General features: G+C 40.1%; 1 protein-coding gene across 3 annotated transcripts; it reads left to right on the top strand.

Annotated features, from left to right (window-relative positions):
• The first annotated feature begins 46707 nt into the window (after positions 1–46707).
• On the top strand, positions 46708–285072 carry edar (ectodysplasin A receptor). 3 transcript variants are annotated; one of them, XM_039743544.1, is made up of 12 exons: positions 46708–46935; positions 113956–114018; positions 125126–125248; positions 163981–164162; positions 201816–201901; positions 221413–221499; positions 228648–228776; positions 229811–229885; positions 260194–260266; positions 268263–268425; positions 272013–272073; positions 282678–285072. In XM_039743544.1, the coding sequence occupies exons 2-12, from the start codon at positions 113956–113958 to the stop codon at positions 283010–283012; spliced, it is 1377 nt and encodes a 458-aa protein (XP_039599478.1). In that variant the 5' UTR covers positions 46708–46935; the 3' UTR covers positions 283013–285072. The 3 variants fall into 3 exon arrangements, with proteins under 3 accessions (XP_039599478.1, XP_039599479.1, XP_039599476.1); XM_039743545.1 differs by having other exon boundaries at positions 113953–114018; positions 228651–228776; XM_039743542.1 differs by having other exon boundaries at positions 113953–114018.
• Positions 285073–288358: the final 3286 nt, after the last annotated feature.

The following is a 288358-nucleotide window of genomic DNA, read 5'->3' as shown; positions in this document are numbered from 1 at the left end:
CCATCATTGAGATATCAATGTTTTCGTATCGGGGACCCTAAAACGTTGAGATCCATCGAAAACTGGAGGTCGAAATTTTTGATAAATCTAAAGCTTTCACTCCTCCTTTATAGATGATAGGTTATGTTTGGGGAGGGTGCAAATCAACAACATCAACATTTATTTCTATAGCACATTTTCATACAAACAATGTAGCTTTACATGATGAAGAAAGAGAAAAAAAGACAAAATAAGAATTAAAATAATAGAACACTAATTAACATAGAATAAAATTAAGATCCAATGGCCAGGCAGGAAAGAAAAAACAAAAAAAAAACTCCAGACAACTGGAGAAAAAAATAAAAATCTGCAGGGGTTCAAATGCCACAAGACCACCCAGCCCCCTCTAGGCATTCTAACTAACATAAATTACCTCAATCAGTCCTCATTGTATTCAGGGTTCACATGGAAGAACTTAATGATGACGGTCATGTGGACTTCTGGCCTTTAATCCATCAATGTTAGAGACATCACGGTGCTTTCATTAGGTGGTGGTGGTGCAGATTAGTACGAATTTTGGAGCCACAATGAATAATAATGATAATTAATTGAATATACAGAGCATCAAGATGAAGCTATGAGAAAGCTACATTACAGTAATGTGTTTTCAGCAGTGTTTTAAAGTGCTGCACTGTATTAGCCTGGCGAATACCTATTGGAAGCTATTCCAGATTTTAGGTGCATAACAGCAGAAGACAGCCTCACCACTTCTTTTAAGTTTAGCTCTTGGAATTCTAAGCAGACATTCAGAAGATCTAAGGTTACAATTTGGAGCACAAGGTGTAAGACATTCCGGAATATAAGATGGAGTGAGATTATTTAAGGCTTTGTAAATCATAAGCAGTATTTTAAAGCCAATTCTAAATGGCACAGGTAACCAATGTAGTGACATCAAAACTGGCGTGATGTGCTTGGATTTTCTTTTCCTAGTTAAGATTCTCAGGGTTGGGAGCAAGATCCTGCCCCAGCTGGAGGAGTTCAAGTATCTCGGGGTCTTGATCACGAGTGAGGGAAGAATGGAGTGTGAGATCGACAGGCGGATTGGTGCGGCATCCGCAGTGATGAGGGCTCCGCATCGGCCTGTCGTGGTGAAAAAGGAGCTGAGCGGTAAGGCAAAGCTCTCAATTTACTAGTCGATTTATGTTCCTACCCTCACCTATGGTCAGGAGCTATGGGTAGTGACCGAAAGAACGAAATCACGAATACAAGCGACTAAAATTAGTTTCTTCTGCAGGGTGTCTGGGCTTTCTCTTAAAGATAGGGTGAGAAGCTCAGTTATCCGGGAGGGGCTCAGAGTAGAGCTGCTGCTCCTCCGCATCGAGAGGAGTCAGATGAGGTTGCTCTGACATCTGATCAGGATGCCTCCTGGACGCCTCCCTGGTGAGGTGTTCCGGGCACATCCAACTGGGAGGAGGCCCCGGGGAAGACCCAGGACACGCTGGAAGGACTATGTCTCCCAGCTGGCCTGGGAAGGCCTCAGGATTCCTTCGGAAGAGTTAGAAGAAGTGGCCGGGGAGAAGGAAGTCTGGGTATTTCTGCTCAAGCTGCTGCCCCCATGACCCGACCTCGGATAAGTGGAAGAGGATTAATAGATGGATGGATGGATGGATAGTTAAGATTCTAGCAGCTGCATTCTGCAATGAGTTGCAATTGATTGATGTCTTTTTTGGGTTGTCCTGAGAGGAGTGCGTTACAGTAATCTAGCCGACTGAAAACAAAAGCGTGAACTAATTTCTCAGCATCTTTCAATGTTATAAGAGATCTAACTTTTGCTATATTTCTTACGTGAAAAAATGCTGTCCTAGTAATCTGATTAATATGTGATTTTAAATTTACATCTGAGTCAATAATTACCCCTACATTCTTTACTTCTGTCTTGACTTTTAATCCAAATGCATCAAGTTTATTTCTAATATCTTCATTATATCCATTATTGCCAATCACTAAAATTTCTGTTCTCTCTCTATTTAGTTTGAGAAAATTACTACTCATCCATTCGGAAACACAAGTAAGACATTGTGTCAGTGAATCAAGAGAGTCGGGGTCATCAGGCGCTTTTGATAAATACAGTTACTTGTCATCAGCATAGCTGTGGTAGCTCACATGATGCAAATCAAAAAATAACTTTGGAAGTAAACAAACAAATAAATAAATACATAGAGCACTTACTGGTTAGCCACAGTTATGGATGCTTATTCTCATCACTCAAAAAAAGTTTTATTGTGCTATTTTGCAACAGTATTGCATTATTTCACCATAGAATTGTATTATTTCACAAAATAATTGATTTTTCATTTATCATTCATTTGTCTTTTTTATCTGCCTCAGTTTACTGCAGCTTCATGAACTGCAACAGCATACGTAAGGTCATAAATCAGTTGGAGGTTTTTTTCCATTTAGGCTCAGGGAAAAAGAGGAAATAATCTATACTAACAAAAGGCAAAGCCCTCACTGACTGACTGACTGACTGACTCATCACTAATTCTCCAACTTCCCGTGTAGGTGGAAGGCTGAAATTTGGCAGGCTCGTTCCTTACAGCTTGCTTACAAAAGTTAAGCAGGTTTCATTTCAAAATTCTATGAGTAATGGTCATAACTGGAACCTACTTTCGTCCATATATACGGCCATAGCCATAGCCTGCAGCTCGGTCATCGTGTGAGGTGGAGTTGCGTCCCACATCATCATGCCTCCCACGTAATTGAGTGCCTGCCCATATAAGGTAAATATTTGCGGGTGAAGGACTGTGCTTAGCATATTCATAAGTGCAGCTACTGCGGAAACCCTCTGACGCTGAACAAGCCTTTGTACACATATCAATAGGAAAGCAAGGTTTGGGTAGTGATCACTTCGATAAATGAAACCTGTTCAAAAAACACATTACACAATTGAGAAGGCAGCAAAAGAATATGAAACGAGTGACGCATACAAGCATATTCATGAGTGCAGCTACTTCAGAAACAAAGCACGGTGTAAAACTAAAGTTTAAATTAAGTTCATAGACAGGCTGCCGCTGGTGTTTGTCATGCCCATGACAAATATGATATTCACGAGATACAAGTTGAATGAGAAGACGCAGGGTTTAAACGAGACTTTTGATCACTTTGTAACAGAGTTAAAATTGCTGTAATGGAATTTAAATTGCTGGGGCCTCATGTATAACGCCGTGCGTAGAACTCGCACTATAACATGGCGTCAGCACAAAAGCCAAAATGTACTTATGCACAGAAAAATCCAGATGCAGGAATCTGTGCGTACTCCAACTTCCACGTTCTTCCGCTACATAAATCCTGATCAGCGTGAAAACTAACGCTCGTGCACGCTCTTTATGTAACGCCCCAACTCCTCCCAGAATTACGCCTCTTTAAATATGCAAATGAATATAAATCGCCCTTAAACTCAGCCTTCTGTGAAAAGACAATGGGAAAAGCACGGGGGAAAATATAAGAATTTCAGCAAATACCAAGTGGAGGCAAAGGAAAAAAATACTATTTGTTTAATTAAACCGTGGTATAATCAACAAAAGGAAGTTGATCGAGTTACATAGCGTGTTGGAGAAACTTGAAAGCTCACATTCACAAAATCTCACAGTGCCAGAAATAAAAAAGAAGTCACATATCAAAGTCGCCGTGAAAAGGCGAGTTGTAGCCCACTGTCTGAGTGTCATATGAAAGCTTATTAGGGTACAGAGAAAAAAGGCACACGGTGGGGAAAAACCACGAAATGTCAACTTCAATCTCGACATTTCCACTTTAATCACGTAGTTTATTTTGTCATTAAAGTAGAACATCATAAACTTCATCTTAAAATCGTTTAATTAACCAGTTTCTCAAATCCCATCGTAATTAAAGTAGCACGTTAAATGCTTTGTTTTGTATTTGATCTTCTATGTGCTCTGTGTGTGTGAATTACTACTTGCTTCTTAAACCGGCTCTCTTCCTCCAACTGGACACAGAGTCCATTACATTCGTGATATTACAGCTCTCTGAATAACTAAAATACTGAGATGTATACGTGATATCATTTTCATGATGATAGGAGTTATAGCACGTTATTAAACATGTGTTTCACTTCGATGAAATAATTTATTGCAGCAGTACAATCAGGGGCGGCTCTAGGCTTGTGGTGGCACTGGGCAGAGGAAGAATCGGTGGCTCCTTCGCCAAAGTCAGTAAGGAATCTTATACCGGTGGATGGCCACGTCCGTTGCAAACACTGCATAGCCGCCTTGTGCTCATGACACAAGCATTTAAGTTTTGCCGAAATCTGTCGCTGTGTTTTTAGCTGTGTTGTTATTTTCTCTTTCTGTTTTATATTCAATATATATTGGCGTAGCCTCCACTGCAGTCCTTTATTTTCTTTCCCCAAGTAACCGATCGCCATACAATCAGCTCTGTAATAGAAGTTAAGCCATCTTTAAGCTTAGCGCCGATTCTTGAAAACGTTTAAGGAACATTGAAATATCTTCGTAGTACATGTTTAATTATTCTATCCTTCACGACACTCCCAGTGAAGAATATAGATTATTTAAATGAAGTTAAAGTTTTATCTGTATAATACACATATTTTGCTGCATTTCATCTTAAAATGATATCGTATGTAAATACGTGCTTTATAAAGTGGCTCAGGTTGTGCGATATTATAACTGTAGTGCAAGTTTACAGTGGGGTGATTGTACTTATAAGTACACACAGTTGTACAAGGAGCAATTGATTGAGTGCATTTAAAGTTCTTGGGATGAAACTGTTTCTGAACCGCAAGGTCCGTACAAGAAAGGCTTTGAAACGTTTTGCAGTGGCTGAGACAGCGTGTCCTTGAAGCTGTATACCGATAATTCCCTTTCCGATCAGCTGCTGCTGTGATTCACACTCAGATACAGTGATATAAATACTCCGAGTGGTGCAGTGAGAGTAATATGGAAAAAGATGATCCGCTGCAGTGGCAACTCCTAACAAGAGGATCTGAAAGAAGAAGAAGAAGAAGAAGAAGAAGAAGAAGAAGTGAGAGTAACAACGCTAAAGCAGTTATGGCATTTGGAATACTATGGCTGTTCCCTGGACCATTATATTGTTACAAGTTAATTACAATCAGATGCATTACACTAATAAACAATATGCGGTTAGTTTCGGTGTATTTATAAAGCCGCGTCAGGAAAATAATGAGTAACCACACAGGAACAGTAGCACTGCTTTGACGCTGGGTGCCGCCAGTCTGCAAAACCGAGCAGAGAACTTGCGTACGACAAGGTATGAGGTACCGTGGAAAAGTGTGTGGCTTTACGCCAAGTGTAGGTTTTATACATCGCGATTTGAACGTGGAAAAGTTCTTACGCAACATTTCTGTGCGTACGCACCATTTATACATGAGGCCCCAGGTATGCCAGGTCTGAGCTAACATTAAATAAAGCCGTGGACATCGCGAGATTGCATGAGCTAGCACAGGCACAGCTGAGGAGCTTCGATTCATGTACTCCAAGCAGATCACATGAACTGACTTTGCAGGACTGGGAAAGGTTAAATTAAGTTCATAGACACGCTAATATTCGCAGGCAAATCCACAACTTAATACCGGGAATGCCTGTTAAACATTTTAGATTCATGAGTACCGATTTGGTTAGTGAACACATCGATGAATGAAACCTCTTATCTTTACAACGGTTGACAATCACGGAATATAACTTGAACAAAACACATCCTCCAAATACGAACCTGATTGAAAGAAATAATGATAATCAAATCCTTGATGACAGCAACACTCATAACAGTGACAAAACTATCACATTGACAATCATGTTACGTTATTTTTAAAATATTTCCTTTTCTTTTTCATAACTTCTTTAACACACTACTTCTCAGCTGCGAAGCACAGGTATTTTGCTAGTTAACAATAAAGGGAAAAAGGGACATGACTGAATAGGTAAAAAGGGAGCAGCCGAAGACCAGACTGAAAGTGAAACGAGTACAGAGCTTGCCAGGTTTGTTAAAATGGCAAGGGGCCAGTGCAGCACAGAGCTTTGAAGGCTTGACATAATTGGCATACTGGGTGAATTATGAAGGAAAGAATCCACCCCAGATTTCTGACCAGCATGTTAAAAGCTGAAGAGGAACAAAACGAAGACCAAACCATGACACTTGTAGGTGCACCACTGAAAGAATTTCTCAAAAGTTTGATAATGGATGAATGGATAGACGCTATCTGTAGATCCGGTGATGGTCTGATGTCTCACACACGGTTGATTCCAACCAATGCACCCAAGATAGGGGCCTGCACTCAAAAATCCTACAGTGATAGTAAATGGGTAAATAGATGGTCTTGTTTGTTCATAGACCCCTTGGGACACCCAAGGTAAACCAGAGCCTTTAATAATGTTAAGGCTGCACGTAAATAATAAATGAAAAAGAAATACAATTAAATCGATAATGAAAATAATTTACCAGTTATGCCTGCATCTCCAAGTAAAAAATTACAAGGAAAAAGCAGGAATGTTGTTTACACTGCCGCCTCATGAGATCAGGAGTCTTTTCCTTAACTGACTCCAGTAGCTCTCACCGGAGCCATTGACAAGTCCAAAGTGCCTTGGGTTGTAGGAGCCTTTGTTCTCTAAGCGTTCTTCTTCGGAAAGTCACATTTGCTGCTAGTTAATCCAAAAAAGCTGTGAGGTCATTTTGCCTGGTTGAAGATCGCTGCTTAGGGCCATGTCAGGATTCCAGCGGGACTCTTTCATGATGAGAGTCTGAGGGAGTTCAGCCAGGCCAGAGCCCTCAGGCCGTTAGATGAAAACGAGCGACGCCTGATGAAAGCGAAAGCCGCAGAGGATGAAAGAGCCGGCATGTGATTCATCTTAATTTTGGTAGATCTTCCTGTTTGCAGCTCGTGAGCTTTAATAATTTAGTACACTTTCACTGTCAATGAACGTTTAGATGTGCTTCAGTAGCAAAAATGAAGTGAAGGCACAAACTAAGAAGATAGGAAAGTTTAGCGAGAAGCAAGCACATCTTTGGCCATATTGATCCTTTCCTATGTTCTCCAAATACAGCAAGTAGACTCGAGATCTTTAATGCTGCCAGTTCAAGATTTACAGTACAATGTCAAACTTTCCAGGATCAGTCTTTTACCCTGGCAACTGAATGGATGCTATCAAGAGGGACATAACTGTGTGGCAAGGATTTGGAGAAGGTGAACAAGCCAAAAGATGGACCCAGTTCTAGGGCAAGGAAAAGACAATTATGGCCTCTGATTGCAAAAGTGACCTGCATAATGGAGGCCGTGGTAGTGGCCAGCACTGCAGGCAAAAATATCTTATAAAAGTGGATGATGTGTTGTCAAGAGGGGAGTGACACCCCATAGTTTTGCATGCTTCTGTTTTACTGGAGTGGTTGCAACCAGAGGGACTATAGAGTTAGGCATGTTGGGAATGACTATTGATGGCTGCTAATTCTCTCTGTCCAGGAATTTACTCTGTGGTGTTGTAGCTAAATGGCGCCTGCCAGCAGTGAATCAGAAGCCTTTGTATTACAAAGAAACTTTAAAATTTTAATGAGTATAGGTGCCGATCATAAAATTAGAATATCATGACAAAGTTGATTTATTTCAGTAATTCCATTCAAAAAGTGAAACTTGTACATTAGATTCATTCATTACACACAGACTGATGTATTTTAAACGTTTATTTCTGTTAATTTTGATGATTTATAACTGACAACTAATGAAAGTCCCAAATTCAGTATCTCAGAAAATTAGAATATTGTGAAAAGGTACAATATTGAAGACACCTGGTGCCACACTCTAATCAGCTAATTAACTCAAAACACCTGCAAAAGCCTTTAAATGGTCTCTCAGTCTAGTTCTGTAGGCTACACAATCATGGGGAAGACTGCTGACTTGACAGTTGTCCAAAAGACGACCATTGACACCTTGCACAAGGAGGGAAAGACACAAAAGGTCATTGCTAAAGAGGCTGGCTGTTCACAGAGCTCTGTGTCCAAGCACATTAATAGAGAGGCGAAGGGAAGGACGAGATGTGGTAGAAAAAAGTGTACAAGCAACAGGGATAACCACATTCTGGAGAGGATTGTGAAACAAAACCCATTCAAAACTGTGGGGTAGATTCACAAAGAGTGGACTGCAGCTGGAGTCAGTGCTTCAGGAACCTCCACACACAGACGTATGCAAGACACGGGTTTCAGCTGTCGCATTCCTTGTGTCAAGCCACTCTTGAACAAGAGACAGCGTCAGAAGCGCTTGGGCTAAAGACAAAAAGGACTGGACTGCTGCTGAGTGGTCCAAAGTTATGTTCTCTGATGAAAGTAAATTTTGCATTTCTTTTGGAAATCAAGGTCCCAGAGTCTGGAGGAAGAGAGGAGAGGCACAGAATCCACGTTGCTTGAGGTCCAGTGTAAAGTTTCCACAGTCAGTGATGGTTTGGGGTGCCATGTCATCTGCTGGTGTTGGTCCATTGTGTTTTCTGAGGTCCAAGGTCAACGCAGCCGTCTACCAGGAAGTTTTAGAGCATTTCATGCTTCCTGCTGCTGACGAACTTTATGGAGATGCAGATTTCATTTTCCAACAGGACCTGGGACCTCCACACAGTTCCAAAGCTACCAGAACCTGGTTTAAGGACCATGTTATGTATCCCTGTTCTTGATTGGCCAGCAAACTCGCCTGACCTTAACCCCATAGATTTTCTATTGTGAAGAGGAAGATGCAATACGCCAGACCCAACAATTCAGAAGAGCTGAAGGCCACTATTAGAGCAACATGGGCTCTCATAACACCTGAGCAGTGCCACAGACTAATCGACTCCATGCCACGCAGCATTGCTGCAGTAATCCAGGCCAAAGGAGCCCCAACTAAGCACTGAGTGCTGTACATGCTCATACTTTTCATGTTCATACCTTTCAGTTGGCCAACATTTCTAAAAATCCTTTTTTTGCATTGGTCTTAATTGATATTCTAATTTTCCGAGATACTGAATTTGGGACTTTCATTAGCTGTCAGTTATAATCATCAAAATTAAAAGAAATAAACATTTGAAATACATCAGTCTGTGTGTAATGAATGAATCTAATATACAAATTGCACTTTTTGAATGGAATTACTGAAATAAATCAACTTTGTCATGATATTCTAATTTTATGACCGGCACCTGTATGTCATGGACGGCCAGGACACTTGCTAGGCCAGGACACCTCCACACCGGAAGGATCATTGGAGGAGATGAACATTACCTCCCCTGGTCACAAGATGGCAGAGCCACCCTGGATGATAGTGGTGCCTCAGGCTACCACAGGACACCATGGGAGCAGGAGTTTGATACAGCCCTGTTGGGGTCTGTGGGCGCCGCCAGGGGGGTGCTGTGGCAGACACTGAGCCCTGGAGCACAGCACTTACTCCACACCCGGAAGTGCTGCCAGAAGTTCATCACCGAGTACCTGGAGCACCTCTGGGTGACTTATATAAGGGGCCAGCAGACATTACTCGGTGAGCCAGAGTCGGGAGGAAGGAGACGAAGCTTGCTGAGGAAGAGTTTAGGAGAAAATAAAGAAAAGGAAAAAAGAAAAGAGTATTGTGCTTGTGTGTGCTTACTTGGACTGTGTTTAGCTGAAGAGAGAAAAAGAAAAGAAAATCACGTGTGCTTTTACAAGTGTGCCTCCTGCGTCTGTCTGTGTCCAGTTGGGAGGCTGGTACGCCCCCTGGTGGTTTCACAGTGTAATAAAATGAGGTTTCCCCCACTTTTTAGCTGCAAATGCATAATCCACGTCTGCTCCTGCATGTTCCTGGACCTTTATACATGAACACCACTACGGGGAGTGCTAGAAGAACATCTCCAGGGCGTTCTCCACCATAGAAATTATCTCCGGGATGTCCCCAGTAGTGTTTACAGTTCTTCTCATTATCTTCTCCTTATCTTTGGATTTGCATCCGGGACAAATGTTCAACTGGAATAGTGAGAACAGCATGGAGGGTGAGGTAGAGGAGGGTAACTTTTGAATTTTTTTCAACAGGAAAATACAATAGACACCCCCAAGGGCAGAACCAGTAGAGTGAGGCACAGCGCAGGGTTTTTGGTTTCTCTTTGTCTGATACTTTGCTACTTGTCCTTTGTGTTTCTTGTTTTTGTTAATTAAACACACATTTTTTGACATTGGGGGGTTATTCTGGTTTTGGAGTTTCACTCTAGTCTCCCTGTCATCCATAAATGTAATCTTTCTACGTTACAATTGCACAAAGCCAGCAAATAAAAAGGTAATTCCCTGGTAATGTGTGTGCTCATTTTCATGTTTGTTTTCAACACATCTTCAAGATTGCAGTCACTATGATCCACCTCCAAAAAGGACAAGTGTCTTTGTGTCCATATACAGTATCTGTGTGTCTGCCTGGTTTCTATGTGTCTGTCATTCCTACAGATGGCACATTACAAACGTTAGCACTGCTTTACAAATCCCATACTAAATGGCATATAACAGAGGCATATGCATGGCATTTGTCGTTGCAACAGATGGCACATCACAAACATTTGTAGTAAATGCATTTTGTTACTACAAATGTTTGTGATTCACCACCTGTTGGAATGGAAAATGCACAGCAGGTCCATATATCTGTGTTTCTACCTAGTTTTTATGTGTCTTTCATTCCTACAGATGCCACATCAAAAATGGTAACACTGCTTTATGAATCCCATTCTAAATGGCGTATAGCAGAGACATATGCATTACATTTGTTGTTCCAACAGTTGGCACATAACAAACATTTTTAGTAATGCACTTTGTTACTAAAAATGTTTTTGATGCACCATCTGTTGGAATGGCAAATGCAATACATGTCCATATATCTGTGTGTCTGCCTTGTTTCTATGTGTCTGGCATTCCTGCAGATGGTGCATCACAAAAGTTAACACTGCTTTTTACGAATCCCATACTAAATTGCATAAAACAAAGACATATGCATTTTGTTACTACAAATGTTTGTGATGCACCATCTGTTGGAATGGCAAATGCAATACATTTTATTACTACTGTGAACACTAGAGGTCGCTGTTGCTCCTCAAACGCAACAGACAGACACTGAGGAGACAAGTTAAAAGCACCAAGACTTCTTTAATTCTTTCTTTTAAATTCTTCACAGTTCTCTTCACCACCACAGGCACAAGTAATTAAGTAATACTGCCCTCAATTATTCTTTTTTTCTCTCTCTCTTTTCTCCTCCAAACCTCCCAGCAATCTTTGTCCACTTTCTACCCAACTCTGGCTCCCTGACTGTGCTTAAGGTTGTCCTTTATATATTGTCCAACCCGGAAAGGGCTTCTGCGCTTCCACCCACATGGCCTGCCAGCACTTCCAGTTCAGGCGGATAGCTCACGTCCCCGGGTTCATTCACAGCACCTCCTGGCAGCACACACGGCACCCAACAGGGCTGAGATACCGAACTACACGTCCCATGGTGCCCTGTGGGAATCTGGTGCACTGTTGTAAAGCAGGGGAGCTGCCATCTAGCGTCTTAGGGCAGGCAGCTCCAAAAAAGCTGCCGTCCCCCATCCGTCTGTTACACTACATATATTACAATGTACATTCCAATAGATGGTGTCCTGTGTTGATTACTTGGATTTCAACCTCTCTTCATAATTGGCAAAATATTAGCAAAAAACACAGACCTCACCACCTGACGCAGCTCAACAAAATGACAGAAAGTGACTTTTTGTTTTTATTCTTTTTTAATACAAACATCAGACTGGATTGCACATAAACATTTTATAGGAGAATCTCCACCACACTTAGTGAGTGAATAAAGTTGATATTCTGGGAAGTCAGACTGAGCACTAGCTGTAAAATCATTCCTGTGTCAGACAGGCCAGAGACCTCTGCATCCCTCCAGTCTGGATCTGTGTGCCGATGAAACAGACATGAGCTTATCATGGAGGGGCCGTAAACAGCTGCGAGAGGCCTTTGGCATTGCTCTTTTATTTGTTGGATTATTTTTTGTTTGTTTGTGGAAAAAAACAATGCACTCGAGCCATGACACTGTCCTGGAATGTTAGGTAAAGGCCATTTCATGTAAAGAATACTTAGATCCTGAGAGTTTAGATAGATAGATAGATAGATAGATAGATAGATAGATAGATAGATAGATAGATAGATAGATAGATAGATAGATAGATAGATAGATAAGGCACTATATACAGTAATAGATAGATAGATAGATAGATAGATAGATAGATAGATAGATAGATAGATATGAAAGGCACTATATAACTGATAGATAGATAGATAGATAGATAGATAGATAGATAGATAGATAGATAGATAGATAGATAGATAGATAGATAGATAGATATGAAAGGCACTATATAACTGATAGATAGATAGATGCACACACACACCCACACACCAAGTACACTCTAGGGACAATTTAGGATCACCAATGCACCTAACCTGCATGTCTTTGGACTGTGGGAGGAAACTCATGCAGACACTGGGAGAACGTGCAAACGCTACCCACTGCGCCACCGTGCCGCCCTTGTTTTGTTGTGTTTGTGAAAAAATATGTTTATAAGAACTAATTTTAACTAATTTAATCATATACAATTAACTTCCTTGGCATTAACCTTGACATGTCTTTCCCATGAAGAAAAGAACCTAAGAGGTGTGTTAGGTGCACCTTACAGGTGATCTGATAACACAATAAAACACTTGGAAACAGGTTCTTATTGCTTCTAACAGGGCACTCTGACATTTAACACTCAATCAAAACACATTCAAAGTCTATGCACCAACAAAGAGAAGAAAATGTTATAAAACTTCATTACTACTCAAGCTCATTAGCAGCAATCTCATCCCACGCCATCTCAAGGTTAGTTCTTTGGAATTTGAAGCTCATAAACTATCTGGGTATGCAAAATACTCTGAAATCCCATTTTGTGTTTCAGCTTTTCCAGAATACACTGCACTCCCATTCGGATTGGCCAAACTCAGGCTAAAAGCCTGGCATTTGTCAGCTGTAAACTTTAACGTATCCCCTATACACCACCTTTGGATTGTCTTTCAGATCGGCTCCTTTGCCATTATGTTTGTTTCTTTGGGAATTTGTCCCATCCTATGTAGTGTGGCAGAATTGCTTGGTTGGCTCCGACCCGACACAGACTGACACCGGAGGCACGTGAAAATGAAAATAAAAGATTTATTTGTTCTTCAGCCGTGGGGCACATCTTCCCCATGTCCCACAGGCCCTACACAGTCCCAAAACATACAACCAAAGAAAAACACCCACAAAAATCACTCTCTATTTTCTCCACTCCTCCCAGGCAGCTTCGTCGGTGTTGTTGTTGTCGTCGTCGTTGTTGTCATCATCGTCGTCCTCCCGACTCTGGCGCCTCGAGTAGTGGTTGCAGGCTTCTCTTATATTCTCTCTAATTCAGGCTGCACTTCTGGGTGTGGTTGCATTCCAGCCCACCCGGGCTCATTAAGCTGTGCAGCTCCTCCCGGTGGTGGGCACGGAGGCCTATAGGGCTGAGCCCTGAAGTCCCATGCCTGTGGCCCCGATGTAACCCAGGAGGGCTGCACCATGCGTTCCGGGGAATGTACTGTGCATCCCATGGCTGCATGACCCAGTGTCAAAGGGGCGTCCCAGCCGTCTGCAACAGTAGTTACATTTGTGGATGTGGTCAGCTGGGTTTACTGGGGTCACCATCTGGACATGGCTGACATTGGCAGTGAGGAATCTGCACCTTCTCCCCTTTGTCTGCTATGTGTAAATTGTGATGGTCTTGACTTTTAGTTCCAGCTTTAAAGCCAGATGCTGGGTTAGGCTTACTCTTCCCACCAACTAATCAGGCTTGGCAAATTGGTAAAAAAATTGGGCTGAGTATCCCAGAATAATTGGAGATTAAAAGAAGTGCACTGACACTCTTGGAGGAGGAAATCTTCACGCTCCAAAGGTTCAGTTCTAATGAATGGCATTTCTTGTTATTGTTTTGTAACATTTTACACGCCTTCATACTTTTTTCTCCTAAAAATCAAAAGCAAAACGTGTGTAATTGGAAGCTGAAGACATTTCTAGATGAGGAATTGTGAATCTCTTGTGAGAAGCAGTCGCCTGCAGCTCCGCGGTTCATTTCCTCTTCAAGCCCGTCTTGTCAAAAAGCCTTGAAGTTTGTGATTGATTTGGAAGGGCGGTGGGCGGTTTGGTGTTCCACTTGTGTCGACCTGCCCACGTTCAGCATGTCAGCTGAGACGGTGCCGGGGAGCTTAAATGAAAAAGACAAATCAGCCACCTAAGGCAAAGCGGAGCTCTTATTGAAAATCGTTTTTGAAGTTGATCCCGTTTAATTGGAGATCCTCAGTGATATTTGACCCTGGCTGCGTTCAAAGCTAAGTTGAGCCTTTTGCTTGTTTTAATTATTAGAATGAAGCTGAAAACTCAGTTTGGTTGAGTGAATCACCATATTCATTGCTACTTTGTGTAGCACCTTTCCTCCATCTGCCTGTTTTGCTTGAACGAGAGTGAAACCCCCTGGAGTCCCATCCAGAGTTGGTTCTTAATGTCCTCCACAATTAAATGCAGATAATGAAGGAATGAATTATTAGAGGGGAATTTAACTGGAAAGTTGTGGGCTTGTGAGCTAGGTGCCACCCACTGCAGGTCAGCTGGCCTGATTACACCAGCATGAGAAGAACACTTGCTCTACACACTTTAAGGAAACCATATTGGAGTGAAAGTAATGTTACCCACTCTGGAACCCTAAATGTTGTCAAATACAAATGATAATACTGTATTAATGTAAAGGGTGGCAGAGTGGGTGGCACTGCCTGGGTTCGAATCCCTTATCTGTGCATACTCTTTATGCAGTTTACACATTTCCCTGGTCTCCTTCTCCATCCACATCCTCAAAAATGAATTTGTTGTTATGTGAACTGGCCTCATGTGCTGCCCGTGTTGGCTCCCCACAACCCTAAAATGGACCATATGCTATGGTAGTATTAGATACTGTGGATCCCAATGACTTCAGACCAGTTGCTCTTACCTCATGCATCATGAAGACTTTTGTATTGTTGATTAATAAAACAGCTATGACCCCAGGTTTCAGAGCATCTGGATCCTCTGCAGTGTGCCTGTTATACACATACAGGTGTTTAGGATGCTCTCATCTCCATGTTGCACAGACTCTACTCCCATTTGGACAAAGCCAGAACCACAGTCAGGATTACATTCTTTAATTTTCCCAGTGCCTTTAACACCATTGACTGGGGAAAAAGCTCCAAGCTTTGAATCCTGACACCCCCACAGTCTCCTGGATGATGGACTACCTGACCACCAGGCAGCAGTTTGTGAGGCTGAGGGACCGTGTGTCAGAAATGGTGGTGTGTAATACTGGAGCACCTTACTGTGGACTGTCCTGAGTCTCTTCCTGTTCACCCCTCTATACAACAGACTTCTAGCGTAAGACCAGCTACAGAAATGTTCAGATGACTAGTGGATCATGGGTGGCATTAATAATGGAGATGAGTTAGAGTACCGGAAGGTTGTGGAGGACTTTGTCTTGTGGTTAAGGGACAAGAACTTGTAATTCAACATCAGCAAGACAAAAGAGCTGGTGGCGCACCTCAGGCACGCCAAGAAGCCTCTGAGACCAGTCAACATCCAGGCTGGGGTCATAGAAGTGGTACAGAGCTACAAGTACCTGGAGGTTCACATAAACAACAAACTGGACTGGTTTGATAACACAGTGACACTGTACAAGAAGGACCAGAGCAGACTGGACTTGTTAGAGAGACTTGGGTCTTTATTCAGTAAGCTGCTGGAAATATTCTACCAGTCCATAGTAGCCAGTGTGGTGTTATATGTGGCAGTCTTCTGGGAAACAACTTGAGCACAATATCTGAACAAAATGTTCAGGAAGGTCTGCTCCATCACAAGGTGAACCCTGAACACACTGGATGCTGTAGTGGAAAAGAGGACAGTGGCAAAATTGGATGCCATCATGAAAAACCTTCTCCATCCCCTCCAGGAGGCGATGTCTTGAAGCCACAGGCTCATTCCACCATGGTGTTCTAAGAAGCGACTCTGGGAATCTTTTCTGATGTCACACATATGCGAATAGGAGGGAGCTGTAATGACCAAGTGAAGGTAATTCCATGCCAGGCCAGGGGGTGGAGAGGTACAGCTGTGTGGCTGCAGAGTTTTAAATTGGGAGAAACTGGCTGAATGCTTGTTTACATGTGAGCTCAATCAGCACAGCCATCCCCTATTGACCCTCCGTGGGTCATTAAAGTGCCTACACTCACAGGGATAAAAGGGGTCTGATTAAGAGAGAAGGAGATCAAGATCGAGGACAGAAAAGAAGTACAGAGAGAGAAAAGAGAGCGATTCAGGTGATTGTTGAACATCAGTGGACTGTCGTATGGACACCGATGGAAACTGGTGGGATGATGGAGTCGGGTCCTGAGTGTCCCAGTGGGTACTGGCTGAGCTGGCTGGGATGATAGCTGATGAAGGTTGAACACGTTCTAAGGAGATCTAGAGGGTGAGCAGGGGAGACAAGAGAGAGAGACACAATGGGGATCAACAAGAAAGAAACCCAATTCTAAATGTGTTTAATTCTTGATTTTATACTATTTATTGGGATTTCTTTATTGATCAATTTTAACCTCCACATGTACTGTTTATATGAATTATGCATTGGATGATTTTTGTGGTATACTTTTTGGACACTGATTGGTGTGTTGTGAATAAACACCATGCACTTTTTGCACCTCACTTGTCTGTGTCCTTATTGTCCTTGTCCACCTCACTTATATGACTATCGATGTTCAGGGAATAAGGAATGAGCCCAAGGCCGAGGGCAACCAGGCTTTACACTCCAACGAGTGTCACGTCACAGGCTTCCAATTAAGACCAAGATCAAAGTTCCAGCCCCAGTAGATTCCGAGTAACCGCATGACAATATTTCAGCATTGGTGAACACAGCAATCTATTAAATAAAGTGAGAAAGTAATAACACTGACTAAGAAATTAGACGCCTCGCATTTCACTTTTAGCGGCTTACAGCCTCAGAGCTGAGGTTTCAAGTCCAAGTCAGGTTAATGCCTATGTGGTGTCTGCATGTTCTTCCCATGTCATCACCGCCAACCCTGAGTCAAAAGACATGCATCTGGTGTCTCTAAACAGACCCGCTGTGTTTGAGTGTTGATGTGGGCCCTGCAGTACGAGGACCAGTCCAAACAAGGTGGACAAATGTGACAAGCGTGTTTATTTTACCTAATAGCTAAGATGTCCCAATGTCTCATCCAGATACTTCTTAAAGGTGCCACGTTTTTTATATCAGTTACATGACTCAACAGTTTGTTCCAGATTTGCACAAGTCTATGTGTGAAGAAGCACTTCCTGACTTTACTCTATAAATAGACTTCGTCTACTGTGTTATGAACTACTTTGTGGATTGAATTCTACACGATCTGCTTTACTGACACCTTTGGGAACTTCGAAGTCCTGAATTAGGTCTCCCTCTGTTCGAGACGTAACTGGTTTTATTCCCTCTTTCTCAGCATTCATTTTTGATTCTCATCGTCTATCTAATTTGAGGTTTTCGAGACTGGAGATTTCAAATATCTGGATCATTTCTATGTCAAAAATATATTTAACAGAGCTGAAGTATTTTTTCGTTAATGCACAATGCCATGTAGTTTTTTTACAGGCAACACCATTTTGGTCTTGATAACCATAGTGGAACAAAGCAAAATCGGTCGAGACCCACTGTGCACACCACTTCTCATGAAGGTCAGCACGTTTACTTCAAGAACCATCCGAGTTTGCAAACAATTCGATTCTGCATCTAATTCTGATGTGTGTTACAGTCAGGCATGCAAATTTGGAATTTTATGATCATGACTTTGTTTTTTTGGGGGGGGAGGTTTAATGAAAAAGAGGATTGATTTTTAGCTTGCGAACTTTGTGTGTATGTTGACATATCTCGTTTCTTGGTCCATCATATTAAAATATAGATAGATAGATAGATAGATAGATAGATAGATAGATAGATAGATAGATAGATAGATAGATAGATAGATAGATACAGGGTGGTCCAGATCTAACTATGCAGATCCAAATCGTCTGGATGACTTTGATTTATGCGGGGACGATTCCAGTTCGGTGTGAAGACGATTCTTCATGTCATCAGTTTGCACACTTCTTGATGGTCCAGGATTTTTCGGGTGATTTTCTATGTAATAAACTTAATAAGTTATAGCGTGATGATGAATATTGCATAACTAGATCTGGACCACACGATAGATAGATAGATAGATAGATAGATAGATAGATAGATAGATAGATAGATAGATAGATAGATAGATAGATAGATAGATAGATAGATAGATAGATAAAGGAACTATGTAACAGGTCGATATTACTTGCAGGGAAAATTTGGGGGTTGGTGGCAGGATTACCTCCCACTCTTCCGGGTAGTGCTGAGGTGTCACGTGCTGCACTTGGGTCTCACACCAGGTAGTATGTAATGGTCGCGTGGTGGATGCAGCAACGCTCTGTAATCAGCGCATGCTCCCAACCTCTCCCTCTCTCTCTCTCTCTCCTAAGAGGGTAAGACTGGTGAGCTTTGTTAGGCTGAATGTGTTCTTGGGATCCTTCACTGCTTCCCCCAGATCGGTGCCTTGACACAATTCTGTCTCTAAACTCTCCTAGCAATTCTTTTGACTTTATGGCTTGGTCTTTGTTCTGATATATGTTGTCAACTGTAGACCTTCTACAGCCAGAGAGGTGTTTGGGGGTAGCAAATGGGACGACTGCCCCAGGCCCCATGCCTAAAGGAACCCCGTTTTTGAGGTCCACATGTCCCGTTCAAGAGGATTTATCAAGTTATATTCTCCAGTTATATTTTGACAAAGTTCACGTGTTATCTTGCAAAAATTTAGCTGAATACATTAATGAGAAAATCCGGTGTATGTGAACATTATAGGGTGGTCCAGATCTAATTATGCAATTTTCATTACGCTATAACTTAAGTTTATTACATAGAAAATCAGCCAAAAAATCCCGGACCATCGAGAAGTGTGGGAACTGACGACATGAAGAATCGTCTTTGCGGTGAACTGGAATTGTTCTTGCATAAACGATCTGGATCTGCATAATTAGATCTGGACCACCCTGTATTTTTATTAAATTTGCACACGAGTTTATACAGTCCACACATGTGGGTTACAGTATTTGACGTAACCGGCACCACGTGGGGTTGGTCAGCCATAGGTCCTACACACCCCTCTTCTACAGACCAGTGTGTGCCTTTATTAATCATGTCCACCCAACTGAATTCAGGTGGACTCCAAACATCTCAGTGATAACCAACAGAATTACTGTTGAACTCTGTTATGTACTTTTAATATTTCAATTGCACGTTTCTATTGTATTGAGGATTACGTGTGACCTGTTCTGTGTATTGTATTGAATGTACATACGCACTGCACACCCAGCCTACCTGGAAAGGGGTCTCTCTTTGAACCGGCTTTTCCCAGGGTTTCTTCCAATTTTTCCCTACAAGGGTTTTTTTTGGGAGTTTTTCCTTGTTTTCTTAGAGAGTCAAGGCTAGGGGGCTGTCAAAAGGCACAGCCTGTTAAAGTCTACTGCAACACTCCTTGTATGATTTTGGGCTATACAAAAAATAAATTGTATTGTATTGTATTGTACTGTAATAGGATGCGTCTGAACCAAATGTGTCTCACCAAAGGGTCCGAATACTTGCATCAATATGATATTTCAGGTTTTTATTTTAAATACATTTGGAAATATTTCTGCTTTCCTGTTTTCACTTTTTCATTCTGGGATATTGGGTGTTGCTTGATGTGGGGAAACTGAATTTAAATGGTCTTATCACATTAAATGTGAATGAAGTGATGGGGTCTGAATCATTTCTGAATCCATTGAGTGTCATGCACTGCTGATTCAGGGCTACCGGGACTTGGGTTCAAAGCCCGGGCTTTTTTTTTGCGTTTATGTGTTTGTGAAGTCTGCAAGTTCTCTCCTTATCCAGATACTCCATTTCCTTCAATTCCTGTAGTAGACTGGCTAAATCGTCAGTGTGCTGTACCCATGCTGTTTTAATAAAAAGTGATGGCACAGGTGCCAAGTGCTAACTTTCTCATAGTACCTGGACCTGAGTTCAGAACTATTGTGCCATCTTCTTGTTGACATGAGTGTGGATTTTCACCCAACTATCCCTCGCCTTATCCAGGTACTCCATTTCGTTTGATTCCTTTAATAGTCAGACTAAATTGTCAGTGTTCTGTACCCACACTGTTTAAATAAAAAGTGGCGGCACAGGTGCCAAGTGCTAGCTCCCCTCATGGTACCTGGACCTGAGTTCAGAACTATTGTGCCATCTTCTGCCTGCCATGTGTGTGGATTTTCACCTGACTATCCCTCTTCTTATCCAGATACTCCATTTCCTTTGATTTTTCTGGAGGTTTGGCAATACGAGTGAGTGGCATCCCCTCCAGGGTTGGTCACTGCCTCATTCCTCGATTAGACAAAAAAATTGACAGAATGTTAAGTGTATGTGGAGCTGTCTTGTTCACATTTCAGCCCCTTCCAAAGACAAGCAAGGCACTAGATGACTTAGTTTGAATCATTCATGTGGCATTGTGGGGAGTCTCTTGGTATTGGCTCTCAAGTCTCCTGCACATTTCAGGGTATGTTTGTCTTCATTGGAGCCACAGAGGAAGAGACCTTTACAAAGATTTTGTTCTTTATACTTCTCGTATTCAGAATTTGTAAGTTTTCGCATACCTTAGGGTCAGCCATTGTACAGCACCCCTGGAGCAATTGAAGGTTAAGGGTCTTGCTCAAGGGCCCAGCAGAGTGGGATCTCTTTTGGCAGTGACAGGGATTCGAACTGGCAACCTTCGGGATACCACCACAGATCCTTAGCCTCAGAGCCACCACTCCGCCCTGGATGGAGATGGAGGAACAGTCAGGTGGAAATCCACACACATGCCAGGAAGAAGATGGCACAATAGTTCTGAACTCAGGTCCAGGTACCATGAGGGAGTTAGCACATGGCACTTGTGCCACCACTTTTTATTAAAACAGTGTGGGTACAGCACATTGATGATTTAGTCTGTCTATTACATTACAGGATCACAGGGAGAAGAAACATAACCTGATTGCATTTGGTGCAAGGCAGGAACCAAACCTGGACCTGTTAAGAGTCACCAAATGTCCCATTAGGGTACCTGAGGAGAACCCCCAGGCACACAGGGAGAACATGCAAGCTGGCAGTGAACTGAACTCACATGCCTGACCTTGTTATCTGATTCTTAATGGGCGCTAAGAATTAAGAATGGTGGATGTCACTAGACTCACAGATATCAGTCACCAATTTGGAAATGGCAGAACGTGAGCCTGCTCACAATGAAAAATGTCTGAGCCGGCACACGCCAGCAGTAATTAGACACTCCCAGAGAAAAATAACCACTTGGAGTTACAAGAGCAGCAGAAATCAAAACAAGAATTAACAAAGAGGTAACAGCGCATGGCCTTATCTCTCTCCTCGGCACAGTAAATTAAACCTGTAAGACGACAGAGCGGGAGCAGATAACACAAGAAGCAGCAGATCTCATCCATTCAAGATTTACGCCGAGTGCATTTCAGCATAGAAAATGAGGCAGACAAGATGAGACAGGAAGTAATGGTTCCGGGGAATATCCCGAGGTGACATGAAGCGTGAAATTAGCAGGCAGTGTGGTCTTGCGGTGTAGGAGCTGATCTGCAAACCCAAATGCTGAAAATTGCTGTCTGGCTGTGTGGACCACCTACCCCTCAGGTCAGCTTGACAAAGCTGTGCGTCTTGTGGTTCAAGGTTCAAATTTTGTGAAAAGTGCTGATATGGGACATGGTGTGGCCTTTCTGGGTTACTGGGGCGAGTCTGCCAGGATATGAAGGAACCAAAATTGTAGCCCTAGATCACATTACTCACAATCACCACTGGAAAATTCTGGTGGGGCCATACCAGAAATGTTCTTTATATGTGCAGACTTCTCTAATATTAAGATTAACTTATCTAACAATGTGATAATGGCTAGTGAGACATGCAAGTTCACGCACCCTCCATGCCAGCTGAAGTCATTAAAAGAGTGGGTTGCTGATGCCTTCCCTGTCTTGAGTGGCATCTGTCACAAGAATGACAAAGAGTCACCGCAAAGGTTTGGGGCAGCCACCCGTATAATGTTTCCTGGCTGCAAAATTGATTAATTTGAACAGACATGTTCACAGGTATGAGTCCAAAACAGAACTGAATTGCTGCCTTAAAATGGCGGCTTTTAAAAACAAGCAGAGGAAGTGATGTCGTCAGGGCCGGAACTGGAAGTGGCGTCATCAGTGGCACTGGGACCGGGTAGGATTTCCCAAGAATGGTCTGTAAGTGATTGAGAGAGACAATTAGTGCACCTCACCACCTCCTGGTCAGGCATGGAATTACTGTTATTCAGGCCCTTTAGTTGTCTCCTAATCGTACGCGTGTGACACATCAGATCATATGGGTAGCTTTCCATTTTTCACTGTTTGGTGTTGGCATTAAATGGTTATACTGTATACTGGCATCACCTGCTCTGACCTTCAAGGGGAACCCGATTCCCTGCTTTCCAATCAATTGTATTGTAGATGACAAGGAGAATGGACTGACATCTTGAAAGGGATGGAGTCAGAATTATTACATGGCTGGGAGGCCATAATGGAGAGACAGCACAGAAGAAACCGCAACCCAGCTGGGATGGTTGGTGACCCTTATCCTAGTTGGGCTAAAATACTAATGGATGAAACTGACAAACATGAATGCCAGAGACAGTTCATTCCCACAACCGTAAGGTGGCAGTGTCCCTCCAGGTTGGTTCCCGTTGAGATTGCATGGGAATTGGAATTGAGAAGCCTTGTAGGCATCTTTGGGTGCCCCAAGAGGGCGCTGTCGAGGGTACACTGCCCTGCTTTCCCTTTGACTCGGAAGTGCTCCGGATGACCACTACTGCGACACTGGAGGTGTTCCCAGTCCAGTTTAAGAGGAGTCTGCTGCATCTCCTTGGGGAGTCAGAATCGAGAAGCAGAGGCTGACTCTCACTTGAGAGAAGGAAGGAAGGAAGGAGAGAGAAAACTATCCTGTGTTTTATAATTATGGATTTGGGCTGTGTTCACATATTTATGAAAAAATAAAATTCTTTATTTGACCCCGAGACCATGTTGGGTGATACTGTGTCTGAGATTTGGGGCTCAGTGGCGCCTCCATTTGGTTACAGTACGTATGTGTTTACACTTAAAACTCCAAGGCCCCCACTCTACTCTCCAATATAATATTTATCTATTACTGCACTTTTTGTTTTTTGTTTGTTTTTTCTGTCCTCCCTGACCATTGTACCTTACTTTTATTCTATTTTAATTAGTATTGCCCAATTTTATTTTTATATTTTGTCTTTTTTTTCTTTCTTTGTCCTGTAAAGCACTTTGAGCTACATCATTTGTATGAAAATGTGCTAGATAAATAAATATTGTTGTTGTTGAGCTCACACCCTCCGCTCTTCTTATGTGGTTCCTCTTCAGACACTGGGGACACTCACTGACATCGTCATCTTCTGACAATCTGCAGACACACACATTTAAATGTTAAGTCTGCTGCATGCCTTGCAGTCACACGCTGCTCAGCAAAATCTGTCGGCTACGGACTGCATAAATTAAAATGGCAACACCTCATCTTTAGAATCAAGCAGCTTAAAAAAGGACAGAACATGCAGGTGACACACAGCGCATGGCTCAAACAGGAGACTCTGGGCTTGTCTGACAGCAGCCTGTTGTTTGCTGAACAGTGTGAGGCCAGCAAACAACTGAGAAAATAGCTTTCTACTAATCTCTTCTTTCTATATCAGCACTCTCATTCATTCATCGTGGCAGGGGACTTTAATAAGGCAAACCTCGGACAAGTAATGTCGAACTTCCACCAACATGTTACGTGTCCAACTAGGGGAGCCAGAAGTCTGGATCACTGCTACACCCCATACAAGCAGGGCTACAAGGCTGTTTCACATCCAGCATTTGGGAAGCCTGACCATAATGTCATTTTCCTCATGCCGGAATATAAACAAAGTTTCATTCGTGAAGCTTCGGTCATGAAGGCGGTGAATCGCTGGTCTGCCCAATCAGAAGCCACGCTGCAGGACGCACTCAATGATGTAGACTGGGACATGCTCTGAACATGCGCAGATGACATCAACGAGTTTGTGGAAGCAGTAGTTAGCTTTGTTAGTATGCTTGCTAATGAAGTATCCTCCACGGCGAGAGTTAAATCTTTTCCCAACCAGAAACCGTGGGTTGACAGATCGATCCTCATGGCAGTAAATGCTCGAACCGCTGCTTATAATACTGGACTCACTACTGGCGATATGAGCACCTACAAAGTGGCTTCATACAGCGTTCGACGTGCAGTGAAAGTCTCCAAACACCGGTAATGAAGCGAGTAGAGCTGCACTTTCAACAGAGTGACATGTAGAGCATGTGGCATGGACTGCGTACCATCCATGACTATAAAGGAAAAACTCACGCGACAGTAAGCGCAAACTCAGCATTTGCATTTGCTAACAAACTCAACACGTTTTATGCCCGTTTTGAGGCTAATTACACAGCTAGCGCTAACTACTGACTGACTACGGAGAACGGTGACGTCATCAGCATTGCAGAGCGCGATGTGCATGCAGCACTGAAGCGAGTACAGTAATCCCTTGCTATATCGCGCTTCGACTTTCGCGGCTTCACTCTATCGCGGATTTTAAATGTAAGCATATCTAAATATATATCACAGATTTTTCGCTGGTTCCCGGATTTCTGCGGACAATGGGTCTTTTAATTTAAAGTACATGCTTCCTCAGTTTGTTTGCCCAGTTGATTTCATACAAGGGACGCTATTGGTGGATGGCTTAGAAGCTACCCAATCAGAGCATGCATTACATATTAACTAAAACTCCTCAATGCTATAAGATATGCTTCCCGTGCTGTGCTCGATTGTTTGCTTGTCTCTCTCTCTCTCTCACCCTCTCTGACATTCTCTGTGCCTGACGGAGGGGCTGTGAGCAGAGGTGCTGTTTGCACAGAAGCTGTTTGCCTAGAGGATACGGACGCACCTCTAAGAAATGCCGCTTTATCGCAGTGCTTCCAAAAGCACACTTATTGATTTTTTGATTGTTTGCTTTAATCTCGCTCTCTCTCTCTCTCTGACGTTCTCTGCGCCTGACGGAGGGGTGTGAGCAGAGGGGCTGTTTGCACAGAGGCTGTTTGCTTAGAAGATACTGACGCTCCTCTAAAAAATGCCGCGGCAAACTTAAAAGCACACGTATTGATGTTTTGACTGTTTGCTTTTCTTTGCGAGCGCTCTCTCTCTCTCCCTCTGAAGTTCTCTGCTCCTGAAGAGAAGAAGATCTATTTGCATTTTTTTAATTGTGAGAAAGAACTGTCATCTCTGTCTTGTCATGGAGCACAGTTTAAACTTTTGACTAAAGGGTGTTATTTCATGTCTAGAGGGCTCTAATAATGTTAACAGTGTGGGAGAGTTTATAAGGGCTTAAAATATATAAAAATTAACTACACAAACATATGGTTCCTACTTCGCGGATTTTCATCTATCGTGGGGGGTTCTGGAACGCAACCCCCGCGATTGAGGAGGGATTACTGTAAACATCAGGAAGGCAGCAGGGCCAGAGGGCATCTCTGGATGCCTGTTGCGTTGCTGCGCTGACCAACTAAGCTGGAGTACTCACCACCATCTTCAATGAGTCTCTAGCACAGTCTGTGGTTCCTATGCGCTTCAAAAGATCCATAATCGTTCCTGTTTGAAAAGAACAATAAGCTCACGTGCCTGAATGACTACCGACCTGTTGCACTGACATCAGTAGTCATGAAGGTGTTCAAGAGGCTACTGAAAGACATCATCTCATCCTCCATCCCAAGCACCGTTGACCCACTCCAGTTCGCCTACCGTCCTAACAGATCAACAGAGGATTCAATTTCCAACGTACTGCACACCACCCTTAGCCATGTGGTCAAGAAACAGGGGAATTATGTGAGATTGTTGTTCATTGACTATAGTTCAGCATTCAATACAATAATACCCTGTAGGCTGTTTGTGAAACTGAGGAACTCAACAACTGCTTGTGTACGTGGGTGCTGGACTTCCTCACTGGCAGAACACAGGCAGTGAGGGTTGGTAACTGTGTTTCCAACAGCATCACCATCAACACAGAAGCTCCACAAGGGTGTGTTCTTAGCCCCCTGCTGTACTCCCTCTACACCCATGGCTGCCTGGCCACGCATTCCTCCAACACTATCGTGAAGTTTGCAGATGACGCGGTGGTACTGGGCTTCATCGCGAACAACAATGAGACGGCCTACATGGATGAAGTTGCAAACCTGACATTGTGGTGTCAGGAAAACTGCCTCCAGCTCAACATCACCAAAACCAAGGAGCTGGTGGTGGACTTCAGCAGGAGACAGCAGCGGGACTTTAAGCCCCTCATCATTAACGGGACTCAAGTGGAAAGGGTGAACAATTTTAAATACCTGGGGGTTCACATCTCTGAGAACCTGACATCCAAGTTCAGACCAAAAGCGCAAAGCGGAGACTCTACCATCTCAGACAGCTTAGGAAGTTTGGGGTTTCTTCAGGGATTCAAAAGACTTTCTACTCTGGTGCTGTGGAAAGTATCCTGACACAGAACATTACATATTGGTTTGGAAACTGCTGTGTTCAGGACTGCAAAACCCTAAAGAGAGTGATCTGTGCAGCAGAACGCTGCTGCAGGTCAGCTCTACCATCTATGCAGGACATTTATACCAGAGATGCAGGACCAGAGCTCTGAGGATTATCAAAGACTCCTCTCATCCCAGCAATAGCCTGTTTCATCTGATAAAATCAGGCAAAAGGTTTTGTAGCACCCTGGCCAGGACAGAGAGACTCAGAAGGAGTTTCTATCCTCAAGCCATAAGACTGTTAAATCCAAACATGCCATCTCATCCATGACCCTCCACATACTTAGACTGGTCTGTAAGTTGTACTATGCCGTCTACCCTCACCTTGTTTTGGAAATGGTCTGTCATTTAACTATGCACCTGTCTAACTTTGGTTTTGCACAATAATCACTGCACTATTGCACCGTAAAACTTAATGCTACTTTATTCACATAATTTTACTTTATTATGTTCTACTATACTGTTATCTTTCAATCTAGGCCTTTTTGTTAATCTAACTGATATTCTTCTAACTTTGCACAGTTTTTGATAAGCGGATCAGGATGCATTTCACTGCATGTTGTCCTGTATAACTATGCAGGTGACAAATAAAGAATCTTGATCTTGATCTCTTGAACTCTGAGTCCTTTTTGAAACCAGATTATTATACTGCTGGCTTCTTCTCCACAAAGTAGAAGGTGTTGTGATTCTGGAACCACAAATTAGCTAAAAAAGGTGAGGCTTTCAGAAAAGCCTACAAAAATCAGGTCTGAAAACCTTACAGGCCAATCTATATAGAGGCCTCACCCAGGCAAGCCTGACTCTAAGCAACCGGGAGGCTGCAGGCCAGACGGGGTCCCAAAAAGGAGAACAGGCTTATAACACATTGACTGGACTATTTATTACCAGGATGCTGCAGTATACATCTGTGCATATATGAGAAATACTGAACTCTATCAAAACTCGTAAAAAAATGTAAAGAAATTTATTTGAAAGAAACAGTTTTATTATCAACAGTAACACCATAAAAATGTTTAAAAAAGGGTTCATTACTTAATTGTCATCGACAACATAACTTACAGTCTCCATTTGAGTGAGAGGACTACTGTAGAAGCAGGGCACCAATTCAGAGTGCAGGCTTAGGGCAGGTTTATACTTCACGCTCAGAACGCATACACGCACACATCATGGCTGCCATGCGTTCCCAGCATTCATTTGATGTGTCCTCTGAATACGTCCTCAGAAATTAACGCAACGCATGTGCAAGTTGCAGTACCAGCAAAAATTTGAGGGGCACATTGTGATCAAGTCGGGAAGTGACGTGAAAGTCTCTGTTTACTATCTACAGGATCGATGTGCGTGCTTCGATGTTTGATGAATGGTTCGATGTGATGAAGCATAATGCCGACATACAAATGCATGTGTGTTGCTTTTATATTCAAGCGTTGCATATTCCCCATCGTAATAATGTGATACATTTTGAAAGTCTCACATACCTTCAGCATCAGAATGTATGCCGGTGTATTTGAGCCACAGAGACAAACAAAATTAGAGACAGTGAAAAGATGCATTTTGTGACTAAAGTGGAAAGTTTGGCTTTAATCTCGAAATATCCATTTTAATCTTGTAGTTTAGTTTGTCATTATAGTAGATCATCGTAAACATTGTCTTAAAGCCGACCCAGTTGTTAATCTCTACGTGCTTCTGGGGTTTCCTCCTGCATTGACAGCAGCAGCAAGCAGCAATTGCCCCACAGAACACATTAAATGTATGATATTCCAGCTCTCTGCACATTTAGAATCCTTAGATTTATACTTGCTATCACTTTCATGATGAAATGCATTAAAGTATGTACATAACATTTTACAGATAAATTATTAATGTCATTTAAATAAAGAATACTGTTTATAATTACACATATAGGAGTGACATGGTGGCGGAGCGCTGGGAGTCACGTCCCTGGTGTTCCCTGAATGATGAGGTCAGATGGCCCCACCTCTTGGGGATCCACCCACAAAATACAAGGAACACGGCAGAGCAAACATATGCACACAGAAACTAAATAACCAGAAAATACAAGAGCATTGATATACAATGCATAACAAGACAATTAATAAAAATGCAGAACAATATTTACATAAAGTATTAAAAATGAACAAAAGAGACTTGAACTGAGATGAAACATAAGTCAGGACTTCCCTGGCTTAAACTTGACAGGCAGACAGATGGCGCAGACATAGACTTCCTTGGTGACTTATTCGGATTCAGCACTGTCAGGCAGTCCTCCTCAGCAGTGGGAGCCCCACAATGTCATTCCTGTGTTTGTAATTTTAAACTACAGTGTGCCTAGCAGGTAGTGTAATGGCAGCCCCGCTGCCTTGAAATGAGATCATAGGTTTGTGTCCCATGTCCTCCCTGTATGGAGTTTATAAAGTACTGTATAAATGTAAAGAATTATTATTATTACTTGATGATTTGTCAATTTGAAATTTTAAATGTTATGTTTGTTCACCAAATAAACAAAACACATAGCGCTAGGACCCTCAGACTCTATATATTCTCCCAGCACTTCAAACTTGATCTAAAAACAGTGTTTGCATACCGCCACCTTTTTGTTTACAACAATGGCGCTGTTGGCCACACATGTGGTGATTTACAATGACCCTGTGGTCCCCCAGTGTGCAGCAGACAGTGTATTCATATGTGTTAGTCACTGTTATCTCTTGTTCTGGGTTTAGGCACTGACAGCTTTGACCGCATTGATAGTTCTTTTTTATTCTCTTAAATACACTTTGTGATGTGCCTCAGTCATAAATTTTTTTTATTTCAAAAGTGGAAAAAAAGTATCACTACTGCCTCAGATTCTGTTCAGTTATAGCTTTTTTTTATTGTGTTTAATACGATCCTACTCTGCTAGTCCCTTGAGCATGGCCTTTAACCTTCAATTGCTCCAGGGGCGCTGTACAATGGCTGACCCTGTGCTCTGACCCCAAGGGGTATGCGAAAAACCAAGTAATTTCCTTCTGGATTAATAAAGTATAATAAAATAAAAAATAATGTGCCTGTGTCAGATGTGACCAAATTTAAAAGGGAAACAATGAATAAACGTTACTTGTTTTTCAATACATTCCTTTGTTTTGGTTTAAAATTTGTTATTACCTTCTGCTTACCGGTCACTGAAAAATGTCTGGCCAGGCTAAAGTTCTTAGTTTGAAAATCTGGCCCAACTGAATTTGTAATTGAATAGCCCTGCCTTAAGCTGTCGCCCATGCATGACAATGTTAGATTACTCAATAAAATGTGCCACTTATTTTGCACAATATCTGATGGGCCCCTTATGCAGAAAGGCCACTGCTTGCTAATTTATAAACACAATTATTTTCAATATTTCGGTTTTAATTATTTACTTTCTCATATACGAAGTATAGGGAAAGTATTGTAAACAGTACTTTTGGACTCAGGGAGGTCTAAAATGTTGAGATTTATCAAAAATTCAACAACGAGATTTTGATGAATCTCAATGTTTTAGATCTCAATGAGTCCAAAAATACCATTTTTGAAATGATGTCTGTGTGTGTAAACATGATAACTTTCACTTAGGTCAACCAAATTTTGCATACAAGTATTAGGTACAAAATGCAGATTTCTCTCAACTTTTGAGTTATTTCTGTTAACCTGAAGTGGTACTTTACCTTCTATTCATGCAGCTATAGCGTCCGATTTATTCAACTTTACTTTTATAATAACGGTTCGATTTATTATTCATTTGATTTGGTTAGTTGTTGATGGTTCTTTAATGTACACAATATAAAAATATAATCATTGTCTTACAGTTTACTCCACAAATTTCCATCCCCATATACAGTATGAGTATATGACAAAGTCTAGGGGAGACCACACCCAATATTTTTCGTTTCTTATTTTAGCTGATGTGTCCCTAGTTGGGACACACTACATTTACATTCAGGTTCAGGGTATTAAGAATGCATTAGACAGCTATGTGTTTGTTTCGTCTTCCTTATGAAAGTTAACTTTTCTTTTCTTTTTTTTTTTTTGTAATATGTTATCAATGGATGAGTGGTCACAAGACACAGCATGGCCTGATGTTGCCATGACTGGATTTATAAAGAAGGCGGCATGCGTAGCCTTGGACTCTAACGTGTTTAGTGATAATTCCTTATTAATTCCACTTAACAGGACATTTACTAATCTCTGCAGCATTCTGTGAAGTAAGATCATGTCTGACTTATTGCGACATCAGTCTGAATTGAACACAATAAACACACACATATACAACATTTCTGTGCATTATATTTAACACTAGAATCCCTGAAGACTATGAAAAAACTTGTAATGCCAGGCCACCTTAATTTCCCTCACACCTCCTCATCAGCGTCTTCTGTTTTGCAAATGTGTCGATCAGCACTGGCAACAGGCAGCCTGCTATCACATACCCTGGCAGAGCTGAAGTTAATCGCAAAATTCTCAGAGCTTAAGTGTGTTTGTTTAGGTGTCAGGTCCCTTGAATTACAATAATATATTGTTATTTGGAACACATATACAGTGGTGTGAAAAACTATTTGCCCCCTTCCTGATTTCTTATTCTTTTGCATGTTTGTCACACAAAATGTTTCTGATCATCAAACACATTTAACCATTAGTCAAATATAACACAAGTAAACACAAAGTGCAGTTTTTAAATGATGGTTTTTATTATTTAGGGAGAAAAAAAATCCAAACCTACATGGCCCTGCGTGAAAAAGTAATTGCCCCCTGAACCTAATAACTGGTTGGGCCACCCTTAGCAGCAATAACTGCAATCAAGCGTTTGCGATAACTTGCAATGAGTCTTTTACAGAGCTCTGGAGGAATTTTGACCCACTCATCTTTGCAGAATTGTTGTAATTCAGCTTTATTTGAGGGTTTTCTAGCATGAACCGCCTTTTTAAGGTCATGCCATAGCATCTCAATTGGATTCAGGTCAGGACTTTGACTAGGCCACTCCAAAGTCTTCATTTTGTTTTTCTTCAGCCATTCAGAGGTGGATTTGCTGGTGTGTTTTGGGTCATTGTCCTGTTGCAGCACCCAAGATCGCTTCAGCTTGATTTGACGAACAGATGGCGGACATTCTCCTTCAGGATTTTTTGGTAGACAGTAGAATTCATGGTTCCATCTATCACAGCAAGCCTTCCATGTCCTGAAGCAGCAAAACAACCCCAGACCATCACACTACCACCACCATATTTTACTGTTGGTATGATGTTCTTTTTCTGAAATGCTGTGTTCCTTTTACGCCAGATGTAACGGGACATTTGCCTTCCAAAAAGTTCAACTTTTGTCTCATCAGTCCACAAGGTATTTTCCCAAAAGTCTTGGCAATCATGATATGTTGCATGAGATGTTTCTTAGCAAAATTGAGACGAGCCCTAATGTTCTTTTTGCTTAACAGTGGTTTGCGTCTTGGAAATCTGCCATGCAGGCCGTTTTTGCCCAGTCTCTTTCTTATGGTGGAGTCATGAACACTGACCTTAATTGAGGCAAGTGAGGCCTGCAGTTCTTTAGACGTTGTCCTGGGGTCTTTTGTGACCTCTCGGATGAGTTGTCTCTCCTGGGAAGGTTCACCACTGTTCCATGTTTTTGCCATTTGTGGATAATGGCTCTCACTGTGGTTCGCTGGAGTCCCAAAGCTTTATAAATGGCTTTATAACCTTTACCAGACTGATAGATCTCAGTTACTTCTGTTCTCATTTGTTCCTGAATTTCTTTGGATCTTGGCATGATGTCTAGCTTTTGAGGTGCTTTTGGTCTACTTCTCTGTGTCAGGCAGCTCCTATTTAAGTGATTTCTTGATTTAAACAGGTGTGGCAGTAATCAGGCCTGGGGGTGGCTACGGAAATTGAACTCAGGTGTGATACACCACAGTTAGGTTATTTTTTAACAAGGGGCAATTACTTTTCACACAGTGCCATGTAGGTTTGAATTTTTTTTCTCCCTAAATAATAAAACCATCATTTAAAAACTGCACTTTGTGTTTACTTGTGTTATATTTGACTAATGGTTAAATGTGTTTGATGATCAGAAACATTTTGTGTGACAAACATGCAAAAGAATAAGAAATCAGGAAGGGGGCAAATAGTTTTTCACACCACTGTATTTCATGTATGTTCCGTGTCTGCAATGATCTTTGTACATGTAGGATGACCTGGAAATGCGAGGCAAGAAATGTTGAACATGTAACTAGAACAGAAACCTTTTTCATGTCCTATTAATAATTGGCAAAATGCTGATGTAAAGTGTATATTGTGTGAAGACTTAAGTCCAAATATCAAATAAACACTTTCACAAAAGACACAGATATAAAGTGTGATGGATGGCCGGCCATTTATCCCGGCCAATACCCCCAAGCCGCCAGGTGGAGCCCTCCTTGCAGCGTGGAGGTCCCCAGAAGACCAGCAGGGCATCATGGACATTGGAGTTTTTATGCAAAGCCCTGCTGGATGCCGTGGGGGCCACAGGAGGGAGCTGCAGGGAGGACCGAGGGCTTCTTCGTGCCCTGTGACCCGGAGGTTCATCACAGGAAGAGCGACGGACTTCCGGGTTGAAGAAAAGGACTATTTACCCTGACCCAGAAGGAATAATGACTTGTGGACTATTGGGCAGAAACACTTCCGTGTCAGGAGGTATAAAAGGACTATGGGAACTCACAGACAATGAGCTGAGCTGGGTGGAAGGGTGGCAACGTGTCTGGGAGCTGGAGGATTGGTTTATTGTATTATTGTGATTTATTATATGAGTATTGTGGTAGAGAGTGTGCTTTGTGCACTGTGGAAGAAAAATAAAGTCAACATTTGGACTTTTACCTGGTGTCTGGAGTCGTGGACAGGGCTTCAAGGGAGCGAGAGCGCCCCCTAGCGTTCACAGTGGCGTAGTCGGCAGGATACTCTAGCGTCGTTTGCAGAGGACCTGAATCAAATATTTCTGTGGATAACAAACCCTGAGAAGACTACGGAATCACCACAGCATCGCCAAAACCCGAAAAAACCGAGTCCAAAATGGGAAAGAAGAAGGGCAAGCAAAGCGACAACGCCAGCGGGAGTGCCGTAGGTGCAATGGCCGACGCTCGGGAGGAGTTAAGGAGAGGCCTTACAAGTCCGGAGAAACCTCCAGAAGGCAACAATCCCTCTAAGGTATGTGCCGGGAACGACATTAAAAATCCTTTTATTGTTTCTCACCTTGTCCCGTGCATGTACCTTGGAGATGACCACCTGGAGGCTCCGAGGGGAAAAGGAGACTGCCCCGAAGACGACGGCCTTCTCCTGTCGAAGTCAGAGCGCATAGAAATCGACTTCCGCATGATGGCAGCCGACGAGGGACACGGTAGCAAACCCGGTGCATTCTGGGAAGGAGGAGCTCCGCGTCCTGCTGTTTGCACCTTCGAGCCCGAAGGAATGGACTTGGTCTTTCCGAAGGGGAGGCGAGCGAGGCATCGCTCAACCCACAAGAAGGTAAGGAGGGTCGGGAAGTAGCTGATCGGGATGTCGAAAAAATATTAAAGACAGACCGCAGTTCGCCGAAGAAGGCAACTCGACCCTCTGAGAACTCCAAGTCCCAGAAGCCTCCGCGAGACCCGTCAGAACACGTGCCTGAAGCGGGCATGCTCATTGGCTCCCGGTCGGCAGGTAATGCGAACAAGGAAGTGAGTGTTCTGCCGGTCGAAATAAATAATTATATTAACTTGCGGAGCTCGAAAACTAATCGAGCCCGTAGCGAGGGTCTTGCAGGTCCTGACGACCATTGAAAAGATCGTTGGGGATTTGGGAGTGGCAGCCTGAGAGCCGTTGGAGAAGGTGAGGGCCTACGTGCGGCGATTTGGTGGGGAGCCTCCCGTAATGAATGATACGGCGATACAGGTAAGCGAGACCCGTATCATACATAATAGAGGGATGCGGTGTGATCCGGGCCCGCATTTAATAAGTAGCGGGTGCCAATACACGGCGTACCCTACAAGAGAGGTCGGTACGTTAACCGAGTGGTCGGCGGAAGGGCTAATCGATCCGGGGCAGCTAGACAGTGCTGACTCCCGGAGCGAGACAGCCCTGAAGACGCCGCCGTCGGTAATTTGTAAAAGTAAAGGGGTGCAACAGTAAAGGGTCTCTTTACTTAATAGAGAGACTCGGACTGTAGATAAGCCCCGGATTAAGCAGGAGATTCCGATAATAAAACGGGGGTCTCCTGACAAGAAAGAGAGAGTGAAAGCACCGTTAAAGGCGGCAGGGGTTTCTCTCCCAGCAAAAGGGGCGGACCTAGCATTTCCTTATTGTTTTCAGTCCCGTAGGGGAAGAATACCAGGAGGACAGAGGCAGTGTTACGGGTGCCGAAGGTTGGGCCATATTTGGCGGAACTGTCCTTGGAGAGAGGGGGACAAGATGTCAATTTGGAATAATATTCCCCCTAGGTTCTCCAGGGACCAAGATGTTCATTTTAATCAAGGCTCAACCAGGACGTCCTCTTGGAGGAAGACTTCCCTCTCGGGGCAGGCCGCTCCGAATAATAATTCGTCGCTGGGGAATACTGTGATGGATGGCGGCCATTTATCCCGCCAATACCCCAAGCCGCCAGGTGGAGCCCTCCTTGCAGCGTGGAGGTCCCAGAAGACCAGCAGGGCATCATGGACATTGGAGTTTTTATGCAAAGCCCTGCTGGATGCCGTGGGGGCCACAGGAGGGAGCTGCAGGGAGGACTGAGGGCTTCTTCGTGCCCTGTGACCCGGAGGTTCGTCACAGGAAGAGCGACGGACTTCCGGGTTGAAGAAAAGGACTATTTACCCTGACCCGGAAGGAATAAGGACTTGTGGACTATTGGGCAGAAACACTTCCGGGTCAGGAGGTATAAAAGGACTGTGGGAACTCACAGACAATGAGCTGAGCTGGGTGGAAGGGTGGCAACGCGTCTGGGAGCTGGAGGATTGGTTTATTGTATTATTGTGATTTATTATATGAGTATTGTGGCAGAGAGTGTGCTTTGTGCACTGTGGAAGAAAAATAAAGTCAACATTTGGACTTTTACCTGGTGACTGGAGTCGTGGACAGGGGTTCTAGGGAGCGAGAGCGCCCCCTAGCGTTCACAAAATAAACAAGTGTGCTTTTTTTCTAGAATTTAACCAAAGTTTAAGAAATTGGGATAGGGTTAGACAAATACACCCACATATACATCTACTTGGCTGGTGTAGAGGTAAGAACTGCTGTCTCCAAGTCCAGAATTTGAGGGTTTAATTCCATCTTCTTCCTGCATGAACTGTTTTGAGTAGTGAGTGGCTATTATTATTACTATTATAGAATTAAAACATACATTTTATTTATTTGACTCTGTAACAGCCAGTGTAAATTTATGGTACTTGTAAAAGTTAGCATTTTTTTTATTTTTTTATTCAGTTTTATTCTCTCAGTTGCATTCGTGCTCTTGCCCTGATCTGACACTGCTGTTTTCAAATAGACGTGCTATAACAGAGGTGAACTCAGATGAGGATGAGGAGGACTACATCGGAGAAAGAGAACAGAAGCCCACCCTGCAAGAAACTTGCACATAAGAACATCGCAGCTGCACCAGGTGTAAAAGTGAAAGACAGCACCATCCATAAGCTCTTTAAAGCAGATATACAATGGACTTATGAATTTAAGCATTTCAAAGGAAAGGTGAACATGAAATGCTTCTAAATTCAACTTGAAAGTGGAAATTGACGACCTAATGTTATGGAGAGCAGTTCTACTTGGGGTTTAATGCCTGGCAGTGTCACAGCTGAATTGAAACCCCCCCAAAAAAAAAAAGATCAGACCAATAGCAAACAGATTCCTAGTTTACTTGTGCAGTGGGGAGTGGCAGGTGCCAAATTAAAGAGCTACACTCTTGTCAGTGAAAAAGAGCTGCCTTGGTCCAAGAAACAGAAACACTGGACACTGGAGGAGTGGGAAACCATCAGCTCATCTGACAAATCCAGGATTTATACTGATATGTGCTGATGGTAAACAAGGATATGGCTGTCTGGTCTGTCAACCAGAGTAGTGTATTTCATTCTGGTTTTTGTATTGCTTCTCATCTGTTTTCTTTATTTTGCAACCTATCTGCCTTTCAATGTCAGTGTTTTTTATGTAATATTAATTAATATTTATTATATTTTTGAGCCCATTTTGCCTTTATGTACCGTTGTTGGTAATTTGTTAAGTGTATATGAATCTTTTTATTCATTTGCTCTTTAGAAGCCAGTCCATATTTGACAAGCACTCACATGATAGATAGATAGATAGATAGATAGATAGATAGATAGATAGATAGATAGATAGATAGATAGATAGATAGATACTTTATTAATCCCCCTGTCTGGAGATGATCCTGTTCAGTGGATGCAGTGGATTCTTCATGATTGACAGGAGTTTACTTAATGCCTGTTGCTCTGCTACAGATGTTAAACTGTCCAACTTTACTCCTACAATAGAGCCTGCCTTCTTAACAAGTTTGTCCAGGTGTGAGGCGTCCTTCATCTTTATGCTGCCTCCCCAGCACACCACCGCGTAGAAGAGGGCACTCGGCACAACCATCTGATAGAACATCTGAAGCATCTTATTGCAGATATTGAAGGACGCCTGCCTTCTAAGAAAGTATAATCGGCTCTGTCCTCTCTTGCACAGAGCATCAGTATTGGCCGTCCAGTCCAATTTATCATCCAGCTGCACTCCCAAGTATTTATAGGTCTGCACCCTCTGCACACAGTCACCTCTGATGATCACGGGGTTCATGAGGGGCCTGGGCCTCCTAAAATCTACCACCAGCTCCTTGGTCTTGCTGGTGTTCAGGTTGCTGTCTGTTCATGCAGGTTGGAATAGAACTTTACAATTTAGGAGAAATTTAGGTCCAAATTATTCTCAAACTGGTGAGATAGATGGCGCCCTAATGCATATTGCACTATTATAATTATTTTTCATTCTTTTTTAGACAGGGTTTAAAGACACTATGCAATATTGTGATGCTGTAATGAATGAACTCACATAATGCATACAAAGTTATATGAAGCTGAAGATTCTCTGAGGTTCCTTTGTCTGAACTTTACCTAAAAATATAAACTTTTGTGAGTATTAAATGAAGAGTCCAGGCTTCCAATTAATTTAAGCACTGTCTTGATTATGATTCTCATCGTGTCTATGTTATGAAAATGTACACAATCATTGGACCATTGTTAGTTTAAATTTCTGGTTAATATGTTGAGCCTCTGCCACTCTGATTAAATGGAAAATAATTTGCAATGGAACACTCTTTCTTATAAAATGTTCCCACTAGCCACACAATGTACTCATCCAATAACACAAAATTTCAGCAGCTAAAACTCTTTCCAGTACACGTGCCTAACGCCAGACTGGTATAGAAATGAGGTTCCTCTACTGGGTTGCTGGGTACTCTCGATGCCAAGTGTTAAGATTTGGTTTTATCAATGCCTGGATCTTTTTCACATGTGAATTACTTTTACATATTTTTTTCAAGCTTACTGATTCTGTTTGATGACATTTCACAATATCATAGCCACTGCCATATTGTTTACTATGTTTGGTGTTTGTCATGGGACACGCGTGTCATGTGATGTATTATGTAACTCCTACTAATGATGGTGGCAGAGATATCTTACCATCCTTGCTTTGGATCTCATTTTGAAATACAAAATTCATGGTAGTGGTAGATGGGGATGAGAAGCCCAAGACGGTATTAGGATTTTCTGGCTTTGAATCTTCTTTGGTTAAACTTTGCTTCTGGTTCATCACTCTTGTTGCTATAGTCTCCTTTTTTTGCTTTTTTTGTTTCTTGCCTGTTTCATGTTTATCATCCTGCCTGCCTTCTGTGAACCTTATGCATTTCTTAGGCATGTCTGCTAAACTAAACTACAGGACATTTCCTAATAATACCCTTCACAATTGAGGACCTTAGCATAGAAACCCTCATTGTGAGGAGCCAGTCTAGGCAGTCTGGGCTTCTAGATAGGATGCCCTTTATGTGTAACCCAAGGCATGGTCCACCAGGAGAAGAACCAGAATACTAGTAGTGGGATTACTTCTCTCTGCTTGCCTGGGATTGACTGGGAATTTCCTGCAATGGGCTGGATGGAATTGTTGGGGATAAGAAGGCCTGGTTGGCCCAGGTAACAAGATAAGTGGAATATAAGTCATGATAATGATACACTTCATGTGACAAGGATAGGAAAATTCTGGAATGGTTCCAGGAGCATGATAATAAATTCATCTCAACACAGTGTTTGCTCCAGTCAGCAGATCTTCACCCATTTTGTGTACATGGGATGGATTAAGTTATTGATTACAGTTGGCATGGGCCTACACCCCTCTACCCCACTTTTATAATACCATAGCAAAATCAGAGTAGATGAGGTACCATATAGTGACTAGAAAGACAGACTTCAACAAATATCTAAATATAAAGGATATACCTTTTGAAAATATTTCACTTGAGTCTTATATAAAAAAATGGGTTTCATGAATGCAGCCGAATACTGGGAGATCTTGGAGAAAAACCTGATGAGGACTGTAAGTAACCTACGCCTTAGGAGAAGATTTTTTTCTCCAGGTTTACAGCACCCCCATGCAGAAAGCCAATGTTACACAGGAATGGCTTAAAAACATAAAGGTTGATGTTCTGGAGTGGCCGAGTCAGAGTCCAATTCTCAATCCAATTGAAAATTTGTGGCTGGACTAAAAAAAAAGGTCAGTTTAATCACAATCACCCTGCAGCTTGACAGAGCTACAAATGAGAGAATGAGGGAAAATGGCAGCGTGGAGATGTGCAAGGGTGACAGAGAGAGAAAGAGAGAGACCTGAGCACACAGACTCAAGGCTGTCATGGCTGCTTCACTTCAAGGCAGTGAATACTTATGCAATCAATTATTTTCTTGTTGTATATTTACTCGCAGATAAGCTTTCCCGCGGATAAGTCGGGACTTGATTTTACAATGTCACTCGTATAAGTTGAATGTGGAAAACTCACACTGTAGGTCCAAGAGATTATGATATGCTAACACCAACCTGTGAGAGTAACCACGGAGCACACGGCCTTTTTTTTTAATGTGGGTGTGGCAATGCACTGTATCAGCGTGTGCTGCTAACCCCCTTCTCTCTATCTTTTGTGCCCACGTGACCACACAGTAATATCCAAACTATTCTGAAGTGACGTTTGCACTGTTTTGTGTTTTTTATGTATCTCACACCCTCATACACCTTTATCGTAAGAGCATCCCTTACCTACGATGGAGCGTTCGATCAGAAGAAAATATGAAGCTGGTTTTAAATTAAACATTGTTGAAGTAGCGAAAGAAATTGGTGACTGCACTGCTGCAACAAATTTTAATGCATCTGAGAAACTGGTGTGAGATTGGAGGAAGCAAGAAGATGTGTAAAAAAAAAATGTAAGTGTTGCATTTTTGAATGGCCATATTAGTCGGGGTGTGATTTTATGATCGATTTTTCAGGTTTCAACACCCGACTTATATATGAGAATATACGGTAGTTAAAACCATTAAAACGTCTTTTTTTCTGATGATCAGTGTTAAGAAAGGCCAGTTTAAATCCACTGTGATTGTTGCATAAAAATGAAATGTGAAAACTTGTGAGGGGGTGAATACTTTTGATAAGCACTGTATAATTCTTCTCCTGGGCTTTTCTACCCTTACCGTCACTTTTATCCAGCAGAGGTTATTCTATCTGAGTATCATCTCTGCTCAACTGATGTTATTATCACGCCGGAAATCTAATTCTCTCTCTGTAAACCTTTGGTAATCTTTAATCTAATCTTACTTGAACTTTCAGTGGCACAAATCAATGGATCATCAACCTCCACTTCTGAAAAGTTGCAAGCTACTGTGTGTTTGTTGGGGAGCTGGTTAGAACATTAGAAGAATCTAGACAATAACAGGCCATTCAGCCCAACAAAGCTTGCTAGTCCTATCCACTTAATTCTTCTAAAAAAACATGAAGTTGAGTTTTGAAAGTCCCAAACTCCTACTGTCTACCACACTACTTGGTCACTTATTCCAAGTGTCTATCGTTCTTTGTGTAATAAAAAACTTACTAATGTTTGTGCAAAATTTACACTTAAAAAGTTTCCAGCCATGTCCCCATGTTCTTGATGAACTCATTTTAACGTCACAGTCTCGATCCACTGTACTAATTCCCTTCATAATTTTAAACACCTCAGTCAGGTCTCCTCTTAATCTTCTTTTGCTTAAACTGTAAAGGCTCAGCTCTTTTAATCTTTCCTCATAATTCATCCCCTGTAGCCCTGGAATCAGCTCAGTCGCTCTTCTCTGGTCATCCTAGTCAATCTTCTCTGGTCAGCCGTCACTCTTCTCTGGTCAGCCTAGTCACTGTTTTCTGGTCAGCCTAGCTACTCTTCTCTGGTCTGCCTAGTCGCTCTTCTCTGGTCAGTCTAGTCACTCTTCTCAGCCTAGTCGCTCTTCTCTGGTCTGCCTAGTCGCTCTTCTCTGGTCAGCCTAGTCACTCTTTTCAGCCTAGTCGCTCTTCTCTGGTCAGCCTAGTCACTCTTCTCTGGTCAGCCTAGTCGCTCTTCTCTGGTCAGCCTAGTCACTCTTCTCAGCCTAGTCGCTCTTCTCTGGTCTGCCTAGTCGCTCTTCTCTGGTCAGCCTAGTCACTCTTCTCAGCCTAGTCGCTCTTCTCTGGTCAGCCTAGTTGCTCTTCTCTGGTTGGCTGGGGGGTCCACATTGTGCTACTAATCCTAATCCCTAGTTTCTCCCCTTTTCTGATTCCTGTCTCTCCTCTTGGGCCCTCTGCGTCTTTCAGGCATCTCTCACCTGTCTTCACATACATCATTAACTTTCAATCCTCTTTCAGGATGATTGTTGGGTGTTTGCCGCTGGGTGCGGGGAGTTGTTTTTTCCTACTGTCAGTCAGGTTTTATCTGTGATTGTTGACTGTTGTTTCAAGTTACTGAACTCCAAATAAAAATATGATCACCAAAAAAAAAAAAAGATAAACCTAGGCTGTGTGAGTCGAGTGCCATGACTACATGAAGTTACTGAAAGCTGTTTATGTTAAGCTCTCTACATCACACGCTGTGTCATCGGAAACAGCACCTTTTATCATTTACTTAAGGTAAGGTGTCTCGAATTGCTGGCCTGCTTTGTGAAGCAGCCAGTGTCTCTAATTGCAAGTTTGGAGATTTTCAAAGCCCTTACTTTAGGCCATTTCCTGGGGATGTGAAAGAGCTGTGATTATCCGGGGGAAAGGGAAGAGCGCTGTTAAGTCAAGTCAAGTGTCTAATATATGGGACAGGCAAAGGGGAAAGTATAAAGAAAACAGAAACCTTTGAAGGGACACATTTAGATAGCTGAAATGAATAAAAACCAGCATAGTCGCACTGCCTAAGTATGGTCCAGGATAAGTAAAACAGTAAATCATCAGTCAGGGTCTTTACCAAGCATGCTCAGTCTAACTGGGCACAAGGCAGGGAATGGCACTGGACAGTCACGCTGGGGCCAGGTTAGGGTGGCCATTTAACTGCATCACAACAACTGGAGTGGGTCTCTCAGTTCTCTTGTCAGGTACCCAGTTACATCTGAGGAGTGTAGGAATGGCTGTAGTTATCCTTTTGGTCGTTTGACTCCACTGTGAAACTTTGTGCTGTGAGGGACAGTCGGGACCGCATCAGCAGGGACAGACCAGGGGAGAGAGAATACACAAGACAGATGGCATTCCCCCGGGTTCTGGATGCACCACAGGGCATCATGGGAATTGGAGATTGTCAACTCTGCCCTGTTGGGTTTCATGGGTGCCATCAGGAGGTGCTGCGAGGACTGGGGAGTCATACTTTGAGGGGCTCCAGCCTTACCCAGAATTGCTCCCAGGTCAAGCCTTGGGAACAGTGGAAGTACTTCCTTTAGACAATATAAAAGTATCTGCCTTCCATAACTTATGGAGCCAGATTCAGAAGGAAGGAGGATAACGCTTACATGGACGAATGGAGGAAGTGACAAAGAAGAGAGAGCAACATGAAAAGACAAGCTGCATATTGGGTGCTTTAGTACTAGTGCTTGTGCTGGGAGGAATGATTCCCAGAAGAAAAATTAGGGTTAGGGTTAAGATTAGGGTTAGGGTGCTTTGTGTCCAAGCCTGTGTGTGCTGGGTGTTTTGGGGAGCTGGAGTGCCCCCCTGGTGGCCACACTCCTTTCTGTTTCCAACACCACTGCAGTTGTTTTCAGAGTATTAGGCAAGATGTCACCTGTAATGTTAAATATTGTAGAGAGCTGTGATCTGGACAGAGACTTGTTACTTTGGTCATTTAAGGTCTGCATTCCCTGCCTCTCCTCAGTTTCTTACTAAAGCCATATCTGAAGGTCTCTGTGCAAAATGCATTGACTGCTGTAGGGGATAAAGGTTCATTAGTTTCCCCGCCATGCTTCTCAGAATGGCTGTTGTCTTAATGTTTAGACCAAGGTGCTGGACTAGCATGAACAGGTGCAATATGCTTGTCACTGTTACATTCAGAACACTTGACATGGAGATCTCAGCTTGGTGAAAAAGGAATGAGCAGCAGAGCAAGCAGTTTTAGGTTTTTGGGTAATCACATTTCTGAGATTCTTTCATTGTCCCCCAGCATCTCTGCCCTGATAAAGAAGATACCTAGGCATCTTTACCTTTTGAGGAGGCTCAGGAAGATCCAACTGTCTCATCAGATTCTGGTAAACTTCGAACACTACACCATCAATTGTATTATGACCAATTGTGGTACACTATAGTGTGATAACTGCATGCTTTCATACCAGAGGTTTCTGCGTAGCGGGAGAATTAAACTGCCCAGCACGTCACTGGTGCCTCTTTAATTGCCATTGAAGGCAACTGCAGATGGTCAGTAGGGGGATACTTCACTCACCCCAGCTATGGTCTGTTTACTGTTTTACTTTCTGGGAGACGGTACAGATGCCTATGTGCCAGCATCAATAGGATCAGGAACAGCTCTACCAGGTAACCATCACCGTAACATTAAAATGAGAGTGCTAAAACATCTCCAGCCTTCTCACCACCTCACTTTAAAACCATACATGTACACCCCAGGACTCTGTAACCTCCTCAGGTCTATCAGGTTTGCACTCTGCTATTGGGCTATTACTACCTCAGGACCATCAGGGCTGTCTGTTTCTTGTTGTTTCAGTTGTTTAAACTGTTTTCATATTTTACTGTCCTTAATCTAGTCATACTGCACTTGCTGTACACACTCTCCATGCTGAATTTCAGCTCTCAATATCTATTCTGTTTATACCCTTGACTTATTGTCATACAGTCTACCACTGCTGAACATATTTTATGTATCTGATTACTTACAATTAACTTCTACTTGCACTTCTGGTTAGATGAAAAACTGCAATTCATTGTCATGGTGCTTGTACTGTGCTCAAGGACAATAAAGTTGAATCTAATCTAATCAAATGTAAGCTACAAAGAGGATGGAGCTTCTTGTGGACTGGACTTTGTTTACTGGGGTCTCCTGTTTCATTAGGCTTCTTTATAGCAACAGCAATACTCAATTATAATACCTTACTGTGAATGTGACTGTCTTTATTTTTAGCCAAGTTTGCGTTCTTTTCAGTCTTTCTGGTATGTATTTGGAAGAGGTTTGTTGTCTGCCATAGTATATGTAGTAATATTTATTTATTTATTAAGCTTCTCTAAAAAGGCAAATTTCTCCAAATGAAGTGCTATCTATCTATCTATCTATCTATCTATCTATCTATCTATCTATCTATCTATCTATCTATCTATCTATCTATCTATCTATCTATCTATCTATCTATCTATCTATCTATCTATTGTAGCTGGGTGGAGGATGAGACAGAGCAAAATCTGAATGCTCGGGGGTACCAACCAGGCAAAACCCTATTTATTTCCAACAAATAATAAAATGTTTAAAAAAACACTTGCTCAATGGTGCAGTACCATCTGGAAAATTCCCCTGTAATAGTGGTCTGTTCAGTGTGACACACTCTTTTTTTCTCTGTCTACAATAGTCAGGTCCAAAATGACACATCACCTTCTGGGAGCATCTTCCTTTTATACTGAGCAGATTGGAAGATGTGAGTCTTCCTTGGCTTTGTTACGAATCAGACAAGACTATTACTGATACCTCAGGTGAACCCAGAAGGTGATCCTCTGGTGCACATGAACGATACTATCTATCTATCTATCTATCTATCTATCTATCTATCTATCTATCTATCTATCTATCTATCTATCTATCTATCTAGTGTCTTTTTTATCTATATGTCTATTATATAGTGCCTATCTATCTATTATATAGTGCCTTTCTTATCTATCTATCTATCTATCTATCTATCTATCTATCTATCTATCTATTTAATAATAATACTAATATCACTAATACTATGACTATGAGTAGTACTACTACAACAGCTAATAATAATAATAATAATAATAATAATAATAATCCCATAGGAACAAATAAAGTTCTATCTATCTATCTATCCATCCATTAGCCAACCTGCTATATCCTAACTACAGTGTCACGGGGGGTCTGCTGGAGTCAATCCCCGCCAACACAGGGCGCAAGGCAGGAAACAAACACCCGGGCGGGGCGCCTGCCCACCGCAAGGCACACACACCAAGAGGAAACCCACACAGACACGGGGAGAACATGCAAACTCCACGCAGGGGGGACCCGGGAAGCGAACCCAGGTCTCCTAACTGCAAGGCAGCAGCGCTACCCACTGCGCCACCATGCCACCCATCTATCTATTTAATAATAATACTAATAACATTAATACTAGTACTATGATTAGTACTATTACAACAACTAATAATAATTCCATGGGGACAAATAAAGTTCTATCTATCTATCTATCTATCTATCTATCTATCTATCTATCTATCTATCTATCTATCTAATAATAACACTAATATCACTAATACTACTACAACAGCTAATAATAATAATAATAATAATAATAATCCCATGGGAACAAATAAAGTTATATCCATTTATCCATCTATATATCTATCTATCTAATAATAATACTAATATCACTAATACTACCACTATGAGTAGTACTACTACAACAGCTAATAATAATAATAATAATAATCCCATGAGAACAAATACAGTTCTATCTATCTATCTATCTATCTATCTATCTATCTATCTATCTATCTATCTATCTATCTATCTATCTATCTATCTAATAATAATACTAATAACACTAATACTACTATAACTTCTACTATTGCTACTACTACAACTTATAATATTATTATTAATAATAATAATAGGGACCCAGGGTTTCTACAACTCAGAAGTCACACTGGTGGGCTTACCAACTTCTCCAGTCACTGTTTGTGTGAAGTTTGAATACGTGGATTCTCTTAGGGCTCAGCGGCCTTCTCCCACATCTCAACCCCTTGGCTGTTAGGTTAAGTCAGGTAAGCTGCAGGCCCCCAGTCCACCGCTAGGCCCACTAACGCACACACCCACATTCATTAGTCGGGCCCATTTATAATGGTCGGTGTCAGTGTGACAGAGCGTGTGCTGATATTGACAGTTGTACACCCCACGGTTACTTCTTAAGTTACACCCGATGCTGCTGTTGGAACAGGCACGGATGCCAAGGAACCCTGTGATGTTCAGATCATTTCCGAAAGCGCCTGAAGCTGTGCGCTCCCTGTAATGTTTTGTAGTACCGATTTAGACCAGCAGGTGTCACTAAGGAGCTGCTTTACGATGTCTCCGTCACTCTGGTCTACCTGAATCAGGTTTAGTTGGCTTCAATGAAGGGATTGGGCGGGGAAGTGTAATGTACAGGAGGAGCTAGAAGGTCGTGTACAGAAGTAACTTTGAGATAGAAAGCTAGATCGGGGGGATCCCGAGAAGCAGTGTGTAAAATAAAACCTAGTATTCAGAACTTACTGGGGCGACTTGTGACGGTTCATACCTACCTGCAGAATTAGCTGCTGAATTCCTTTTATCTTCTATCATTCTTCATCAAAGGAAAATTAACCCGAGCAAACCAGGACAACGAGCAAGTTGGATTCCGTGGAATATCTCTGCGATTTGGTTGCTGCTGCTGCTGCCAGGTAAGGGGACCATTGGCTAACTTCAGGTGTAATGAGATAAATGCGTAGAGTCCTTGTGATCTTTAGACAGGATTAGGGGTCTGCGGATAGGAATTTACTTATCGTAGAGAGTTGTATTGCTAGCGAACAGCATGTGCGGTCATTAGAGGAATGTGCATAGCAAAGCATGCCGGTGAGGGTCGCGACGTGCTTTTTGGATAGAAAATGTGATCATCAGTGTACTTCTATTCTCACACAAATGTAAATTCTAAATTAATTTTGTTGCTGCACATAACCCTTAAACAGAAGCATAGCAACGTGAAGAATGGACGGAGAGTTCGGCGGACCTCTTCGCAAACAGAAAGAAAGAAAGTTTAACCAAATTGTTGCCAGTATATTTAGTATTTACCTGTATAAAGATCTTTAGTACTGACGACGTTTCCAGTTGTACTTTATTTATAGCGCCTTTTGCCGAACCTTTGCGAATTCTTTACCAAGTTACCAATAAGAACGATAGACAGAAAGTCTGAACGAGAATGCGAAGCACAACTCCATTCAGACAGGACGTGAAGTGCAGTCAGTGTGAAGCGGCATGTTTGGTGATTTTTGGTTGTTACTTTTTGGAGATCGCGCATCCACTTTTCCAAAATTACATTCTGCACGCTGTCTAACTTCGTGAGTAGTTGGAGCAGATGAAATCCTCTGGTCAGGTCGCTATTCTACAAAGTTTGTATTGTCATTATTTGCATTACAATATTGAAATTTATTAAGAACGTTGCAACAATTTAGGAGTCATTCGTCTGGCATTGTATTTACTTATAGAATGTGATTTAGAATAAATTAACTTTCTTTGTGTGTTTGTCCTCCCTGCACCGCTACTTATTGTAACTTTATTACTTTCTGGGAGCGTGTGTTTCCAGGTCTTTAAATCAAAATGCTATTACTTAACTCACAAAACACGTAATCCGAAAATGCGGAAATGATTTATTATACTGGTTCGCCAAAACTGTGTTGACTTAATTTAATTTAAAGCGTTCCATAATAGAAATCAATTCTTCCCTCAAATGAACTCCAAATGTTACACTTAGCGTTTTTTTAGGAAGAGCGTCTATGTTTCTTTATGCTATTATTATTATTATTATTATTATTATTATTATTATTATTATTATTGTTGTTGTTGATGATATTATTATTAATAATAATAATAATAATTATAATAACAATAATAATAATAATGATGATGATGAAATGCAATAGTAATACATGCATTTCACTGAGCTAAGATTAGTTCATCCATCCATAAAGTGTATGCAGGATTCGAACACCGCGAGCTCACTCACCAGCTGCAGCATCCAACAGAGAAAGGCAGCGAGTGAAGGCTGCAGAACACTCCGGCTCGAAGCATTAATAGGGACATGCAATGGAAATTAAATAAGAATGTGATTTATTATTGCTGCGTTTGAAATGCAAATTATGCTACGAGGAACATAGATAGATAGGTAAGGCACTATATAATAGATAGATAGATAGATAGATAGATAGATAGATAGATAGATAGATAGATAGATAGATAGATAGATAGATAGATAGGGGAAAAATCTCCCCTACACAGTAAAATTATAAATTAATGCGCTATAGGGGTCCACTCAATTCCGCATATACTGTACACTTAAAATAATTAATCTAACACTATTATACTGCACACTTACAATAATTACTCTAACACTATAATAGTTAATTTAACACTGGCGAGTTTTCTTTCTGCCCAGTTATTTCGTAATCTTTAAGTAGTAATAGGGTAGAAGGGGCCTGAGTTGCCTCGAAAGCTTACATATTGTAATCTTTTCAGTTACCCAATAAAAGGGGTCATTTTGCTTGACTGTAAGCTTTAAGGAAACATTCATTCATCCTTCCAGCTTCTAATCAAACTAACGGTGAAAGGAGACTCGCGTCTGTCCCAACAACATCGTGATCAAGACATGCGCCAGTGCACCACAACGTATACCTCTAACCATCCACACTCAGATGCAGGGAGTCAATTTAGAGTCTCCAAAGTGCACGACTGTTTGAAAACTACGACCCTGACAAAAATCAAGCAGGCATTGCTTGCCATAGGACGCGCCAGGCTGTTCGGAATTCGAACACGGATTTGTGGAGCCTTGAAGCAGCAGCACTAACCGATGCGCTAACTTGAAGAAGCCAGCAAAAGTAACTGATATGTAAAAAGTAAAGAGTGCGATATCCGCTCCTAAAAGATTTGGTGACATTTCTGTTTTACTTCTAAATCTCTCAGTCCCTTCATCCATCTATCCATTACCGAACACGGCTGATTCAGTTTAGGGAGTGCTAAATCCCTTTCTCCAAAATGTTTTTTTTTTTTTTTCATTTTAATCGATTTTTACACCAGTTGAAAGTCTTATTTTCTTAATAGATGATGATAATGATGATTAGTAGTAGTAGTAGTACCGTGTTTCCCCGAAAATAAGACCGGGTCTTATATTAATTTTTGCTCCAAAAGATGCACTAGGGCTTATTTTCCTGGGGTGTGGAAAGCAGCTGGATTAGCAAGGAATTCAGGCTGAAGTTCAGGGTTTGAATGTGGAGAGTTATGACGATATCTTCTTCTGGAATATCGCCATAACTCTCCACATTCAAACCCTGAATTTCAGCCTGAATTCCTTGCTGCTCCAGCCGCTTTTAGGATCCTCCAGGGTCGAAGTGCGCGCTTCGATGTTTGATGAATGGTTCGATGTGCAGGCGAAGCAAAATGCCGACATACAGATGCATTCGTGGTGTTTTTATATTCAAGCGTCGCATATTCCCCAAAGTAATGACAAGATACGTTTTAAAAGTCTCACACACCATCTTCTGTGCAGTCTTTTTTTTTTTTTTTTTTTGCACCTTTACAATACCATCAGAATATATGCCGGCGTATTTGAGCCACAGAGAAAAAAATAGGACATAATGAAAATGTTTATCTTTTGATTAAAGTAGAAATTTCGGCTTTAACCTCGAAATGATCACTTTAACCTTCTAGTTTACTTTATCATTAAAGCAGAGCGTCGTAAATGTCATTTTAAAACCGACCGAGTTGTTGACAGAAACGGCAAGCAGCATCGCCACACAGAACACATTCAATTTATAATATCCCTGCTCTATGCACATTTACAGTTCTTAGATTTATACTTGATATCACTTTCATGACGAAATGCATTAAAATATGTATGTTACTTTTTACAGATAAGTCGTTAACTTTGTTTAAATAAAGAATACTGCTAATAGTTACTCATATGGGGTGGCACGGTGGCAGAGCGGTAGCGCTGCTGTCTCGCAGCAGGGAGTCACGTCCCTTGTGATCCCTGCCTGGAGTTTGCATGTTTCTCCTGGTGGGCTTCCACAGTGGGCACAGTTTTCCATTCAAAGATATAAATGTTCGAGGATTTGGTGAAGCTACAATGACGCTAGTGTATGTGTGTGCACTTATGTTCACCTTGCGATGAGCTGATGCCCGGTCCAGAGATATTGTTTCTGTCTTGCGCGATGCTGCTGGAATGGGCGCATTCCCCAATTGATGGATGTAAACATTAAACATCCTTTTCAGAGATATTATGGCAAGGTGTCCTCGGAATTTAAAGGATGTTTCGAGCTCATCGCATCGCATCGCGTGAAGTATATACCTGGCCTTAGGCGCCTTACTTTTCAGCTGACGATCTTGACTAGGGCTTATTTTTGGGGTAGGGCTTATATTACAGAGCTGCCTGAAAATCATACTAGGGATTATTTTCGGAGTAGGTTCTATTTTCGGGGAAACACGGTAGTAGTAGTAGTATAAAATTACACAAAGATCCATACAATTTCAGGAATAAAACTGTGGGCAATTGAATTTTATTGGTAAAAATAATAATTCCTGTATTGCACCCAGCACCGTACCACAAAACAATTTTAAGAACGGTATGTAATAATAATACCAATTTGGTGCATTGGTGAAACTGAAGTGGCCCTAGTGTGCGTGTGTGTCCTGCGATGGACTGGCCAGGGATTGTCGTTCTACGCGCCCTATGCCCTCTGTTTTAGGCTCCAGCTTCCCCGCTTCTCTGCTCAGGATAGAGCGGGTTTTTGATGGATGGATATTAATAGAGATTCAGCGTGTTTCTGTAGCACAACATGAAATGGATTTGGTAAAAGAATCATTAGAAACGCCCCCGCTCCATTTAACGGTTATTTTCATATTATTATTTTGAGCCTTCTTGTAAAAAAAATAAAAATAAAAAAGGATCTTCTTGGCCCGCCTGATCCATCCGTTATCCATTCGTTTTGTTACTGCCTTGTCCATACCTGGGTTTGCAGGGCGCCCTCGAGTCCGCTAGTGCCATTAGAGTTGTCGCTGAACTTTCTGTTTGCGGAGAAGTACTGGGACAAAAACGCCGGATGGTTTAATAATTTGACAGCAGTCCTTACACCGTGTCCCACACTGTTCTTAATTCATCCCCGATTTTCCGATCATGAGCTCTTAATAATCGATCTGCGTCGCGTCTGCTAATTGGTTTTCTGAGTAGCAAAGAGGGGCAGCCGTGTTTCAATCAGACATCCTGGTTATCCTGTTTTCTAAGTGGTGGTGGTGGGGTCAAGAGTTGGATATTTTATTTCTTTTTTGGGTCTGTCAGGTTGTTTGGAGTGATCAATGATTCTCCGACATTTATTACGTTTCATCTTTCAAAACGAAAAAGTCGCTTTAGGTATTGTATTTCGTACTTGTTGCAGAGTACCTTGTCGTTTTATCAAGAGAAACGTTTCGTTCACATGTTTGATTATCCAGCCACCCTCCAAAGCTGCTTATCCAGAGTAAGGTCGGCAGCTGGAGCTGGACGTCAGCAAGCGCAATACCTGGACGGGGCGCCAGTCCACCGCAGCAATTTTTTATTGTCTTCAGCTTTGCTGGGCTGAATGGCCTGTTCTCGTCTAGATTGTTCTAATGTGAAAAAATATGCATACATTTTTGGTTTAACATATTTATATGTAATAACTTAAACGTTTAGTATTTCGACAATTTGTCATCATTAATTATTCTGCTTACTCCTATTAAATCCATCCAGCCATTAACTAGCGCAGAGCAGAGCAGTGCAGAGGCAAGGGGGCGGGGCTGATCTGCGCTCAGACATCCCGAAAGGCAGGAGCCAAAGCTGCTCATACAAGGAGAAGTAAAAGAGCGGAGGCAACAGCAGACGGTGTTTACTGGTCTCATTGTCCACATCTCCAAAACTGTGCACATTACATCGGCAGTTCCAACATATCCCCACATTCTTAAAAATATGGGCTCTTTAATGGCACTTTACTGGGCTGAGTGATTCCTTAGAGAACGGCTGCTTCTCAACGAGGCATTTCATTGGGGATGCTGTCTTGGCCAGTGCCGTCTTAATAGCGTTATAGGCCCCCGGCCCGAGCAGTTCACTGGGGCCCCTATGCTCGTGGGGCCCTCTGGCAACTGCCCAGCATGCCCATGCGTAAAAATGGCCCAGGTCTTGGCATATGAACTTGGCAGAAATATTTCATGTATATTCGGCGACCTAGCAGGCAGTGTGGCTAACAAAGCTAATAATGACAGGGAGTATGGCATAGTGGTTCATTTCCGGCGCCGCATCCGAGTGGCAGCCTTTCCAGCAGCTCCGTATACGACTTTATCTTTTTACCTTTTTATCTCTATTTTTCTCTATCTCACTGATCACTTCTACCACTTTCTTTTATGTGGAATTGCTCCCTGGACACTTTTTACACATTTTTACTATTTTACTATTGTGAATTTCCCCTTGGGATTAATAAAGTATCTATCTATCTATCTATCTATCTATCTATCTTGAGGCTTTGGATTACAAACCCTGTGGTTGTGGGTTCAAATCCTACTATTGACACTGTGTGACCCTGAGCAAGTCACTTCACCTGCCCGTATGTGAATTGGGAAAACAAAAGCGTAACCAGTTGTATCTGAGGTGCCGTTAGTAGGCTTACATAAAGGTGTCTGCCAAATAAGCAAATGTAACAAACAGCAGGACAAGTAGCCGTTTTGGAAATGAAATACATTGCAATATACCCCAAAAATTTCTGTCATTATGTAGCTTAAATATATATTTTGAGGATTATTTCTATATTATATATTATTGTGACAAACATTTCAGAGTATATTGTGCATAAGATACACAGTACACTGTAATAATAATAATAATACATTTTATTTATATAGCGCCTTTCCCATGTTCAGGTGTGTACAGGACCGTGGCAGATCATTCATGTCTGATCGCTCATGTGTTGTATTTCTTTCTTCTCAGAATGTTAAAATGAAGAATATTTGACAACACGTGTGTGCAGCATGAACAAATCTTGCATACAAACGGCCACCCACACAGCCACTTTACTAAATGTTCATACTTTTATTCATCTTTGCCATTGATGACAGATCCTTGAACTTGAGAGTTTCATCAATAAATGGCAGCTTTTTCATTTCTAAGAAGTTGCTTGTTTTTATGTCTCACTGACAGAACAAAGCAAAGCCCAATGTGGTTAAGTGACCTGGGTCAGAGTCATTCAGTGAGTCACTCACTTGGCCAGATCTTTAATGGGAAACTCCCCCCTGGCAGCTCCAGACGGGCCTGAAGAGGCCTGGTGTGAGAGATGGAGGCCAGGCCATGGGAAGGAGAGTCACTGGGGTGACTGCAATGAGACCCAAGTGTCATCTGTGCTCGTCACTGCACACTCATCACTTTATTCGAGCAATTCAGCATTTAAATAAATGGCTTTGCAAGCTCTAACACTATGAACATGCTTCTGTTGCAATGTAACTCTGTTTTTCATTTGCAAGAAGGTCTCTTCTTCTTGTTCTTCTTACTGCTCTTGTTTTGTTGCTGCCTAAATGCCTCACAGCTTCAGTCTCCAAGGTTTAAATCAGTCAACATCAGTTTGGAGTTTGCATGTTCTCCCTGTACATGTGTGGGGTTTCTCTTGGAATTACAGTTTGATACGTTTCTCCGAGAAGTGCTGACTGTGGGATGGACTATATGATGAACTAGTGAGGACCACATCTGGAGAATTGTGGTCTCCACGCTACAAGAAAGACATGGCAGCACTTGAAGGTGTGCAGAGGAGAGCAACCAGGTGCACCGTGGGACTTTAGGACATGTCCTACCACTCTGACAGACTCAGAGAGTTACACCTGTTTAGTCTCAAGCAGAGAAAGCTGCATGGGGACTTAATCTAGGCCTTCAAACTTCTCAAAAGAGTTCATCCAGTAGAATTGTTTTGAGTCACCAGTGGAGATTAAGGACCTGAGCCAGACAGCTCTTCTTAACACAATTTGAAACAAACTACTGAGACATGTTGTTGAAGCAGAAACCTTGACAACCTTTAAAACATTTCCGGATGAGATGATAGACCAGCTTGGCTAACTAGCTGAACAAACAGGCTTGATGGACTGACTCGTCTCTTGTTCAGCAGATTTCTTATGTTCCTAAGCTGAATTAATGACAAACTTGAGACTGAGGGTGGCACGGTGGTGCAGTGGTAGCGCTGCTGCTTCACAGTAAGGAGAGCTGGGTTCTCTTCCCGGGTCCTCCCTGCATGGAGTTTGCATGTTCTCCTCATGTCTGCATGGGTTTCCTCCCACAGTCCAAAGACATGCAGGTTAGGTGCATTGGCAATCCTAAATTGTCGCTAGTGCGTGCTTGGTGTGTGGGTGTGTGTGCCCTGCGGTGGGCTGGCTCCCTGCCCATGATCTGTTCCTGCCTTGCACCCTGTGCTGTCTGGGATTGCCTCCCGTGACCCTGTGTTAGGATATAGCAGGTTGGATAATGACTGACTGACTGACCTAAGTCTGCGGTGTGTGTGTGTGTGTGAAAGATCTTCAGTTGGGGTCCTAGGTAGGCTCTGATTCCTTCTGCTTTGAAGAACTTGTCAAGTGGGCTTTGTAATGGGTGGATGAGCACAGGGACATGCGGTCAGGGGAGGCAGGGACATCATAAAATGTAAAAAAACTAATAATAATAACATAAATTTGTCCAGTGGTCTGTGCTATAATTTTGTTTTCTGTATGATTCCAATAATTTTGATCATTTTTATAGTCAAAATCGCTGAATTTGCAAATTTCCTGATCAAATACAGGGGAGAAACGTGAGGTGTGGCAACGACAAGCCTCACCTCACCTTGGACTGCGCTCTCCCTCACACACAGGGTTGATGCCTGCAATTGGCCTGTTGCTGTCTCTCTGTATGTTGCCAATATAATGTTTGCAGACACGTTTACTATACACCCTGACTTTCCACAGTCTGTCTAATATCTTTAATGAATGTGTGTGACATATTTAGTTTTGCTGATTGGACATAAAACCGCAGTGAAAAGGCACAAGCAGACCAGAAGGGGGCACATGTGAGCCCAATAGGAGCTCGTTGCTGCTGTTCTTTTACAAAGAGGCTCTCGGCACCAGTAAGCTAGCGATATTAAAAAGTCAAGTGCACTGCAGCAGTCCATTTATATTTATTTTTTGTTTCGACTGACTGCCAAAATGGAAGACTAAGATTTTTAAAACTAAAGGAAAACAAGGAGGACTTTTACAAGAAAGTGATGGAGTTTTTGTGGAGAAGGATAGGCACAAGGATTTCATTTACACATAAAGGTAAGACCATAAATGGTTTTCAATAACATAAAAAATGGGATCAGACTAAGAAAAAAACAATTCAATATTTTAAAACTAAATTTTGACCTTAAATAAATTATTCTTTTGTTTTTATTGTTATCCTTTTATTGAACAGTCTGTATTGAGATTGATTGAAGCATCAGAAATTAAAAGCTTTTAAAAACAATTAAATGTTTCGATTAAGGTCAAAATTGAAATCCGTTTTTTTGTACACCACTCTTACTTTTATTTGTATTGTATGAGTATGAATTGAAGAATTGCAACGGCAAATTTAGAACACATGGAGGATGCTGAGCAAATGTGCACTCTCCGCTCTCTCTTGCCGCTATAAATGTAACATCCAAGTATGTACCTTAGCTATCTATGTGCGTGTAAAGGATGCTGATGAGATAAGAAACATAACCAGCCAACTGAATAGTGAATAAGCTACTCTTTTGGGTTCCTATATTTGTAAATCTGAGTCCGTGCCTCACCAGCCATGAACTTCACCGCACGTCACTGGACGAGCATAGAAAACGGACAGATGAGCTTTGGAAACTGAACTCAGCTGTCATTGCCAGGCTTGTTTGATGCTGATATTGCTGTTTGGTGCTGTAGGGGTGTGCAGCGGGAGTAATGCTGCCTCACTTGTGTTTTGTGTTTGAGTCCTCTGTGGGACGCCTTCTTTGTACAGTTAGCGTGTTCTCTTTGTTTTCACATGCTAATTACATCATCATCATTATTATTATTATTGGGTGGCACAATGGCAGAGGCTGCTTTTGTTAATGACATTGAAATGTATCCAGGAAAAGACTGATGTCATTGGAATACGTGATGGCAGCACCTATCTGTCATGAGCTTCGAAAACAGGGGTCTTCAAAGCCAGTCCTGGAGGGCCGGACAGGTTTATGCTCCAAAACATTTGCATAATTAGAAAGCCAAGTCTTGTCGATAACTGGTCTTATTTAATTTTAGGGCTTGCTTGTGTGTTCATTTTGACGTGTCAGCTCATTTTTATATTGATTTGTAGCCTGAAGAGGCTGGCGAATGCTCTGTCCTTCACTTTATTCTCTTCCACATATTTTATTAAACAAGATAATTCATGATGAATACACACATTTGGAAATGGACACAAGCTTTGTCATTTACATCTTATTGTTAATAAGGAGCCAGTAAAAACAATGAATTCTTGATTGGGGAATCCCAAATGAGTATCTTTAAAGTATAAAAATGTTGTCTTGAGCAATAAGTGCTTCAATATCAATAAGTCCTCCGCATCGAGAGGAGTCAGATGAGGTGGCTTGGGCATCTGATCAGGATGCCTCCTGGATGCCTCCCTGGTGAGGTGTCGTCCAACCGGGAGAAGGCCCCGGGGAAGACCCAGGACTTGCTGGAGGGACTATATCTCCCGGCTGGCCTGGGAATGCCTTGGGATTCTCCCGGAAGAGCTGGAAGAAGTGGCTGGGGAGAGGGAAGTCTGGGCCTCTCTGCTTATGCTGCTGCCCCCGCGACCCAACCTTGGATAAGCGGAAGAGGATGGATGTATGGATGGATGGATGGATGGATGGATATCAATAAGTGGCTCCTGATTAAAACATTCAGGAGGAACAAAACAGTGCAGGAGCAACTCTGTAGACCCCATTTTTAATTTTTGGACTGACACTGAGGGACAGGATACTAAAGCAGGGAACACCTGGAATGGCAGATCAGCAAATGGCACACTAGGAGCATCAACACCACACCTCAAGGCCACCTTCCATCCATCTATCCATTTCTGAACACTTTTAATTCAGTTCATGGGGGACAGAGACTATCATAGATGAGGCACCAATACTGGAAACCTGAACTTTTTAATAAAGGAAAACAATGAAGAGGGCATTCAGCTGACTTATTCTTACTCTGTGTATAACTGTCAGAAATTATAAGAAATTCTGGACTCCAGACAAATTGGTTCTATTTCCATTAAATGTTCCCTTCTTGTGAGTGGCGTTTGTTTCAAGGAGTGTTTTATAGGTTAAACATTTATAGGGTCACTAGTCCATCATAACGTGCACAGTTGACATGATTAGGGAATATAACAGCTTTTAACTGAAATGTCTGTCTTACATACACACACTTCTACATACTTTTCCTAATTACTAATTGCAGGCTTATTTTTTGCTTTTTGAAATTTTAAATTACGCAATTTTCAAAAGTATACAGAAAGAAAAGGCACTATATGATAGATAGATAGATAGATAAGGAACTATATAACTGATAGATAGACAGATATGAAAGGCACTATATAACTGATAGATAGGGGGCGCTCTCGCTCCCTTGAACCCCTGTCCACGACTCCAGTCACCAGGTAAAAGTCCAACAGTTGACTTTATTTAATTTCCACAGTGCTTAAAGCACACTCTCCACCACAATACTCATATAAATCACAACAATACTCAATAAATCAATCCTCCAGCTCCCAGACGCGTTGCCACCCTTCCACCCAGCTCAGCTCGCCATCTGGGAGCTCCCACAGTCCTTTTATATTCCCTGACCCGGAAGTGTTCTCAATCCCCAGTCCATGTGATCCTCAATCACTTCCGGGTCAGGTAAAAGTTCTTTTCTTCAGCCCGGAAGCCCGTCGCTCTTCCTATGACGAGCTTCCTGGTCATAGGGCCCAAATGAGTCCTCGGTCCTCCCTGCAGCACCCTCTTGCGGCCCCTGAGGTATCCAGCAGGGCTGAGGATAAAAACTACATCGTCCATGATTCCCTGCTGATCTTCGGGGCACCTCCATACTGCAGGGAGGGCTCCATCTGGCGGCATGGGGGTATTGGCCGGGATGATAAGCCGGCCAAATATCACAATAGATAGATAGATAGATAGATAGATAGATAGATAGATAGATAGATAGATAGATAGATAGATAGATAGATAGATAGATAGATAGATAAAGGCACCATATAACTGATAGATAGATAGATAGATAGATAGATAGATAGATAGATAGATAGATAGATAGATAGATAGATAGATAGATAGATAGATAGATAGATAGACAAGTACTGTGCTATACTGTAGATTGTCTGTGCTTTTAAATGCTTGATTACGGAGCATAACTTTTTTTGCATTAAATTAACATTTCTGTCTTCGGAAACTTTTTTCTTAAAGCTAAATGATTTTTTTAATTAAATGACAAAACCTTTATATCTACAAATGGAATGAAATCTGATAATATAATTTAAGAAACAATTACATGGAAAAAAGCCTTCTGTGCTGCTGTGGCCTGTCAGTTAACGTTAACGTTCTTAAAGTTTTCTTGTCAAGGTTATTGACTCTGGAATGTAGGATAGCAGATTACGAAGCTTACCTTGACTTGTGCGGTCTGGTTAATGCTGCGCTTTATTTTATCTACTTTGGCGGGTTGCCTAGCCAGCAAAGTTTCGCCAAGGGCAGAAAGGGGCAGTAAGGTGGCAAGAGGTAAGAGAAGACCCGGAGATGTGCCATTTCACTCATATTAGTGAACGGGTAATTAGAGGCCACTAAAGGGCAAGGACAAAGTCAAGGCCGAGGAGCACTTCATTAACAATTCCAGAGCCAATACTAATTAGTTAACGTTAGTGGTAAATTCACATAAGTAATTGCTTAATTTGAATAGAATGTAAGATTCAAACAGCTTCATAGATAATTGAAGATTCTGTTTTATCTTCTGTACACTAAAATGTTAATGGAATATTTTTAACACTCTGCTATATGTGACAACAAAATGATTTCCGATTGTTAGATGGACAGTTAGACAGAAGCATAAACAATTAGTCAAGTTCAATTAGGCTTTGCCAACTGCGAAAAAATACATTAAGTTCAAAGGAACACCTGATTTTATGTATAATATTCACAGATAATATAAATGTGTTCTGGACACATTCTGTTCTGGCTTGGGTGTATTGGAAAGCTTGTCAGACATCCCAAGAACATCTATGAGAGCATAATCATAAAATCATAGATGGTAAAAGAGTACCACAGATCACCAGGGGGTGATCTACTGTGGTAACTCAGGATATCCATCCATCCATCCATCCATTCCGCTAGATCCTAACTACAGGGTCACGGGAGTCTACTGGAGCCAATCCCAGCCAACACAGGGCGCAAGGCAGGAAACAAACCCCGGGCAGGCCGCCAGCCCACTGCAGGGCGAACTCAGGATACTTATGCCCTCATTCTATGTAGAAGAATTTACGAGGCCAGTCCTTGTCAGGGATCATTTAGTCTATGGTAAAGGTGAGTTGAGGAGAGGGACATGAGATGGACAGGCTTAGTATGTTAATGGAGGGAACCACAATCCCAGCACTCAGCTAGAAGGTGGGAAAAAAGTGCAAAGAGAAGGGAATAACTGACCAGAATTTGCAGCTCATGTACAATAAAGCCAGTGCCACCTGAAATATACTGTATAAGAGACACATTGTTTATATAGCATGCACCCTTATTTAACTGTCATATGACAATGGGCACATTGTTAGATTTGTCATGCTTCTAAGACATTCTTTGTTTGCTCTTTGTACATAAGCCTGTTGTGATCATTTGGGTTGAGTGGTGTCACTTAATTTGTACATTTCAGTGTCAGATTACGTTGTATGACTCACAAATAAGTAGGATGTGACGCATCAGATTCTGGACCCTGAGTGAATAGTTTATATACATGACAATTCATCCTATAGTATTTCAATAGGCTTTTTCTTCTGTTCAAAAAAAAATAGTTTATACCTTTAGGCATTTGACTTTGATCTTCTGCATATTTGATCTTTCAGTAAATCAATATGAAAAAGGCTGATTTTTTTCTTTCTTTTAACTCCACCTGACTGCAATTTAAAATACACTTATCCAGTAATCCTGTAATTCATGAATGTAGCATATCATCTTAGGACAGATTAAGGATATCTCAGGTTTGGAGAATACTCTCTTTTTTGAAAAATGATATACTGTACGCAAGTTCAGCAAAAAGCTTTCATGTATCCATTGGTGAAAAGAGCCCTTTAGGGACAGCTTTATACTTTTAGGGTACCTTGGGCAATCTCCATCAACACTCCTCATAGATATGTTTTGAAACACTTTAAAATGAATAACATATAATTAGAAATAACAGAGCACAACAGCAGAAAAGATTAACAAAGCTAAGATAAGATAAAGGAGGATGTGGCGGGATAACACAAGACAAGATAAGCCAAGATAAGGTGCGGTAAGACAAGTTAAATCAAAGCTATAGCAAGATAAGATAAAAGAAATGAAGAAAAGATAAGAGAACAGAAGAGACAATAAGAAACAATAAGCTAATATAAGCTAAGTCAAGATAATATAAGACAAGATATGATGAAATAAGACAAGGCAAGCCAAGATCAAGATAAGATTAGATAAGACAAGGCAAGATAAGACAAGATAAGATAAGACCAGGTACGATAAGATCAGATAAGAGTGGAAGAGGCACGATCAGACAAATATATGATAAGATAAGATAAAAGATAAGGTAGGATACGACAAGACAAGATAAGAAACATTAGGCTAAGATAAGTTACAGTATGATAAGCTAAATTAAGCTAAAATAAGCTAAGGCAGTGGTTCTCAACCTGTGGGGCGCAAAGATGTGAAAAAAAGAAAAGAATCAAAAATATGAAAAAAAACATCTGTTGAAACCAAAACAAATTAACTTAAACTACATTCTGATACTAGAACAATAAATATAGAGTTAGATAAATGTCGATAAAAGTTAAGTAGGTATAATAAAATATGCATCTACATTTCAAAAAAATGTTAAGGGGGCGCGATTAAAACTGTTATGAAAACTCTGGTCACAAATACTTAAAGGTGGAGAAACGCTGAGCTAAGGCATGATAAGATAAGCTAAGATAAGCTAAGCTAAGCCAATATAATATAAAATAAGATAAGAGAAGAGATAAGATAGGGTAAGATAAGACAAGATAAAAAACATTAGGCTAAGATAAGTAAAGGTGTGATAAGATAATATAAGCTAAGCTATGCTAAGCCACGCCAAGATAAAGAAAGATAAGACAAGATAAGATAACAAAACATTAGGCTAAGATAAGCTAAGGTAAGATAAAATAAGTTAAGGCATGATAAGCTGAGCTTAGATAAGCTAAGATAAGAAATGTTAAGGTAAAATAAGATAAGATAAGATGTGATAAGATAATATCAGAAAATAAAAGATATGATATGATATAATATGATGTGTGATGATATGATAAGATGAGATGAGATAAGATAAAATAAAATACAATAGGATAAGATACAATAAGATAAGATGTGTTCAAATAGAATAAGATGAGACAAGACATGACAGGATTCAAAATGATAAGATAATGCAAGAAAAGACAAGATAAGGCAACAAAAAATAGGACACAACAGGATCAGATAAAGAACAAACCAAGGAAAAGATAAGACAACCTACAAGCTAAGAAAAATAAGACAAGATAAGACTAGGGAGCACAAGGCAATGTAAGGAAAAGACCAGATTGAATAAGATGAGCGTGCAGATCATAAGGTGGGAGAACCCAGCCACTTGGGTTAGCCATTGAACAGTTGGTTGGCGCATTACTAAGCTTGGCCTAAGGAACAAAATAACCATAGCACAGGCACTGTATGACATACAACACGGCAGGAAAATATAAGAGAACACAATGTAAGGAAAGATAAAATAAGGAAAGGCAGAGCAACAGAAGATATGGAAAGAAAGGACAAGGCAAGATAAGAGACAACAAGATAGAATCAGAAAAAAAACAGGACATGACAGGGCCAGATAAGGTGAAGGTAGAGAAGATATGACATGATCCAATCAGATAAAGAAAAAATAGGAAATGACATGGTAAGATAAAACAAGTCAAAACATAGCTAGATATGACAAAATAAGACTAGAAAAGATAGGACAAAGCTAAGAAAGGATAAGAGAAGATAAGAAAAAAATAAGACAATACCAGACAAGAAAGGGAATAGAAAGGCAAATACAATCTAAAGTACAGTAAGAAAAGATAAGGTTAGAAACATAATGTAACATAAAACAGCTTACAGTAAGATTAGGAACATCATGGTAAGGCAAGATAAGGTAGGACAAGGCAAGGAAAGAAATGGTAAAGCAGTGTAAGACAAGATAAGTCAAGAAAAGTCAAAATAAGATAAGGCACAAAAAACAAAATACGATAGGACAGGACACAACATGGCAAGATAAGAAGTCATCTAAGAAAATGTAAGATAAGCTTAAACAAGATGCATCAAGAAAAGACTCTGACTCCCCGAGGTGAGGCGGAGTGACTTCTTTTATCTCAGACCCAGGAGTATTTCCTGTGCTAGGACATTGTCTGTTGAAAACACTTCCTGGTCAGGCGGCAGTCCCATGAAGTTGGGGTGGTAAACCCATGCAACACCCCTTGGAGGCACCCATGAAACACTCAAATGGGTACCACAGCCCAGGGATTCCACCATCTATTGTATTGGAGGAGAAAATATTCACCAGTCATCATCTCTCCCAGTTCTTCCATTACACTGGCCTCTCAGCTGGGTAAGTGTCCCTGCTCAACTCTGGCTGGGATGCCATCTTATGTGTGCCATCCATTACACTACTAAAATAGCTTTGAAGAACAGTGAATAGGAACTTGTTGTATTTGTTTTTTGTTACAGTGAATGAACTATAAGTAGACAACGTGTGATTGGCTCATAAGTGAAGGGTGCTGGCAGCCAGTTCCAGTCCTTAGAAGAGCTGTAACTTTTTTGCAGTGCTCAGAAAAAAATGATATGTTTCCCAGCCTAACAGAACCATTTTAAAGTGTACCTTTTAAATATTTGTTGTTCAAAGTCACAGATTAGCCTCTGTTGGAAGTACGAGTAGGTACTAACTAGGTAACTAATTAACCAGTTTTCGTCTTTCACCTTCCTTAGCTCCAGAACATTTGGACACTGAAAGCTGATGGCTTTGGACTTGTGGTTAATGATAGCCACACTGTGTATACTCCTTTTAGGTTCTTGGCCCCTGGTCTTGTCATTGTACCCAAAATCTTTGTATAAATTGACATCCAGGACTTGAACCATCTATCATCTTAAACTTCTTCCCAGCTCACAATAAGACTCGTTCCCGATGCTGTTTTCATGTGGCCCCGGGCTCAACACTGTTCTGGGTGGTGTTTCTCTTTTGCCCCACATCTGCATGATCTCCCCCAAACACACACACACACACTTCCTACAGATGGTTTAACTGAAAAGTTAAAATTGTCTCTGCATGAGTAAGAATGGAGGAGTGTGTCCTGTGATGGGACAGGCCTTTAAGTCATTCCACAGGGGTCGGGGTTTCTACATTGGCAAAAAAGGTAGTTTCCAAGTGTCATTAAAAGCAATTTGTTTGTGCTCTTAATCCCTTTTTGAATCAGGTCTGGAAATTTTACTTTTCTTTACTATAATGGAACATTGGAGAGCATATCATTTGATCTATTTTTAAGCTCTATTTAACACAACCACAGCGCAGTGCACTTGATGCTTTTTACCTCTGCTGTAAGGATATTTTTAGAGTCATTTGGTTTATTTCTACCTAAAGCTGCTGAGACAGGCTGGGACCCCTGGTAAACCACAGATGGAATAAGTAGTGTAACAGACCACGGCCCACCAGAGGTTTCATTTTCTCTTATGGCCCATTGTGAGAGTTTTTTGTTTTCCTCTCCTCCATGTCAGCTGGTCAAATAATCATATTCACGACTCAAGAACTCCATCTACTGTTCACCCGAAATCAACCAAAACCGCTATGGACTGTTTTATTTGCTTTCGTATCTTTTTATTAACTTTAATAACATCAAACTGTTTCTACTCAGTTGGCTGCCATGTACTCCAATGGTAAAATGTAAATATGCACCGTGTGTATTTATTTTTACATAAATTAATTAGATCTGGTTTTTCTATTGGGCAGTGCAGTGGGTAGCGCTGTTGCCTCGCAGTAAGGGTTCGCTTCCCGGGTCCTCCCTGCGTGGAGTCTGCATGGTCTCCCCGTGTCTGCGTGGGTTTCCTCTCACAGTCCAAAGACATGCCAGTTAGGTGGATTGGCGATCCTAAATTGTCAATAGTGTGTACTTGGTGTGTGGGTATGTGTTTGCCCTGCAGGGGGGCTGGTGCCCTGCCCGGGGGTTTGTTCCTGCCTTGCGTCCTGTGCTGGCTGGGATTGGCTCCAGCAGACCCCCGTGACCCTGTGTTAGGATGTCACGGGTTGGAAATGTTGAAATGTTGGAAATGACAGTGTTCTACTGTCAGCCATGTATCCATCCATTTTCTAACCCGCTGAATCCGAAAACAGGGTCACGGGGGTCTGCTGGAGCCAATCCCAGCCAACACAGGGCACAAGGCAGGAACCAATCCTGGACAGGGTGCCAACCCACCGCAGGACACACACAAACACACCCACACACCAAGCACACACTAATTTAGAATCGCCAATCCACCTAACCTGCATGTCTTTGGATTGTGGGAGGAAACCGGAGCACCCGGTGGAAACCCACGCAGACATGGGGAGAACATGCAAACTCCACGCAGGGAGGACCCGGAAGCGAACCCGGGTCTCCTAACTGCGAGGCAGCAGCGCTACCACTGCGCCACCGTGCCGCCCCTGTCAGCCATGTATACATATTTTAATTAGAAAACCTTCTTCTGATAAGCGTGAAGGTTTCTTTGAGACTGTAGTGGTTACATTTTCCTTAACAGTACCTGGTTGATTATGTATTATGTGTTATGCTTCCATTTATTGCTTTGCACCCTCCCCCGCAATAACACATTATCTATGGGGGGAGGGGCAAAATCTTCAGATTCTGCAAAAATTTCGATCTCCAGTTTTCGTCAGATCTCGATGTTTTAGGGTTCCTGATACCGAAAACATCAATATCTCGGTGATGGGTGTGTGTCTGTGTCTTTGTGTCATAGTTTCTCAAGGATGGTCTGGGGCTAAAATGGCTGGCCAGAAAAATACCAAACTCGAAAGTTGAACTTGTTTTGAGATGACGATGTGATGATTTGTTTTTGAGCCAAATCGTTCCAAAGAAAGAGGCCCAATAGAGGAACCCTCAAATACCATAATCCTGCAAATAATTATGAATTCTTCACGTCAGTTTGCTTTCATAATGTCCTATTTTATGATCAGAAAGATCAGCATCAAAGCGGTAAATAATTACTGAAATGTTATAAAATAGTTCGAGTGACTTGGTTCCTTGGGTCCAAAGCCTACTGATGCTCACATTTGAATTTTTAGAAATTATCATAGCATTTATTAATGATAATAATCCAAGTAAATGTAGTATATCTTGTTTGTTAATTAATCTGTGGAAAGCACCTTGCTAAGGTATGTTAAGGCGCTATATAAATAAAGTTATTATTAATAACAGAGGAAAAAGATTAAATATTTGGGGTGACCCTGCGACCCTGTATATTGTTAAGGCAAAAAATAATAAAGCTTTTCAGCCAAAGGAACATCTCTGAGAATGCGAGTCTCAAATTAGATGATCCAAGATGGCGACACTTCCAGTTAAACATGGCAGGAAGAGGCGGGTCCAAGGAGGACAGACACCAAGAGTGATGTCAGAGGTGGTGAGGCTGTCAATCATCCGGTCTGCAGAGGTAGGAAGAGGAGAAGTGTTAGAATGCAGCTCCACCTTGTGGACTGGCAAGTAATTACCACCACCAGAGTTTTTAAGCTCTCCCTGAGGTGCATGTGCATGACACAGGCTACAAAAAATGCTGGTTAGTTGGCTACGTCATAAGACAAGAAAATTTATAAAACGTGTGAGCAAAGATTTGAATGATCACCACGTTGTATGAAAAGTGTAAAGGCACTCCGAGGACATTTATCTTCTGTTTGTAAACTTTCCGCCAAAAGCTAGAAAGAACGAGAACTAGCTATTCTGAGTGTCCAAGACAACTTGCTGTTGTGCTGATATAACGGGTATTTTAATGGTGTTTTAATTAATTTCAAGAAAATCAATCTATTTTAATCCGTTAAGTAATTTGTTGCTTCTTCAGCTTGATCAAAATGAGCTTAATCATCATGCAGTAATTAACGTCACTGAGAAGTACATGTTAACAATCCATTTTTCTAAACATTGAGTTGGCTCAAGATGTTCAGAAGTCTGCAGTTCTTTTCACGTCAAGAATTGTTTGGATGAGTTTGATAGAAGGGCAGAGGGGAGTGAGGATCAGGGATCAGATGCATAGTAGACTTTCAGAAACATGCATCGCCTAGTCGTTGCTCTTAGCTTTGAATAGCAGCATGAAGTAATTTACAAAGAAAATAAAGTAACAGCTAAATGGCACAGAATGCATCAGTCTATGTCCTTCAAAACATCTCACTAGCTAGTAGGAACTGATCCAATTATGTAATTGAGAAACATAATGGAGCCATGTGTCAGCAGATAGAATGCACCCAGAGAGAGACAGAACGAGCTGTGTAGTCCTTAGGCAGTGGGGCTGATCTCCCATCACACCACTCATCCGTCTGTCCCTCCATTATCAAACCCTCCTACTGCTTACGCTTTATGTAATGCAGCACACATGCCTCATTTTTGGTAGCCTTCTTCCTGAAATGGTTCTCATTACCCTTGAATGAATTTTCAGCAGCGCTTCATGGGGCATAATTCACACCCTAGTCACTGCAAAGTGCTCAGAGATAAAAAAGAACTGAGAGCTAAAAATAGGAGGCAGAGCCCGAGCTTCAAAATAAAAGTGTTGTAAGACTAGAAATTAAAGGCAGATGCCCACAAAACAAGTGTTTTCCTTCAAAACAGTTTTTTTTTTTGTTTTACTTCAAAATAACAGACATTTCCCTAATAAGTGAAGCTAAGGAACTAGCAGGATACCCCTGCAAGATGGTGTGTAGAATTTTTTATCAAGATGAGCTGTTTATGGCCAGTAAATGTTCATTAGCTGCTGCTGCACAAAGTCCATTTGAATTGAATACTCTATGTAGGGCAGATGGCATTAAGCTTATCATCTTGAACCATAAGTAGGCAGTAGACAGCTCTAAACTGAGCTGGGCTGGGTGGGTGTGTGGGTGGGTGGGATGGATGGATGGATGGATGGATGGATGGATAGATAGATAATATCATATATTGAATTTACCACTTAACACTCTATGTAGAGCAGTTTGCAGGTACTGCTTGTAGAGCTTATCATCTTGAACCATAAGTAGGCAGTAGACAGCTCTAAACTGAACTGAACTTGGGATAGATAGATAGATAGATAGATAGATAGATAGATAGATAGATAGATAGATAGATAGATAGATAGATAGATAGATAGATAGATAGATAGATAGATAGATAGATAGATAGATAGATAGATATGAGAGGCATCTTATAACAGTTATAGTAAGTTTGTATGAAAGGCACTATATAATAGATAGGTAGTGAGCCCTTAAAGTCACCTATTTAATGGATTACTATTATAATTGGTTCTCTTCTCTTAAGCAGCAATCTCCTCACTCACAAAAATAGACAGATGGACAGGAAACATACCATATGAGAGATAGATAGTGTGAACAGTAGAGGGTGCCACTGAGCCCCCAGACACCAGATGCACAGGACCTAACACAACTCCGGGTTTCCATCCATCCATCCATTATCCAACCCGCTATATCCTAACTACAGGGTCACGGGGTCTGCTGGAGCCAATCTCAAACAACACAGGGTGCAAGGCAGGAAACAAACCCCAGGCAGGGTGCCAGCCCACCGCAGGGCGCACACACACACACACACACATCAAGCACACACTAGGGACAATTTAGAATCACCAATGCACCTAACCTGCATGTCTTTGGACTGTGGGAGGAAACCGGAGCACCCAGAGGATACCCACAGAGACATGGGGAGAACATGCAAACTCCACGCAGGGAGGTCCTGGGAATCAAACCCGGGTCTCCTAACTGTGAGGCAGCAGTGCTACCACTGTGCCACCGTACTGCCCCTACTCCAGGTTTGAATAATTCATTTTTAATCCACACAATTGCAATGGTACAATTAACAGAGCCAGTACACAGACTTAAATGCCCTTTCTCTTCTCTCTCTCGACTTCTCTCCTCCAGGGAGTGTTGCCTGCTGCCTCTTAACTGTAATTAATCAAACTGAGGCAGCAGGCTTTCTTTTAAAGTCAACCCAGGGGCTGCTTCCGGTCTCCTCTCCAAGTCATGTGAAGTACTTCTGGGTCATGCAGGAACCAGGGCAGATCTCCCCAGACAGTGCCCTTTGGCTGTTCCCAAAGACCCAGGGTTGCATTTCTGGACTCCATTTCCCATGCAACCCTGCGGGGTGTCCTAATCAGGTTTAGCCCTGAAGAACACTGCCACCTGCCTTGTGAGGGAATGACCTGCTCCTGGGCCTTCCAATATGGCCTCCTGGTCAGTTATGAAACCCTCCGTTATCCCAGCCAGGATGCCTGTCCTCCCTTCTAACATCAATGATAGATAGATAGATAGATAGATAGATAGATAGTGTGACCCGACATTTGCTCGATAGACATACTGTATGCGCGCCGACAAAATGGCACCGATTAAAACGCGCCGACAAAATCTCCCCGCCAAAATCGCGAAAGTTTCATTAAATATGAATTACTAGTTTAAAGCATATATAATAATGTTTATTTTAGAAGTCAATATTATGAGACGCGGCATGCCATCAGCACGGCACTCAGATAGTCCTTAAGATCACGCCCTGCATATGTAGGAGGAATTGCAACAAGGACATCCCACTCTCTTGGCCTCTCTCACGATTTTGTCGGCGCAATTTTGTCGAAAACCAGTTAGCAGGTTTGTCGGGGCGCATATGTCTATCGCGCTTTTGTCGGTGAACCGATAGATAGATAGATAGATAGATAGATAGATAGATAGATAGATAGATAGATAGATAGATAGATAGATTATAACTGACTTATCATTTATATTTGAATATACCTCAAAGATCAACAATGTGAAAGTTTCAAATACTAGTGTTTTTTTTATTATAATTTCCATAATATGACTTATGTAGTGGAAAAACTTAAATGCTTGAAACACATCTAATTAAAAAATGAATTCTAGATGTGGTGGGCTTGTGGTTTTCCGCTCACATTTTCATTCTAAGCCTGTCCATCTCATGCCCCTCTCCTGACACCACCTTACCATGGACTATGAGATCACTGACAAGGACTTGCCTTACTTCTAGGGGTGGCAGAATGGCAGTTTTGCATGCTCTCCCCATGTCCGTGTGGGTTTCTTTCAGGTGCTCCAGGTTCCTCCCACAGTCCAAAGATAAACCGGTTTTGTGGCTTTGTGCTGCTGAACTGGCCCCTGACATGAATGTGTGTATTTGTGTGTTTTCCCAGCAGTGGACTGGTTCCCAGTTCAGGTGTTGTTCCTGCCTTGTGCAGCTCCAGCTGCCTTGTGTACCACCACTGGACAAGCTGGTTAGGAAAATGAATAGATGGGTAGATTTCTACAGGCTGACGACTTTTTTATGGCCACACAGTTAGGTGGAAAGTGAACTTTATGATTTAAAATAGTGCCTGTCATGATTTGTGCCATTCCAGCTCCTCTTTATGGATATTTTACAGTTGTTTCCAAATTTCTATAATGTGACTTCTTAAACAGCAAGTGACTGGCTCAGGTCATTTGAAGGGCCAATGCTGGCAACTGAGACCTTGTGAATTGATATAGTGCCTTTCACAGATCCTGCCATTCCAAGTTCATTTATCACTTTTTATGATTTTAATAACAGTTTCCCTTTTCCATAAAGAGGACTGAAAAACTTTCTTGAGGTTTGTAATGCAAGTTTATTTAACATTATGGTCAAACCACCAGCACTGTGAGTTTCACACTGTTTTTGTTTTTTTTTTTGCACAGTTCTCTTGTCTTGTTGTATTTGAATCATAAATGTCAAATTGAAAGATAGAAACTTAATTTTTACGCAGCAATTAATAAAGCAACTGGCATAACTCATATCTGATCCAAATGACATAAAAAGATCAGGAGCTGGCTTCTCACCAGTAGCCACACATACAGTACTACTCTCGTCTAGCATGTACTCACGGTGCAGTGTGTACCGAGAAACATTTCAAGTCATACTGTCTGTTAACTGCTTCAGGTTTGGCACCTTGCAGCCTCTTGTTTTAAAGCTTAAACTGCGAATTCAGATCCACTTGTCCATTTGAGAACATCTCTCCATCCTTCTGTGAGGTCAGTCTACTTTTTCCATTACAGGATTCCAGGAAATCAAGGCCAATTGTGGTATTAGATAGATAGATAGATAGATAGATAGATAGATAGATAGATAGATAGATAGATAGATAGATAGATAGATAGATAGATAGATAGATAGATAGATAGATAGATAGATAGATAGATAGATAGATAGATAGATAGATAGATAGATAGATAGATAGATAGATAGATAGATAGATAGATACTTATCGGGTAACGGGGTGCCAGTCCATCCTGACCACTACCCCTCATACCAGAAGTCAGTCCATCCTAACCACAGCCCCTCATACCAGAAGCCAGTCCATTATGATCATAGCCTCTCATACCAGACAGTCATTGATTAACCAATCGAAGACGAGTTTGGAATTGTGTTGTAGATTTAATTTTAAATGGATAAATTATCTACTCAATAGACCATAATGACAAATGGAAACACGTTTTCAGAAAGGTTTTCATATTTATTAAACATCAAATGGAATTGAACTGACTCCAATGATTCATGCTTAGAGAAGGAAATCCACATGGCTGCATGCAAACTCTACATGGAAAGTCATCATGAAGACCCTGGAGGTATGAGACAGTAGCACCAGCCGCTCTGCCAGTCATGTAATACATTGCTTATTTTTCATGAAAATTATGATTTCAAGAACAAAGGGGTCCCAACAATGAATGGCTGTATGAATCAATGCAGGTTTCTAAGCTTTAAGGTAGCTGGCAAATTCAAGCCTGCATGCTAAAAGCCTTTGAAAGTGAAGTGCTTCTAAAAATACGAGCTGCATACCTGAATGCCATTTTCGATTGTGCAATCCCATAATTTCCTAAATGAGATATGTGCCTGGCAGGCTGCTGATGCGTCACTTAGACATTTTCTGTGAATTATTGCCATCATCAGCATGACATCAGCTGTCCTCAAAGCACTTTCCTGTCTACTGACATAGGCAGAGGTTTTAGGAAAGCCAATAAAACCTTTTTTGCTTTTACAAGGAAGGAATGGTCAGTGAAAGATGTTTGAAGAAATGTGCAGAATAAGTTGGAATCGGCCTACCAGGTCCACAACTAGACATGATAAAGATGTGCAGAGAATGAAGAGGGGTGTCTATGTGGGGACGTATCTCCATTTTTTTGGTAAACCGGGTGATTGATATGCCATTTTATTCAGGCAGTATATTTTGTTCTTGTTTGCACAGTGGCGAGTGAAGTTACCACACAGCTCAATGAGCCGAAATTCAATTATAGATAACTTAAGATTTTTAATATGCCTAAAACTGTAATGAGGGAGGCAAATCATACCAAATACAATCTGGATGGATAGCAGCTCTTTCTGCTAAGAGTCAAAGCACCCACTGGGCCTACATTGGCAAGGGGCACTTCATTTGGTTTCTGATCTGGCATAGTCTCTAGGTAGATGGAATGATAGAGATCCTCAGGTTCTCTGTTATCCTTGTGCTTACTTGATGAACCTCTTGGGTAAGTCCTTATGTCCTTGAAACATCTACCAAATTACATTTTTACTGTCACCCATGGGCTATGTCAGACTTGTTTTTGTCCTAGCATGATAATACATATAAAGGTCCCTATTTCTTAGTTTATACTGGTTCAGATCTGATATTTCTGAGTAGAACAGGCAAAGCAAAACCTTTATCTATTTCACCTGATATGTAGTACGTTTTTCTAAATAATTTGAATGATAAATGAGAGACAGAAACCAGTGTTAAGAATTAGGGAACCATCCCCATATAGTGTACAGTACTCAGGCAAGAAGTTAGCACTGCAGTACCGGTCATGAGCATAGCAAAAGCAACACTGGAGGCAGAGAACAGTTGCTCAAGGGAAAGATTTATATGATGAAACCGGAAATGGAATAGCTGTAGGGTAATGAGACTGACAGACCGGGAATCGGATAATGGTGATATCATCAGATGGAGCCGGGAGTGAGGATATCAGCGGGGAGTCGGGAAGAACGTCATTGTTGGTGGACAGTAGGTTAATGCGGAAGTGCAAGTTTGTTGTTGTCTTCTGCGTGTCAGGCTACGGTTTCTCAGGTCTCGGGTCTTCTTGTTTCCTGGCAAAGAAAAGAGAAAGGCATTAATACGCTGTCCCATAACCCCGTCTTGTGTTTTTCCGCACTTCGTGAAGCTCGTAGGCTGCCCCTTACTTGCTCATGTGTGACTGTACATATTTTATTTTATTACTATTTGTAAAATCAGAAACTTAACCACACCAAAAATTTTCCAAAACTCTGTCCTCATTTCAGTCATGGTCATGGATTCCAGCGTACACTTGATCACTTTTGATGGTTTACTATTGCCACATAATGTATTTGTCAGCATACTCAAGTTACTGTTTGATAAAATGCTAATATAGTGGAGTACTCTGTACTCTTTGCTGTAGATTTAATTTAAAATTGATAAATTTGCCATTCGTGTCCATCAATCAGAATCAGACGCACTTTATTGCTAATATGTGTAACATGCCAGAATTGACTTTGGTTTGGTGCAAACATGAAATACAATACAATACAATTTTTTGTATAGCCCAAAATCACACACGAAGTGTAGTCCCCCAGACTTCTCAGTTGAATAAATCACCTACTGCAATCGACTATCAAAGATGAGTAAAAATTTGATATCTGCCTTGATATGCTAAGCTTCTTCAGCTGGCGTAGGAAGAACAATCTCTGCCTGGCTTTCCTGATGATGGAGGTGATGTGCTTGTACTATTTTAATGTGTTAGTGAAAGTAGTCTCCAGGAATTTAAACGACTGAACCACAGAAACAGTCTGGCCATTAATTTGCAAAGGTGACAGTGACTTGTCAGCAGAAATTAAGCCTCATTTCTCACTTCTCCAAGTTGTTACAAGAACACCATTCTACAAGACGGCCACCCCCCTCTTTGATAGGAAGATGTGTCGTTATTGGAAAAGAGACCAACTACGGTTGTGTCGACTGCAAACTTTACAACTAAAATCTCTCATTGATATAAATATTCAGAACTTTGTGGTAGCATTCCAGATTGTGGTAAGGTGTATCATGTTTGCTTTAATTCATTGAAATGTGTCTAAAACTTGACTTGAGTCTACCTGTGGCACACGGAACTGACTGAACATCACTTAGCATATCAAGTGCATAAAAGGTCCCACAATTCACACTGCATGTCAGGACAAAAGCCACGCCATGAAATCCAAGGATCTCTCTGTAGACCTATGTAATTAAAATTGTGCTGAGGCATAGATCAGCATAAGGAAATAAAACCATTTCTGAAGCTTTGAGTGTTCCCAGGAGAACAGTGGCCTCAATACTTTTGAAATTAAAGAAGCTTGGAACCAACAGGTCTCTTCTTAGAGTTGGTTTTCTGGCCAAACTCAGTAACCATGCAAGAAGGGCTTTGGTCAAGGAGGTGGCCAAGAATCCAAATAACAGAGCTTCAGATTGTCAGAAGGGCAATCATCTCATCGGCACTCCATCTATCAGGTCTTTATGGTAGAGTGGCTAGCCAAGACAATGCTGGAGTGGCTTTAGGCTAAGTCTCTGACTGTCCTTGAGTTGCGCAGCCAAAGCCCAGACTTAAACCCTACAGAACATCTGTGGAGAGACCTGAAGATGGCAGTTTACAGACGCTTCCCATCCAATCTAACAAGAGTTTCAGAGGATCTGCAACGAAGAGTGGGATAAATCATCTAAAGTGCAGGTGTGCAAAGCTGGTAGAGACGGAGTCAAGAAGACTCAAAGGTGTAATTGCTGCCAAAGGACCTCGTGTTAAGTACCAAATTAAGGGTCTGAGTACTTTTAGAGACCTGTTAGATTTAAATTTCTTCTTTTTAGAACAGACAACTTGCTGCTTGGGAAAAAGAATTAAAGAGTGTGCATTACATTTTTTTAGAGATTCCCAAAAGATCTTCCCCATGTCCTTGTTTGTGTTTTGCTCTCTTATGTTTTACCTAAATAGGCCTTAAAGCAGCTTTACACAAATGCCATGGGCTTTGAACGAACCGCTCCTCACGTGTAACCTTTGTTCACAACAGCAGCAGCAGCACACATGATAGTCTAGTGGTTAAGGAACAAATCCTACAACCCACAAGCCTGTCATTTCAATCTCCACCATTATGTCAATGTGTGGCTCGTGTAAACCACCATTGTAGAAGAATCAGACCTCCTGCGCTGTACCTGTAAAGAGACTTTGGAGTAGGAAAACAATGAAACGGTGCTGCATGAGGTCATACGCAAGACTCGTTGATTCATTCTGAGAAAAGGACCTACAGTAGCTGGTCATGTTGAAGCCATATTCAAATAAATGCAATCTTCCCATAAGGTGACTGTGAATGATAGGAACTATGAAAAAACACTATATAAAACCATGCAGTTCAGCCTTCACTACAGACTCACCAATTTACTCTGAGTGACTGCCTTAAATATGGCTATCTATATCGGCAAAGAGAGTTGTAACGCCAGGAGCTTTGTCTGTGTGTGTTTGGGGAGTTCCGGGGGTCACTATATACAATTATGAGACTTTATCTTCATCAGTAAGTCAGTGACTTAAAAGTCATTTTAATCAGCCAGCAGAAATACAAAAAATAATAATGCACTAGTCCCGGTGAAATAAAGCACAGGACAGATCCCCCCATATATTATGCACAACGATGATTAGTCTATTGAGACTGGTTTGGAGTTCCAAAAGCTGGGAATGACTGAAACGGGAAACAGCAGGCATATATAAACAGGAAGGTAGTGGCAAGAGGTCATCCGTGGGTGCCAATAGTGATGTCATCAGTGGAGGGCCAGAAGTGAGGTCAGGAACAGGCAGAAGTGGCTGATTTAGGTGGTGAGACAAAGAGGAGACAAGGCATTAATACTCAGTGCCAATCCCCGGTCTTGCGTGTCAATGCCCTGATTTGGACCCTGTGTGACAATGAGATTTTGAATGATAAAAGCCATGAAAAGACACTATACACGATCATATGTCAGACTCACTAATTGATTCTGAGGGCTTTAAAATGATAGGCTCTATCAAAAGGCACTATATAGAATCATACAGTTCAGTCTCCACTACAGACTTACTGATTCACTCTGAGTGGCAGCCTTAACTGGCCAGCATTCACATTGTAGACATTTCAAACAAATACACTACACATGTAATATAACCTTGAAAGATAGCAGCTCTGAAAAGGCACTATATACTGTAAAATCATCACTGATTCGCCTTAAATAGCCTGTTGCCACATTGCAGGAATATGGAAGCAATATCTGCACAGAGACTTGTAATGATATGAGCTGAAGAGGGCACTATATATAATCATGAAGCTTTGTCTTCATCACTATGTTGCTAAGTCATTTACTCATCCAGCAGAAACACAGAAACAAATGTATTATATCTGGGAAGAGACTCTGAATGACAGAAGCCACAAGAAGATCATGATCACTCAAGACTCACTGATTGATTCTGAAAAAGTGATTTCACTGGTCACTTTGTAGTGAAATATTCATACAAATGTGCTGTATGACTTTGAATGATATGAACTATAAAAAGGCACATTGTTAGTTTAATAGGGCGAGGTGTGACAATCCCTGACGATGCAGCTTAGCATTTGCCTTAAATGAGTTTGGGGAGGCCTTCTTTATTGGAATTACACTGATGATGACCACTCAGTGTTGTTTCCACCAGTACGCCACATCATAAGTTGTCTACCCCCGGCCTCATGTTACCACAAGACACCTTCAGCCAAGGCAGGCCCACCACAGGCTGATCAGACCTGGGTGTGTGTCGCATGGGTGCTAAGTGGTCATTTGGCAGCCCATAGTGTCTCTGTTCTCTTCTACCACAGCCAGTGACTGCTTCTTTCAGCGGCAGTGGCGAGTTCTTTAATTTCCTTCCCTTTAACAGCCTGCCCTCTGATGCCCAATTCCTTCAAGCAGCCTTGAAGTGAAACTGGCTACAAAGCCCCTGCAGCCCACCTCCACTGGGCGCACCTTCACATTCCCCTGGCATTCCTCTGCCTCAGCTGCGAGATTGGCATACCTACAGAATCACCAATTCATTCTGAACGACTGTCATAACTGGCTGGTGGTCGCATTGTAGAAATGGTCAAATAAATGTTGTAATACTGTATATCGGACCGGAGGGTGGTTCGCTTGGCGCATAAGGCCACAGAAGGCAGCGGGAGTCGGAGCCTTGTGAGGTTGAAGCCCCAGTTTGAGCACCCTGGTCACTGGGAGACCCAAGTCTCAAGTCTGGATGAGCCCAACGAAGCCAGGGATTGGGAAGGTACCAGACCAGCAGGAAGAGACGGTCAGCTGCAGGTAGGGTGACTCCCCTGATGCAGGGCCCAGTTGAGCCGCCAGTTGGGTTTTGTTTTTAAAGGATTGCTTCCTGCTATTGTTTTAACCTCACTTTTAATGGAACCATTTATTGGATTTTAACCTCCACTGTTTCACCTTGGTTTTAATGGATTATTTATTTAATGACTTTATTTGAACACTTTGTTTTGGTTTTGTTGTTTTTAAATAAAAGCACCTTTGAACCTTACCCCTTGCTTCGTTGTGGTGTCCTCATCATCCAGCTCATCCGATTACATTACAAACAGTTCCCCTAAAGGGAAGTGGGAGCCATGGAGTAGAACCCACATCGTCACAAACGTACTGTACCTGTAAGGTGACTTTGAATAATAACAACTATAAAAAGACACTATATAAATAATGCAGTTCAGGCTTCACTACAGACTGATTCACTAAGAGTGAGAGCCAGTAATCACATTGCAGAAATAAGGAAGGAATATCTGCACAGAGAATCGTAACAGCAGAAACTGTGCAGGGCACTATATACAGTAGTGAGGCTTTGTCTCCATTGTTAAGTTGCTGATTGACTCCGACTAAGTCAGCCAGCAGAAATACAGAAACAAATGCACTCTATTGGGGAAGAGACTCGGAATGACAGAAGCCATGAAAGGGCATGAGACTCACTGATTGATTCTGCAGAAGCGACTTATCTGACCAGAGGTGACATTGTAAAGTGACTTTGAATGGTAATAACTATGAAAAGGCACTATATAAAATTAAAATTCCGACTTGCTGATTAATTCTGAGTTGGTGAAGCAGGCCACAACTGCTTAGTGACAGCATTAATGCTCATTGAAAGGATGTGCACCGCTTGTTATATTTAACCAGTAACTGATGAAAGTCATAGAGTTCAGTGACTCTGTAACAATTGTTCTTCTGTGCCATCTGCCCATGGTGACACTAACTGAACAGCCATGAATCCCTCTGTTGTTGTTTTTAACCACTACCAGCAGGCCAGAACTGTCTGCTAAGGACATGACACATACTAAGCAATCATGCAGCGACTCTTGTATTGACTAGCACAGTACAAGCAGCCAGCCATAATAATGACTAATGCTATTTCACTCATTGAGCACGTGGGTCCCATTAACGCTTTTATTATCTAAATGTAGCAGACTAAATATGGCGGAGAGGCAGAGTGCTGGCTCTGAGGCTAGGGGTCTACACTGGCATTCGGAAGGTTGCCGGTTCAAATCCCGTAAATGCCAAAAGGGACTCTACTCTGTTGGGCCCTTGAGCAAGGCCCTTAACCTACTATTGCTGAGCACTTTGAGCAGTGAGAAAAGCGCTATATAAATGCAAAAAATTATTATTATGGTGCTTTCCCAGCATCATTTGTTGGGTTTAACTGCTGTGCATAAAAGACAAGGATTCTATAAAGGTTACATACTGCAGGACAGCCAGCCAGTAAAGCATTTCTTTTCTATTTAACCATTTAAAGCAATTGATTACAAATGTTTAAGGATGCTATAATAATGAATTAACGTCAATTTGCACGTTCTGCAGAGGGCACTCCTGCCACCCAAACCCAACACAAACAGACGCAGGATGCAAGTTCAGCACACACTTTTTATTTTATTTTCCCGTGGGAAATGCCTTCCCTCGTTTCCCACCTGCCCAGCACAGTTAAAGCACAAACACAGTACAAAACACACCTCTCTTCTTTCTTTGTCGTTCTCTTCATCTTCCTCTCCCTCTCTCTCTCTCTCTATCAATCCTTACTCCACTCTTTCTGGCAAGCTCCGTGCTCCATCTCCTGAGTTCTGCCTCTCAGAGTAGTGGTAGCTGGCTCCTTTCATAAGGCACCCAGGTGTGTGGTGATCTTCTTCTGGCAGCACTTCCGGGTGAGCCGCACCAAAGGCCTCAACCGTTCCTGTGATGTCCCCTGGCGGCACCCATAAAAGCTAACAGGGTTTCTCCAAACTCCAACTCCCATGGACCCCTGTGGGAGTACGAAGTATCACTGCCACCCAGCGGGGGCTGCCATCTATCGCTCCAGAGGAGGTAATGCCCTGAATATACTCTCTCCCCGGTCCTTCAACTATAGAGGCATACCAGCCGAGTAACGGCCCTGGCTGTCCACCACAAAGGCTAAATGCAGCAAGACCAAACCAACCATTGAAAGATCATTTCTTGTATGTAGCTACTAAATGCAATGGCCCACAATGGTCAGGAATGCCATAACACAAATGGAGCAGCAGTGCACATTTCCTAACAACAGTATAACAGCTAAACACAGCAGGCCAAAAGTGATGTTATGGTGCCCAGTAAACAATCATGCGTCACCACCTAATTTAGCTGCTCATAATGGACGAGGATGGTATAAATTGTAAGTACAGCAGGGCAAACTGGCCAGCATAGCATAATTTTTTAAAAATTTTATTGATTTTATTGTAATTATTCCATACAATTTTTACAAAAAAAAAATTGAAAACAAATCAACCCAATCCCAAACATCATTTTTTAACCACTTAATGCAATTGTTTCTTACTCATTAAAGATGCTATAACATTAAATGAACACCACTGCACATTTCCTATTTATAATAGTTAAAAACAGCAGGCCAAACCCAGCCAGTGAATGATCATTTCTTTCATTTCACCTCTAAATGCAGTGTCCCATAAATGATAGTGGTGTAATAATACACATGACTCACCATTGTACACTTCCTTTCTATAATGGTTAACAACTGCAGGCCAAAACCAACCAGTGAAGAATCACTTCTTGAATTTAACTGCCACATGCAGCAGCCCAGAATGGTCAAGGATGCCGAAACACTTACTGAGTGCTGGTTTTCATTTGCTGTCTTTAAAGGGTATGACAAAACTGTAATGTTTAATGAATAATCATGCAATCTCTATTATTAATTAACTCATAACAACAAATCTAAACTATAAAAAGTACTGAATTATGCTCTTCTCATTTGGAGGTACCATCATCATCATCATTAGCATTGCTTCAATGGCCATTTTCTGGGTTTGCCCAGGAAAACCCGTTACCCTCTAAACTGTTTTCCTCCACTCCCTGCAGTCCAAAGCATCCTTTGGGGTGACACCCAATCTCTGCATATCATCTGTCACCACCTGTAACCAAAATTTGCTTGGTATCCATCTTGGCCACATCCACTCCACCTCATCTTAATGCACATCTTCATCCAATTACTGTTTGCTTTTTGCTCCACATGTCCAAACAATCCAAATCTGTATGTCCTCCCACAACGCCAAAAGCAAACATATGTTCTGTAGGACATTTGCTCGGGTTTTTCATGTGTAGTGGTGGCACCGTGGTGCAGTGGTGCCTTCCAGAGCTCAAGGTTTAAAGCCCAGTTGGCGTCCGCCAGATAGATAGATAGATAGATAGATAGATAGATAGATAGATAGATAGATAGATAGATAGATAGATAGATAGATAGATAGATAGCATAAGGCACTATATAACAGATAGATAGATAGATAGATAGATAGATAGATAGATAGATAGATAGATAGATAGATAGATAGATAGATAGATAGATAGATAGATAGATAGATAGCATAAGGCACTATATGATAGATAGATAGATAGATAGATAGATAGATAGATAGATAGATAGATAGATAGATAGATAGATAGATAGATAGATAGATAGATAGCAATCATTTTTCACATATAGTTATTGATAAGCATCAACTAGACAAGAATATAATATAGACTCACTGATAAGCCGTGTTCTATTTATTAGTGTAATATAATTACGCTGCGAAAACCAGAACCAGTGTAGTGTACAAGTGATAGGTGAGGATGTTTTCTGCACAGAGCAAGAACGCATTCAGATTGATAATGAAATGAAATTATAAATTGGTTGTTTATCTTCCTAGAAATTATTATTGGTGTAATGTTTATGTTTATTTTTGTTATTGTCTCCTAAATTTCAACTGCTGTGTCTGATGCCTTCACAGAAGGACAGTCTGAAAAATATTTTTGAAGCATTTGCGGATAAAAATCAGAGAATTTTACTTTTTTCATTCATGAGTGATATTTTTACGAACCCTGCTGCTTACACATGAATTATACTGAGCCTTTTGGCCAATAATGCTGCCCCCGAAAGTGTGCCACCCAGGGTGGACCTCCACCTCCACCCACCCCTAGCTATGCCACTGCACCTCCAGGAGATCCAGAGTGTTTCCCATAGCTGAGCTTACCCTTTTAATTAGCCTGATGATTAGATGGGCCTCTCTTTACCGTTTTTCCTCCTTAATCATATATTGAATTATTTGGCTGATGCCTGTATCTAAGGTGGACTTACAATATTTGAGATAACATTAATTGCATTTCTTTTGTGTTTTCTAACTGGCAGATGAAGTGATTTGCTTATGGTCACATGGTGTCAGTAGTGGGATATGAGCCGACAATCTCAGGGTTTGAAATTCATTGCCTTAACGCCATACTGTCTAGATGTGTGTGTATTAAGATAACTTGTGTCTCTAAATTTGAGCATAAGCATTTGTAGGACTGTGCCCATGTTAATTCCTGCCTTGCACTCGATGCTGCAGGGGTGGACTATATCCCCTGCGACCCTGAGCCAGACAACATGTGTGCAGAGAACAGAAGGACATGTTAGACTGAGAGTCTCTCACCAGATGACAAAGTCCTTTTGTTTGTCAGACTGCACCTCTGAGTAGTGCATGTGGCTTACAAGAAGTCACAGGAAACACACTAGAAAATACTGGCAAATACAAATCTCTACCTGAAGAAGTCGCTTGTCTGAAAACATCTTCATGTGAAATAACAAGAAACTTTGAAGTGAGTATATATAAATAAATAATGAATTAAACATAGGATTTCAAGCTGAATTTCCTTCATTTGATAGTAGGTTTGACATTCTAATACACTAACTTTGCTTTTTTCAGTGGGGAGAAACTGTTTCTTTCACGTAATCCTTCCCTAAGGAATAAATATTTCATTCTTGTTAATGAGGGTGATAATGATACTCTTTGTGTTTACCTTAGATTATGTGGTCGTTATAAGATTAATAACCTGAGGCAGAGAGTCTGCGGTTGGCTTTCAAGGTAGACGTGTCTCAACAGCCCCAACAAAGGTGTCAGAAATAAATCTTGTGTTCTAACACACCGGCATGCATTCCAGACATTGGAGCCAGCTCTTTGTGCAAACGGCCTCGAGACTGGAAGACGATGAAAGTGTCAGGGTGTGTGCATTCGTTTAGTCTTATAATGAGGGAGAGGCTCTGGGGCAGACTCAGCTTGGCAGTTGCTTCACTTCCTGTGAAACAAATTCTTTTTTTTTTTTTTTCATATTTTCTTTCCAACTCCTAAGGGCTGCTTGAAAGTTTTTTGTTTGTGATAGTAAACGTGGTGTCTGGTGGAAGAGGGGCAGCTTTATAATTGCAAAGGGAACCTTGCCATTCATGTTATTTTTTATTAAAGGTATAAGGTGTTTGCGTAGCCTTACAGTGTCTGTACTTCAACCAAATGAAAACTAAGACATTGCAGGAATGCCCCTGGAACGACCACTAAAAACCATCTTGACGGTGTTCCCAGAGCAAAGAAGCAGGACTATAATCCACAATCCATGGTACATAAGCCATTGTGTACAGAAGAACAAAGCTTTATGAAATGTGGCAGGGATGACCTTCACCCCGAAAGGCGTAATGTAAAATACAAACTGATCACTGCAATATCTTGGTGACTCGATAGACAATAATTAAAGAAGGAATAAGATAAGATAAGTGATAAGTGATAAGAGATTATAAGTGATAAGATTTCTTTCAATTTTGCACTTGCATTTCCACATCTGCCTCTGAAGGTAATGCTCTTTTTCCGCTTGCTCATTGACTTTTTAAAACATTGGTGGAATTCTTTTACTCTTAATTGATATAAATATTTTAGTCAGAGCTTAACTATAGGGAGGTCCAGATCTAATTATGCAATTTTCATTACGCTATAACTTATTAAGTTTAATACATAGAAAATCACCCGAAAAATCCCGGACCATCGAGAAGTGTGCGAACTGACGACATGAAGAATCGTCTTCGTGCCGAACTGAAATCATCCCTGCATAAATCAAAGTAGATCTGAATCTGCATAATTAGATCTGGACCACCTTGTATAGATCTGACCTGGGTAAGAGGTTAATCTGTATCCAGCCCTGCATGTAGGCCCTCCAATCCAATAACCTGGGGATTGTTGGCAGAATTGGCACTCCAGCCACCATAATAAACCTCACACTGTTCTACTCCATCTGAACTTGTGTTGTGCTGAGGTGTCACCCATTGCATGGCTGCACTCGGGTCCTAATCTGGGATCCTGAATTGGTTTGTCGTGTGGTGAGTGTGAAAACACGCTGTATCGGTGCACGCTCCTACCCTCTCTGTCTTAACTATAGCGGAGTCCAGTAAGCAATCAGGTTCAATCAAACCTAAAACTAACGAAACGGTTTGTTCTTGAGCATCCTTAATCAGTATAAGACAGAGAAAAAACCACATATACATCACCAGAGCGCAATATAAATAAAATCCACAGTTACTGTGTCTATTCATAAAATACATACATGAATTACAACACTGCAAACATTCTGGAACAGATTTCACCGCCTTGTCCCTATGACTTATTTATTGTGTCACACCACAATGCTCCTACATATAGTACATCCCTTCTCAATGTTAAGGTTGACTCCGAAATGCAACCAAAATAAATGCAATTTTATCAGAAAGCCCGTTCAACAAGCAACGAATCACAACCAAAAGTCAAAGAGAGAATTAATCAAACCAAAAATGGAACCCAAAAAGGTATTTTGAAGAAAACAATTAAAGAAAAAGGTTAAAGTTTTTAACCAGAATCCGTCAAACTTAGACAATTACGGTTCTGTCGCAACGACCTTTATACCTTCACACCAAAGACAAGATTGACACAATCTCCTGGACTGCTCTCAATGGCAACCACAGACATACAATGGCTAATATGATAGAAAATGGCGACGACTGGAGTAAACATAAATAAGAATGAATCATTTAAAAATAAATAATATTCATATCCAAATGAATAAAATATAAACACAAGGAGAGAAAAAAACAGGAGTCGGGGAAGGAAACATGACCTTCACCCCCTTCCTTTCTCTCACTATGCTCTACAACCTCTCAAATATTTTAGGAGATTTTCTTTTTAGGAGATTGTTTGAACATTTTACTGGTGTGTCTAAGATGGGCCACGCACTTCCTGGGAGGTGTTCTTTAAAAAGATTGGATCTGATGAAAGCAGCAAATCCCTTTTCTCCCACTCCTCATGCCTGTAGTAAATTATTAAAACAATTCAGGTCATTGATGGTGCCATCATATGGACCCTTCTTGGTAATTTACTTGCCCAAGTGATAGTACACCTTTCATCACACCCTCAATTTAATACCACCATTAACATTAATCTCTAAACCTGCTAAGTTTTTATTCAGTCTACTTCTTGACTTGTGACCGAGACTCCAATATATAAGCATCTTCACTATCAACCAATCTACAATAACGATTCAGTTTTACCGTTTTATTGTTATATGTTGTGAAAAGATTCCACAAGACACAGAGAAAGGTTTGGGGGCAGCCGCCCGTATACTCGAAAAAGGCTGCCAAATCGGAGTTTGTGGTTCAAATGGTACAGGTCTTAACAGACTTCAGTCCGACACTGAACAGTACAGACAGGCAAACATGGTGGTTTTAAAGCCTGGCAGGGGAAGTGATGTCATCGGGGCTAGAACCAGAAGTGACATCATCAAGTCCAGGCGAAATTTCTTATAGTTGGTCTGCTGATGAAAAAGAGGAAAGATCAGTGAACCCTGCCACCCTTTGGACTGGCATGGAATTATCCCTTTGTGAGCTCTTCAGCTACCGCCCATGTGCACGTGTGTGACAATGTTCTGTCAGATACATTTTACATCCTCATATCTGCAATTAATTCATTCATTGAATATTAATTTTATCTTGAATTGGCATTGTTATGAAATGAATGCCAAAAAGGAAGGGAACCTCCAAAACCCTTGCCCAAAACATTAAACAATCAAAAATTAAACTAGTTTAATTTATGAAATTAGCTAACATTTAAAGAGAAAAAACACTAAAAGACTCAAATGTAGAGAATTACAAAAAAACAATGATTCAAAATGATACAAAATTCTAAATTCAAAAATAAGCCAAGTAAAAATCTGATATACCAAAACAAAAAGACCAACAATAACCCCAACAGGCCAAGATGCAAGAAAAGCAGAAGAACAAATGAAAGATCCAACTGCCTCAACAGCAGGCCCATCTTAGACCTGACCTAAACACTCACTGAACAAATTATTAGTGACACCTGTACACCTGCTTGTCCATGTAATTACATAATCAGCCAATCATGTCGCAGAAATGCAATGCATAAAATCATGCAGATGCAGGTTAGGACCCTAAGTTACTATTCAAATCAAATACCAGAAAGGGATAAAAATATGACCTCAGTGATTTCAACCATGGCGTCATTGTGAGTGCCAGACGGGCTGGTTTGAGTATTTTATTAACTGCTGATCTCCCTGGATTTTCAATCACAACAGTCTCTAGAATTTACTTATAACTGTGAGAAAAAAAAAAAAAACATCAAGTGAGCCACAGTTCCGCTAACTGAGAAGTCTAGTTGGGTGAGATGGGTGAGAGGAGAATGGCCAGACTGGTTTGATCTAACAGACAGACTATAGGCACTCAGATTGCCACTCTGTACATCTATGGTGGGCAGAAAAGCATCTCAGAATGTGCAACATGTCAAAGATTGAGGCAGATGGTCTACAATAGCAGAGGACATTGTTGGGCACCACTCCATGTAGGCCAAGAATAGAAAGCTGAGGCTGCAGTAGGTACAGGCTCACCAAACCTGGACAGCTGAAGACTGGAAAAATGTAGCCTGGTCTGATGAATCTCAATTTCTGCTGCAGCACACGGATGGTAGGGTCAGACCTTGGTGCCAGAAACAACGAACCTGCCTTGTGTCAACAGTCCAATCTGGTGGCGTTAGTGTGATGGTAAGGAGACGTTTGTCTTGGCACACTTTGGGCCTGTTAATATCACTCAGTTATGACTTGAATGCTATGGCCTATTTGAGTTTTGCTGCTGACCACGTGCCTCCTTGTGTGTCCATGTGTGTCCCTTTATGACCACAATTTACACATCAACTAAAGGCTATTTCCAGCATGATAATGCACAAAGTCAAAAAGAAAAGTTATCTTAAACTGCTTTCATGAACATGTCATTAAGGTCGGTGTTCTTCGCTGGCCTTCCCAGTCACTGGGTCTGCATCCAGTAGAACATCTTTGGGATGTGATAGAACAAAAGATTCACAGCATGAATGTGCAACTGACAAATCTGCAGAAATTACATGATGTAACCATGTCAATATGGACCTGAATCTCAAAGGAATGTTTCCAGCATCTTGTGGAATCCATGCCATGAAGAACTGAAGTTGAAGCTGAGGCCCTACCTAATATTAGTATAGTAGTCTGAATCATTTGCTCAGTGAGTGTGTATGCTCTCCAGGTGTTTGTAGATGCCTAATTGCAGCATCAGGAACTTGTAGAATAATTAAAGGTCTCACCACCACCAAAGTCAATGGAGACTCTGATCGTGGCTCTCAAGAGACTGGATAAAAACCAAAATCCAGGCCCTTAATGACCTCTTGGGCACATTCGTCAGCAGTGTGTCTGTCTGCGGAGCGAGTGTCGACCTTGTCGAGAGGTTCACTTACCTCGGCAGTGACTTTCATGCCTCTGGTGACTCTTCCTATGAAGTCAGTAGACGGATTGGGAGAGCATGGGGTGGGGGTCATGAGGTTGGTGGAAAGGGGTGTGTGGTGCCCCCAATATCTTTGAAAAAGGACAAAGGTCCAAGTCTTTAGAGTCCTGGTGCTTCCTGTTTTGCTATATGGTTGCGAGACATGGATGCTACCCAGTGACCTGAGATGAAGACTGGACTCCTTTGGTACTATATCTCTTTGGAGAATTCTTGGGTATCGCTGATTTGACTTTGTGTTGCTCACAAACTTCTAAATGAGCCACTTTACCTGCAATGTGAGGGAGCATCAGTTACGGCACTACAGACATTTTGCGTGTTTCCCCGAGGGTGATCTGGCTTGCAGGATCCTCATTGTTGAGAACCCAAGCAGCTGGACCAGGCAAAGAGAACTCCCACTGAGGGTCTTTTCTGGAGGGTGGGACTGGACCGCATGTCTGCCTTGGGGGTTGTCAACCAGGATCCTGAACTGTTTCGTCATATGGGGGGTGCAACGCACTGTACTAGTGCATACTCCCCAACCTGACCTGACCTGCCCTGACCGCCATCAATACAATTAAACACAATTGCATAACCCAATGCTATACTAATTAAACTAACAAAATGGATAAGCATATGATGAGTGTTTTTAAATGGCTTAATAAATAGAGGAAAATTGACTGAAAGAAAAAGCACAAACGTAAAGAAAAATAAAGAAATACAAAGTAAAGTGCAACAGTGAGACCATGAAACCATAACCGCTTATAGGAGGTGTCTACTGTGTCCATATTTTTACTGCATATTCCTGCACCAGTGGGTAAAGCAGGACATGCAGTTGTTAGTGCCAGAATAATTTGTGTAAGTGGGCACCATTCTCTATTGTAATCAGGGGATCTCATTAGTGCTCCATTAGTGATTTAGGGATCCCCACAATTTTGATTTTTAGACTTTCAAACTAAAGGGTTAGTTATATGTTCCCAGGTACTCAGGACCCCTTTGTTTTACCTACTTTGATTAGCATTCTCTCCATTGGGCATCAGTAGTGGTTAGTGAAGATTTTGGCTAACAGAATGACTTTCTTCAGACATCTCAAGAGAGTGAAGGTGCTGCTGAGCCTTCCTACTAGGACAAATATTGTTGCAGGGCCATGAGAGATAATCAGTGATGTGGACTCTTATGGATTTAAAGCTACTCGCACTTTGCAAAGTGACCCTATTAATACCAGTGGACACATGACCCCACCAGGTCTCCTGAAGTGCACCACCAGCTCCTTAGTTCTATTGACATAGGATAGATTATTGGTATAACTTTCAATTTAGTGATTGGTTCAATGTCTTTTCTATACAGTGTTTCATCTTTGTTGTGAAGCAGACCCATCAGAAAACGTAAAGGTAGAGTTTGTGCCATACTGGGTACCACAATTGTGAATGGACAGGTGAAACAGCAATGGCCTGAGCACACAGCCCTGGGGTGGTCTGCTGTTTGAAGTGATAGTGTTAGAGGTGCACTTCCTAGACCCGACATTCCACCAGTAGCCTTGGATCCAATTACACCGGGTGGTTTTCAGTTCATGGGCTCTGAACTTTGCTACCAGCTTCAGGGAGATGATGGTGTTGAATGCTAAGCTAAAGTAAATAAACAGCATAATAAAGTGAAAGTGTAACAATGTAAGTTAAAGGCTTTTGTTTGAAGTATCTTATTTCCAAAGAGAACTCATGACATTTCACTACATCCTGTGGAACTCAACAGGTGTGCTCATAAGCTCAGACTAATGGTGAAGATGTTTTCTGCATTGTATGTATGATTCCTTAGTACGGCTTAGTGTAATTCATTTATTTAGTGAGTCAATCTGTAAGAGGCACAATTTGAGATAGAAATCATTCTTAACACTACGTACACTTGTGTACTTACAATGTCCATTTTTTGACATTACTGTTTTTCATTTCTCCCGTCATAAAGTTTCAGAATTATCCCATATCTCATATTTCAGTATGAATGTTTAATGAATATACTGTAACAGAATTGTACTTGATTTAATTATGCAATTAAATGAAGTACTTTGAAGTTTGTCAGGTACACAAAGGTAAAGTAATAGCTAAAAAAATCAAGGAGATTATGATTTTGTGTGCAGTGTGTTGTACGGTTTTTGGAGCAGCTTCGAGATGGACAAGTCGATTAACTCCTATTGCTACTGTGTTGTAACATCAGTGACATAGGTGGCACCATCTTGAGGGGAAACTTTTGTGAAAGTTAAGGGAGGTGCACTCTGGACAATGAGGAGGATCATCGAACTCTGATGATACTGGGTGGGCATTGTTACTCACTGGGCCCTACTTATGAAAGTAAAAGTACACACACTTCATATACCAAGGGGCGTGCACTCCTTAAAGGCCATGGTATATATACAAAGGGGTGCCATTTGTGCTGCTAAAGTGGAATACACTCCAGACATTAAGGAGGATAAACCCTCCTACCCCTGGTCATCGAACTCTATTGATGCTGAGTGGGCACTATTACCCACTGGGCGACGTTTATGAAAGTAAAGGTGTGCATACTCCATACACCAATAGGTATGTGCTCTTTGAAGTTAATGATAAATGTCGTAAGTGGCTACTGAATGTGTGAACACTCTGGACACCGAGGCGGGCATCAGGTTGCCGAGTCTAATCATATCAACTACCCACTATGGACAACGAGGGGCAGTGTTCATTCACCCCACAGAAGACTCCAAATGGGCTTTGAGCAGCACTGTGTAACATACAGGAAAACACAAAAAATCAATTGTCTCTCTTAATGCCACAGAAGAATTCTGTATGTCCACTTTTATTTTACAGATAGAGCCCTTAAAATTAGCCAATATGTATAAAATTGTTTTTCGCCCATTCCATTCTCAAACTCGTTTATTCCAATTCATGATTGCAGAATGTAAGGCGATAGGTGGGTTTGATACTGCTCGTGTCCTACATGAGGAAAAAACTTTTTCTAAATTCCTATAAACATTTTTTGTTAAATTAAATTGCACTCCACATACATACAGTATGAACAACATGCGGCCCAACATGAAGCCACATTGTTTCATCGTGAATACATGTGTCTTTTGTAGGCCAGTCACTAAGTCCAGAAATGATTTGCTGAAGCACAGTATGGACGCAGTCCATCTGCTTTTTTTAGTTCCAACAGAAACTCCTGATTTGTCTGCCGACAAGCCGGAATGTGGCTAACTGGGCAGAGGAACTACAGTCAGAAATTGAAATGCTAAACTGTGTCAAATGGAGAATAACCATAATTCAATAACAACAATATCTGCTATTACAAAAACTGTTAACGAAGTTGGGATGAGAATTCCTACTAGCCGTAACCAAATGATATTCACAACTAGTTATAAGTAAAACAGGCAAGTTCCGATTTGCATATTTTCTCGACAGTACTGTAAAATTCGATTTTCAGGTGATTTCCCGATTACGAAATATGAAAGCTGCTAAAAGTTTTTTTTAGGGTTTGAAACGTTTTTGTTTTCTGGGTGGAAAACAAAGATTATTGCTTCTAAAAGTGTCTTTCACACTTCTGTGTTTACTTGTGTTTGTTTCTTCAGCTGTGTAAAGACAGGAATCTGTACCACACAAGTAACGTCAATTTATTATAGCAGGAAAACAAGTCCAACTAAATGCCTTTCTTCTTAAGTGAATGGCATGGATATCTCTGGAAGCAAAATGCCACTTATTTTGCAAATCTTTTTGCAAAGCCAAACACTGAGTTTCGTAATAAATTCAATTTCATGCAAATTATTTTGCTCATCACAATTCACTACAGAGCGCTCACCCACTGAAGTTGTCTGAGGTTAGAATCCTTAATCTCGGATGCTGCACTGAATGCTGTGTGGGGTTAAGAAGCGATGCATCGGCAACATGGAGGCCCATGTCTAGTAACAGTGCACTGTGTCCTGACCACACAGGTACAAAATGTCAAAGCTTACAAAATGGTGACGTTGCAAACTCAAAAAATCAAATTCTGTTAGCTTGTAGTTTTCATGTTTGTTGAAAATACTAATGTGTTAATCTTGTCTCAATTTTAAAATCTTCACAAAACCACAATAGGACAACAGAAAAATAAATTTTAAACAAAATAAAAATGACAAGGTGTGCTAATTTGTAACACCGTTTGTTTTTTCGAGCGTATATACGTTTCAGCACATAGCTTTTAAGGACAGTAGTTCAATGTTTATGCATTTCAGTGTGCTTAAGCTTTGCAATTTAAAATATGCAGTAGATTCAGAAAATCCACAGACTCTTCTTTCACATTTTTTATGATGCAGCCTTGTGTTAAAATCGTTTTAAATCATTTTTCCCCACATGAAGAAACATTCAATACTCCAGTAGGACAAAGTGAAAACAAATTTTTGAAAATGTATTAAAAATAATAACTAAAATATCACAAGTATTCAGACTCTTTACTCAGTACTTAGTTAAAGCCCCTTTGCCAGCGATGTTATAATTTTACATTCAAACAAAGTCCTGGAGCCATCTTGGGTTTTACCAGACAAACTTCACACACCAGATTTTGGGAATTTTCTGCCATTATTCTCTGCAGGTCCCCTGAAGCTCGGTCAGGTTTTATGGAGACCATGAGTGGACAGCTCTTTTCAGGTCTCTCCTTAGATGTTTGATTGGCTTCAAGTCCGGGTCTTGCTGGGTAACTCATGGACATACCTAGAGTTGTCCCTAAGCCACTCCATCATTTTCTTTGCTTTCTACGTAAGGTCATTGTCCTAGTGGAAGGTGAACCTTTATTAACACTAGAATTACCAGAGCCTACAAAAAAAACTTGTAGATCCGCCCACCTTAAATCCGTTCGCACCTCTCCGTCAGCACCTTTTGTCTGATAGAGAGAAGTGTGCGCATTGCAACAGGTACACATGTCGTAAATGTAGGAAGGACGGTCCTTGCATGTGTGTGAACTGTTAACATTTGAATTTGATGATTGCATATAGCTGCTGAAATTACCTCTCTGTGCTATTCTTTCCTCTGCATGTCCTGGAGTACAAAAGAAACAGCACTGTGCACCCAAAAGTGGACACTGGCAAGATTGGAAAAAAAAAAAAAATACGCGATCACTGACTACAAGCGCAATATATTATGAGAATGAATATGAATAATGTGAATAATGTTGCATCCTTGCCACAATGTTTTCCAAAATGTACTATATAGGTCATAAAATGAATAATTCCAAATACCTATGTCTCTGTTTTTTTGTTGTTTTTTTTTTGACATCATAGACCATAAGGTGCACACTAATTCAGCGTGAGCAGGAACACTCAATAAAACTGAATTAAAAGAAATCAAGTGACGGTGAGATATGAAGAAGGCAGATTCACCAGCGTCTGTGTGCCAGTTCCATTGCCTCAAAACACCACCCACATCTACAGCTATTCCCAGTTATTCCCAGTTTCAAATAAAAACTAACAGCGTCAGATCCCTAGGGCGGTAGTATGTATCGTGATCGTGACTGAGAAAATAAAAAACTTTTGCAAGTCCCATAAATGTACACCGTCTGTAACAGATGCAAGCCAAGTGTATGTGTGTGCTGTATAATATTAACAATAAGAGCAGCTCACTACTGAAAACGGCAAATATAGGAGGCAGTCAGAATTGAACCGGGGACTCTTGATTACAAGTCAGCAAATCTTACCACTATGCCACGGAAGCTGTTGTCTTTTCCTTGAACCTTTTGTGAAAGTGTTTATTTGATCTTTGGACTTCAGGCTTCATACATCATATTAGTTTATGCCTACATTTTGTCATTTACTACTAAAATATGAAAAACGTTTCTGTTTTAAAAATGTGTTTACACAGATCATTGTAGAAACGGAACACACATGAAATGCATGTGTTCCGAATAACGATCTATTATTTACACTCTGAGACTCCAGCACTTCACTCCCAGATAATAAATCAAGGCATGAGCTGGGAGAACATTGTGAACGTTTTGCGGTGGTGGGGGATGGGATACCAGGCTCCTTGCTGCTTGTCTTTATCGGCACATTTACAGGACAAAAGACGCTGACGGAGAGGTACGAACAGATTTAAGGTGGGCCAGATCTACGAGTTTTTTCGTAGGCGCTGGTAATTCTAGTGTTAAAATCTGAGGTCCAAAGTGCTCGGCAGCAGGGTTTATTTCAGGATCTCTCGGTACTTTACTTTGTTAAACTCTCCGTTTTCCGTAAAAAAAACCCACAGTGTCATCACCATGCTTTGCTGTTGGAATGCTACTGCACAGGTGATGAGCAGTGCCTGGTGTCCTCCAGACATGACACTAATCTTGGTTTCATCAGACCAGAAAATCTTGTTTCTCACAGTGGGAGAGTCCTTTAGGTGCTTTTTTGAAAACTCCAAGCAGGCCTCCATGTGTTATTCACTGAAGATACAACTTTCAGAGAGTCTCTAAGTTCTCCATGCAATGCCTTCAAACTCATGGATTGAAGTAAGAATGCATACTTCAGACATCAATTGAGTCATATCCTCAAAGAACCAAAAAGTAGTTAAAAGCAAATTATTTTACAGTATCTTAGTGTAGAGCAAGTCTATCTAGGACAGGAAACTGTTACCAAGAAATGTATTTTATGTACTTTAACTAATGGAGAAATCTTATGCATCTTTAGTATATGCCCACTAAGAGTTGGTAAAGGAAACATGGCTGTCATGGGCTTTTAGCTTCTTTGATTGAAGTCCCTTTTAGCCAAGGGAGAGAGAAAACCCTTGACATGTGTAGCCAGTTGGCAGTGTCAGGGCTGGTGATGCCTGGAGATAGCATTAGGATTGGAATATCGAACTGTGTGGCAGCCTCACTCCTGCACCTTATTTTTAAAGACGGCTCCTAGTTTGCTTGATATATACAATAATTTATATAACTTAGTGTGTGGTCATGCAATTGATCTTTTTTTTGTGCAAAGAGTGTTTTGACATTGGGCATTAAATCATATATAATGGCGTATAATGGCAACAAAGCTATCATTAGCAGTGAATATTGTATCTTTCAAAACTAGGTATTGCAATTTGACTGTCAAATTAATATAAAGAAAAATGATACATCTTCCATAGCTGAGAAAATATAATGCATGTCTCATGTGAGCTGAAGCAGTTTATCTGCTGGCAACCGTATAAAAATTAGAAACTGTAGGATTATGAATGGGGTTAGATTTATATTATACAGCTTTATCCAAACCTCTTTGCATTTACCGCACACCCTCCTTTAAATCCACAGTACAAATTAGGACATAGCTAACCCTCCAATTAAATAAATCCAGTCTTGTATGACAAACAAGGTGTAAGAGATGTTATGTTGTCATCATTGTTCCAAAAAAAAAAAGCAATAAACCAGCCTGTAGAACCCATGTATGAAAAAGTCAAGCAACAGAGGCCTACTTCTCTGGCCTTGGACCACATGCCTGCCACCTATCAGCCAAGTGATGTTGCAGCTGCCTGCCTGTGCTCTGTGATTCTGCCAGAGGGTCGTCATCTTTAGTGTGTTTCTACCTGGCAGCGTCTCCCCCTCTCTCTCTCATGGTACTAGCAGCTCTATTTATTGACATTCCAGGTCAGCCAGTTTATGAACAGGACTAAACACACAATGCCCACCTGGGCATGTACAGTACTTCTGCCATTGTGGTTCTTTCTTTCTTCTGAAGGTCTTATATGTGACCTTAGGCTGCTATCCTGCAGATATCCTTGCCAGTAGGATGCCCCTTCAAACCAATCAATATCATCTATATCATCATCATCATCCTCACGTTAGGTTAATGGCCATTGTTTCCCCAGTTTGGCTGGTAGCCCTCCAATCCTGTTTCTTCCACCCTCAATGGTAATGGGCACCCTTAAGGGTGAGACTCAGCTTTTGCATATTATTTGACACCATCTCCATTCATGTTTTCTTTCAGCTTTCCATGGGCCTTATCCCTTCACCCTCCATCTTGATGCATCTTTTTCCTTAATCATCTCTTGCACTGTGTATGAGGAAGAAGCAAATCTTTTCAGAAAGGATCAAACGTTTACTTGAAAATGTGTAAAAGTGTGTCTTAAACTTTGAAAAGGGACTTATGCAAACAGTCTACATTCCTATTCTATACGAAAACAGCTTGTTATGTTATGACCAAAATGGGCCTTGGTGGTTAATGCTTTAGTGTTTGTAGAAAGTGTTGAAGACCCTCTAGCATTGTAAGTAAAGAGTTCTGGGAACGCAGTGGAAAGTGTTACATGGCTAGTGGTGAGAGATAAGCAACTGGGTAAACAAGCCCGCTTTACTATTGCCATCCCACTTCTGATGCCAGAAGGGTTAAGTTAGCTTGATAAGCTCTGAAAGGTGAAGCCAGCCTTTGCAAACTTAGTTTATATGAGCCCAAGATAAGAGGTGAGTGTGTGGCCTTAGGGAGCAGGAGGCTAGATGAATGAATCCCAGAACAAATAGGCAAATGGTGCTTTTGGGGACAGACCACATTTATGAACCTCTTGGGGGACAGGACCACCACACCACACTATAGATTCGCTTTATAAGGTTGGTCGCCAAACTGATCAGTAGTCTTCCATCACCATCATGACTGAGGTACACGTGGATCGTAGAAGGGTTAAGACGCCAAGCAGCAATGCAAGAACAAATCCGTCTGGGACACCAAACATCTAGCACTACCATGTTGTATGGTGTGGATTGCTACATCTTTATTTGCTTTTGCTTCAACATATATTATTATTTTTTTAACATTATGATCTTCTTCTTCTCTCGGCTGCTGTTGTCACAGTAGATCATCTTCTTCCATATCTTTCTGTCCACTGCATCTTGTTCTGTTACCCCCATCACCTGCATGTCCTCTCTCACCACATCCATAAACCTTCTCTTAGGCCTTCCTCTTTTCCTCTTGCCTGGCAGCTCTATCCTTAACATCCTTCTCCCAATCTACCCAGCATCTCTCCTCTGCATATGTCCAAACCAACTCCATCTCGCCTCTCTGACTGATGACCCTCTAACGTACTCATTTCTAATCCTGTCCATCCTCATCACACCCAATGCAAACTTAACATCTTTAAGTCTCTACCTCCAGCTAGGTCTCCTGCTTTCTGGTCAGTGCCACCGTCTCCAACCCATTTAACATAGCTGGTCTCACTACCATCCCGTAGACCTTCCCTTTCACTCTTGTTGAAAATTGATGTAAACGTATATTGAATATATTACCTCACCCTTTCACTCATTATAATTTTTTAACATTACAATATTAAACTGAATTGACTGCTTCTCTGGCTTGCATTTCCACCCTGTTTACTCTATAATCGAGAACTGAATGCTTTAGTTAGATCAATGCATAAAAAAGATGCTCCAGTAGAATTAAGGCAGTATCTTAATATAGAATAAAGTTCATCCTGTATATAATTGGCACAGTAACATGATATATGATGATGGCTGCGCAGAATTGATACGGTAGCATGATATAGGATAAAGTGTGGGCTGTACACCCTCATGTGCTCTTAAAGGTTGTGTTATGAGAGAATTAGATATTATACTGTGTGTCCGCATTAAAAAGAAGCTGTACAGGTACAAGACAGTATATGTTTTGAGGTGAGGCTTTGTGATGAATCAGCTCCCCATGCCCAAGCCATCTTAACCTCTTTGACCTAAGTGCAACACCTGTCACTTCCATACAAGACTTTCTCTCAAGTCCACCTTTGTCTTTCTGTGACACTTCTTGTTTCCATTCAATTAATCTTATCCCTGTTCTTTTCAGCTTTTCTTCATATTCTGCTTTCATCGGGCACATCTCACTCCCATAGCATTCTTCACACAGCTTTTCTAAACTTTGGCTCCATTAGAAGTGAGAATGGGAGCCAGCTATAGGCATTTCTTCCAAGGCCCTCACACCTTCATTGTTCCATGTTGGCAAAGACCAAGGTGATGAATGGAGGCAGAGGTACTGGAACTTGGCAATGCTTGGCCATTTGGCATGCGTGGCGGAGTCTCAGGAGAAATTCAGTGCAATGCAGGGCTTCTCAGAAGTGAGTGCATAAAAATGGAGTGGTGTGAGGGGTAGTCTTTGACCTTCTTTTGTAGAAAGTGTGTGAGGTGTTGCAAACTGTTGATGTAGTAAATGTCAATGTAGATCTGAGCAAACAGAGTTGCTTTAGAGAAGGAAGGAAAGTCCCGCTACTTATGTGACACATGCTGATGATGGGCGCCCATTCAGAACATATATATTTACATAGGTACTGTATGTACTTAATGATTAGTATCCTACCTAAATTAAAAAGAAATTTCTGTATATTTTTTTGAAAAATGACACAGATATTTTTATACCTAAATAGGAATTTAGCACCTTTGGTAGTTTGGCAAACACCGAGATGATTTCATCCTCCAGTAATAATAATGTGTTAAGATAATAACACAGGACATATTTAACTGCAGTGTATATTTAGACTGATTTTCTCGTTTGTGACTGTATGGGTTTATATAATTAAAGTTATTTGTTGATTCATGGTGTGAAGTCTCAACAGTTGAAATGTTGGGTTTTAAATTTCATTTTTGTTTTTGTCATGAAATTGACTTTAACCTAAAAAAAAATTAAAGATACTTATAAATTATAAATGAAATCTTTTTATTGAATGAGAGAATGCTGAAAATATTTTTTCTAAGCTTAAAGGGTCTCAATTTGCCAAGCTTTTTTTCATTCTTTTTTTTTTTTTTGCCACTGAGCAGGTTTTCATAATGAAGCAGTTTTTTGTTCCTATGTGCCTCACATAAAGAAGAGCTCAACAACAGAAGCATTGTTTTTTTTTCAGTATGGATTTAATGTTAACCTATGAAATGAAATAATGACATTTAACGTAAGCAAATGTAAACTATTACATGTAGGAAGCAAAAAAAAGTTAGATTTGCAAACACGATGGAAATTTAGAAACCTGAAGGTGCACCTTATGAGAAGGACCTGGCAGTCATCACTATCAACATCCAGGGATCTCAGCTGGGAACTTGAAGGTTGCCATTTCAAATCCTGGCAGTGACAGAAGGAATGCAACTCCATTGGGCCCTTGAACAAGGCCCTTAACCTGAAACTGCTCTTTACAAATAGCTGACCCTGCGCTCTGACCTCAAAACTCTCTGGAGATTAAGCTGGGGTACATGAACAATGACAAATCCCTAATATAAGAAATTGTATACGGTGAATAAAGGATTAAACATCACTAGAACAAAAATCAGACAGTGTTCAGAAGCCATTAAGAAGACTAACAGCATGTCAGGTTATATAGCGCCCTGATGTGTGGAGTACAAGTCACAGAAGGTTCTGCTCAAGCTTTATAACACACTGGTGAGGCCTCATCTGGAGTAATGGGTGCATTTCTGGTCTCTGAACTACAAAAAAGTACAACAGCTTCACAATAAGGAGATTGTGAGTTCACGTTCCAGGTCATCCCTGTGTGGTAGCGCTTTGAGTAGTGAGAAAAGCACAATATAAATGTAATGAATTATTGTTATTATTATTAAAAGAGACAGAGCAGTGCTAGAAAAAGTCCAGAGAAAAGCGACTAGGCTGTTTTGGGGAGTGGCAACGAGGTGAAGTGAGAGGTTGGGGATGGCGCAATATTAAGAAGTGTTAGAAATAAAGTGAGTGGAAAACAAAAGCAACTCTTTTACCTCTGAAAAACTTCTAATCATCCAGATTGTGCCATATTTAAATGAAAGCAGATGGTTTTATGACAGGACACCAGATGATTGCTGTTATAGATCAGTATAAGTGTGCATTTCAGTTCAGCTATTGATGTCTGGTTGTGGGTTGACACCTAGTGATAAGACTGGTTATGCCTTACATATTTTGTTAGTTGTTGTTCAATAAAGACAAGAAAGAAAAGGGCAAATGTCGTCTGCTTGTTCGTTCTTATCAAAGGAAAAGGTTACCATAGTGCACTGCATCACAAATACATGACAACTGCGGAGGCTGCCGGCGGGTCAGTGATCTTGTGGGTTCAGGAGCTGCTTTAGAGATTCTCCTGTTTGGCAGATGGTTTCTGGATGTATCGGACCGGATGGTGAACAGTTTTACTCTATGAGGTGGATGAGATATTGTGACAGCTTAGCTAGTAGCTAAGCAAATGGGCCAGATGATCTGAATAGTCTCCTTTCATTTGTTAAATTTCTTATATTCTTATGTTTTCAGGACTGCAGGAAATAAGTTATAAAAAAAAGATTGAAGGAGTTGAATTTTTCCAGTTTAAGCAAACAGAGATTATAAGGTGATATGGAGGAAGTGTTTAAAATTGTGAAGGAAATTAGTACAGTGGAATGCGAGTTATTTAAAAATGAGCTAAAGTGACATAGTTGGAAACTTATTATAAAGCTTTTCTTCACTTGGAGATAGAACTGTGGACACATGGGAAAAGTTACCAAGTAGTGTGGTGGATAGTAGGACTGTAGGGACATTCAAGACTTGACTTAACTTTTTAAATTTTAGTATACAAACACACTCGGCCAGTTAAGAAAATATATAGCATTTGAAGGTTCATAGGATCAACATTGTAATCCATGCAGAGAACAGTGAAATTCTTATTTGCCTGTGCTAATCAACATGCAACATGTCTCCACTCTCACCATGGTCAAAACATCTGTTGTATATCTGTCAAGTTTAACAATATATTTATCTATGGGTAATAATTGGTAGGGGCATCACACTCTGGAGCCTGGCAAAAGACAGTCCTACATTGGTGTTCAGATAGATAGATAGATAGATAGATAGATAGATAGATAGATAGATAGATAGATAGATAGATAGATAGATAGATAGATAGATAGATAGATAGATAGATAGATAGATAGATAGATAGATAGATAGATAGATAGATAGATAGATAGATAGATAGATAGATAGATAGATAGATAGATAGATAGATAGATAGATAGATACTTTATTAATCCCAAGGGGAAATTAACATACTCCAGCAGCAACATACTGATAAAGAACAATATTAAAGTAAAGATTGATAACAATGAAGGTAAAACAGACAATATTATTTTATAATGTTAACGTTTAACCCCCCGGGTGGAATTGAAGAGTCGCATAGTGTAGGGGAGGAACGATCCCCTCAGTCTGTCAGTGGAGCAGGACGGTGACAGCAGTCTGTCGCTGAAGCTGCTCCTCTGTCTAGAGATGATCCTGTTCAGTGGATGCAGTGGATTCTCCATGATTGATAGAAGCCTGCTCAGCGCCCGTCACTCTGCCACGGACGTCAAATTGTCCAGCTCTGTGCCTACAATAGAGCCTGACTTCCTCACCAGTTTGTCCAGGCGTGAGGCGTCCCTCTTCTTTAATGCTGTCTCCCCAGCACACCACCGTGTAGAAGAGGACGCTCACCACAACTGTCTGATAGAACATCTGTGGCATCATATTGCAGATGTAGAAGGATGCCAGTCTTCTAAGGAAGTATAGTCGGTTCTGTCCTTTCTTGCACCGAGTATCAGTATTGGCAGTCCAGTCCAATTTATCATCCAGCTGCACTCCCAGGTATTTATAGGTCTGTACCCTCTGCACACAGTAACCTCTGATAATCACAAGAATCAAAAATATGAAAAATACATCTATTGAAACAAAAACAAATTAACGTAAACTACATTCTGATACTAGAAAACTAAATATAGAGTTGGATAAAATGTTAAGTAGCTATAATAAAATATGCATCTATGATATATCATTAATTAAAAAAGAAAAAATTGGTATTAATGGGCTCCTTTCAAAAAAACATTAGGGGGGTTTGATTAAAACTGTTATGAAAACTCGGGTTGCAAATACACGATAGATAGATAGATAGATAGATAGATAGATAGATAGATAGATAGATAGATAGATAGATAGATAGATAGATAGATAGATAGATAGATAATTTTACAGAAGCTCAAGAAATATAGATATATTTCAACAAACAACAACAACACATACAAGAATTACAAAAATGTCTGAGTTGTCACATAATAAGAGAGCAGTCACGGTGAGACATTACAAAGGTGTATGAGCACAGGTATGAAGGAGCTCCAGTAAAGTTTCTTGATGCACTTCTGCTGAATAGTTTGTTCTCTCAAAGTACTTAATAATAGTGTGAGTGGGGAGTTTCAGCATTGTTCATAACGGCCATTAGTTTTGTCAAACAAAACACATTTTCTTAATACATAACAATAGATAGGTAGATAATAACTAATGTATTAAAAATGAATTGTGCACTCAAGTGCCCCTTTTTCTGCTGAAATTCTTATTAAGTTTACACTTATACTTTATTTTTGATGTAAAATGATTTTTTCAAAATCCATTCCTCATGAAGATCTTCATCTGTTGTATTGGTGTAACAAATTAAAGAGCACATCATGGTGGATATGCACAGAATTAAAAAGGAAGCCACAAAGTATGAAATAGTTGTAGTTGTATAAGGCATATAAGACTATAAATTCCACGGGGTAGGTGTGAGCATGAGGGCAATGGTTAAAAAGAATATTTGGAAGGCCAAAAGACAGTGGGAGAAAAGTATTGCAGAAAAGGTGAATGATGACACAAAGAGATTCTTTCAACGTTTTAGCTGTAAGGGAATGGTCAAGGGGGAAGTGAACACTATGAGGAATTTTAAAGGTAAGCTAGAAGGTACAGTGAAATAGCAGATGCCCTAATCTTGCTTTGTATTGAGGTTTACACATGTGAAGGACTGGGTAACCTAGAGTACCAGGAGCTACTAAGGACATACTTAGTCATTTGGACATAACAGAGGGAGAAGTACTGCTTGGATTAAATAGACTGAAATCTTACAAATCACCATGACCAGGTACCATTTATCCTTCAGTACTTAGGAAAGTTAGTGAGTACATACAGTATATAAACCCTTTTAGAAAAATGTCTGCACACTGGGGACATAAAGACTGGAAAACACTACATTTTTTCCTGTTATATAAAAATAGTGAACAGGATTATCCAAGTAGCTAGAGGCTAGTAAACTCAATGTACATCACATTAATGGAAGGAATTATTAAGAAAAAGATTCATCAGCACACATCCAGAACAGGAGTTTTAGTGAGTAAATTCTCAACAGGAAGACACATTTCACTAATATGCTGGAATTCAACGAGGAAGCAACAAAAGTATATGATTAAAGATGTTCAATGATATTATTCATCTTGATTCTTTTAAGGCTTTTGGTAAGTGCCAGATGAAAGATTGATGATCAAACTGGAATTCAAGGTGTGGTGTTTAGGACAGAACAAAATTGGTTCAAACACAGGAAGCAGAGGGTTATGGTGAGGGAACCTTTTCAGAATTAGGTGATGTTAAAAGAGGTGTCCCTGAGGGGTCAGTGCTGGGACCACTGCTCTTCTTAAAATACAAAAATGATCTGGACAAGAATTGATTTGCTTATAATACCAATCTAGGTAGATGACTAGATAAGGTGGAATTAGTTCAATTGTAATACAGAGACTTCGGCACCAAACAGATTTGGGCCGATTTGTGATAGATGAAATTTATTGTAAATAAGAAGTGTTGCATGTAAGAAGAAGAAATGTTGGTGTTAAATAAACAATTTGAAGACTAAAACTTGAAAGCACACCTTCTGGGAAGAATCTAGGAGTCATAGTGGACTCGTCACTATCTACATCGAGGCAGTGCACAGAAGCATTAAGAAGGTTACTGTATATACCACAATATGTGGAGTACAAGTCAAGGGATGCGATGCTTATGTTATACGGCAAGGCCTCAACTGGAGTACTATGTATGGTATGTGCAGTTTTGGTCTTAATGTGACAAGAAAGACATAACAGTGCTAGAGAAAGTTCAGAGAAGAGTGAATGGGCTAATTTCTGGATGAAGAGATACGAGCTACAAGGAGGAACTAAAATAGTTTAAACAAACAGAGATTAAGAGGTGACATGAGCGACATTTTATGAAAGGAAATCGGACATCTGTCACTTCCAAGATCTCAGGGACACGGTTGGAAACCTAAGGACAGAAACAACAAAAACAACATTTATGTATATAGCACATTTTCATACAAAAAAAATAGCTCAAAGTGCTTTACATAATGAAGAATAGAAAAATAAAAGACACAATAAGAAAATAAAATAAGTCAACATTAATTAACATAGAATAAGAGTAAGGTCTGATGGCCAGGTTGGACAGAAAAAACAAACAAACAAAAAAAAAAACTAGAGAAAAAAATAAAATCTGCAGGGATTCCAGACCATGAGACCGCCCAGTCCCCTCTCAAATGAGAAAAATGTTAGAAAGTTTGTCTTCATGCAAAGAATCATAAATGCGTGAAAAATATTAATAAGTAGTGTGGTGGTAGAGCAGGACCGTTAAAACACGACTTGATGTTATTTTAGATAGTCTAGGTGATTAGGATGAACTCGCTCAATTTTTCTAATGCTTTCTGATCAAATCATCAATTACAATTTTCCAGATGTTGAATCAGTTTTGTTAATACGTTGACAGAATTAAGTTTTAATTGCTGATTATGTGTAGATTGATTTTCTTGTAATAGGATTAAGCAATCCCATATGTCCAATATGAAAGCTCAAACATTGTACTTCTGGCTTCATTTTTGTTGGTCATCATGGAATTGCTCTTAAACTATTTCTGCTCAAAAAACTTGCATAACCCCACATACTGTATTTGTCTGAAACATGGCTATTTTTTAATGAAATATAGGAAAAAGAATTTCTTCATACCTTGATAGGTCTCCATGTGAGCAGTGTTTGTAGCATATCACACGTCAAGATGAATTTTCTTACTTTAAGATAAGGTTTAAGTCATAATTGCATTGCACATTTAGATAGATGATCGAGATTGTGACTAATACGTTTAAGTAATTTAAGAGTTGTTTTTCCAACATGATTGCGGGAGGAAGGATCATCAATTAAAATGTTAAGTTTGTAACTTTATTTTTATATTTCTAATATAATTAGCTCTATGCTATTTTCTCACAGTTTACAATAATATGTATAAAAGACAGAAATCATCTTTGAAAGGGAGTCGGTCGTGTCACAAAGCAATACAGGAAAGATTTTCTTCCTGTCTTAAAAGATCTCCACATGACTACTGTTTGTAGCTTGGCACACATCGAGGTGAATCCGTCCTGCGGCAATTGAATTAAGATAATACTAGAGTGCGAATTTAATTGCAATATATGTTTACATCAATTTTCATGTTTGTGACTGCCCAGATTTCCAGTAATTAAACAATTATATGATACGATGTGACGTTTTCATTTTTCTTCTTCCCTGGAGCAGCCACCTATGAGGTGCACACTGTTTTACAGATACCCCCACATTAGAGGTGTTAACCAAGGACTTCCTGGAGGCCAGATGCTTGGTCCACCTCCTTCACTCTACATATTGGGAAATCTGTCATTTAGACCTCGGTTAAAGGGTTTGTGGGCATGGGCATGCATGGGCAGGCACAAGTGACATCTGTTAAGGCGTGAATCAAGTTCATGCTTCCTGTAAATTTTTGTGAAAAAGTGACACCGTGTTGTTTGGTGTTTACGGAAATGTGTATTCGTCCAAGGATGTCTGTGCTTTGTGTTGATCCCAGTGTCTTACAGGTCTTTAATTATACTCAATGAGCCATCTAATTTAAGAATGGGCTTTAAGATTAAATTTTCCTTTACGGAAATTCTGGGATGGCTAATTCTAGTCACGAAAACAGTTCCATCTCACCTTCCTGCTCAACAAAAAATCTTCACCCATTTTCTATTCAAAACATCTTGACCTTAAGGTCTGATGAATGTTTAAGTGTGGTTGTGTCAGGTTGGTCGTTTGTTGAATGATGATTATGTTTGTATGGAAGCTTCATTCGTATGCTCTTCACCAAATGGTGTTATGGCCGTAATACTTCAATTACTTTCAGTATGTGAGTTTGGCTCTGGCCAGGAAGCCCTTTGGAATTTAGGTTCCATGGCAAGTCTCTATGGCTCCTGGAGGAGACGCTGTACTCCCAGATTTTGCTTACCGAGATGGCAATATACTGTTGCAGCTGGAGCTTAATGGAGTAATTATCTATGGCATCAATGTCTAAATCTCTACTATTTGTATTCCTCGTCTACCCTTGGGCGATCTAATTTTTATCCCATGGTTTTGGTTCATAATTTGGCTACTTTTTAAGAATTATTTAATCAGAAGCACATCTGCCTGTTTTCTTAACGATACCTTTTTTCTGGAGACACTAACAACTTCACCTGCTTTCTAAGAGACGGGCCCACAGCTCATGACTTGTTCATGTTTGTTCTCACATCCTGTAATCACTTCAGTCAGCCCCACCAGCAATATAAGAGCTACAATGCCGGGCTTATTTCTAGGAAGGTTGGAGTGGCATGTGGGTGTTTACCACCTGGTACAGTGAAATTACCTAATGTTACCTGGAAAAAGAGGCCGTGTGTATGGATTTAGGAAAGAAAAATGCCTTGGCAAACTTATCTGAGAAGTTGGCATTTTTAGAGCAAAATAAAAATTGCATTGGTATGTGACAATCATTCTCATGGGCATGGGACAAGCGGCTATGTGTGGGACCTTCAAGAAGCTGCTTGTAATGTTATTTAGATTTATCTGTGAAGTTCACTTTAGTAGATTTTACCATAAAGGCAACATGTAAAACATTCATTATTGGTTTGTCAATTGATCCTATGTCAGGAAATGTCAAGTATATGAATTAACTATGAAGTAACCTAATTTCTAAAAGCTGAAATGAAGGATGTTCTAGATATTATCGTCATCATCATGAGAGTCAGAGTATTAGCATGTTGAGCAGGGCTGACCAGGCCTTTCTCTGCCAATCCTTTTTGGGGAAAAAACAAGACCCTCCAGGGTATCCCACGTCTGGCCATAAGCCTTCTCATGGTGACCTACAAGGAGAGACACAACAATTCCAGGAGTCACATCTTTATGTATAATATGCTACTGTGGCTGTTCGTTTGTCAGTCCAGGATTTTAAATCACCTGTAGCTGGCAAACCATTTGGCCTATCGACCTGAAAGTTGGTACACATATACTACATGATGTCTACTATCCGCTTTCAGGGTGGTGATTGACCTCCAAGGTTATTCCTCTTTTTATTTTTATTTTATTTTATTGTAGACCCAACTCTCAGCAGCGGCCAGCAGGGCAACCATGTGGCGCATACGTACAGGCGCCGTTCTCATCCCTACCACCTTTGCCGTCACTTCCCCTACCTCTCCATATCTTAAATCATTGTTGAGACAGATTGAGGACTTGCAGCACAAACACTGAGTTAATCGGCTTTAACGTGAAAAGATGCCGACGAAAGAAGAGAAGAAGCAGGCTGCTAGGGTGGAGAAAAGAAGAGCTGCTCAGGAAGCAGCAAGCGCATCAAGTCAAGTGTATTCACAGCATGTTGTCATGCAGTGCGCTGTTACTGGTAAATAATATTTATTATAAAACTTAAAGCAATTCTATTTTAGTCACCTTCAACATACTCTCCTTCAAATGCAACAGACTTGTTCCAGATCTTCCCACGTTCGGGGAAATATTCCTTGTTTTCATCTTCTCTTATAGTGTCTAGACCCCGCTTCCCTTTTTTCCTGTATTACTTCCACAATCACAAATCTTCTTCCCTTCAGTCTCAATTTGAATTTCAAGAACAAAAAGAAATCACAGGAAGTGAGATCTGGTGAATATGAGGGGTCACAAAGTAAAGATCGCATTGTTTTTGATGAAAAACACTTTGACTGACAGCACAGTGCGTGAATGACTGCTGCCATGGTGTGTTGGGTGCAGGACTTCTCTGAATGTTCTTTCCAACATATTTTATGTATATAGCGCTCTTCACTGAGTAGAGACACAGAGCACTGTAAAGAATTTTCAGTTAAAATTTTCTAATGCTTTCTTGGTAGATGCCTCAGCAGTTCAATGTAAATTAACAGCTCGTCAATGGAGAATAACCGCTTTGTGACCAAGTTCATCAGCGTCGTAAAACTCAATCATTATGGTCTCCTGAAAATCTGCCATGGTGGCTTGGAGGAAAAAAGTGGCCCAGAGACTCCTGTAGGTTTATAGAATAAACACAAGAAATTTGCACTCGATCAGCTCTGCAAGATATCACTCAGTGGACTGAATAACCAGACTGTAAGCATACAATACCTAGTGGCATATTTGATAACCACACCCTAATGCCATGATATGGACCAATTCTGGGAATTTTAGGAACACGCTTTGTATGGCAAGTACATCTCTTGTGGGAGGAGGCCAGAGGCATTCTGACTACTTGGGAAAACTACCTGAACAGGCATCTCTTAACTCAGAGAAACAACAGTTCTACTCCAGGTGTCATGATTTAGACTGAAAACTGATGCTTTGTTGCCTTTTCCTTTAACAGAAACCATATTGTGTACTGTTGTCGGGGTCACATCCCTTGTTTCTAGTGGCCAGGATCATGAACGTAACTTAATCAACAGCCAGCATAAATGTCTTTCACTATGAACCTTATCCGATCTGTGGATAAAATCCTCAATTTCATTTTGATCTATGATCTTCTTGTATTGCTTGGTTTCAACTTATGGTCTGTTATTTGACCTTGATTTTGCCTCTCGTCTGGGTTACGGTCACTACGGTTTATTTTTATTCTTTTTTTTTTTTTTGCCTTTTGCCTGTTTCTCCCAGTTTACTCACAAAATCGGTTCTCGTCTCTTCCTGCCAAGTTAGGACGCCACGATTCTTCTGAATTCCTCTCCCTGTCACACAGCCCAGAGACCTCGGTGGCTGAGTGACCCAAACATCCTGGTGGGTCAAAAATAGATTCAGGTGTGATACCAGTTAGACGATAGGCAGGAGTGAGACAGACCCAGGTGTGGTCCGAACACTGCACTAAATCACAATGCTGAGTCTTAAGAGTTCAGCTTCTTAGTTAGGTCAGGTATCCACAATAAAAAGATGCACCTAAAAAGATAAGAAAAGCACAGATAGGGGTATAATTAAAGAAAATTCTCAAACATTTACATCAATTGATAGCTACTTCTAACATTAGGGTAAGGCTTGGCCCAGACAGAATAAGATGGTTGGCAATTAGATTAAAATGATGCTAACAATTAAACTCATAAATCAGCTGCATTTCACCTTTGATTGCTGGTTGCGTACTCGATTTTCATCCTGTGTAAATATATGCTATTTAAAATAACACGTCTCAATTTCAACCGCTGTCTCCCCCTATACAAGTCAACTTGCTCTGTAAAAAATACAAAAGCGATTGCGCAACACTAGTAAAGCCCCCTGAGCTGTGGTTCAGTATAGAAAGATGCTACATAATCCAGAGTCCGTTGGTATCATCATCATCATCATTATTGTCAACAACTGCTGCTCCCTTGGGCCCTTGAGCAAGGCCCTTAACCTTAAAATGGCTCCAATGGTTGACCCTGAGTTCTGAACTCCAAAAGGTCATGCAGGCCCCTCAGGGATTAATAAAGTGTACTAAATGGCAATAACAATGACAACCACAGCAATAATAACAATAGTAATAATAATAATAATAATAATAATTGGAATAGGATCCTTACTGAGCTGAGCCCACCAAATGTTGCTCCTTCCCTGTCATGATCTCCAACTGCAGTCCCAGTATATGAAGGTAGCTATACAGCAGGTAAAACCATACAGATGAAGTTCACAAAGAAAACAAAAACAAATTTAAAATAAAATTTAAATAAAACCTGTGCATTAAGGCAGGCTTAACCAATTTAATATCACTACTATGAATTCAGTTAGTCTTTTCATAACGTGACAAAGGAGGACGTGTTCCCTGAGACTGGCTGATTTTTAATCCTATTGTGTATGTTCTTTAATATACAAAGAAGGAGCAACCTTCCTGGAAGCCAATGAACAATATTGTTCATGTTTAAAACTTTTTTAAAACTTTTGGATATACACTCTATTGTTATTGTCGTATTTTAGAAACACAGATTTGGGTAAGTTTCTTTAGATAGCTAGCTAACAGCTAGTTCCTCCCAATGTCTGACATATTTAAATGTGATCAGGAGTCTTTTCTTTGCTTCACTTATGGTGAGACTAACCTCAAATCTGCTACCTTAAGTGTTTTTTAGGGATGTGGTGAAGGTACGTAAAACTTATAACATGTGGATAGTCCACTCCAAATATATAAAGCTCAGTTTGGGTATGTCTGTGTATTTACCTGGAATGTAAATCCACGCAGTGGCCACATTTTGTGCAAAATCCCTATTTGTGTGTTTTGCTTCATTCCAAAATTTAGTCAGTGCCCCCCCACACCAGGTAACTTTTATTTTTCCAGCATGAAAATCCATGCTGTTGTCACAATTTTGCACAGATTCTGTTAACGGGGAACGCCATAGGCTACTTTTCGTTCCGTTCCATCTTGGACACTGCCAATTGGTGCCCTCACTCTGGCAGCACCACATATCCCTTCTAGTTAATAATAAATGACAATCTCAAACCGAACCCAGCTTAAGGGGGCGCAGGGTGTCTGTTGTGTCACAGGTCTAGTGTCCGGAAAGATGAACACGTTAGAAAATGTAGGCATGGCATAACATTCAGGTTCATTGTGGGACTTAATCACTGCTTTATTTACATCACCAGAAACACAGATATCACATTTTTATCTATTAAATATTTTGGTAACACTTTATATTAAATTTTTCATTAATAAATCTTTGCGAATTTTAACAATGAATGAATAGTTGCAAGTTTAGAACAGGTACTGCACAATAATGTACTACTAATAAAGAAATAAGTTTTAAAGATACAACGAGGGATTATATAATGTTTGTTGCTGTCTTATTAATGAAAATTATTTGTGTTTAATAATGTAAAAATAAATCAAAGAATTTAAGTCTATGCATTAGTGGAGTTTTTTTTTTTTTTTTTACTATATCATATGAAAAGAATTAGTGCAGTGGATCCAGGCTGTTACATTAAAATAAATTCTTCAACAAGAACAACATGGAGACCCAGGTGGAAACTTTAAAGAGAGAACCATAAACACATGAGACAGATTAGCGGGTAGTGTGGTAGACAGTAGGACTTTAGAGGCCTTCAGATTTTAACTTATTATTATTTTGGTGAATAGGATGGACGAGTTTGTTAGGTGGGGAGGTCTGCTCTCGTCACAGTTTTTCTAATGTTCTCATCATGCTGTTAAAAACCGGGCTCAAATAGACTTGTGGTGACTCGGCAGCTTTTATAGACAGCAGAGACCAACTCGGCTGATGAAAAAAACAACTTTATTTGGTTGCAGTTTTGTTAAGTGTTGGTTGTGTGTGGAGATGTAGACCAACTGCAGCTCAGATTTGTTAAATATTTTGAATGAGGTGCCTACTGGAGTGCGAAAGTCTGTGTTGAAATCTCAAGCTAAATGTGGCTGCGGTGGACCATGCTGTAATTTAAATTATGAATAGAGCCATGAGGTTGTTTTAAGTGGGACGAAAATACTGAGGACATGCAATTTATTCGCTGCTCGCCTTATGTGACCACACTTAAGGAGCTTTGCCCCTTTTCCAATCGCTTTCAGATGAATTAAGTGACAATTTGCTTTCCTTGCTTGTATTCTTTTAGTTTGAAAAGATCCTTAAACCTTCATGTTATAACTTGGAAGTAGAGGAAACACTAAACTTGGTGCTGCTCAGTCTACTAATGTGATGTCAAGTGCCTGGCCTTATGTGCAACTACGAGGTGAGACACAAAAATAACTGGACTGGTAACACAAAATATATTTATTGATGAATTGCGGCATTCTAAACATTGTCACCTTCTAAATCCTCCCTCTTCCTCCCGATCTCTACGCTGCTCCATACGTATCTTCCATTGACTGAAACAGTGCTGGACGTCTTCTTGCTTGAGGCTCTTTAACAGGCTTGCCGTTTCAGTCTTCACTTCATCTATTGAAGAAAAATGTGTTCCCTTCAGGTCACTTTTGACTTTCAGAAACAAGTAAAAATCACAGGGAGCTAAATCGGGCGAATAGGGAGGATGATCGAGGACAGGAATGTTTTCGTCAGTCAGAAGAGAAACTTTGCGAGAAATTTGATGTTGATTCGCTTTTTGATTTTTTCACCCGACATTATCGCGGCAACTTACAGTATGTAGCGATTGTTGTACAAATACTGACTGGGGTTTCCACAGGATATACCTAACCGGTCGATGGTTTGAGAGGGCGTGAAGGAGGGGATATAGTTCTATGATTCACATCCGGCCGACCTCCTGATGGTTTTCCAGGAAAGCCACAAGTGCAGTCCGGTTATTTTTGTGTCTCACCTCGTATATTGGTGTTTGAATGTATCGGGGAGATGTTTAGCAGGGCAAGTAAAAAGAAGAAAGTATTTACAACATAAAAGTTTAAATAACCTCTTCTAAGATACATTTGAAATGTTGAATAATTCAATAACTAAGGTTACAAAGACTTTTTCTATCTTTAAATTTTGAAATTTCAAAAGTTTGTAAATCACACGCTATTCAAAATATATAAGAACTTAAGAAATTTGAGACGTGAGACAAGATCATTCAGTCCATTAAGCCCACTTGCTTAGCTAAGAGCTATGCTGTTCCCATACCTCATCCAGACACTTCTTAAAGGTTCTAGAGGTTTCTGCTTCAATGACATCAGACTCTTTGAGTGAAGAAGTGTTTCCTGGATTCAATCCTAAATTCACTTCCTCTTACTTTCCACTGACATCCTCGAGTATGGGTGTTCTTGATTTGATTTAATTTGAAAGAACTCTGAGGATTTTGAAGACCTGAATTAGGTCTCTGTGTGGTCTCCTGTTCTTGACATGTCCTTAAGTGCATATATGGCTGCTCTCCTCTGCACAGTTTCAAGTGCCGCTATGTCGTTTTTGTAGTGGAGTGACCAGAACTGCACACAATATTTCCGATGCGCTCTCACTGGTCTATTATATAGTCTGAGCATAGCGTCCATTGATTAATATTCAACAGTATTATGATATAACATTTTATTTTCATCATATTTAGATGATGAAAAGGTTGTGTCACCATAAACCCCTAAGTCGTTTTTAGAGGTTGTTTCCCATATGACCGTGTCTCATGTCTTGTATTTATAATTGACTAGCTGACAATTAGACAAATAGACAAAAACCCGATCTAAATCCGTTAAGTACTTATATCGTGAAAAGCGGACACACATACAGACACACATACAGACAGACGTTGGATTTTATATATAGATATGTCCCTTTTGCTCCCTTTAAGCACTCTGCACTTTTCCACATTAAGCTGCACTTTTCCAAATGTTGACCCAGTTGTGATGTTTTTCCAGGTCGTTTTGAACTCTTTTGTCTGCTATTCCTCCAGTTTCAGTGCCATCTGTAAATTTCACAAGTTTATTAACTACACAGGAATTAATGTGATTCATGTAAATCAGAAGTAACAGTCCAAGGACAGACCCCTGAGGGACCTCCCTCCATTCTCTTCTTACCTGTACTCTTTGCCTCCTGTCAGTTAACCGACTTGAGATCCTGTTTTGTAGGTTACTTTGGATGCTGACAGCTTCTTGTTTCAGAATTCATTTTTGGTTTGAGTGTCAAAGGCTTTTTGTAAGTCTAAGTAAATGTTGTCGGATGCTTTGTGTTTTGTTAACTTTTGCAGTTGCCTGTTCAAAAAAATCTGAAAAATTGGTTTGGCAAGATCTTCCCCTCATAAATCCACGCTGGCTGCTATTCTGTATGCTCTTTTCATATTGGCACTTTTCTGATTGATTTCTTTTTCCATTCCGTTTACATAGTTTTCCGTAGTACAGACGTAAGACTTATTGGTTTTGTCTCTCGCCTTGAAGATTGGAGTCGCATTTGCACCTTTCCAGTCCTCCAGCACTTCTCCTTTCTCAATGAAAATGTCATTTTCCTGACAAGGAAGAATAAGTGTTGTCAGTGTCGACAAACCTGGTCGAGTGGGAATCAAATTGTTTCACAGAGACCTTCTAACTGACAAGATGACAACAATGGCTGCTTATCACTATACATATAAATGCAGTCAGTCAGTCATTACCCAACCCTCTATATCCTAACACAGGGTCATGGGGGTCTGCTGGAGCCAATCCCAGCCAGCATAGGGCGCAAGACAGAAACAAATCCCAGGCAGTGTGCCAGCCCACCGCAAGGCACACACACACACACAAAGCACACACTATGGACAATTTAGGATCGCCAATGCACCTAACCTGCGTGTCTTTGGACTGTGGGAGGAAACCGGAGCACCAGGAGGAAACCCACACAGACACAGGGAGAACATGCAAACTCCACTGCTACCACTGCGTCACCGTGCCGCCCTATATAAATGCACCTAATAATAATTCACTAATCCTAAAATCCACATGAAGTGCTGGTTGAAGCCCATATGGAGTACAAGGCAGGCTGGAATACTAAACCAGGGGGGCACGCACAACTCCTTAGTTGCCAAAACAACACCCCTCGGTGTTCATAGCCTGAACAGATAGGATGTGGAGGTGGAAAGATCTGGAGCACGCAACGCTTGACTTATCAAAACACCACGCCTTGCTGTTCACAGCTCTTACGTGATGAAAAGTCATGGAGCATGTGGTGCTTGAGCTACATAAAAGGTACCCCTCACTATCCAAAGTCTGCTACCTTTAACTTTCTGAAACAGCACCTAACAGGTGTAGATGGCCTACTGTACATACAGTATGTCTTCTAATGGATTGACTGGCTCTGATCCACATTGTGAAACCATTTGCTTCATTATACAGACGTAGAGGGTTGGCGTCTGTCATTGCACACGGTTGGACCACAGTGCACCACAGGTTGTGGGAGAACACCAGAGTGCTTACATTAAAACCTGAATGAAAACAAAGAGAACATGCAAACAGGCAATGACCTGGCCTGGATTTGAATCCAGGCGTAATGAGACAATGGCATAACAACGTAACAAAACACGGTATTTTCAGAACTTTCTCAAACAGTTCAGGGATGTGGAGGCCAAGAGCCAAAATCCACTCATCATCATTATAACCATAAAAATAATAAAAATCTAAAATACAGCTTTTTCTTTTTACCCAGCAGATGAAAGGAAGAATGATTTCCCAAGGAGAAAACAAACGGTCTCATTTTTACTCTTTTTTACTGGTAAGTTACCTTTTGTTAAAATGTTTGATTATATAAATTAGCAACTTTTCTTTTTTTATCTGTGTCGACTATTGTTATCAAACATATTGCACATTCACTTTTTATCAGAGCTGCATTAACTCTATTCAGATGCAGTGGGCCAGAGCAATCCTGGCAGAGGTGGGCACCAGACAGGTAACAACTCATATGGGAGACACCTACAACTTTCTCATGAACTATTTAGAGTCACGAGTGATCATAACCTTCATGTATTTGGGGATGTGGGAGAAAAAACAGAATATCTACTGGAAAATTCAGGGAGAACTGGTGGACTCCACATGGACAACAATCAGGAGCGCAATTCAAACTCAGGACACCGGATCCATGAAGTAGCTGCAAAAACCAATGTGCTTTCTTAACAACAGTAGAAATGTCACTTTTTAGTGTTTAACGTGGAGTTATGTGGTTTTTTCTTGTAGCTTCACACCTGATCTTTATTAATAAAGTTGGAGATTTGTACACCCCATGACAAGCTGGGCTCCAAGCTGCTAGTCTGATAAATTAGGGAAATTAGCAACTAACAGTAAACTATAATTAGCACTATATATTGTACATTTTCCCATAGAGTGGATTCAAAAAGTGTGCACCTTTCAAAGTGATGCCCAATCCACTCTATTTGCCTTTGGTGGACTCCATTCAAGTTCTGGACACATCTCAATGAAACTACAGATTTAAATCAAACAGGCAAATAAAGCAAATAGGATGCACCTCACCACATTTTGGAGAGCCACATTAAAGGGTTGGAATTCATATATAAATGAATGATTTCAGTTTTTGATTTTTAATAAACTTTCTAAAAACATATTTTCACTTTGTCATTATGGGTTATCTGCGGTGCCCTGCCCGGGGTTTATTTCCTGCCTTGTGCCCTGTGTTAGCTGGGATTGGCTCCAGCAGACCCCGTGACCCTGTAGTTTAGATATAGCGGGTTGGATAATGGATGGATTATGGGTTAGTGAGTGTAAATTGATGGCATGAAGAAGTCTTCCGAGTACTTTCTGAATCCATTGTATATACTGTAATTTATCGACTATGCTGCAAAAAGCTTCAGGCAGGATGGACGTGGATTGCAGAGAAAGCATGTGGCTCAAGCAGCTATTTTACATTGGGATGGTACCACTGCAAATTGACAATAATACATGAATAAACATGATGTGCATACATATTTTCCGAATTGGTCAGGGAGGGGAGAAGATTATGTGGAGTTAGAACGCTAAACAACCAAAGTCGGAGAGATATCTAAGAAAGTGCAGGAAAGTAGGTTGAAGTGGACATATGAGGAGGACAGACAATGAATATGTGATGGGAATGGGAGTACTGGGGATCAGAACGCGAGGAAGACCAACACCGAGGTGGACGAATCAAGTCAAAGAAGATCTGAAGGAAAATAGTTTGACTGGCTAGGAGGTGCAGAACCAAGAAGGTTTATCAAGTACATCAACCCCACATAGAAGTGGGAAAACATGAAGAGGAAGAAGAAGAACACTAAACAAAACAGTACAGAATAAACAAAAAGTCATATTTTAGAAATATCATTTACACATAAACGTTATGAGAAATAGCATTGTTTATATATCTAATTGAACTGTGTATCGTTGTAGTGTGATTTTTAAAATTAAGATGCTTTTCAATTCACAAACACAGATGTTTCAATGTAAGATTTTTCTGCTCCTTAATGATGGCGCTCTAGAGTGATGGCGTGTTCCATGCTGATCAGTACTGTATTCTGTAACGATATTGACACTATAAACCTACAGTATATCTTAAATTGGCTTGACAGCTGGACATTTTCAAGCATTTTTATAATGTCTTAATATTTCCATGTCGTAATCTTTGTATTTAAATTATTTTATTGTACTGCCAGCAAACTGCACAGTGGGAAGGAGAATGAACACACTAGATCAGAAAGTTAAACAAGGCCAAAAGTAAAACTCATCCTAAACCGAAACACCAGAATCAGAGCGTAAAATGAAAATCATGGTCAAAAGCAGAAGTGAAAATTGAAGATCAGGGATAAATGACCAAGGAGTTTTATAGTGTTGTTATCCAAATCACACATTGACGGTGACTGGACGAGACGATATTTAACTCGTCACAGCGATGACGTTTGTAATTGTGATGAACAAAACCACACCCCTTGGCAACCTGGCATGCTGTGTAAGCAACAGAGCACACGACATGGTGGCATCTGAGGAAAACAAGATGGAGCATAATGATAATTATAACTTACAATTTAAATAGTGCACAGAAAAATTAGGAAGCTAGGCTGGAAATGTTCTATAAACCCTAAAGTCAATGTTCCCAAACTCAAACCCGGAGTAAGACTGACAGTGCAGATCCTGCCACATGCTCCCTCTTCCAGTTTTGGGAGCCTCTTGAACCCAACACCGTTGATAATGTAACCGAGTGAGTGAACAGATGGGGACAAACCACACACTGAGCAAGGGATGGTGCAAAGTGCGTTTGTATCCAAAAGTCCAGTGCTCCATAGATCCATAAATAATTCCTAAAAGCTCTGAAAATCCAAGTGTTTAAAACCAGGCTAAAAATGAGAATAAAAACCAGCAAAAGTCATTGGGACAAATGAGCCAAGCACAACTCCTTCCATGTCTCCCCAGCCCACCCATGGCTCGCTCAACTGGCGGAGACTTCAGCAGCCGTGGTCCTCTCACTCCTGACCCTCGTCTAGGCTGCCTCCATCGGTGTCTGCCAGACTGCTCAGGGTCGGTTTTCCTCTCGTCATCCTTCACACTCATGTAGTCATCCCTCGGATACCTGGAGAGGATGCCACCTCGATCGCACCCACTTGACACAATCACTGGGTACAATCCATCCCTAGAGCTCTAAACCCCTTGTGGGACCCCTGACCACACTGCACTCTCTCTTCCACTAGCTGGCTGGCTCGTCCTCTTTCACTGCCCCAATGCCACACTCTCGCTCTGCAGCCTTACTTTCTTTTCTCTTTCCTTTTTTTCTGTGTCAGCCCATTACGTATACGGCTCTGAGGGCTCAGAGTCCCAATCTCACGCTGCAGGAAGCCGATGAAGCAATTGAGAACGATAGCGCCTTCATGTGTAGGTGCGTCTCGCCCCAACTACCTCATCAACTCCCCATGGTTGTTCCCACGGAGGCTGAAATGGCCAAACGGATTATTTATGAAAAACTGGCCATTCTTTCGGAGCCGCAATATCACAAAGACTATTTAATATTTGACGATAATTTTTTTAAACTCAATATCCATGTTAATTTCTTTATTGTTACAGGTTTTCTATTTTTCTTGTTCATCATCCATCTATTTTCTAAAACTGCTTATTCTATTATAATAATAACCAGTAATTGCGTACTGCACAACAACGTGCAGGGAATCCACTTGACTTGAGCATTTCTAGTTTTCATCCTCTTTCTTTCTCTGTACGTTTAGCATTCATTTGCTCAGAGGTTGATGCGCTTGCTGCTTCCTGAGCAGTTCTTCTTTTCTCCACCCTAGCGGCCCACTGCTTCTCTTCTTTCGTCAGCATCTTTTCACGTTAAAACTGATTAAGTCAGTTTTTGTGTTACAATTACTTAGTACATTTTCTTTAATTTTTCACTTAAGCTGGTACCAAATTTCAAGTCAATAGGTGAAAGGGTTTGCGAGCTACAGGTGATTTAAAATCCCGGACAGCCACGGTAGTGTATTATATAAGAAGATAATAATAATTAATTTTATTCATAAGGCACTTTACATTTGTAGTAAACCTCAAAGCGCTACATAAAAAATTTTAAACAAAGATACAAGATAAAAACAAAGATAAAACAATAATTAGAGGCAAATTTGTTAATATGCTTTCCTAAATAGAAAAGTCTTAACTGTTTTTTAAAACAGCCCACAATCTGCTGTGTTCTCAGGTTGTCTGATAGGGCATTCCAGAGCCGTGGAGCAGCGACTACAAAGGCTCGGTCACCCAAGTTTGGTCATAGGGGGGCAAAGACAATAGGTATTTGTAAGATGAAGGTTTCTTGTAGTGGATTGTAATATAAGAAGTTCCTTAAGGTATTGTGGATACACTAGTGAGTGAGCAAACAAAGTTTGTATTCAATACGGAGGTGGATAGGGAGAAAATGAAGTGACCGAAGGATTGGTGAAATATGTTCATATTTCCACACCCTCATTGGGATCCTTGCAGCACTATTTTGTATTTGTTGGAGCTTTTGAAGGGTATTGCTGGGGATCCAGATGAGGAGTGCATTACAATAGTTGAGCCTGGAGGAGACAAAGGTATGAACCAGCTTTTCAGCATCACAAAGGGTAAGGCAGAGTTTGGCTATGTTTCGAAGATGAAGGAATGCAATTTTACAGAGGTGGTGGACATGTGTATCGAATGACAAATGGGAGTCTGATTTGACACCCAAATTAGTAACAAAAGGGGAGAAAGTAATGGTATGGCCAGGAACGGAAATACAATTTACGGAGGAACGAAGTTGATGGGTGGTACCAATTAAAAGAGCTTCAGTTTTGGTGCTGTTCAGCTTAAGAAAGTTCTTGGACATCCAAGCCTCAATCTCAGCCAAGCAGTAGGAAAGAGTTGATGGAGGTGTAAAAGAAGTCGAATTCAGTTTCACATTACAACATATTACAACATAATTGGCTGCCAGAGCCTCTCCTGGCAGCATCCGGTACATGACAAGAATGAACCCTGGACAGAATGCCACTCCATGGACGCACACTCATTCATACAGGACCAGTTTTCACCGATCAGCCTACATTTTACATCTTTGACATGTGGTAGAAACTTAAGCACAAAGAGGAAAACCTAGAGATGAGGGCCTCCAGACCAAAATGCCAACTGATGGTCTTAGAGTCCTGAGTGACTATTTAGTGAGCAGCAGCACTGCTCCCACTGGATGTAGCTCCACTGCCACCTAAAATCCTACTCATGTAATACTGGCCTCCTGCTAGTCCTTAATGGCTTCCTTTTCTCAATAGTGCCTTGTGAGAATTCCATTCCAAATCCCCCACGTACCAAAAAGAGCTGACTGTCTGTCATTGGCTATTGTCTTCCCACCAATGTGTTGAGTAACCAATCCCTGTTTAACTGTCCCCTATCCTCTGATATCCTGATGGCACCTTTCTCCACTGCAATTAGGTTTTGAATTGTGAGGGACAGCTTTGTGTGGATTGCTTTTAGATTCAGGTTTAATTGAAAAAGTGATTCCCTGTCAGGCCCGTCGCGACAAGGCAGGCAAACCAAGCAATTGCTTGGGGCCCCAAGACAACGACTGGTTAAGAATAAAATGCAGCGACAAACTGTGTGAGCGCCCCATTGATAATGAATGCAGTAAAGTGCAATGACACTGTTATCGGGATCCCCTCAAGGGGCCCCCCCTCGCTGACAGCAGCCAGCCAACCACGCGATCTCTGCTGCCAGCAAAATACAAAACTTCCTCGGCACTCATGAAGCGGAATTATGCTTCAGGAAGCCAAAAAAGAAAGAAGAGAAAGGAAGAGGAGGATAAGAAAAAACAAGACAGTGGTAAGTGATAAATTACACACATAAAATAGCTCTACTTGTCTTGTACAAATGGTGCAATTTTGCAGCAGGTAGGCTAGCAGAAATATGTTTATGTATCATACATACAGTGGTGTGAAAAACTATTTGCCCCCTTCCTGATTTCTTATTCTTTTGCATGTTTGTCACACAAAATGTTTCTGATCATCAAACACATTTAACCATTAGTCAAATATAACACAAGTAAACACAAAATGCAGTTTTTAAATGATGGTTTTTATTATTTAGGGAGAAAAAAATCCAAACCTACATGGCCCTGTGTGAAAAAGTAATTGCCCCCTGAACCTAATAACTGGTTGGGCCACCCTTAGCAGCAATAACTGCAATCAAGCGTTTGCGATAACTTGCAATGAGTCTTTTACAGCGCTCTGGAGGAATTTTGGCCCACTCATCTTTGCAGAATTGTTGTAATTCAGCTTTATTTGAGGGTTTTCTAGCATGAACCGCCTTTTTAAGGTCATGCCATAGCATCTCAATTGATTCAGGTCAGGACTTTGACTAGGCCACTCCAAAGTCTTCATTTTGTTTTTCTTCAGCCATCAGGTGGATTTGCTGGTGTGTTTTGGGTCATTGTCCTGTTGCAGCACCCAAGATCGCTAAAGCTTGAGTTGACGAACAGATGGCCGGACATTCTCCTTCAGGATTTTTTGGTAGACAGTAGAATTCATGGTTCCATCTATCACAGCAAGCCTTCCAGGTCCTGAAGCAGCAAAACAACCCCAGACCATCACACTACCACCACCATATTTTACTGTTGGTATGATGTTCTTTTCTGAAATGCTGTGTTCCTTTTACGCCAGATGTAACGGGACATTTGCCTTCCAAAAGTTCAACTTTTGTCTCATCAGTCCACAAGGTATTTTCCCAAAAGTCTTGGCAATCATTGAGATGTTTCTTAGCAAAATTGAGAGGAGCCCTAATGTTCTTTTTCTTAACAGTGGTTTGCGTCTTGGAAATCTGCCATGCAGGCCGTTTTTGCCCAGTCTCTTTCTTATGGTGGAGTCGTGAACACTGACCTTAATTGAGGCAAGTGAGGCCTGCTGTTCTTTAGACGTTGTCCTGGGGTCTTTTGTGACCTCTCGGATGAGTCGTCTCTGCGCTCTTGGGGTAATTTTGGTCGGCCGGCCACTCCTGGGAAGGTTCACCACTGTTCCATGTTTTTGCCATTTGTGGATAATGGCTCTCACTGTGGTTCGCTGGAGTCCCAAAGCTTTAGAAATGGCTTTATAACCTTTACCAGACTGATAGATCTCAATTAATTCTGTTCTCATTTGTTCCTGAATTTCTTCGGATCTTGGCATGATGTCTAGCTTTGGAGGTGCTTTTGGTCTACTTCTCTGTGTCAGGCAGCTCCTATTTAAGTGATTTCTTGATTGAAACAAGTGTGGCAGTAATCAGGCCTGGGGGTGGCTACGGAAATTGAACTCAGGTGTGATACACCACAGTTAGGTTATTTTTAACAAGGGGCAATTACTTTTTCACACAGGGCCATGTAGGTTTGGATTTTTTCTCCCTAAATAATAAAAACCATCATTTAAAAACTGCATTTTGTGTTTACTTGTGTTATATTTGACTAATGGTTAAATGTGTTTGATGATCAGAAACATTTTGTGTGACAAACATGCAAAAGAATAAGAAATCAGGAAGGGGGCAAATAGTTTTTCACACCACTGTAAATGACATGACATTGCTATAGCTTTGTAATAGGTTTTGAATCTTGATGAAAGTGGCACTCTAAACATTTTTTTATTTATGCACAGTATATGCAACAGCAGTATTTGCACTGTAAACCTTTTTTATTTATATAAAGTGTGAGTGAATTTAAACTGTATGGCTATGCTGTGGTTCCTTTGCGTGCGTGCGTGCGTGCGTGCGTGCGTGCGGGGAGCCTCCATGTCCATTTTGCTTGGGGCCCCCAAATTCCTTCAAATGGCCCTGTTCCCTGTTACTTTTGCTTTTATTGGTCCCTTGACCATGACCGGCAGAGCCATCACGTCATCAGACATGACGGTTAAACAGGACTACTTCATTCAATTTTTCCGTAGTGTGGTTGGCTGAATTCTAACTAGGATTCATTTTTGTTAGGATTATTATTAATATTGATTATTGCTTATTATTATATTTTAAGTCAGGTTTGGTTTTTGATTTTCACCTTTGCTTTTTATCTGATGTGCAGCCCTTTTATTCTTGTTTTGTTTTTGCCTTTTGCTTTACTTTCAACTACATCTCTCCTAACGTTTATCAGCTCCTTGTTATTTATCTCACAATAATCCCTGGATGCCTATTAGTGTCCATAACACCTGCCAGTCAGACAATCCATCAGAAGAAGAAAAAAATATTAAATAAAACAAGATAGAGACATCAGAGAGTTGGGGTCACAGATAGGAATCCCTTGATTGATTGTCATAGAGAATAAGGGAAAAATAGCCTGGAATTAGTGGTCCATTAGGGGTGATGCATTTTTGGGAGGCGGAGTCTGAGGGCCAACAGGGTGTGATGTCAGAGCTCTTCAGGTATGGCCTCTCCACTCTAAGAATGGAAGCGAAAACCACATTAGCTCCTGTGCCACACTCTCCTCCTTCACCCCACCCCCCTAAATCTCCTTAGGACAACCATAGGACAAAATATTAAATGAATGTTGAAATATTTTTCTTTTTTAAAAAGAGGCATTTTATTTAACCCTTGATTGTGATGGAACGTTTGGTAATATATTTGAAATGTTTCTACATTTAAGCATTGCTTAAAGTGTTCTTTTTTTAACAAAAGGTATAATGTTATTTCTCACTTTTCCTACGCTTTCCATATATCTAAGTTCTTTTACCCATTATTCCTGGTCACTGACTGACTTTGTTCACAGTGATGTCTGTCTGTGTCTTCAGTGCCTTCAGAAACTATTTAGACCCCTTCACTGTTTTTTTGAATTTTGCTGTGTTGTAGTCTTGCTCTAAAATTGTCAAGTAATTTTTTTCCCCTCAATAAGCAACACTCAATGCTTCAGAATGACAAAGCGAAGACTGAATTTTAGAAATGACTGTACATTTATTAAAAATAAAAATCTGAAATATCCCATTAACACAAGTACAGGGTGCTCCAGATCTGATTATGCAGATCCAGATCATCTGGGTGATGGGGACGATTACAGTTCGGCGCAAAGACGATTCTTCATGTTATCAGTTTGCACACTTCTCGATGGTCCGGGATTTTTCAGGTGATTGTCTATGTAATAAACTTAATAAGTTATAGCGTAATGAAAATTGCGTAATTAGATCTGGACCACCCTATATTCAGATCCTTTGCTATGACACTTTAGTATGTTATTGATCATCACACTGAGATGTTTGGCCACTGGCAGTCAATTCCATTGATGGGACATGATTACGGATGGCACACACCTCTCTTTATGAGACCCCACAGGTGAAAAACAAACTGAGGTCAAAAGAATTGCCTGCAGAGTTTAGAGGCAGGATTGTGACAAGGCGCAGGTTTGAGGAAGGCTACAAAAAACATCCTGCGGCATTGAAGGTTCCCAAGAGCACATGGGCCTCCAGAATAAGTCTGGAACAACCACACCTCTTCCTAGAGATGGTCAGCCAGCCAAACTAAGCAATCATGACAGAAAGACCTTGATAAGAGAGGTGGCCAAGAACAGAATGGTCAATGTGGCTGACCCCCCAAAGACCCTGTGGAGATGGTGTAGTGGTTAAGGCTTTGGACTTCAAACACTGAGGTTGCGGGTTCAAATCCTGCTACTGACATTGTGTGATCCTGAGCATGTCACTTGACCTGCCTTTGCTCTAATTGTAATGCAATGTATGTAATGTTGTAAGTTACCTTGGATGAAGGTGACTGCGAAATGAGTAAATGAAATGAAGATGGTAGAAACTTGAAAATGACAACTACCACGGCAACGCTCCACTAATCTGGACTTTGTGACTGAGTTGCCAGATGAAGGACTCACAGACTGAATGGAACAAGACTCTCTGGCTTGGCCTCACTTCTAAGTGTCACATCTGAAAGAAGCCAGGCACTGCACATCACCAGTGCAATCCCATTCCAGCTGTAAAACATGGTGGTGCCAGCATCATGCTGTAGAGTTGTTTTCCAGTGGCAGGGACTGGGAGCTTAGATAGAGTTGAGGGAAAGCTGAACGGAGCAAACTAAAGAAAGATCCTTGATGAATACCTGCTCCGGAGCACTCCAGCCATAGGTCAAACATGAACTCAAATCAAACATCTGTTGAGATGCCTACAAGTAGCTGTCCACCAATGGCCTCCATATTACCTGACCAAGCTTGAGAGGATCAACAGATAAGAGTAGCAGATGATCCCCAGATTCAGGTGTGTGAAGCTTGTTGGTTGAAATCACAGTTAAAGGGGCTTCAACTAAGTACCGAGTTAAAGGTCTGTATACTTGTGTAAATGGGATATTTCAATTTTTCATTTTTACATTTACAAACATTTCTAAAATATTGTTTTCAATTTGCCATTCTGCCTTATTGAGTATTGCCTTATAGAAGAAAAAAGAAATAGAATTTTAGCACAAGGCAGTAATAGAGCAAAATGTGTAAAATAGTGAAGGGGTCTGAATACTTTCTAAAGGCACTGTGCAGGTGTGGAAATGATACCTGAAACAAAATGAATCACTCCACCTCAATGAATGTTGACATTTGTATCGGTATTGGAAAATGCTAGAAACGTATCAATGTTACTTTTACTCCCATCCCCTTCAGAAGCCTGATTGTTGACATGGCTACAAATCCTGATCACCATACCTCCACCAGGGGCACTGGGTACGCCAGCCATATTGTTCTGCTTCAGCTGCTATGTACTGTATGCATACCTAAGAATTTTGCAATCATACGACTCATCAACTATTGCCTTCCATGGCAAAGTTCAACTCCACGATGAACAAGGACTTCTGCAAGGTTTACACAAGATCAGGTCCAGCCTAAGACTAGATGTAATCATAGCTTCTGATTTAGATCAACTTGCATCTTCACCCCTTTAGGGTCAGTTCCTTACTTGTAGACGGTTTCATTGGAGGTTGTCCCACTCTTGCAAATGGGATGGTATTTTCAAATCCGGTGATTGGAGGCAGCAGGGCATTGGTGGTAGATCTCCTTTCTTTCAGGGTAATCGCCAGTTGTTGTAACCTGGTTATGCCTGCAGGTGTAGTGAACTTGGGACAGACTGGTTATACTGCCGGTGAGGATGTGCTTTAACATTGCTGGGGTTTAAACAGAATATCTTGAGGTGATGGCGGTTTTCTTTCTAGAATAATAATCTTTTGGAGGCAGCTGTGTGGTTTATGTTACCTGTGACTTTAGACTTTAGCATTGAAAAAATGGTACAGAAAAACAAACCAAATATTATTTTGTGTGTGGTAGCCTCAGTTACTTTTATTAATTGTCACTCAATTCCATTTTAATCTGTTTACTAAATAGATGAATGGAGTTTGCTCATCAAACCCCAGATACCAGAATGGGTATCCCTTTTTTAACCTGATTGTCCTTCTTGCAGGTCTCTATTATCCCTTTGGTGAAGGCAGAATATTCAAGTTGTGGAGAAAATGAGTACTACAATCAGACCACTGGAAGCTGTCATATCTGCCCTCAGTGCCAAGTTGGAGAGGAACCATATCTGGTAGGCAGCCTATGATGTGCACATTGGCAAGGTTTGAACCCCAAATGCCTTTACACTCAATATTCCAACTATAAGAAGGGTGGCATTAGTGTTTAGGAATATTGTGTTCTGACCGTACCATCAGAACACAAAGGACTTCATTATATAACAAGAAGGGTGATTAAGAAGAGTGGTACGATGGTTAGTATGAACAGTGTAACAGAAGATAATAGAACAAGATAAAGATTTGCGGCAGCAAGCCTGTTTAATTGCATGGCTGGCTGGGCCAAAAATAAATCAACACAAATGAAAATAAACAATAGCTATCATCTGCAGTCAATGCTACTGTGCATGATCTCCATTGTTCACAAACGCCGGTCCAAAAATTGAACATTGACATCCAACTTTGCAGAATTTTATATGGATTGGAAGGGACAGGGCTCCCAAGTGGAAGGCGGAAGTGACATTAGTGCTCTGGCTAGATGTCCTTATATCTAAGGGCAAAAAAGGAGATGGTATTATTGACAGCGCCACCTCATAACTCAGAGGGGTATTACATTTTGATCCATTGCCCTGAAATGGGGTCCTATGCACACGTGTCTGACATTAGATAGATGGACACTGGCCCACCTGACTGGGTACTAATGTAGGATGGACTGGTTTCCCTTCTAGGGATAGATTATCACATGTACATCTTACTGCTAGAGTAGACTTTCTAATGGGACCTTCTTTCTGGCATCAGAAAATGAATGGAGTCAAACAATAGAAATACAAGTATTTTGCTCTTGAACTTCAACTTTATTGCCAGGCACCATAGTTGCTAGAAATTTCTCTTGGTGTTACATCAATACACATAACAAAGTTCATAGAATTAAGCAACACAATATATATATTGTGCATCTCAAAAATTAGAATATCATGAGAAAGTCATTTGTTTTCATAATTTATTTAAAAAATCTAAACCTTCATATATACTAAATTCATTACACATAAAGTGAAATATTTCAAGTCTTTTTTTTGTTTAAATGTTGATGATTATGGCAGATAGCTCATAAAAATCAGAACTCCAGTATCTCGAATTATTTGAATATTACCTACAACTGATCAAAAAAGGATTCACAACACAGAAATGCTCTGAAAATTTAGTTAATTTATACAGTCAGTACTTGTTTGGGGCTTGTATACCACAAATTACAGCATCAGTGCGGCGTAGCATGGAGGCGATCGGCTTGTGGCGCTGCTGAGGTATTATTGAAGCCCAGTTTGCTTTGATAGAGGCCTTCAGCTCGTCTGTATTTTTGGGTCAGATGTGTCTCATCTTCTTCTTGATAATACCCCACAGATTCTCTATGGAGTTCAGGTCAGACGAGTTGGCTGGCCAATCAAGCACAGTAATGCCATGGTCAGCAAACCATTTAGTAGTAGTTTGGGCACTGTGGGAGGTGTTAAGTCCTGCTGGAAAAGGAAATCAGCATCTCCATGAAGCTTGTCAGCCGACAGGAGCATGAAGTGCTCTAAAATCTATTAGTAGATGGCTACGTTGACTTTTTACTTAATAAAACACAATAGACCAATGCCAGCTGTTGACATGGCACCCCAAATCATCATAAAATGTGAAAATTTCACACTGGACTTCAAACACCTTGGATTCTGTGCCTCTCTACTCTTAGTCCTCCAGACTCTAGGTCATTGACTTCCAAATGAAATGCAAAATTTATTTTCATCTGAAAAGAGGACTGTGGGCCACTGGGCAAGAGTTATATTTTTCCTTAACACAGGTAAGACACTTCACATGTTGTCTCTAGTTCAGGAGTGGCTTGATATTAAGTGGACAGTTGTATCGCTTTTCCTGAAGACGTTTGTGTGTGGTGGCTCTTGAGGGACTGACATCAGCCTCAGTCCACTCCTTGTGAAGCTCTCACAAGTTCCTGAATCGACTTTTCTTGACAGTTCTCTCAAGGCTGCAGTCATCCCTGTTGCGTGTGCACATTTTCCTACCACATGTTTCCCTTCCAGTTGACATTCCATTAATATGCTTGGATACAGCACTCTGCAAACAGCCAGCCTTTTCAGCAATGACCTTCTGTGGCTTACCTTCCTTGTGGAGGGTGTCAATGATCATTTTCTGTAAAGTCAGTAGTTTCTTCATGATTGTGTTTGTGTGTACTGTCCAAGACCGAGAAATATATGGTATGTATATAAATGACTAGCAATTTATTCAAACGCAAAATGAGATAATCTAATGATTTAAGATACTGGATTTCTGATTTTCGTGAGCTATTTGCCATAATCATCAACATTTAAACAAAAAAGTCTTGAAATATTTCACTTTACATGTAATGAATATAGCATATATGAAGGTTTACCTTTTTGAAATAAATTATAAAATCAAATGACCTTTTTCATGATATTCTAATTTTTTGAGGAGCACCTTTACATATCACCATCCCAACAGTATATACAGTGTATATAAAACAATATAGCAAAACAGAATTGCACTCCCAACTAGTTATATACGGTATTAAGTAATTCCTATATAAAATAAGCATAATTTAAACTGAATGGAGGAGGATAGACATCAGGAAGAGAGATAAATCCAAGACTGTGTTTAACTGGAGTGACTGCAGGCCAGGTTAGGTTAGGTTGGGGAGCAGGCACTGATACAGTGCGTTTCCTCACTCCTCACACAACGAAACACCTTAGATCTCAGTTGGCAACCCCCCAGTCAGACACACGGTCCAGTCCCACCCTCCGGAAATGACCATCTATCTGCTTCAGCCAGGTGTTACGTGGGGATCCCCTTGGCCTGGTCCAGCCACTCGGGTCCTGAACAATGAGGATCCTGCGTGCCAGATCACCCTCGGGGAATCGCACCGCATGGCTGTAGTGCCGTAACTGACGCTCCCTCACAATGCAGGTAATGTACCTCATTCGGGGATCACTGAGCAACTGCTCGTTCAGCACAAAGTCAAACCAGAGATACCCAAGGATTCTCTAAAGAGACGCAGAACCGAGTGACTGACGTAAGAAAGAAACTGTTTCTATGTCTAGTTGTTCTTGCCCCTAATGAACCCTTGATGGCAACAACTGAAAAAAACCTGCCTGGGTGAATGTAGTCTTTGATTATACAGTATTTCAGTCTTATTTACTGACCTACGATATATTCAGAAATTCAATGGAGTCCAGTTTCAGGCCTAGAATCTTTTTTGCTGTTTAATAATAGTAATAATAATATATTTTATTTATAAAGTACCTTTCCCATGCTCAACACGCTGCAGTTTATGTTTCGAGTGATCATATCAGACTGTTATGTTGAAAGCTTTCAACGATGACACGATAAAACTGTACCAGCAGTGATTGGGACTGATTAAACTTTGTAAGGTTGATAGAGAAGAAACGTCCACTGCTGAGTTTTTTTTTCACAAGACCCATTCTGTTTTAAATTTAAATGATTATATCTTGTTGACAGTGGCATCATTCATAACTAGAGGAGTAGGACACGAGGAGTGTCTCCTAAATCCACAATCATATCTACTGTTTTCAAGGAATTTAACTTCAGATTGTTGAGGTTGCACCAAGTGGCCTGTCGATTCACGTCCCTTCCAATAGGGCTCCTCATCCACATCTGTGATCAGGCCAATCCAGTCGGCGTGTTCAGCAAACTTCAGAAGTTTGACAGATGGGTCACTGGAGGAGCAGTCATTGGTGTACAGAGTGTCTATCAAGAGTTAAGACAAGAAGGCTAACTAAGCAAGAAGTTTAAATCAAATTAAATTTTGGTAGAACATCAGACGGTGAAATCTGCCAATGCAAACTATCTAATGACACTTAATTCACATTTGTGAAGCACTGGAAAGTGCTGCTTCATTTAACAACTTCAGAAAGCAAATGTGGCCTGAAGTTCTCACAGGGAGCCTTCTAAAATGATTATTTTTGTTAACAGCTGCTTGGGAGGCACACATGAAAGCCGGCTGCTATTTCTGCCCTTCTTCCCCTTTGGGCTTTAAATGCGAGAGAAATGAAAAGCAATTATGTCAGTAAGTAATGTTTCAGCTTGGGGTTATTATTAAAAAGAAAAAAAATAGAACTCTTGCTTTGTCTTTCTGGAGTCAAGAGTCGCATCAATCATCCCACTGGCTGGTTTGATTGAAATTCTTCAACACTCGTAATGATGGAAGGTGAATGGAGGGCTCCCTGCAGTGTTTGCTTATACCATATGTGAGCTGAGTGTCATTAAGTGGGTTTCAGAATGTTATGTTATGTCACGTCATATTATTTTTCTATGCCTTTTTGTCATTTATGTAATCTTAATGAGTATGTACTTCTCTCCAAGGAGCGTGTCAATGACCTGTTGTCATGGATTTAGATATTTCTACATTTTTGTTACACTGGACGTGTATTGGGAGATGATTTCCCTTCTGTTTTTATAGTTCTGATTCCTATTAATTCATCAGTTTGTCAATTAAAAATATTTCTGAAATTGTAATTTTATTTTAAGATCTTACTGCAACGCCATATTGTTTTGTCTGGGCACTGCCATTTTAGACATGCAGCATTTGTTTACTGTCACTAAGTGGTTGCTTTATTGTGACAATATGTGGTGTCATCTTTGGGACAGTTTAAAGGTTTGCCTACATAGCTTCCCAGTTGTCCAAGATTCTGGATAAACAACAGAATACTTTTTCATGATGTTAGCGGTGTGTGTTTCACTCTTTCGACTGTGAAATTTTGTTTGTTTCTTCATTTAAGTTTTTCGGCTTAAGTATCACAATATCTGACATTTCTTACCTGTGGCAGAACACCTTTATTTAAACTTGGGTGGCCAGAATTCTGTAGGGAGACTTCTGTATTTCAACCCCATTTAAAAAAAAAAAAATAATAAAAATTTTCCACAAATTTTAGATTGAACTAATTTCTTATTTAATTAATTCTAAATTGTAGCACATGGATGTTATTGTGATTTAATCTCACATGTGGTCAAGAAGCTGTGAAGGCTTTAAAAACATTAAGGGGAGCTGGCCAGAATCTCACCTAGAGGACGTGTGCCAGAAGCCAGTACAGCTTCCACTGACCACATTTCCATGCCACTCTCAAGGGTCAGTGCTGGGGCCACTGCTATTTTTAATACATTTACAGTAAACAATTTGGATAGAATTATAAATAACATGCTGGTTAAGTTTGCAGATGACACCAAGATAGGTGGATTGGCAGATAACTGAGAATCTGTTGAATCTTTACAGAGGAACTTAGAAAGCATACAGGCTTGAGAAGATTTGTGGCAGATGAAATTTAATGTCAGTAAATATAAAGTATTAAACGAAGGAAGTAAAAATTTTAGATTTAAATACACAATTGGGGGTCTGAAGCTGGTAAGCACCACTTTATGAGTAGGACCACGGACATGTCCTAAATATGATGTCTTGAACGTTTATGAATCTGCCAAAGAAACTGAATGCTGGAGTAAGCCGAAGATACTATTTTATGAACCTCATCTAATGAGAAGAACCTGGGAATGATAGTGGACTCATCCTACTCTACATCCCGGCAGTGTTCAGAAGCCATTAAGAAGGCTAACTGAATGTCAGGTTATATAGCGCCTTGATGTGTGGAGTACAAGTCCAAGGAGGGTCTGCTCAAGCTTTATAAAACACTGGTGAGGCCTCATCTGGAGTACTGGGTGCAGTTTGGGTCTCTGAACTACAAAAAAGTGCTACTGCCTTGCAAAAAGGAGATTGTGGGTTCCCTTTCCAGGTCATCCCTGTGTGGTAGCGCTTTGAGTAGTGAGAAAAGCACTGTATAAATGTAATGAATTATTGTTATTATTATTTAAAAAGACATAGCAGTGCTAGAAAAAGTCCAGAGAAGAGCAACTAGTCTTATTCCAGGGCAACAGGGGATGAGTTATGAGGAAAGATTAAAAGAGCTGAGCCTTGTGAGTTTAAGTAAAAGGAGATTAAGAGGAGACATGATTGAGGTGTTTATATTATGAAGGGAATTAGTGAAGTGAGTCGAGTCAGTTACTTTAAAATGAGTTCAAATGAAAGTTTAAACTGAGTTGTGTGAAGGATGGCCGGCCATATATTTCGGCCCACACCTCCAAGCCACCAGATGGAGCCCTCCCAGCAGCATGGAGGTTCCCCGAGCTCCAACAGGGTCTCATGGACCTTGTAGTTTTTATAAACAGCTCTGGTGGATACCATGGGGACCACCAGGAGGCTTAGGGAGTGCTATGTGCCCTATAACCCGGAAGTACATCCTGGTCACATGAACAGTAGGAACGACATGCTTCCGGGGTGAAGAAAATGACTTTGTATCTTCCCGGAGAAATCTCATGGACTGTAGGGTGGATTCACTTACTGGTCAGGAGACATAAACGCACCATGGGAAATCCCAGACACTGAGCTGAGCTGGGAGAAAGGGTGGCTAAGTGTCTGGGAGAGGAGGAGAGTATTGTATTAGTTATTGTGTATTGTATGAGTAGTGTGGAGTGGAGGGTGCTTAGTGCACATTATTATAATAAAAATAATAAGTATTGTACTTTTACCTGATGTTTGGCATGATACCTGAGGGTTCAAGGGAGCAATAGCGCCCCCTACTGCTACAGTTGTTAAAGGTACATTTTGCATAAATGTTAGGAAGTTTTTGTTCATCCAGAGAGTCATAAACACACGAAAGTTACCAAGTAGGGTGGTGGACAGAAGGACTTTAGGGCTCTTCAAAACTCGACTTGATGTTATTTTGGAGAAAATCAAAAAAGCGAGACAAGCGGAGAAGATAAAGGATTGGGGCACCGCCAGGTGAATCTCATATAACTAAAGGTTTCGATCACCAGGAACGTGATTAAAATCAAGGCAGGCAGTGGTTGTAAGAATAAAAGGAAAGGGATCAAGATACCAAAGCCAGACGGCAAAGCAAAAATCAAAGTCGAGGACATGAAGGAGTTTAAAACCTGACCTTGGGCCCCACTTGAAAAGAAACTGAACTAACGCTAATTTCTTGATCGATTCAATATGAGTATTCTCCGAGGGACAGTCAGAGAAGTTAGCGTCGGCATATATATATCGTCATATCCCGTGATGTCAACAGAGCGACAGAAGTGGTCACGTGATACATATGCGTGCAAGCAGTGTGTTAATAAAGTTAACCTTTCTCAAATCAAACCAAAACATAAGGCAAATCATGAAAATAGAATCCTTGACCTAGAAGACCATAATGAAACACAACTTATGCATTTAAATGCCCAAACAATACCACAAAGGAGGGAGGAAATGTCAATTCTCTCATCACAAGACGAGAAAAGTGATCACAGTCAGAAAACAAATGTCTCATCTGAAAGGTGCAGTAGTTTAATTGTTCAGTTACAGTAAGTGAAAGAAAAATATAATTATTACTCTACATGTTACTGTAGGGGCATCAAACATCTTCTCAACTTCAAATGCTCACCTAAGCTCCGACTGATTAAAGGGAGTGGTAATTAAAAGCCGGCAGGAGCTCCCAGCAGGAAAGCAGCAGCCGTTGAACGGTGTTTAATCTCATCCGCTAGTCTTTACCTGTCTGGAAAAATTAAATCTGACTGATACTCCTTTTTTTAATATTTATGTTCTTTTCATCCATGTTTTAGTTTCTCAGAAAGCCTCCTGCCGTACAAAAAAGTGAATCCTTCCTGAGATAAAATCAGATCTGTCATAGGAAGTGTAATACTGTATGCTGTGTATAATTAGGTAAAAATAATGAACGCTAATTATTACCTTTTTCTAACCAGCCCTAAAATTTGAAAATTAACAGTTTTAACTTCAAACATCAGGGGGTGGATGGTAATAAAATTCAACAAATTAAAGCAAGTAGATAATCTGCAATTCTATCCGTCTACTGAATCGTTTAATACAGAGTTATTGAGAGCTGCCAAGGATATAAGTGGTACTGGATAGGGGAACTGGGGGGGAGGCAGCCACACTGACAACTGGGATTTACATCTTCCAGCCAATGTGGGACATGGGGTTCTGCCATCAAAGCAGTAGGCCCTATAAGTACAAATCATGTATAAAAATACATGACAGGTCAGGGAAATGAACTCAGAGGCAGCCTGAAAGTCTGAGAATTTTCACAGGAAAGCAGGGATACTACTGTCCTAAACAGAGAGAAGGCTGTCGGGTCAAATCATAACTTGGCTATGCACCTATCACAACAAAAGGGGTTGTACTGTAGGTCAGATTTAATGAAACGCATTAGAAAAATAGACAGTAAGAATAATATTAAGAACAATGATAATACTGTGAACCACCAGAGGGCACTCTTACCTGCTGACTCTGTAGTTTACCAAGTCTTGGCAGGGAAGTAAACCTGTGATGGAGTTTAAAGGCTCCTTCTTGACAATGAGACAGTGAGCTTAGAGGTGACAGCTGAGCTGGCTTATTGGGGGCCCAGGATTTAGGAAAGAAAGGGATGGGAGGTGCTAGGGAATCACACTTGGTGGCACTCTGTGAAGTGGAAACTTCAGAAGAAGCATAAGGCTTACATGTTTCTGATTATTCTCTTTTTAAAATCATCCCTCCCTTAGGGAGCCAGCGCCGTTCATGTACCTTTGGAGTATATGCCTTGTAAAGGACTAAATGCCATATCATGTCCAGGTTCCAGCTCCCTGCGATGCTGGATTGAAGTAGTCTTAAATAGATACATATATATCCATTTCTATATATGCACTGTGTATATATACAGTATATGTGTGTACAGCTGTATGTATGTACATATACAGTATGTGATATTGTACCCACCAAATAATACAAAGAGTACACAGTATGTGTTTGGCCCTAATTGGGGCTCATCATGTGTACACACTTTTGCTCCCATGTGGGAGGAAATATCATATAACTGTGTCAACAAAGAATGTGACACTATAGCATGAAAAAAAAAAAAATTTTCAATTTTAAATATGAAAATGGAGCAAGTACTAAAGCCATTTGATTCCATTAAACATTCTGGTGATCTGTCCTCATTATTGTAGCAAAATCAGAGCAGTACTGTAAACAAACAGCCATAAAGGATATGCTGGCCTCCCAGATCTCAATTTTAAAACCCTAATGGTCAGATCTTACTCTGTGTGATAGCCAAAGGGCTTCATTGGGATTAATACTTCCATTTTTAGCCTGTCTTATGTTCTGCTATTTTCCGTTTTGAAAGCCGCAGAGACGTACAGCTCCCCAAACCCGGACACAAACAGGCACAGAGACACACAAGTGCAAAATACCACACTTTATTTCCTCATGGGGCAGCTCTATTCTTCACTCCCCACTTCAGAGCACAAGTCACAATTATCAAGCACAAGACTAATGCACAGTCACTTTGTCTCTCTCTTTCTTTATTCTTTCTTTCTCCTCTACTACCTTCACTCCTCTCCCAGCAAGCTTTGTCCTCCACTTCCCGACTCTGGCTGCTTGAATGGAGTGATGCAGCTTCTTTTATAGTGCACCTGGAAGTGCTCTCTGATCCTCTTCCGGCAGCACTTTTAGGTATGGCGGATGTTGTGCAGTCCAGGGCTCCAGAACTTTCCAGGCACCCCCTGGCGGTGACCACGGGCCCCTACAGGGTTCAGCTTTGGTGTAATCCAGGGGGAGGTAAGGCTGTGAACATGTCCTTTCCCCTGATCCCCTTCCATCATAGGGACGTTCTGGCAGAGCCAGGAAATGCCATGTAAGCAAGGCAACAGATAAACTGACTAAAAAATGTAATATAAAAAACTTAAATAGAAAGAAAATCTATCTATCTATCTATCTATCTATCTATCTATCTATCTATCTATCTATCTATCTATCTATCTATCTATCTATCTATCTATTAATTATATAGTGCCTTATCTATCTATCTATCTATCTATCTATCTATCTATCTATCTATCTATCTATCTATCTATTAATTATATAGTGCCTTATCTATCTTTCTATCTGTCTATCTATACTTTCATAAAGACTTAAGAAGTTGGACAAGACTAACATTACCAAGAAGTTGTTTAATTCTTTCTTCTTGAAATAATGCCCAAAAGCACCTCCGCCACCATCAACAGGCAAATCAACAATAACCAGCACAATAATCAACACAAATCTCTCCTCCACTCCTCCCAGCAAGCTCTGTCCTACTATCTCCCAACTCCTGCTTGCTTGCTGGAAATTCAGTAATCCTTTATATAGTCCTTGACCCAGAAATATTTCCGTTTTTCCGTCCCTGTAACTTGCTAGCACTTCCGTGTCAGATGGAGGACTTGAGGTTTTTCTTCAGCCCGGAAGTACTTTGGGACTTCCGACCCCGTGACTTGGGAGTGCTTCCGGGCTATATGGGAAATATAAATCCCCAGATCTTCCTGCAGCATCTCCTGGTGGCACCCACGGTACCCAGCAGGGCTGTGATGCCGAACTATAGATTCCATGATGCCCTGCAGGAATCCGGGGCACCGCTATGTTCCAGGGAACTTGCCATCTGGTGTCTTGGAGGAGGCAGTGTCCCACAGTAGCTGCCTTCCCCCATCCTTCTCTTCTTTGGGCGTCCCGACCAGGTAGAGCAGCCGGCTGTCCGCCACTATATATATATATATATATATATATATATATATATATATATGACTGCTTTTATCAATGTGAAGTGATGATTAGGTGAAGGTATTGTGTAAAGACTTGCTTAAAGAGATGTTGTGCAAAAGTTACAAAGTGACCAATAGAGAATGTTCTCTGCACTGACTGACTCCAGGTGATCCACCAGACATTATTAGAAGGTTTGCAGAAATCACACAAAAAACGTCCTGAGGCATATTTAGGGAACCCTACCAGATAACATTATAGGGAACTCATAGTGATGAGAAAAGTGACTTGCCTGAAATTGAATTTGCAGTTCACAAAAATACTTGTTTCTCCACAAGTAGAATTTGCACCATTAATTATGTATTTTCATCTCATCTGCAACCTTCTTCATCATGTGCAAAAGTGTGGCACAATTTATTCCGGTGCAGAGCATTGAAAGTGGGAAGCACAGCTAGAGAGCACATACCTGCAAGCCCTGCTCTGCTGCTAAAGTTGGCTTGGGTGTGTGGCTGCTGGAAAGTGGGATTGGCTTATAGAGTTGCGTAACATGAACGCAGATGGTGTTACCTCTGACCCAAATGAGTGGTGCGAGGTGCAACTGGTGCCATGAATGTACAGGGAGACAGTACACAAGCCAGATGAGGGCTTGTAGTGCCGCATGGAAGGAGTCAAGGAACACCTGGGCAGCACTGTGGGGTGCACGAAGAAGGAGATATCTGTTTCAGCCATGGAATATCCCTTTGAGAGTTATAGTGCATTTGTTCCACCTCAGCAACCTAACTTCAGTGACCTTTGCATTTTACAATTATGAAATTGACTGAAAAAATTAAGTAAAGGAACAATTTTACAAAACTGCATGCAAAATGAAACTCTGCTGTTTTGCCCCTCACTACATCTTTAACCTTCTGTGGATGCTCTGAGGATGTCTGCCATATCTGTGCCATAGCTAGCCAAATTAAAATGGCCTCCCCAGAGGGCTGTCTGTGTGGATGTTGAACGGAGATGCCATTAGACAGTAGGATCCCTGTTTTTAATGCTCTTTAATCAGAACCTAGATGACTTAGTGTAATCATGATATAAAGCAGACCTAACATTCACTTCAGGAATTCCTCAAATGAATTACTAAATCTTCTGAACTGAGCTGGGAATGTCAAGCTACTAGTTTGTCTTAAAGGAGGCTTTTGTACCATATTACATCTTCTTTTATGGTTGGAGAACATTCCAAAACTTCTGCTTCCCGCTTTTCTGCATTCCTAAATGCAATGCGTGTTTATTGTGCTTCACCATTTTTTATGCAGTTAACCTTCTTAAAACATCTGTTCATAATAAAAAGTTTATTCTGTGCAAGCTGGAGCAATTTCTTTGAAAAATGAGGTCTGCGATAAAACCCACAGAGTTGCAGGTTGATAGCTATATAGTACTAAATCAGTCATGTGGTTCATTAAGTGAATAAAGAAAATATGTCAGGGAATAATAAGAAATCACATAATATAATATTCTCCAGCCGGGCGCAAGACAGGAAGCAGCGCAGGACGTTGTACTCATGCACATACCAACACTCATATTCACAGTGGGTCCATTTGAAAACACATCTAATCTGTACGTCTTTGGTGATGTAGAAGGAACACAGCACCCAGAGGAACAGCTACGCAGACGTGCAGAGTGTGCAGATGACAACTGGGTTAGTATACTGCATCCGCAGCAAGGCCAACCACTTTGCATCCCATAATAACCAATAAATGAAACTTCTCTTCATCTTTCTTTAATCAGGAGAATTCATATGGTCAAAAATGTCCAAAGGTTCTACCGTATTTATGTGTGTACCACGTGCACATTTTTTCACGAAAATTTGCATTAGAAAATCAGGTGCACGTCATACACGAGAAAATGTAATTCTGTAATGTTTACTTCTGCTTGGGCTTCTTCTCTCTCTCTTTCGCTCGCTCTCTCTCTAGCTTGCTTGCTTGCGCACTCGCGCTCTCTCTCTCGCTCGCTTGCTCACGCATTCACGCTCTCTCTCTCTCGCTCGTTCACTCACGCTTTCTCTCTCGCTCGCTTGCTTGTGCACTCGTGCTCTTTCTCGCTCGCGCTCTCTCTCTCTAAATACTTCCTATACAATTACAGTGCCCGTCGTACACAGGGCAAAATGATTTTCGCGATTTTCTTTGTAAAAATTATGAGTGCATGTCTTACACGAGGACGCATGGTACACGATTAAATACAGTAAATCTTTTTCTAAGCATCTCTCTATATATAAGTATAACTGAATCCTTCTTTAAAAACGTGAGACCAAATATTAATCTAATTTATCTGGAATGCAAAACGGCCACGCATATAGAAGGCAACTCTACAGAAATGTGAAGCTGAAGGTGGCATAGCACTACCAAACTTTCAATCCTATTACTGACTACTTAATCATACATTAAAACATCGCAAACTGGCTGAAGTCCTGTAATTTACACCTGTATGATTAGCCATATTAATCAAATCCTGATCTAAATCTTCATTGTATGCATTGCTCTGTGCTCCAGTTAACAATAATTACCTTCAAGTTATCAGCAATCCACTGGTTCACCATACAATAAAGATATAGAACCAATGTGGGACTCTTCTGAAGGCAGAGATGCTCCTGTTTGTTGCCTCTATACATGATAATCACTTATTTCAGCCTTCTTTCATACTGTATACACAATATTCAGTCTATGCATGTCTCTGGGTAGTGTGACATTTAGACAGCTCTGCATCGAGAACGTATGTACTTCTTTTGAAATGTTAGGCTGCAAATGTAATCTTCCAGCAACACACTTTTTTCTCCCATACAGTATATAACAGCAACCTACCAAATGTCCTTTGTCTTTCACCTATATTTGTTCCCTTGGTGAACTTGCCTAATTTGGATGAAGATCTAAGCAGCATCTCTAATGTATATCAACATATTTAAAACAGTGCACCACCACCACGCTCCACTACTGGGATGGTATTAGGCAGGTGATGAGCAGTGTCTGGTCTTTACCAGAGATGGTGTTTAGAGCTCCATCCAGCGAGTTCAATTTTTGGCCCATCAGATCAAAGAATCTTTTTCCTCAAAATTGTAAAGTCCTTTAAATGTCATTTGGCAAACTCCAAGTGGGCTGTCATATGTTTTTAAACAGAGTGGCTTTTATCTATCCTGTCCTTCTGACAGGTTCTTGTATCTCAGCAGAGAACGTCTGAAACTCTGTTAGAGGGATCATTGCGTTTTTGGTCACCTCCCTGACCTGGACACTTCTTGACCTGGTTACTGTGGAAAAATACAAAACAGCTTGATCAATCTGGTGTAGGTGACAAGAGCCATGCAGACCCTGCTTGCCCAAAGTATGCGTGCTAAGTGCTACTTCTTGTTTTAAGGTTACTACACAAAAAACCACAAGTGTGGACTCATCGAGCCCCAAACTAAGGAAACTAACAGATGTATTCCACCTTTAGATTTCTGGTAGTGCTCATTCGGGCTAATATTTTGAAATACATGTGTAACTAAAGTCATAAGACAAAAGCGCTATAAAAATTTGGGATACCGACCCCTCGGGGCAGACAAAGGGCAGGTGTCCTAGGACTGTGCTTCTCTGTCATTTTACCTTTGCCTGGTGTGTATCAATAAAATATTTTTACTAACTTTAATTATATCTCTCTGTCTTCAGTCACAAGAAACGACACTATAGAAAAAGTGTTGACATTACTCAATTTGGCCGGATAACCAACTCAACGAAGAGTCCCGGTGGTTCAAAACCTCTTCCTTTTCACAATTATTAAAACCACGGTGCTCCTAGGAATAGCCAAAGCATTACAAATGGTTTTATCCCCTTGCCCTGATCTATGCCTCACTACAGTTTGATTGTGAAGGACTCCAGAAAGTTCCTTGGACTTTATGGTTTGCTTTTTGTCCACACATGCAGTGTGAATTGTGAACTTTATTTACACAGGTGTGTGCCTTTCTAAACAATGTCTAGTCAAGTCATTTTGAGACAGGTGACCTCCAATCAAGTTCTAGACACATCTCAAGGAGAACTAAAGCAGACAGAATAGGCTTGACCAAAATATGGAATTCCACAGTCTGAAAGGGTCTGAAACGTACTGTATATCAAGAAGAGATTTCAGTTTTTGATTTTTAATAAAACTTTCGAGAAACATGTTTTCACTTGTTTCTGGGGTATTGAGTGTAGACTTGATGGGTAAAAATGGCAAATGAATCAATTTAAAATTAATCTACAGTGGGCAGAAAGTGATGGTGTTTGACTAGTTTCGGAATCCACTGTGTCTTACAGCCTATGTGGTACTCTATAGGACTTATCTATTTTTCTCTGAATGAGGAGCAACTTTCTTACATTAATATAAATTTCATCCTTAACCAACTTCCACCTGTGCCCCTGTGTTCTAGTTCTACCTGGAATAATTCTGCGCCCCCTGCATAATATAAGATAGATGAGAATAACCCATGATACAACTAACAAAGGTATGATACACATGCGGTGTCGCGGTATCCTGTCATTTTTACTTCCATAAGATTTGCATGTGTTCAGCTAACTTCAATGAAATATTTGCAATTTTTTTTTTTATTTTAAAGTGCTTTAATAGCTGTTAAAATGCCTTGTGTGGTTTTTGGTAGTAATTCTAATCCCAAAAACAAAGAATAAATTATTTATTCTTATTTAATTTTTTTTTATGTAAAGAAATGATTAAATATGTTTTAATTTTTAAAAATCTCGTAAACGAGGACACCGATGAAGTCAATCTGCGATGAAGTCAAGACAAACGTATTTTCGTACGACAGATATTATATAGCTGTTAGTTTACACAGTAAATTATTTAACTCAATTTGGCAATATTGGCTACGCTGCCAATGTGATGCAGTCGCGCCACATTATCACCTGATCTACTGTTACCCGAATGTGATTGGGATTGAAAATACGATATGCTTGCAAATTTAAATTTGAAATAAAAATGTAAAAAATTAATTTTGATGTCTTGTTCATTTATTTGAGGTCCCCCTTGTACAGCTTCAGCGCGCACCCCACATTTTGAGAACCGCTGTTCTAGTTGAAGAAAATTCCAATCCCAGGATCTAGGACCGATGAGGTCTCTGTTATGATTATAGGGCTCCACAAAATCCAAAAGCAACGTTTCCTCTGAAACTAAACCTTAAGACTCTAATAAGCCAGAGAACACAAGCTCTCAAACTCAAGAAGTAAGGCTTTACAGCCAGCAACAGCCAAATTATACTGAATATTACTGGAAAGAGAGAAGGAAACTATTAATAAAAAACTGCCCAAAATTAGAAATAAAAAGACTGTTTCTATTATAATAGCAAAGTTTACCAAACAAAAGGATTCAAAAAATGAAGTAAAAAGGTTAACAGAAAGGAAATCAAGAGGAGGTGAGCCAAAATATAACAAAACACATTGTGCAGTCCAAAAATTGTTATTCAGAAGATTGAAAAAAAAACTAAAAAGTGGAAAGGCAAAAAGGAGACGACATTAATAACATAATAATCTAAAGAACAGCACGAACCGGTAAACTGGTAACATGGTAACTGGCAATCCCGTAGCCTCCTGGCACTTTTTAAAGGCTGGCGGTGGTTCTGCTCCATTTGGGTCAGTGTGGAGATCAAAAGGCACATAGGAGAAATATCTAATAAATACATAATCAACACAGGACAGCTACAAAATAGTAAATAAACAAGACAATACTCACTAAAGAAATAATAAAATACAAATGGAAAGAAAACAAGGACATACTCCATGACAAAAATTACAAAAGAATCCTCAAAAGGCAACAAAACAAACAAACAAAAGGGAAAGAACAGAAACCTAAAGACAGAGCCATGGCATACCCGTCATAGCCGCTGTACTAATAGCCAGTGTATTAATCAAATAAAGCAGTGTGTGTGTTTTGTGGCAGCTCTAAATATCTTCCTTTGAAAGGAATATGTGAATAACATGTTCTCACGGAGCCAATTCTGTAATTAAAGTCTGCCGGTTCAGGTGCAACAGCTGGAGGTTGTGTGTAGTTGAACAAAGACTCGCCTTTCTACAAGAAGTGTTCTCATAATTGCAGTGTATGAGTGAAAATGCATCCTCCCAGGTTCAGAACACTTTTCTGTCTTCCATTTTCATTAAAAATATGCCCTCCCAAACATGATGTCTATCTATCTACACAAAGTTTGTATTATACTGTACTTCTTCTTCTTCTTTTAGTTTTTCCCTAAGCATACAGGTGTCAATAACAGATCACCATCCTCCATTTTAGGTCTGCCCACCCATGATCCTTTACATCTTTCTTTATTTTCTTCTCTACTATCTCCTTGGCCTTCTTCTTACTCTTTTGGTAGGTCAATGACCCACACTATACTCACATATTCTGTCTCTTTTCTTTTCACATGCAAACACCAGAACATTCTTGAATGTTACACATTTTTGAAGACTCTTCTCTTTTGCATATTTTTCCTCATATATTTATTGTTCATTAAATCGATTCTTGGAATCCTTCTGGCCATTAGATCATCCTAATCTTGGTGATGCCCCACCTTTATCCAAGTATTTCAGTCAATGCTGCCGTCTCAATTCCTTCATCATTGCTGATCTGATGAATGTATGAAACCTGAAGGGCCCATTCACAATTTGTTTGGCGTTTTTCAAAATGTTCTGTAAGTGTTTTTTGGGCAAGTGTAGTCATTTTTTTTCAATCTCTTTGAAAGTAGTGTTTTGCAGGGAAAATATGATTGGCATTATTTCTTGTCACCATTTTGTGAGTTGTGAGGCCTTCTGAGATGATTGTCATGCCTTCAGAATGTCTTCTATGTCTATAGGACATCTATTCCTGGTGCTCATAGTATTCACAAGGAGCCTCTTGATCATCAGGGTCATGATAGTAGATATTTCTCTCTTAAAGGGTTTAGAGATTGCACAAATAAAACTTAAAATAGCCCTTTAACTCTAGACTTTAAGAGATGTTTGATTCCATTTCTGTCTTCCTGTCTGTCCTGTCTTCCTTTCTGTCAATTAGTAGAATTCAAAGGCCTCGTCTCCAGAGCTGCTGAGCTGCAGTGGGACAGGATCACAAACTCTGTGAGTGATCTGCAAGACACAAAAACCTCAGCTTGGAAAAGAACCCCTTGTGTTAATCAGCCATTTACTGCTAAAGGTTTTTATAACCATGAGATATGAGACTTGTGCTTGATGACAGTTGATCCAGAATTTCCCTGACTTCTGTTTGAGTGAGGCTGTATTTTCTCAGTTACTCAACGGGCTCTAGAAAGTGAGACCCCAGCCCGATATGTCACACCCAACCCCTTGGCTTTGTTCACTTGATTAACAGAGTGACTTTCTAACACTGACTCCACGAATTAAGAAAAGGACATTTGCATTAATACGTTGGTCCGGAATGCTGCTGCTCATTTTTTCGTTATGGCAAAAAAGTTTGCCTCTGTATCTTCAATTTTAGCCTCGTTACCCTGGCTGCCAGTTAGCTTTAAAACTGCTTTTAAAATTTTGCTGCTGGTTTTTAAATTATTATATGGGTGTGCTTCCAGCAGCTGTGGGGCATCTGTTGGTGAAGAAAGATTCCCTGATCTTGTCTTTGCTGATGATGCTGTGATCTTTGCGGAGTCAATGGAGGCTCTGATCGGAGTGCTTGACAGACTGAGCCAGGAGTGTCTGGGCTTGTGAGTGACCTGATAAAAACCAAAGATCCAGGCCTTTAATGACCTCTAGGGCACGGCCATCAGCAGTGTGTCTGTTTGCGGAGAGAGTGTTGACCTTGTCAAGAGGTTTACTTACCTAGGCAGTGACATTCATGTCTCTGGTGACTCTTCCTATGAAGTCAGCAGATGGATTGGAAGGGCATGGGGGAGTCATGAGGTCACTGGAAAGGGGTGTTGTGGTGCTCCTGATATCTATGCAAAAGGACGAAGGTCCAGGTCTTTAGAGTCCTGGTGCCTCCTGTCTTGTTATATGGTTGCAAGACGTGGATGCTATTCAGTGACCTGAGATGAAGACTGGACTCCTTTGGTACTGTGTCTCTCCGGAAAATCCTTGGGTACTGTTGGTTTGACTTTGTGTCGAATGAGCGATTGCTCATGGAGTCCCGAATGAGGCACATTACCTGCATTGTGAGGGAGCATCATTTACGGCACTATGGCCATGTGGCGCGTTTCCCCGAGGGTGATCTGGCTCGTAAGATCCTCATTGTTGGGGACCCAAGTGGCTGGACGAGGCCAAGGGGTCACCCACATAACACCTGACAGATAGAGGGTCATTTCTGGAGGGTGGGACTGGACCGCATGTGTGCCTGGATAATTGCCAACCGGGACCCCAAGTTGTTTCGTCGTGTTGTGGGGGCATGCTTCCCAACTTGATTTGACTTGTGCTTCCGTCTATAATTCTGAATTATGTGTTATACACCAGCCATCTAGAGAGCTGATCTACCGGTCAATTGTCTCTTGTTGTCCCTCGTACTAAGTGCAAAACTAAGGGGGACAGGGCTTTTGCAGCTGCTGTACCTCATCTGTGGAGTTCTTTACCTAATTACATTAAGGAGTCACCCTCAACTGCACTGAAGACGCAGTTCTATTCCTTAAATAATGCTGATGGTTCCTTCCTCTTAGTCATTTGTTTGTTTCAGTTTACTGCTGGTTGTATTGTGTTTTATTGTATTTTATTCAATTTGTTTTATTTATGTTTATTGTATGTTTTAATATAAAGCATCACTGATGGTATCTATAAATAAATTGACATTGCTGTTGGCACAAAGTATTGACAGTTTAGTGAACCACCAAAAAATGTTTTCCCACCCCTGGCCTAGTATGATCTCCTAGAGCCCCACAACAGCAGTACTGTATCATGGTCTTTGAGGTCTGTGGTGGACCTGTAGGTGTTAAACAAGGAAGGGAGACTGTGAGAAGGGTGACGTGTTTCAAGGTTATAAATAGAGTTCTTCATTTTTTTCTTAGTATTTCTTAGTTCTCTAGTGCTCTACTTGTTAATGCTAAAGTGGTCCATACAGGGGTGAAACAAAATAGTGCAAATGAGGACATCCAGGGATCTTCAGAACTCTAGTCGAGGCAAATCCTCCAACGGAAGCTGCATGAGGTGATGTACTCCATTTCTTACAAATCCATGATCAGGCATCCTTTTGATGGTCATTGGACTTATCTGACCTAATGGCTAAGATGTTAGACTGCTTCAAATTAAACCCTCTGTACCAGGCTACTGGTGGAAGAGGAATTGGCAATGTCCATCCAATGAGTAAACCAGTAAAAATAACATTTTAGCCTAGTTTGGCATTTAGGTGCCCTCCCAACATATCTAAATGGCCACCCCTGGAGGACATCTTTGTAATGCCCACAGTGACACTCTGAGTGAACGTTTTAGTGTCTTTGTGATATTACATTTGCATTTTACTGCAAACCATCTTGAAAACATGAAACCTGCTGTATCAGTTAAAGATTGAATGACATATTGAGCTGCCCCAACTACCAGAGTAGATGAGGACAAAAAGTAGATGGGGTCCATCACACAGCCTCACAGTCATTTCATTACAGATCTTATGATATCTTTTAGCTTTAAAGTGTATTGTGCTCCAGAAATAAAACCGTGAATGTGTAGTTCCTACTTTTTCAAAGTCTCGCTAGTTTCCCTCTCCATGCACATTTTTCTGTGGTCAATTCTGTGGAAACAGACGGTTCTGGGTAGCCACAGTTTTATAAAATCGAAGTGTGTGGCTAACCTCATTTAGAAGATGGATTTGTGGTAAAGCTCGTAATTATTTTTCTTTTATTTTTATTTCACAGACTTTATCTGTGGCTTTAAATGACCATGACGAACTCTGAAATAAATCCCACTTTGTTTAGAGAACCACAAGAGATACCAGTCTTTTATATGCTTACATTTTAAAGTACTGGCACTGATGCTTGCCCCCTGGAATTTCATTTAACAAGAGCTTTGGTTGGAAGTGTTGTGACCCAAATGAAGACTTGACTCCTTCTGCCAATGTGAGGACCACTGACACCTAGCACATGGGGTGTTCAGAACCACTCTCAAGATGCAACTTCTATTGGAATATCCATTAAAGTTATCTTTTTGTCCAGCTGACCAATTCATCCATTCTTCTTCCTGGGCCTCCCATCCAGGTAATAAACCATGCTCCTCACTGGTTCTTATCCCACACCATAAGTACATGAGGAGAACATGCAAACTCCCGGAACGCAAATGCTGGTCTCCTTACTGTGAGGCAGCAGCACTCACTATCACTGTGCCATGGTGCCACGCTTTTGTTAGTTTCACTTTTTGGGAATGACTTACTTTGGCTTTTCATTTAATTCCAATAAGAAGCGTGCATCTTCTGCTTTAAACATCGTAGCAGTTGCTCGTAAACAATAACTGCAAGAGGACTAGAAAGACAGTCAGATTGTAGCAAAAGGAGGGCCGTGGGAACGCTACCTGTTCTTATAACTGGCATAACAGTTTGTTCTGGGCTGGCTGGGTGGGTTGCGGTTCCATTTTTGTTTTTTATGGATTATTTAAATTGTTTGGTCTTGTTTGACTTGTGTCTGTAAAAAAAGTTTGATCATTAAAGATAAATCAGCCACCAAATGTAATTTTGTCTGGATTTTTCCGGGCTTAAAACACAAAAATCCTTCTCGCACTTTGTTCAAAGGTGATTCCCTTTGGTTTCTCTTGTAAGTGTCAACATTTCTTTTCATTTCTTTGAAGTGATGCATAATATGCTGCCTTTATCCACATTGCCAAGCTGTGCTTGAATCAGTTTTTGCATGCCAAAATTTACACACTGACTACTATACCCAGGGCCGATTTAACGCATGGGCACGCTTGGCAGTTGTCCCGGGGGCCCCTCGAGCATAGGGGCTCCATGCTAATCTATGTATGTTGTGACTTGCTGAGTGGTTGTGTAGGTAGGGGTCCCAGTGCACTGTTTTGTCCGGGGGCCTATAATGCGGTTAAGACGGCCTTGACTATACCGAAATACTTTTTATATTTAATTTTCATACAAATGTACATTTCTGGAACTGGAGCTGAGTCAGTGGTAGAAATTATACCCACCATATTGTGGTTCCAAATCCACCCCTTTAGAAAATGGACTTCACTAACCACCTTCAGAATGTCTTCTACCTCTTACGATCCTTGTTTGTATAACTTATAAAAATACAAAATAAACATTTACTTGTGATGTACAAGATTAGTCCTATACCCCCAACTCAGTACATCCCATGAAAGATTTTTTCTGTTTTAGCATATGTAGACATATCAAGATTTGGTGTTCATTTAAACAGTATCTACTGTATAAATAAAGGTGATATAATAAGCAACATGCCACCTTTACGTTTTGCAGTTATGTCATTTTGTAACCCACTTAATCCAGACCAGGGTGCTGGAGTCTGTCCCAGCTGGCATAGGGCACAATACAGGAACAAATCCTGGATAGGATGCCAGTCCATCACAGGGCAAACACACGCACATGCATTAGGACCAATTTAGTGTTGTTGCCAATTCACCTAACTGGTCTGCATTTGGACTCGGGGAGAAAATCCACGCAGACACAGGAAGAAAATGCAGCTCCATACAGGCAGCACAGGCAGTGTTACCACAGTGCCACTTCTTTTTGTAGTCAACTGTGTAATTTAAATAAATGCAAAATTTGCATGTGGGTAAAAAGTAAGTTCACCCCTACATTCGTTACCTCATATACATCAAATTAGAATCAGGTGCCACAGATCATTTGAGAGGATCTGGACTGAACCTGTCTGATTTAAACCTCAGACATTTAGTTTGCTGTTTATTGTCGAAGTGTGGGTTTATCAACATATCCAGAATAAGAGAGTTCTCTTTGAGGCCTTCAGAAAGAAGGTTCTTGTTGCTTATGAGTGTGGGAAGAGATGTGAAAAGGCTTCTAAACAACTGGAAATCAACCTTACCACTGTCTGGAAGATCATCAACAAGTGAAGAAGATTTTCACCAACTCCCATCTTGTCAAGGCCAGGCCTCCCGAAAAAGTTCAGCCGGAGAGTAGAGTGCCAGATGCCAAAAGAAGTCTCTGAGAACCCCAGAAGTTATTTGGCCACAGTATCAGAAGACATGTTTTCTGAAAACCAAGGTCAGCATTTGGCCAGAAGTTCCTGATACCAACAGTAAAGCATAGCGGTGGAAATGTTATGGGTTATGGCTGTCACAGCAGAATCCACTATGAATTCTTCTTTGTCCCAGCAGGTGATTGAGGATAATGTGAGAACATCTGTCAGAAAAATGAAGCTTGGCAGAAAGTCCACCAAATAATGGCGAAAAAAATCACAATCCACACGTGAATCCCATTGAGATGCTGGCGGGGGCAGAATTTTAAAAGAGGATGTGAACACCTAAGGCACTATATAATAGATAGATAGATAGATAGATAGATAGATAGATAGATAGATAGATAGATAGATAGATAGATAGATAGATAGATAGATAGATAGATAGATAGGGCACTATATAATAGATAGATAGATAGATAGATAGATAGATAGATAGATAGATAGATAGATAGATAGATAGATAGATAGATAGATAGATAGATACTTTATTAAAAATTCACATACTCCAGCAGCAGCATACTGATAAAAACAATATTAATTAAAGAGTGATAAAAAAAAAGCAGTGCAAGTTAAAAAATGCAAAGTGACGAGTGTGAGGCAGGTATAACAGTCTATAATCTTTATAATGTTAACGTTTACCCCCCCCGGGTGGAATTGAAGAGTGTTGGGGAGGAACGATCTCCTCAGTCTGTCACTGAAGCTACTCCTCTGTCTGGAGATGATCCTATTCAGTGGATGCAGTGGATTCTCCATGACTGACAGGAGCCTGCTCAGTGCCCGTCACTCTGCCACGGACGTCAAACTGTCCAGCTCCGTGCCAACAATTGCAAACATTGCAGAGCTGAAAGAATTCTGCATGGAGGAGTGGGAGAAACTTTCTAGACACTAATAGACCAGCCTTTAGAGCCAAAGGGGGGCTTACTTTTTCATTGAATGGTAATGGCATATCTGTTTTTTTTATTTGTGGAATAAATTATGCAATGTCAAATTTTCATCATTTTTTTCAATTATGTCACATTTATGTAAATATACTGTTTAAAGGAAGGTGAAATCCTGTCCAAATATCTTAAAAAAGAAAAAAAATAATAATTTTCACTTCTTCACATGACTGTAATTATGGACACTTATATGGACAGGTTGATAATCTGTATGTAACACACATTCACTGTGATAAGGCGCTATACTGTAGTGTTCATTTGTTGTTTTTGATTGAAAATGATTGCAGAAAAAATAAAAAGAGTTAGAACATTGTACTCTTAATCAAAAATGGACACCAAAATAGTTCTTTAGCAGTGTGGGACATAAAGCAGTAAGCATGTCTTATATGTCAAGGCAGTTTTCTAAAGCTGTCAGGTTACAGGCAAGCACTTAAAATGAGCCCTTTAGCTTAGGAATGGGAAAACAAGGCAGCCAAACCAGCAGAAAGCTTGAACTATTCTTACAGATCAGTCTTGTTTTTGTGAGTCGGTAATGATTACGTGTTTGGCATATAAGTCTGTCAACTCTGGCAAGCCTTTTTTGGAAACAGAGTGTTTAAAAGACAGAATGGTGGAAACCAGATGGGAAAGCAACCTTAGCTAATAAATTTCCGAGCATTACCATAATGCACCCCAATTAGTAGATGAGTGAAGTGAAAAAGAACACAGACGGCAGCACTTAGAATGAGATATTAAGGATTAAGTTATAAAATCATGAGGTAGTGGACATTGCTTTGGCATTTAGGGGATCTCACCCCAGGGCACAGGGGTGGAGTGGTGGCTTTGAGGCTATGGATCTGTGTTAGCATCCCAACGGTTGCCGGTTCAAATCCCTCTCACTGCCAAAAGAGATGCTACCGTGCTGGGCCCTTGAGCAAGACCCTTAATCTTCAATTGCTCCAGGGGCACTGTACAATGGCTGACCCTGCGCTCTGTCCCCAAGGGGTAGGCGAAAAGATGCATTTCACAGAGTGTTGTCCTGTATAAATATGTATGTGACAAATAAATAAAGAATTAATTATTTTAGGTGGGGTGATGGCAAAATCATAAAACAAAAGGGTTAGAGAAAAGCTGGTAGAAACTGCAGTTTTGATAAAAACATTGAATTCACTTTTCTTTGGTGGGAGGAACTCCTTCTAATTTGCCTAAGAGTAAAAGGCTCTGGCCCCTTGAGGTCTTTACTTTACTTGAATTTAAGACTAATATGATGAACATATAAGAAGAAGAAGAGGTCGGTGCTTGGCTATGTAGATTGCATGCTAAAGATGTTGGGGAAACTCAATCTAATGCACAGGCCATTGTTTGTAGAAGGTGTGTGAGGGGCTGCAGGATGCTGATGTATCTATCAAGTGTCGATTTGGATATCAGTATTGGACTTCTTTTGGAGAAAGTAGGGAAGTTCTGCTACTTAAATGACACATTGAGTGCAGACAAGGGTAGCAATACAACAGTGAGAGCCAGAGTGACAGGAACATTGAAAGGAATTTCAGGCCGGTCTGAGGTCTGACACTGACAAGAAAAGTTTATGAAAGCTGTATGAGAAGAAGTATGCTTTATGGGTGTGAGACATGGACAATGAAGGCAGGACATGAAGCCAAGCTTAAAGGACCAGAGATCAGAATGATCAGATTGCTGGATGGAGTCTCATAGAGTAAGAGAAACTAAGAGAAACTCTTGGTGTGAAGCCGATTAAAGGAGTGATAGGCTAAGGTGCTTTGGGTATGAGGAGTGAAAGGCGGAGAGAGGATGAAGAGGGTGGAGGGGATAAGGCCAAGGAAGAGTTGGTTGTAGGTGGTGTTGCGTAATATAATGTAATGAAGAGGACAATGATTATTATATAATTGGTTAAGGATTTATTGATTATCATTGTTGATTATTAAAATTAGTTTCACACATGCTTTTATTTTCACATCATTTTTCCATTTACTTCACCAAATAATAATAATCATCATCATTTTTGAGTTCAACCTTTGCCACACATATTATTATTTTTTTGTTGGCTTTTTTGATACACTATATGGCAGAAAGTTTGTGGACACCTGACCATCCCACCTACATGAACTTGTTGGACGTTCCATTCCAAAGCCATGAACATGAATACAGAGTTGGCCTTCTGTTTGCAGTGATAATTCTTCTCTTTCCCCAAGATTTTGGAGGGTGTCTGTGAGAATCTGTGCCCATTCTGCCAAAAGAGCATTCGTCAGATCAGGGACTGACGTTGGACGAGAAGACCTGGCTCACAATCGCCATTTCCAATCCATCTCAAAGGTGTTCAATAGGGTTGTGGGCAAGGCTCTGTGCAGGCCACCTGTGTTACTCCATGTCCACTTTATGGACCTGGGTTTGTCCACAGGGCTACAGTCATGCTGGACCAAACATTATCTAAAATGTCATTGTATGCTGTAGCATTGACAGTTCCCTTCACTGGAACCAAGCGGCCTAGACCAAACCCTGAAAAGCTCCCCCAGACCTATCCCTCCTCTGTCACACTTTACTGTAGGCACTATGCAGTCTTGATGGTGGCATTCATCTGGCATCCATACCCTGATTGGTCCACCAGACTGCCAGGCAGTGAAGCGTGAGTCATCACTCCAGAGAACACATTTCCAATGCTCCAGACTCCAGTAGCGGTTTGCTTTACACCACTCCAGCCGACACTTGGCATTGCCCATTGGTATCTTAGGCTTGTGTGCAGCCATGAAAACCCACTTCATGAAAATTCTTGTGCTATTGTTGTGTAGAGAGGCAGTTTGTTACTCTGTTGTAAGTGAAGCATCAGACGATACGCAATTTGGCAACACTTTAGTTTTGGTATTGAGAAAAATGCATCTATTATGCATTTAATCTGATGGAACAAAACCTTAACAAAGACTTCTTTTTGCCTTAATGACAATTTTAAAGCATCTGTGAATGGGCTGTTCGTTTATGTACAGTGTGGCCTATTGGCATGACGGTAAAATGACTTGTTAATATGAAGGATTCACAGATCTTAAACTAAATATGTAATATCAAGAGAAATGTGTCTCAGTTAAGCCACCTCAGACCACTCCAAAGTAACATTTTGTCAGCAGGTCACATTGTAGAGATGAATAAACACTTGGTTGATGTTTTGTAAGTGTTAAGAAGACCCAAAGAAGGGTTTGTTAAGATATTGTTACATAACTGTCAATGAGTAATAGATGCCTTTTTGCAATACCTAAACCAGTGGGTACCAATCTCGGTCCTTAAGACCCTCTGTGGCTATATGCTTTTGTTCCAACCAGATTCACAACCGGTGATAATAATCGATAACAAGTGATCTTATTTAATGAGCTGGTCTTTTTTACTCTTCTCTTATGCTGCATTAAAAAAAAACACAACAGTTGGGTTTTTACATTTATAACAAATTTAGAAATATTTCTATTTTCTCTAAAGCTATAACTGTTTAACTCTCTTTTGCTGTTTTCGTATTATTTCCCCTTTTCTGGTGTAGTTCATATAACTCTAATAGTGACAATTAACAGCCAGTACAGCAGTCACCCAGGATGATGAAAGCTGCAGTGACTTCAGTGTCAGACCCGCTAATTAGTAAATAATCAATTAAATAACCAGAATGTCTGGTAAAGTAGGCTACAAATTAGGTTGAAAATACTGTTAACGACTTAAAAAATTACATATTCCCCATATAACTGTTTATTACTTTTTAATAAAAATCTACTAATTTCTACATTGACTCCAACACACAGAGACTATGAAATAATGACTCACTTAATTAGGCGAAGAGTCCAATGAAAAGCGGAAGTTGGTTGGAACAAAAATCTGCAGCCACAGGGGGTCCCCAGGACAGAGTTTGGGAACCACTGACCTAAACTAAAGTGTTGTCTAAGCACTGTGGCACGCGGCTGGGGGTGGTACCAAGCTGGGACGCCCAAGAGGACCGGAGGAGGGCTTACGCCTCCTCCAGACCACGTGGGGACAACCGCCCTGGTGGCTCTGGGGACCATGGGTACAGAGCTTTGAAGCTCAGCCCTGTAGGGGCCTGTGGTCACAGCCAGGGGGCGCCCCGATGCCTACAGAGCCCTGGACCTCACGCAGAAGTGCTGGGTGGAAGAGGATCAGGGACACCCGGAGTGCTTCCAGGTGCGCAGACGGTACTTCCGCCACACTGGGATGAGCTGGTGGAAGATTATCGGGAGGCACCTGGAGCACATCCGGGTGACTATAAAAGGGGCCACCTCCCTCCATTCGATGGCTGGAGTCGGGTGGAAGGGGACAGAGCTTGAAGGAGAGGAGTGGAGGCGGACCAGAAGAGGCATTGTGAGGCCTGGACTTTGGGGTGATTGGGTTGTGTGTGTTTCACCATTGTATATAGTGTACTGTATAATAAACGTGTTGTGGTGCAATTAACAATGTCTATCTATCTGTGTCCAGCCTGCTTACCACAGCACCTAAATTGACAAGGATGAAAGGTGTCTGTCTGAGTAAAAAATGGAGTAGAAGAAGAAGGAAAAAACAGAGACAAGAAAGAAAGAGAGTGCAGAATCAAGTGACTGTCTCAGTGCGGAGGGTAGGAGGTGAGGTAGTCGATTGGACCTGTAAAAGAGTGAGAGGAATGGTGCACCTGTTGAGCAATTGAAGGATCAGGAGCATTTAGTGTTCCAGGTGTCCTTCCAGACTGGAGGCAGGTGTCTAGAAGATGGAGACTGAGTATCCCAACAGAGACCAGTTGAGGTGTCTGAGCCAGAGAAGAGAGCGTGTTTACAGTGTCTCGGCTTTGCTGAAAAGACCCAGGGGGCTGAGCAGAGGAGACGAGGAAGAGTGAGGCACAAGAGACGGGTGATAAGATTTTTGTGATGTATTTATTGGGTTTTATCTGCATATATGGACTGTATTTATGAATTATCTATTGAAGATGTTTAACCTGCGTTGCACTTTTGGTTTGAACAAACAAATGTGAATACTTGCACATCTTTTACACCAGAAGAGTGTTGTTTGTATTCCGCATTATCCTCAGGCCTACCTGAACCAGTTACTTGAAGCAAATGATAATTGATTGCTGTTGTTCTAGAAGAACAAAAGGAGGAATTGTGACGGTTAATTCTTACTTATAAATGTGAATTTCACAAATTGATTATGTGCTCATTATATTGAATGAGTTTTGTACTTGTTAATTGTTAACGTTTGCCTTCAGCACTCTTAGAAAACATTTTAATTAAAGCCTGTTGATCTGTGACCCAGTCCTGTTGCTACTTTAGCACAAGAACAAGTAATAGTAAGAGAACCAGTATAATCTACTGTAGGAGAATCCTGACTCCTGGGGTCCAGTTTATCAGTAACCAGCAAGGACACGAGAAATGAAAGTAATCACGTGCTTCTATAATTGATGAAGTGTATTTAAGAAGTGTTACCAGCATCTGTAAGTCAGTCATGTCTTCCCATGCACTGAGTGGCTCCACATACGTGTCAATAAAGATATTCTTCTCATCCTGGACCAACTTTGTAATTTAACTTTGACACCCATCTCGGTTCGTGACTATCGATGTCCTGGAAAACAGGAGAGGCCAAGTCTGCAGGCACACGGGACATCAGACCCCTTATGTGTGTGTCTGTGTTCACCCTGCGCTGCGATGGGCTGGCATGCTGCCTAGGGCTTATTCCTACCTTGTGTCTGATGTGTGCAGGGAGAGGCTCCACCTTCCCCGCAACTCTGCTCTGGATAAGCAGGCTTAGATATGCTGTTGCCTTTACACAGGGAAGTGTTTGTCTTGACACATTTTACATTTATGTGATTTTTTTATGATTTTTATGCTTTATGGCTCAGCTCCAATAGGCCATTATATAGAAACTAAAAACACACATAATGTTCTTATTATTGACTATAACCCTAGAGTGAAAGATTTTCTCATCACCCTTTTGAAAAAACTGCCAGCTGCTGAGATCTGCTTGTCATTGTTCAAATAACTGGCACCTTCAGATAAGCCCTCTTATGGATTTTGGCTTTTAAAAAAAAAATACTCTTTTTTTGTTTTTTTTCTTTGACATTACAAAAGACAGAACAGGCCCTAAAGCATTCAAATTCCAATTTTTCAATGTGAAGTACAAAAAATCGATCTGCGCTTGCACCCATACCTATGTCTGTTAGAGTGTTAGCTGTGGTCATGCTTGGCATCACCAAGCCATTGGCCTAATGTTGTGACACTTCATGAATGGTAACAGTTTTGTAGACACACTGGTGGTGTCTCAGTTAGTAAAAATTTATTTTTATATGGCACTACTGAATTTAAATAACTCTGTTAAGAAAAGTGGACCAAAATATTTCCACGGCAATTGAAGACTGATCAACTGGTACCGGAAGCATCCGAGTACTATTAAATGTGGCAAGGTGGCACAGTGGGTAGCGCTGCTGCCTCACAGTTAGGAGACCCGGGTTCGCTTCCCAGGTCCTCCCTGCATGGAGTTTCCATGTTCTCCCCATGTCTGTGTGGGTTTCCTCCCTCAGTCCAAAGACATGCAGGTTAGGTGCATTGGCGATCCTAAACTGTGCTGTGTGTGTGGGCTGGTGCCCTGTCCAGGGTTTGTTTCCTGCCTTGCACCCTGTGGTGGCTGTGATTGGCTCCAGCACACCCCCGTGACCCTGTAGTTAGGATATAGTGGATTAGATAATGGATGGATGGATAAATGTGGCCTCGCAGTTAAGAGACCCGGGTTCGCTTCCCGGGTTCTCCCTGCGTGGAGTTTGCATGTTCTCCCCGTGTCTGCGTGGGTTTCCTCCGGGCGCTCCGGTTTCCTCCCACAATCCAAAGACATGCAGGTTAGGTGGATTGGCGATTCTAAATTGGCCCTAGTGTGTGCTTGGTGTGTGGGTGTATTTGTGTGTGTCCTGCGGTGGGTTGGCACCCTGCCCAGGATTGGTTCCTGCCTTGTGCCCTGTGTTGGCTGGGATTGGCTCCAGCACACCCCCGTGACCCTGTAGTTAGGATATAGCGGATTAGATAATGGATGGATGGATAAATGTGGCACAATCAAGTATTAACTTTAGGGGGTACTTTATTTTTTTTGGTGTAGTAGGTGCTGGTGAGCTTCTTTCTTCAGGGGGGTAAGATGATCATTTAAAAACTGTGTGTTGTGTTTACTCAGGTCACATTTTGTATGATATAAAGTTTATTTAGTGGGCAGAAGCAATTAAGTGCTGTAAATAAGCAAAAAAAGAGGAAATCGGGAAAGAGCAAATAGAGTGGTGCATTGGTTTACAAGCATAATTCGTTCTGGAAACGTCCTTGTAATCCAAAGCCCTCGTATATCAAAGCGAATTTCCCCAATAAGAAATAATGTAAACTCGGATGATTCATTCCACAACTCAAAAATATTCATATAAAAATGATTGATACAAAATATAAAAGTAAAAATACATACAACCTGCACTTAACCCTTGAAAAGAATCACGGCTGGTGTGAGGAAGACAAGAGAGGAGGAGGAGGAGGGTTATTGTGTAGGTCGACTTTCCCTATAACTAGCGGAATCCCTGCTATCTGTTGGCTCACTTGAATCTTTTTCTTTTTTTGCGACTTTAACAAAGAAACCTACCCAATGACAGTTGCTTTTGCCTCCTTTTGAGGATTTCACGGAAATGTGACATTGCATTGTTATTAAACCGAGTCATCGCTCGCACTGCTACAGCCTTATTGGACACAAAATTAAAAAATGCTTTACACACACATGCTTGGTCACAATGCTATAGTAAACAGGTGTTGACTACTGTGGTGGGCTGGTGCCTTGCCCAGGGTTTGTTTCCTGCCTTGCACCCTGTGTGGCTGGGATTGGCTCCAGCAGACCCCCGTGACCTTTTAGTTAGGATATAGCGGGTTGGATAATGGATGGATGGATGGATGGATGGGTGTTGACTATACGAGTGAGGTAAGCCGACTGAGAACGAGCATGAGAGACAATTACCCACAATCCTGCAGCAAGAGAGAGAGTGGAATCATCGGCTCAGTTGTGATCACATGACGTACGGCAGACAAAGCGTATACATACTACTTGTATTGTAAGACCTCGCTCATCTATCAAGTTAAAATTTATTAACAATTTTGCTCATCTTGCAAAACACTCGCAGACTAAGTTATTTTGCATCAAACAGGTTAAATCAAAGTACAGTACAACATCAGATATATAAAGTGATGAATACAATAAAAATCAAAATCAGTAAGTATTAAAAGAAACAAAAACACAAGCCCGACCGGCACTTGACTCATTTTAACGGGGGAGCTTCTGATGACTTTTTGTAGGTTGAAAAGGTTGAGAATGAGAATGTTATTCTTTTTTGTTTTTTTGGTTTAAAACAATGGCACATTGTTCCACACTGGAGCCCCGCATATCCTGCATGTTGTATATTGTCCAGGTTTACTTTGCATTCCTCCACATGTCCCAGTGTGTTTCCTCTCACACCCCCACAGACATTTGTGTTCCATTAATTCAAAATTTCAACTTGTCCCCCAAGTGAGTGTGGGCTTTCAGATGGACTAACACTCGGTCCACAGCTCATTCCTGCCTTGTGCCCAGTGTTGCTGGAATAGGCTCTGGTCCCTCATGAACCTGACTTTTGTTAAGAAGAATTAAGAATACTGCGGTGGGCTGGCACCCTGCCCGGGGTTTGTTTCCTGCCTTGTGCTCTGTGTTGGCTGGTATTGGCTCCAGCAGACCCCCGTGACCCTGTAGTTAGGAGAAAGCAGGTTGGGTAATGGATGGATGGATGGATGTTATATTATGGCTCTGTCACATTAACAACGTTTCCAGCAATCTGCAATTCATTGACACAATCTTAGCGAGTCAGAGGCAGTGGGTTCCTGAGACCACCAGTTGTGTACACTGTCATACCCAGCAATTCAGTCCAACCAGTATGTGACTTGCCCAGACAAAATCAAACAGGTCAGATTTTGTTTTGAGTCATGGTGGTGGACTTATGTGTATGTTATGGGTTATGATGTGAGGCGCCTTATCAGAAATGAGTGATGTTAAGAGTGGTGTCCCTCAAGGGTCAGTGCTGCAATTGCTGTTAGTTTATTAATATATCTAAATGATCTGGATATGAATATATTTAATGAGCTGATTAAGTCTGCAGATAACACCAAGATCGATAAACTGGCAGATAATCGAGAATCTAATTAATGATTACAGAGGGTCTTGAACAACATACTGGCTTGGGCAGAATTGAAGATGATCAAATTTAATGTCACTAAATTTAAAGTGTTACATGTAAGAAGTACAAATGGTAGATCTGAATATACAATAGGAGGTCTGAAAACCAAGAGTACACCTTAAGAGACGGGTTTAGGAGTTGTAGTGAACTTGACACTGTCAACTTCCACACAGCGTTCAGAAGCCATTAAGAAGGCTAACAGAATGTCAGGTTATATAGCGCCTTGATTTGTGGAGTACAAGTCACAGGAGGTTCTGCTCCAGCTTTATAACACACTGGTGAGGCCTCATCTGGAGTACTGGGTGCAGTTTGGGTCTCCAGGCTACAAAAAGGACATAACAGCGCTAGAGATGGTCCAGAGAAGAGAAACTAGTTACGAGGAGAGATTAAAAGAGCTGAGGCTTTTCAGTTTAAGCAAAAGAAGGTTAAGAGGAGACATGAGTGAAGTGTTTCAAAATGGGAACTGGTCTAGAGGATCGAGACTGTTATTTCAAAATGAGTTCATCAAGAACACAGGGACACAGTTGGAAACTTGTTAAGGGTAAATTTCAAGCAAATGTTAGTACTAGGGTGTGGTACCATGTTAGCCATTATGGATGTAATGAAAAGTCAAGCAAAATGACCCCATTTATTGGATAAATAAAAAAGATTACAATATGCAGGCCCCTTCTTCAGGCAAGATGTACATCAAATGTTAGAGTTTTTCTTCACATGGAGAACTTTCGACACATGAACTAAATTAGCTAGTTGCATGGTTAAGTAGACAGGTTTGTCTACGCTGAATGGCCTGGTCTCATCAAACGTTATCCTAATGGCCTAATGTTCTAATGATACAGCTGATAACTAATAAGCACTTGACCTGAAGTATAATATAGCTATGGAAAATAAGGTGTTTTGGATCGGGAACAGAAGAGTGGCTTGTTTGTTTAATGTCACGTGTTTTATGTACCACAACAGCATGGAAAAAAGAATAAAAGGGTCGTGATTGCAGCTAAGCCTGCCGTCCTGGAAAGCATTCATACAGTTCTGGCTTTGTCAGGAAGCACGTTATTAGCTGTCAGAAGGAGGGCTGAGGTTGCAATGCTTTGAAAATGTGACATAAAGTTGTCATACAGTTACATAATTTGCCATGCCTTGTGATTACTGGTGTTGTTGGGCATCCTTAGGTGACAACATCAGCACTCCAGTTGTCAAGTTCTAATTCCCTTCTAACTAAACTAGAATGACTGTCATCACCCTAGACTCATCTAACTGGACTAAATGATTCTTGTTATGTGTTTAATTAGACTTGATCATAATTATTTTATGTCAATAACGTGTATTAATTATCTTCAATAGTTGCAAATAAAATTTTTCGACAAGGAAGAGGGTAAAAATACGGAGGGATTGACTGGTAGAAAGTTTTTAATAATTAAAGTAAATGGTATCCATCCAGCCCCCATTATTGACTCATAATGTATCCCTGAAATAATAGAGACAACCACTGTATTCTACCGTATACATACAGTATGTATAAAGCGTCAGCCCACAGCAATACAATTTAATGTTGATAATCAACCTATAAACCTGTTTATGGACTTTCAAGTAGAATACATTTTGCATTTGTCACACCATATAACACTCTTAACCCAGCTTAATTCATTGGTCACAAAGTCCTACATGGGGGCGTCAGCAGATCACAGGGCCCACTCCTGCACATAACCACACGGACACTCGCACAAGTGAATGTAACGGCCAAGTATTTAAGTTGTGGGAGCAACACCAAAGTACCGGAAGGAAATCGCACACAGACACAAACGGCATACAGGTACGATTCATACACGTACGAGTGGTGTGCTAAGAGTGGAAAAACAGCAAATAAAGAAGATAAGAATTAGAGAAAAAAGTTGAAAATGAGAAGGAAACAAGGATCTAAAAAGGAGACAAAAGTACAAGTCAGAAGGAAGTTTCAAAAATTAGTTAACCAAAAGACCAAAATACTATTAAGGATTTGCTAGAGTAAATGGAGTTAATGATAAAGTTGAATAAAGATGAGACCAAAGAGACGACCTGTTATCCTGTCGTTCCAAAGATGTTGCGCAATTCACATTTACAGGTCATTGTTATTAAAACATGTAAGCGAGTGACAAAACAAAAATATAAAAAGCCAAAGATAAGATTAACCATAATCAAAACCCTGAAAGGTTGAGAAAAATACTCTAATAAAAGGCTAGTAAGAATGAAATCCTGAACTCTGTCATAACAATGGAGACAAGCATGGAAGCTTGACATGGAAGCAACTGAACTGAGGTCCACAATGGTGTGCTCTTCATTTTTCCACCATACTTCCCTCCATTTGTTTGTTTTTACTTACTTTACTTTGTTTTAAGTGACTACTGCAGCAGACAACCATACAGTGCATTCAATGAACATGGCGTCATCACACGCCGATCCAAAGTGAGAAATGTGAATGTTCACTGTTCATGTTCCGATTCCCTATAAGGAGCAGGTATTTGCTGGGACACTTTTGAACTTTATGGAAGGAGATGCGCCAAATCCCAGGCTGGGTTTGTGGACCCCCACTAGCAGATGGCTAATCTCTCTTGTCTTTCAGTCCTTTATCTTTCCTCACCTTCACCGTCTCCTGGCTCCTTGTCTTCCACACTTTCTTCCTCTTTGCTGAGCGGACCTGCAAAAGACAAATATGGTGCTGATATTCTTTTTGATTCTCTTTTCACGGACTTAACCTTTACCTTTTTTCCATTTACTACGTTATAATTCAAATTAGAGCTGGCATGCAATTAAAGTTAGATCATTATTTAACACTCCATTCTAAACAGCACTAGAACATTAAAGCTTGTTTGTACGCCAGAAACAGTGGAATGAATTTATTATACAGTTTTTCTAAGTAACCTTTTCGACTCTGTTTATAGTACTGAATCAGTAAATCCAAATATTTCTAACTAGAGGAATTCATCTTTTTTACACAGTAAATCAACTTAATATTTGTTTTATGTATTGTAAGCAGATTCATCACAAAATCCCTGCGAATTACAACCGACGACTCATGTAATCAGGGTTCGTTAACAGCTCTGTATACACTCTGTGGGTGACGGGTGACAAATTACTTGGACTCGCAGGCGTCACCGCCATTATTCTCTTCGTTTCGCAAAACCGCAGGGAATTTTCCTTGAGCTTATATTGTTTGCATTTACACTTTTTAGTTTTTAAACCGATGAGATCATTTCAACCAATCCGTCAATTACTAAAACAACTAATCTTTGTATTGTATCCATAGTGGACACTTTACTAGGCCCACCTACGGGTAGAACCCCTTTTGTAACTCTAGAACAGCTTCAATTCTTTCAGGTGTGGATTCAACAAGGTGCTGTTTTTTGTCCATAATGGCAAGACAGTATTAAGCTGTTGCTCTGCATTTTCATGCTGCAAACCTTCACTTCTTCCATGTCCCAAAGGTCCTCTATTAGATTGAGATCTAGGAACTTTGCAATCCATTGTTATGAAAATCGAGTCATCTTTAGATGATGCCGACAGTGACATAACAACAAATCCATTTGGAAAAGGGTGAACTGTAGCCATTCAGGGATGGACGTCATTAGAAAAAATGAATGCTTGGATACATTGTGACATACAAGCAACATTCAACTGGCATTAGGAGTTCTAACATGTGCCAAGAAAGCATTTCCTACATCATTTCACTACCATCTCCAGTCTGTATTATTGCCACAAGGCAGGGCGGATTCCATGGATTCATTCTGTTCATTCCATATTCTGTCACTACCATCTGCATCTTTCAATAGGAATTGAGAATCATTGGACCAAGTGACGGTTTTCCAGTCTTTTGTCGTCCACCTTTGGTGATCATGCACCCACTAAAGCTTCATTCTGTTGCTCTTAGATCAAAAGTAGCCCATCAGTTTCAAGATCCAGTGCATTGTGCAGTCAAAAGGGTCTTTTGGCACACCTATTCTAAGGAACTGTTATTTGGAGGGGTGCCACTGAACCCAGAACCTCAGATACAATTTCATCCAACACAGTCCCGGGTTCAAATAAATTATTTTTATTAGTCACCGCCACTACACTCCAGATGAACACAGCCAATATAATCTCGAGTACAGATTACTTGAATGCTCTTGTTCTTCTCCATATAGTGAGTGTTATCTGCTGCCTGCCGACTCTGACTTCGTGAGGTGAGGTGGCAGATTCCTTTTAAGCCAAAATCAGACATGCTTCCAATATCACAGCACTGCCTGTTGGGAGCACTTCCAGCTCATGAGGAAACCAGGGAGGTTATCCCCCGATAGTGCCCTCTAGTAGTACGCAAGGACCCTGACAGGGCTACACTTCTGCACTCTAAATCCCATTCAACCCTGCAGGTGTACAAACTGGGATGACTCAAGTAAGACACTGCCACCTCTTGTATGGGTGGATTTACTGCCCATGGTTTCTAGTTTCACGGGGGTCCATCCAATGTTCTGTTATAGTGTGTCTCCAACTATGTAGTCCTTCTGTTACGGCCCCCTGACTAGTCAAGAAATCACCCTACTGTCCATACTCTATAGCACTTAAAATATATATACAGTATATGTGTATGAGTGTGTGTGTACATTTACACTCACTGGCCACTTTATTAGGTACACCTGTTAGTACCACGATGGGTTCCCATTTGCCATCAGAACTGCTGTAATTCTTTGCGACATTGATTGATAAAGGTGCTGGAAACATTCCTCAGGGATTGTGGTCCATATTGACATGATAGCATCATACAGTTGCCGCAGATTTGTCAGCTGCACATGCATGATATGAATCTTCCATTCCACCACATCCCAAAGGTGTTACACTGGATTGAGATCTGGAGGCTATGGAGGCCATTTGAGTCCAGTGAACTCATTTTCATGTTCAGGAAGCCAGTTTGAGATGATTTGAGCTTTGTGACATGGCGTGTTGCCCTGCTGGAAAGATTCTTCAGAAGATAGGTACACTACAGTCATAAAGGGATAGACATGGTCAGCCACAATACTTAGGTGGGTTGCGGCATTTAAACGATGATCAATTGGTACTAAGGGGCCCAAAGATACCAAGAAAATATCCTCCTCACCATTATTCCACTATCACCAGCCTGTACCGTTGATACGAGACGGGATGGATCCACACTTTCATGTTGTTGACACCAAATTTTGACACTACCATTTGAATGTTGCAGCAGAAACTGAGACTCATCAGACCAGGCAACGTTTTTTCTGTTGTTCAGTTTTGGTGTGCCCATGTGAATTGCAGCCTGAGTTGCCTGTTTTTGGCTGACAGGAGTGGCACCCAGTGTGGTCTCCTGCCGCTGTAACCCATCTCCTTCAAGGTTTGATGTGTTGTGTGTTCAGAGATGCTCTTCTGCACACCTCAGTTGTAACGAGTGCTTATTTGAGTTACTATTGCCATTCTGTCAGCTCAGACCAGTCAGGCCATTCTCCTCTGACCTCTGGCATCAACAAGGCATTTTCACACAGATAATTGCCACTCACTGGATATTTTGCCATTTTTGGACAATTCTCTGTAAACCCTAGAGATGGTGGTCTTTAAAACTCCCAGCAGATCAGCAGTTTCTGAAATACTCTGACCAGCCCGTCTGGCACCATCAACCATGTCATATTTAAGTTTCTTCAGTCATCTTTCTTCCCCATTCTGATGCTCAGTTTGAATTTCAGCAGGTTGTTTTGACGATGTCTTCATGCCAAAATGTATTGAGCTATTGCCATGCATTAGCAAGCAGTTGAAGAGGCGTACCTGTAGCTAAACATGTCATAGAATACTATCCTTTCTGGACCAGCAACCTTATTTTTATGATCAGAAAACTCCTGTCAAAGACATTTTAGTCCTTGCTGATTGATTTAGTGATTGAGTTGTGTTTTTTGTTTTTATAGACTTGTGGATATGGAACCAAAGATGAAAACTATGGCTGCAGTCCCTGTCCATCTGGCAAGTTCTCTAAGGGTGGATACCAGATCTGCAGGAGACACAAAGACTGTGAAGCCTTCTTCAGGGCGACTGTCTTGACGCCTGGCACAGCTGAGAGTGACGCTGAGTGTGGAGCTTGTCTACCTGGGTAAGGCACTTCATGATCGCATTGTGTTTTGCTAATAGGAATTCTCTATCTTCTGTGCTTTGCCAATGTTGCTTCTCTAAGTTTTCAATATGTACAGCACCCCCGTTATAACTCTCCTTACACTTGCAATGTTTTCTGAATGAGGATGCAGTAAAATAGCATGGAATAGTGTGACAGTGACATCACATCCTTCACATGTTTCCCAGATTCTAAGGTTTCATATGTCACTTTGAGTTAGGGCCAGCTTTTTAATTTTCAAGGGCTGTGTTTAAATCTAGGTTGAAGAGAAGCTGTGGTGGGGCCAAAAGTTGTATCTTCATTAAAGTTGGTGCAGTGAGACAAATTCTTCAAGTCAGGGATGGTCAATAAGCGGGCTACACACCACCAAGGAGGATGAAACGTCACCACATAGACGTCATGAATAGCCATAGTGACTGTATCACCTCAGTCCTTAGAAGCAAAGGCCTAATAAGCCAATGCTGCCTTAGCTTGAGTAAAAGAGGCTTCCCTTTCCAAATTTCACAAACAGGGTGCTTGGTTTCCTAAAGGTGTTTACTTGCAGTAGGGGTACTGCGTTACATTTTAAACCATGATTGAGATTCATTAAATTGGTGGTAGCACACCATTATGGGGAACAAAGTTTAGAACGGTAGAGGGCATGATGGCTTAGTCTAAATCTGCTAGAAAGTGACACGCAGTCTAAAACCTGAAGTGCCGCTTAAGTGAAATGAATGTTCTTTGCACTCACTTGAAGTGTAGCTTACATTGTACGGTGCATGGAGAGGATGGTCAATGCAAAGACCTAACACTTCAAGAATCAAGGATGAAGCAGCTCTGGTGTTTGTGTGTCTGCTATTCATTTGTCACTACAAACTGGATTTATCAGATCTGTAGCAGTGGAGTATAAACTTTAGGAGAACTTTGGGTGGCCTTTCACCCAGAGCCAAAAGCCGCTTGAGCTCAAAGTAGAGTCTTGTTTGGATGAGAGCTTACTTCTGCGCTCCACATTGGTAGTTTGTTTTGTTTCCACGGTACTTTCATTCCCATCTCTCTTTTGCTCACATGTTCATTGTCTCTCCTGATCACATGTCCGTACCACTTCAGCCTACTTTCCTGTACTTTCTTTGATGTCTCTCCCACTTTTGTTGTACCTCTGATTGTCTCATTTCCTATTCTGTCCTTTTTTGTAACTCCACACATCCATTTCAGCGTTCTCATGTCTGCCATATCTAACTTCTTTCTCAGCTCCATACGTCATTGTTGGTCTTGCCAGTGTCTTACTAACCTTACTTCTAATCTTTTCCTTAATTCTTCGATCTGATAATACTCGTGATACTTTCTTCTAATTGTTAATAGCCCATTACTGCTGCTAACAGAACACACGTCTTTTGCCTTTTTCGATTATTGAAATTCAAGCCCCTTAATTGTTTCTTCTTTCCTTAACCAGCCAAAAATATAATGAGATGCAAGGATAGCCAACAGATAACTGGCTAAGTCTTAAATTCAGATCCTGGAGGGCTACTATTTTCACTCTAATTCTTTAATTAGAAGCCACTTTTTGCTGTTAATGAAGTGTGTTATTTAAACGGATGGCTTATTAGTGCTCTCATTCTGTCACACCAGACATTTGCAAAATGGCTACTTTTTTTCTGACAGCTCTATCAAAGAATGTTGGGGACTAGATTAATATTTCTCATGTTTCTGAATCTTCCATCCATCCATCCATTATCCAACCCGCTATATCCTAACTACAGGGTCACGGGGGTCTGCTGGAGCCAATCCCAGCCAACACAGGGTGCAAGGCAGGAAACAAACCCCGGGCAGGGTGCCAGCCCACCGCAGGTTTCTTAATCTTAACAAGACAAAATAAGCCTAAGCAGCAAGATCAGTTATTTATTAAAAAAGTTACTGGGATGAAAATCTGCATCCCTACAGGATGGGAGCCTGGCAGCCCTGCATTAGACAGCTTTACATTTGTTGAGTATCGCATCAAAATAAATCTCCAAAATTTGAAATGACAAAATGTGCCATCTGATTCTGTTCAATGTCTGATGAACCGAAGGGTCTCCCTTCATTTCCCCACAGTCTTATGTTGTTAAAAAGATGTTAAGATTGAGTTGGTAAGCATTTTCAATTGGTCTTGAGTAGGTAGTATGTTGACTGGCATCCCATCACGATTAAGCTCAAGATAGGCTTCAGGGATTCAGTAACGGAAAGTGTAGTCGGAAAATAAAGCACGGAAGTTTACAACCGAACCAGGATGCTGTCATTCCATCAGGGGCCATACTGTATGGTGGACGATCAGTAGTCAAATCAACAGCTTTGACTTCATGCTGCTGTTGCTATTAACTTGTGTCACGCAGAGCTCCAGTGTCAGAAGCCGTGTCTGCTGTTAATTAGGGATGATAAGTGATTTCCTTTCATGCTGCTGGCAGCATTTTGAAGTTGCTCACAAGCAGCACTTTCTCATTTCTGAGGCTGCACAAACATGGCTTTAATGCAGTGTAGGGAAGAGCTGGATTCTAAAAATATGAGCTAGGACGTGGTTACTGACTCGGACAAATGGTGTGCTCTGCTTCTTGTTCTTAGGTAATTGTGTGTCAAGAGGAAGAGCAGATTAGTGGCTAACGTGTAAGACTCATCCTTATTAAACATGTACAAGTCTCAGGTGCACATCATCTATCTATTACAACTGGCGCATTGCATAATCAAAGAAGCCAATCGTTCTTGATACTCACAGATTGTTTACTCATCCATCCATTTATTTCTCTCTATTATAAAAGAAAATCTTGAGATGAGACAAGACTATTGCCAAGAGATTTTTTCAAGTTGGTAGAGGAGGTCCCGGCCTCCTCTCAACCATTTCCGGTTAATGGCCCATGGGCACGGTCCTCTCACATCTCATTCGTGTGAATGCTTTTGTCAGACACAGTTCTTGTGCTCTCAGTTCTTATACATTTTTATGTTTTCCTCACTTTAAGTATCTCTCTATTATAAAAGAAAATCTTGAGACGAGACTATTGCCAAGAGATTTTTTCAAGTTGGTAGAGGAGGTCCCGGCCTCCTCTCAACCATTTCCGGTTAACAGCCCACAGCCACGGTCCTCTCACTTTTTATTTGTATGAATGCTTTTGACAGACACAGTTCTTGCGCTCTCAGCTCTTAAAATTTTTTTACGTATTCCTCACTTTAAGTTCCTAATAAAACAAGATTTATTATGTCCAAATCTTATTGAAGTATTTTATCCTGAAGCAGTTATCAACAGAAGAAATGAGTACACGGGCAATCCTAGCACCAAGAAACAATGAAGTCAAATGAATTAATGAATATTGTCAATCAGTTACAGGGCAAATTGGTTAAATGCGTATCAATAGTCAATGCTGAAAAAGTTGTTGTTGGTGGTGCGGAAGATGAAAAATTCAACTTCTAATATCCCATAGAATATTTACAACCATTAACACTGTTCGGTCTTCCACTGGCTGAATTACTGTTGAAAGAAGGATGTATCTTAATGTTATTGCATAATTTATGTCTGAGTAATGGGCTATGCAATGGGAAAAGATTAGCTGTATTGAAAATTGGTCGAACAATTCTGACATGTAAAATTTTAACAGGCGACAAGAAAGGTAATGTAGTACATCTTCCCCGGAAAACATTAGACACCAAAGGAGATCTTCATATGCCATTCATATTGAAACATTTTAAGTTTCCCATTAGAATATCTTTAGCTACAACAATTAACAAATCACAAAGACAAACATTCGAAAAAGTCAGTTATACGTTGAGTTGTCACGATGTAAGTCCAAACACGGAATCAAAATTCAATGCTATATTGAAGAAAAGTTCATTCTAAATATTGTTTTTACTGAAGTTTTACAGTAAAAGTGTAAGTTTAAAAAGTATTTCCATGTTAATTTTAAAGCCAAACAGAACAAAAACTTATAACGCAATGAATAACTCTAACGCAACATGAAACATAATTTACTTTCAAATTATTATGTTTTACTATTTTTTAATATGGTTAATTACTCACTGTAATGTAAAATAGTTAGTTCTAGTATACATATGTAACAATTCCCATGAAAATAACAATCTGTTTTGTACATCCACTTCTCCATACGTAAGTGAAGCAAGCAGGGGGCATAGCCCCCTAGTTCTTTATTACTTATTTCAACTTCCATCAACTCATACATCCGTTTCTGATAATATAATAGTTTCTATGTGTGTTCAGACCAAAGTGTGTGTGTATATTTATTTATTACTTCCTTATCTACCTATGTTTATTCATTTAAAGTGCTTCTGTAAAAAGACACATTTCCTCCTGGGGATTAATCAAGTATCTATCTATCTATCTATCTATCTATCTATCTATCTATCTATCTATCTATCTATCTATCTATCTATCTATCTATCTATCTATCTATCATCTATCTATCTATCTATCTATCTATCTATCTATCTATTAAATAGTACCTTATCTATCTATCTATCTATCTATCTATTAAATAGTACCTTATCTATCTATCTATCTATCTATTGTGACGGACAGCCGGGTCCCATGCCCGGCCGGGACGCCACTGCTACATACGTCCCAGGGGAGCCACCATGGACAGTGCAATGCCTCCCCCGGGGCACCTGGGGGCAGCCTCCCTGGCCGTGGGTCCTTCCTCAGTCTCCCCCGTGGCTCCATGGGACATGGAGTCCACCACAGCCCGGTTGGGAGATGGGGTGGCCGCAAGGGGGTGCTGCAGAGAGCCAGCCGCTACAATGGACGACTTACCAGCCCCACCCGGAGGTGCAATTAAGACCAGCTGGTCAGGCACCTGGAGCACTTCCGGGTGGGCTATAAAGCAGGCAACCTCCCTCCATTCTGGGCCAGAATCGGGAGGAATAGGACGAGGTTGCCTGGGAGGAGCGGTGGTGGCAGAAAGGGTTGGGTGTAGTTTGTTTGGTGCTTTTGGGACTGTGTATTGCCTGTGGGTCACGGGGAAGACGTGCGCCCACGGGTGAAGAAAAAACAATAAAGCCTGTGTTTTGTACACGTGCATCTGCGTGGTCTGTGCCGGGTCGGGCGCTATATAGCACCTTTTACACTATCTATCTATCTATCTATCTATCTATCTATCTATCTATCTATCTATTAAATAGTACCCTATCTATCTGTCTGTCTGTCTGTCTTACTTCTGACTTTTTCTCATTTATAGTCTTTCGGAGAGTTGCAACTTATCCCTACATTAGTGGACCCAAGCCAAAACCTTACCTTAGAATAGATGATTCTTCATAACTTATTATCAAAATACACATTTTATAAAGTACTTCCCTAAAGTGGTGCAGCGCAGTAGTGGTGCTGTCATATGAATTCATCTTCCTCAGTTTAATGCCAGTCACTGTCCATGTGGTAGAATTCAGCTTTTTTTTCCCTTGTATGGATGGTGGATGTAGAAAAGTGTCAAGAATGGAAGGTATGGTGGTGTTATCATTAGTGCTCACTGACCCAATGTGCAGGGTATGGAGTTTGCATGCTTTCCATCTTTCTGCCTGGGTTTTCTTCCTCAAAACCCAAAGACATTTGAGTTAGATTAATTAGTCCTTGGTGCGCATGTGGGTCCTAAGATGAACTGGCATCCAGTTCAGGGTTGTTTATTCATTTTCAGGACATATTGACAGGATGGTATCTAACCCCTTGTGACCCTGAATTTGAAGGCCATGTTATGTTACTTTTCTAGAGTGAAATAGTGGTGCTGCTGCCTCACAGATGTAGCGTCAGATGTCTCAAACTTACACCTGGGGAGTTTGCATGTTCTCTTTGTGTTTTTGGAAGTTTTATCGGCATACTCAGATTTAATTTGTTTAGTTATTTGGTCCTGTTTAAAGGTGAGTAGACCCTGGGATGGCCTTGCCTGGACTTTTTCTGGACATACACGAGTGTTGCCTGTTTGACTCTGACTTGTATTAGGTGGGTTGTGGAATGTTATCTTCTGTTTTTAGACTGAATATTATCCTGCTGGTTATATTATAATTGATCACATACTTATCCCTTTTATTTATAGTGCAGTGGCTATTATTGATTCCACAGAGCAAATCACTTTAACTGCCATTGCACACATTGAAGAAGGATGGGCGCACAGTTGTGGCTGGAAATAATTTAGGATTAAAGGATAAATTAAACATATACAGTGTATGAGCAATATGCCTGGGCTGAATGATCTGAAGTTTGGCTGTAAACTAATCCTTCCATCCATCCAGTCTTCTGAGCCCAATGTTGTATTCCAAGGCCGTAGGTAGACAGAGCTGATGATGTTGAAGATCCAAACAGGAATTCAAGTTCTTCAAGTGTCACACTCAATGACACAGACCCTCCATCATTCACAACAGTCCAATTCAGAGTTGTCGGGGTGTCTTTGATCTGTGGGAGAAGATGGGAGAACAAACTCCACACTGCAACCACCCAACAGGAGTTTAGGCACTGTCCCATCAGGCTACTAGTGCTGTGTGATCTCAATTTCACTTCACTTCAAGAGACAAGAACGATATTTTTATCCCATGTTTGAATCTGTAAGCTTAATAAGAGGAAAATGCACAAGGCAAAACTCGGCCTCTGTGAAATCTGTTGATGAGGTTGAAGAGGAGATAAAGCTAGCAGATGACAGGCTGATGTGTACCCCATGAGTAATGTCATGGTGCGTACAAGTACAGAAATACTGTCTGTAGTCGTTAACAAGGCAAGTAATGAAATTAAACTTTCACATAAATCACTAGTAGCATATGTGCAGAACTGTCACTACTTTATTATCCCATTTGAAAAAAATGGCTTGAAAACAAGAGATCTGGAGGAGAAAGATAAAAAAAAAAAAGAATTCCGCTACTTGAACTGATAGCCAGGGAGTAGAGACAATTATGAAACCAAAAATGTATGAGCTAGCTTACATTTTCACAGGAGGATTTCAATGAAAATATATTTAACATGAAGAAGGAAAGTAACACAAACATACAAACTCCAAATAGTGGTTTAGTGCTTGGCCACCTTGCATCTGCTTTAATATTTGTAGTGCTTTAGTTTCGACTTTCTGAAAAGTTGACAAAATGTGATGTTGGCTTGTTTCACGAAAAAACGGACATTAGCAACTTTTGACAATGAGTGAACGACAAACATCTGGCACCATAAATAAAGCTGTTATACCAAATACGTATAATATGAATACATTGATGGCTCGTGACCACAGTAGCGCCACACAGTGGGCAGTTTTGGAACTTACTGACTGCACAACAAACATATACACTGAGACTGCTGCAGCTGCTGGCATCATACATGCCCACAAGTAGATCCTGTTGTGTGATGATTCAGTGAACATGAATTTCAAACTCCCAAAGCTTGCAAAGAAATCTTTAGAAACTGGTTTGAATTTTCTTAAACCCTTGGATCTACTGAAGGGGAAGTCTGGTGCCAGCAGTATGTTATACCTGACAAGTATGCCGCCGAGAGCTTTCTGCTTTAGCACCCACTGAAATTTTGTGGGTTTCACTAATGAGTTAGTTTCTCAACTCATGTTTGCTGGTACCAAAATGAGACAATAGAATAAACAGACAGATATGAAATCAAAAGTTTGAAAGGTGGAGTAACTCTCAGCAGGTATTTCAATACAGTAGTGCCTTGTATTTCAAGTGTTCCAGAGAAATTCGATCCAAAGTTGGAACGATGCTTCTATGTTCAAACTGTTTGCACAGTTAAAAAATGCAGCCACAGATAACGTTTACGCAGCGAGCTTAAACGACATCTGTTGTGCGCCCACTTGTCTCTCGCACTTGCTGTGAAAGCATCTCATGGGTTAAGCTTGTGTGTTTTCAGTGCTTTTTTTGGTGTGTTTGGGAATATATTTATATATACCCCCTATCTATTAACCATGGCATCCAAGAAGATTCTAGAAGCAAGAAGCCTAAGAGGAAGGTTGTAGTATCAATGATTGGCTATCCCAAAACTTCGTATCTTTTAATGAAGAGAAGACTGAGGTGATAGTCTTCGGCCCTTCTGAACATATGAAGGCCCCGGAATTTGACCTGGGACCTTTATCAGCTTTCAGGTCTTCACAGGTTCAGAATCTGGGTGTCCTGTTAGATGACTCATTAAATCTTGACAGACAAGTCTCTGCCGTGATCGGATCGAGCTTTTATCAGCTTTGCACGCTTGCATAAATTAAACCTTATCTCACTGACAAGACCCTGGAGATGGCCATACATGCTTTTATTACATCTCGCCTCGACTATTACAACTCTCTTTATTATGGCATCTCAAAATCCCAAATTGCCCGTCTTCAATTGGTCCAGAACGCAGCTGCTAAATTTCTTTTAAAAAAGAAAAAAATGGATCATGTGACTCCGCTTCTGAAGTCCCTTCATTGGTTGCCTGTTCAATTCAGAATACATTTAAAAATCTTATTATTTGTTTTTAAAACATTACACCAACAAGCACCCATCTATTTATCTGAATTGCTTCACCAATATACCCCCCTGAGAAGTTTGAGATCCTGTGATCAGAACCTTCTTTTAATTCCACACTCCAGACTCAAGCGTAGAGGTGACCGTGCTTTCTCGGTAATTGAGCCTCGTCTTTGGAATGATCTGCCTATTGAAATCCGAATGGCTCCTAGTCTGACTATTTTTAAATCTATTTTAAAAACACATCTGTTTTCTCTGGCTTACTAGGCTTTATTTTGCCTACCTAGATGTGTGTATGTGTAGATATATGTATATGTATAGATATATTTATACAAATTATTTTTATGTGTTTCTGCTGTGCTTCTTTTGGCTAAATAGTATATTTCTATTTTATGTTGATGTTTCTAAATGTACAGCACTTTGGTCAGTCGTGTGGCTGTTGTAAATGTGCTATATAAATAAACTAAACCTAAACCTAAACCTATGATTGAGATGAAACAGGAGCATGAAAGTAAACCGCGTATGGTGGATCTGGTGGCCATATTTAAGAAAGCACAATAAATGCAATTTTCATTTAATTATACAGTATATACATTGTAAGTTGATGGACACTTGAGGGCACTGTTGCCCAATGAAACCCAACAGACTGATGCAGACACTGGTTTAAAAGCACCCAGAAGTATTTTAATTTTCTTCTTTAAAGTGCCCCAAAGCACCTCCACCACCATAAATCAATAATCACAATAACATTACTCTACAATAAACCAATCCTCCACTTCCAGCAGCTCTGTCACACTCCCGCCCAACTCCGGCTCAGCTTGCTAGGTATGCACCAGTCCTTTAAATAGTCCTTGACCCGGAAGTGCTCCTGTCCTTCTGTCCATGTGATTCCATAGCAATTTCGGGTCAGATAAAGTCAGATTTTTCTTCTGCCTGGAAGTACTTCCGTTTCTCCGTCCTCGTGACTTGGGGGCACCTCCATGCTGCAGGGGAGACACCATCTAGCATCTTGGATGTGTCGGCCAGGATGAGCTGCCGGCCGTCCATCACAACATTTTTTATTTATTGTTTTCATGTTATAATTTATTATTTAGGACATTTAATTGTGTTATTTTTACCTTAAATTAAATGTATTTGCAGTTTTAGTGTACCGAAATGGGCATTTTTTAGGGAACAGATTAATTCACTTTCCATCCATCCATCTTCTAACCCGCTGAATCCGAATACAGGGTCACGGGGGTCCGCTGGAGCCAATCCCAGCCAACACAGGGCACAAGGCAGGAACCAATCCTGGGCAGGGTGCCAACCCACCGCAGGACACACACAAACACACCCACACACCAAGCACACACTAGGGCCAATTTAGAGTCACCAATCCACCTAACCTGCATGTCTTTGGATTGTGGGAGGAAACCGGAGCGCCCGGAGGAAACCCACGCAGACACGGGAGAACATGCAAACTCCACGCAGGGAGGACCCGGGAAGCGAACCCGGGTCTCCTAACTGCGAGGCAGCAGCGCTACCACTGCGCCACCGTGCCGCCCTAATTCACTTTCCATTTTTTCTAATGGGGAAAATTGATTCGGACTTCGAACAATTCAGAGTTTGAAAGGCCTCCAGAAATGGATTAAGTTTGAGGTACGAGGCTCTACTGTAATTCTAAAAATCACGTTGTTTAGCCTCCTCTTTCAAAATTAACAGTTTGCACATCTATACAACTTAGGACTCAGGACTTGATGCACTGAATTTTCTAGTCTCGTCCAACTTCTTATATCTTTATGAATGAATAGATAGATAGATAGATAGATAGATAGATAGATAGATAGATAGATAGATAGATAAGGCACCATATAACTGATAGATAGATAGATAGATAGATAGATAGATAGATAGATAGATAGATAGATAGATAGATAGATAGATAGATAGAACTTTAAAATTAGTGTAGAAAAACAAATGAAATTTGAAGACTCATTTATGGCTTTATTGCCATCATTACCCTCCCTGATGATGGCCTCTTTTGTGGAACTTTGTATTCCATCTCTCAGCAGATGGTACAGCAGGTCTGATAGTAAGAAAAATGGTTTATGTGGAATTGTGACACCGTTGACTAGAGCTCAGCTGAAAAAATATTTAAAACTTGACGGCCTTTGCTTACCCTCTGGTCATGATACTTTGTCTGGGTTGGTCATTTTCTTCCAGCATTTCCTAATAGAAAATAATGATGTTAGGAAGAATATAGGAAGCAGGCATAACAAAACATAAACTGTGGATAAAAACAACAAACAATTAGTGTTTGTACAGTGATGACTGAAACAGTTTGCATAAAATTGAGTTTGCAGCAAAATTCAGTGCTTCACTCTGCACTAATTTTCTTGTTTCACTCATCACTGATTATTGCCTTTCTATACCTAATAAAGTGGTAAGCCCCCGTACCCATTAGGGTGGTTTCCCAATGAACCAAGTTACAGCTCTATCCGGCAGGGGGTGTTAGCTCCCTTGTTGGAATGAGTTCTTTTGTAATTGTGGCATGTTACATAACCCAAAACTATATAGATATAATAAAAAAGGCAATAATCCTCCCTTAGTGATACTGCGGTAAGAAATCACAAAGGAGAAATAACTTGAGCTTTCTTTAATAACGGTTTAGGCGGCATAACAGATGAGGAAGCTATGACAAGACCTCTTGGGTAGTGGGGGCCCGATGTATAGAGTCTGCCATTTTTATCCCTGTGCTGGAAGGATTTTCCGGATCCGATGATGTTATCTCCCACCCGTCCGTTGGCTTCAAAGGTGTGCCAGGCAGTGTTCCAAGCCTTTATACTCTTTCTCCATGCACAGGCCCCACTTAAGTAAATCATGCCATTCTAAAAAAGGAAAAGAAGATCCAATGTCATGCTGACTCTGACACACAGAAATAGTGCAATGCCCATTTCGCAGTTGTCCCTGTCTTGTCTTCTAATGCTTGCCTAGCAGTTCTAAATGATGAGCCCCTGTGTACTAAATCTGGCCTTGTGTTAGCTGTACATGTGAGTCAATTTATAAAATATTTTTTGTACAGAGCACAGTGACATATTAAACTTATAAACTTATTACAACAGTTTCACACAGGTGCTCCTCACAACAACCTATGACTTATTCTTCTCCAACTCTTTCCTCCCTTCATCCCTCCAGTTGAATTCTTTCCTCCAATCTCAGTGAGGTCAACTCCTGGGGTTGTCTTCCTAGAACAGGCCCCTAGCTTCATTAGACAATCCGAAAAGAGCCTGGTCACCATACTACATAGTACATAGTACACAGGTAGTATAAAAGGGGCCTCCTTTCTGCCTCATGATGGGCTGGGGCATGTCTGTTAATTTATTACATGCCCCCCTTTCACTCTGTTCCGACTTCTAGGGTATGTCTGATCCACACGTGCTCTACTGTGGTTTTTCATTTATCTTCTATGCCCTTTGTCGCCTTCAAAGCCAGTTTCTACTTGACATCCCTGTACAATCTACACATAAAGGGTGCATTGTTCTGTCATTTTTGCTGTCATGTAGTTTGTTGAAAAATCTTGGAGATTAACACCATGAAACAGCAAAATATAACCAAAGAAATCAATACATCTTTATCAGTGTTGCAGAAAAAATAATTAAAGATGTTCTATTCGGTAATAACGTAAATACCCTAAACCACAGAAAAGTGAAAAATGACGAAAACAAAATGTAACAGATGTTAGAGGATCGGCACGTCCTACCAGCCTACCATTGCCTGGGGTAAAGCTCGGGGCCTTTGTACACACCAGTGGGATTACTTGAAAGGAGAAAAGCATTTTTTCCATCACATTTCTCATTTCAAACTCTTGTTTACATTTTTGTCCATGTTTCATAAATACACTTAAGCTTTCTAGCATTTTTGTTGTTGAAATTACATTTTTTTAAAACTCAACAAAACCTCTAGTCTGCCATTTTACTTACACTATGCTTCCAACAATGCAAGTCAGTAAATGAAGTCACCCGCTCTACTGAGTGAGTTTGGAAAATTCTCATAAATTATGTTCTGTGTTAATACACAGAATCAGTGCTCTTTGGCTCTGGTTTATAATTTTTTTGCTGTATAAATAAATCCTAAGAGCAGATATTTATTACTCACTCAACAATGACCCAAAATGGGCTAAGAGAATTTAGAAAAATCTCATTAATTGCATAGTGTTAACATACACATTTGATCACCCTTTATTTTATTTTCTAATTCCTACATGTATTAGCTGAGTTATGCAACACTGCATGTGTTAGAAGGTGAGAAAGTGGAATTAGCATTAACGTTATACTGTATCCAAAAGTTTATTACCTTTAAACTTATTGCATTTAGCTTATAACTATTGTTATTATTACAAAGGTTCTTCATACAGAATATTATTGTTTTTTTTCTAATGCAAAGAATCCCAAATTTCAATACAAAATAACAGAGACAATATGGCCCCACTAATGGTAGCTCTGGGCAATGACAAACATAGAAGGAAACGCTTGAGTGAAGAAAAGAAATATATGTAATGGGCAAGAATCAAACCCGGATTTATTGGCGATCTCTCTTTGGTTTCAACTTATTAAAGTTGACTCTCCTTTTTGTGCTTATTTGCGGTTTTGTATCACAAAGGTTCTGAATAACACAAAAGTGAGAGATAAACAGTATTCATTAAGATATAAATATTTTCACAGATAAATCACAGCTCTTGACTAGAGATTTTTCTTCTGTCTTCATGAAAGGCGTTCTTTTGGTTAACGGCCTTTTCTGCTATTCTTTTGACTATTATTTCTGTGTTTTTTAATTCTCTGGTTTTGATATTAGCTTAGTTTTCTTCTATGTCTCTTCCTCTAATCCTTCGCTTTCCTGTATTAATTACTATTATCACTGATTAGGAAAAGGGGCAGAATGAAAACATGCAGCCACTGCGGCCCTCCAGGCCTGGAGTTCGACATCCGTGCCTCAGAACATCTCACAAAATATGATACAAAAATAAATAATTAAATGAATAAAAAAAGAATACATAGCATGCAACATACAGTATATCAATCAATCAATCAATCAACATTTATTTATATAGCACATATTCATACAAAAAAATGTAGCTCAAAGTGCTTTACAAAATGAATAGAAAAATAGAAGGCACAATAAAAAATAAACATAAGTCAACATTAATTAACATAGAATAAGAGTAAGGTCCGATGGCCAGAGTGGACAGAAAAAACAAAAAAAACTCCAAAGGCTGGAGAAAAAAATAAAATCTGTAGGGGTTCCAGACCACGAGACCGCCCAGTCCCCTCTGGGCAATCTACCTAATAAGTCAAACAGTCCTCTTTGTATTTAGGGTTTTCATGGATTGACCTGATGATGATGGTCACGTAGACTCTGGCTTTCAGTCCATCAATGTTGGTGCATCATGATGCTTTGAGTAGGTGGTGATGGCGCAGGGCGCCACCACAAAGAAACCGGAAAAAGAAACAGAAGAGAGAGTTGGGGTCAGTACGGATTTTAGAACCACTATGAATAGTTATTATGAAGAATTGGACATACAGAGTATCAGGATTAAGTTAAAGTGAAGTTATGAGAAGGCCATGTTAAAGTAATGTGTTTTCAGCAGTGTTTTAAAGTGCTCCACTGTATCAGCCTGGCGAATTCCTATCGGCAGGCTATTCCAGATTTTAGGTGCATAACAGCAGAAGGCCGCCTCACCACTTCTTTTAAGTTTAGCTTTTGGAATTATAAGGAGACACTCATTTGAAGATCTAAGGTTATGATTTGGAATATAACGTGTCAGGCATTCCGATATATAAGATGGAGCGAGATTATTTAAGGCTTTGTAAACCATAAGCAGTATTTTAAAGTCAATCCTGAATGACACAGGCAACCAGTGTAGTGACATCAAAACTGGAGAAATGTGTTCGGATTTTCTTTTCCCAGTTAGGATTCTAGCAGCTGCATTCTGCACTCGTTGCAAGTGATTGATGTCTTTTTGGGTAGTCCTGAGAGGAGTGCGTTACAGTAATCTAGTCTACTGAAAACAAAAGCGTGAATTAATTTCTCCGCATCTTTCAGTGATATAAGAGGTCTAACTTTAGCTATGTTTCTTAAGTGAAAAAATGCTGTCCTAGTGGTCTGATGAATATGCGATTTAAAATTCAGATTACAGTCAACGGTTACCCCTAAATTTTTACTTCCGTCTTAACTTTTAATCCTAGTGCATCAAGTTTATTTCTGATAATCTCACTGAATCCATTATTGCCAATTACTAAAATTTCAGTTTTCTCTTTATTTAGTTTGAGAAAATTACTATTCATCCATTCAGAAATACCAGTAAGACATTGTGTTAGTGAATCAAGAGAATCAGGGTCATCAGGTGCTATTGATAAGTACAGCTGTGTGTCATCAGCATAGCTGTGGTAGCTCATGTTGTAACCTGAGATAATCTGACCTAACGGAAGCATGTAGATTGAGAAGAGCAGTGGACCCAGGATAGAGCCTTGTGGAACACCATATCGGATATCATGTGTCTTTGAGATTTGATTACCACAACTCACAAAGAATTTTCTACCTGTCAGGTAGGATTCAAACCAATTTAAGACACTGCCAGAGAGGCCCACCCATTGACTAAGGCGATTTCTAAGAATATTATGATCAATGGTGTCAAATGCAGCACTCAGATCTAAGAGGATGAGAACAGATAAATGGCCTCTGTCTGCATTTACCCGCAAGTCATTTACTACTTTAACGAGTGCAGTTTCTGTGCTGTGATTTGTTCTAAAACCTGACTGAAATGTATCAAGAATAGCATTTTTATTGAGGTGGTCATTTAACTGCATAATGACTGCCTTCTCTAGAATTGTATACATAGCTTTTAGGTGCTGGTGAGGAGAGACAGTCCTAGTTTGTAGTGTGTAGGAGTCCTGGATTATCATTTAACTATGCATGCTAATCGCATGTTTCATATCAAGCTCTTTATTTCTTTAACATTGTACAAATGAAAATGAGCAAAATTCTTAACTGGAGCAGTGACAGCACATTTTGTATCAGTGTAACTGTTAGCAATGCACCACAATTGGGAATAAAGAAGCAAAAGTTGTTTTACAGCATTGGAATGCAGAATCGAAACTGATAAAATGCATTAAATTCAATAAGATAGCACATAAACCATTCGTCCTCAGAAAAAAATATTGCAATATTATACCATATCTTTTTTTTCCACCCATCTCTTGTAGCAATGTCTAGTGCATTTGGTTGAGCAGCATGTTAATCGAAGACTGTAAGAAGTGTACTGACAATTACGAAACATAAGCACACAAGAAATTTGACATCTGAGAGGAGACCATTCAGTCCATCAAGCTGAAAGTTTAGCTAATAGCTACACTGTCCTAATCTCATCCAGATACGTCTTGAATACACAGCACACACCACCTTATATAAAAACCTCACACATTCAACAACCTCTCGCTCTATTACCTCAAGTTAAGTGAAATAGTTTTGTTTGTGATCAACAATATTGTAAGTCTTGGGGTCAGGGTGGCAAATATTTGACTCCTCAAAAATCTTGGGAGCAGAACTTCTGCTTCATGACTCCCTCTTTGCCTCTGCAATACAAAATACAGCTTCAGTAAATAACTGATAAATTGCCTAAACTCTTTTCATCTAGTGACATGAAAGCAGGAGTGGGGGGTGGCGGAGATGAGGGAGGTCCAGGCAAGTGGTTGAGTCAACTACTCTGCAACACATTAGACCATTTATCAAAGTGCTGGCGGAGACGCGTGACGAAAAGCAGATGGTCTCAACTTTTCTATTGCGACCACCATGTTAGACAATCCATTACCAGATGGCCATGAAGCTAATGATAGTTTCATTAATCACAACACCGCATTGACTATCACCAGTTGTTGTGCCTCATTGTGGGTGAGTGAACTCTCCATCTCATATCATGTCAAATGTTTTTTTCAAAGCAGTATTCTAGGCCCAGCAGAAAGTAGTCTATTAAGCAGGACACCATAGTCAATAGTTATTTCTACTGCTTTGGAATGGGTTTAAGTGCAGTGGCGACAAGAACGGCAGCAGTGGACTTGCGAGCATTCAATGAAAGTAAGGAACCCACTGTGGTCTTCACAGAGGGAAGCTCCAGTAAAAGACACCAATGGGACAAAATGATTGCTTTCATATAGTGATAGATTTTGATGGTACCATAATGATGTACATGCAGTTTTATGGGCACTTAGAACAACTGGTCAATTACAATCATAATAAATTGTCCCTTAGTGATCAACTTCCATCCCAATTGTTATACAATCTTCTTATTACCGAGACGCATGTCTACCAGAAGGACTATAGGCTTATCCAGAGGATTCTTGAACTCCATCAAAAACTCTTCGGATGAAGATGATAAGGAAGCTGTTCCCATCCCATGACATTTTCACTCACTGGATTTGAATGCTATGGAATATTTTTCAGTGATTAAGTAGTGATTCGTCTTCAGTTGACTTGTTTGGAAGAGACTGTCTCTGTCTGTTGAATCTCACGTATGTGAAAGTAAAGAATTGTTGCAGAGAAATCAGGCCCTGCAGTCCATCAAGCCCAATCGTTAGGAATTTTTTTTTGTTTGTTTTTATGAAAGCATTTGTGTTTTAATTTCTAGCACCCATTTAAAGGTTTTTAAAGCCTTGGAATTCATTTCTGGCATTTATTTTCTGCTATTTAAGTACATTTGGATTGGAAATCATTTTTTGAGCTATTTCCGTTGCCATTTTTTTTTTATTTTTACGCATATTTGCCGCTATTTTGAGTGCCTGTTGTTAGGACACGCGATGATTATTATGAGCGTGTCCTTGGAGGTCATGACCTGGGAATTAGGACACAATAAAATAAAAGGACTTCAAGGGCAATTCTTCTCTATCCAACCTGTGGATAAACAAATCTTATTCAATTGCTTTTGCAATTGCTTTATTGTTTTGTGTATTGACTTTTTGTTTTTGTTTTTAACATAGAATTTTGATTTTTGTTTTGACCTTGATGTTCAGATTCTTTTGATCTCATTGTTTTGACCCACTGTGGTGGGTTGGCACCCTGCCCAGGATTGGTTCCTGCCTTGTGCCCTGTGTTGGCTGGGATTGGCTCCAGCAAACCCCCGTGACCCTGTATTCGGATTCAGCGGGTTAGAAAATGGATGGATGGATGTTTTGACCCATTTCTGCTATCATGCCCTTCTCCTGGTTATTTCAAATTATGTATGCCCAGCAGACATAGTGCCAGTTATTTAGCTAAACTTTGTCTTATAGGTCAAGTTCTGAGGGGCTGATTGACAATATTTATTTGGAACCTAATAGTCGTGAAAAAGTAAAGCAAGGATAAAAAATTGAGACAGACAAAACGTACCAGTCACCAAAATGCAATACATACTCTTAAGTAAACCAAAAACTAAAGACCAAAATAAACATGCAAAATGTACCAGCTCCCTAAAGTATTTTTGAAATAACCATTACATGAGAAGATTTTTGAAAATCTGGAACTTTTACAGTGAAAATAGTGTACCTCCATTTTATATAGGTGGAAAGCAATGAAATAATATGTCACCTGACCCGCAATGGGCATAGCAACTGTAAGCAGTGTGGCCATGGTCAGGCAAAACTAAATAATGTTGCCTTCCTTCCAAATTGAGATACAAAAATGGCAGAGTGGAAAAGTTACGAGAAAATTTAATAACAAGTGTGAAAGTAGAAGAAATATCCAAAATAATAACAAAAATGAGAATCTCCATTATCAAAATCCCAAAATAATCATAGCAGCACCTTTGTGTCGCTTAGCTAAATCAGGAGCTCCCTATTATAAGCTGTTTGAGATGCACAATCTTAAATATTTGCGACAATGCCCCGCTGTACTTTTTTCCTTGGGAAATATGTTACTGGAAACATCTTTCAGCAGACCTTTTTAAGAACACATTTATTGTGGGTGTAAATAAAAAAAAAAAAGATCAAAGCTGCATATGACTGTTAAAAAAAACAGATACAAAAACTGAAGAAGTGACTGGGATGGTACAACACCACACAGTAAAATTAACAAGGACAGACTGAGTAAATCACACACATTTGATGCTGAGGGTGTGTGAGGCCGTACTCGCTGATTCCCACGTTGGTTTGGAACTGCTCCAATTAGCTGTTGATGAAGCTCCACATGAAGTGTTTGAAGTTTTCTCAGGAGGAGACAATAAAAATTCTGATAATCTTGCTCATCTTATTAAAATGCATTCCACTGTTAAGCCCCCAGCCACAACAGCAGGACTCATTTTATCAAGGTAAGAAAAAAAATGCTTAATTAACTGTCATTAATTAACTACCATGTATTTTCCAATTTGTTAATCTGCTGGTGCATAGTACTATATTACCTTCAATTCTTAGGTTAACAAGTTGTATTAGGGACAAAACTAACACTAACTGGTGCCTTAACAGCATTTCCCATCACTTCTTATAGAGAGTAACGACATTGATATATGGTATGTTGTTTTGCTATACATCACAATTTCCTTGATCTGGAAAGAATAAAGTTCTGGGAGCCCATTGTTCTTATCAAATGATTAAAGTTAAAGGTGACCATTCAGCCCATCAAAATGTGATGCCACTAGCTGTAGTGGTGACCCTGTTTGCTCTTTTTCATTAGAAAATTAGAATGGTCATGGCAAGAACAGGCCATTCATCCTAACAGGCTTTTCCTTCTTTTCACCTACATCATCCAAAATAACATCTAGTCGAGATTTCAAGGTCCCCAAGGTCCTGGGGCCTCATGCATAACACCGTGTGTGGAATTCATACTAAAACATGGCGTATGGATAAAAGCTGAAATGTGCGTACGCATAAAAAAAGATTTGTGTGACAAGGATGGATAAGATTAGACATGGTTTGGACATGTGCAGAGGAGAAATGCTGAGTAAATTAGGATGCTAAGGATAGAGCTGCCAGGCAAGAGAAAAAGAGGATGGCCTAAGAGAAGGTTTATGAATGTGGTGAGAGGGGACATGTAGGTGATGGGTGTAGCAGAACAAGATGCAGAGGACCTAAAGATATGGAAGAAGATGATTAGCTGTGGCGACCCTTAAAGGGAGCACCCGAAAGAAGAAGAAGATTAAACATGGGGCAACATTGGCGCAATGGTAGCGATGAGCTGGCGCCCCGTCCCAAGATTGTTCCTGCCTCCTGCAACATGCTTGCTGCACCGTGCACGACCATCAATGAAATAATTTATTGCAGCAGTACTGTCTCCTTCAAATGTACTAACCCCCAATTCCTGTCCTTCCTTTTCTTTCTCCAAGTAACCAATCGCCACACAATCAACTCTTTAATAGACGTCAAGCCATCTGTAAGCTTAGAACGCTGATTCTTCAAAATTTTTAAGGAACATTGAAATATCTTCGTGGTGCATGTTTAATTATGTTCGTGTGAAGATTGTTTATTTCCCATTAGAGTTTTCTTAAACCTTGCAGATTTATTTGTTCATGGAGGCTATAATGTGTGTCTCCAGATTGTCCACAGCACGACGGTGCATGTAATCACCTTTCTGTTCGTTGGCACCCCTGTTCATGTCTGATAGAATTTGCTCATAATTGATGAATGGTTAAGAAATGCACTTTTATTAAATAGATAATGCAAGTTTGATCTTACTGAGCAAGGACATGTTAAATGGATCTCCATATAAACTCGAAACACATTAACAAGTAGATTAGCTAAAATTGTTTCTGCCCTCAATTAACAAGGAATTTATGATGAGTGGGAGATTTACGGTAAAAGAGACTGTACTGAACATCTCACATTCTTAGCCACCCTCTAAGTTCCATTCCAATTCTCATATAGTAAAGATCACACTCACAAAGCTCGGGTAGCCTGAATTCTTATTATTTGTAGTAGCACACATGCTACTCTGATCAAGATGAAGTGGGCTTGATAACAGATGGATGGGTAATTGATAGTTGTAGTTGCTGGCAAGGCTTTCCTCGTGTCAGCCATATGTGGTATTGCAGATATACATTTATCATGTGATGCAGTCTAAAGCTGTTCTGTAGGATGCATGAGAAATATTTGAACACAGTATAGCCCTAAAATGTTAATTCACATCAGTTTTAGGTGTTAATTTTGCCACACCACTTGTAATGTAGAGAATTGGCTGAAGGATTTCATTTTCAACTCTTCTGATCTGTGTGGGTCATGTCACTTAACGTGAATGTACAGGTGACAAGCTTGTGTGCAAACTTACGTAGTATACACCTAATAAATACATTTAAATACCAATTCATCAGTCACTAAAATAAACACATTATATAAGTAAGAATTAGACATGCCGACCATTTATACTCCCTACAATGCATACTACATAACACAAAGGTAGTCAGTGTGGCGCAGTGGTTAAGGTTTTAGACTTCAAACCCTGAGGTTGTGGGTTCAAATCCCACCACTGACACTGTGTGATCCTGAGCAAGTCGCTTCACCCGCCTGTGCTCCAATTGGAAGAAAGAAAAGATACAAGCCGTCAGTCCAATAAATAAAAAATGTAAACAAGATAGTTGTAATGGAATGGGGGGATGAAGGAACCATGAAAGCTGCTTTGGAGCTTGCCGGTCTGGGACCCAGTGATGTGGTATTCTCTGCTTGAAGGACTGTTCATGAATCGAACAAGTGGGGCCATTGATGATTTTCCTGGCTTTCCATAGACACTGCCTAACATACTGTGTGTGTCTTGTATGTTTGGAACATCATCTACAATGACTTGTTGGGCAGAACACAGTACCCTCTGCAATGCTTTGCGATTGAGGGCAGTGCGGTTCCCATATCAAGCATTTAGGATGATTTGGAAGTGTAAAATGATATACCAAACTTCTTCAATATCCTTCTTCCCCATTTTTCCAGTGTTAACATTCCATGTGAGGTTCATAGTGATATGCACATCAAGGAACGACGCTACTCACCCTCTCCACAGGAAACTGTGCGCCTTCTTGATTCCTGCAGTCCACTGCCTATCTCTTTGATTTTTGGCTGAATCAAGAGAGAGGCAGTCTTCTTAGCTCCCGTGTGTCAGGGCACTGATTTCCTACATTTAGTCTCGTCTCCGTTGGAAGTAAAACCCACCGCTGTTGTGTCATCAGCAATTTTCACAATGTTAGGCCTGCATCGAGCTGTACAGTTATGGATGAAGATGAAATGTAGGAGGGGAACCCACATAATGGTTTGTCATGTCCCAGTGTTCTTTTAGGCCCTAGCAGGAACTCGGGGACACGAAGTCATCCAAGAGTCATTGGGAACAATAAGGGAGGCAGATGCAGCTGATATAACAAGAAAAAAAATGTTTGCTAGAGAAAATATAAAAAATGCAAACAAATACTGCAATAATTAATTAAGATGAAAAACAAACAAAAATGTTAATGCAAAATTACATTTGTCAAATGGCACGCACCTTAAAAAAATCCCCTTTTTACTGAGCTCTAAAGAATCAGCCCTTACGTAAAAAAGAATAAGCCTACAAATCGGAGCAACGGTTTATTCCCCTGCCTGTAAATCACCCTGCAGCCGCCTCAATTCTTCACTTACTGACCTTCTCCTGGTCTCAACTGAACCACTTGGCTGGTGAAAAGACCAACTTTTATCCCGGGTCAACGATCACCTGACCCGAGTATAACACCGGTCACATGACTAGCCTAAACGATATCCCTGCTGATTGCACCTCATGAACGCATACATTGCTGACACTCAGCAGTAAACAGCATCACGTTTGCCCAGTATACCCACGCCCGTCATTTCCCAGTTACTTACTTTGCAGCATTGTAACTTCCAAACACCACGGGTCACACCAGAAGAACATTAGGACAAAGTATTACATGTAACAGACACGCGTCTCCATCCAAGGTCATTTTGAATGGAAACATGTGCCACCCCGTCCACTCCAAGCACAACAACACATGACCGCTCCACATCTGCACACGGAGAACAAACCAGTAAGCAAACAAGTGCCTTTTTTCTCTTATTATAAAGACATTGCCTGCAAAGAATTAAATGCAAGCTGAGCAAAGTGGTTTTAAATTATCAGATTGTGAGCCATTTCATCACACAAGGCTGTGTTGATTCTTAAGGATGAACCCAATTTTCCCATATTGGCTACCAGCCTCTTGGCAGTGAATGGATTCTGTCACCTCGAGGAAACTTCACAAGAACACGACATGAGCATATAAACTCACTCAAGAGCAACTCAGTCATCTACGTCAGGAGGATTACTCATCAGACTTTTGAGGGAAGCTTCAATTCCTCGACTTGTTGTCACTAACTTTAATGGGGGCTTAGTGAAGTATATCATTTCTGGCTGCATAACATCCTGGTTTTTAGTATCATCGCAGCTCAAGGCTACAAAGAACTGAAGAAGGTGGTGAAAGTAGCCCATAACATTACTGGCTTCTGTTCAGGACATATGACATTCACAGCCTTAGAATAGCTAAACAGGATAAAGAGTTATTTTTCTCACTCTTCCATTATGCCAGATGGTACAAGATCATTGGCACTTGAGTCAGGGACAGTTTCCATCTACAGGTTAATGAGTAGTAGCCTGTCGTCACAGCAAGTATCATACGTGCTCTTGTTCTTAAGTGCTTACTGTGGTAAAGTGGGGTTTGCGGCTGATTGGTATGTTTTTAAATAAACAATTGCCGCATTTGTGTTTTGGTAAGAGAGGGTGTGGTAGCGTGGCGAGAGTGGTTCTTGGGCGCGATGCGGGAGTGGACGGCCCTACACTAAGTACACAGATGTAGGCTCGGCCGTGACCCTAATTGGCACCGGGAGCTGCTAATCGACACAGCTGTCCCATGTCCCCATTTTAAAAGGGGACGCGTGAGTGTGAGAGGGGAAAAGAACTGAAAAAGAAAAGACGGAGATTAAAAGGAGAAAGAAAGAAAGAAAGAAAGAAAGAAAGAAAGAAAGAAAGAAAGAAAGAAGCAGGAGGTGGAAGGGGCCAGTGCAGGATGAGAAAGCAGGCAACTCCCTGAAGAGGACTGTGTGGCCGACACTCAGGGGGCGATTAGCATTGGTCACTACGGCTGAGCTGCAACGAGAAGCAGGAGTGACCTGGAGTTTAGATGGCTTGCCACGGAAGACCGGGAAGGCAGCGGAGGGTCGAGGAGGTTTGGGAGGAGAGCTCCAGTGTGAGCCCCCTGGTTGAGGTCCGGAGAAGGAGCCTTTCCGTAGCCCTGGGATGGCAGAGACCCGGACCTGAGGAAGGTCAGCTGCGTCTGCTGTTAGGGCAACTCTTATGCTGCAAGGCCCATATGGGGTAAGCACCGGGCTTTTTAGTAAAGACAGGTTCCTACCAGTTGATTTTAACCTCATTTTTAATTAACTTTTTTTTTTTTTACTATGTATTGATTTTAACCTCCAAAGTTCATTTTTAAGGATTATTTATTTTCTAAGCACTGCACTTGATTTTTAATAATAGCACTGATTCACTTTTGCATCATCCCCTTGCTCCAAGTGTGATTTGCCCTCATCAGCCAAGCTCATCTCAGTTACGGTACTGACAGTGTCAGTTTCAAGAGGCTCCCATTATTGATGAAGGAGCCAGGAGCCGACCCGCACCGTCACACTCACGTATACAGTACTCATGTTTTGTTCAATGTCCGTATGCTTTGATGCATGTGTGTGTTCTTTTGTTAGTATTATATTACTGACCTAACACTGTTGTGAGAACACAGAGCTTCATTGTACTGAGCACACATGACAATACACTTGAACTTGAACATATGTTAGTGGCAGCCTCTGCCTGTTTTTGTAAATCCTTCTTCAAAGTCACTGTCTCTTAAGATCAAACAGAGTTTGCAGAGAATGCATTTATCTTCTTCTCGATATAAAGGCATTTTGAGGACTTGTCAAATACAAAAGTAGTGTTTTAACACAACACAATAAAAGCTTAATAACTGGCTAACGACTTGTGTCGGGTATATTTTACAATCTCCTGGGTTCTGAGTTAGTCAAGAACATCTCAATCCTAATGAAGATTAATTTGCTTTTCTGTGAAGTCGTAGGGCTATGTTTTACAGTCGCTCATGCCTCCCTTAGCTGCATTATTGTTATTTATTTCTGTGTATTTTGGCAACACAAACAGGCTGTGTGCAGATGGGCCAAATCAATATACTAAGTACATTTTCTTGAACTTGTTTGACTTTCTAACTGTTCGCAGTACAGCAGCATTTGCCAGATGGTAAACGGTGCAAACATCTTGCTTTGGAGTTAAAAAAGAATCAGCAAAAAAGCAGTGATATGCAGCCAGTTCCACTGTTCACTCTTCAGTACTAGGTGTCATCAGTTGGTGCATCTTCAAAGTATGTTATTTTAAGATTTATCTTGGTATCCTACACTCTTAAAATAATAATGGGTCATCAAACAACCATTTCATTCTGGAAAGGGACCTTTGCCTATAACGATGGATCTTTGCCTTTGAAAAGGTTCCTTATATGTGGAAGAAATCTTTAATGTCTTGTAAACTACCTAGTAAGACACTGGCAGGTCAAGGAAAATGTGAATTTAGTTTGAGTTATTGCCTACAACAATAATCAGGAACCCATTGGTGTTTCTCAAATCTGTAATCGTCTATTCATGGTCATTTATTGAACCTGTTATGGATCAAGATAAATAAAGATTCTTTCTGGAACTTTCATGTGGATGATTCATTTGGGAAGCAAAAATGGCATCACTCTGAAGAACCACTTTGGCTCCTTTGTTTTTTAAGAACATCTAGCGCATTTAAAGCACTACTTATAATAAATATTGATGGACAGCACACTGTCAAGATTTTGTTTTTTATTTCACCTTATACAATTTCTTGCATTAGGAATTTGTTAGTTTTCACATAACCCTTGGGGTCAGAGATTGTACAGCACCCCTGGAGCAAGGGGCTCAAGGGCCCAACAGAGTGACAGTGACAGGGATTTGACCTGGCAGCCTTCTGGATACCAGCGCAGATCCTTAGCCTCAGAGCCACCACTCCATCCGAATTTGCTTGAAGGTTAAATGTACTTTTTAATCTTTTGGGGTAGTTTTTTCCAGCTTTTATTACCTTGAAAGTTAACTTTCACTTTCTTTCTTTAAGTCAGTTTGTTTTTCAAAACTTGATGTTATTTTGGGAGAATTAAGTGGATGTTAATTAAGTGTTGGGCTAAATGGCCTGTTCTCGTCCAGATTGTTCAAATGCTCTAAGGATGCAAGATTTGTTTCCAGGGATTAATCCTGGTTATAGAGCGGTCAATTGAAATATGAAAATACAATGTTATTTCATAGTGAAAGTTTGTAGGATCTCTAGCAGGTAGAGGTGGGATAATAATCGATTCAGTGGTGAATTGCAATTCATGAGGACAATGGCTATCAGACCGCCATATTGATACAAATTCAATACAAATTTTTTTCTCATTTAAAGAATTAATTTTGTATTACTGCAACAGTATATGTAATGCATCCAACCAAATTACATTATTAAATTATCAGAATCAGAAAACTTTATAAATCCCGAAGGAAATTACTTAAGTTACAACTGAACAACAGACAAGGGACATTTTACACTAAGATCAAGTATAAAGTAGTCACGTAAATATAAATAAAGTATAATAAATATAAGTATAAAACTAGAGTGCTGAGTATTGCACTTTAAGTTAATATTGCACATTCTGAGAACAGATAAGGTTATTCTCATGTGAAGAGAAGACAATTTATTGCACAAGAACAGACAGTATGTTGCACATTTCAAGTACTTGAAAAACTTGAATATAGAAAGAGGGTAATACTGTAACTTAAAGTGAGGGTGAGTGACCGGAAAAGGACTTATAGAGTCTGATGGTGATGCTGTCGACTCCATTGGGGGGTGTTGGGGTCCCCCTTGAAGTTTTATTGGAGTATTACCATTGTTAATACCATTGTTGTGGGGAGGAAGGATTCTCTGTGACGTTCAGTGGAGCACTTGATGCTAGTCAGTCTACTGCTGAAAACGCTCCTCTGTCCAACCACAACACTATGAAGTGGGTGATTAGCATCAACATGGTATCAAGCCCCCAGCTCCCATCACACACTGCGTGCTTGACTCAATAAGTCCAGCGTACGTTTTTATATTTGGACCCCACAGCCCACTTCCCCTACTTTGACATTCACACACACACAAATAAATCGATCAGTGAAGTTTTACTATAAATATTGTGATGCTGCTTATCTCCTCAGAGTCTGGAAGGTGGCACACAGACATGACAGAGGGGGGGTCAATGTTACTACTTGTCACAAAACTTTGAACAAAGGCCCAATAATATATGCATGTGTAGGATGCTTTTATGCTATTTCGAGGTTGCTTATGATAACATTTTTGATATTTGATTCTTTACTGGTGGTCCTACGTTCTAAGAGACACTCCCAGAAGGTTAAAAATGGCACATTTATACTGTAAGCGTGTATGTTATTATTTTACGCTATTTCAAGGTCAGTGATTCTGAATGTGATGTTATTTTACATTTCTAGTCCTTTACTAGAGTTTCTAGCTTTCTGTGGACCTCAATCGGAAGGTGAAAATGACAAATTTCTATCAAAATCGAGAATATTTACACATTGCTACTCATTTTAGTATTTCAAATATCTGACACAACTATGCTTGTTCATTACGTTCTTCTTCCTTTTGAAGTAAATCATTACAATTCAACATGTCATATTGTCAGAATGTGTTATTGATCGCTATAACCTGTGATTTTCATTTTGTATTTTGCAGTACATTATCTTGTAATTTCACTGACTGTACAGTCAAGTCTAAGAACTGTCAGTTATCTGTGAGCTATTAATTGTATGTCCTGTTTTAGTTTATCAATTGTGCACTTTCTTATTATTACTGAAGCTCAAAACTGTCACTTTAATGATTAATTCCTAAGCCGCTACAGTGATTACAACTCCTCATTTAACAGCACTGGTCATTAGTCTGCTGCATTATTCCACCTCATTGTAACAACCCCAGGCTGTGTATTGTTAGCTGTTGCACAGTATTTGGTTCTCAATTAGTATTATTTATTCTGTATTGTTGCTTTACTGTACTTTTAATTGTCCCAGTAGTTGTTAGCCAATAGTTGTATTGTACAAAGTAGACACTCAGATAAGAATTTCATTATACTTGTACACTGTACTTTGTACATATGACAATAAAGTTTTGATTGATTGATTGATTGATTGATGGATGGACTGTCTTTATTTAGAATATTCATTGTATATGTAGTATTCATTTAAAGTTCAGGTTCTGTACACAGAAAACGCTCCAATGTTAAATTAATACTTAATATGTATGTATATGGAAACACCATTTCCATATACAGTGTACACTATTAAAGATGACTTTAACAGTAGTGATGGGAGAAATGATTTGCACAAAACTGAATTTGTAGCTATGATTGACATAACTGGCATCTCATCATTGCTTTGGACTCAGTCATCGATAGTCATAACCAGGATGGACTCGTACAATGAGAGCACACAGCAACAAGATTATCACAAGTGTTTTATACTCTTTTATTCAATAAAACAGCACCCATAGACAAAAGCTCCATGTAGTCAATTAATAAAGCCTTCAATAAATAATATTCCCATAAAACTCTGTGCCTGGTGAGGAAGTTAAAAAAGTCAAATAAGTAATAACTTCTTCCCAGTGTTCTTTCTCACTCTAACATCACCCAACTTCCAGTTATGCTCAGTGGGGCCGAGACTTTGGAGCATGCAGTACTCTTAATGACTCCCACATTGGCGCCCACCAGGATGCTCTGAGGCCAGCTTGGTTTTCCCTACAACTTGCTCATGATCCCTCAGAGTTCATCAATCGCTCCTGCTCTGTACTGTGCAGTAGGAGTGTACCAGTCCACCCCAGCAGTGCCTCTCACCACACTCCAACGTGGGTCTTCCTTTGACCATTGTGCCACCTTCACCCTTCATTGGCTCCCACTTGATTCTGTTCCATCCTCTTCCTGTCTCATTCTCTTTCTCTTTGTCTTCATCTTACTTCCTCGATTACTCTTCAGTTTTCATTCCTCTCCCGTCCCAACCTACCCTGTGAGGGTCCATGTGCTTTGCTTAACAACCCACAGAATGTCAAAGAGGAAACCAGCTGAACTGGCCATGACTGCACATGAAGATGCAATCAGCCAATTTCCTCATTAAACACTCGGGGACTTTACTGCAGCACATGTCCACACCCAAAGAAATATACACCACCACACACCTTTTACTTGCTTCACCATAGTAACAAAGTTCAGTATTTCACTTTTACAAAATGTTGGCAAAAAATTGTGCTTTGTTTTTAGTGACAATTGTGCTATTAGATAGATAGATAGATAGATAGATAGATAGATAGATAGATAGATAGATAGATAGATAGATAGATAGATAGATAGATAGATAGATAGATAGATAGATAGATAGATAGATAGATAGATAGATAGATAGATAGATAGATAGATAGATACTGTAGATAGATACTTTATTAATCTCAAGGGGAAATTCACATACTCCAGCAGCAGCATACTGATTTTAAACAATATTAAGTTAAAGAGTAATAACAATGCAGGTATAACAGACAATAACTTTGTATAGTGTTAACGTTTACCCCCCCCAACCCCGAGTGGAATTGAAGAGTCACATAGTGTGAGAAAGGAACAATCTCCTCAGTCTGTCAGTGGAGCAGGACGGTAACAGCAGTCTGTCACTGAAGCTGCTCCTCTGTCTGGAGATGATCCTGTTCAGTGGATGCAGTGGATTCTCCATGATTGACAGGAGCCTGCTCAGCGCCCATCACTCTGCCACGGATGTCAAACTGTCCAGCTCCATGTCTACCATACAGCATGCCTTCCTCACCAGTTTGTCCAGGCGTGAGGCGTCCCTCTTCTTTATGCTGTCTCCCCAGCACACCACCGCGTAGAAGAGGGCACTCGCCACAACCGTCTGGTAGAACATCTGCAGCGTCTTATTGCAGATGTTGAAGGACGCCAGTCTTCTAAGGAAGTATAGTTGGCTCTGTCCTTTCTTGCACAGAGCATCAGTATTGGCAGTCCAGTCCAGTTTATCATCCAGCTGCACTCCCAGATATTTATAGGTCTGCACCCTCTGCACAGTCACCTCTGATGATCATGGGGTCCATGAGGGGCCTGGGTCTCCTAAAATCCATCACCAGCTCCTTGGTTTTGCTGCTGTTCAGGTGTAGGTGGTTTGAGTCGCACCATTTAACAAAGTCCTTGATTAGGTTCCTATACTCCTCCTCTTGCCCTCTTTAATTCCTGTATGAGGTCAATTACATTCGTTAATTCCGCATGCCTCTCCACGTTGTTCAGTATTTAAATAAAAATCTCACACCAGCAGTGTGCATATCCTTGACTAAGATAAGATAACTGTGAAAGGTTTAGGTGCTGAATTTTTTTATGGAGAAAACACAGTAATGGGCATGATGGTGTATTTTGACGTCTCTGTATGGAAAATACTGTATGTAGCATGTCACATTTCTTGGGAAAACGAACTCCACCTCGGAAAGAGGCGCTAATAGAACTGATTTTAGCTGTGTGCTATGCATTACATGTGTTACACAACTGCAGAAAAGAACAGAAGTGAATACAGAAGTGTGAATGAGACTTCGAGGAGCAAAATTCATTGTTTTCCACCCATAAAAACATTTTAAACACCCCAAAAGGTCTTCAATGATTTTTGTGTATCGCAATTGAAAAATCACCTGCAAAATTAATTTCTGAGTTTCCAAGAAACATTATGTGAATCGAAACGTATCTGTTTCACTCGTTACTATTTAACACATTATGAGTTCCTTTCACACTGGTGAATTTGCTGTGTAAAATGTCAATGAATTCTACTGTACGTGTTGCTCTACTACTACCAATAGCTAAAACAATGACCACCGTGGAGGGTTTGCAAACGTTCTTGCATGACTGGCAGGTCCACACATATATTGCTAAAAGAAGAAGTGTCTCATTATTCCAAACATCACTGTACTTTTCAAACTCTATGCACTCCTCTGTCTGTTTATCATTATAACAGAAGACATATTATTGGCTTTCCATTTCCACTTGCGGTTTGGCAGTCTCTACCGCTCGTTCATCATGGTTGTCTTTATTCCCATAGCTGAAATGTCTTTTTGGTGATAGTCTTCAACAGGCAGGATATTGAGATTCGAACACAGTGCGCTTCTCCAGCTTGATCAGTATGGGGAAATTTGATACTTTTGTAATTTTCATCATTCCATCAAGCCAAAGAAAATCGCAGATATTGGTGACTTTTTAAGTAATTCAGGAAATACAACAGCTTTTTAACTAGTTCAGTTCAAATCACTTCACACATTTAGAATAATAAGAGACAAAGGATTCTGTGACCAGCAGCCGACGATTATACAGTATGCATGAAGCAAAGATGCTAATAATTCTATCATTTGGCGTGTTTTAGCCACACCAAGTTATTTAAATTACTTAAAAGCTGGCCAATTATTGGTTTTTCCACATGGAAACCAGAATGTTCAATGATGCCCTAGAGACGGGGATAGTTTGGACATCACACTCTAACCTGAGGCCAGAGAACGGGTAGCAGTGCGAGGGCTGCCAAATGGCATTCCAGTTTGAAATGTGCATTTTATAGGTTTTGGCTCATCTACTTTGTGGCATTTTACACGTGGTCAAGTCAACCCGGGTTTTTATGGTGGTATTGTTTTCCTGGCTGTTATGCAGAGCAGAGGCCCTTCACACTCTCACCGCAAAAGCTTTCTACGGGATAAAAAAAAAAATTGGCTGTATGAATTGGGTCACTGGAAGATAATGATGAAGAATGACAGCATTTCCAATTGAACCTGGCATGGGAATATTTTAATGCCTGTTTTGTACTCTTTGTTCTTTGTTTTGTTTTTGACTTTTTTTTTTAAACTAGTGGTTTCAAAAAAATGTAACACCCCTCTGCAGTCCCCTCCTCATTGCTATTGCTTTTAAAGTGAGATCATAGCTGGAAACTCAGGCTGCACTGTCATTACATGAGATTGTTAGCAAGTAATATTTAGTGATGGTCGTAGAGCGACAGGATGGCACAATGGCAACAAGATGGTTTGACTGCCCATCTCCCCTTGGGTTCTCCTCCCACTTATCGGTGATCCTGATATGCCCAATGGTGGTCTTTGCACCCAGAGCGGTTGGAACTGGCTCCTGACCCTGAAGGACATTAGAACTTCAGCAAACCTTTGATGAGAGCAGGACATTCAGCCCAATAAACTCACCAACCCTATGCACCTAATTTCACTAAAATAACATCTAGTTGAGATTTGAAGGTCCCTAAAGTCCTACTGCCTGCCATACTGGTGTTACCACACTAGAAGTGGAATCAGATCCTGAACTGAATGAATAAACAATAAACAAGGAATAATAGCACAGGAAAAGATCAAATTAATAACACTGGATTCAAACAAATATTAAACACCAAATAATTAAGATTAATGTAAAAAACACAAAGTTTTGAAATAGAATAAGAAACAACTAGTAGAACAAAAGACAAAACGTTAGAAGAGAACCAAGACCAAATAATATCATTTGTTTAAGGTTACATACAGGAATATCAACTAAGATGTTAAAGTGTCTCAATGTGTTTAATGATGAATTTCAATGTAAGCTGTGCAAGAAACCACTTTGCTATGCTGAAGTGAATCATTTGAGTGTAAACATCAAAAAGGTCATTTCTACAGGACCGCCTTACTCTCCACACTCAGGAGGAATTAGGATATCAGTTGTCTTCATCATTCGATTTGTAGGAACTTTTAACACAAAGATAACATGTGGAAAGGTGGCATAATGGCACATCTGTAAGTGCTTCTGGATTCAAGCATCCTGAATTTGAATTTCATGCCTGGTGGCAGCACACTAGTTAAAGTTATGGAATCAGAATAAGAGATAAAGCCAGTTGAAAACCAGGAAGTCATATTTACTGTTGCCAAAACCAGAATGCTGGCCGGAATCAAAGTCAAAAAGAAATAGTAAAAGTATTAAAATTCAGATATTTGTAAAGTGCAAGCTTTCTAATGTCACGTGTATATGTAAATACAAAAATAATTCCATGTTGGTGGAGTGGTGGCTCCGAGGCTAAGGATCTGCCCTGGTATCTGGAAGCTTGCTGGTTCAAATCCTGTTAACTGAGGAATCCTACTCCATTGGGCCCTTGAGCCAAGGCCCTTAACATGAAAATTGCAGCAGGGGCACCGTATAAATGGGTGACCCAGCTCTCTGACCTCCAAAACTCATGCAAATAGACAATTTACCTCAGGGATTAGTAAAGTATATCAAATAAAAAAGTGTAAATATATACAATGAAAACAAAAAATGTGAATGATTCACACTTAATATTTTCAATATGAACCAATATAATTCTTTTTAGCTTATTGATCCCACAATTTTTAAGTTGAGGCAAATCATTTAGAGTCATTGGGTGCAATTCACTTGTTTTTTTTTAACTGAAGTAAATCTATTTTTTAAGCTGTTCTTCTTTTTTGGCAGTTGGAAAGCCATCAAACTGGAGAGTTCAACCGAAAGAATATACAAACGGCTCCTGAAACACAGCTCATGAACAACCTAAAATATTAAGTTAAATGAAATAGGATTTTTACGTTTATTTCCTCCACCATAACTTAATTTGGTACAATTTTTTTACTTTGATTAAAATCTGAAACCAAATATTTCACGCTTCAACACTAAATGACTAATCTTAAGTTGCTTGAAAGAGAAAATTTACGTTGAATGAACAACATCAATGTTATACTTTTTTCAGTGTACTTGTAACTAAAAAAATAGCATATACTTCTCTGTACGACCAATTAATACTCCATCACAGTAATATACTGTACTCATGGAAAAGAAAAGGTTAAACATTTCAGCTGTATGGCATTCATCAGGTGCACAAATGAAAAGGAAAAAACAGGTAATCTTATATATAAACGACTATATGTGGCAGTGTGTGTGTCTGTCTGTCCGGCCTGGAAGTGAGAGGTGGAGTCGGGCTAAAGCCTCCCCTTTTGAGGAAACACAAGCGAGGCGAGCACATCGGCAAAATGAAACCTCCAAAGAATGAGTCACTCACTAAGCGCTAATACAGAAGCAAGGCGAGAACATCGGCAAAACGAAACCTCTGAAGAAAGACAAAGTCACTTAGCCGCTAATGCACAAGCGAGGCGAGCACATCGGCAAAACGGTATCCTTTTTACTTTTCCTCTTGCCGCTAATACACAAGTGAAGCGAGCACATCGGCAAAATGAAACCTCCAAAGAATGAGTCACTCACCTAGCGCTAATACAGAAGCAAGGCAAGCACATCAGCAAAACGGTATCCTTTTTACTTTTCCTCCCACCGCTAATACACAAGCGAGGCGAGAACGTCAGCAAAACAAAACCTATGAAGAAAGACAAAGTCACTTAGCCACTAATGCACAAGCGAGGCGAGCACATCGGCAAAACGGTATCCTTTTTACTTTTTCTCCTGCCGCTAATACACAAGTGAAGCGAGCACATCGGCAAAATGAAACCTCCAAAGAAAGAGTCACTCACTTAGCGCTAATACAGAAGCAAGGCGAACACATCGGCAAAACGAAACCTCTGAAGAAAGACAAAGTCACTTAGCTGCTAATACAGAAGTAAAGCCAGCACATCAGCAAAACGAAACCTCAGAAGGAAGACGGACAAAGTTGCTTAGCCACTAATACACAAGCGAGGCGAGCACATCAGCAAAACGGTATCCTTTTTACTTTTCCTCTTGCCGCTAATACAGAAGCAAGGCGAGCACATCGGCAAAACGAAACCTCTGAAGAAAGACAAAGTCACTTAGCCGCTAATGCACAAGCGAGGCGAGCACATCGGCAAAATGAAACCTCCAAAGAATGAGTCACTCACTTAGCGCTAATACAGAAGCAAGGCAAGCACATCAGCAAAACGGTATCCTTTTTACTTTTCCTCCCACCGCTAATACACAAGCGAGGCGAGAACGTCAGCAAAACAAAACCTATGAAGAAAGACAAAGTCGCTTAGCCGCTAATACACAAGAGAGGCAAGCATATTCCCAGGAGAGAGATGCCCAGAGTAGTTCCTTTCAATTAACTGACATTTCTACATTTCAATTTTTTTTCTGATGATTTCAATAGTTTCTAGGACCCCGCGTTTTTTACAGCACAGGCTTACACAGACAGTAATAATAATAAGGAGGAAAAGGAGAGAGCAAAGCTGAGGCAGATAAGAGAGAAGGTGAGAGTTGGTGTGAAAAAGCTGCCATTAAAGGAGATGAAGGAAGAGGTTAAAAAGTTAGTTGGTCATTAAGAACTGGAAAAATGTGTGATCCTGGACTCAGAATGAGCTGAGTGTCTTCTGTTTAAATTTGAAGCCCTGTGAAAGGACACAAACAGAAAGATCAGTATGGCTATGATCAATAAATGTGTTCCATAATAGACTTTGTAAGGTTTTTGATTTTAACAGCTTGAACGGGTTCCCTGAAATGGTCTGCAAGATGTCTCCCTGTTTCATCTGTGGAAATGGCTGGACACTTCCTACAAGAAATGTAGTGAATAAGATTTGTATACTTACAAGAGGCCAGTTGTTTAATATTGAGTTTACCAGAGGGATCAGATACAAAGGTATTTTCGGGACATATTTGGAAGTGACACAGCAACTCCTGTAACACCTCAAAATGTTTAGTGAGTAATGTGGCTCTCCGGTGGACCAGAAGTTTGCATGGGTTAGGTGGTGCATGGAAGGAGATCAAGGGAATGTTAAGACAAAAGGCTCCTGTGGAAGAATCAGTTTGAAAAATGGAGAGTTTGTTTCATGACCTGTGGGAGAGACAGAGTGTTAGGATGGAATGGGAGGATCCGCGGAATGTGGGTTTCATTATTGGGATTCCTCTTTGAGTGGACGCATGTGAGGTCTATTCCTGGTTTGATTGAGGGCCCTGTCCATAATGTGACAAGGGTATCCACTATCGATGAAGAAAATCATCACTCTGGGTGCTTCTTTAATGAAATCATCCTCATCACTGCAGAGGCCCTAAGGAACTACGAAAAAGGCAAAGAGTTTATAGTATGCCAGGGATGGCAGGAGCTGTAAAGAAGGTAACTGTGTGAGTCAGCTAGCTTGTAACAGCCAGCAGTTTTAAGTCATAGAAAGTTGATAGAAAGACTGATATCTAAAAATGGTAAAATTAACAGTAAACCTGAGAGATCATCATCAATCATTAATGAATTCCAGTAGCTGGCATCTGGAGCAAGAGACAGCACCAACAGAATTGTTAGACCTGGTACAAAGCCGAGGTAGGAAGAAAAGAAACACCCTTTCACCCAACCAGCGAAGATGTTGACATAGCTTGTTCTCATTCTATTATCACTTGCAACTTCAAATAAGGCATTGAGGGTAAGAACCAGTTCTGCCAGTATGATGAGAGTGTTGGTGTGGAGATCCTGAATTGGATGTCTGTTGAAAGCCAGATGGCAATGAAACCTTCATCACAAGGAATGAATGTGAACAGAGAGGTGATACCTATCTATGGTGAAGACAAATTAGTCAGGAAAGTGAAACCTAAAGCTGTCAAACAAAGGAATAGCATGCTTACTTTCTTTTAAGGATTAAGGGGGACCATCAGCCAGTGGTCTAACAAGACTTCTGAGTAGTACTAGGGTGTTGTATTGGAATGTAATGAGAAGTCAAAGAAAATGACACGTTTTATTGGCTAACTAAAGAGATTACAATATGTAAGCATTCACGGCAACTCAGGCCCCTTCTTCTGGCCTGCATTGCCTCGAAAGCTTGCATATATTCATATTTTGTTGACTGTTGAGGAAAGCTGAAATATACTTTAAGTAATGGGGCAGTTGCATGAAGAAACAATAGGATGTTTGGGATTGTTCAGTTTGTGGATTTTGGAGAGAAGATCAAACAGATATCTGTGGGTTTTTAACAAGGAGGCTGCTATCTTTGGGAGGCAATTCTTTACTGCTGATGAGGAGAAAAATGGTAGAACTTATCTCCTGCATGTAATCATCTGTTCAGATCCTGTGTGAAGGGAACAATGGTGGCTATCAGACAGTTATTTTGAAATGTCTGCAATATAAATGTCCTTCTACCAGACTACTGAAGCCTTGTCTGCAGGTTTAATGACAATATCATCTCAATGGCACAGAGCATTTAGTCTCTTAAGACTGGACCTGTGTTTGATGAGACAAGAAAGCTTTCTAGGAATTTGATTCTTGCACTGATTGGTGAATTCAATGACAGATGCAAAATCTCTAGCCGGTGGGTTGTCTGCATACTGTACTAATTACTGAGTAAACATGCTGCATACTATATAGTCCAATGGCATTGCATGGAAAGACCTACAAAAAATACAATATTTTGTGCAGTAACTTTCCACCAATATCAAGCCACTTTACAGGTTTAGCCAATTGTTTCCATTGACCTACACATGCTGCCAGGGTAACTGAAGTGACTTCTTGTGGTCAGCCTTTGGAGCTAATGGAAGGAACTGGACCAATACAATGCGTTTATTACTGCTTTTTAATACATTACAGTAGACAGATTGGGAGAGCATGGGGGGTCATGAGGTCACTGGAAAGGAGTGTGTGGTGCTCCCAATATCTCTGCAAAAGAATGAAGACCCAGGTCTTTAGAGTCCTGGTGCTCCCTGTTTTGCTATATGGTTGTGAGACATGGGTGTATCCAGTGACCTGAGATGAAGGATGGACTCCTTCAGTACTGTGTCTCTTTGGACAATCCCACTGGATTGACTTTATGTTGAATGAGCGGTTTCTCACAGAATCCTGATTGAGGCACATTACCTGCATTGTGTGGGAGCATCAGTTTCCCGAGGTTAATTCAGCTTGCAGGATCCTCATTGCTGAGGACCCAATGGCTGGACCAGGCCAAGAGGATGCCCACGTAACACCTGGCTGTTGCAGATAGAGGGTAATTTCTAGAGGGTGGGACTGGACTGTGTGTCTCCTTGGGGGGTTGCCAACTGGGATCCCGAGCTATTTCGTCATGAGATGGATTCAGTAACACGCCATACCAGTGCATGCTCTTCCACCTGACCTAACCTGAGCTAACCTGATAGTAACTCACTGTTTTCATTATATTTGTGTGCTTCTATTACATCTGTGCTTTCTCTTTTTTGTTTTCATGCAGTTTCTACATTCTGGAGAACAGACCCAAGAACATCTATGGCATGGTCTGCCACTCCTGTTTGACTGCACCTTCCAACACAAAAGAATGTAAGTGACCAGCAGCACAAACTCTTGTGCTATCTTTCAATAATATGAGGGGAAAAAGAGACATGACATCTCCACCACCCTGCCTTTCTAAAGGTTTTATGTCATAATCAGCATATGCAGTCAGAAGCTTTGGTGCCAGTTCCCAAAAGAGTGGCTCTGTGGGTATATCATGTCAATATATATATATATATTGTGAAAATAAGCAGACTTGACACACTTAAAAAGGTTTGGGGCAGCCACCCATATAATATTTCTGGCTGCAAAAGGGTTTTGAATATCACAGAGATGTTCACAATACTGAGTCCGAAACAGAACTGCCAAGGTTTTGCAAAGATGGTGGCTTTAAGGGATCAAACTGGAAGTGATTTTAGGGAACCGGAAGTGATATTCTTCTGGACGCCAGAACTGGAACTGACATCACCAGCTCAGCAGAATCAGACAGGTTCTCCCACAGCTGGTCTGTAGAGATAACAGGAGGAGGTTTAATGCACCCCGCCGCCCCCTGGCCTGCTGTGGAATTACCTTTGCTTGGTCCATACAACGTCCTCCTGCTCGCACGTGTGTGACAATATATTATATATATATATATATATATATATATATATATATATATATATATATATATACACCGTATTTACGCACACATTTTTCCCAAAAATTAGCTTTAGAAAATCAGGTGCGCATCATACACGAGGAAATGTAATTCTGTAATGTTTTCTTCTTCTGCTTGGGCTCGCTCTCTCTCTCTCTCTTCGCTTGCGCACTTGCGCTCTCTCTCTTGCTCGCTCACTCACGCTCTCTCTTGCTCGCTTGCTCACGCTCTCATTCGACAGCGCTCTGTCTCTCTCTAAACGCTTCCTATACAATCACAACGCGCGTCGTATACGGGGTAAAACTTTTTTTGCGATTTTCTTTGTAAAAATTAAGGATGCACATCTTACACAAGGGCGCGTTGTATACGAGTAAATACGGTATATATATTGTGAAAGGCGCTATATAGACACCTGACCCGACACAGATAGACACGGAGGCACGTATAAAAAGTACAAAGACTTTTATTAGTTTTCTTCAGCCGTGGGGCACGATTTCCCCGTGTCCCACAGGCCCAACACAGTACCAAAAGCACTTAACACAAAACACAAACAACTCTCCACCTCACTCCACCACTCCTCCCAGGCAAACTTCATCCCCTTCCTCCCAACTCTGGCTCCTCGAGTGGTGGTGGCTGGCCCGTTTTATAACCCACCCGGAAGTGGTCCAGGTGCTTGACCACCTGGTCCTAATTGCACCTCCGGGTGGGGCTGAAGATCGCCCAGCCAGGCTGCTGAGTCCATGCAGCTCCCCCTAGCGGCCATCCGAGCCCCCAACCAGGCTGTGGAGGACTCCATCTCCCATGGAGCCCTGCTGGTGGTTGGGGAATCACCGTCAGCCATGGAGGCTGCCACCAAGCATCCCGGGGGAGGTACTGGAGTGCCTATGGTGGCTCCCCCGGAACATAAGCAGCAGGGGCGTCCCTGTTGGGCCCGGCTGTCCACAATATATATATATATATATATATATATATATATATATATATATATATATATATATATATATATATATATATATATATATATAATGTTTCCCATTGTTTTCCATCATCAAAGTTTTTCACAAAAATTCAAAGGATTACAATAGGAATAAAAGAATTGATGACATAAGTAACACAGGATACAAACTAATATTAAACATTAAATACCAAATAACAGATAAATACATGATAGTCAAAGTGAGAATTAAATTATGAACCTAAAGAGTAAAGAAAGGCATCAACAAAATGTGTGCACATGTACATTTTGATGTTATAAACACCCACAATGACAAAGAACAATAAACAGGACAGGACCAGATTTTGTTAACAGTTTTAGAGCCACAACACTGTATTATGAGACCATTGCAGCCTGCTATTGATGTGGACCCCCAAGTAATTGTGACAGTGCACAATCTATAGACAATTTATACATAACCTACAAGCATTTGTATTACTGTGTACAATATGTATACGAGGGGGGACCCAAAAATAACCAGAAATATTTTTAAAAGGTGTTGAATTTAATTTTCTGTACAAACTACAATTAGTCTCCTTCAAAGTACTCTCCATTGGCGGAAATACACTTATCTAACCGTTTGTTCGAAACATTTTTAAAATTTGTCTGAAGTAATGCCCATTAATGCTCTGGTCGTTTCTTGTTTTACCTCTTCGACGTCAGCAAAACGCCTTCCTTTAAAGTCTTTTTTCATCCAAAGGAACAAAAAGAAATCACATGGAGCTAAATCCGGTGAGTAGGGTGGGTGGTTCAGGGTTGTCATACCGTTTCAATAACAATAGTTTCTACAACACTTTTTTCAAGAAGAAAACAAAATTTCACTGCCGCGCATTGCTCACGATAATCGGCCAATGTAAAAAATTGACGCTTGCAAAAAACTACTTTTACAAAATTCACTGAACACAAGCACAACCTTCCAGACTGATGGCACTTGGCAGACTGACTTGTGAGGAGTGTAACTAGATCGCCCTAGCGGCCCAACCACGTACTACAAGTACCAACCTAACAACAACAAAATTCCGGTTATTTTTGGGTCCCCCCTCGTATACACTAATAATCAATAGCTTCAAATGATAAGATGTATAGTAATGTTGTTCATTGAGCAATCAGTCTCCACATGTTAAGATTCACCTTAGCAGTGGCATTTCTACATTAAAGATGTTGTAAAAAATCAGTAATAAATAAGTTTCCCTCAGTAATTTGAATTATATTTAAAAAGTACATAGGTTGATTTACAATTGCCTGACATTTTACTCCGTTTTATCGTTGGCATTGTCCTACTGTCACTCATCGGTGTGTAACATACATGTAAAATTTGTATTGTACTGTGTAATCATGACAAAATGGTTGAACTTGACATTTCCAACATGCACCACAGAACAGAAGACAACTCACTGACCAGGAAGCATGTGGTAGCACTTGGCATATCTGGCATTTACCAGAGGCACAAACAAATTGACTCCAGTTTTTTTATCCCTATTGAACAGATTGTAGCTTTGAGTGTTTCTTGCTCAACACTATTGGCTAAGTACAAGGAAAGTTTCCTCCTCTTATTTGAATTTATGGGCTCTTCAGCATCGCATCTCACTGCATTTATTTGTGTTTTTCCGAGGTCTAAACAATTGTACTGCACTCCCCTTATTTCATTTGAATAATTGCTTTATGGATTCATCCAGGGACAGAAGACAGCTTCTTTCAAACAAATTATTTCTGATGTTTACCAGAGGGTTACTCCCTATTTACTGCCGAGCCCTTACAAGACATATTTTCCACAATGAAGATTTATCGAGACTTCCATTTTTTTTTTCTTTGCCCAGAAACACAAAACAGATGGGATCTGGCTTGAAATTGCCATTTATCAGTCGCTTTAAGGAACTCTTGAAAACATCTTTCAGAATGTGGAAGAGCAAATAGTGTACATTGTAAATTTAAGAGGCTGCAAATGGAATCCAATGTGCAGAGCACATTGAACTTAAAGGCAGATTGCAGGCGCAATTGGCATCACTCAAGTGTCTCATTTGCAAGTAATTTAAGTTTGAGCAAGCAGCTGGCAGTGTCCTTTTGGAACTCGAGCGGCCGTGTTTGATTTAGCTGATTAGTAAAAGATGTCAGATGAAGAATTAAAGTTAAAAAAAATCATTTTATTCTGCCCTGACAACTGCTCTGGACTATAACACCACACACCTCAGCCCAAAAAGAAACAAGGCATGCTGGAATGTCCTGCAATGTCTACCTCATAGAACTTGCCGGAGGACGCTCTTTTCATATGCGGTATTTAATCATCGACAACAGGGCAGTGCAATGTGAAACCTCTTACCTGATTGGTCACACTACCAGCAATCAACTTTATTGCCATGTGTGCACAATACAACGAAATTCTTACTTTCATATTTCCTACAGACTGAAGAAAGTCCCATAATACCAACAACATACCACATAAATCAATCAATCCACCGTAACAACTGTAGTTTTCTTTTTATAGCATGTATGATTAAAAAAACGAATGAATAATTATTACCCTATGTTCTGATCTAGAGTAACAGAAAGTCAAGCCACTACATGGGATGTCAGTGTAACACCGTACATACTGAGGCACCTAGAATTATTATGCAATCCAGCAATAATGAATTGCCTATATTTACTGTACTGTCTAATATCAGCAATAGATAGATAGATAGATAGATAGATAGATAGATAGATAGATAGATAGATAGATAGATAGATAAGGCACTATATAATAGATAGATAGATAGATAGATAGATAGATAGATAGATAGATAGATAGATGTGAAAGGCACTATATAATAGATAGATAGATAGATAGATAGATAGATAGATAGATAGATAGATAGATGTGAAAGGCACTATATAATAGATAGATAGATAGATGTGAAAGGCACTATATAATAGATAGATAGATGTGAAAGGTACTATATAATAGTAATAATAATAGTAATAATAATAATGGTCAATGATAAGAGCGAGGCACAGTGAGGCACTACAGAATCATTTTGCCTTTATTGTGATGGACCCCCAGTCATTTTTCTTGACATGTTTCTGCTTAGTGATTCTCTGGCTGAAAGTCCTCAGTGTTAGTGTGCCACAGAGAGGATGTGCACCATTGTTCCTAATGGCCATTAGTTTTCTCTTCATCCTCTCCTCCACTACCACCTCCAGCAGGTCCAGAGGGTGTCCCATCTTGGAGCCTGCCTTCTTAATCAGCTTGTTGATTTGGGGAGATTCTGTTGAAGCGGCTATAAGAGAGTTATAGAACATGTGAAGGATGTCACTATCCCTGTTAAAGGGTCATGGTCTACTAAGAAAAAAAGGTGGAAGGAAAGCCAAATTTCCTGAAGTAAATCCCACACAGATGCTGGGAAAATGCGCAAACAGCACACTGACAATACAGGGCACAAGACTCAGACCCAGGGCGTTGGATCTATGAAGCAGCAGCTTTTACCACTGTGCTACAATTCCCCCTAAATCAATTGATTTTTTTGATGAGTTCATTGCCTGTGCTGAATGACTGCTTCTCATCTAAGCTGTCTCTTCTCTTGTAATCTTCAAACAGCAGCTCGTAATATTTTTGTCTTTTCCTCAGACTTTAGAACAAACAGCATATTCATGAGGTTTCATAACATTACTAACATAATTACTGAAGTAGAAAGAGCAAACCGGGGGACGGGGGTTGATACATTGCTATTAATTAAATGCTTTATCTCAGCTTTAGAAAATGCCAAATACTAAAAACACAAGGAGTTAAGCAAGGAATTACTTGTTTGAGGATCAGACAAGCTCACGCTTGCCAGGTAATCTGCAAAGCAGACACACACTTTGCCTTGTCTGTGACTACTAATTAAAAGAAAGAAGGTGATTATTAACTTGTTCAAGCCTGTGATAATTACTTTGCAAATCTGTACCCACAGGTGCCCCTCGCTTCATTTCTGTGGGATAAGTTGCCACCCCTAAATGAAGGGGAACAGGTGCCTTGTCACATGGATGAATGTGAGGATGCCTTTCCTTCACAGAATAAAACAATATATGAGCAGTAAATACCTTATAATGACACAAACAGCAGTCCTTGTAAAGCATTATGCATATTCATAATCAATTATGTTTGAATGTTTATTTGCTAACAAGTCAAATCCTAAATCTTATTATTTTGAAATGGCGGCCGATTGATCCAAAGTCCTAGCGTCAAATCTCAGCCCTGTCAAGTCTGCAGGTTTCATTCTCAAATCTCTTCAATTCTCTGAACTCCCCGTGTGAAGTCGTTACGTTCCCCATACTCCTGTGTGAGATATTACTTGAGTAATGAGCAGATCGTTTGTACTGTAAATGAAAATGTTAAAACCAGCCCGACGCAAGTGAGTGTGACCTGTGACTGACTGCTGCCCCATTTCAGGATAGATTTTTGCCTTATACTTGACGACTGCTGCAATGTGATCTTGCCATTGTAATTCTGGCCTGAATAAGGTGGATTTGTTAAAGAACGGATGGCATTTGTACAAAATACAGTTCTGACTTCCAATGAAACCGCTGCAAAGTTAAAAGAGCTTGACGTCAATCTGCTCTGACTGATGGAGACTGCTAGCTACATAACCTGAAACATTTCATTTCACCAGAGTGTATCTCACAAAATCCAGGAGCATCAAACAATTAGAGGGATTTTTTATCTCTCCTTTTCATTTTTGTGGTGGCACAGCCAAACCAGTGGATAAAAAGAAAACCAGAACAACATTCAGCAACACTTTTTTGTTTAATGTGGCCTGTTGGCAAAGAGGCTGGACTGGAAACTACAGGGTTACGGGTTCAGTTCTAACCACCGACTGTAAACACCTTACTTACTTAGTAGCTTGCATGCCTCTGTACAAATTAGTCTTTTACTCTCAGTGCTTATTCAGCTGAGGCATTTATCTAAATCATTTGTAAAAACTGGTAGAATTGTTTCCAAACTTCTACAGCTGGAGCAGAAGGAGAGAAGAACCTGTGGCCATAAGGTGGATGGAAATATCGAATGTCTATCTATCTATCTATCTATCTATCTATCTATCTATCTATCTATCTATCTATCTATTAATTATATAGTGCTTTTCACATCTATCTATCTATCTATCTATGAAAGGCACTATATAATAGATAGATAGATAGATAGATAGATAGATAGATAGATAGATAGATAGATAGATAGATAGATAGATAGATAGATAGATAGATAGATAGAACTTTAATTGTTTGCCCCAAGGTTAAATTTAACATAAATATATGAATAATGTACATTGCCTTTGATATAAATTACGCATAATTGCTTATCGTTACTAGGTTTGTCCCATCCACCCTTTTTATATCCATAATTGTTAACATTTACTCTTGAAGTATGTCCTTGTTAACCCATGATTTCTGATAAAACATACATTAGGTACTTTACTATATAATCATTAACTTCTTTGAAAACTCCTAAATGACAGGTGTCTGGTCCCACCCCAGCAATTTATTTGTATTTTGCCTTTTCAATGCTGACTACTAATCTTCAAATCATTTACCATTTCCATAATATTCCCTCTAGCCATTGCCGGGTTACTCACCTTTTTACAGATGAAAACTTTATAAAATATGCAGCAAGAGTTGTTGCTTGTTTCATTTTCTGTGTAACATTATAACTTTTGGTGGTTTTGATGCACTTTACTTACTCCTTGACTGTTCCCTTACATCTGAAAATCACTAGAAAAACATTTTATACTGCAAAAAATACATATGCACAAACCGAGACAAAAACTTTAAATGGGAGTTGTGTTGCTTTTATTTAGCAAAGCAAAAACATCTGCCAATGAGATAAGCAAAATTTACTTGACAAGATTTCTTAAAGTGAGCTAAATAATCGTAAATACAATTATTTTTTGATGTGTCAATAATTCTTACAATAAGGAAAACGAGATTTAATGTCATGATATTAATACTTTTCACATGCTTAGATTTTATTTTTTGCAGTGATAGGATTGCTTTATGTTTTTTACATTGTGAACCCAATTGCTACAGCCAGCGACTGACTAGCCTCATGTCAGGGTTGGTCTCTGCTTGGCACCCAAAGCTATTGTGCCCACAACGCTAGTTTGAATTAAGCAGACTATTACATTATTTCAAAGTTATGAGACATATTATCTCTTATTGTAAGCAAAAAGGAAGGACCAGGAGATGGAAAACATGATCCAAAAGTTCCAGTTGAAGACAGGCATATGTCAGACAAAGAAGGAAAAGGGAATGTATGAAAAAAGCCAAAAGGGGAAAAACTAGAATCAAACATTGAAGAACAAAAGATAGCGATCCGGTCTAATTGTTTAGAAACAAACTATCAGTAAGGGTTGTGAAGAATAAAAAGTGTAAAACCAGAGGGATAGTGAGTGTTGTAGCCACTGTTTTATTTATTGTGTCACTTCCTGTGATGTCAGCAATATGACACGTGCTGTCACATGACACTAAGCAGTGCAATGAATAAACAAAAAAAAAACAAGTTGTTAATAAACATAATTGTTATCAAAACAAGCTGGAATAAAAAAAAGACTAAAAAAGTTTATTTCTAGACCTAACAAAGAATGAACTGAGTCAAAACATACAAATAAAACGCACATAAATACGGTCTCTCTAGCTGTCCTATTTTCTGACCTGGTCACATCAGCTGTGCTTTGGTGTTCTAGATAGACAAATAGATCTATAAATCCGGTAGATACTTTACTAATCCTAAAGATAAATTGGAGTATTACAGTGAGCAACATAAACAAAAAGTACAAAGAGACTACTCATTAAATAAATAAATACTGCAGATCCATGTGGCCTGTGCCACAGAGCTCCAAACTCCAGGCACGACCTCACAGACACAAATACCGGGTTCGATTAAGAGTTTGATTGACAAAATACTTTCACAAAAGGCTTCTTTCTTTCTTTCTTTCTTTCTTTCTTTCTTTCTTTCTTTCTTTCATTCACCTTCAGTTCAGTTTTTTTCTACACGATTTCTAGTGCTATCACATTGCATCCAGGAAGCACTTTAGGCAGAACCTCCCTAAAATGAGGAAACCTCCTCCCCACAGCTCCCCCTGGTGGCTCCCACAAAACCCATCTGAACTACAACTCCCATGTAGCACTGCATTGTGGACATTGAAAACCAACCAGTGAGTTGCTATCACCTGGGGTAACACATGACCATGGGAAGAAGTCTCCTTCCTTCTACCCTTACATTATCAAGGCTACACCTATGGGGTAAGGAACCATCCATCCATCCAGGGTGGGATTCAAGATATGAAAGATTCTAGATCTGTGCCAGCCCATGTCCTCTGTGACAATACATATATCAATAACCTGCTTTATCTAAAGTAAGCAGGAGCCTATCACGGCGTTCACAGGGCACAAGGGCATCAGTCTATTGCTGGGTAACCACACACACCAAGCATACATTTAGAGTCACCAGTTTTCCTAACCTGCATGTCTTTTGACAGCAAAAGGAGGAAACCCATGCAGATATGGGGGGAACATGAAAACTTCATGCAGGGATGACCCAGGATGTGAACCCAGGTCTCCTTACTGTAAGGCAGCAGTGCTACCACTGTGCCACCCTAAATAATATGTGTAAAATTTAATTAAAATGAACATTTTTAAATGTTAATAAAAAGAATAGTCTAGTTGAATATCATATTCTAATATCTAATTGCAGCTCCACAGACCTCAACCTGTTCATAATAGCAGAGCCAGCTCTGTGTTTGAGGTGTCCTGAAGACTGGCCAGGGTGTCATGCACATAATGTGAGGCAGTCTTTATGACAGCCACCAGCTTAGCTAAAGTCCTTCAGTGATGCCCCGCACCACTAGACCCCAGCAGAATTACAGTCTGGACATCTGGTAGTTTATAGCTGAGTTCCAGTGAAGGAATGAGAGACGCAGACCAAAAATAGTGCAAAAACAAATTATGGTTTGGCACTGGAAATAATAAAGGACAAATTGTTTTTGCACTGTTTTTGACTGTAGTTCTAAGAAAGTCATTAGAGGAGCATAGAAAGAAAAAAAAATTTTTTCCAGAAAATATTAAACGCTCAGGCTTAAAAGCTCATAAATTCTAACAAGCCAACAAACTCATTGGTTTTCTCTACCTCTTTCATGGCACCTGATTGCTCAGAGGTAATCCCAAAGCACTTTCCTCGCAATTAGTTCAGTTCTTCCACTTCTCCTGGTTCCTCTGAGCTCTAATCCTCTAAGCACTTTGTCTGTCCCCACACGATCGTCAACTCCACTACTCAGGTAAATCAGAGGCTGGTTCACACATCGCTCTGTCTTCACAGCTAGCTCTAAATTGTTCATGGATATCTGGAACAACCAAATGAATGGCATCCCCTTCCAGAACTCGCTCGGGCATTAACTAACCCCCACGGGGAAACCTCATCCAATCCCTGTGTTACACAATTGCCCTCTAATTACACACACACTAGAATCTTAGCAATTAGCCATGTTCGTCATTGGTGCAGAACTTCTCTAATTACATTGTGTAGCTCATGCGTGCACACCGCCTTGCTCATGCACACCTCCATGCCAGTGCACCTTCCACTCTCTAGTGATTTGCTACACTTTCACTAGGCCCTTTCTCTGTCTTACTGATGGTCATTATCTCCACTCCACTCCAACAAATTGTACCTCTGATCCATCCTCGGAGTAACACCCTACACCACCCATTCTCTACAGTAGGTAACTACACCTCTTAACTATTTACACTTCTGCCTCTCTTCTATGAATAATTAGGCCCTAACTGCACTGACGTCTAGCTTCTCTGTGATGCCCTGACACATTTTCTTGCTTCTCCTGCCACCAGGCAGAAAACAGAGCCAGCCTTCCTGATTAAGGTGTTAAATTGTTTGGTATTTCCTGCTGTCATTCTACTGCCCCAAGATACACTACTGGTTAAAAGTTTTAAAACGCCTCAGTTTTTCTTCAAACAATCATTTGAAATGCAATGAATTACCTAAAATGATGAAAATGTAAACAGTAAAACTGCCAGAGGTTTAAATTTGAAGTTTAGCTTAGCAAAAAACTGGAAAAAAGGGAATGTCAGAATATTACAAATGGGCCTTCTACAGGGAACAACTAAAAGATTACAATCTACAGATGTTCTGCAGCGATTAAAATACATGAAGCCTTGCAAGTTGAAGGAAACAATTTGCACAGGTGTCCCAACTTGTGCTGATTACTTAAAAACCCTCTGTGTGTCTTTAAGCAGAGTTGGAACAGACTGAGTTACTACACACCCTCTGAATAACTATTGGACAATATTCCAGTGATAATGGCAAGAATATGGCAATTGACAAAATGACATAGAACATCATGACCGTTAGAAGTGCAGGCCTGTTAAGATGAATATTCTTCCTAAGCTCCTTTTTTTGTTTCAAAACATTCTAATATACATCAATAAATCATTTTTTAAGCAATTAGATTGAACAATAACCTTATTTATTTGGAACTCAAAACATCCACGTATCCAAAGAGCAACCCTCCAAAGACCTAAGGCAGAAGGTGGCATGGCTCTACCTAACTTCCAGTTTTATTACTGGGCAGCAAACATACAAGCTATAAAAACCTGGACACAAATAGAAGAATAAACACAGGCTTGGTCCGCAGTAGAAATAAAATCCTGAAGTACTTCTTTATATTCCCTGCTTTGCGCCCCAATAAATGCAAGTTATCACCAATATACTGATAACCCAATTGTGCTCCACTCACTTAGAATATGGAACTAATGAAGAAAGCATTTTAAGACGGAGAAGCTTCTATCTGTAGCACCCCTGCAAGAGAACCACCTCTTTCAACCTTCACAAACATATGCAGTTTTTAATATCTGGAAAAAAATTGGGATTAACTTGCTTAGAGATCTTTATATAGACAACGTCTTTGCATCCTATGAACAATTATACAATGCATAATTAGATCTGGACCACCGTATAATTCCTTAATGAGAAAGCAAACACCCATTTTTTTTATAATTCTATGGCTTGTTAGTGCTCTCATTCTGTCACACCAGACATTTGTGAAACTGTTGGGTTTTGTTTTTACTGAGATTGTCATCATCCAAAAGTGTTGCGGGCCAGAACTGATTGTTTCAGACTTTCAGTTTTTCTTTTCAAATATTTCATTGAAACAGAATTTGTATGACAGACACATGCATCCAAGTGAGTTAAGGGCACTGAAACGCCTGAAGTTTGTTGTGATCGAACAGGACCACTGGAGAATTGAAGGCAAAAAAGGAATAGCAAGAGTCAAAATATCAAGTGACAAAATGAGAAAGAGAAGCAAGAGTGCAAAAAAACAAAATCATAGTCAAATGGTAGTTGGGGTCGAAACCAAAGAAACAAACCTGGCACTAGGGCCTATCTTTCTATATAAAAGCGTTCGAGATTGTCCTTCCGTCCCGTGAGTGCTACGCAGGCGCGGAGTTTCACACACGCCCCGTCCATTTTGCAATGCACGATGGGATTTTTAGTTTCGTTTTTCCAGGTAAAAGATGATTTTCTACTCCAGATTGTCTGATATCTTCTTCTTCTTTCTTACTATATAAAAGCAGTCGGGATTGTCCTTCCGTCCCGTGAGTGGAAAGCGTAGAGGTATTCCGCTTATCACAGACTTACTACTTGCAGCTTGTTGTATGAAGCGACATGATGTGAGCAGAGTTCTGGTGCTCCCATTGTTCCCTTGCTTTTGTGCATGATGCGCTGGAAAAATAGACAAAATTATGTCTCTGGAAATAATTAATGTTGATGGAGTACAAATGCTTCACCACGTAGTAAATATCAGGGGGGTTCAAAAGGGCGACCTCAATATAGAAAAAAAGTTTAAATTTCATCATAAAAATAACAGAAACTACGAGTATTAAAGTAATACCGCTCAAATGCAATATAACCAAATTAATGAGTTTGTATAAAATATCAAATTGATCTACATATTGAATTGCCTTAAGAACTGGTCAACTTAAAAGGCGGGTCAGCCTAGTTTGAAATAAAGCTAGTTGGTGCCAAAAAGAAAGACATTTTAGATGCACTGAGGGATAATTGAAAGTGACAAAAGGTCTTGAAGTTTACACATCACATCACGTGACGTTTCAGGGGTGACTGAGGCAGTCACATGATCTATAAGCAAAAATACTGAAAATCAAGACGATAATAAAAATTAACAATCTCAAAACACACACAACTAAATTTTATATGTTGTAGAAGTAAATAACAAAAAAGAGTTATGAGGCTGAGCAAGTGGAAGGGAGGATCCAGGAGGATGGAAACTGGAATCTGCAGAGGGAGGAAGAGGAAAGATAATTAGATAGAGCGCCACCCTGTGACTCAGAGTAGAATTGCATACTATCAGATGAGTCCTGAAGTTGTTCCCCAAGTGCATGTCTGTGACAATGTATATAAACCCAAAATATGCAAGTATAGAATTATGTAAAAGATGCAAAATGGGATCATGTGTTGTCTAGCTTTGCATCTCATCATTGTTTAGCTGCTAGTTAAGTAAAGAACAGCACAGGAAGTGTGAGCCTTAAAAAGCAAGTCAATTAAAGAAAAAGAAGTTGAATGAGATGGCAGCAGTAATTAGTTACTGATTAAGAAAGTGGCTGGCATGAAAAGCTGCACTCACTACGGTCTACCAAGAATCAAGACTGGATAGTGAAATAGGTGTTTAGTGGAATGGAAATAAAATAAATCATTGATTGAGAGATTGGCTTGGACAATAATGCCAAGAAGAAATGACAGATGCAGGAGTGAAATAGTCACTATGATTTCTGACAGCTGATGAAAGATAAACTGAGGCTTAGCCTCCAGAGACAGGGATCAAAGGTCCACAGAGGCTTTTTATCAAGGGGACTCTGACCCCAAAATCTAGATGACCTAACAGAAATGGGCAAGGCTTTTACAATTCAAGAAAGAGAGAGGGGAACAGTCAAGTCCTGGCCCAGATAACAAAGTAGTCCATGTTATAATACTAATTACTAATAATTTGATAATTTGGATAATTATTCAAAATCCATCCATTCAATATCCAACCCGCTATATCCTAACTACAGGGTTGCGGGGGTCTGCTGGAGCCAATCGCAGCCAACACAGGGCACAAGGCAGGAGACAAACCCCCGGACAGGGCACCAGCCCACCGCAGATTATTCAAAATGAAGAATCCAAAGATTTCAAAAGATAAAATATTACAAAGAAACTCTAAAAAGAAAAGATTTGAAAATCAAAATAAAAATCTTGAATCACGGCAGAATGTCTATAACACAGAGAGATCAAAATCAAGAATTTACATTAATCCAGAACACAATGGTAATCCAAAAAATGGTAGCCGAACAACAATAATTGAACACTAATGTCACAGCAGCCACCTTACAGCCTACTAGTTCCTTAAACTTGGGTGGTGAGGACCCTAAAATGTGATGTCAGGGCAACCCACCTTCTTGAGCTCAACATATACAAGACAAGAAATATAAGAACATATACATAATCTACACAATATGAATAATAATATTTTTCATAGAATAATATATGTGTGTGTGTGTGTGCCCTGTGGTGGGTTGGTGCCCTGTCTGTGGTTTGTTTCCTGCCTTGCGCCCTGTGTTGGCTGGGATTGGCTCCAGCAGACCCCCATGACCTTTTGGTAGTTAGGATATAGCAGGTTGGATAATGGATGGGTGGATGGATGGATAGAATAATATAGTAAAGAAAAGAATTTTCAATAACAAAGTGATATTTAAAATGCAACAAAAAGGGTGGCATCCGAAGGAGGGGCAAATAGTGCACCTTCCCAGTAAAGGCCCGACTCCTGTACTAAGCCAAAAGCTCTCAATAGCGTTTTCCTGCCTGTGATCCAATCAATTTTGGGTTTAACTTGAAGACTACATCACCCAAACCAGAGCAGACAACACCACGGAACAGTCTTGGTTAAAGAACTTTATTTTACACTGTTGTTTTTTTTTTTCTTTCTAAACACTGCTATTCATACTGTAGAGAAACGTTCAAGTTGAAGGAGAGGGAAATGGGAAATATTCATCAATTATGGAATCTGTCATGCTGCCGCTTCGTCCAGCTCAATTAATCTAAACTGTGTAAACGCAATGGTGTCAGCAAGTCGATCAATACAAATGCAATACATTTTACAAAAATTACGTCTGAGTTAAAAAATTACATTTGGTAATGAAAAATGTAATTTCCACCCTTGCACAATTTACTTTTGGATGGCTTGGTTTATATTTTATGTTACAGTGATTAATAACCTCGATTTGTGGAGCACAGTTCAAACAAACTACAATAAGGGCAGAATAAATCAAATTAGCCCAAATCAGCATTAGGCTTGCACTTGTACAATGAAAACAGTCATAAGCAATCATTAGCCAATGGAAATAAAACTTACACTACACTCATAATAATAGTCTGCAGTAAACTTCAATAAATATAAATTTAAAACGTTATTCTAATCTAGTGCCGCTTGCCTCAAACATGTAAGCCACACATTACAGACCTTGTTTAAATTGCTAGTGTGGGAATTATATTCATTGTGCGAAAATCTTCTGCCTCTTCTGTCTGTTTCCTTGCGTTCTGTTATTTGAATAACAATCTATGAAGAACACGTTTCATCCAAACATTACTGCTACACCCCCATAAATAAAGGGTCTTCACTGTGATGCCATAGGGGAATTATTTATGGATGCCGAAAGAACTATCCACATGATGGTTCCAGAAAGAACCTTTACATATTTTAACCCATAACAGGTTCCATAAATAGCCCTGAATAGACGATAACAGATTTGTGAAATGCCAAATGGTTCGTGATTTTGATTTTGAAAGGACTCCAGCAGTGTGCAGTAATCCAGGTTTGGTTTTCTTGATTTGTTAGTACTCTGCTAGGTGGCCAACTATACCTTAAAGATTCCTGTTTTGTCATGTTATGAAGCTTCTCAAATCCCAAAGAACCATCTTCATAGGCAAAGAACTCTTCACAGAATGAAATCTAGCTATGTCAAGCTGCAGTTCTGTGAGGAACCACACAACTCATTCTAGTGTCATTGAAGAGCCGTTATTTTTAAGAGTGTTCAGATACACGACACAGACATTCGGGAGAACATCCTGGTCTCTGGCCTAAATTTACTTCCTCTTAATGGCCTCTCTGTGTATACAAATATGTCATTCACTAATAAACTGGTAAAAACCTGCTTGATCAATTTGATATGATATTTTCAAGGACCTCAGTTTGGTCTGCACATGGCCTTCTCTAGTCACGAGTTAAGCAATCATTTTCTTTAGTCTGTCAGAACTGACCATGCACTTTAATCCTTAGAAGAACACAGTCGCCCCTTTGATTCGTGTGCTGCTATGTCTTTTTGGTTGTGTAATGACCAGAACTGCAGAGAGGACTCCCCAAAATAGTCTCACTTGTACATGGAAGATCAAGACATGAGTTATGGTTAAGAAAGCTCAGCAGGGAATGCTTTTTCTGAAAGAGCTGAATAAATCTAAAGTACCACAGGAAGCAAAATCCATTTTCTTTAAGTCAGTTACTAAAAGCGTTTTAAACTTCACCAAGATTGTCCCTACTGAGGACGTGGATAAGCTACAGTGAGCCGCTGAGCATTGCTTCTAAAATGGTGGAAAACCACTTCCCCTCTGTGAACTGATTCTACTTTACAAACAGAATAATAAAGTCAAAATGATCTTTTCTCACTTATTACACTCTGTTCATTCTTTGAGAATTCTCCATCTCATTCTTCATCTTGTAGCTTAGGCAAGGACTAGCAGGTTTCATGTATTTATCCAGAAATGGTGACATGCATAAACGTACCTTCTTGACCCTAAGATATTTCCTCTAACCTGATGAAAACAGTATGTCTGAGTGTGGGCCGTTATAGAATGATTACTGAAGTCCTTATTTATGTAATATGCTTGTATTAATGGTTTATTTTTATGAGTTTTACCCTAACACATTACATGCATTTGACTTTGTCATTTCATCATTTTGTAACTTGCTTAATCCAGATCAGGATTGCAGGGAAGGCCTGATCCTATCCCAGCCTGCAAAAGGCACAAGGCAGGAACTAACCCTGGACAAGGGACCAGTCTATCACAGGTTGTACACACACTTGGGCCAATGTAGCTGATATTGCATTAAAGAAGTAACTTACTGATAGAGTTGAATTGAAGGATAACACTCTTAATTTATATTTAAAATGTTTTATGGTATATTATTTTTATATTTCTTAAAAAATGCTAAATTTAGCATTTTGAGCGACATTTAAAGGAAAAGCTTATAAAAATGCTGCAGTAAGCTGCAACTGAACATTAGAACATTAAAGCAATAGAAGAGAACACGCCACTCGTCCCAACATAGCTCATCAGTCTTATCCACTTAATTCATCCAAAATAGCATCAAGTCGAGTTTTGAAAGTCCCTAAAGTCCTACTGTCCACCACACTACTTGGTTACTTATGCCACGTGTCTGTGGTTCTCTGTGTAAAGAAAAACCTCCTAATGTTTGTGCGAAATTTACCATTAACAAGTTTCCAATTTTGTCCCCATGATCTTGATAAACTCATTTTAAAGCCACAGTCTCGATCCACTGGACTAATTCCCTTCATAATGTTAAACACTTCAGTCATGTCTCCTCTTAACCTTCTTTTGCTCAAACTGTAAAGGTGCAGCTCTTTTAATCTTTCCTCATAATTTATCCCTTGTAACCCTGGAATTAGCCTAGTCGCTCTTCTCTGGACCTTCTCTAGTGCTGCTATGTCTTTTTTGTAGCCTGGAGACCAGAACTACAACCAGTACTCCAGATGAGGCCTCACCAGTGTGTTATAAACCTCCTGTGACTTGTACTCAGGGCGCTATATAACCTGACATTCTGTTAGCCTTCTTAATGGCTTCGGAACACTGTCGGGAAGTTGATATCTTAGAGTCCACTATGACTCCTAAATCCTTCTTATAAGGTTTACTCCCGATTTCCATTCCTTCCATTGTGTATTCATACCTAACATTTTTACTTCCTATGTGTAATACCGTATTTACGCGTGTACCACGCGCACATTTTTTCCCGAAAATTAGCATTAGAAAATCAGGTGGGCGTCCTACACGAGGAAATGTAATACTGTAATGTTTACTTCTTCTGCTTGGGCTCGCTCGCTTGCTCACGCGCTCTCTCTCTCTCTCTAAATGCTTCCTATACAATCACAACTCGCATCGTACACAGGGCAAAACGATTTTCACAATTTTCTTTGTAAAAATTAGGGTGCACGTCTTACACGAGGGTGCGTGGTACACAAGTAAAAACGGTACTTTATATTTACTTACATTTTACTTCATCCACCACAAATCTAACGAAGCCTGTATGCTATCCAATTCTCTCTGTAATGATTTGATGGATTTGAGATTAACTGCCAATCCACCTATTTTGGGATCATCTGCAAACTTAACCTGCTTATTACTTATATTCCTTTCCAAGTCATTTATAATGTCCAAATCATGCAAAATGTTATCCTACGTGGATTGGCATGTGTGAACATTCCATTCCTGTCAATGGGACTAGGTGCTGCATTCCATTTGAACTGGAAAGTCAGAATTTCCAAATTCCTATTTGGAATTTTCAATTTGAATGTCCACTCGGAAACTTGGGCCTGGTCTGTCAAGTTCAAGTTTGTCCAACTTCAGATTATGACATCAATCCAAAATGTGGACATACACTGCAAACCTTAATGGAAGCTGTAGTATTATACTGTTTATTGGCACTTCCGTTTATTTGTGTCACATTAAATCAGTCACATAATACCATATTGTCCAGCTTCTGTCTGTGAACATGTTATAAATGGAATGTGGTACAAAGTGGAATACAGTAATAGTATCCAAAGTAGCAACAAGATTTGTAGTTCTTGGGCATGAAGCACTGATCACTCCAACATGTTTATTTCATACCGTCACGCTGGACCCAGGAGTTAAACACACAAGTGAGGTCATGGCAGCAGCTGACAGGGGGCAGAGCTTTGATAGATGAGTGGCATGCAAAGTGCCCTTGAAGAACATCTGTTAATGAGGAGACTGCATGACTGGGAACTGCTTTGCTGGACAGAGCTGGATCCACAAAGACCTCGATCACTTGCAGTGGTGTCTCCCAAGGCCATACAACGAGATAATCGTTAACATCCACAGCAAGTCCTGCAATAAAGTGATCCTTGACAATTACTGGTGTGTCCTTGCAGCCATTTTTCTTATCTGCAGGTCGTTACAGTACTAGTAAGTTGCCCCATTTGTAGAGATGAGTGAAACAGGTGTATTGACTTGCATATAGTTTGACAAAACTGACAATAAAATTCACTTAATAATTGCACAACACAAATCTCAGTAAAGAGTATTGTGGGTTATTAAAGGTTTTGTTGTTTTGTTGTTTTCACTGGAAAACAAGCACTACTATTCCGTAAAACCTTTTTTACACCTCTGTGTTTATGTGGTTTTTTTCTCTGCAGCTGTACAGAGCATGCAATTCATGACAACGCCGACAGACTCTTTTGATTTTTGACTCTTGTGAACATTAGCATGGAGTAGTGCATTGTTTTGTTTTTTTCACACCATCATACATATTGCTGTGTTCTCCATTAGAAACCCCTGTACACAGAAAGTCACAGTGCAACACAGTCTAAATGCAAATTGTTTCACTCATCTCTACCCATTGTTAAAACAAGCAAGTTGAATAAATTAGAGACTGACAGTAGCTAGGCCTTTTCTAGCCTCTTGGAGCACACAAAACTCTAAGCGATTAAAAGGATTAACAACGGTGTTGTATCGCTATATTTCTATCTTATTTGAAACTCTTGACACACTGCTCAGACTCTCATCTAGATAATTTCTTTACAGTTCTGTTTCCCTTTGCCTTGCAGGTATGGGGACAACTGCCAGCAGTTCGGGGAGCTCCACCAGTTCTTCTTCCACAAGCACGACAACCATCTTCTCTCACGCCCATAAAGGTAAGAAGTCAGTTCTTCATGATGCTCACCAAATGCGTAGCTCTATGATATTTCATTTGGAAACTGATCATTATCATATTTGTGATAAATTACAATAGTAAAATAACTACTGGTAGGCACTGCTTAACGTCCATGATACATTCTATGAAATATGGTGTTATGTAATTTTTGACATTGTGCAAACACTGCGTTATTTACAGTAATTGGCAAAGCTATATGGGGTACTGTAGTGTACCTGTTTTGACTAAATACAGAGAGCTAATGCAACACTCCAGAGACGCGCAATATGCAAGATTGGGTGCTGCTGCCTCCAAGTCAAAGCCTACTCTGTTATACGGTAAACTTTATATTTATAAGTAGGGAAACTTCACAATAAAATAATAATAGAAATTGCAGTTCAGTACTGGCAAGAGACACGAGACACGCGTGCTGCATACGGGAAGCTGTCACGTTGGCTATGTCTGGTTATGTCTGCTATATCCCGTTCTCCGAGCAGGATTTCTGAATTCTCTTATAACCTTATGGGACCACAGAAGTTTATGCTGAAGGGACGTTGCCAGAAGGAGTGTTATGAGGCACATAGTTGTATATACATTACTTTTCAACAAGCAGTTTTCTCAAAGGTTGATCTACGCTCTGACCACCCACTCCTGCCATGATCAGGTTTTTGTTTCAAATTTTATCAATTTTCTTTGACTTCAAAAAATTATTTTGATTTCTTTTTAGAATTTTTAGAGGTCAAAGAATATTTTTGTACTTGATGTGTTTTTAACAATTTCAAAAATGAGTAATGATCTCCTGTGACACCATTTGGTTTTTCTTATTGGATCCTTCATTTTGAGGGTTGATGGTTAATGTGCCATTGCTAGTCAAGGTCAACCAAAAGTGTGTGGCGTGTAACATACATGGGTCAAAGGTATAAAAGTCGTGGTGTGTGCTTCCTGGTTATCCTTAGTTGAGGTCAAATCATACCTTAAAATGATTATTCCTTTGTTCTTTTAAAAAAAAAATTCCGGTTAATGAATTCTGGGTCTGCTTTTTGAAATTTTTTGGATTTTTTTTACCCTGTCTACTTCACAACAGTTTTTGTTATATGTATTGGTTATTTGTTTTTTGACTTCTCTGTTATTTCTCACTGCTTGTTAATTGGGTTATGATTCATCCCCAATTAATTATCTAACTGCTGCATTTAGCACAGCAAAAACAATAAATAAAGTCTAAACTTGTGCGTTTGTGACAGATATGGGGCGCTGTCGTCATCTTGAACCCTCAGACCAGACTCCAAACACCAGATAAAATTATTAATTTATTATAACAATAATGTGCACAAAGCACCTCCACTATCCAATAATAAATCACAATAATCAATAATCCAATAATCCTCCACACCTCCCAGCAGCTCAGTCACCCTTCCTCCCAACTCGGCTCAACTCGCTGGGGTTTCCCCATAGTCCTTTATAGTCCTTGACCCGGAAGTGCTTCTGATCCCCCAGTCCATGTGATTTCCCAGCACTTCCGGGTCAGGTGAAAACTCCTCTTTTTCTTCAGCCCCAAAGTACTTTTTTTCTTCCGTCCCCAGGACTGTGACGTACCTCCGGGCTGTATGGAAAGTATGTCTCTGGGCCTCCCTGCAGCATCCCCTGGCGGCCCCGACGTTATCCAGCAGGGCTGTGCATTAAAACTCCAAATACCATGATGCCCTGCTGGAATTCGGGGCATCTCCACGTCGCAGGGATGACTCCATCTGGCGGCTTGGGGTTATTGGCCAGCATAAGTTGCCGGCCATAGTCCACAGCGTCCACATACAACTCCTAAATCTGGTCCTGTGCTGCAAAACCTTGAGTTGGGAAAGCACATCTTTAAATTAAAGTTTTGGGAAAGAATACAAATATTCATGAATTTCTTAGAACATTTTCTATTCAGATAAATAAACAATAAAATCAATCAAAAGTAACAATGAATAAATACTTGCTGGCACCAGTGCCTTTCAAGGACTGAATTTGAAACCACTGTGAAAGAGAACTTAAGTGCTAAAAAATAATGCAATTTATAAGTTGCCTCGCAATAGAAAATAGAAACCAATAGAAATAGAAACACAAAAGTCTGGGACAGCAAAGGTAAACAAAATCAACAAACTGTTTTAAGACAATAAATAAAAGACAGAGTTTAGGATACACAATGCCTTCATCAACTTCCTCAGTGAAGACAGTGAACTGAGAAAGAGGACAAGATAATGATCATCATCATCTTTGATAGATAGATAGATAGATAGATAGATAGATAGATAGATAGATAGATAGATAGATAGATAGATAGATAGATAGATATGGTCAGCATGCACTGGTACAGCGCGTTGCCGCACCCACCCCATGATGAAACAGCTCCAGATTCTGGGTGGCACCCTCCAGATGGTCCACTCCTACCTTTTGGAAATGCCACACCCAGGTATTACATGGGCATCCCCCTGGTCTGGTCCAGCCATTCAGGTCCTCAACAGTAAGGATCCTGTGAGCTGGATCACCCTCGGGGAAACGTACCACATGGCTGTGATGCCGTGACTGACGCTCCCTCACAATGCAGGTAATTGGCATCATTCAGGACTCCATGAGCAACTGCTCATTCGATACACAGTCAAACCAGCAGTACCCAAGGATTATCTCAAGAGACACAGCACCGAAGAAGTCCAGCCTTCATCCCAGGTTACTGGATAGCGTCCATGTCTCGCAACCAATATAGCAAGACAGGAAGCATCAGGAGTCTGACGACTTGGACCTTCGTCCTTTTTCAGAGATATCGGGAGCGCCACGCACCCATTTCCAGTGATCTCATGACCCCCCCATACTCTCCCAGTCTGTCTACTGTCTTCATAGGTAGAGTCACCAGAGACATGGATGTCACTGCTGAGGTAAATAAACCTCTCAACAAAGTCAACAAACTCACTCTGCAAACAGACACACTGCTCATGACTGTGCCCAAGAGGTTAATTTTTTAATAAACACACTCCAGTATGACTAAAAAGAAAACTAAATTAAAAAAGAAAGGAAAATTCTGACTTGACAGTCCTAGTCCCGGTGAGGCCTTATATGGTACAAAGGACCCCATTTGCATTTCTTGACACACTACTGCTGAATGATTCCTTGGCTGAAGGTCCTCAATGTTAGTGTGTCAGAGAGATGATGTGCAGCATTGCTCATTATAGCACTCAATTTTGCTTTAATTTTCTTCTTTGATATGACCTCCAGGGGGTCCAGCGTGTGTCGTATAACTGTAATTGCTCTCTTCATCAGTGTGTTCATTCGACGGGACTCTCTTGAAATTATATTACCAGCCCAGCCCAGCACACCACATTGTAGAAAATTGCACTGGCTGTTTACTCCGATACACTAACTTAGGCAAAACGGCAACTCCCTTGAAGAATTCCCAGACACTCCCAGATCAAGGAAGAGATGTCTTGGTTCTGTAGCTGGCAGGTGTACAGGTGGCCTTTAAATTTTGTCCCCAAATGACCTCACCAGTGGAGAAGCAGCAGTCCTAATGGAAGATCTTCCCTTGTTAATTAGCCTGTCTATGGTCACTCGTGAGTATAGAACAGCTGAAGTGAGGTATTAAAGTAAATGAAAGTCAATGACCTCCTGAACAGATGGCATTTAAGTTGATCTTTAAAAGAGTGAATGGAATCAGCAGATCTAATAACTTTATGGAGGTTGAGGTGACAAAGAACTAAAGCCTCCATAATCTACATAATCCATGTAGCAGAGGTTAGCTGGGAAACAGTAGATTAGAAATGGTGACAGAGTGTCAGGAGTAGGGCCATTTAAAGCTTTGTAGGATAGAAAAGAAGGTTTGCACTCAGTCCTGGATACTCTAGCGGCCAGTGAATATTGAAAATTGTTTTTTTATGGTTCACACAGATTCACAGACCTAAATCCCACAAGATAATGGGGTTCTATTGCATTTATGAAGTAGGAATTATCTCTGTATTGATTTTTGATTAATAATAAGAAATGTACTGTATTTGTTTTAGCCAAATGTGCAGTATTCATGTACTGTGAGTGTTTCTGAGTATTTGTTAATGGTATGTCCACCATGGCAAGTATGCTACCTTTACAAAAATGGCCATTTCTCTTTAGCGTTACAATATGACTATCATTGTGAGATAGCAAGTAGTGTTTCTAATACTCAGTGTCTGGACTGGAGCTAAGGTGTTCTCTTTTTGGAGTTTGCATGCTCCCCCGTGCTCATGTGGGTAGATCAGACCATTCTGTGTTTAAATGTCTGCTCTGTAATGGGCTGGCATCCCATCTAGTACAGATTCCCAGCCTCACTCCCAGTCTTCTAAGGATATCCTCCTGTGCAAGATAAAATATTCTGCAGTGTGTACAAAACTTTCCACCCAAATTTCCATTTCTATCACAGCTTTTAATCCAAACCAGATGCTTTTGTAGTCAGGGTAATTTTAAAATTTTGTGGTAGGACTGAACAGTATGTTCAAAATGGTGCTCATCATTCATGGGGTAAGATGCTGCCAAGATGCAGTTCTTAAGCAGAGAAAAAACAACAACATGATGATATATGACACTTCCAAAAACCATGCAAGTTGTAATTAGCAGTATTTAAAATTAAAAACAAAAAGAAATGTATAAAGGGTACCTGGAAAATTAAATATTTAATAAACAACAAGAGGGTTTGACACAGTCCACTATATTCCATTGAACTGCATAAGAAGTGTAAACATTGTGTATACCACAAACTATCATTGTAGGCCTTAATCACCAATAAATGACTTCCAATTATTAATGTTGACTATATGATATTGTTATTGCAACACACGTGAGTCCAACAAAACACCTCACTGATAAGACAGAATGGAGGTTCATCACATACAAATGTGACCAAAGATTTTGTAGAAATGAACAGAATGGACCAAAATTAGTAAGACATGTCTTCAAGTACTTCACCGAATTGATGGCTTTAGGCTGTTCTGGTGGTGGCGAAAGATGGATTCTGTTTGGAACTAGGAGCATGCACCTAAGAGAGTACAATGTCATTGTTATCAAATGGCCATGGCACTTTCACATAATTACAAACAGACTGACGTAAGGGGCTTTTCTACGGCAGGAACTTTATTTTCAGGAACCTATGAGCTCCTGTATTATGCAGGCTCTAAGCCACTTGTGGTCCTTGGTCACTTTCATGTTTTGTGCTCCCACCATACAGGCACTGTAGTCTTTATGCAAAATATGTGACATTCAAAAAAGGCAGTGTGAAATGTGGCTGACTTCGATGTGGTGTATGGCGTTGCACACCTAGGAGTTGGTATGCAGCACACCATCTTCATTAAAAACTCTCCAAAGTCTAGACTACTAACATGTTTGTAAGCGTACGCCAGTGCTAGTGTTCAACCAGTCAGCCCAATTCATCGCTTGAGCCCCACCCACAACTGTTCCTAGTTGAATGAAAACCCTGGAGTAGGAGCTTAAAAAGTACCATAAACAACAAATGGCCTGAGTTCTTGCAGTGGGAATTCTACAAACGTTCCTGAATTTCAAAAACTCCCTGACTGCTTAATAAGCGAGTCTCCAGTAAAAACACTATTTTGGCATGTAGACTTGTTAAGTGTAAAAGTACTCACTTTCTCTTTAATTCATGATTGAGACCCTTGAAATTCCAGCTCACAAAGTTCACTATTTGGTCATGGAAATATTTCTTCTGAACCTTTTGTGACATTTTCAAGTCTTAGGTTAAGGTTGTATATTGTATATACAATAGCTTTGACATAGATTTCATATTATTGCCAAGTGATACAGCTATGAAGTGTATTGTTTATGTTGTCTCTAACGGTTATTGGGGTATAAGGGATAAAACAAAAATAGCATTGCTCTCTTTCTCTCCTCCCTCTAGTTTTGGACCAGTTGCAATGAGAGTGGTCTGGCCAAATTTTTCACTCTGACTATACAGAGAAAACCAGGGGTGTGGGAATCTTAATACACAGAACTACCCCATCTGTAGTGTCAGATGCAATATCTGATGGATAATTTATCTAATACTAAAATTGTTTTAATTAACTAACACGGATAATAAAGATAATAGAGCTTTCTTCCAAAATGTATTTGCATTTATCCCAAATGTGAACACTCACAAAATTATAATGCCCAAAGACATTAATTGTGTTTTAAATCCAAATATGGATAGATCCTCAGATACACATCTAGTACTATTCGATAACATCTAATGCTACAACGATAACTATACAAATTGTAACAAATCAAAACTTATCTGACCTATTAAGGTTCTTAAATCCTAACCTAAGATCATATTCCTTCTTCTCATCCATACATCATTGTTACTCAAGAATTCATTATTTCCTCATAGACAATAATTTTTTTGCCCACTACCAAATCTTATATGTACGAAGCTATCGTTGTCTCTGACTATGTCCCGCTGATCATGGAGCTTAAATTACTGCGTCCTACACACTAATCTCATGGCTGGCATCTTAACCCCCTGTCATTAACTGATGAGAACTGTCCAGAATTCATACCCAAGCAAACCGATTATTCTCTTGAGGCAAATGCATCATCAGACATCTCAGCAGGTATACTCTGGGAAACTCTGAAGGCATTTTTAAGAGGACAGATTATTTCATATCTTTCTCACAAAAAGTCCCTGATTCCTGAAAATAGATCATGCAATGGAAATGGTATTAAGAAACAATTTCATCTTTTCAAGAATTCACACAAGATTTAGCATAGATAGATAGATAGATAGATAGATAGATAGATAGATAGATAGATAGATAGATAGATAGATAGAATAAGCTTCAAACATAAAATTTCATTAATCCTTCACCTTTAAATATCAGCTATAGTTTTTGGCTTATGAAGAAAACAGAAAGTGCAATTTTTCTATTTTGCTCTAACCTTCTTTGAATAATTGTGAATTGCTTTTAATTAACATTGTTCATACCAAACTGATTAATCTAAATTTATGACAACACCTTTCAGTTTGACATGAATTTATGCACTGCTCCCATTAACACTTGGGTCTCTTCTTTAATAAACTGACTCAATTGTTTCCATTCCTTTTAAGGAGCCATAATGAGCGTCTGTACAAGAAACCCTCCTCTAATGGCCTGTCTGTCTGTTTAGCAGATCTAGCTGGACAAGGACACCTGGCTACTGCTCTTATCATCGCAATGTCCACCATCTTCATCATGGCCATCGCTATAGTTTTAATCATCATGTTCTACATACTGAAGGCAAAACCCAACTCTCAAGGTAAGCAGGACAAGCCTAAGTTTTTAAGATGTTTGACAAAATTGTGTCTTTAAAAATATTTTACAAAATACTATTTACTCAGTATATGACTCTCCCTGGAGTATAGCATTCGAAAAAAAAATCAATCTACTAAAAGATTTTAACATTCTTTTCAACTGTGCAAAGGTCTTGGACCACAATGCAACAAAAGGGGTGAATCTTTATGCAAATATAGGATAGTCACATTCAAAAAACTCATTTATGTTACAAGAACTCAACTTAATTTCGCTGTGCATAATGCAAATTTTTTTCTGAAAGTTATCGTTGTACACAGGTCTCAGCGTTTAAGGTTCTATCTTTGCTAGGAGCTCTACACAACACAAAAAAAATGACTCGTTTTCCAATAAAAACTGTATTTTTCAGATGTGAAAATCAATTCCAATTTTACATGCAAACACTATGATAAAATAAATTTTTCTTGATAATTTGAACATTGTACATTCAGAATTTGCACCTAATTTGAACTTAACTTGATAGTGAATTTCTGACCCAGTCACCTAACTTCCATTTACAAGTAACAAAGCATGTGGCTGTTATCTACCTTCTTATCATATGGACTTTGTGACTTTGTTCCTGTTTTAAACTACTGAAATTTTTCAAACCACATTAATCCAATCCAGGTTTTCTAAAGGCTAGAGCCTATTCCTGCAGCAGCACAGGGAAAGCAGGTCCCAAATCTGGACGTGGGTACACGCTGTCTCTCACACACCAACTCTCAGGGGGCCAATTTACAATCACCACGTAAACTTATGTGCATGGGTTTGGGAAAAACCATAAAGACATAAGAGAAAAATCAGAAATTCCACATGGATGGTAACTGGGCACTTAATACAAACTCAGGATGCCAGGTCAATGAGGCACTGTGCCACCCTGTGCCACCAAGAGCAGCTACTGTATGTCCTATCATTTTCAAAAATGTATTGATAATTAAAACTTGAATTCAGTTTTATGTTTATAAGAAATCTTTTCACTAAGTTGTATTTTGTTTGATTCAGCATGTTGTTCTACTCATTCAGTGAAGACAGTGGAGGCGCAAACCAACAAGCAAGAAGACAAAAAAGAAGTACCAGGTAAGAGATCTCTTTGATATTTAGACAGAAGACTGTGCTATTGTGTTTCTTTTACTTCTTACATTAATTGTGCATGACAAGTCTCCTGAGCGCTGTCTTTTGATTTAACTCTATCCTGCTACTGGGAAGATCAAGCACAAATCAAGAAATAAAAGACAGTCTATATTTAAAGTGAGCGGCTCAGGATAATAAAAGCTCAACTACTGTAAAAATGTTGGAGGATAGAAAACAAGATATAAAAGCAAGCCATGTTGTATGATGCATGCTGCAGGCTTTCAGGGTACTCATCAGTTTCTAATATCACATCTGCCATTTGCTTATTTTTGGCCGGATTCAAGGTGCCTCTTGTGTCATTCTCTTCAGCTTAATTTTATTTTGCGTCTTACACAGTGAACTTCATCCTAAAGTGTGACAATAATACTGTACAATACAACAGTGTGTTTCAGGTAAATATTTTTCTGTAGCTGGAGCTCAGGCAGGGTAAGGGACTCACTTGGGGTCATCGAGTACGTTAGTGAAGACAACAAACCCACAAGGCTTGTGGCTTTCAGTCTATCATCTTAACCTGCATTGACACAGCTGCCAAATTATGTAAACCTAGCTTTGTGTTATGATTCCAGCATTCCCGACTGTGACTGAAGTTGTCTCCCATTTTTTTTTCTCACCCATTGATTGACATAAGGACCCTGGTATAAGGACAGTCCAGCTTTGAAGGCAGATGTAGTGTACATTCATCATGAAAGGCACCAGCATGTTATGGGTCCAAAAGCCAAAGTGGCAGAAGTTTCCAAAAGCCATTGTGTGTGACAGTTATGGGTAAACTTTGTGCCATAATTGCTTTATTTTTTGTGAACATTTTACCGGGAAAATGGAGGTGGTGCGGGGGGTAGGCGGATTTAGACTCCAGACCCAACAAAACATTTAATTATGCTTCTACAATGCCAGTCAAAAAATATAAATATTTAATTTTGAAAGCAGAAGTAAATATTTTGTGCATTTTGAGGCTAAACAAAGCTGTGAGAAACTGATGTGTGAAGTGGCAGGACTTTATAAATTACTCAAAAATAAGAATACAAGAGAGTTCCTTACAGGCAGGGTTAGATGAGTGTCTGGGGAGCAAGCTGGGCAGGGCTGAATGTTTGAGTGGCAGCTGACAGGGCGGGGCCAAATGTTTGAGTGGCAAGGATCCTCTAGATCAGAACGTGATACTAACAGTGTTCAAGTTGGGAACAACCATGTCTTGCTCCCAGTTCGTATGGATTTTGGAGGCATCTCCTGTCACTTGTAAAAATGGGAAAGTGAAATTATCAGTCTAGTTAAGCTCTCAGAATGCAGTGTTGCTGTATATTGTTGGAATTAACTTGTGGCAGTGCTAATGAGATGACTTCAGTTCTTACTATACAGATGCCAGTGGGAGTTAAATGTCAGGGGAAAAAGGTTGGTGCAATGTCAAAGTGGGTAAGTGTCACAAAAAGTGGCCTTTCAGCGTTATGCTAGTTTGGCTTTTGCTTACAGACTGTGTATTTGTTGTGGAGTCAAATTTTGCATAAAAGTTGATAAATATTTTGTATGTCTTTATTTGTAACTTAGACAAAGCAAATTAAATATTAGTGTTACATCATTGATAAGAACAGCAGTGATTTGATGTTTAATTTACCGCAACCCCCCCTTCGCTTTAGGACTGAGTCAGGATAGTAAGGAATTTTATGAAAGGGTTAGGAGACGTGCCTAAAAGAAGTCTGCAGGACTCTCCCAATCAACCCCAATAGGAAAGCCAAATTACCTGGTAGCTGGTAAGCATCAGTTCAGCAAATGGTTTTGGGGGCAGGTGTGAAAGGTGCTGTGTGCCCCCTATGGACTGAAGTATGGCTGTTGGGGATTGGTTGGAATTAGAGGCCATTCTGTAGCACAAATGTATAGATTTGGTTGCTTTAACCCACATGCACACTCAAACACCATGATGAAGGATCATCTCACATACCATGGACTGAAAAGAAAATCATACTGATGAGCACCACTCGGCAGCCATATTGAGACAGGCATGGTGCCTGTTCTGAAGAAAGCTGACTAAAAATGGGGAGTTAACTAGAGACATTTAAAGCAACTTACAAGTCTGTGTGCGGCCTGAAACTACACATCAGCATTTATCAGGTTGTATGGTTGCCAATATTCAAATGTATTTTGCTACTTTGCTCATTGTTATTATTTTATGAATATTAGCAATAATACATTATTTAAAGTGTAACTTAACTCCTGCTTGTACTTTACTCTATGTACAGTTGTGCTTGAAAGTTTGTGAACCCTTTAGAATTTTTTATATTTCTGCATAAATATGACCTAAAACATCATCAGATTTTCACTCAAGTCCTAAAAGTAGATAAAGAGAAACCAGTTAAACAAATGAGACAAAAATATTATACTTGGTCATTTTTTTATTGAGGAAAATGATCGAAAATTACATATTTGTGAGTGGCAAAAGTATGTGAAGCTCTAGGATGATCAGTTAGTTTGAAGGTGAAATTCGAGTCAGGTGTTTTCAATCAATGGGATGCCAATCAGGTGTGAGTGGGCACCCTGTGTTATTTAAAGAACAGGGTCTATCAAAGTCTGCTCTTTACAACACATGTTTGTGGAAGTGTATCATGGCACGAACAAAGGAGATGTCTGAGGACCTCAAGAAAAGAGTTGTTGATGCTCATCAGACTGGAAAAGGTTACAAAACCATCTCTAAAGAGTTTGGACTCCACCAATCCATAGTCAGACAGATTGTGTACAAATGGAGGAAATTCAAGACCATTGTTACCCTCCCCAGGAGTGGTCGGCCAACAAACATCATTCCAAGAGCAAGGCGTGTAATAGTCAGCGAGATCACAAAGGACCCCAGGGTAACTTCTAAGCAACTGAAGGCCTCTCTCACAATGGCTAATGTTCATGTTCATGAGTCCACCATCAGGAGAACACTGAACAACAATGGTGTGAATGGCAGGGTTGCAAGGAGAAAGCCACTGCTCTCCAAAAAAAAACATTGCTGCTTGTCTGAAGTTTGCTAAAGATCACGTGGACAAACCAGAAGGCTATTGGAAGAATGTTTTGTGGACGGATGAGACCAAAACAGAACTTTTTGGTTTAAATGGAAAGCGTTATGTTTGGAGAAAGGAAAACACTGCATTCTAGCATAAGAACCTTATCCCATCTGTGAAACATGGTGGTGTTAGTATCATGGTTTGGGCCTGTTTTGCTGCATCTGGGACAGGACGGCTTGCTTTCATTGATGGAACAATGAATTCTGAATTATATCAGAGAATTCTAAAGGAAAATGTCAGGACATCTGTCCATGAACTGAATCTCAAGAGAAGGTGGGTCATGCAGCAAGACAACGACCCTAAGCACACAAGTCGTTCTATCAAAGAATGGTTAAAGAAGAATAAAGTTAATGTTCTGGAATGGCCAAGTCAAAGTCCTGACTTTAATCCAATCAAAATGTTGTGGAAGGACCTGAAGAGAGCAGTTCATGTGAGGAAACTCGCCAACATCCCAGAGTTGAAGCTGTTCTGTACGGAGGAATGGGCTAAAATTCCTCCAATCCGGTGTGCAGGGATGATCAAAAGTTACCGGAAACATTTGGTTGCAGTTATTGGGGGGTCAAACCAGATACTAAAAGCAAAGGTTTGCCACTCACAAATATGTAATATTTGATCTTTTTCCTTAATAAATAAATGACCAAGTATAATATTTTTGTCTCATTTGTTTAACTGGTTTCTCTTTATCTACTTTTAGGACTTGAGTGAAGATCTGATGATGTTTTAGGTCATATTTATGCAGAAATATAGAAAATTCTAAAGGGTTCACAAACTTTCAAGCACAACTGTAATTTCCTGAGGTTATAGATGTGGAAGGGCAGGTGGGGAGAAGTTATAAAGTACAATACCTTATAAAAAGTCTATGGGATTTGAGGCATTCTGATAAAGGCTACACATTAAAAAATACAAAAGGGGAAAGTAGAGTATTATATAACTCCACCAAGACAAAACGGTATTCATATATAATGTGAATCGTATGCCTAAGATATGTGTATCATAACTAATAACTATCTCGATGCCTAGTTGTTCACTTTTTCTGACATATATGCATTTGGACTTTGTGTGAGCAACACTTGATTGCATTTAAAGTGAGCTCTGGTCAAGGCCTCCTCCTCCTCCTCCTCCCATTGCACATTCCTGCTGCTTCCTGGGAATTGAAGCCCTTGTGGTTGCAATGCTACAGCTTCATCTCAATAACAAACTTATTTACTAAACAACAATAAACAGGAACATTATACCCTAAGAGCCTAATGAGACAGACGACTTTAACTTCCATTTTCATAGGTCATGGGAAACAGCAATACAAGAAATAAAATCTGGGAAATTCCATGGCAAACCTCTCAATGTTCTCAACAAATGCTGTCCATATTACAGTATCAGCAATATGTAATCGCCATCACACTCTTCATCATCATTCAGAATATGCCCAACACGGTCAAGCACTAATTCCTGTTCCTCTTTATTCATTCCACATGAACCTCACTACCATCTTTCTCACATCCTCCTGAATGGATGATCTCCCTTTCCTTCCTGGATGAACTCTTACCACCCATCCAGCAAGGTAAAGACCTCACAGAGAGCTTCCTTTCAATCCCGCCTGAGAAGACCTTCCTGCACTCTGCTTTATTATACAATAACATGGTTTTAAAATTTACTTTGAAGGAACCCCCCACCCCACCCCCCATCCCAGTTAGATTTTCATCCTTTCATGATGTCCATTGAATTAATTAGACTCCTCAAGGACCATCCCAGTAATTCTAACAGCAGCTGCTTTTGTTGAGGGTTTCCAAGTAGCTCAAAATGCAGCTACCAGAAAGGCATTCCAGAAGTTAGACTTGTCATACAAGCATTCCAGACTTGTCACACAAATAACACTGCACATTCCAAGTGTCTTTGTTTTAAAAAATTAAAAGCAAAAAATAGTGAAGAAAGTTGATAATACACACATGAAGGTTCTTGTCTATGATGTTCCATTTAAGGCTGTGGCGGATCGCCGGGGCCCATACCCGGCCGGGACGCCCCTTTAGTATATGTTCCGGGAGAGAAACCATGGGCTATTCAATACCTCCTTCTGAACGCTAGGTGGCAACCCAGCAGCGGTGCCTCTGACTCTTGCAGGGCTTCATGGGAGTTGGAGTTTTGGTGCAGCCCTGTTGGGTCCCGCAGGCTGGAGCTCCTGAGCCCTTATGGGCAACGTTTTCACCACACCTGGAACTGCAGCCGAAACTCGGCAATCAAACACCTGGAGCACTTCCTATAAAAAAGGAGCCAGCAACCACTACTCGGGGAGCCAGAGTCGGGAGGAGGGAGACAAACCTGCCAACGAGGAGTGGAGAACTTAAGAGTTTATTTGGTGTTTGTGTTTTTGGGTGTGCTTTTGCAGGACTGTGTTGTGTCTGAGGGACACGGGGAAGATGTGGCCCCCAGCTGAAGAAGAAAATAAAATCCTTTTTGGTTTATTTTAACTTGCCTCTGTTGTCAGTCCGTGTCAGGTCGGGCACATATATAGCGCCTTATCACAAGGCTTAAGTATCTAAGTTACATATATCACATATGTTATCACACTCACTAGGACTGTACGAAGAGTAACGTTAATATAACGTAATAGTCAGAAGACAATATGCCCTTAAATTCCTTTCTTTCTAACAGTGTAGATTTCTTTCTGGCTGTCTAACTGCAATCTGAAGGCATTCTAATGTCTAAATACTAAAATATGGCAGAAGATTAAGAAGATTCCATTAACTTGTTAGCTATAGCACAATCTCCCATTAACTATGTGAAACCTACATTCTATTCAAATTAAGCGAGGTAAATTTCCAATTAACATTAACTTAATAGATTTTGTTCTCGTAGTCACCACACTGGCCAGATATCAGCGTGCACGGCTGGGCCTTGTGATATAGTGATGCTCCATCCAGGGTTAGTTTGGGGTTTGCACCCAATGCTACCAGATTAGCCGTGAAATAGAATTGGATTAAATGGGATTGAGAAAAACTTAAAATATGTATGACTTTTATAAGAAGTTTGAGCCCACAGGGAACAAATCAAAAAGAAGAATGCATTTCTGCTAAGCAAGCAACTCTCAAAGAAACCAGTAGCCATGTAATAATGTAGAAATGAGTGTGATGAACATTAGGATGTAGTACAAGTAACAGAAATGTGCAGATCAGATACGAGAGTAAACCAGATAAAATCATACCATTTAACAAGCAGGGTGTCCTCAGTTTTCAAAAATATCGGATGCAGTTTAATACTCTTAACCATCTTTTACAGTGTGACAGATGTCACATGTCACTGTTATATGATTGGTTTTATTTATTTTTGTGATATTTTTGATTTCTTTTTCACAATGTATGTGGCTGCACATGGGTGGTTTTCTACCCTAGGAATTTATTTTTTGTATTCATTTTTTCCGAAAAGCTTTCTGAGATCAGTTATCATTTTGTTACTACCATGCCATTTTGTTTTGCTATGGATGCCATCATTTTGGAGTGATCACTTTCATCCTTGCCATGATAATCTATCAAAACACCACCGAGGAAACTATGATGTCAAATAGAAAACATAAGGTCAGCGTGTGGACTCCTGGAGTACCCGATATTTGGATAAAAGTAAGGCAGTGTGATTCTCATGATAAAAACGTTTCTTTTTTCTGGTAAACAAAATTTTTAAAGGTCTTTGGTTTTTGGTTAGCATTTAAAACTTGACAACAGACTTTTGGTAATGACACTGGCTTGTTTTTTTTTTACTATGTTTCATCTAGTGATCCCCTTCAATAAAAAAAATCTCAGTGTCTCATTCTGTAACCCGTACAGAGCTACACAGTTTGTGTATCGCATGGATACCAACATGCAGCATCCTTATGATCCAAAGCTACAAAATGGTGGCACCCATGAAAACAAATCCTCAAAATGGTGATGGCATAACGTCAACAACATAATGACAAAAATACAAACAAACCTTTATAAAAACATACAATTATATGTAACCACGCATTCAATCCCAGTCAGACCAAGTACCACGCAGGAGGCCAAGAAAAGACTTTACAATGGCCAATCAAACGAAGGATTAAGGGGATTAAAGGATTAAACAGCCTCAGGTCACAACTCTAACTCTGGCTCAGCAGGAAACAGACAAAAACTTTAGGTCACGACCCCCAGAGACCACGCCCCTAGAAACATGGAATATGACCCTCACAATGGTTATGCAAAATGGCCTCTAATACAAAAAAAGCAATAGGAGCATAAAATTCAGCCCTGATCATGACATGATTATGAGTCTTAAGGTCTGACATCAATTCTGAGACCGATTTCGTTTCTCTCATATTGGGAGGCAGATTGTTACTGAGTTTAAGTGCACTGCAGTCAAAAGCTCTGCCCCAACACAAGGTGTGTTTGTTTTCTTTATAATTAGGAGGAGACCAGAATATTGACATTGTGACATTCACCTCATAAAATGTTATGGGGGGATCTAAACCATTTATGTTATAACTGTTATTTATAGAGCTTCTTTTTATTTATTTCTTGGGTTTTCTTGAAGCTGCAGTACTAATCTTAGCAGAGATTTAGAGGCTGTAGCACCCAAGGTATCTAATTCTGAAATCAAAGTTTTGTTTAGAACTTCACTTCAGAAGACTTTAATCTTTCTTCAATTCCTTTTTGTTTTGGAGATTGCACCGCAATTTGGTGGGTGGTGGAGTCCAGTACCATGGAGATTTACCATCAAGTAGGACCAGTACCAGGGCTGTACTGCTTGTGACGATCACCCTAAATCAGTGATTCTCAACCTGTGGGGCGGCGCGAAGTAACAAAAAGGGCGGCGCGAAGATGTGAAAAAACGAAAACAAAACAAATTAACTTAAACTACATTCTGATACTAGAACAATAAATATAGAGTTAGATAAATGTCGATAAAAGTTAAGTAGGTATAATACGCATCTACATTTCAAAAAAATGTTAAGGGCGTCGCGATAAAAACTGTTATGAAAACTCGGGTCACAAATACTTAAAGGTTGAGAAACGCTGCCCTAAATAGTCAAAAGTATCCAACACTGGACCAGACTGGGCCTAATACTTATGTAGAACTTTGATCACTGGTTTTTTGAAACAAAGCACTGCCCTTTAAATACAATTTTTGTTTCACAACATGTCTTTATTTCTCTTTTACTTTATTTTTGAATTTCGATTTTGACTCTTGCTTAGCTCTTTGACCCTGTTTTTTCACTTTTTAATTATTCAGAATGACAGCTCTTTTAGACTCTGTGCAATTTACAAATAGGTGGAGTGGCGGCTTGGAGGCTAGGGATCTGCACTGGCAATCTGAAGGTTGTTGGTTCAAATCCCATAAATGCCAAAAAGGGATTCTGCTCTGTTCGGCCCTTGAGCAAGGCCCTTAACCTGCAATTGCTATGCGCTTTGAGTAGTGAGAAAAGCGCTATATAAATGCAAAGAATTATTATTATTATTATTATTATTATTATTATTAAAAGAAGATTGTAAAACTAACTCTAAACCTAACTGGAAATCAGCAAAGATCTGGTGTTGTAAGATTCTACTTCATTGTTCTAGTTGTAATCCTTGCTACAATTTTGCTTACAAGGGAAGCAAGTGTGTCAACTACAGACAGCTTTGAAAACCGGGAAAAGTTTAGTATTTGAAAAATCTATACTTGCATTTTACCTGACTACATCTCACAGAGCTCTGGGCCTGCACTCAGTGATGAGCACTACACAAAAATGAACTGAAATCAACTGAGTCTGCTTCTCAAGCATGACCATTTGAACAAAGTTTAAGTACCCTGTTCTGTTTATTTAAGTTAGTGGTCATCGTTGGCTCTTTATCAGCAGATGCCACAATCACAGATACATAGAGAGAAAAGGGTTAGAATGAAAAGGATGTGCTCCAGGACTGAAGTTGGAGACCCCTGCCCAGTTGGGTGAGCAGTCTTTAGGCCTTGAAACCCCTGCAGGTTTTGGTTTTTTTTTCCAGCCTAACTGGATTTTTTTTGGATGGTTTTTTACTGCTTTCTTGGCCTTTCGTCCTTACCTTTTTGTTTGTTACATATGGTATAATATTATTGCCTAATCTTGTTTGTTTATGTTTTATATTAACTTCCTTTTATTTCATTTTGTAAAGTACCTTGAGCTACATTGATTATATGATGATATACTATACAAATAAATGTTGTTGGTGTGTGTGTGTGGGTAGTAAATGCCTTGGGCCCAATCTTTGTTGGGATAGGCTCCAGCACCAATGACTCTGTTCAGTATTTAGTGGGCTAAGAAGATGATAGGATATGAACATGACATAGATAGATAGATAGATAGATAGATAGATAGATAGATAGATAGATAGATAGATAGATAGATAGATAGATAGATAGATAGATAGATAGATAGATAGAAATTGAAGGCACTATATGATATATGAGTCCCACAGTAGGCACACCTAATAAACCCAAACAAAATACTCTTCATCCACTCCTCCCAGGCAGCTTTGTCCTACTCCTCCAGACTCTGGCGCCCTCAGCATTGGCTATAGGCTCCCTTTATAGCCCACCTAGAAGTGCTTCAGGTGGTAATTAACCTCAATTAGGCTGCACTTCCAGGTGTGGCCGCGTTGCCGCCCACACGGGTTCAGGAAGTCTTGCAGCTCCCTCTAACGGTGGCCACGGTGCCCAACAAAGATGAGCTCTGGTGTTCCAAGATAATGTCCCTGATGCAACCCAGGGGGGCTGCCACCAAGTGTTCCGGGGGACGTAGAGTACACCCCATGACAGCTCCCCCAGATCCAGTGTTGAAGGGGTTCCATCCACCACAATAGATAGATAGATAGATAGATAGATAGATAGATAGATAGATAGATAGATAGATAGATAGATAGATAGATAGAAAAGTTTTCAAATCAACTGACTATGAAGCACACATCCACCATGGAACAGCTTAGTACAAAACAAATACGTTTAGAAATGTCTATTGATGATAAAGAAATTGAACCTTAAGTTTTTCTTTGTTTTTTTTTTTTTTGTATTCTTTAACAAACACAAATGGATCTGTTTGCATGTGCTAAAAAGATAATTAGAAGAACGTTTGGTGTCTTGCCTTTGTGTGTCCCACTACCTGTTAAAGCCTGCATGAAGCAGTGCTGTGCAAATAAAAGGCAGCCTGAGAGCTCATCCCGTCACATGTGGTTTCACTCAAGACTGCAAAACAGTAAACATGCGCATCTTGCCAAAACCAAATGGGATTGTCATTCAAAAGATACTGGATTTTCAACTTACACTAGAGACACAAAGGCTTAAAACCGCTAATGTGTGGCCATTATTCTAAAACAGCCACAGCATTTAAGTGAAACTCCAGAGAAAAGCACTGAGGCCTAATTTAGGTTCGTAGTTTTCTTGCTGGTGTCTCTAGTCAAATTTATCAATCTGTTTTGTTACTTTTGGTTTATTGCTTTAATGATTTTTATGTGACTAGACTGTATTTCAAGGGCTAAATGAAAGGTACATAGCCAGCTGCTGAGTAATGATAGCCTACAAGATGTTAACTGACATTTATTTTTGTATTTGTATGTGTTGTTAGCACTTGACAGTGAATCAGAGTGAATTAGTACAGCATTATATTTTCTGAAAACACCTATTATTGATTAGATGTTTGTTTTCAGTTAGCTAATTACAGACAGACAGCTAACAGCTGCCTAAACCATATTAACAGGACTTTAACTAGCACTTTGTTTTGCATCTGTTACCTGTAAGTTTCAAAGTTGCTAATGTAAAACTGGAAATTAAGAACATTTTTTAAATTTTAACAACATGGCACCTAACTCTGTTTTCCTCATGGAATGGATAACACAGTTATGGTGATTGTACATATTGGAAAAGAGACATTTATTGAACAATAATCTTGCATTTATGATCATTTAAATCTCATTTAAAAGTAATTGTGCAGGAGCAAGCCAGACATGCAAAATGAGAAAGATCAATGCATGATGGAAGACAAAGGGAAAGGTCTCATGTTGATCTGAATGCTACAGTCTTGCAGCCAGAAAGATTTAAATTGAAAGATAAATTAATTACTGAATTCATTAATTGATTAAGACCAGATTTACACATAACAACCACTGCTAAGTATTTTCCAATTCAAACTCAAGTTGCGATGCTGGAAAAGTACAGAAAAACCCAGATACTGAAACGGTATGCTGGTGCCGGAAGTAATTGTCAGCTTTCCTCTCAAAGATATTCACTCCTGCAGTTGTTGACTTTAAGAAACAAAACTACACACTTCGACGAGATGTGGACTTCACGGGGGACCCCACCCCCTTATTGCTGAAGTGCATTCAGGACTTCATGGAGGACTTCACGTTATTGCTGTGTAGTGAGGCACAATGGTACCAGGGAAGTGAGCAAATGTGCTGAGCACCACAGACATTGGAGTACGACAGGTTGGGGAGGTTCATAATTATCCATCATTTGCTGAGGTTCTGAGGTCCGAAAGCTAGAATCGAAACTGAAATCAAAATTTTACTATGATCCAACAGTAACTCAAAGAAACGCTAACTGTAGAAATAAATTGATAAGTCTGGTTATTGAGAACTAACATACACTGGAAGATGTGATGCCTTGCTTTTATAGATAGATAACTGAAAAGGAAATACATATATGTTTTAATTAAGGTGACCATCTTTCCCCATTTTCCAGGGACAGTCCCCTTTTTCGGACAACTGTCCCCACTCAGAAACATGTCCCCGTTTTGTCCCTGGTTTCAGCTGGTTCACTTTTTTGAATGTATCTCATCACCACAATAATTTGAACTCGGCGCGCGTGCGCTGTGTTTTGACGGAGGTTATGCTTTACCACATCCTGCAACTTTGGCGAGAAATCACATAATAAGCTTTCGCTTTGTACTCTTTAGTGTTTACTTGAGTCCCTACTTGTGATCTGTAGATTCTAAGAGAGGCACACCGTGCTCTGCCTCAGCCTGTGGCTGTGCCTACACGTGGCTTGCTTCTGGATGCGAGAGCAATGTGGTGGCTCTTTTCTTTCACCTGTTGTTTCTGCATTTTGGTGCGGTGATCCCTGTGATTCAACATGAGTGCTAAAAGGAAGTGTCAGTTCAATGATGGGCTTCAGCGTGAATTTTCGTATTTGTGTCCGACCCCGGATGCTTCTGTTGTGATCTGTAGCGTGTGCAACTCAAAGTTTTCCATCGGTAGTGGTGGGAGAACTTCAATCACGGAAAACGAGGGGAGTAGTCTACGCTCCTCTAGCCCCCCTCCCCATGTCCCTGGATTGGCCCAAAAAATTCTGGTCACCTTATTTTAATTGTCCCAAGGGATCAATTTAGCTTTTACAGAAGGTCAAGAAATGTATCTCCTCTTTAATAAAACTCCTGTGTGCATCCAGGTGTCTGTGTGTGTGTGTGTCTTCTGGTGAAGTGCGCATGCGCAGGGCCGCGCCGCACGTCACATCGTGCCCTGCCCATGAGTACAGCACTGTGGACGCACACACACTGGAAGCTGAGCACACAGTGAATGGCCTAGCCGCGGCCGCGCATGATAAGCAAATCAAGGACACCATTGCTGGGGAGAGTGCTGATTGAGTAGTCGTGACCGCGTACATAAAATCTGTTGCTGGGGAGACGTAACACATACAATAATCAGCTGCACAGCACCACAGATTAAAATATTTGCTGGGGAACTGCACAGCACTTGCTGGGGAGACGACACAGTCACGATTATCAGCTGAACGCTACACATTACATCAGTTGCTGGTGACACTCTGCTGATTGCCCACTGTTGTGACAGAAAATTAAAGTCATATTACAGACATCAAAGCCAGTATTACTCTCAGAGAAAATTACAGGCATTTTACGGAAATACAAACCAGTATTACTGCGAGAGAAATTTAAAGGCACACAATACAGTGACGCATATTACAGTCACATACAAGTCAGTATTACTGTAAGAGAAAATATTACGGACGTATCTACTAACAACATGCCACCCAAAAAAAAAGGACACGTCAAGTAGGACAAAAGACACAGACAATCAAATCCTATATAAGTAACATCTGGAAGAACGGTCAGCTCAACAAGTAAACATCAACAAAAGAAAGGCTGAAAGACAAAGAAAAATACAAGCAAATAGATCGATTGAAGAAAAAGAAAAATGCTAAAAGAGAAAGATTCTGAAGAGCAAACCTTAGAAAAAGTTGCCATTTACTTGCCAGAACCAGTATTCAGCCACGGTCAGTTATATGTTGCATTATCAAGAGTTAGAAGTTTTCCAGATGTTGTTCTCAAGGTTGTAGATGGTCCTGAACAAGGCAAACTGTTGCCAAACTCAGACAGAGTATTTACAAAGAATGTTGTCTGTAACGAAATTTTATAGAAACATTTCATGAGGTAAAAAAAATAGAACATTTTTCCTAAATATCTTCTTCAGATATTGTGTCTTACAGATTGTTACAAAGTTTTACACTAAGGCAATATTAATTATACTTACTGTATTGTCATATACATTTCTATTTTATTTTTATTATTTACTTTAGGCTTCTTGCAAAAATATTTTTGACAAAAAAAAATTAAGACAACAAACAGAATGAGGTCAAGGTCCCTTGCCATTTAATATAGACTGTTCCTACTAATGTTTATGCACTACTGTTCTAGCGCCCATTACTGTAACGGGCTTAATGTCTAGTATATATATAAAAGTCAACGTACCGGGTACATGTATGTATGTATGTATGTATGTATGTTCCAGGATCAATTCCGAATGGCTGGAGCGATTTTCATGAAAGTTGGTACACTTGCTTCTCATTGGTTGACTAAAAATAGTGTAGGGTGAAATCAGCCCTAACCCACCCCTTCTGGGTAGGCTGGGGAGTGATCTTGCGGTTTTGTATGCATGTTATCATCCAGTTGACCACCAGAGGGTGAACTAGAAGTGACTGCCAGCATTCTTTATGGCTGAGCACCATCACCTCGCCCCTGTTGCTTTTGAAATTAAATAGAGTTGCCCGCTTCCGAGCATCAAGTGGATGATAACATACATACAAGATCATAAGACAAGCACAATAGTGAGTCTTTATTGTTTGTTAATTTATTTTTATTTTTAAAATTGTTGGGTTTTTTTAATTATTCAAATAATTAAACAAAAAACACTTCATTTTCCTCCCAGGCAACGCTGGGTATTTCAGCTATATAGAAATATTATAACACACAAGAACTACAAAAAGAAGAAATAAAAAAGATCTGGCATAGCTAATCATAAGATAGCAGTCCCAGAGTATTGCTGTTGGTATAAAGGCACCCAAGTTGCGTTTCTTCACACACTCCTGCTGAATGATTTGTTGGCTGAAAGTCCTCAGTGGTGGTGTTTCACAGAGAGGATGTGCAGCATTGTTCATAATGGCACCCAGATTTGTCTTCATTCTCTTCTCCAGTACTACCTGCAGCGGGTCCCATAACTGAGCCTACCTTCATAATCAGTCTGCTAATGCAGACGACATCTTTCCATTTTGTTTTCAGCACATTTATAAAAGACAAATGTTAAATTGCCATGCTATGACGTCCTAGGTAACTAGTTCATGCCACTTCTAAAATTAATTTTTTCCAGATTTATTGTTATAGACAAAGCTTTAAGGCATGTATGAGAGTTAAGTAAAGACCATTGCGTAAAAGCAATATTTAAGTTACTAACCGATCAATCGAATATATACTGTAGCCCCACTGTGGCAGTGCCACGGAGCTGTAGACTGGCATTGATATCACCTTTCCGGACTACTAATTCTAAAATATCATTTTGTTTTTCTCTGATTTGCCTAGAACTAAATTATTCTGTCATGATACAAACAATATGATAACATACTAAAACAATAATCATCCTCTAATCAAAATTGAGAAAGGATTCTACAATGCTAGAAAAGTAAAATTGACAAAAAGAGACACTTGCTGACTTGTTAATAAGCCAGTGAAGAAACGACGTAGAGCTCGAATCTGCTTTTGATATCATTTATCCAATGTATCGATTCACTTAAACGGGTACATCAGAGAAATGGTGGCACTACTCTGGAGCATCTCCGCCAATGTAGATTGGAAATCTGGCCTGCCTTCTAATTCCTAAAGTCATTGACCAGCTTTCATCTCGTCCTTGGCATCATTTAGAAAATGCTGGAACCAGGCCTGAATTCAGCATCATTTTGTTATAGCAATGATTTGTACTCATACCCACACTTCCTCACTCTGTGCCAGTTCAAAGTTACAAATTAAACTAATAAGTAAATAGCTGGCATATGAGACAAGGCTAAAATACCTAAAACAAGCACAGCTAAAGTGAGGGAATGCGTAGTCTCGGCAGAGACAGTGGCTGGGCAAGTAATCAAATATACTTGTTGATAATTACCTATGGCGGTTAATAGCTGTCTACAATTTATTGAAAAGATATTTGCTAAGAATTCTTCATTTGTTACATATTTTTTTGTAGAGCCAAGCCAAGCAAAATGACGCCTTTTATTGGCTAACTAAAAAGATTACAATATGCAAGCTTTCGAGACAACTCAGGCCCCTTCTTCAGGCAAGATGTAATCATCATTACATATTTCTTGATACTTAACTAATAAGTGAGTGTGTAGTGCTGCCAGATTGCCTTCGAACTCTGCTTTGTGAATATGAGATCCAAGGTAGATAGAAACATCCTACTGAACATTGTAAGAGATCTTTTTCACAAGATGATATAGGAAATTAACCTCTGGATAAACTATGTTTGAATCATATTTTAATATTCTAATTTTAATTAGATTATAAAAAAACATATCTGGGTATTCATATATTTTTGATTTGAGTGTGTTCTTCAAAGTGTGTGTGTGTCTTATAATACTGCAATTTCCCCTTTAATATATCTATCTATCTATAATATAGTGCCTTTCTATCTGTCTATCTATTATATGGTGCTTTTCTATCTATCTATATTTGGTGTCACACATGCGCATGGGTGGCAGCGTCCACTTATTCTTTTTCTTTTTCCATTACGGAAAATTCCACCGAGCCTCCATGACGCCACTTCCGGTCAGGAGCCCCATGATGCCACTTCCGCTCCAGAAGATGCCCATTCCGGTCACCAGCCCGATAATGTCACTTCTGGTTAACTGGTCATAATTACCTCACTTCCTCTGCCGCACTTTAAATACCCACCATCTTAGTCTCACCAGTTAGTTCTATTTTGGACTTGAACCTGTACACATCTGTACCCAAACACTCTTTTATCTGAAGCCAGGACACATTATAGGGGTGTCTGTCCCAAATCTTTTTATGGCTCTTGTCTCATCATTGGTTTGACATTTTTATAGGCTCTTCTGCAGCTGGCTCTGAAGCTGCACATTTGAATGATGGAATTCCAGCTCATACTTGTCTTGCCAAAAAAAAAAAAACAGCAGGTAAAATTCTCTGAGTAAATCGCACAAAAAGGTAATAAAAACAAAATCTTAAAAAACAGTGATCAACTCCAAACGAGAGTAAAGAATCAAAGTCAAGGACAGAGAAAGAGGTCAAACCAAATGGAACTTGCTTGAAGTAAGACTTGTAATTAGAATTTCTTTAAGAAGGTTTTTTTTATCCACCAATCAGATGGAGAAAGAAACCTCTAGCTGACCGTTTATCCTGTCATGCCAACTACCCACAGGTCAAAATCTAGGAGGCCACACTCCTAGAAACACGGGAAGCAGCGCTAACAACAGTTGCACAAAATGGCAGACAAGATGTTAGAAAAATGTTAATCGATAATAAGCCACCTGAAACCTGATCATGACAATACTGTTGGTGAATCATCACAGATGCCATCCCCAGGCAGATATAACTTGTTAGCTCCATTACCTATCTCTCTCTTTAAAGTCACTGTCTCTAGTGACCATTTCCAGCTCCTTGCACCAGTGTACAAGCTCTGGGTGTCTTCTCTTCTGTTGAAGTTATGCGGCCAGTGATGATGACACATTAGCAGGGGGCTTGAGCACTGTGTTGGCAGGTAAAGCAGTAAGGATGTTGAGTTGAGTATCTATCAAGATGACTATTCTATGCGGTAATCAGTTCATAGTATGTGGTTAGGTGAACCTCCTTACCCTGAGTTGTAGATGCACCAGCCTCTTGATTGTTGTTCTCCCTGAATTGATCCTGTAACCAGTGTTCTGGGTCCAGGATTGCAGCTACAAGACTTTCCCTCCTCCTCAGCTGCTCGCCCTTTGACTGTATAATCTCTTCACTGCCCACCTGAGGTCAGTGTTATCATGATCCAACACGCACTTTCCCCAGTTCCATTGACCATACCAAACCTATCCTTTCTGAAACTCATGCGCACCCAGACCCCTTAGCTTTAGCAGATGGAGAAGAGGTGGTGGAGATGCAGATATAGCAGTGTATCAGTTGTATTCCTTCCTGCAACGTGCACTCCAGATCCTAATTCTCACCTTGAAACTCTCCAGCAAGTCCTCTGTGTTTTCTGAGTGTAATTCTTCTATTTGTCTCACAAATGACACCAATGTAGCACCTCACCAGTGCTGACCCAATAAAGTCTTGCTCTTTACTTTGCTACTTTAGGTAGCTCGTTTGGTTGGAGTTCATGTGTCTTTGACGGGCTCACCTGCAACTTGTACTGATGCTGCTTGTGATGGCTGGGTGCAAGTGAGGACACAACAACAAGAAGATAGGGACAAAAAAGTGCGCAGTGCAGTTGTCTTCAAAGTTTTCCAAACAGTGTCTAAAAAGCACAGTGCAGGAAATGAAAGAACTCTTAATAAAGGAGCCATAAAAACAGTGCTTCTGTGAAAGTTAAAATTAATCCTTAATGAATCCTTAATGTAATAATCCACTGCGGTGGGCTGGCACCCTGCCCGGGGTTTGTTTCCTGCCTTGCAGCCTGTGTTGACTGGGATTGGCTCCAGCAGACCCCCCGTGACCCTGTAGTTAGGATATAGCGGGTTAGATAATGGATGGATGGATGGATGAAATAAGCCAATAAATAGGTTAAAGTCCAAGGTTAAAACACAGTTAGGATCAGTCCTCTCCAAAATTCGAGCCCCCAGTGCACCCTATCATTTCCATGTCCCTGCTGAACACCCATGCGGCCCACTCCGCAGCAGAAGACCCCCTCCAGGAAATGTGGTTAACCTTTTAACTGCTCATGTCTCCACCACAGTCAGCATTCATGGAGACCCCACGAACCCTGCTCCCTTTTCTAACCACTGTCTCTCAGCGTCCATGGGACCTCTCGAAGGAGATGGTCAACTGTGCTCCCCTTCACAGCTCAGTAGGAACACCACTGCTTCATACGGGGCTTCTCCTTTGACTGCCATGCCTCACCTCTGCCACACTGTCCCCGCCGTGACCCTTTTTTTTGACCAATCATTTTCCTCTCGATTGTACATCGTTTCTTTCATTTTTATTTTTTTTTTACTATCTCTCATCTATCCAGCTCAGGCTCCTTTCATACTCCATGGGTGCACTGAGAAAACTGGCTGAATTGATCATGGCCTACCACCACATCCACACCCCAGAGCCGCTTGGCTTTTATAAAAACACACACCGCCACAGACTCCAAATGTGTTTTAACACACTGCTCACTTGAATGCTGAAATACCAGCGTATGCTGTTGGTGACTCATGGCTGCTACAATACATTCACCAGCTAGCCCAAAACTTATACAGTATACAGTATACACCCTGAAAGGCGAACAGCAAGTGACCATCTTGTTTTCCTACATTTCACTAAATACTCAGGTTGATGCTACCATAAGCTGAGATCATAATGCGATTACATTTGAAAGCACTGGAAGATTTGTTTATCCTTCATGATTCATTTTCATTTTGGAAATATTACATTAATGGGCAGTTTTAAACCTATGCTCATGCCTACTTTGAGCTATGGAGATATTTTATAACATCTCTTACTCCTCTGCCATTCCAAATATTATAAAGAACCCTGCCATGAAGGATAAAGACTGCTTGGAGAGTCCTAGAGAAGCCACAGAGCCAGACAAGAAAGGACTCATCTCCTGAGTAATCTGAATGAAGTCCAAGTAGATGTGGTTCTTTGCCTCCTAATCCAGCAATATGTATAAACCATCGGCCAGTACCCTTCACATTTATTTATTTTAAATGATGCTCTTACAGAAAATAATCAATGCTTTATACATTAACGTTAAGTCACAACCACATTTTATTTTGTATATGTTTGCATTACAGTGAAACAAAGCTTTTCTATAATAAGAAAGGTAAACTTGAAAGCAAAAGCTGCAAGTAACTGTGACTAGAATGTCTAAGAAAGTGAAATAACTTTACAGCCATGCAGTTTCAGAGCCTGCTTTAATCCGTTCACATTCCAGGTTACGGGGAGCTGGAGTCTGAGTAGTAATGGGTGTAAGGCAGGAACCAATCCAGTCCTCTGCAGCTAAACATTTTACTTACACCAAATGATTGTGACATACAAAATTAATCCATTAATTTAAAACAAATAATACAAAAGAAGAGAATGGCCTGCATGCACAAGGTGCCAAGAGGAAAATTAAGATGCAAGATTAAGCAAGAAGGCCATTAACTGCAAAAGTAAGCCTTTGATTGCTAAATTGGATGAAAAGATCACTGTTGGGATAATATAATTGAGGAGGAGTGTTAATAATACTCAAGTGTAGCTAATGGGATACTTGGACTATTGTTTGAACAGTTTAAAAAAAATTGGAGCCATGCAGTAATGACGTGGCTTATAACAGTAATAGATTCCAGGGCTCTGTTTGGAGACTCTTGTGATCCAATTTTTGAAAGCACCAACCTCAGAGCAGTAAATTATTATTTTTCTCGAAATGTTGAACTGTCTGTTTTTTGTACCCAGAACTACTACAAATTAACAAAATTCACTGGATTGATCCCTTTGCAATCAGAGGCTGCCAAACACAACTACTGGTTACCATTCTAATTTGGTCTGCTATGGATGCTAAATGTGTGTTGCTTGTTTGTTAAGTGCTTAATGTGCGAAGCTGCTCAGGCCAGTAAGCTTAACATACATCACATGTTAATTAAGGAAACTGTCAAGCAGATCTTTAGGAGTAATAGCAAATATCATGGCTTCATCTGAGGCAAATTGGGTTTCACTAATATTCTGGAATTCTATGATTAATCAACAAACTCATGCATATGGTATTTTTCTTGATTTTCACAAGGCTTTTGATAAGGTATCACATGAATGGTTGGTGATGAAACTAAAACAAGTGGGAATTCAGCAGTGGTCTGTAGATAGGTACAAAATTGGCTCAAAAATAAGTAGCAAAGGGTTATGGTGAGGGGAACTTAAAAGTGGTGTACTTCAGGGGGTACCACTGGAGCTGCTGCTCTTTTTAATGTCCATGAATGATCTCGACAAGAATGTAATCACTAAGCTGATGAAGTCTGCAGATGACACCAAACTAGGTTAAAAAACAGATAATGTAGAATGAGCTGAATTGTGTGATGCCTCAGGTGCCAGCAGACTTGGGCATCTTCCATCTCTCAGGACATTAATAGTCATAACCAAGGATGGAATATGACAAGTGAAGAAACAACAAATTCAGTTTTATTCAAATCAACAAAAAGACATTGTCTAAATATCTTCAATAAATAATCTATTAAAATATTTGTGCCGTATAACCAATAAATAATGAAATATCTAAAACTGGGAATAAAGCCAGAGGCACTGTTGATTCCTTTCCATTTCATCACAAGTATTTCTTTTTCTTCCCTGCTCACCCAAGAGGTCTGTCTAGCAGGGATGAGTCAGGGGCAAATACAGTCTATTATACAATGACTCCTGTCATAGTCTCTCTCTATCTATATCCACTGTGACACATCAAGCTCTCATCCTACCACCTCCATTGGTGGTCCACCCACAGGACCCCTCGAGCACACAATCTCCCTTGCTCCAAATGCTTAGCAAGGATGACCCACCTCTGGGGCACCATTCATCTTGCCTCATCACAGGGCTTCACTGACTACTTCACTTCCTCTCCCTTGCACTGGCTCATCTGACCAACTCTGCACTCTCCTTCTCTTTCTCTTTTATTTTTCTTCCTTTGCTTTGTCTCTACTGATCTTCTTCTTCCACTGACACACTCAACGTTTCTTGATTTTCTTGTGAGTGTAGGTGCTTTCATAATGACCCATAGAGTACTAATGAGGGATGGCTGTGCCAATTGCATTCGCGCATGTGTATGAGCAATCAGCCAATTTCTTCATTAAGCACTCCACAGATGCACAGCTTTCCTCCCACATACACACACAGAGATACACACACAGCTACACTCCTGAAGATTGAACTGCACAGTATTTTAAAATATATTGCACCAGCTCATCATGCCACAGACCCTAGGCATAATTCATCACACACCACCCCCCCATAAGCTTCCAGTTTGGATGGGAGGGATGCCTTTTCCGACCAAACTATGCAAATCTGGAAGTCAAGGTCTGTGGCTTGGACTTTACATTTCCACACTAAAATGAAAACACCCAGATCCCAGACATATATCACCACAGATTTTTGCAAAGGAACCTGGATAGCATACAGTCTTGGGCAGATTTGTGGCAGGTGAAATTTAACGTACGTAAATGTAAAGTATTGCACGGCAAAATTAAAAATGTTAGATCTGAATACACAGTGAGAGTTCTGGAAAATGAAATATGAGAAGGACCTGGGTGTCACAATGGACTGGTCACTATCTACATCAAGCTCGTGTGGAGAAGCAATTAAGATAGCCAGTACTATGTTATAAAGGATAGTTAATGGGGTACATTGTGGGGGAGGTTACGCTTAAGTTATAAAATGCACTAGTGAGGCCTCATGCATAACGGCGTGCATAGAATTCACACTATAACATGGCGTACGGACAAAAGCGAAAATGTGCGTACGCACAAAAAAATCCAGATGCATAAATCTGTGCAAACGCCAACTTCCACATTCTTCCGCTACATAAATCCCGGTCAGCGTGAAACGTAGTGCACATGCACACGCCTGCTGTCCAGCCCCGTCTCCTCACAGAATTACACCTCTTTGAATATGCAAATCAATATAAATAGCCCTTAAGCTCAGCGTTCTGTGAAAAGGCAATAGCAAAAGCACGAGGGGAAATAGAAGAATTTCAGTGAATACCAACTGGAGGTAAGGAAAAACGTACTATTTGTTGGTTTAAACAGTGGTATAAACAACCAAAGAAAGTTGATCGAGTGACTTAGAGTGTCGGAGAAACTCAAAAGCTCACAAAGTCGCACAGTGCCCAAAATAAAAAAGAAGCTGTCAGATATCAAAATCGCCATGAAAAGGCGAGTTGTAGCCCACTGTCTGAATGTCATATGAAAGCTTATTAGGGTACAGACAAAAAAAATAGGCACCCAGTAGAAAAAAAGCACGAAATGTCAAGTTTAATCTTGAGATTCCCACTTTATTCACATAGTTTATTTTGTCATTAAAGTAGAACATCATAAACTTCATCTTAAAAGTGTTTCATTTACTAGTTTCTCAAAACCCATCGTAACTAAAGTAGCACGTTAAATGCTTTGTTTTGTATTTGATCTTCTATGTGCTCTGTGTGTGTGAATCACTATGTGCTTCTTAAACGGGCTTTCTCTTCCTCCGACAGGACACAGAATCCATTAAATTTGTGATATTACAGCTCTCTGAATAATTAAAATACTGAGATGTATACGTGATATAATTTTCATGATGATAGGAGTTAAAGCATGTTATTAAACATGGGAACACAGTGACACAGTGATTGTTCATGTCTCACTCAAGATGCTTACTGTGCCATGCGCAACCTTCGATGAAATAATTTATTGCAGCAGTACTGTGTCTTTCAGACGTACTAACCTCCAATTCCTGTCCTTACTTTTCTTTCTCCAAATACCCAATTGCCACACAATCTGCTCTGTAATCGATGTTAAGCCATCTGTAAGCTTAGAATGCCAATTCTTCAAAACTTTTAAGGAACATTGAAATATCTTCATAGTACGTGTTTAATTATTCTATCCATCTACCCTTCCAGTGTCACGCCAGCACTTTAAAGAATACAGCGCGAGGCAGGAACAATCCGTGAACGGAGCGCAAGTGCCTTGCTAGCACAGCAACACCGTGTCCTCACATATTTAATTATTAACAATATAGATTATTTAAATGAAGTTAAAATTTTATCTGTATAATATAATAAACATATTTTGCTACATTTCATCTTAAAAATGATATCGTCATCATATGTAAATTCGCGCCTTATAAAGTGGGGCAGGTTGTGCAATATTATAACAGTATCACAAGTTTACAGTGAGGTGATTGTACTTATAAGTACAAGCAGTTCTACAAGAAGCACTTGATGGACTGATTGATTGCATTTATAGTTCTTGGGATGAAACTGTTTCTGAACCGCAAGGTCAGTACAGGAAAAGCTCTGAAGTGTTTGCCGTATGAGAGCAGTTCAATAGGCAGCATGGCTGAGGCAGCGTGTGCTTGATGCTGTATACCGATAATTCTCTTTCCGATCAGTTGCTGCGGTGATTCCCCACTCAGATACAGTGATATAAATACTCTGAGTGGTGCAGTGAGAGTAATATGGAAAAAGATGATCCACTGTGGCAACTCCTAATGGGAGCAGCTGAAAGGAGAAGAAGAAGATGCAGTGAGGGTAACAACGCTAAAGCAGCTACGGTATTTGGAATACTTTGGCTATTCCATGGACCATTATATTGTTACAGGTTAATTATAATCAGATGCCTTAAATTAATAAACAATATGCAGTTAGTTTCAGTATATACGATAAAGCCACGTCAGGGATGTGGATCTAAAAAAGAAAGGGTAACCACACTGGAACAGTAGCACTGCTTTAATGCTGGGTGCCGCCAGTTGGCAAAACCAAGTGGAGAACTTGCGTATGCCAGGGTTGGAGCTACCATGAAAATGTGCATGGCTTTACACCAAGTTTAGGTTTTATTCATCGCGATTTGAGCGTGGAAACATTCATACGCACCGTTTATACATGAGGCCCCTGGAGTACTGCATCAGTAGAGAAGTGCAGAGGAGAGCCACTATGCTAAGAAGTACTGTATGGGCTATGAGGAGTGATTAAAGGAGCTGAACCTTTTTCAGTTTAAGCAAATGTAGATAAGGAGGAGACATGATCAAAATGTTGTTACTTTCAGAGAAATTCTGCAACAAAAAACGAGACACAGTTGGAAACTTGTTAAGTGCAGATTTTGCACAAAAGTTTTTCTTCACGCAAAGAACCACAGAAACATGAATTAAGTTACCAAGTAGTGTGGTGAAGAGTAGGAACCCTTAAACCTTAACTTGATGACATGAATAGCATAGATGAGCTTGTTGGGCTGAATGGCCTGTTCTCATCACAATTGTTCTACTGTTAGCAATAATAAAGTGATTTCATTCATCCAGTTGGAGTCATCTGCACCCAATGTAGACACATTCATTGACCACAGAAAACTAACTGTTCAGAATTCCCCTGCCACTTATTTAGCTTCCTTTGGCCTCAGACTGTTAAAAAAATCTGACCTCATTATCTAGTCTTTGAGGCTGTTAAGTTCTTTTTCCTTGAATTTCTTGATATAGACCCCTTGCTTTGACTTTAGTGTTTGCTTTTGAGCATTACTTTCTTCTGGTCCATTGTTGTTTGGATCTCTTTCCTGTTTTTCATGACATTCACACCTGTTTGCATTTGTCCTATATGGCATACTAAGGTTTGCTAAACTCAGCCATGTCACCTTGGCCTCTGGCTACTGGATTAATACTTTGTACTAGAATCACTGAAGCCTACGATAAAAGTCATAATGCCAGGCTACCTTAAATTTATTGGCATCTCCTCATTAGCGTCTTTGTCTTACAAATGTGTCGATCAGCACTGGCAGCAGGCAGCCTGCACACTCATTCCCCCACCAAGGCAGCTGAAGTCTCTTTATATGGCAGTGTGGTGTCTGGAATTGTATAGAGTGAATAATATATTGTTATTTGGAATACATACATTTCATGTGTGTTCCATGTCTACAACGATCTGGGTAAATGTAGGATGACAGGAAATTTGAGGCAAGAAATGTTGAACACACAACTAAAACAGAAACATTTTCATCTTACTGTAATAATGACAACATGCTGACATATAATGTGTGACTTCTGACGTCCAAATATCAAATTCACAAAACAAAAGAAGCTGATGAGGAGGTGCAAAGGAATTTAAGGTCGCCAGCATTATAACTATTTTCGTAGGCTACAGGGATTCTAGTGTTAATTTTACACCCACTTTTGTCCTCCCATGTTTAAAGTAGTCATATGCCAATACTAATAGCCCACTCCTTAAGGGGTAGTTAACTGTGATTACCATTATAAGATGGGAAATTTAGCATGGACTGGGCAATACACACAGCGATGTAAGAAAATCCTGTTAAAGATTTCAGGTAGAGCAGCCAGGTGTTGCTTTATGCTTACGTGTTTGATCCCCTTTATTATGTTTTTAATTAAAAAGCCATTTTATTTGGTATATTTTGTGGTCTGGCACCATTTTATAGGGGATCCTGGGTCGTGCCAAAGGGTGGTACCATGACACAACATATTTACAAAGCTTTATTTCCCTTCTAGATTAGTACATGCCATTGAAACAATACTTTTATTATACACATTGTATGCCTCTAGGCAATTCTGTCTATGAAGCAGAGTGTTGTAACAAATCATATAGTCAGTGCAAGAGCATCTTCCCTTCATCTTCATGATCTCATAACCATTATATTTTTAGGTGCTAATGATGATGATGAAAGTCTGATGATTCTTTCTGAATTCTAAACAAATTTAATTCCATTGTTGTTCCACTTCTAGTTGGCAGTAGTCTTCAAAAGTCTGGAGAGAAGACTTACTGGAAGCACACAGCCTCCCACTCAAACTGAAACTGTGAGGTGCAAAAGCCAAAAAAAATAATAATAAAACTGATTGTTGATTAGACTGCCCATGAAATATGTGCAGTAAAACTGAAGGAAAGTACTAGGAGATGAAATGTAGGCAGTAAGATGAGGCCAAAACCAGAAAGACAACAGCTAGTGTCAAAACCTGAGAGGCTAATCTAGAATCAGAGTCATAAAACATTGTGTAAAGTCTTTATTATTATTTCAAGCAAGAATACCAAGAGTCAATCCCTAATCACAAAACAAAGATGGAACTGAAGAATATATTGCAACAGTATTTTTTGTTAAATTGAGAAATTTAAAGCAAAAGCTGTTTGATACATTTTAATTATCCATAAACTTGGATAAGCAAGAATTGTGCAATGCTGGCTTTTCCAAGATGTTAGCTGCAACATACCTTTATTGTCACTGTACAATACAATGAAATATCATTTGGAGAAAGCCTTAGATAAAAGTATGTAAGAGTAGAATATAAAAGTATATAATGGCAGAGTTCTGACACATGTATTATGTCACATTTTGCACAATCTTGGTTGTCCTGCCTAGTGCAGGCTGAAGTGTTCAAATCTTGAAGGATGAGTGCTAAGGATTACATTGTTTTTCTACCCATGCTACAGTCTTGACTTATATTTTATTTGAACCCATATTTGTATCAGCTCATAACTGCTTTGAGCTCATGTTTACTTATTTCTGTCTCTTGCATTAGCACAGTGGTTCCCAAACTTGGTCCTGGGGACCCCCTAGAGCTGCAGGTTTTTATTTATGCACCTCCTGATTTTAATTCTGCCTTTCCACTATTGACTAATTATTGGGTCTGACAACGAAGCAGTTGCTGTCATCGTTTAGTGTTGTTCACTCGGGTATCTGCTTTGCTTGTTTTTAATTGCCACTATTAAGAGACAATGAAGGGAGCAGACTACACAGAATACGGGAAAAGTAATACAAAAAGATGAGCATTTAAAGCAGTATATCAAAAAATAGAACTACAGTAATCCCTCGCTATATCGCGCTTCGACTTTCGCGGCTTCACTCTATCGCGGATTTTAAATGTAAGCACATCTAAATATATATCACAGATTTTTCGCTGGTTCATGGATTTCTGCGGACAATGGGTCTTTTAATTTATGGTACATGCTTCCTCAGTTTGATTGCCCAGTTGATTTCATACAAGGGATGCTATTGGCAGTTGGCTTAGAAGCTACCCAATCAGAGCATGTATTACATATTAACTAAAACTCCTCAATGCTATAAGATATGCTTCCCGCGCGGTGCTTGAGATTGTTTGCTTCTCTCTATCTTTCTCACTCTCTCTGCCTGACGGAGGGGGTTTGAGCAGAGGGGCTGTTTGCACAGAGGATACGGACGCTCCTCTACAAAATGCCGCTTTATCGCGGTGCTTCTGTATACTTAAAAGCACGTATTGATTTTTTGATGGTTTGCTTTTATCTCGCTCTCTCTGACATTCTCTGCTCCTGACGGCGCTCCTTTGAAGATAAGATATGTTTGTTTTCTTTTAATTGTGAGAAAGCACTGTCATCTCTGTCTTGTAATGGAGCACAGTTTAAACGTTTGACTAAAGGGTGTTATTTCATGTCTAGAGGGCTCTAATAATGTTAACAGGGTGGGAGAGTTTATAAGGGCTTAAAATATATAAAAATAACCATACAAACATATGGTTTCTACTTCGCGGATTTTCACCTATCGCGGGGGGGTCTGGAACGCAACCTCCGCGATCGAGGAGGGATTACTGTATTACTAAATGTCTTATAATGCAAAAATCATACTTTGTGCTTCTCATGGTCTCTTGAAAAGCTGCCATGGTGGCTTGGAGAAAACAAATCTGTCCAATCACCAGCATGACTGGAGAATACACACGAGAAATAGACACTCGATCATCTCCGCACTGTACCACTCAACACACTTATTAATGAGACTGCAGTCATACGGTACCTAGCAACATATTCAGTAACTCCACCCTACTCTGGTGTTATTGACCAATTCTGTATATTAATGGGTTCCCCATCATATTCCATAGTGCCAGAGTAAGAGCTCAGTGTCACAGCCAACACTAACATACTGATTACCATGGGAGTATTTTGGCAATTTAATTTAAACTGACATCTTTTCTAAAGTTGTCTGTCCAGAATTTTTATGACTTGAGTAGAGATGATTTAAAAAACACATAGATAAACAGATGCTTTATTAATCCCAGGAGGAAATTCACAAAATAAATGCTGTCTAATTCAAATATAGCTAGCTAGTAAAGGCAATTAGTACTGTAAAAGAAAAATGAACGAATCTCTACAGTACTAGTGCATGCGCAAAAGCCATGGGAGGGTAGAAATGTGGCAATCAGACCCCAGTGCATTTTAAACCACAAGAGTACTAATTAGCGATAAGTGAAATAGGCAGGTTTCGATTCACATACAGCTTTGCAAATCTGACCCTAAAATTCTTCTCTCTGACAAAACTAAAAATATTTTTTTGACGTAGAAAACAAGGAATATTGCTCCTTAAAGATTTGTTTGCACTTCCATGTCTTCCTGTTTCGTTTCCACATCTGAAAAATGCAGGTAATCTCCTGCACACCTGTAAAATCAATTCTATTTATGTCTCTGCTTCACTTCACTTCAGAGGTACGGTGTATTTTTTTTTAATTGTGACATTCTGCATATTTTCCACAGAGAGACACACTAAAATACACCATTGTGTGTTTTCTCTGCAGGAAAATTCAGTATATGGAAAAATTCTTGATCATCCAAACACCTTTACAAAGCAAACCTTCATTTCCTTTTCCTTGATGCTTGAAGATGAGGACATGCAGACTGCATACACCATGGAGTCTTGACTTTCATTTCTGTCTCTGATGCATCTTTAACATACTGATTGCCAAAAATGTCATTTTAATTGTCAAAGTGGGCATCGTCTCACCAGTACAAACACAACACATGTCTGAAGGCTCATGAAACTGCCTACATGTTACAGAAAATCGGTCCAGTGTTATTTTTTGTTTTTCTCCCACTAGATGTATTTATTTAAATAACACATTTAAAAAATCATGCATGAAAGCACTTCAGGACAGGAAATAATCTTCCTTCTTATTATCTCAATAATAGGCATTTCGCGGAAAGGAATACAAAAATGGGTTTTGCTGCAAATTCAGTTTCATGCAAGCCATTTTGCTCATCACTAATACTAAATTCATCTCCTCCTCCTCCTCATCTGATCCTCTGAGTGACTTTGTGGCTGAAACTCTACACAATACATCTCGTAAAAAAATCCTTAGTGCAGTACGAAACAGTGCTATATACAAATGAAGGTTGTGGGACATTCTGGATGAAAGGCAGGTGGGGGTTAAATGTCACTTAGAACAGAGTTCTGCGTTTACGTAAAAATTACAAATGGATGCACAAAAAAATGTCTTATTCTCAATTTTTGATTACACTATTTTTCTGAGATATTTTCACTTGTCCGATGAATGGTTTCAGCAATAAGATATTATGAGGTCCTCATATTCTTATACAATTTAGTAAACCAGTGTATTTTGAATTTAAACAACCCACGTTCTGGCAGCAGTAAAATACTTTAAACAGAAGTTTTACATGGACACCATATTTGGTCTCCTCTGAACATTTTATTTTTAAAATGAATGTAACTTTATCTATGTTTGCCCATCAAGTCAGCACTTTGTATAAGTGTTTAGTTAATGCAACCTAATTTTTATAGTGCTAACTTTTAAGATCAGAAAGTTCTAACAGGTTGGCACCCATGTGTTTTTTTGTGAGGTTCTTCTTAGGGACATTGCCCACCAGATAAAATGCCTATAAATCGGGCTAACACTTGATCAATGCACCCATGAAGGTGACACAGCCTGTTTAACTGCCTATGTCACCCACGTCACAGGCTGGCACAGTAGAAAGATGCTGTATTAAAATGTGCTTGTCTTTAATGTTATGGACATTGAGGACTGCCAGGTGCAAGCAGCATACCCTAGCTGATAAAGTGCTGGACTGTGAGGACCTAAGGGATACGTGTCCACTTCCCTGCCACTGACTTCATTTGACCCTAAATTTGTGATAGTGAAGCATTTATGAAATTCAGTGAGATACATTCAACCCCACTTGTAAAATGCCATGAGACGGCGCTCACCACACAATGACACTATGGAAAGTAAAGCTGGGCTGGTGTTTTGTCCCAAAGGTGACGTCTCAAAGGTTTGCTTTTTAAAACTGATTTTAACTATTTCTCTTTTGTTTGTCTGTGTTTTCTCTTCTGCAGAAAATGTGGTGATTTTCACAGAGAAAGATGAATTTGACAAGCTCAAACCAAATCCTCCCAAAACAGTCAAAAAGTAAGAACTGTTGTTTTGCTTTAAAACTCTTCTTCATTTTTCTATTTACTCTGGCTGATTTGCTGATTCTCTTTTATGAAAGATTCTATGTCACTGTTTGACAATTTTGGTATTAATCATACAAACATACATACTACACAACAAAAGGCACCATTATCAATACCATTTAATTCAATTCAGAGAGCCTATCCTTAAAAAATCAACAAGGTGCCAGTCTATAGCTGGGCACACACACGCTGGGCGGAGTGGTGGCTCTGAGGCTAAGGTTCTGCACTGGTATCCCGAAGGTTGCTGGTATGAATCCTCGTCACTGCCAAAAGAGATGCTACTTTGCTGGGTCCTTGAGCAAGGCCTTTAACCTTTAATTGCTCCAGGGGTGCTGTACAATGGCTGACGCTGCGCTCTGACCCCAAGGGGTATGCAAAAAAACAAGTAATTTCCTTTGGGATTAATAAAGTATAATAACATTTTCAAAAAATTAAAATAAAAATAAAAAATAATTCTCTAAATTCACTGACCCTCCAGACCCACAATTAAATGTCACACATGCTGCCAATCTTGTCATTTGTCTATTAATACACTTAACAATTACTTCTGACTGACCCTAGCTAAGAAAGGAACTTCGTTTCCAGCACCCGGTGACAAGATTAGAGAAAACATGAAAGCAAGGAAGAAGGCTCAACAACAGACCCTGCACTCTGACCCCAAGGGGTATGCGAAAACGAACAAATTCCTACTACAAGAAATTGTATAAGGTGAAATAAAGAAAATTAGGGTTAGGGTTAGAAAAAGAAAAAAAGAACATACCCATGCTGCCATGAAGCCTGGGGTCTACTGAGAGTTAACAATGAACCTACCAAGCATGTCTTTGGGGATGAGGGAGGAAAAACAACACAGATTCCACATGGTCTACGACTCCTTGTGGGCTCAAACCCAAGACACTAAACCTGTAAGTCATCAGTGTTAACCACTGTGCCAGAGTGCCACCCTGCTTATCAAGTTTAAAAGGTTTGGATGATCAATAGCGTTGAATCTGTTCTGGCTAATGAGTGTTGCCGCAGATAACTGCAGGACAGCTAACAGTTTAACTGCCTTGAGTCTTCTGGTATCGCACTTGTTTTGTCATGGAAAGGGTCTGACGGTGGCCCTGTCCTTGCCTTGGAATTTTTTATGAGGATCCCAAATGTTTGCTCTGTTAGGTCACACTTGCCCGCCAGTTATGGAGGTGTAGTGTGGTCGAAAGGCAAAAACAGAGACTAATGCCTGTGATTTTAAATGAAAACGTGGTGGTATGGACAGGGACTTTAACATTAGCAATACTGTGATTGCTTTGTGAAAATATGAGGATCTCATGTGTTTTTGAAGTGATTTCTCAGCCATAAGTGCCCTCTTCTATGATAGCAAAATGAATTTGCCTGCTCTAGTAGCATCTTATCTTGGCTTTAGATGCTCAGAAACTCGCCTAAAAGCATGTAACACATCCAGAGTTTATTAATGTTTAAATTAATAGTTCACTATTATTAACCGAGTAAATACTAAAGGTAATCTAAATGCTGGATATTTAACTTAGAGGCTGGATTGCTAATAATCACCATGAATTTAGCTAGAGAAATCTTTATTAAGTATTAGATCTATGTCAATTCATCATATATGGTAGAAACAAACATTATTTTATATTAGAAAATTACAAAACGTTTAACAAGAAGAAGCCATTCAGCACAACTAAGCTTGCCATTCCTATACACGCAGTTCCTACAAAATAATACAAAGTTTTCAAAGTCCCAAAAGTCCTACTGTCTACCACACTTTGTAGCTTATTCCAAGTGTCTGTGGTGAAGAATGTCAATGCGATATTTACCCTTCACAAGTTTCCAACTGTGTCCCTGTGTTCTGTGTTCAGTCTTCATCCACTGGACTACTGTGAACATCTCGATCATGTCTCCTCTTTTTGATTAAACTGAGAAGGTTCAGCTCCTTCAGTCTTTCCTCATAACTCATCCCCAGCAGTCCTGGAATCAACCTAATCAAGAGGAGCAATCTGACAGTCATATGGCCCAGCAGGTCACACTGATGCCGTTCTTTCATATACTGTTTGGGAAAAGCAACAACAGTGTTGAGAGAGAATGGAGGATGGCATAAAGGTCTGGACTCAACTGTGTGGGTTATAACCAGGAAGACAATAATTAAATAATAAAGCTCAGGACATGCAGCCAGAATTGCAATTAAAGAATGGAGCGGTAATTACTCAGCAAAAAAGGGTACATGTAATACAATATAACACATAAACTGTAATCAGAGGACTGGGAAAAAATGGCGTAACTTGCATGTTCAAAACTAACAGTATGAAATGATGCAAAGGTTGTAATATCATGAATCCAGTCTTGGAAGATTAGTTAATCATGGTGCTGGCTCTTAAAATGTCGTACTAGTGACGTCACGACGGTAGCCTATCTGCATCCCAGCCACGGAGTGTTGTATCTTAGCAATCAGTCTTCAACATGTTGGTGTGCATAAGAAAAACAAGACTACTCCATGGCAGGACAGATAACGTTTTATATCAATGACAGAAACAGAAGGATGTAAAAAATGAATGCAACCACTAGATCCCTTGGCCTAAGAAACCCTGGAAACCATACTGAGTTCATTTTTACAGACCAAGGAAGAGTTGAAAACAAATTCATCTTATAAATCAGATCATGGCATTCGGTTGCCTATTGTATTCTAACACATCCCTCAATCCCCCCATTGGTTCTCTGAACCTGCTTCTTCACTCATGGAAATCTTGAATTAAAATCATCATCCATGCAAATATTAATCTTCAAATCAGAGGTCAGCACAGTACAGGCTGCGCGCTCTAACCAACTTGATGGCACGTGGAGCGAACACTCCACCGACTAGTCACCCTACCGGGGAATCCTAAAGTGGTGTGCTGGAAATCCTAACCCTACTGAGCCATTAAGCCACACACAAGGCATTAAATATACAACAAAACTCGTAAAATAAACATCAAGTCAACATGAAGTGTTCGGAGCCAAAAGAGACAGAAACAAGGTTTTATATATGTAAAATTTATGAGTTTATTCTCTAAATATAACAATAAAACATTCCCCAAATGGATTAACAAATATTAATTTCATTAAAACTTGTCACAGCATAAAACGACCACAATTAAACTCTCTTACACAGTGGGTCTCAGATTTTCGTTTAACTCTAGGGCACAAGCAGGATATAAATATTACAAAGAGTGACGAGTCAAGTGTGTCGAAACTTGATTTTTGAAGCCCTGCAGTGGAGATTTTATCATCTGATATTTTGCCTTAATTGTGCAGATAATTAAAGCTGCCACAGAACAAGTTGTAGCATTTGGGCTTGCCAGCTGATAGGCTGTGGCGGGAAGTTGCTCTCTGGCATTTGTCTTGCATATGCAGTATATGGCACAGTTTTGAAAACCTCTCTTTTGTTTTTTATTTACGCGATATATTTGGTGACTTTGTAGTCATGCATACAGAATTGCCTCAGAGGCTTGCTTTTTAGCAGCATTGCTCATTTCCCCCAATTATGCAGACTGATTGATCATCCTCTGCAGCTGCTGCCAAGCATCTCACTTGAAACATTACAGCTTCGCCCCCGACCAGCCCCTCTGCCAATCCTGTCCATGTAACAATCCAATGAAAGGAAAATAATTGCTGGCACAGGTAAGCATTACACATCAGTGACTATGATGAAGGAACAATGAGCAACTGTGTTTGGTGTTGTCAGTATGCAAGGGGTACGCGGGAAAACAACATGCTAGCTGTTACTTCATCACATCTATGCATTGTAGAATACCCGCTGTTGGCGACTCTTCTGGCATTGAAATCTTTAGAGGTTTAGCTTCTCCAACATCCCCTCAATTGAAGTTTTTGTTTTCCTCTCCTCCCAGACCAACTGACCATAATATTGAATTTTGACTTTTACCTAATAAATATTCAAGACTTAAAAACCGCTTACATTTTGTAACAATTTAAATCATGTTTCATTTTTTCTGGGACTCTGTCTTTTTTATTTATTATTTTTAGTTGCGTCTTTATTTGTATTATCTATCTATCTGTCTATCTATCTATCTATTATATAGTGTCTTATCTATCTATCTATCTTATAGTGTCTTTCATATCTATCTATCTATCTATCTTATAGTGCCTTTAATATCTATCTATCTATCTATCTATCTATCTATCTATCATATAGCACCTTTCATATCTATCTATCTGTCTATCTAATGTGCCTTTAATATCTATCTATCTATCTATCTTATAGTGTCTTTCATATCTATCTATCTGTCTATCTAACTATTTATCTATCTATCTATCTATCTATCTATCTATCTATCTATCTATCTATCTTATAGTGTCTTTAATATCTATCTATCTATCTATCTATCTATCTATCTATCTAATGTGCCTTTCATATCTATCTATCTTATAGTGCCTTTTTCATCTATGTATCTATCTATCTATTATATAGTGTCTTATCTATCTGTCTATCTATCTATCTATCAATCTGTCTTTCTTATAAAACCTTTACTAGTTATTTCTATCAGTTATATAGGGAATTTCATGTCTTTCTATCAATTCTCAATAATAGACTAGCATGCCAGCTAATATGACCCCTGTTCCCTTAACCGGCTGGTAGGCCTCTATAATAGTTCTGGATTAATCAGGTTAGAATTTGACATGACATACTGTATTTCCTTTAATATGTTTTAACAAAAACATTTTCAAATATATTGTATGTAAGAGAGATAATTCATAGCTTATCTTTTTTATCAGTATTTCCAATTTATTTAAAGCCCCATTCCCCCACACACCCCGTACCTCAGGAAAAATTGCTTAATAAAATGGGATGGAATTTTAAGGCCAGCATTAACCCAATTGTGTAAAAAATGCACTCAACCACCCATTCAGATTAAAAGATCATAACAGACAAATGTTTTAATTGGGTTGTATTGTCAGAAATGACTAAATATATGCAAACCCTCAAATAAATATAGAAACTAACAAACATGAACACCATGGCTGCTGTACATTTACACAGTCCTTAATACATCAATAATTGCAGAAACTGAAAATCAAACCAGTTTTAAATTAATAATAATTTCTTATTATCTGAGCAGACCCCAGTTTTTATGGGCATCTACTTTTGAATGCTTAACAGCAAACACGGACCTTAAGACAGGATACACTGAACGTGAAATAACCTTAATATGTGGCATCACTACAATATAAGAAATATAAATGTGGGTCTTATAATTTTGAGTGTGAAAAGCAAGCCTTTCAGCCAATTTAATTAAAGATTCATTAGAGAGTACACATGAGCCATGAAGTCCTGTAACTTCAAAACATATCCAGAAATTTCCATTCCAAAGGCTTCCTCCAGCCAAGAATTCCAGAATGTGAAAATTGTGAGACATTGACCTTGGGCCACTGGCCATAAAACACATATTTCAGAATTAAGATACAGCTGAGTATGCACCAAATGTTAAAATAATTGAATTCTGGTCAGCAGTCATCTACCGCTCACTGGCTATTTCATGTGACATTAAGGTTAAAACTGCGTGCACTGCCAGATTCACAAATGACTGGGGATCAGAGGTTGAAAATGTTTGCTATGCTAAAGATCTGTTATTTCTCACTTTGGATTTCCACTTCCTCCACTTCTGGTAATCTGAAAGACAGATGGATAATCTCACATGCTGGCAGTCTTAATCTTAAGAAATTTGAAAAGTTCAGTGAGGTTGAAGAAAAGACAATGACAATCTGGAATTTATTTCATTTGTGCATGAGAGGGCAAAATGCCAAACTGTTCTTCATCTTTGCCGTGTTTACGATTTTTACATGGGTGATACAAGAGTGGGGATAAGTGACAATTAGTAAAACTTCAATTAAACTTGTCAAGTCTCTCAAATGTACATTTTGTGGCCAATTGCAGGAATGACAGGTCAAGCAAAATGAAAAGTTGGGACACCAAGTGGATCATCCCATTAAATATGTGCGTCCAAACAAAAAAGTCACACCTTTAGGCGGTAAAGTAAAAGCCACTCAGGAACAATAACAAGGCAACAGGTCCTTTAGGCTGTAATAAATAAGGGTTGCTCCTTGAAGCTCTGTCCGGTGGGTCGATCTTAATGGGAAATGACACCTCCTTCGAGGCTATATATATAATGCAAATCTGAAGGGACGGGCTAAGTGCCCTCACTGGGTGGTTTCTCTGTGCTGTGGGGAGAGGAGACAAGAATATTAGCGACAGCGCCCCCTCTCGCCTCAGTGGGTTATCACATATCTCGATCGAACCTGAAAGGAAATCCTCTGATGTGCATGAGTGACAATATATACAGTACAGGCCAAAGGTTTGGACACACCTTCTCATTCAATGTGTTTTCTTTATTTTCATGACCATTTACATTGGTAGATTCTCACTGAAGGCATCAAAACTATGAATGAACACATGTGGAGTCATGTACTTAACAAAAAAAGGTGAAATAACTGAAAACATGTTTTATATTCTAGTTTCTTCAAAATAGCCACCCTTTGCTCTGATTACTGCTTTGCACACTCTTGGCATTCTCTCGATGGGAACCCTTATCATCTCCTTACTTTCCTATCACTGGCCCCCTCGTGGTATTTCTATTTTTCTATGCTGTTCCCATTTTCTCTAACTGGCCAAGGCTTCAATTCCATATATGGGTTTCCTCTCATGATTTTCTTTCTTAAACCTTCCAAACCTTTTTATAATAGTTTATATAAAAGCTTAAGCTTTAATTAAAAAGAAATATAGTATGTGCTTTCATTTAATCATTGTTTGGCATGCTTGATTTGTCTTAATTTCTACACTAAAGTTAATTTCTAATATACAGTATTCTTCTAATATTTTTGCTAATGCCTGAATTTACTAAGATTTTCTCTTCATGCATTATGTCAGCGTGACCCTGCTTACAGCAAAAGCCTTTTGTTGCCTTTCTGCTGATTCATCAACCCAGCTGGTTTTCGATACGCGCCTTTCAGAGTCATCTTCTCTGTGTTATCGCTTCCTAGCCTTGAATCACAGGTGTTCTCAAACTCTTATCCTGTCCTAAACTGGTTTCTGTGCGTCAATTTTCTGTTCTTTTCTTACTCTGGAAATTTTACTGTAAGCCTAAAAAATAATGCAATATAACTGATTTTTTAGTTAACTATTTGCTCGACCTATCATATTTGCTTAACATTCTAATTTATGCTTAATCTTAATATTTTAGAAGCTTTTAATTACTTTTTATGGCTCTTTATGGTAATTTGCTATTCTCTATGCTAATATAAAATTTGTCCTCCTACATTGGTTCAACCTATTAGCAGCATTGCAATGTACATACTGTATCTGTGTCCTCCAGCTTTCCTTTCAGTCCTTCTTCCACCTCATCATCTCCTCTGCAGCACCATTTCTTTGGCAACTTGTGGAAACCCCAGCCTCTAAATTGTGGCTGTCGAACAAGAGGGGTTACCATTGAACAAAAGCTCTTGTTAAAACAAAGCATCCTCTAGTTATGTACCTAATAATTGCTCTGAGGGCTGTCGACTATTACTAAATTTACCTGTTATCATTTATGAGTAAATGTAGTCATAATTTACAAAATACAGGAAACACTTGAGTATGAAAAATGCAAATTCAGTTGAACACAGAGATGAGATAAAGTAGCAATTAACATCATTTCATCTCACCTAACTTCATTGCTGGCCAAACCCAGCTCCTCATGATGTTGGGTACAATGGCTTCAAGGAATAACACTAGTGTTTTGAGGGAGGGCTGATGGTTGGTGCGTGTAAAGTACTTTGGTAATATCACTTAAAATTGATCAACTGGTCTTTGTAACACTATAGACTCTGAAATAAAATCTAGGCGGCATACATTTCTTATCTGTATGGCTAGCGATTCTAGTTTACATTAATCTTACGTTACAACTCATTTGCTTTTGTTTTTTTCCTAGTGAAAATGATGCTTCATCAGAAAATGAGCAGCTCTTAAGCCGAAGCATAGACAGTGACGAGGAAGCAGCTTTGGAAAAGCAAGGCACCACAGACTTATGCCTCCTGTCTTTAGTTCACCTCACCCGAGACAAGTCATCTTCAACAAACAGCAAGTCTACAGGGGTAAGAAGTGACGCATTGTGAGTGTTTAGTGCAGGGCGGTTCAAGTGCTCTCCTGGAGGTCCGCAACTGGTGCAGGTTTGAGTTCCAACCAGTTTCACTGTTAGAAGCCTGGATTAGCAGATAATGAAACTTGGTATTTAATTAGATAGATAGATAGATAGATAGATAGATAGATAGATAGATAGATAGATAGATAGATAGATAGATAGATAGATAGATAGATAGATAGATAGATAGATAGATAGATAGATAGATAGATAGATAGATAGTAATTATACAGCTTCCAAGACAAATCTTTATCACATTGTAAAATATTTGTTTTCCGAGACCATTCTCCATATTTTTTGTGGTCCAGAACAGATTTGCACCTCTTCGTCCTACCCTTGTCTCTCATTTCTTTCAAAATATTGTATTAATGCAAATATTTCATGATGCATATATACAGGTTTAAATTAAATCACATTAGCTAGGGAGCTGGTGGTTCCTCTTTCATTTGCACCTCATTATTAACCAATGGCTCATTAAGCAAGCGGACAATAATCAAAACTTGAATGAAGCAGTCTAAAAACGATTTGGAATTGTAACAAATGAGTTAATTAAAACTAAGTCCAAAAAACTTGTGTCTTTAGTAGAAAATAAATAGGTTGTAATTAAAAATCTGGTTAAAGCAAATGCCTTTGTAGTGGTCCAGTGCCACTAAGATTCACACCGTTGAAGAGAGTGATTTATTTATTTTTTTGGTGGAGATTCCAGGGACTCACCCAGCCTTGGTCCGACACTCACGCACTCACCAGCAGAGACAACAACAACAACATTTATTTATATAGCACATTTTCATAAAAATGTGCTCAAAGACAAAAAAGCCACCGGTAATATAACAACAAATAAAGAATGTATTAAACAATAATAAATGAAAACAACATTCCCACCCCAGTTCCCCTTACGGCACTGTACAATAAACACGAAAACAAACCACAACAATAAACACTGACTATGAAGTCCATGGAAAATGGCAACGAATGAAATGCAATGATGGAGGTAGTGCAGAAATCAGCATGTTGAATGGGAATGGTAAAAAAGTCCTACTGGTATTTCCTGACGAAATGAAGATGGACGAATTGGATCAGGAGCACTCCTTTCTTCACAGGATAGCAACAAATCCTGGGACAGTCCTCATGTTCAGAAGGACACCAGACAGACCATAGCCCAAAACAAGAGACGATCCTGGACAAAACAAGAATCCACAGGTATCAGAACGGAAGGTAGACAGACAAGAACTTCAGATATGAAACACACAATACTTCTCCCTTTTTGGTATCACTGGCCCCCTTTTTAATGTCACACTGGCCTCCTTGTACCCAACAGCCACTGCACCTTAAGTAGATAACCAAATAGAGCCACTGCAGGGACTGCTGGGAGTTGAAGTTTCAATTCACAGTAGCAGTGCTACACCTTAAAGCCATAGTGGACTCAGGACTGGAGCCGAGTACCCCTGGTTTAGTAATTTGGTGTTTATTTATTTATTTTTAATTTTAACTAAAAGTGCTTTGAAACTTGCAGTGGAGCTGTTAATAATATACAGTACCTCTTTTATGTAAAAATCCAGAGACATCCAAATGGTAATGTTTCTCAGATGCATTCTGATGAGTTACATGAACTCATGTTATTCTGAGAACGCAAATGGGACCAGGAGCTGAATGTAGCCCAAAGTGTAAAGATCGATACTGAAAAAACAAATATATTTAAGTTCTATGATAAAGATGGAGAGCCAAAAGAATGGCCAGGAAGATAAAGCCAAAGTCACAAAACTAAAAAGAATGTCTCGACTTGTTTGAAAGCTAAGCTAACGTGAAATACGAGAAACACTTTTGGTTATCCACTGAAGGATACGTGCAAGAATGACACATTTATTTACAATGGCTGCTGTGTCATCAGTGCAACTGAATGAGTCATGTGACATTGTATAAACCCAATATAGAGTAATATTAAAAAATAGAAACATTGTTACAATTAGCCCGGAGCACCAAATAAACAACAAAATTAGATTGCTCTTGAAGAAATACTAATGTGAGTGAAATAAAAACATGTATATAAATTTTCCAAAATAATGAAATAAATAAATAGTAAATCAGAAGTATAACATGAAGAAAAGAGAGAATATTGTTTTCAGGCCAGTTCACGTGAACATGCCTGCATAAATGTTAGAGAACTATGAGCCCGCTGTGTTAAAAGGCTACAATATTCATCACCATGTCCAAATATCAAAGATCAAAAATCAGCACCTCATGGATGGTGTGATACCCAGCTGACTGGCGACAGAAGAAACTCCTGTCGGAGTAGTGAGCATTCATCAGCACTAAGAGGAAGAAACAACTCCACTAATCGGAGAATACCGTTTCTGTCCCATTTCTTTTTTGAAAACAGCCAGTTGTAACCCCAGAGCAGCAAGCGTAGAAGAGAACTCAGGCTGATGGCGCGCACAGAAGCACACAGTTTACAGCTCAAAGTGCGTGTGTGGGGGGGATTCTCCTATTGCTCAGCATGATAGAAAGACCTCCTGAGTGCCTCTTTATAACCTGAAGGTTGCTGGTTTGTATCCCATGTAAGATGCAAATGGAAATCTCCACACAGCAGATTCCCAGACTAAGACACCGGCATCTCTCGTGCTTTCACTTTCAAACTAAAGAGTCATTTTCTACTGATCAATTAAAAAAAAAGAAATCTGCACTGATTCGATGTTATATAATGATAAAATGTGAAGGGTTGAATACTTTTTGCAGGCAGTACAAAAAAAATGTATTTTCAAATCAAAATAAGCTCCAAAAAGATTTGAAACCATCAGATAGCTGGAATGCTTCTCTCAAGTTAACATTTGTATGCACATTAGGAAATGCACATTGACCTTCCCTTAAACCTTAAAGTGGTGACTCTGAGGCTAAGGATCTGCGCTGGTATCCCGAAGGTTGCTGGTTCGAATCCCCATCACTGCCAAAAAAGATGCTACTCTGCTGGGCCCTTGAGCAAGGCCCTTAACCTTCAGTTGCTCCAGGGGTGCTGTACAATGGCTGACCCTGCGCTTTGACCCCAAGGGGTAAGTGAAAAACCAAGTAATTTCCTTCGGGATTAAAAAAGTATAATAAATAAAAAATAAAATAAAAAAATCTCTACTCTGAATTCGCTGACCCTCCAGACTCACAGTTAAATGCCACACATGCTGCCAATCTTGTCATTTGTCTATTAATACACTTAACAATTAAACCTGACTGACCCAAGCTGAGAAAGGAACTTTGTTTCCAGCACCCGGCGACAAGATTAGAGAAAACATGCAAGCAAGGAAGAAGGCTCAATAACTTTATTCCTCAAACATTATCTCAATAGTTCACTAATGCCCATACCTTTGCATTCACACACATTCAGTCAATTTAGAATCTCCAATGTAGACATGGGGACCATGTGTAAACTTTACTTTGACTATGACTGGACACAAGATTCAAACCCAGAACCCAGTGACCCTGAATTAGATTAGTTAGGTTACAGAATATTATGTTATATTTGTGACTGCAATTATTCCAATTTTTATTTCTCAGATACAAAGTCGAAGGAAGAAGATATTGGATCTTTATACTAAAGCTTGCTGCATTGCTGAAGGTGGGTATAACTTCATTTTGCAAATAAAGAACAAAGTAACTAGGTAATTATTTACCAATTAAGTCTCAAAAATGTAACTCCTGCATGGAGTTTGATTGATCTCCCTGTGTTTGCATGGGTTTCCTCCGGGTGTTCAGGTTTTTCTCCTACAGTCCAAAGACATGCAGGTCAGGTTAGGTAGACTGACATTTCCTAAATCGGCACTAGTATGTGGTTGGTGTGTGTGTGTTCACCCAGCGATGGATTGGAACCATGGCGAGGGTTTGTTCCCTGCCTATGCTAGCTGGGATAGGTTCCAACAGACCCTTGTGACCCTGTTCAGGACTGAGCCAGTTAGAAAATGGCTGACTGACTGACTGTTTCACATATTGCATTAATTTTAATGGGGAGAGAGACTCTTTATTAAAATTGTAAGATTTACTAGAGATAACACAAGTGAGGAATAAACTGTGGGAAAATGTAAAGACCACATAAGCAAACAAATAATGAAACAACATCAGCTAGAGGCACCTGTAAAACACAGGGGATGGAAGCAAACTGAGGGCACCCAAAGGAAAAAAAAATGTGTATAAAATGAAAGAATAATATCAATTAGTAGAAGGAATTTTACACTCTATTTGATGGTGGAATTAAGAGTTAGGGAAAGTTAATCTAGTCCCTATTTTGTTAGAGCAATTTTGACTAGAAGATGCCATTCAGTCCAAAAAAGCTAATCAATCAAAACCTAATTTCTTCCAAATAACGTCAAGTCGAGATTTGAAATTTTCTAAAGTCCTATTCTCTACCACACTGCTTGGTCATTTATTCCATTTGTCTGTGGTTCTTTGTATGAAGCAAAATTTTCTAACATTTGTGTGGAATTTTCCTTAACAAGCTTTTTGACTACATCCCTGTGTTCTTGTTAAAGAATCCACCTTAAAGTAACAGCAGGGGTCCACTGGACATATTCAGCTCAAAATTTTAAATTCTACTTCTCTCATAATTTCAAGTCTCATTTCAGTTTGCTGAAATTGAAAAGGTTCAGCTCTTTCAATCTCTTCATACAACTTTTACCTCACAGTCCCAGAATCTGCCCTGTTGCTCTTCTCTGCACTTTCTCTAGTGTTGTAATGACTTTTTTACAATGATTTAGCTGATTCTGACATTATTTGGGTGGAGTGGTGGCTCCGAAACTAAAGATCTGCACCAGCAATTGGAAGGTTTGCTGATTCAAATCCCATAAACACCAGAAGTGATTCAACTCTGTTGGACCCATGAGCAAGGCCCTTAACCTGCCATTGCTTCATCCTGGCTATGATGTTAACCTCTATCCAGCCCTGCAAGTAGGCCCTCCAACTTATAGGGAAAACGTGGAGCTTCATGGCAGGATTGGCACTCCAGCCACTGTAAAAAAAACCTCACAATGTCCCACGTGTGGTGCTGAGGTGTCACCCGCTGAACTCGAGTCCCAATCCAGGTAGTGTGGTGGGTGCGGCAATACGCTATCAGCACATGCTCCCAACCTCTACATTACTCACCTTTTATCTTGTTTCATTTTATTGTTTTTGTATCATCTGGAGATTAAACACCTTGTTATTCATAATCCTATCCGGATCATTTATAGCTATTAAAAAAACCAGAAGCCATAGTACTGAGAGACTAATTTTGAAAAAAGTTCCACACTCTATAATTCTTTGTTCCTGGTATTTGATCCAGTTTTATACCCATCTATCCACTGTGGGACTTTACTGACAGCTTTCCAGATAAATCATATCATATGCTCCTCTTTGATTGCATCCTTTGTTTCTTTCTCACAGAATTCCAGCATATAAGCAAAACACAACCTAACCCATCTAAACTCACAATAACTATTTGCAGACAGACATGTGCTATTTGTTCTTCTTCTTAATAATTATTTTGTTTTTCTATAATAATTAGTTTAAATAATTTTAAATGCATTTAGTAGTTATGTTAAATATTACTATATTTTGTCATCGTGAAGCACACACCACGAGCATCTCAACCCATTACGTTGCTTTTGTGGTTAATGGCTTTGATTTTTATCACAGTATGCCATCAGCATTGAAGGGCACTCATTCCAGCATTGGTTTCAATCCAAAAATTGTCTCTGCACTTAAAAAATAAAATCAGAATCACATGAAAATCAGAGTCCCTTGTACATTGTGCATTTGAACACCTTGAAAGGCTCAGGCTTTATGATTGTTTACAATCAAACAATCTCAACTCCATCACTGAATATTCAAGGCAGAATTAACACAAACAATTGAACATACATGAAGGTGGGAAGGAATCCAGTAAAGTTAAAACCAGTCCTGGATAAAATGAAGTCATTCTTATGGTGTTAACCCTCAGCATGACTCGGCCTTGGAGTTCTATGCAGTTAGGGTTAGGGTTAGACTCAGGGAGATGTTTAATGATCTGTTTTTACAGTGATAAGCTCGAATAACACTCAAGAGAGTATTCTGCTGCTATCTAGTGAATGAAATAGCCTCTCCAAATATCATGTCAAGCCTCCCACCCACATTGTCAGACATACAGTTACTTGCTGGATTTGTGGGACTTGATCACACCATGACCCGCCTAGCGTTTCAGATGTCCCACTTGCCATTTTGGTCTGGTCTGGTTGATTTATATCTCTAGACCTGTGATGTCACTTCATCCATGACTCCTGACATCACCCCTAGCAGCCACAGGGCAACCACTACACAACCATTACACTACACATGGGGAGGCGTCAAACTATTTCAGAAAGCTTGAACCAGTAAAAAATATCAAAAAACATCAGACCAGGCTTCAGCGACCCCAAAAATGTATGAATAAAAACAATATAGTCCCAAAAAGTGATAACATAATAATACCAAACTGCCTGTCATAACACACAGCAAACATACCCAGCATGCATCCCTTTTTCAAAATCAGATGCCAAATTATTTCAGCAAGCTTAAAACAATAAAATATCAAAAAACTAACATCAGCAACACCAAAACTGAACAAATAAAAACAGCATTCCAAAACATAAAAATGTAAAGTTGCCTATCATGACATGGTAAAAAATACCCAACATGCTTCCCTCTTTCAAAGTCACTGATGGCAAAATGGCATCATGGGAATTTGGCAAACAATTTTGGCAAGTGTAAAACAATAAAATATCAAAAACTAACATCAGGCCTGAAAAATAAACAAATAAAAATAGTATTCCAAAACATAATAATGCAAAACTGCCAATCATAACACACGGTAAACATACCCAACATGCATCCTTCTTTGAAAGTTACTGATAGCAAAATAGCATCATGGGAAGATGCCAGACTATTTTGGCAAGATTAAAACAATAAGATTTAAAAAGGCTAACATAAGGCCTGGGTGTAACAACCCCAAAAATGAACATCTAAAAATAATATTCCCAAAAAGCAATAACACAATAAGGCAAAACTGCCAATCATAGCGCATGGCAAACATACTCAACGGGCATCCCTCTTTCATTATTCCGCCCACATAAATCACATTAAGAAACTTTCTTACTTTCACCTCCGTAACATATCACGTGTTCGCTCCTTCCTCTCCTTTTCAAATGCTGAGAAACTTGTCCCTGCTTTTATCACATCCTGCATCGATTATTGTAACTCGCTGCTGGCAGGTGTTCCTTCTAATCTTATATCACAGCTCCAGCTTATTCAAAACTCAGCTGTAAGAGTCCTGACTCAAACCAGCAGCAGCGAGCACATCACACCCATCCTGCTCCGTCTTCACTGGCTCCCTGTGTCTTACAGAATCGAATATAAAATTCGACTAATAACTTACAAAGCTTTAAACGACCTTGCGCCAAACTACATCAGTGACCTTCTCCATCACTATGTGCCTGTCTGCCCACTAAGGTCATCTCATTCTGTGCCCACACTAATCTACACTCCATGGAATGACCTAACAAAATGAATCGGGTCAGCTGACTCCATGAATTCTTTTAAAAAACAGCTCAAAACTCATCTGTTCAGGAAGGCTTTTAGCTCTACTTGACTTTATTACCCTTCTCTTAGTTTACCTCTATGTCAAGATGCTCAGGTAACCTGTATGTGTGTGTTAGACCATCAATTATGATGTCTGTTAGGCTTTTTCTCTAAGTTTACTGTCTTAATCTTCTTTATTAATTCATCTGGTTTAGTACAATGCTATATACTGTATACCCTACCATTCTTTCTTAAATTCTGTAAGTGCCTTGAGCATGGGAAAGGAGCTATATAAATAAAATGTATTATTATTATTATAATTATTATTATTATTAAAGTCACTGATGGTGAAAAGGCATCATGGGAAGATGCCAAACTATTTTGGCAAGCTTAAAACAATAAAATATCAAAAACTTAACATCAGGCCAAAACTGGTTAAAGAGAAATAATATTTCGAAACATAGTAACGCAAAACTGCATAACACATGGTCAACATACCCAACATGCATCCCTCTTTCAAAGTCACTGATGGCTCACCTTTTAACCAAGATATGCACAATTAAAAGTTTCGTTGTGCTGTGAACGTACTTGCGTGAACTCAGAAGCCGGGTCCTGTGTGGAGACACCTGCTTTCAATATGTGCAGTCGTCCTTGTTTACTCGATGGCTCCACGTCTTTGGCCAACACCTATAAGTCATGCAGTATATGACGTGTCGTACATAACGCGCAGGGTGGTTTGTCACAGAAAAGAAAATTTGTCAGATGTTGCCATATTGTCCATACAGTATGTCATTTAAAATAAAGCAAAGATTTAACATTTCCACAGGACGATCCCATTAGTTATTTATTTTCGGCTTACTTTGCTCTCAATAGGTTAATGTGCCCTAGTACAATTTTCAAAGAGAACATCCACACTGAACAATAAACAGTTATTTTGGTTTTACATCCACAATAAATCCTTCTGGAAAAAATAGGTCTAAACAGATGACTGGAACTATTATAAAAAAAAACCGCACACAATCAGAGTTAATGTGTTTGTATACTTTATGAGTAACTGTTTTGACAGAGGGATTAAAAACAGATGTATTGGCTTCAGTGCAAAAAATCAGTTTGACTCTTTAAGTAATAATTTCAGTTTTACTTATAAACTTATTATTATTATTATTATTATTGGCAAACATTTCAACAGAATTAGCAGCTTACCATAAGCAATTCCAAAGCCAATGTGCTCCAACATTACTTTCTTATTAAAACAATGGTAACCAAAAGTTAATTAAGTAATCTATCTCTCATTTATTATATGAATATACTTTTAAAATGGAACACTCATTAATTTTTCAAGTCACTGGCCGCCACATACCGTACTGCAGGACAAAAAGCAGGAGGCAAGGATCTCAATGTGCTTTTAGCAAATATAATTAGATCTTTCAAGGACATTCCAGGTAAAACCTGACTTAAATCCCCTTAAAGAAGTCCACCCGAACGCCTCACTTCAGTTAAGAACGTTAAGCATAAGCAGCGTGGTAAAATGAAAAGAATTCCATAGTAGGAAAAAGTCTAGTTGTCATAAAGTCGTGTGAATGGAGGTATACATTCTGAGGTTATTTTTAATTTTTTTTTATGTCTTTGGCCATGTTGTTCAGTTTCCACTGCTGCTTCCAACTTTCTTTCATTGAGTTTTGCAAAACTGGGAGAGAAAATGGCTTCTAAAATATCCTTAGAAAATCATGATTAAAATGTGATAAACACACCAACCTTCAGTTAACGGAGAATGTTTTTAAACTTCACTTTGGTGCTGATAGCTGAGGTTTATAATCAAGTCCCCATGTTGCAGGTGTCTTAAGCATTTGCTTCCACTTTTCCACTGAAAAGTCATGCAACCCCAATAAATCAGAAGCAGATGCAGAGTGCGTTGCTCATTGTTGTTTAGGATGTGCATGTTTTATAGCTCTTAAAGATGTTTCAGCAAGAACTGAAAGTTATGTTCATGTTGAGAAACGAGATGACATGACATTCTTGAACCCACTGAATCCAGTCCTGGGTCACACCAACACTGGGTGCAAGGAGGAATCAGCACCGGGCAGGGAGCTGTGTACAGGAAAATACGGAAGAGCTTTGTCAATTTTAAAGTTACAGAACTTAAAAAAAATATTCACCCCCTTGGAAGTTTTCAAATTTTATTTGTTATTGTAAAACTAGATGGACATTAGAACAGTTTTGATGAGAACAGGCCATTCAGCCCAACAAAGCTCGCCATTCCTATCCACTTAATTCTTCTAAAATAACATCAAGTCGAGTTTTGAAAGTCCCTAAAGTCCTACTGTCTAGCACACTATCTTGGTAGCTTATTTCAAGTGTCTATGGGTGTCTGTGTAAAGAAAACCTTTGTAATGTTTTTCTTTGTAATTTTGTAATGTAATTTACTCTTAACAAGTTTCTAACTGTGTCCCCGTGTTCTTGGTGAACTCATTTTAAAATACAAGTCTCGATCCACTGGACTAATTCCCTTCATAATTTTAAACACTTCACTCATGTCTCCTCTTAATCTTCTTTTCCTTAAACTGTAAAGGTTCAGCTCTTTTAATCTTTCCTCATAATTCATCCCCTGTAGCCCTGAATCAGCCCAGCCGCTCTTCTCTTCACTTCTCTTCTCTTCTCCAGAGTAGCACATAAGACATAGTTGCAAAGCATCCCACACCTACTCACGGTGAGGAGTAGGAGTTCAGATTTGAGAGTGAATGACATTACGATTTTATGGCACCCCAAGCCGCAAAGTGGTACTCATGAAGGCATTTAGAAGTTTTCTGATACTAATAATAATAAAAAATAGAATAATAGTAAAATTCAACCTAGTTGTAGGAGAAGAAGAAGAAGAAGGAAGATATAATAACGCAGGATATTGCACTAAGCTGTATGTTATGGCTGCCACTTCTCAACAACATCAATGTGTTGATACTGAGATATCACTTACCACCTTAAAACTCACACATGCATGTTCATCCACTTTTGAGGCAGTGATCCTTATTTTTATGCCGTCAAACACACCAGCAACTCCAGGGAAACCAGCGATTTGCATGAATGGAGCTCTTTTTCACATTTCCTCAAGTAAAGTGGTAGGGAAATGTATAATTCTGCATATTACCTCACACATTGTACTGTAGAATCATTGTCAAATGTCATAAATGGTTGGTTGTGACATACACATATAAAGCTGCATTGCTCAAAAAGTGCAACATTACCAACATTTTCATTCCGACTGACAGCGAGTGGCTTCTACCTGTAGATGGATTGATCACATTTGTTACAAATATTATTTTGTTTCTGTCAAATTGTTATCTTTTTACGACTTTATCGCTGTCGACCGTTTCCAAAACATCCAGTCTTTCCTGGAATGTGTGTGACAACCTCTGCCTGAACACCATCTTCTTGCAGCACCTAGTGAAGGGGTCCCCAACTCCGGTCCTGGAGGGCCCCAGTGGCTGCAGGTTTTCTTTCTCGCCCTTTTTTTTAAATTAGTGACCGTTTTTACGGCTAATTAACTTGCTTTGAATTAATTTTAATTGACATGTTTTTAAAGATTTGTTCCCCTGAATTTCTTCATCGTTCCTCTGCATTGCTTCATTTTTTTCCTTAAATGGCACCCAAACAGAAATAAAATGTGAAGTGAGTGAGCCAACAGAAGACCAGCTAAACCAGGCCTTCAAACTCCAACCAATTGCTAAATTAGGCTCTAATTCTTGTTGTTAATTAGATAGATAGATAGATAGATAGATAGATAGATAGATAGATAGATAGATAGATAGATAGATAGATAGATAGATACTTTATTAATCCCAAGGGGAAATTCACAAGAGAAGAATAGAGATAAAAAGGTAAAAAAATAAAGTCATATACGGAGCTGCTGGAAAGGCTGCCACTCAGATGCGGCGCCGGAAATGATAAGATAATTAAACCCCTTCTTTAACCAACCATGGCTTGTTGCTGCTCTTATTGTGCAATAGCAAACATTTCCAACATTGTTGATTTTCTCTTTTCTAAGAGCACTAGTGAAATGTTTTGGAGACCTGAGCAGTTCAACATTCCTGTGACCTTCATCTTTCTTTATTTTCAAATATCGTAAGGTCAACACAGTTTGCTGGTCACGTTTTGGTTGATTTTGTATCTCATTATTGTTTGGGTGGTAATTAAAGAAAAAGAAACAATTAAGGGGTCTGAGTCCTCGAGAGCAAGTCAATTAAAATTAATTCAAAATAAGTTAATTTGCAGCAAAAATAGGTCACTAATTAAGGAAAGGGTCAGAATGAAAACCGGCAGCCACTGGGGCCCTCCGGGATCGGAGTTGGGGACTCCTGACCTAGTGAGTTAAGACAGCTCGGGAGCGCTCTTAAATCCTGGTGGAGTTAGGAAGAGTTTCCTAAATTAGAAAATTGATAAAATGCTTTTCCTCTTACTTCTAAGAGAAGGACCAAATTTGTGCCACTTCTTCAGCCAGTTAGAACTGTTTACCTACTCTGAGACGCTTGATAAATATCGGCACTAATCTCAGCTCTATTAAAAATTTGTGGCTGGACATGGAAACGGCTATTCACTTGCGATCTCCGTGACACCTGACAGAGCTTGAGAAGCTTCAAAAAGTGTGGAGATGATAGATAGATAGATAGATAGATAGATAGATAGATAGATAGATAGATAGATAGATAGATAGATAGATAGATAGATAGATAGATAGATAGATACTTTATTAATCCCAAGGGGAAATTCACATAATCCAGCAGCAGTATACTGATACAAAGAAACAATATTAAATTAAATAGTAATAAAAATGAAAAAAATTAAAATAAAATTAATGTTAGCATTTACTCCCCCGGGTGGAATTGAAAAGTCGCATAGTGTGGGGGAGGAACGATCTCCTCAGTCTGTCAGTGGAGCAGGACGGTGACAGCAGTCTGTCGCTGAAGCTGCTCCTCTTCCTGGAGATGACATTGCTCAGTGGATGCAGTGGATTATTCATGATTGACAGGAGTTTGCTTAATGCTCGTCGCTCTGCCACAGATGTTAAACTGTCCAACTTTAATCCTACAATGGAGCCTGCCTTCTTAACAAGTTGGTCCAGGCGTGAGGCGTCTTTCATCTTTATGCTGCCACCCCAGCACACCACCGCGTAGAAGAGGGCACTCGCCACAACCATCTGGTAGAACATCTGCAGCATCTTACTGCAGATGTTGAAGGATGCCAACCTTCTCAGAAAGTATAGTCTGCTCTGACCTTTCTTACATAGAGCATCAGTATTGGCAGTCCAGTCCAATTTGTCATCCAGCTGCACTCCCAGATATTTAAAGGTCTGCACCCTCTGCACACAGTCACCTCTGATGATCACAGGGTCCATGAGGGGCCTAGGCCTCCTAAAATCCACCACCAGCTCCTTGGTCTTGCTGGTGTTAAGGTGTAAGTGGTTTGAGTCGCACCATTTAACAAAGTCTTTGATTAACTTTCTGTACTCCTCCTCCTGCCCACTCCTGATGCAGCCCACAATAGCAGTGTCATCAGCGAACTTTTGCACGTGGCAGGACTCTGAGTCATATTGGAAGTCTGATGTATATAGATTGAACAGGACCAGAGAAAGTACAGTCCCCTGCGGCGCCCCTGTATTGCTGCACACAATGTTAGACCTGCAGTTCCCAAGACGCACATATTGAGGTCTGTCTGTAAGATAGTTCAAAGCTGACAGAGAGAGAGATACCTGTGCACATAGACTCCAGGCTGTCATGGCTGCTAAATAGTGACTTGAAGAAGAGAATGTTAATGTGATCAATTAGTATTGTGTTTTATAATTGTAATTCATTTAGACCACCTAGCAGACATACTTTAAAAGTCTTTATCTGTTGATCGATGTCATAAAAGCCAAATTAAATCCACTCTGATTCCATGTTGAACTATAATAAAATGTGAAAACGCCCAAGAGGGTGAATGCTTGTTATGGACACTGTGTACACATCAGACACATACGACTTGAGGGTATTTTTAAGGCTCTCTGTTCGAGAAAGAGCACAGCTTCTTACTCATGACCTTTTCAGTCATAGATTTGACAAGGAGAACAGCCAGGCGAACAGTGACATCACTTCCTATGTGAAGTTGGAAGTCCCGCCACTAGTACTTTATAATAAAACTAGCAGAATACCCGCGCTTCGCAGCGGAGAAGTAGTGTTTTAAAGAAGGTACGAAAAAGAAAAGGAAACATTTTAAAAATAACGTAACATGATTGTTAATGTAATTGTTTTGTCATTGATATGAGTGTTGTTCTCATATCTATCTATCTATCTAGAGTTTCCAAGGTGTATAACAATGAAATGTAAAAATTCCCAAGGGGTGAATATGTCTTATAGGCACTTTAACTGTATGTGCCCTGTAATAGACTGGCACCCTTTCCAGGTCAGATTCCTATTTGTATTGAGTACTGCCAGGCGACACTTCATTTTTATATCACCCTAAAGTTGGACTTACCAAGTTTAGTAAATGGGTATACAAGGTGAAGTTTGATAGCGGTGGGAGCTCTCAGATTTTTTTTTAAGAAGGCTGTTTCTATACTCCTGTGGTATATCTCAGTGTACGAACAGCCATTGTCTGTCATCCTAAACTGTTAAAACCTTCCTCTCCCCACAGGTCTCAGTCCAACTGAGTTGCCCTTTGACTGCCTGGAAAAAACCAGCAGGATGCTGAGCTCAACGTACAACACAGAGAAAGCCATTGTGAAGACGTGGCGCCACCTAGCAGAGAGCTTTGGGTTGAAAAGGGATGAGATCGGCGGCATGTCAGATGGCATGCAACTGTTTGACCGCATCAGCACGGCTGGGTACAGCATCCCAGACCTGCTGACCAAACTGGTGCAAATTGAGCGGCTGGATGCGGTGGAGTCCCTGTGCACGGATATTCTGGAATGGGCAGAAATAACACCCGCCAACAGCCCTTCCATCTCGTCGCGCTGTGCCAGCGTGTGAGCACTTCCTCTGAACCTACCCATTATAAAATGAAGAATATTCTCCTTGGGACTTGGAAGTGGAAAGACAACCTGTGCTGTGAACTGGATTTTCTTTGAAGAAGACTCTTCCAGAGCACCGGTGTTCAAAATTATAAATCAATAGCTGAAGCAAATTTTTCACTTAACTTTTAAGAACCCTAATGAAGCAGGCTGCTGGACATTCTGCTAAGAATAACCTTGAGGTGTTTTCCATTAAGTAGGTCCTTTACAATGTTTTTGATTTTTTTTTTTTTTATGTATTGTTACGAGAGACGAGACACCCAGAGAATCACATAGAGAGGATTCTGACCTCTCCAAGATAATTTATTAAGGACATATTAAGAGTGAATGAGCACAGCGTATTTTTTGTTTTTGCCAGGGCTCCCTATCAGTCGTGCCTTACTTGACATTCTGGTGCAAATCATTTTTGAACCCTGGCATGGCTTTTCATGCTCAGTACATGCATAGTAAACTTAATGTGCACCCGTAGTCAGGAATGCGATTAAACCATTTGGAATAAAAACTTCCCAGGGTGCAGGAACAGAGCTTTAACTTGGTGCAGTGAGCGAGCTTTTTGTTGTAGTTTCTCCCATCATCTCCGACATATCAGATTTCGAGGATCATTATTGTCACATGTAAAGAGTGAAATTCTTACTAATCACCACTTGTGTCCTCCCACATCCCAGAGATGTTCATATTAGGTCAACATGACGAGAGTAAAGCCGGTGGCACATAACACAGCTTCTGGTCGGAGGCGATGTCAAACTTGACAACCGCAGTTGCTGATCTCGTCACCTGAGGATGTCAAGTTATCCATTTGGAATCAATCGTAGGGCATGACAAATTATGTGACTCTGTGATGACTTTCCGGGCCTGTTTCACATTTCCAAAGCGAACTCGCCCATAAAGTGCTGCCAGATGGTGCTGTAAGAGTGCTTTCCAGATATGATGGGTTCAGCCACAAAATCAGCCCCCTTTGTTTGTTTTTTTTTTTGTTTTGCTTTTCATTCTGTCATGGTACATAAAACACAAGACATCACACAGGCAGGCCTCTCCTGTTTTTGAACAGACCTTGGTTGTCAGCTCTTGCGTGTCCTATGGCACAAAAAGCGACGAGTTGCAAACTGAGCTGCTGGAGCTGTCAAACCGCACAACTGGTAATCACGAGAGCGTGCCGCCACTGCCTCCATCTCACTAAGAACAAAGTCTCTGACTGAAAAATCATGCGGTGTGACAGGGCTTTGGGTGACGGTGTGTATCTGAGTGGACTAACATACAGGGTTATGTACTGTCTGCTACCTGATACTGCCAAGGTATACTGCGTCAGCTTCACACAGTCCTGAAACAAATGAGTTTCAAACGGGAGGACTTGCTTAAGCTAAGAAGATGAGGAAAAGAAATGCTCTGCAAAGCTAATTGCCTGATCACTAAACTCTTAATGAGTGCTACTTGATTTGAAATTCCGTCAAAGAAGTAGATGACTGCATTCATTTCTGAGTCGAATGGATGTTTACAGTGGGACTAAAAATTTCTACCATTTCTAGTTCCTACTCAAAATTGAAAGGGCAATGTCGCGCACAGTGCAAGGCATTGGCATGTACAGTGGATTCAAATAATATATTCTGACTTTTTCACTTTCTGCACACTTTATTGCATTGTAGATTACATTTTTAATAGATGTATTTGCCATCTTTGCCTATTAATCTACATTCAAAAATCAATCATTTCAAAGTGAAAATGTGTTTTCAGAAAGGTTTGCAAAATTTATTAAAAATCAAAACCTGAAATCTCTCATCGGCATTCAGACCCATAATTCTTTGTCAGCGATTCCAGCTTTGAGTCTTATTGGTAAGTCTCTACACACTGTGTACTCCTGGATTTGGGCCATTGATCCCATTTGTCCTTTAGATTGGATAGGAAGTGTCTGTCAACTGCCGTCTTCAGCTCTCTCCGCTGATGTTCTATGGCAGCGTTTCTCAACCTTTATGAATTTGAGACCCGAGTTTTCATAACAGTTTTAATTGCGCCCCCCCCCAACGTTTTTTTGAAAGGAGCCCACTAACACCAATTTGTTCTTTTTAAATGAACAATATATCATAGATGCACATTTTATTATACCTACTTAACTTTTATCGACATTTATCTAACTACATATTTATTTTTCTAGTATCCGAATGTAGTTTAAGTTCATTTGTTTTGGTTTCAACAGATGTATTTTTCACATTTTCGATTCTTGTTTTATTTTTTTCACATCATTGCGCCCCCCCTAGCAGGGGCCCGCCCCACAGATTGAGAACCACTGTTCTATGGGGTTTAAGTCTGGGCTTTGGCTGGGCCACTCAAGGACAGTCAGACACTTGTCCTGAAGCCACACCAGCGTTGTTTTGGGTGTATGCTTAAGGTCGCTGTCGCGCTGAAATGTGAGCCATCCCTGCATGCACTCAGGAACAGGTTCTCTTCAGGACCTCAGTGTTTTTGGCTGCATTTGTCGTTACTTTAATTCTGATCAGTCTCTTTGTCCCTGCCAGTGAGAAGCACCTCCACATCATGAGCAGTGCCTGGTCTTCTCCGGACATCTGGAGACATAAGCACTATGTTCTGATACAGATCTAGTTTTGCCCGGAGAGCTCAATTTTTATCTCATCAAATCAGAACCCTTCAAATGATGTTTGGCAAACTCCAGACAGGACTTAATCATTCTACCATAAACGGCTGATTGATTGAGTGCTGCCGCAACACTGTTTGATCATGGAGGTCTACAGAGAGTTCCTTGAATTTCATTGCTCGTTCTTTGTCCTTAAATGCATTGTGAATTGTGGACCTTCTTTACACAGGCACACATTCTGAGCAATGACCAATCATCTCAGTTTGTCACAGGTGGACTCCAATCAGATTTTAGACACAGCTCAAGGAGAATTAACTCTTTCAGGGCTGATGTCGACTTCTGTCAAAAGGAGGAGTTGACAATGGTAATCAGCTGTAAACTATGACAAAACTAACCGTTATGTTTTGGTTGGACTCTCATTGCTAGCAGGAAAGTTAGATTCATTGGTTTGACCGAGATTTCCTGTGCTCATGTGGGTAGCAAGGTGCAAACAACAGCAAAAATGGCACTGACATCTGGAGAGAGATCAAAGTGAATGCGTAAAGCATTTTGTCTGTTATCTCTGAACTGGACTATGACTTGTTGGACTCAGATTTTAATACGAGTGATTGAAAATGAATTTGAGGTTCCAGCTTCAGCTGATTGGTCCCCAGCTAATCGTGATACTGACAATGTTCGCCAGGGAGGACTGCCACTTAACAATCATAAGAGGTACAAACCAGATTGCAATGCTCTGCTACAGGGTGGTCCAGATCTAATTCTGCAGATCCAGATCGTCTGGATGACTTTGATTTATGTGGGGACGATTCCAGTTCGCCGCAAAGACGATTCTTCATGTCGCACACTTCTCGATGGTCCGGGATTTTTCGAGTGATTTTCTATGTAACAAACTTAATAAGTTATAACGTAATTAAAATTGCATAATTAGATCTGGACCACCCTATACTTTGTCCCAACCATGCAAAATCAGCCTGGCAGCAAGCCTGCCGCATATTCTTGGCAAACTGGCAGCCACAGCATGCAGCAACAGACGTTTTACTGTATGCTGATTTCTGTGTGAAACCATTGCTTTTCAGAAACTATGTTTTTTGGGAAAAAATATTCAGCCCTCAAAGAGTTAAAGCAAACAGGATGGGCCTGAACACAATTTGGAGTCTCACAGCAAAGGGTTTGAATGCTTCCATGAATGAGGGATGATTCATTTGTAAACTTTTCTGAAAACATGTTTTCACTTTGTCATTATGGGTTATTGAGTGTTGATTTGGTGGGCAAAAATGGCAAATTTATCCATTTAAAGCAAAATCTACAACACAATAAAGTGTGCAGAAAGTAAAGAGGTCTGAATACATCCTGAGTCCCCTATAGCAGCTTGCAGGCCCCACATTTGACTTGCGGTGTGACTCTAAGCCGCCTCGGCAGCATTACTTCACTCTGCACTTGTAGATTTGTCAAGTATTGTGTTCTTAACCTCACTGACAAAAACAAAATGCTCATTTATCTGGCGTACTTTGTTGCATCTACAGATTTGCATACTTCTTCAAACTCAGAATCCTCTATAAAGTTTCTTTATGCTCTGTTGCTGCATGACAATGGACAAGTGCCCAAGAAAGGAATTACTTATCTTTGAATATGCGTCTATGAATGTTTATAGGATGTATTTAAAAATGTGTAAATTGTGAGCAGGGCATGGACAATAAGCCTCAATTTACCTGTTAGGCTTTTCAAAATGTGGCTTGTCCAGCAGGGAAGGTACTCTTCTTACCTTTCAGTTTTGGGGAGCAGGACTCCTGTGATGTTAATCAAGAATGTAAAGCAGCTACATGTGATGTTTACCGTCTCGTCCAGATGACCAACAGAACATCTCTGTTTTCATTTAACTTCAAAGAAATGAAAGTTAGGTAAGGTTAGCAGAAGCTTGCAAAACATCATACAGCAAACAGAAAAAGGAATTCAAGTTTTTTTCGCCATTTACCATACCTCATTTACAATGTATTTTATTTCTGCAAATTGGAACACTATTTTGTTTCCATCTGTATATATAAGTTATTATTGTACATATTCATTTATAAAGAATTGTATCATTAAAATATGATTTGTAAAATACATGTTTGAAAATATGTTGTTTTTTCCTTCTGAATATAATTTTAAAAGAATTATCTTTGGCTCACTGTGCTTTACTTGTCTCTCCGCATTTCCTTTCAAGTTCGGCATCTGCAAATCTGTAATGTTGCTGGCTTCTTCCAGGATCCAAACAGAAGATGGAAAATTGAAAAATTCTTGGGTTGTGACCAGTCAGCATCTGCTTTACAATAGTTGCTTATAAAGAAGATCTGTGACCATGACCATTAAGAAATGGATCCTACAGAAGAGACGTAGAAACTCCAGCTGCCTTCCCTGTGAAGAGCAGTGTTCTGTTTCTAAAAAAAACAAAAAAAAAACATTTTACTTATCCAAATCACTTATAGCAATCTGATTCCAAAGTCGAGAAATGCCAAAAACAGTCAAGAGAGCTGCAAGTTGTTTCTCAGTTGAGGTCATTTCATCAGCATGGTATGACAGCAGACCCCCATAATCCTGTTCAAGACTGAGCAGGTTACAAAAAGACTGGCTGAGTGACTTGACTGTGTGACAGATAGTGTACCCCCTAGTGGCCTAATCATTAGGCTAAGGATCTGCACTGGTATCCAGAAGGTTGCTGGTTCGACTCCCCATCACTGCCAA

Source organism: Polypterus senegalus, chromosome 2, assembly GCF_016835505.1.
Source record: "Polypterus senegalus isolate Bchr_013 chromosome 2, ASM1683550v1, whole genome shotgun sequence".
In the NCBI taxonomy this organism is placed as follows: Eukaryota; Metazoa; Chordata; class Cladistia; order Polypteriformes; family Polypteridae; genus Polypterus; species Polypterus senegalus.
This window is presented reverse-complemented; position numbering and strand designations above follow the sequence as displayed.

What these genes read in the sequence shown, in the direction of transcription:
- edar (XM_039743544.1), top strand. Translation starts at nt 113,956, where the DNA reads ATGAAAGGAAGAATGATTTCCCAAGGAGAAAACAAACGGTCTCATTTT. An exon ending in CTTCTCTCACGCCCATAAAG is followed by an intron (nt 221,500 to 228,647) that starts GTAAGAAGTCAG and finishes CTGTCTGTTTAG; the next exon opens with CAGATCTAGCTGGACAAGGA. An exon ending in CCTCCCAAAACAGTCAAAAA is followed by an intron (nt 260,267 to 268,262) that starts GTAAGAACTGTT and finishes TTTTTTTCCTAG; the next exon opens with TGAAAATGATGCTTCATCAG.